This window comes from Pseudorca crassidens, chromosome X (assembly GCF_039906515.1).
Source record: "Pseudorca crassidens isolate mPseCra1 chromosome X, mPseCra1.hap1, whole genome shotgun sequence".
Classification (NCBI taxonomy): Eukaryota; Metazoa; Chordata; class Mammalia; order Artiodactyla; family Delphinidae; genus Pseudorca; species Pseudorca crassidens.
This window is the reverse complement of record NC_090317.1, coordinates 26,175,948-26,464,117: the sequence shown is the minus strand read 5'-3', so window position 1 is coordinate 26,464,117 and position 288,170 is coordinate 26,175,948. Positions and strand designations below refer to the sequence as shown.

Below are 288,170 nucleotides of genomic sequence, written 5' to 3'. Positions count from 1 at the left end.
TAAGGACAACTCACTGTCGCCTCCAAGGTATAAGGGGTCCAATGTAATTAACTTGCCATAAGGTGGCTGGCCAGTGTCCCCTCAGTCACTGGTACCATATAAAGAGCTCACCGTTGTTCTCTGCCATTGGCTTCTTGGGCACTCAGCAGTGGCAGTTTAACTTTTTTTTTTTTTTTAGTTTTGAGAAACGTTTTATTCGAGAATTACATAATTTCAAATATCTTCCAAAATACAGTTTCCTAGATTGCTACAGAAGAAAGCAAATTCAATAAGAAATTTAAATCATTAAATATGTTTCACTAGTATATACATATGAATGCCAAGCAATTAATATTTAGCCCTGGAATGCATACCATGTCTTTCGTTTTTCCTTATTAAAGGCTCAATCCAGCACTTTGTATAGGTTATGTACAACAGGCAAAGTTCGGTGTTCATAGGAGTTTCACATTAGCTGCCTCAATTTATAGCTGTGATAGCTTGTCCACAGGGGTGTCAAATTTGAGGTCTGTAGGAAACAGATCTGGGGCCCGAGGATAGATTAGTCTGTAGGACTGTCTGACTGTAACATCAGCAACACCAGCAATATCTCCAATTTCTTTTTGGGTCCTTTTCTCAGCTGATGCCTGTGAGGCCATGTAAATGGCGGCTGCTGCCACAGATATCGGGCTCCTTCCAGGAACCAAGTCCAACCCCACAGCTTTATGGGCTATATGTGTAGCTGCCATCTGTACTTGTTTAGGAAGACAAAGGTTGGAACAAAACCTGGACATGAAGTCCCCAGTTGTAATCAAATCCACACTGGTTTCTAAAGCTTTCAAAATAAGTTTAAAACATCGAGCAGTTTCTTGGCCTTGGAGAGGTGAAGCCCATACTGCTGGGCCCAGGCATAGTCTCCCTCCCTGGTGGCATAACCATCTATTAATGGGCCCATTGCACGAGTACTGAGTGGCTAAGGAGAAAGGTTGGCTTATCTACCTGGCTGGGGACTTTTTTGTCTTCTGGGTTTGCGTTTTGTTTTATTTTTTTTGGGTTTTGTTTTCTTTTATTGAAATATAGTTGATGTATCCACCTGGCTATTTTTTAATATCTTCTGCAACGAATGCTCTTTGGCAGATATGAAAGTGAGACACAAATATTTGTGCACTTTGAGCCCACTCCCAGCGGTCCATCTATGTATCTCTTTTGCAGACTTCCTTGCCATTGGTATTCCAGCATTGTTCCTTCTATGCCGCCAATGAGCCAAGATACCTGCCACTTCTCAGGATTCACTGTATGTCCATATATCAGGCTTCACCTTCCTCCATACAAAGTGAACGACCACGGTATTGCCCACTGGAATGATTCCCCTTTAGCAGATAGGAAAAAGGGCAAGAGAAATGGGCAAGCATTTCACAGAGGTGGCAAGATGAATGTAGAGAGATGCAAACTAATGTGATATTATATATACATTATGCCACCAGATTACCAACAATTCAAATTTCAGTGTCCGTGTATGACCTTTTATTGGGATACAGCCATGCTCGTTCATTTACATATTGTCTATGGCTGATTTCACACTACAATGGCAGAGTTGTGTAGCTGCCTTAGTCTGTATGGCCTGTGAAGCCAAAAATACTTACTGTCAGCTCCTTTTCTAGACAGTAAAGTTTAAGAAAAATTTGAGTTAAATTTAAGGTAAGTTAAACACAGAATTTCAACATTCCTATCTCATTTAGACATCCTTCTACCTGGAAAAGATATCTAGAAGAGAGCTGGGGAGATGCTGAACAAAAAACAAAACCGAAGTCAGTGGTTCTCAAACTTTAGTAGGCATCACAATCCCCTGGAGGGCTTGTTAAAAACACAGACTGAAAAAAAAAAAAAACACAGACTGCTGCGCCCTGCTCCAGGGTTCCCGATTCAGTAGGTCTGGGGTGAGGTTTGAGAATCTGCATTTCTAGCAAGTTCCAGGTGATGGTGATGTTGCTGGTCTGGAGACCACACTTTGAGAATCACTGCCCTAAGAGTTAGAAGTGGTTACTAAGCTGAGGTACTTCAGCAACCCGCATCAGAATCACCTAGATCTCTGGCTTCATGGGGCTTACATTTGAGTGGAGAAGTGATATAATAAACAAACAGATAATGTCATATAAAATAAAGCAGAGCAAAGGCATGGAGAGTGATGGGGCATGCTATTTAAGACAGGGTGGTCAAGTCCAGCCTCTTTAAGAAGATAACCTTAATGAAGAAGAGACCTTAATGAAAGGAGAGAGCAACCTATTAATATGTAAATATTAATGTTAATTCATATTAATATGTTAATATGTGAGGGAAGAGTATTCCAGGCAGAAAGAACAGTCGGTGCAAAGACCATGAGGCGTGAATGTGCTTGGTGTGCGTTCCTGGAAAAATTCAAAGCCAAGAATTTGACTCTGTTCTTTGTGATTCTTTGTGTTCTTCCTTCCCCAGGGCAATAAGCTTCAGTTTAGTCTCTACCACACAAACAGGGTCATACAGTACATGCTGTTCTGCAACTTACGTTTTCCCATAATGATAAATCATGAACATTCTTTCATGTCACTACGTTTAAGATCAGCCTCATTGTTTATAAAGGATGAATATTCCATTGTAGAAATGCACCAGGGATTTACTTTTCAAAGATCAATGATTTGTAGTATAACCATTTTTCTATAGATGAATACATAGACTGTTTCCAGTTCTTGGCTATGACTAAAAAATGCTGTAGTGTGCTTTTTCATATGTGTGTGTGTGTGTGTGTGTGTGTGTGTGTGTCTACATGTCTGTGTACTTGTCCATGCATTTCTTTATGCACTAAAAATTTACTGAGCTGGTACTATGTGTTAGGTATTGTGTTATATGCTGAAAATACTACGATGAACAAAACCCATGGTTCTTGCTCTCATGGAATATAAGGTCTACTAGGGGAGAAAATCATACAATAAATATGTAATTACAAACTGTAAGAAGTGTTAGCAAGGTAGGGCAGACGCTGTTGTTCAGCTAACCCAACTCCCACTCCAGCCAGAATTTTGGCCAATGAGCCAAAGTGGGCTACGGTAAGCAAATGACGGCCGTCCCCCCATGCACACCGCGTCCTAATCCCCAGAACCTGTGAATATGTTAGGTTACATGGCAAAGGGGAATTAAGTTTGCAGACGGAATTAAGCTTGCTAATCAGTTGACCTTAAAATAGGGAGCCTATGCTGGGTTATCCAGGTGGGCCCAACGTAATCACAAAGATCCTTAAATATGGAAGACCAAGGGCCAGGGTCAGAGAAGGAGATATGATGACAAAAGAGGAAGTCAGAGTGATGTGATCGCTGGCTGTGAAGATGGCAGGGGGCCCACCAGCCCAGGAATACGAGCATCCTCTAGAAGCTGGAAAAGGCAAGAAAACAGACACTCCCCCAGAGCCTCCAGAAGGAATTCAACCTTGCCAACACTGCTTTATAGCCTAGTGAGACCCATTCCAGACTTCTGACATCCAGAACTGTAAGATAACAAACGTGTGTTGTTTTAAGCCACTGAATTTGCAGAGACGTGTTATAGCCATCACAGTAAACCAACGTGCAGCTTCTTTCCTGATACAGGCCTTGTCCCTTCCTATTCTTCCTTAGACTTGCCTTGAATGTTGAGCTGTAAAAGTCATCTAGTGACATTGAGGGAAAGGCCAAGAGAACTGCAAAGCCATCAGCCCTGACTCTGTTGGGCTGCTGAATAAATAAATGCCAGCAGCCCCTAACTTCCCACCTTCTTTCTATGAGAAAAATAAAGTTAGATATTCTGTTACATGTGGACAAAAGCATCCCTGAGTGACAAGCAGGTAAAAATAGAAGGAGCTGTGAGAGAATGTCACAGAGACCTAACCTGAGCGTGAAAGGTGTGTGCAGTGGAATTTTGTTTTTCTGTTCAACATCCAATTGATTGGATGGAGGGGAAATCCCCAGTGTGTACAGCATTGGTGGACTGCAGTACCAAACCTCCCACTTCAAAGTCTAAAGGAGGAAATCTTCCACCTCCCTGCCCCTTGGCATCCAGTGCACAGAGGAACATGCTCACCATAACCAGAAAAAGGATACAAGTGTATATAAAGAAAAGGTTAACACCCTGTGTTGATGCCCCTCCCAGTATCCCCTGGGCACTCATTGTTTCCATCTAGGCCAATGACTTCTTACTGCAAGCACCTGCGACTCTCTGCCTGAGGACTTTCTTGCCACAGGAGGGTGCTTAGCCAGTGTACACAGCAGGTCAGAAGTAGCAGGGAGTTAAAGCCCATAGGAGCAACCCTCAATCCATGATGGACATGAGTGGAGAAAAAATATCCCAGCTTCTTGTTCCCTGGGTGGAAAACTCTGAGGCATGTTCTATTTAGTCTTCCTGAGGTCCCCATGGAATCCAGTCCCAGGTGCCCACAGCACTAACCTGTTCATTAACAGACCTCCCATTGTTTTTCACGTCTTCCCTACCTCACTTCCCCACTCCCCTCCATAGCTTCCTGGGATTATCTTTCAAATATCTTGCTCTCAAATACTTCTCTCAGGCTCTGTTTCACCCAAAGTAAGACAGTTGGTACAGAAGTAGTCCTTTGAAGTAGACCTTCAGGATGGGATTCTGGAGTTGGATCACTTGTAGAACATATGAACACAAAGACCTCATTACTGGTGCTGGTAATCCCTCGTATATAGTCAGGCCACTCAAGATGGCTGTTCTCCTTCTTGTCTATATGGGCCGAGAACAAGAACGATACAAATATTTTACTGTTATGTGGTAAGCACAGGTTGATTTTATAAATGTTAGATCTAAACTATTACCTGTCATTTCATAATTTCTGAAAAATGCTACCAAGTTTTCAAGTGATGGGAATCCCATTTAGATCAGAACAAAGACAATTTTATATCAAACCTTTAGTCTCCTGAATTTTGTCCACTGAGAGACCTGAGAGCAGGGGTTGGCAAATCAGGCATGGCTTGTGGGCCAAATGTGGTGCACCACCTATTTTTGTATAGCCTGTGAGCTAAGAGTGTTTTTTACATTTTCAGATGGTTGTAAAAGGTCAAAAGAAGCATACAAGTTTGTGAAGTGTGAAAATTATTGAACTTCAAATTTCATTGTCTATAAATAGAATTTTATTCAAAAATTTTAAAATTTATGTCACACTCATTTAAAATAAATTTTAAAATTTATTTTAAAATTTTATGGCACATAGTCACACTCATTTGTTATGGTTGCTTTTGTGCAGAGTTGAATAGCTCTGAGAGAGGCTCTAAGGCCCTGAAAGCCTAAAATATTCACTGTCTGGCCCTACACAAAAAAGTTGGCCAATCTCTACCTGATGAAACTAATGTCTGATTTACATTTTCTTCCCTAAATCTGATTACTTTGATGAGTATTTCCCAGTTGCTCTGCTGCTCTTCCAAATTGATTCTTACCTTGTTGCATTTCGCATTTTTAAAGATCTGCCATTTTCACAAGCTTATAAAACTTCCTACTATATCCATTTTGGAGCAATATTTTGTTATTTTCTATAGCTCTGTCTAGAGCTCATTTTCACCTTGACTGATGGTTTGATTACTAAAATTAAGTCACTCGTAGTAAGAATTCTAAAAAAAAAAAAAAGAAAAGAAAAGAAAACAAAGATGGCTGTTCTCTCGCTCTCTGTACATCCCCTGCCTGACCAGTGCCTGCTTCACCTACACCCTACTCACGTGACTGACCTTCCTAAGTACTTGCACCAGGCCCCAGCTAGTGATTGCTCTCATCAAAGGGGAGGTAAAGGGTGTGCCCCTCTGCTGTTTTCCCTGGTAACTAATGAGCCCACCTGACTTCAATTCCCCTATAACAGGCAATCTCCTCCTCCCCCGGAGCTAAGACTGCTGCCATGTCCTGCCCACCATGCACCATACATGACGGTGGGGTGTCGCTCCAGGACCTTGCTTCAGACATGTAAGCTCCCCCACCCATTAAACAACTGATGTCTCTCTTGCTGACTCCGGGCTCTTTCTTCCGTCTTGAAGCTGGGCAAGCACAGTCCTTGTAGGCCTGTGGGGTGCAGCCCAACACCTGGCATATTGTACTGAATAGAATCACAATTGGCGAGACCGTCACCTATGCTGGATTGTGATAGGGTACAAATGGAAGGAAATGCACTGGTTTGTACAATAGCTCTAGCACTTGAAAGATGGAAACTTTTTAAGAATCAAGGAGTTGGTTTGCTATTGTTAATAGCCTTAGAAACCTTAAAAGCAGCAAATGATAGGTCTGGTCAGCCAACTATTAAATTGAGGAACAGTATGGGAGCCGAAGGCCTTCATAGGAACTTTTATCTTTTTTTGTCTCTTCCAGAAAAGGGCAGTCTAGGCTAAAAATCAGGCCCAGATTTGATTGTGAGGGTGGTAGAATTACACGGAAGGATGATGCTTGTTTTCCTCAAGATCTGCTCTCACCTTAGCACATTTCTTCTATAGACAAATAGCTAGGGACAATTCTTAGCATGACTGAAGCAGAGAAATAGTGTTTCTGCTATGAGAGAAAAGAGACTATTCACTTGGTGAATATGTACTTGTAGGAATCAAGAGAATACACCTGGGAATGGATCTGGAGGGTACTGGACCAGGGAGGAATTTAAACCTGGATATGGGAGAGTTTATTGATATTGGAACACTCTCCATAACTCAGGATTAACATCCTGGCAAGGACACCTGGAGCCAGTCCTCGTATGCTGCTGGAATGGCTCCTTGAAACTTGGAAACAACAAAGCCTATATAGTAAATGAAGTGGAGTTGTTGGAACTGCCTTGACAGGGTACTGAGAGAAGGGCCAAAAGCTCATAGAGGTGGACAAACTAGAATGGCTTTATTATGTAAGACCAGAAAACATACCAGTTGACAATGTCCCCTGGGAGGGCCCAGAGGACACTTCTTTTGTTAAGGCAGTAAGAAATGTTACTGGCATTGTTGAAGAACTCCATGATGGCTGTCTTCTATGGGTCAGGGTTCATGATAGGGTAGATTGCTATGTAATTAGGCTCCTTGGTGTCAGTGAGGATGATAGGAGTCTAGAATAGCAGAGGCCAGGTGGCAGCAGTTAACTATCAGAATCAAGATGAGTGTAATAAACATAATGGACAGCAAATCTGGAATGGCAAAGGTGGGTGGGGCTTTAACCTGTAGCGGTCTGTAGAGATAACTAATAAACTGTGGCATTCCTAGGAACAATATAGATGGCAAGCTGTATTACTTCACTACGATTACCATAACAAAATATCACAGACATAGTAACTTAAACAATGGTCATTTACTTTCTCACAGTTCTAGAGGCTAGAGTCCAAGATCAAGTTATTGGCAGGGTCAGTTTCTTCTGAGGCCTCTCTCCTTGGCTTGCAGATGGCTGCCTTCTCACTGTGTCCTCACATGGTCACCCCTCAGTCTGTGTATTATCTGTGTACTAATTTCTTCTTCTTATAAGGACCCCAGTTATATTGGATTTGAGCCTACTCAAATGGTAAATGACCTCATTTTACCTTAATTACCTCTTTAAAGGCTCTATCTCCAAATATGTCACCTTCTGAGGTACTGGGGGTTAGGACTTCAACATGTGAATTTTGCAGGGTTACAATTCAGCCCCCAGCAGAACTCAACAAGGGTATTGCCTATAAAACTGAAAAATAAAAATAAACCAAAAATAGTTGCACTACACTGATGTCAGTTACCACAATGGAAAAATCATGTTCCTTTGTCTAATTTCCATCCCCAAGCAGGTTGTCAGACCCAGAGCTAATCAACTGAAGAAAAGACCAGGTCCCCTTGAGGAGAGACCCTGCAATACCACAGCAAATATATACAGTTATGATTCCAGCAATTCTGCCTCAACAAGACCTAGGCCATTTATCAGTGTGACTATATAGTGGGGAAAGAGGAATAACCATACTTTGGGGATACTGCTACCAGGGAACCCAAAGTACCATCATGGGACCCCCTGTTAGAGCAGAATGTACAGAGGCCTGGTAGGAAGTGCAGTCCTGGTCCAAGTCTCACAGTGAATCCAATAGATCCACATCCATTCTGTGGTCATTTCTCTGGTCCCTGAGTGTGTTATTGGAAGAGACATATTCAGCAGTTAGAAGAACCCTCAAATTATTCCCTCACATAACAAGTAAAAGCCATTATAATACAAATGGCTAAGTGGAAGCTTCTGAAACTCCCTCACCCAGCCAAAATAAGTAATGATGCCACATCCTGACTGAACTGGCAGGGAGTAGTGCCAGGTTCCTCATCTCCTGCCCAGGTAAGACAACTCTGAGGTGTGCTCCACAGTCACCTAGAAATCCCCAGTCGGACTGAACGACAGGTGCCCACAGCCATACTTGCTCACTCTGTACCCTGCGTTGGTTTCCATCCTTCCCTGCCCCACTTTTCTATTTCCCTACCAATGCTTCCTAGGATCACCTCCCAAATAGACTATTTGCACTCAAGTCCTTACCTCAAGGTCTAATTCTGGGAAAACCCAACCAAAGGTATCTTCTTTCTGGACTCTGTTTATACTAAAAAATATACATATAGAGGGTTTTTGTTGTCATTATTGATGGTTGTTACCCAAAAAAAGATCATGCCATACGCACTATTCTGCAATAATCTTTTTTCATTTTATGTTGCTTTATGGAAATTCTTCCAGGCCAATAAATTGTATATCTAATTAATATTTTAATAGCTGTGTCATATCCCATAGTATAGATATACCATTCTCCTATTGCTAAACATTCAGGTAGTTTCCAGATTTGTCTCCACAAACAATGCTACCAAGAGCATTCTTGGACTTTTAACTTAATGAACCAGTATTTCTATTTATATACGATAGACTCAGAAATTAAGGATTGCTAGGTCAAACGTATGTATATTTTTGCTTCTAAAATCTACCTCCAGATTTCTCTCTGAAAGGGTTCCAGTAACTCAATTCCCACCAGGAAAGTTGAGAGTGACCTTTTCCCCAGTCCTTGATGGCATACAATGTTGTTACTCCTTTAATTTTTAAATCTAAAGGACGAAAACAGTATCTCATTGTTACTGTAATTGTTTTCATCACCACTAGGGAGGCTAAACATCTTTTCATTCGTTGGCCGTTTAGATTTTCTCTTCATGAATTGTTTATTCATATCTTTTGCCCATTTTTTTCAATCAGGCTTTTATAAGAACTCTTGGTGTATTATGAATATCACTCCTACATATATGTGTTGCAAATACTTTTTCCAAGTCTAAAATGTGTCATTTGACTTTATGTTGTTTAGAAACATAAAAACTTAAAAAAATAAACTATACAGGGCTTGCCTGGTGGCGCAGGGGTTAAGAATCCACCTGCCAATGCAGGAACACGGGTTCAAGCCCTGGTCCGGGAAGATCCCACATGCCACGGAGCAACTAAGCCCATGCGCCACAGCTACGGAGCCTGTGCTCTAGAGCCCGCGAGCCACAACTACTGAAGCCCGCACACCTAGAGCCGGTGCTCCGCAACAAAGAGAAGCCACCGCAATGAGGAGCCCGTGCTCCGCAACGAACAGTAGCCCCTGCTAGCCGCAACTAGAGAAAGCCTGCACGCAGCAACGAAGAACCAACTCAGCAAAAAATAAATAAATACATACATACATACATATATAAAAGAGGGCAGCCTTTAAAAACAAAAACAAAAACAGGAGCCCAATGACATATGACTACTAAATATAATGTGGTATCCTGGATGGGATCCTGGAAGAGAAAAAGGATGTTAGGGTAAAACCAAGGAAATCTGAATAAAGTGAACTTTAGTTAATGAAAATATATGATATTCCTTTATTAATTGTGAACAAGTTATGGCAAATATACCATCCACACTACTGTAATATGTTAACAAAAGAAACTGGGTGAGAGGTACATGGAAACTATACTACCTTTGCAATTGTTTTATAAACCTAAAATTGTTTTAAAAATAAGTTTATTTTTAAAAAAACTGTTCATCCATGTGAATTATATTTTTATATGGTATGATATAGGGGCATGGCTCTATTTTCTTTCATGTGGATAGCCAATTGTGCCAACATCTATTTATCAAATCATTGAATTAAAGTGCTGCTTTCTTATCTGTCAGTTTACTATGCGTATTTGGATTTTGTTTCTGGACAATTATACTTCTCTGATCTATTTTTTATTCCTGTACTGATGCTGTACTCTTTTGATATGGAGATTTTATGGTACTTTTAATATCTGGTAAAATATGTTTGCAACTAATATCACAAAGGACATATTTCCGTAGTATATAGTTACAATAAAATCAATAAGAAAATGAATAACCCAGTAGAATAATGAGTAAACAATATGAGCATACAGTTCATAAAACCATAAATACAAATGACCCTTAAACCTGTGAAAGCATGTTCAAACTCAGTCATAATTAGAAAAGTACAAAATGAAACCACACTGAAATACCCTTTTCACCTCACAGATAACAAAGACCAAAAAGTTTAATAAAATGCTATTTTTGTGAGAGTTCAGGGAAACAGTTTCATGCATTGTTGGTGGGAGTACAAATTGATACAAGTTTATAGTTTGGCAATATCTATAAGAATTTAAAATGTACATGTTGTTTGACTCAGAAATTCTATGTGCAGAAACATACCTTACATAGACTTGGAAATATACAAATTGTATATACAGTGTTATTCATTGAAACACTGTAGTAATAGGGGACTAGTTAAACAATGGTATAGCCATAAAGTGAAATTCTATATACACAAAGGAGCAAGAAGCAAGCTCTTTGCGTATGTCTCATTAAGACTAAGTAATATGAAGAGCAATGTGTATAAAATGTGTAAAAAAATGATTCAAATATCTCTGAAAATATATGGGAGAAACTGGTGATCTAAATTGCCTATGTGGCTGAGGGGAGGGGTGGAAGGGAGCTTTATCACTGCATGCCTCTTGGTAACTTTTGAATTTGAACCATATGAATATTTAACTCATTTAAAAGAATAAATAAAATATCGACTTTTATAATAATTTATTTTAATTATTATATAATTACTATTATATATAATTATTTTATCCATTTCAATGAAACTTTATAGGGATTAATATTTGAATTATATTTATCATTTGGGGAAGATTAATGTTCTTATGATATTGTGCCATTCCATTTGTTCAGATCTTATTTTATGTTGTTCAATAAGAAGTTATAATGTCTTTCATATAAGTCCTGTACATTTTCTCTTCCCTTCATTCCTAGGTACTTCAAATTTTTGTCAGTGTTGGGAATGAAATAGTTTCCCATTATAATTTCTAGCTGGTTATTGACAACATAAAGAAATACTATTGGTTGCTGCTTATTTTCATATAGCTAACCACCTTGCCAAAAACCTGTATTACTTCTGATAGTTTTTGTAAAACAATTAAGTTTTCTATGAATATAATTTTTTAAATAGCATAATTTGCCTTTTTTCTCTCTCTCTCTCTTTTTTTTTTTTTGCGGTACGCGGGCCTCTCACTGCTGCGGCCTCTCCCGTTGCAGAGCACAGGCTCCGGACGCGCAGGCTCAGCGGCCATGGCCCACGGGCCCAGCCGCTCCGCGGCACGTGGGATCTTCTCAGAACGGGCCACGAACCCGTGTCCCCTGCATCGGCAGGCGGACTCTCAACCACTGCGCCACCAGGGAAGCTCTCTTTTCTCTTTTTTAATAAATTTATTTGTTTATTTATTATATTTTTGGCTGCAGTGGGTCTTCGTTGCTGCGCGCAGGCTTTCTCTAGTTGCGGCGAGCAGGGGCTGCTCTTCGTTGTGGTGCGTGGCTTTCTCATTGTCGTGGCTTCTCTTGTTGCGGAGCACGGGCTCTAGGCGCGCAAGCTTCAGTAGTTGTGGCTCGTGGGCTCTAGAGCACAGGCTCAGTAGTTGTCGCACATGGGCTTAGTTGCTCCGTGGCATGTGAGATCTTCCCGGACCAGGGCTCGAACCTGTGTCCCCTGCATTGGCAGGTGGATTCTTAAACACTGTGCCACGAGGGAAGTCCCTAAGTAGTTTCTTTTTAATTTCTATTTTACTTTGAATATTTATTAGGAATGGCTGCTGAATTTTTAAATGCCTTTTCAGTTTCTATTGACACAATACTATGGGTTTTCTTTTTTAATTGTTTCATGTCATGAATTATTGTTGAATCATTTTTGCATTTGTGAAATAAACCCTACTTGGTCACAGTGTGTTATTCTTTTGCCACACTGCTAGATTCTGTTTATTATTTTATTTGGAATTTCTAAGTGTATATTTTGTACAAATATTATCATATTTTAATATCATATTACCATATGTAAGGCTATGCTAGCTTTACAAAATGAATTTGGGATCTTTCCATCTTTTCTGTGATCTGAGGGCTGCTGCCAGTCCCTGAACTGTTTGTTACCAATCCATAATGAGATAAGTACAGAAACTTGAGAGGATTTAAAAACCTTTATAGAAATTTGACATCGCTGTGACATCCAAGCAGTGATCAGTGGACTCATCAATGAATAATGCATTCAGTTTTTGTAATTATTTTTTGTCCCTATGTTAAATTTGTTTTGATTATATTTATCGAAATGTAAAATGTAGTTTATTTTTGAGGAATCTTAAAAGTTGGGCGTGCCTTGCTTATTATTTCTTTTTCTAGTTATTGTTATTGAATTCTACAAAAGTGTATATCCACAATAATTGTAACTTTTAAAAAACTGGTATTTCATTCAGATATTTTGAAAAACACTGGTCTAGAATGAACGAAATAACATGAGAATTATTTATGTTTTAAAGGTTAGCTAGAACTTAGTTGTAAAGCCAAATGAACCTGCTGACTTTCTATTCTCTTCTATAGTCAATGCTTTCTTCGTGTTTTCTATTTCTTGCGTTAATTTTGGTAGTTTATGGTTTGCCAGGAAATCAACCATTCCTTTGATATATTCACATTCGATATTCTCTTAAAAATCTTTTAATATCCTATATATCTGTGTGCTTTTTTGGTCTACTTTATCATTACTAATATTTTACCTCCCTTCCTCCCTCCCGTCCTCCTTTTCTTCCTTCGTACCTTAGTCTGGCTAGCCAGGAGTTTATTTTATTGTTTCTTTCCAAAAAAAAAAAAAAAAAAAACGGCTTTGGGGAGCCGGCGCTGGGCGGGCGCGGAGCCCGGGGACAGGGTCACTCGGAGCTGAGGGAAGGGGGCGGCGGGGGACGGCTCGGTGGAATTAGCCCGGCCAAGGAGAGGCGGTAACTCCGGGGACCCGAATTAGGGTTTTCCGGGTTTGGTGAAGCCGCGGCAAGCCCCATCTTCCGGCGTCGCCGCCCCGGATGCTATCTCCTCCTCCTTTGTCGCCGCCTCCTCCTTCTCCCCAGCCGGGCTCGCGGTGCCTGGTCCCTCCTGATGCCGCTCCTGCCGCCGCCGCCGCCTCTGGGTTCCTCCCCCTGCACCATATGTCCCACCAAGTGATGCGGCGGTACACAGTGGTACGCAGCCAGCCGTAGGCCCTCAGCTGAATGCACAGCTAGAAGGTTGGCTTTCACAGGGCTGGTCAACAAAAAGATGCAGACGTAGAGAATGGACCTGAGGACACGGGGAGGTGGAAGGGTAAGCTGGGACGAAGTGAGAGAGTGGCATGGACATATATACACTACCAAACGTAGGGTGGATAGCTAGTGGGAAGCAGCCACATGGCACAGGGAGATCAGCTAGGTGGTTTGTGACCACCTACAGGGGTGGGATAGGGAGGGTGGGAGGGAGGGAGACGCAAGAGGGAAGACATATGGGGACATATGTGTATGTATAACCAATTCACTTTGTTATAAAGCAGAAACTAGCACACCGTTGTAAAGCAATTATACTCCAATAAAGATGTAAATAAATAAAACAGTGCAGATTGAAAACAAAACAAACAAAAAGACACACTGGAGCCATTATCACACCCTGCTCAGGATAACTTACTGCGGGTTTTGTTGCTGCCCGGGCTTATGGCTTTCCCATCACATGCCCCTCTGTCTCTGCACTTTTCAGTGTGGATAGATACAGGACAACTCTGTATGACCTCCCTATTAATCAGAAGATTTCTGTAGAACTGAAGATGAACACAGTATTGACATACATTGGTCTTATACTGTCAAAGCCATAGCAAGCAATAAGGATGGGTTTGCCATTATTCTTGTGCTGCTTGGAACTCAGAATGAGTCAAAAAAATAGGAATTCAGGAAACTACCGTAAATATCTAGCACAGCATTGTCCAAAAGAAATATAATGTGAGCCACAAATGTAAGCTAAGTGTGCATTTTAAATGCTCCAGTAGCCACATTTAAAAAGTTGAAACAGGTCAAATAAATCTCAATAACTTTGCTCCAATATATCCAAAATTTATCAATATTTATCAGTATGAAAATTATGAGGTATTTCACATTCTTTCTTCTTTTTCACACCAAGTCTTTGACATCTTGCATGAGTTTACACTTCCAGCATATTTCCAATCAGATTAGCTACATTCCAGGTGCTCAAAAGCCACATGAGGCTAGTGGTCACCATACTGGACGATGCAGTTTCTTCTGTTTCTGCCATTAGGTCAAAGGTTCTGAACAGTTACTCTGCTGAATCTCCAAGTGCAATTTATGGATCCATTGACTATCTAGAATCTAATTTAGTTAAAACATGTAGGAGTACTAACAGAACAATTGGACCCCATATTTTAACAATTCCTTGAAGAAATTCCTTAATACGATGTATGGAATAAATCTCATTGGCTGTTATTAAATGTTATCACAGAGCTCCAGAAGATTGGAATGACTGTGAGCTTTTCCTGTTTGAATTATGCCCAGTCAAGCCAGGAAATCTCAGTGAGTTGGGCAGTTGGAGCATTCTGGGTTCACCAAAGCTCTGGATCTTCAGGGGTGCCACTGCACATCCACATACCCAGCCCAGCCCTCCCCCAAATACTGTTCCTGATCTTAGGGGACACTGAAACCTCGAACTAGCAGAATATTCCTCTCTTATTTTCTGTAGGAATAGCCCTCTCTTCATTCCAAGTCATTGAAAAGTGCTTCCTCATTTACAGGGCAGTGGAAGGAAGGCTGGCATGTAAAGTTTGACTTCAGTGGGGAGGGATAAATTAGGAGTTTGGGATTAACATATACACACTACTATATATAAAATAGATAATCAACAAGGCCCTACTGTAGAGCACAGGGAACTCTACTCAATATTCTGTAATAACCTATATGGGAAAAGAATCGGGAAAAGAATCAGAAAAAGAATGGATATATATATATATATATATATATATATATATATATATATGTAAAACTGAATCGCTTTGCTGTACACCTGAAACTAACACAATATTGTAAATCAACTATACTACAATATAAAATAAAAATTAAATTAAAAAAGTTTGACTTTTAAAGACATGGGATTTAAAGGCCCCCCCCATGGAAGACAGTTCTCTGAATGCTACTTGGTTTTGCCTGATATATCATTTAACAAATCCTAAAAGTCCACTTTTGCCAGATTTGTGCCTGTGTATTCCACTGTAGAACAGTTTTGCAAATTGCACACACAGAGAAAAAGGTGGAAGCTTTAATTAACTGAATTAATTTTTTTAAAGCCAACTTTTCGTTTTGGATTTTATGAGGGTTTTTTTGTTTTGTTTTCGTTTGTTTTTTGGCTGTGTTGGGTCTTTGTTGCTGTGCAAGGGCTTTCTCTTGTTGCGGCGAGCAGGGGCTACTCTTCATTGTGGTGCGCAGGCTTCTCATTGCGGTGGCTTCTCTTGTTGCAGAGCATGGGCTCTAGACACGCAGGCTTCAGTAGTTGTGGCTCGTGGGCTCTAGAGCGCAGGCTCAGTAGTTGTGGTGCACGGGCTTAGTTGCTCTGCAGCATGTGGGATCTTCCCGGACCAGGGATCGAACCCGTGTTCCCTGCACTGGCAGACGGATTCTTAACCACTGCGCCACCAGGGAAGTCCGAGGTTTTTTGTTTTTTGTTTTTTGGTTTTTTGCGGTACGCGGGCCTCTCACTGCTGTGGCCTCTCCTGATGCGGAGCACAGGCTCCGGACGCGCAGGCTCAGCGGCCATGGCTCACGGGCCCAGACACTCCACGGCATGTGGGATCCTCCCGGACCGGGGCATGAACCCATGTCCCCTGCATCGGCAGGCGGACTCTCAACCACTGCGCCACCAGGGAAGGCCCCCGAGGTTTTTTTTTTTAATACCGTTTTTGTTTGTTTTTGTGGCAGACATAGAGAGGTGCTGCTCAGACCCCACTTCAAGAAAGGACTGACTGTCCAGCAGCAAGGAGTGCCGCCAGCTGTTAGTACCTTCAGAGTCCACCTCAGATTTTGAGCTGAGGGTCACACTCCTCTCCAGATGCCCACAGCTAATGAACCGGCAGGCTTTGGGGCAGAGCCTCTTCTGCCCAAAGCAGAACTTTTCTAATGGGTAGTCTTTGCTATAGAGCTCCCCAATTAACTGGCAGGGACTTTGTCAAGTCTGCATTACAGTCTAACAACAGTCCCTGCCCCTTCTTCTTCACAGATGTTGCTGCTCAATAAAGCTTTTGGACCCTTAATTCCTCAGCATCTGTTTCCCAGAGAACACAACCTGTGACAATTTTCCGTTTCACTAATTTGAGCTTTATCCTTGTTAATTCCCTATTTGTTTTCTTTTAGATAATTTTGCAGTTTAGAAACTGTGTTCTTAGTGGGTTACTTAGGTTACATATTTTCCTTTTTTTTTTTCTTTTTTAATACTAAAGCAGGGACTTTCCTGGTGGCGCAGTGGTTAAGAATCTGCCTGCCAATGCAGAGGACACGGGTTCGAGCCCTGGTCCGGGAAGATCCCACGTGCCGCGGAGCAACTAAGCCCGTGCACCACAACTCCTGAGCCTGCACTCTAGAGCCCGAGAGCCACAACTACTGAAGCCCACGTGCCACAACTACTGAAGCCCATGCGCCTAGAGCCCATGCTCTGAAACAAGAGAAACCACTGTAATGAGAAGCCCACGCACCATAACGAAGAGTAGCCCCTGCTCACCGCAACTAGAGAAAGCCCGCACACAGCAATGAAGACCCAACACAGCCAAACTAATAATAATAATAATAAATAAATAAATACTAAAGCATATAAAATGGTGGACTTCAGTGCTTTTAGGGCAGTCATGTACCTTCTAATTCGCCACAAGGCCCAACCCCTATTTTTACACCTAACCACTTCCTACATCTACGTCACCTACCTAGGCCCTGAACACATTTCTGATTCCTGATTTAAAGCTATAAATTTTCTTCTTCTGAATAAAGCTTTAGGTGATCCCATAGCATTTGGTATAAAGTATTCACCTTTCTGTTACTTCCTAAAAAATTTATAGTTTCCATTTTGCTTTTCTCTTTAATCTAGGACTAAATTAATGTTTCTCTATTTCCAAGTACTAAAGATATTTTGACCTTCCTTTATTATTTATTTCTCATTTTACTGGGTTATAATGAGAAAGTGTAGCCCCTAAAAATCTCTTAAATTTATGAAGTTTTTCCTCTGTGATGAAGCACACAATCGATGGACATTAGAAAATAATTTACATTTTTAGATGCATAGGGACATATGTAAGACTATACATTAAGCTTGTTGGTTATATTAATCAAATCATGCATTCTCTAGTTTATTTTTTGTCTACTTGATCACTTAAATTCTGAAAGAAGTATATCATAATTTCCAATTATGGCTGTTTTTTTATCAAAATCCTCTTGTGTTTCTAAGAGTTTTTGCTTTAAATCTTAAGCTGCTATAATAATTTAGTACGTAAAGATTTATGGCTCATCTCTTCATCAAGGATTGAACAATTTATGCCCCTTTCTGTCTTGTTTATTGCTTTTAATCTTGAATTCTTCTTTTTTAAAAATAAAATTTAGTGGCAACACACATTTATGATCTCACAGTCTCTGTGGGTCAGGATACGGGCATGGCCTAACAGGGTCATCTGCTTCAGAATCTCCTGTGAGATTGCAATCAAGGTGTCCACTCAGAGTCTCTGACAGGCTGCAGTCAAAGTGTCAGGAGGAGCTGCAGTCTCATCTCAAGGCCTAGCCGGGACAGGATCCACTCCAAGCTCACTCACATGGTTGTTGGCAGGATTCAGTTCCTCGTTGGCTGTTGGACTGAGGGTCTCAGGTCCTTGCCAGGTGGCTCTCTACGTCAACACAGCCATAAATAAATAAATAAATAAATGGATGAATGGATGAATGAATGGATGAATGGATGGATGGATGGATGGATGGATGGATGGATGAATGAATGGGTGGATGAATGAATAAATGGATGGATGGATGAATAAATGAATGGATGGATGAATAAATGAATGGATGAATGAATAAATGAATGGATGAATGAATGAAGAAAGCAGCCATAAAAAATAAATAAATGAATGAATGAAGAAAGAAAGCAGGATACATTCACAACAGCTTGAGTCTAGCTACATGCTAAGGTACCTGCTTGTTTCTTGGGAAACTCGTGCATCCACACCACACCTAACAATGGGAGTACCATCTACCCCACTTCTGCCTTCTCTCCTCATCCTGCTGTCATAGGCTCCTCAAGCCAGCACTCCCACCTGCAGCATTCTCTGGGGGGAGAAGTGGGAATCATTCTCTATGTTCATGTATGCCCCCAAATTCCAGGGGACACATGTCAAGTTCTCAAAAATTTGTTCACCACCCTCGACGCTGGTGGCGCTCCCAGGGAAATCTTCCGTGGCAGGCATGGAGGAGCACCGCTAGGACCTCTCGTCAAGAACGAAGTTGCCATTTAACTGCGAGGGGTGAAGGTAGCTGACAGCCTCAAGCTGCAGCATCTTCAGGATCTGCTGCAGTTTAAACTGAGATGCTCTTTCTGGGCATCCTCTAGCCAATTACTGAGCATGGCAGGGGTACTAGGACCTGTCCATTTTATGCCCAACATGTGATTCCTCTAACAGGCAGTCTTTCCTCTGGAGCTCACCATTGAGTTGGCTGAAACTTTGTCAGGTCTGTACTGTGGTCTCAGGCTCTTTCTACCCAGTCCTACTTTCTTCCCCCTTTCTTTTCACAGGTGTCACATCTGCATCATGATCTGCAGGCTTTCCCTGCTCAATTCTATCCCCCCCCCATTTCTTTTCACAGGTGTCAGATCTGTATCATCATCTGAAGCTTTCCCTGCCCAGTTCTTCCCCTCCTCTTATCTTTCACAGGAGGTACCCACCTAATAAGCTTCTAACGCTCCTAACTTACTCTCAGCATCTGCTCCCCAGGGGACCCAAACTAACAGTCTCCAAATTTCTACAGCTCAGCAGCCACTCTAGTTTTTGAAGAGTTCTCTTGGATTCCCCACATTTGAAGGGGAAAACCAGAGCACTCATCGCCTTAGGCTATCAATTCTTGAATCTGGGATCTGGTTTGTATTTCAATGAATTTGCCTCAGATATCTGATCTTCTCTTCATATGGACTTGGTGAGGTGGTAATGATGATAGTTGAAGAATCAATTCTATATTTTAGTGTGTGCTGGAGGGGGTGCCTGACAGGTCCTTGGACCACCCTTTACAAAGTGGAGGTATATGTTGCCTATTGTCCTCAGCTTTGAGCTTTAGGCAAATTTCCAAAACATGGAAATTCTGATTCAAATTTTATACATCCATTATATATGTACACAGATATATTTATATATAAGGTTGTTTACAAAAATGAAATCATGCTGTTTGTTTTACTTCCACAATTGCTTTTTAAAAACCTTACAATACATAGAATGTTCAACACTAAGAGTGAACCCAAAGCTATGGGCTTTGGGTGATAATGATGTGTCAGTTCATCAATTGTAACAAATATATCACTGTGGTACAGGATATCAATCATGGAGGAGGTCGAGCTTCAGTGGGGAGGGGACAAGGGATATATGGGAATGCTCTGTGCTTTCTGCTCAGTTTTGCTGTGAATCTAAAACTGCTCTAAAAAATAAAAGCTATTAATTTTTAAAAGGTAAACAACTTTACAATGGTGAGTTTCCTAATTATCTTAATAGTTATGTAGAATTCTAGTGCATGGATTACTATGACTTACTTATTTAACCAGCCCCCTATACTTAGGGTTTTTTCATCAATTTTTCATCTTCACAAATAATTCTACAATGATCATTACTATATAACCACCTGTAAGTATTTCTACATGATAGATTCACCAAATTGCAGTTGCTAGGTCAAAGAGTCTGCAACTTTAAAAAAACTTATAAATATATAGTGCTTATAGATATACAAAATGCCCACCAATAATATTGACCCAATATATGATCCCACCACAGTGTTAAAAGAGCGGCTCTTTCTCCACACCCTTGCCAACTCTGAGAATTGTCAATATTTTAAATCTTTACCAATCTGGTAGGTCAAATGAAATATTTGATTTGGATTTCTTTCGTTATTAATGAAGCTGAGTATCTTGCATATGTTTATTAACCATTTCTTTATTTTCATACCCTTTTCCCATTCTTCTAATGTGTTGTTGGTCTTAGTGATTTGTAAGAATTCTTTTTCTGGTATTAAATAAATAAAGTCTTGTCCATCACATGCGTTGCAAATATTTCTCTCAATTTGTTTTTTATCTTTATTTATGGTGCTTATGCTTTTCAGGTTTTGTGGCATGCTTACAAAAGCCTCACCCACTTTTTTCTTATACTACTTTTATGGTTCTATTATATCTTGGATCCATTTTAATGTATTTTGGAATAAGGAATGAGGTAGTACATCATCTTTATTTTTCCAGCTGGCTAGCTAGTTTTCCAGACACCTTTATTGGACAATGTTAGCTTTTCTCTAGTGATATCAAAATGCTACCTTTACCAAAATCTAAATTGTCATATGCACTTAGTTTATTTCCAAACCTTCTATTGTTTCTTACTATTTTAATTACCATATTATGCTTTTTAAATTATTGTCACCTTAGAATTCTTTTAATTTATTTATTTTAATTTATTTATTTTTGGCTGCGTTGGGTCTTTGTTGCTGTGTGCGGGCTTTTTCTAGTTGCGGCGAGCCGGGGCTACACTTTGTTGCGGAGCACAGGCTTTAGGCACACGGGCTTCAGTAGTTGTAGCACATGGGCTCAGTAGTTGTGGCGTGCGGGCTCTAGAGCGCAGGCTCAGTAGTTGTGGCACAGGGGCTTAGTTGCTCCGTGGCCTGTGGGATCTTCCCGGACCAGGGATCGAACCTGGGTCCCCTGCCCTGGCAGGCAGATTCTTAACCACTGCGCCACCAGGGAAGCCCCTGTCACCTTACAATTTTTTAATATCTAGTAGATCTAGACTTCTCTCTGTTAAATTTTTTATAAACTTCCTAAATAGTCTTACATGTTTTTACTTACATGAAACTTTAAGATCTTTTTTTTAACTATCCAAAAAGTACTGTGGGATTTAAAAATCAGAATTGCTATAAATTCTCAAATCAACTTAGGAGTAATTAATACCTTTGCAAAATTCAGTCCTTTGATGTCTCTCTGGAAACAATTTAGTTTCCTTTATATAGGTTTTACACAATATCTTCATTAACATAGTATTTATTGGGCACCTATAATGTGCAAGACATTGTCTAAGATGTTGGACATAAAAAATAAATTTAAAAAGTCCCAGGACTTCCCTGGCGGTCAGGTGGTTAAGACTCTGTGCTTCCAGTGCAGGGGGCATGGGCTCAATCCCTGGTCAGGGAACTAAGACCCCGCATGCCACATGGGGCAGCCAAAAAATTAAAAAAAAAAAAGTTCCTGTTTTCATGGAGCTTACAATCTAGTGGGAGAAGAAAACAATGTTTTAAAAAACAAATAAACATATAACAAGTGCTAAAAGAAAATAAAGCTGGATAGGAAGATAGAGACTGAAGGGAGAGGAAAGCTATTTTATATGGAGTTGTCAGGGAGGGCCTTTCTGATAGATGAAACTTGGAACAGAACCGTAAAGAAGGTGAATGGACCAGCCATGTGAATATCAAGGTAAAGAGCTTTACAGGCAGTAAATACAAAGCCCTAAGGCTCAAGCATGATTGGCTTGCTTAAGGAGCAGCAAGGAAGCTAGTGTGACTGAAGTGCAGGAGATAAGATCTGAGTGGTAACCAGAGGCCAGATTATGTAAATCCTTGTAGGTCATGGGAAGGACTTTGAATTTTATTCTGAGTGGGCTTCAAAGCCACTGGGAAGTTTTAAATAAAGAAGTGTCATGTCTGATTTATTCCTTTAAAGGATCACTGTCATTTCTATGAGGGGACAAAAGTGGAAGCAGGGAGACCAGTTAAGTCTAGATGGATGATGGTTGGATGATGGTAGCTTGCGTCCGAGGTGGGGAGGTAGTGGTGAGGGTATTGTGTGGTCAGAACACAAGAATGAACCGGGGCCTCTTCTATTCATAGGCATTTGCCAATGTAGTAGAGGTGTGTTTTTGCTTTTTTTTTTGGTCGTGCGGCTTATGGGATCTTAGTTCCCCAACCAGGGATCGAACCCAGGCCCTCAGCGGTGAAAGCTCAGAGTCCTAACCACTGGACCACCAGGGAATTCCCGTAGAGGTGTTCCTTAAGTGAGGGGGCAGATGAGACAATGAGTTAGTGACCTGAAGCCACCAGGAAGATAGACCCCAGACTCTGGATAACTGCCCCCACACACACTTCTCTCTCACACACACACATACCACACCACTAGGATCCCACTGTAGTCTTTCCTCCAGGGCTCATTTGCCCAACCCAGGAAACACTTGATAGATAAACAATGCTTATGGGTGGACACTGGGAACTGAAGACTTGGAGCTCTGTTGAAGCTGAATTGGAGCTGAGTACCAGCCAAAGGGGGACTCCTAGTGCAACATACACCCTGTTCTGGAGCAGGAACTCAGAGGACTGCACGCTGGAAAGGGGAAAACAAAAAGTCCTCAAGCTTTGGTTCCAGACTGCTAATGCCTTCAGGTGAGCCATGACTGAGGTGAGATTTGAGAGAGGCAAGAAACCCAGAGAGGTTAGCAAAGCACACAGGGATGCTTTTATCTGAAGGGTGTTTGCCTATTCCAAAGAGGTACCTGAGGAGCTGAGTTGCTCTTTTGGCAGTCTCATGGAGCTAGGGGTACAAAAGTTGGAATCTGAGGTAAACTATTCCTTGCTTTGGGCTTGGAAACTAGAGGACTATATTCTAGGTATAAGGATGAACAAGAAGTAAATCAGTCTTCATGAAGTCTACATTTTGACTTTGTCATTTGAATGGCTCAGAAAACATCAAGGTTTAGGGACTTCCCTGGTGGTCCAGTGGCTAAGACTCCATGCTCCCAATGCAGGGGACCCAGGTTCAATACCTGGTCAGGGAACTAGATCCCACATGCCGCAACTACGAGTTTGCATGCTGCAACTAAAGATCCTGTGCAACCAAGTAAATAAATATTTTTTTTAATTTAAAAAAAAGAAAACATCAAGGTTTAAACTTGGATTAAGGTAATCTCATATTCTTAGTGCCCCCAGGCACCTGGAAAGGAACAAACAAGTCTCTTCTAGGAAAAAATAATATTATTCCAGACCTCAAATTATTTCTATAAATAATTCTTCAAATATTAAAACACAATTAAAAATAACCAGGTACACAGCGAGGAACAACACAGAATGAGCACGAATCATCAGAAGCAACAGGCAATAGAAACAGACTACAAGGTGCCAGATACTGATAAAAGCCTTATTTAAACGTTTCTCAAGGAGCTAGAAATTATAAGAGTGATAGTACAGATTTGAAAACAAACCAACTAGAAATTATAGAAGTGAAAAATATAACCAAAATTAAGATCTCCATAGGTAGTTTTCAGAACAGATTAAACATAGCTAAAGACAGAATCAATTAACCAGAAAAGAAACCAAAAGAAAATTGTTCAAATAAATCTTTTTTCTCGACTGCAGACAAAGGAGCCAGAAGATAATAGAAAGAGATCCAAAAGCTACAAAAAAAGTAATTCCCAACTAAGTTACGCCAATTCTATACAGGTGAAAACATCTTTCAAAACTGAATCAAGATGGACTTCCGGGAAGATGGCGGAAGAGTAAGACGCGGAGATCACCTTCCTCTCCACAGATACACCAGAAATACATCTACGCGTGGAACAACTCCTACGGAGCACCTACTGAACGCTGGCAGAAGACCTCAGACCTCCCAAAAGGCAAGGAACCCCCCACGTACCTGGTTAGGGCAAAAGAAAAAACTAAACAGAGACAAAAGGATAGGGACGGGTCCTGCACCAGCGGGAGAGAGCTGTGAAGGAGGAAAAGTGTCCACACACTAGGAAGCCCCTTCGCGGGTGGAGACTTCGGGAGGCGGAGTGGGGGAGCTTGGGAGCCGCGGAGGAGAGCACAGCAACAGGGGTGCGGAGGGCAAAGCGGACAGATTCCAGCGCAGAGGATCGGGCCGACCGGCACTCACCAGCCGAGAGGCTTGTCTGCTCGCCCGCCGGGGCGGGCGGGGCTGGGAGCTGAGGCTCCGGCTTTTGTCGGAGCGCCGGGAGAGGACTGAGGTTGGCGGCGTGAACACAGCCTGCAGGGCGTTGGTGCGCCGCGGCTGGCCGGGAGAGAGTCCGGGGAGGGGTCTGGACCTGCCGAAGAGGCAAGAGACTTTTACGTCCCTCTTTGTTTCCTGGTGCACGAGGAGAGGGGATTAAGAACGCTGCTTGAGAGAGCTCCAGGGACGGGCGCGAGCCGCGGCTAAGAGTGTGGAGCCCAGAGACAGACATGGGAGGCTAAGGCCGCTGCTGCCGCCGCCAGGAGGCCTGTGTGCGAACACAGGTCACTAGCCACACGCCCTTCCGGGGAGCCTGTGCAGCCCGCCACTGCCAGGGTCCCGGGATCCAGGGACGGCTCCCCCGGGAGAGCGCACGGCGCGCCTCAGGCTGCAGCGTCACGCTGGCCTCTGCCGCTGCAGGCCCGCCCCGCACTCCGTGCCCCTCCCTACCCCCCCGTCCTGGGTGAGCCAGAGCCTCCGAATCAGCGGCTCCTTTAACCCCGTCCTGTCTGAGCAAAGAACAGACGCCCTCCGGCAACCTACACGCACAGGCGGGGCCAAATCCAAAGCTGAGCCCCTGGGAGCTGTGAGAACAAAGAAGAGAAAGGGAAATCTCTCCCAGCAGCCTCAAAAGCAGCGGATTAAAGCTCCACAATCAACTTGATATACCCTGCATCTGTGGAATACCTGAATAGACAACGAATCATCCCAAATTAAGGAGCCCTGTGGATGAAAGGCTCTTGGTGCTGCAGCCAGGAGTCAGTGCTGTGCCTCTGAGGTGGGAGAGCCAACTTCAGGACACTGGTCCACAAGAGGCCTCCCAGCTGCACATAATATCAAACAGCAAAAATCTCCAAGAGATCTCCATCTCAACGCCAGCACCCAGCTTCACTCAACGACCAGCAAGCTACAGTGCTGGACAGCCTATGCCAAACAACTAGCAAGACAGGAACACAACCCCACCCATTAGCAGAGAGGCTGCCCAAAATCATAATAAGTCTACAGACACCCCAAAACACACCACCAGACGTGGACCTGCCCACCAGAAAGACAAGATCCAGCCTCATCTACCAGAACACAGGCACTAGTACCCTCCACCAGGAAGCCTACACAACCCACCGAACCAACCTTAGCCACTGGGGATAGACACAAAAAACAACAGGAACTACGAACCTTCAGCCTGCAAAAAAGGAGACCCCAAACACAGTAAGATAAGCAAAATGAGAAGACAGAAAAACACACAGCAGATGAAGGAGCAAGATAAAAACCCACCAGACCTAACAAATGAAGAGGAAATAGGCAGTCTACCTGAAAAAGAATTCAGAATAATGATAGTAAGGTTGATCCGAAATCTTGGAGATAGAATGGACAATAGAATGGACAAATTGCAAGAATCAGTTAACAAGGACCTAGAAGAACTAAAGATGAAACAAGCAACGATGAACAACACAATAAATGAAATTAAAAGTACTCCAGATGGGATCAATAGCAGAATAACTGAGGCAGAAGAACGGATAAGTGACCTGGAAGATAAAATAGTGGAAATAACTACTGCAGAGCAGAATAAAGAAAAAAGAATGAAAAGAACTGAGGACAGTCTCAGAGACCTCTGGGACAATATTAAACGCACCAACATTCGAATTATAGGGGTTCCAGAAGAAGAAGAGAAAAAGAAAGGGACTGAGAAAATATTTGAAGAGATTATAGTTGAAAACTTCCCTAATTTGGGAAAGGAAATAGTTAATCAAGTCCAGGAAGCACAGAGAGTCCCATACAGGATAAATCCAAGGAGAAATACGCCAAGACACATATTAATCAAACTGTCAAAAATTAAATACAAAGAAAACATATTAAAAGCAGCAAGGGAAAAACAACAAATAACACACAAGGGAATCCCCATAAGGTTAACAGCTGATCTTTCAGCAGAAACTCTGCAAGCCAGAAGGGAGTGGCAGGACATATTGAAAATGTTGAAGGAGAAAAACCTGCAACCAAGATTACTCTACCCAGCAAGGATCTCATTCAGATTTGATGGAGAAATTAAAACCTTTACAGACAAGCAAAAGCTGAGAGAGTTCAGCACCACCAAACCAGCTCTACAACAACTGCTAAAGGAACTTCTCTAGGCAAGAAACACAAAAGAAGGAAAGGACCTACAATAACGAACCCAAAACAATTAAGAAAATGGGAATAGGAACACACATATCGATAATTACCTTAAACGTAAATGGACTAAATGCTCCCACCAAAAGACACAGATTGGCTGAATGGATACAAAAACAAGACCCATATATTTGCTGTCTACAAGAGACCCACTTCAGACCTAGAGACACATACAGACTGAAAGTGAGGGGATGGAAAAAGGTATTTCATGCAAATGGAAACCAAAAGAAAGCTGGAGTAGCAATTCTCATATCAGACAAAATAGACTTTAAAACAAAGACTATTAGAAGAGACAAAGAAGGACACTACATAATGATCAAGGGATCGATCCAAGAGGAAGATATAACAATTGTAAATATTTATGCACCCAACATAGGTGCACCTCAATACATAAGGCAAATACTGACAACCATAAAAGGGGAAATCGACAGTAACACATTCATAGTAGGGGACTTTAACACCCCACTTTCACCAATGGACAGATCATCCAAAATGAAAATAAATAAGGAAACACAAGCTTTAAATGATACATTAAACGAGATGGAGTTAATTGATATTTATAGGACATTCCATCCAAAAACAACAGAATACACATTTTTCTCAAGTGCTCATGGAACATTCTCCAGGATAGATCATATCTTGGGTCACAAATCAAGCCTTGGTAAATTTAAGAAAATTGAAATTGTATCAAGTATCTTTTCTGACCACAACGCCATGAGACTACATATCAATTACAGGAAAAGATCTTTAAAAAATACAAACACATGGAGGCTAAACAATATACTACTTAATAATGAAGTGATCACTGAAGAAATCAAAGAGGAAATCAAAAAATACCTAGAAACAAATGACAATGGAGACACAATGACCCAAAACCTGTGGGATGCAGCAAAAGCAGTTCTAAGGGGGAAGTTTATAGCAATACAAGCCCACCTTAAGAAGCAGGAAACATCTCGAATAAACAACCTAACCTTTCACCTCAAGCAATTAGAGAAAGAAGAACAAAAAAACCCCAAAGCTAGCAGAAGGAAAGAAATCATAAAAATCAGATCAGAAATAAATGAAAAAGAAATGAAGGAAACAATAGCAAAGATCAATAAAACTAAAAGCTGGTTCTTTGAGAAGATAAACAAAATAGATAAACCACTAGCCAGACTCATCAAGAAAAAAAGGGAGAAGACTCAAATCAATAGAATTAGAAATGAAAAAGGAGAGGTAACAACTGACACTGCAGAAATAAAAGAGATCATGAGAGATTACTACAAGCAACTCTATGCCAATAAAATGGACAACCTGGAAGAAATGGACAAATTCTTAGAAATGCACAACCTGCCAAGACTGAATCAGGAAGAAATAGAAAATATGAACAGACCAATCACAAGCACTGAAATTGAAACTGTGATTAAAAATCTTCCAACAAAGAAAAGCCCAGGACCAGATGGCTTCACAGGTGAATTCTATCAAACATTTAGAGAAGAGCTAACACCTATCCTTCTCAAACTCTTCCAAAATATAGCAGAGGGAGGAACACTCCCAAACTCCTTCTACGAGGCCACCATCACCTTGATACCAAAACCAGACAAGGATGTCACAAAGAAAGAAAACTACAGGCCAATATCACTGATGAACATAGATGCAAAAATCCTCAACAAAATACTAGCAAACAGAATCCAACAGCACATTAAAAGGATCATACACCATGATCAAGTGGGGTTTATTCCAGGAATGCAAGGATTCTTCAATATACGCAAATCTATCAATGTGATAAACCATATTAACAAACTGAAGGAGAAAAACCATATGATCATCTCAATAGATGCAGAGAAAGCTTTTGACAAAATTCAACACCCATTTATGATAAAAACCCTGCAGAAAGTAGGCATAGAGGGAACTTTCCTCAACATAATAAAGGCCATATATGACAAGCCCACAGCAAACATCATCCTCAATGGTGAAAAACTGAAAGCATTTCCACTAAGATCAGGAACAAGACAAGGTTGCCCACTCTCACCACTCTTACTCAACATAGTTTTGGAAGTTTTAGCCACAGCAATCAGAGAAGAAAAGGAAATAAAAGGAATCCAAATCGGAAAAGAAGAAGTAAAGCTGTCACTGTTTGCAGATGACATGATCCTACACATAGAGAATCCTAAAGATGCTACCAGAAAACTACTAGAGCTAATCAATGAATTTGGTAAAGTAGCAGGATACAAAATTAATGCACAGAAATCTCTGGCATTCCTATATACTAATGATGAAAAATCTGAAAGTGAAGTCAAGAAAACACTCCCATTTACCACTGCAACAAAAAGAATAAAATATCTAGGAATAAACCTACCTAAGGAGACAAAAGATCTGTATGCAGAAAATTATAAGACACTGATGAAAGAAATTAAAGATGATACAAATAGATGGAGAGATATACCATGTTCTTGGATTGGAAGAATCAACATTGTGAAAATGACTCTACTACCCAAAGCAATCTATAGATTCAATGCAATCCCTATCAAACTACCACTGGCATTTTTCACAGAACTAGAACAAAAAATTTTGCAATTTGTATGGAAACACAAAAGACCCCGAATAGCCAAAGCAATCTTGAGAACGAAAGAAGGAACTGGAGGAATCAGGCTCCCAGACTTCAGACTATACTACAAAGCTACAGTTATCAAGACGGTATGGTACTGGCACCATAACAGAAAGATAGATCAATGGAACAGGATAGAAAGCCCAGAGATAAACCCACGCACATATGGTCACCTTATCTTTGACAAAGGAGGCAGAAATGTACAGTGGAGAAAGGACAGCCTATTCAATAAGTGGTGCTGGGAAAACTGGACAGCTACATGTAAAAGTATGAGATTAGATCACTCCTTAACACCATACACAAAAATAAGCTCAAAATGGATTAAAGACCTAAATGTAAGGCCAGAAACTATCAAACTCTTAGAGGAAAACATAGGCAGAACACTCTATGACATAAATCACAGCAGGATCCTTTTTGGCCCACCTCCTAGAGAAATGGAAATAAAAACAAAAGTAAACAAATGGGACCTAATGAAACTTAAAAGCTTTTGCGCAGCAAAGGAAACCATAAAGAAGACCAAAAGACAACCCTCAGAATGGGAGAAAATATTTGCAAATGAAGCAACTGACAAAGGATTAATCTCCAAAATTTATAAGCAGCTCATGCAGCTTAATAACAAAAGAACAAACAACCCAATCCAAAAATGGGCAGAAGACCTAAATAGACATTTCTCCAAAGAAGATATACAGAGTGCCAACAAACACATGAAAGAATGCTCAACATCACTAATCATTAGAGAAATGCAAATCAAAACTACAATGAGATATCATCTCACACCAGTCAGAATGGCCATCATCAAAAAATCTAGAAACAATAAATGCTGGAGAGGGTGTGGAGAAAAGGGAACCCTCTTACACTGTTGGTGGGAATGTAAATTGATACAGCCACTGTGGAGAACAGTATGGAGGTTCCTTAAAAAGCTACAAATAGAACTACCATATGACCCAGCAATCCCACTACTGGGCATATACCCTGAGAAAACCATAATTCAAAAAGAGTCATGTACCAAAATGTTCATTGCAGCTCTATTTACAATAGCCCAGAGATGGAAACAACCTAAGTGTCCATCATCGGATGAATGGATAAAGAAGATGTGGCACATATATACAATGGAATATTACTCAGCCATAAAAAGAGACGAAATTGAGCTATTTGTAATGAGGTGGATAGACCTAGAGTCTGTCATACAGAGTGAAGTAAGTCAGAAAGAGAGAGACAAATACCGTATGCTAACACATATATATGGAATTAAAAAAAAAATGTCATGAAAAACCTAGGGGTGAAACAGGAATAAAGACACAGACTTACTAGAGAATGGACTTGAGGCTATGGGGAGGGGGAAGGGTAAACTGTGACAAAGCGATAAAGAGGCATGGACATATATACACTACCAAACGTAAGGCAGTTAGCTAGTGGGAAGCAGCCGCATAGCACAGGGAGATCAGCTCGGTGCTTTGTGACCGCCTGGAGGGGTGGGATAGGGAGGGTGGGAGGGAGGGAGACGCAAGCGGGAAGAGATATGGGAATATATGTGTATATATAACTGATTCATTTTGTTGTGAAGCTGAAACTAACATACCATTGTAAAGCAATTATACTCCAATAAAGATGTTAAAAAAAAAAAACAAAACTGAATCAAAATATGAGAAACACAGAAAAAGAGAATGGAAGCTTTATTCATAATTGTTAAATTTTGGAAGCAATAAAGATATTCTTCAAGAAGTGAATAGATAAATAAACTGTGGCACACCCAGACAATGGAATATTATTTAGTGCTAAAAAGAAATGAGCTATCAAGCCATAAAAAAAAGACCTGACCGGGGGGGCTTCCCTGGTGGTGCAGTGGTTGAGAGTCCACCTGCCGATGCAGGGGACACGGGTTCGTGCCCCAGTCCGGGAAGATCCCACATGCTGCAGAGTGGCTAGGCCCGTGAGCCATGGCCGCTGAGCCTGTGCAACAGGAGAGGCCACAACGGTGAGAGGCCTACATACCGCAAAAAAAAAAAAAAAAAAAAAAAAAAAGACATGGGGAAATCTTAAATGCATATTACTAAGTGAAGAAACCAATCTGAAAAGGCTATGTACTGTATGAATCCAACTAAAAGACTAAAGCTATGGGGACAATAAAAAGATCAGTAGTTTCCAGGGATTTGGGGGAGGGCGGGATCAATAGGTGAAGTACAGAGGATTTTTAGGGCAGTGAACTATTCTGTATGAAACTATAATGGTGCATATAGGGACTTCCCTGCAGGTCCAGTGGTTAAGGCTCTGTGCTTCCACTGCAGGGGACATGGGTTCTATCCCTGGTCGGGGAGCTAAGATACTGCATTCTGCATGGCATGGCCAAAAAAATGTTTAAATAAATGAAAAAAATTTTTTAAATTAAAAAAAATATTGGTAAAATAAAACAAATGCAATTTTTTTAAACGGTGGATACATTTGTCAAAACCCATCAAATGCAAAACGCAAAGAGTGATCCCTAACATAAATTATGGACTTTGGATGATAAATGATGTGTCAGTGTAGGTTCATCGTCTGTAACAAATGTACCCCTCTGGTGTGGGATGTTGATAGTGGGGGAGGCTGTGTGTGTGTTGGGGGAAGGGGTATATGGGAACTTAATGTGTTTTCTGCTTGATTTTGCTGTGCACCTAAAACTGCTCTAAAAAAATAGAGTCTATTAAAAAAAAAGAGTGAGATACATACAGGATTTTGTGAGAAGGGCTAATACACACTTAATGGGAATTCAGAAGGAAAACAGAAAAAGAAAGGGTGAGGGAATATTTGAAGAGATAAAGACTGAGAATTTCTCAGAACTGATTAAAGAAATCAATCTACTAATTTAAAAAGCTGAATGAGGTTCATGCAGGAAAAATAAAAAGAAATTCATGCCTGACATATTAGAGGAAAACTTCAAAAAGTCAAAAGCAAAGAGAAAAGTCTTAAAAGTAGCTAGAAAAGCAAGATCTTTTACCCTAAAAGAAACAATAATTAGAATGATACCTGAATTCTCACACGCAACTTTGGAGCTAGTAGACAGTGAAAAGAGATCTACAAGATGCTAAAAGGAAGTAACCGTCAACTTAGAATTCTAGAATTCTATATCAGTAAAAATGTATTTCAATAAAGAAAGTAAAATGAAGACATTTTCAGACCAACAAAACCTGAGAGAGTATACTACCAGCACACACCTACTAAAGGAAATTTTAAACACTGTTCTTCAGGCAAAAAGAAAGTGATCCGAGATAGAACCTCAGAAATGTAGCAAGGAATGAAGAACAAAAAAAGCAGTAAATTATGGGTACTAAATAAACAGTGGATAAAATAACAATAATAAAGTCTCATGAAATTTATACATGTATAGTACTAAAATAAATGACAACATAGAGTTTCAATTTTGTAAGAGAAAAAGTTCTAGAGATCTGTTGCACAACAATGTAAATATAATTAACACTACTGAACTGTACACTTAAAAATGGTAAAGTAATGTTATGTGTTTAAATGTTAAATGTTATGTACACTTAAGATGGTAAAGTAATGTTATGGGTTTTTTTACCACAATAAAAAAATTAATCACAATGATACCACATAAGTTGGGAGGGAGTTAAATGGATTTAACTGTCCTAAGGTATTTGCATTGTCTGGGAGAAGGAGAAAGGTAAAGATTAATATTAGACTTTGATAGGTCAAGGTGCATGTTACAATTTCTAAGGTAACCACCAAAAGAATATTTTTTTAATGGTGTAACTTTGAAAATAGTGGGAGTGACAAGTAAATGATTTTTTAATGTAACTAATCCAAAAGAGGAAAAACAATAAAAAGGAACACAGAAGAAGTGGTATTAAGAGACAGTACATTAAAAAGATTAATGCATGCACATTAAATTATATTAAATGCAAATTGACTAAATGCTTCAGTTAAAAATGAAGATTGTTAGACTGAATTCACACACACACATACATACACTACATGCTTAAACAACAGACACATCTATTAGAAAAGGATACAGAAAGGTTGAAAGTTTAAAAATATGGGGAAAGATGCCATTCAAGCACTATCCAAAAGAAAGCTAATATAAGCTACATTAATATCAGACAAAATAGACTTTACATTTAAAAAATATTAAAGATGTAGTCACCCCATTCACCAGGAAGATGTAACATTTCTAAATATTTGTGCACTCAGTAATATGAACTCAAAATATATAAAGAAAAAATTGACAGAACTACAAGGAGAAATAGACTAATTATACAGGACAATTTTAACATACCTCTCTCAGTAACTGATTAAACAAGTAGACAAAAACAATTTAGTAAGGATATAAAACACTTGAACAACACAGTTAAGAAACTTGACCTATTAAGCATGTATACAACACTGTACCAGACAACTGCAGAATATATTTTTTTTCTAGCATTCATGGAACATTTACAAATATCATAAACAAATCTCAACAAATTTCAAAGGATTGAAATTGTATAGATTATATTCTACAGATCATGTTCTCAGATCTCAGTGAAATTGTGCTAGAAATCAATAACAAAAATATTGCTAGGAAATGTCCATAAATTTAGAAACATTCTTCTACAAAGCTATGGGACAAAGAAGAAATCGTAATGGAAATTAGAAAATGTTTCAAACTGACTGATATCAAAAGCACTGAATATCAACACTTGTGGGATACAATAATTACAGGAAATTTTGTGGGTTTTTAATATTTATTTATTTTGGCTGCATCAGGTCTTAGTTGTGGTTCATGGGCTCTTCATTGCAGCACGTGGGCTTCTCTCTAGTTGTGGCTTGCAGGTTTTCTCTTCTCTAGTTGTGGTGCATTGGCTCCAGGGCACATGGGCTCTGTAGTTGTAGCGCGCAGGCTCCAGAGCATGTGGGCTCTGTAGTTGTGGCACGTGGGCTTCTCTCTAGTTGTGGCTCACGTGCTCAGTAGTTGCGGCGTGCGGGCTTAGCTACCCTGTGGCATGTGGGATCTTAGTTCCCCGACCAGGGATCCAACTGTGTCCCTGCACTGGAAGGTGGATTCTTAACTACTGGACCACCAAGGAAGTCCTGGAAATTTTGTTTTAAGTGTATATATTAGAAGGGAACAGAGGCTGAAATTTATTGAGGTAAGTATCCATGTCATGAAATTTTAAGAAGAACAGGAAAACATACCCAGATAGAGTAAAAAGAGAGTCATAAAGTTAAAAGTAGAAATTAATGAAGTAGAAAACAAATATACATAGAGAAAATCAACAAAGCCAACGCCAAAAGTTAGGTTTTTAAAATTTTATTTATCAATATTTATTTATTGGCCACACTGCACAGTATGTGGGACCTTAGTTCCCCAGCCAGGGATCGAACCTGTGCCCCCTGCAGTGGAAGCATGGAGTCTTAACCAGTGGACCACCAGGGAATTCCCAAGTTGGTTTTTTTTGAAATACTAATAAACATATGAAAATCTCACTCTTGGTGAGATTGATCTTAAAAAAAAGGACAAAAAGCCCAAGTGACTAATATTAAGAATGTAAGAGAAGACATAACTATGGGTGTGCACATATTAAAAAGATAAGAAAATATTATGAGGAACTTTTTACCAATGACTTCGAAGTTTTGCATGAAATTGATAATTTCCTAGAAAAAATAACTTGCCAAAACTAATTCAAGAAATAAATAGATAGGGCTTCCCTGGTGGCGCAGTGGTTGAGAATCTGCCTGCCAATGCAGTGGACACGGGTTCGAGCCTTGGTCTGGGAAGATCCCACATACTGCGGAGCAACTAAGCCCGTGAGCCACAACTACTGAGCCTGCGCGTCTGGAGCCTGTGCTCCGCAACAAGAGAGGCTGCGATAGTGAGAGGTCTGCGCACCGCGATGAAGAGTGGCCCCCGCTCGCCGCAACTAGAGAAAGCCCTCGCACAGAAATGAAGACCCAACACAGCCAAAATAAATAAATAAATAAATAGCGTTCCCTAAAAAAAAAAGAAAAGAAAAAAATAGATAAGTAAGTGGACCTATAAGTATGAAAGAAATAAAATCAGTAATTAAAAAAAAGCTTCTTGTAAATTTCAGGCCCAGATGGCATCATAAGTAATTTCTACCACGTATTCAATGAAGAAAACATTGCAATTTATGCAAAGTCTTCCAGAGAGTAGTTAACAGAGGGAGGGTGCCTTCTCCATTTAATTTTGATTCTAGCTAACCTTGATACCAAATCCAAAAAAAGACAGTTTAAGAAAGACAAGGTTCAGGTTAATTTGTATCATGAGCACTGTAGCAAAATCCTGGACAAAATATTAGCAAATTGAATCTTGTAATATAAAAAAGGAGTAATGAGTATATTGGGTTTATCCCAAGAATGTAAGCTTGATTTAACATTAAAAATCAGTCAGTGTAATCTGCCACACTATCTGATGAAAGAATAATTATATGATCATATCAGTAGATGCAGAAAAAGCATTTGACAAAATGATAAAGAAAAACTGTAAGCAAATAGTAATGGAATGGAACTTTAATCTTATGAGTAATAGAATGGAACTTCCTTAATCTTAAAAAAAATACCTACACGGACTTCCCTGGGGGTCCAGTGGTTAAGACCAGGCTTCCAATGCAGGGGGCACAGGTTCTCTATCACTGGTGATTGGGGAACTAAGATTCTGCATGCCATGCAGTGTGGCAAAAAAAACACCCCAAAACCCCAAGAAAACCCCTACAACAAGCATCGAACTTAAAAGAGAAATATTGAAAGCTTTCTCTTTATATATCAGGAATAAGACAATAATATCCATTATCACTATTTCTATTCAACATTATGCTGGGCAGAAAGCAACAATAAGAAATAAAAGACTGGAATAAAAAAATTTAAATTGTCATTATTTTCAAATGATATGTTCATGTACATAGAAGATCAAAAGGAAAATACAGTAAATTATTATAATTAGCAAGGTTGCTGGATACAAAATGAGTATTCAAAAACAAATTATAGAAGTATTATAAGAGTAAGTCTTTGTGACCTTGAGTTAGGCCATGGTTTCATAGATATCACATCAAAAGCACAAATGACAGAAAAAATAGATAAGTTGGACTTCATCAAAATTTTAAAATTTTGTACAACATAAGTCACCACCAAGAAAGTGAAAAGGCAACCCACAGAATGGGTGGAAATATTTGTAAATCATATATCTAACGAGGGACTTATATCCAGAATACATAAAGAATCTTAAAGCTCAACAATAAAGCAAAGGGCCTGAATACACATTTCTGCAAAGAAGATATACAAATGGCCAATAAGGACATGAAAAGATTCTCAACATCACTCATCATTAGGGAAATGCAAACTACAACCATGATGAGATATCACTTTACATCCACTAGGATGACCATAATAAAAAAAAAGACAGACAATAACAAGCTTTAGCAAGGATGTGCAGAAATGGAAACTCTCATACATTGCTGTTGGGAACGTAAAATGGTACAGCAATGGAAAACAATTTGACCATTTCTCAAAATGCTAAACAGAGTTCCCATAAGCTCCAGTAATTTCACTCCTAGGTATATATCCAAGAGGAATGAAATCATGTTCACACAAAAACTTGTACGTGAGGGACTTCCCTGGTGGCGCAGTGGTTAAGAATCTGCCTGCCAGTGCAGGGGACATGGTTTCAATCTCTGGTCCAGGAAGATCCCACATGCCACGGAGCAACTAAGCCAGTGTGCCACAACTACTGAGCCCACATGCCACAACTACTGAAGCCCACGCGCCTAGAGCCTGTGCTCCACAATAAGAGAAGCCACTGCAATGAGAAGCCCACGCACTGCAACAAAGAGTAGCCCCCACTCGCCGCAACTAGAGAAAGCCTGCGTGCAGCAACGAAGACCCAATGCAGCCAAAACTAACTAACTAACTAAATAAATAAATTTATTAAAAAGAAAAAAACAAACTTGTACATGAATGTTCATAGCAACATTATTCATGATAGCCAAAAAGTAGAAACAACTCACATGTCCATCAACTGAATAATGGAAAAACGAATTATGGTATATCCATAAAATGGGATATTATTCACTGTGAAAAGCAATTAATTACTGATACCTGCTACAACATGGATGAAACTTGAAGACGTTCTGCCAAGTGAGAAAAGTCAGTCACAAAGGACCACATATTATATTATTCCATTAATATGAAATATCAGGCACTTACATGAATTGTGAGGAAGAGCGAGGGCTGCTGCAGGGTACCAGCAGTGGTAAAACATGATTAACATCACTTAGAGTTCACATTCTGGAGAAAGTCCCACCCTAAGTAAATACTAAGAACAGGTTTGAGACCTGGTGATCAGAACACTAAGAGTCAAAAGGAAGGGGCCTGAAAATTGCACAGGACAAAAGGCTTGAGAAGGAAGAAGGCAGTAACTGAGAATGGAGAAGTATCCACTAGAGGAAGAGCATTACAGAATCAGAAATTCAAATGACCCCTCCCCCACAGCACCATTTATTAAAGAAATTGTACTTTCCTGTATCAACAGAAGAGGGTGCTCTTGAACCAATAAATCAAATAAGGTATCCAAACGCTTTTTTCCATATAGCATCCGCTGTTATCGCTGAACCAGGAGCTGCCAGTACAGTTTATGATGATTAGCAAAAGGAACCCAACATCTGCACAAAGCTACTCTAAAAATAAAAGTGAGAATCAAAATTTTCAGCTGAAGGAATTCCCTGGCAGTCCAGTGGTTATGACCTTGCCCTTTCACTGCCATGGTCCGGGTTCAATCCCTGGTCAGGGAACTAAGATCTCATAAGCCGGTGGCATGGCTGAAAAAAAAAAAACAAAAAACTTTTCAGCTGATAAAAATAATCACTCCCCAATAAAAACAATGGTAAAGCAGAGAAAACATGAATTAAACAAGCAATTACTGATATGAAAGAATATTATGAATCAGAAATTTTAAAACTCAGAAACAAACAAACAAGAAAATGTGGAGTGCTGACTGAACTCAGGAAAGAAGTTGAAGAAAAAGACAGAATCATCTCAGAAGACTAAATTACAAAATATCCAAGGGAGAATAGATATGATTGGAAAATACAATAAAGGAAAGAAGAATGAGAATGAAAAAGAGTCATATGAACCAAAACAAAATAAAGAGATAAAGATGAAACTGATAGATATATCTGGAATCTCTTAAAAAGAAAAATCAAATAATAGAGCAGAACAAATATTTAACATTATAATCTTAAAACTTTATGGAAATAAAAGAACACCTGATTCTACATATTTCTAGAGCCCACTGTGTAACTGAGAAAACTGACCATCAACTCTGAGACATAGTCTAGTAAAACAGACATTAATGATAAAGAAAAAAATTCCTTCGGGTCTACAGGCAAAACAAAAAAATGAGTGACCTACAAAAAAAGAAAATCAGATGGCAGCAAACTACTTGCCAGGATTATAGAAAGGAAGTCAAGAGTAAAGAAACATTTTAAAGAAATTCAGGTAAACAAAGTGTGAGCCAAGGATCAGCTTTTTTTTATATTTATTTATTTATTTGGTTGCACTGGGTCTTAGTTGCAGCAGGCAGGCTCCTCAGTTGAGGCTTGTGGACTCCTTAGCTGTGGCATGTGAACTCTTAGTTGTGGCATGCATGTGGGATCTAGTTCCCTGACCAGGGATCGAACCCGGGCCCCCTGCATTGGGAGCATGGAGTCTTAACCACTGCACCACTAGGGAAGTCCCAAGGATCAGTTTTAAACTTTTAAGAACTCAAGAAAATTTTTATGCAGGAACTCTTTCTGAGGATTCTACTAGGGGTCATGTTCCATCCAAGAGATGATTGGAAAAGTTTGGCAGAAGAACAAATAAGGAGAATTGGATAGGTTTAATCATAAATCTAAGACAAATATGAGGATAAGAATTGAAGAACGTTCTCTGACAAAGTAGAAATACAACTCAAAATGTGAGCAAAGGAGAAATGTAGAATAAGCTCAATGATTGCTACATAGGTCATAGGTGGGAGTCAAAGAATATCATTGAAACTAGCAAACCCTATTAATATTAGAAACCCAGGCGGTAAGAAAAATGGTGACTAAGAGCTGAGATCCTTAGCCATTCCAGTATAGCTTCCTCATGCTCTGACTCTTGTGGTATCTTTTCAATATTTCAAGTATTAGATAGGCTCTTGTGCTCACCTCTCTCTCCCTCTCTCCCTCTCTCTCTCTTTCTCTCACACACACACACACACACACACGAACGCACGCACGCACGCACACACACACACACACACCACGCACGCACTGCCACCAGCCCAGCCCATTCATTAAATAACACTTCTCTATTCTATGTTTTGTAATCTTATGGTGACGCTTTCTCTCACATTCTCAGCCCACACAAAAAGGAACACTTTACCTTCCTGCTCTGCCCGCTGCCCCACTTCTAGCCAGGGAATCCAGGTCCAATTCAGCCTGCCAAAGAGCTTCCAGGGCAGCTTTATTTACACGGTTTTACACAACACATTTGTCTGTAGCGGCCTCATTCCTGCCTCCCAGTCGGAGTCAGATATTATTGAAAGGTTATTCCCTATTCCAGGAGGTTGTTGAAATTTAAAGGCTTTTTAATTCTAAGCTGTAACAGTTTGCTTTAGGGCTTACTCAGTTGCTTGCTACTAAAACCATAAAAGAGCAGACAGGAGGTAGTTCAGAAAAAAAAATATGAAAGCTGATGTTGGCTCTTAGTTTGAGGTCAAAACATTTTTTATCATGTTAAGGCAATATCCATCTATTCCTGTTTCACTGAGTTTTTACCAAATATTACCATAAAGAAATATGGTGCCTTTTGGGGCATATATCAAGAGGATCATATGTTTTCTACCTTTCACCTCTTAATAAAATAAATGTTATAACATTGATATATTTCATCATACTGAAGCATCTTCACATTTCTAGAATGAATTTCACTGGGTCGTGATTAATGCACGATGGTGTTCTCTTTGCTAGTATCCTATTAGAGTTTTTGCAGCAATATTTTTAAGTGATATTGCATCACATTTATTTTGAACAATCCCTTTTTCTTGACTGATTTTTTTCCTAACAAATCATCTCTTTCTATCAAGAGCAGAGCATATATGCATACCACAACCCAGCAACCATGCATGGTCCCTGCTCAGTCCAGGATTCCTTTATATACCGTGTCTGAACCCAACACAAAGGAGCCCTCATACAGCTCACATGCCTAACCACAATAGCCAGTGACCTGGGGGATGGCTCTCTGTCTAGTTCAGGACCCTTATGCAGATCTCCACTCCCAAAATCATTGAGCAGAAAATCTTCCAACACATACCAGATCAGTAGGATTTCTCCTGTCCAGATTAAGTTCTATATCCATACCATGATTCATCAAAGGATAGACCCTACACATAACAGGGCTCAAAATATACAAGTCTAAATGTATGCCATGATTCCCACCAGACTACAGTCATTCCAAAACCACAGTTAAGCACACTAGAACTCAAGTCTAAACTAAACCATGACCACACCACCATTTGTCAAACCAAGGTACAGAACAGGCCAGGAACAGGGTTCGTATAAGTATACAGCACTTCACTCAATCATTCACTCATTCTTTCATTCATTAAATCAATATTTATTGAACATCCACCATGTGTCAGGCACAGCGCTATAGTAACCACCACAGCACTCAGAGAGGTTATTGCCCCTAACAATACTGGTAACCAGATCTACCAACTCAAGAGTCAGCCCCATCTTGGACCAAGCCCATAGCCATACAACCTCTCAACATACTTTAAGTGCCTATAAGTACCTTCTCAGCAAACAGCCTAAATCCACCCTATGATTGCATGAGAGGAGGCAGCTTTCACCAAGGATGGGGGAGGGTCCATACCCATATACGTATCAGGGCTTAGCACACCAGCCCTAGGCCAAAGCAAAGCCTAAATCTTTACCACTATTCAGCCTAAGTACTTGGCTTATAAGTATGTCAATACAAAACACAGCTTAGCCACATACCACCATTAAGCACAGTTGGAAAGACCTCTCAGACCGTGGCCGTAACTTTATCTCTGCCCCTGTAAGCCATGATACAAATCTCACTCATATAAGTGCCCAAGCAAGAACCAACAACTCAACTCTCCACACCATTTTTGCTTATATCTATAGTTTATTCATTTTTATTGATATATAGTATTCCGCTGGATGAATATGGTATGTTTTGTTTAACTATTCTACTCTTGAGGGACAGCTTCTATACACACACACACACACACACACACACCCTGGGGTACATAAGAATGTATTTATGCTGGATATATACCTGTGTGGAACTGCTCAATCATAAAAATATGTATATCTTCAAATTCAGTAAATAGTAACATTCAATTTTCTAAAGTGGTTGCAATGATTTAAAAGACCCACTATTGCTCCATGTTCTTGTCAGCCATTATTAGTGTTAGGCTTTTAATTTTCACCAACTGAGTGAGTATGTAATAGTATTGCATTGTGGGTTTAATTTGCATTTCCTAATTACTAATTACTAACTACTAATGAGGTTAAACAGCTTTCATATGTTTTTTATCTATTTGGATGTACAATTTTGTGGAGTAACTATTCAAGTTTCTAGCCTTTTCTATTGCATTTTCTATCTTTTTTCTTATTGATTTGTAGAAGTTATTTATTCATTTTGGAAAATAGCCCTTTTTCTAGTAAATTTATTGCAGATATCTACTCCCACTCTGTGACTTATCTTTTCATCTTATGGTATTTTCTGATGAAGAGAATTTCTTAATTTTAAAGCATTCAAACTCATCAATACTTTATTTTATGGTTAGAGCTCCACGTGTCTTTTTTAAAATTAATTAATTAATTCATTTTATTTTTGGTTGCATTGAGTCTTTGTTGCTGCATGCGGGCTTTCTCTAGTTGCAAAGAGTGGGGGCTACTCTTCGTTGCGGTGCGCGTGCTTCTTATCGCGGTGGCTTCTCTTGTTGCGGAGCACAGGCTCTAGGCGTGTGGGCTTCAGTAGTTGTGGTGCCCAGGCTCAGTAGTTGTGGCTCGCAGGCTCTAGAATGCAGGCTCAGTAGTTGTGGTGCACGAGTTTAGCTGCACCGCAGCATGTGGGATCTTTCGGGATCAGGACTCGAACCCTTGTCCCCTGCATTGGCAAGCGGATTCCTAACGACTGCGCCACCAGGGAAGCCCCCCTCAAGCAGTTCTTGACTTTAGGTTTCAGGTGCATGTTTCATAACTCAGTCAGGCTAGTGGGCAAATCAGGAGTGGTGCCTTGGACACTCTGTATTTCCTAATTTGGTGCTTCCCAATCTTTTTCTTTTCATGGTACTCATAGAAACTGATATTTAGGGCACACTGTCATAAATGGATAGGCGGTTCACGGCCAAAGACAATCTGTCTCGAGGCTCTGCTGCACTAGTCTTTGCATGGCCGTCTTGAGGGCTAAGGAGGGCAATACTTCAGGACCCATAGAACCCAGAAGGGGCACGCCTGTGTGCAGTGGCACATAATTTAGGAAACTGTTTCCTAACTCTTCCCTTCTTTTCCCTCCCTAGCTCGTAGCTCTCCCCTTTTAAGCTATTCCCCATTTGGGAGTCATTCCCGCAAACCTACCCCAACCCCTGTCCTTGGGATGTATGTCCTCTCCCCACAGGAAAATGGAGTCCCCACTCCCCCAGTTGCTTGAATCCTGCAAAACCAGCCATTCTGGCTTCCACTGATTATCAATGAATATCTCCTGGTTTCTCTTGGCAATGCAGGCTGGGAGGGGTGAGTTTTGTCCCACTGATGAACATAGGAAAAAACATTGTGTGCTTCTACCTGGTTTTAAAGCTGTTTCTTTTTTCCTTAAAAGTACCTAAAATCGGGAATTCCCTGGCGGTCCAGTGGTTAGGACTCCGTGCTTTCACTGACGAGGGCGCAGGTTCAATCCCTGGTCGGGGAACTAAGATCCCACAAGCCGCGTGGTGCAGCCAAAGGAAAAAAAAAAAAACTAAAATCACAGGCAACTCTCTCCTGCTTCACAGTGAGCCTTGGAGCAGAGCAGCCTTCAGCACGCTAAGAGAGGATCTCTCAAATGAGGGTTTATATCTATAAGCAGATATATTTATAGTAGCAAACTCCTATGCAGCTTCTGCCTATAATAGGATTCACGCACATATATACATCAGCCTGTGAGCCAGGAGACAGACCACACTCACACCTGAGCCCATGCCCACCGAATGGCTCAGAACACAAGGAGACACCACATGACCAGGCCAACTCCTATCCTTATCCCATGGCTCAGCAAACAGGAGGGAGCCATAGTCCACATGGTCTGCATCAGGGCCAACACAGGCACCACCAGAAGACAGTCTCTCACTAAGACTCGGCCTGTGCCTTCTATATGTATATGCCAAGCGTGCCATGGGAAAGCCAGGCCTGAGGCCCAAACACTCACCCTTGCTGTAACATGACAAACAACATGGTGGCCACTGCTGAGAACAGAGCCCATGCACATCCACTGCACAGCACATGCAAACCAAGCTGCTATTCTACAGAAGAACCATTCACAGGCCAAGAATCAGAACAGAATGTGATACCCCCAGGCAGACAGAATCATCATATCATGATTGATCATGCAACAAGGAATCCGCACGCATATCAGGGTTTCTGTAGTGTCCACTATTCAGCAGCAAAGGTTGCTTTTCCAGCCCTCACCTATTGTACCTGGTTGGGGGATTGGGCACTGCGTCCCAGCTTCCTCCGTGAAACTCTCTCTTCCCTCAGGTCCCTGGATTCTGCTCCTGCCTCTCCCCACTTCTCTGCACACCCCTTGTGCCATCCCATGCCCCCATGGATGCTGTCCTCTGGGTCCCTGAGGACCTCCCCCCTTCTTTGCACAACCCTCAGGTGTCCCTCCGCAAGAAGCTCTGGCAGATCCAGCCCACAGCCCCTGGACTCGCCTCTCCAGCACAGTGTGACCGGCATTCAGGGCGAACATCTCTCCCCCTCTAGATCTTAGGTCCTCGCAGGCAGGAGCACCCTGTTTCTCACCTCTGGGTCCTCACCACAGGGCTTGGCGCCTGGCTCTGAGCCAGGGCTTGATAAAACCGGGCAGCTCTGGAGCTGGAGGCCTGTGTGTTTGGAAGCACGGGCAGTAGCGGGGGCCCTGCGCAGGATCCCTGGGCTCCCCGGAGCGGAGGCGGGGAGGGGAGGCGCCGCCAGCGAGTGGCAGCAAGGGCCGCCTCTAATAACCCCGGTAAGGGCTCAGTAATGTTTGCTGAATCAGCTGACAGGCGTCGGTGCAGACTTAGCCGTCATGAGAGGCCTGAAGGGCCCTTGAATTCCCGCTGTTAGTAGAGACAATTTGGCAGGCAGAAGAGCCAAGGCTGCATCAGCGGCTTGGAGGTAGGAGCGCCCAACTGCAGTGGAATGAGCAGGAGTGGCCCTACAGTCTCAGGTCAAGTGCAGGGCTCCAGTGACTGCTGGCCACTGAGGGGAGCCGGGCCCCTCCCTGCAGGCAGAGCCCGGGCCCTCTCCACAGGAGCGGGCGGTCCACATTCCATCACGGGGGTGAGGGGCGGCCTCCCCGCCTTTCCCGCCACTGGGGGTTTCCCCAGAAGCCAGACTTTCCATTTTCAAAGCGGGACAGAGCCCTGGGCAAACCGGGACAGGTGGTCACCCTCGGTGGCATTGGAAGGAGTGTCAGTCTCAAGCAGGGCTCCCTTCCCTTCTGCTGTTGGGAGTAGAGGACATTAAGGGGGCCTTGGTCAGAGTCGCAGCCCCACCAGGACGTGCCCAGTGGGACTGTGCATCTGCATCTGGCCTGCAGGGGCGGTGGTGAGGGCTGCCTGGAGGTGGCATGGGTTGGGCCCTCTTCTGGTAGGCTTATCCTAGAGGAGTTGGGTCTCAGCGCTGGTTTGGGGTCCCTGTGCTTGGTATACGTATTCAAAGGGGCCTGGAACTGAGTTGGGTCTGATCTCTGTTTTGGGGACCTTGTGTCCAGCAAGTGAACACATAAAGTCCTGGGAGTAAGCTGAGACCATTCTGCATGGTCTTGAGCTGGGGTCTGTGTATCTGGGTATGGCCCGAGTCTGTCTTTGATAATTCCTAATCTTGCACTATGGACTGGGTTCAGCAAGGGTGTGCTGAGTGGGGAGGTGTCTATATCTTGGTCTCAGCAAGGCCAGCCCCCTCAGGGGTATCTGATCATGTATCTGAGAGGCAGCTGTCTCACAGTATGTCTAGATGACAGTTGGCCATAAACCCTGGTCTGGGCACAAACCAGTTTGGGAAGTGCTGCCTGTGGGTATGTAAGCGGGTCCTGTCCTTGACAGTGATGTTGTGCCATTATGTCGTCCTGACTGATGATGTTTCCTGGAGTGTGTGCTAGAGATAATGGTATGGACTATGGCTGTCCCCTGGCACACTGGGAAGTGGTAGTTTTCAAACTGGCCCTTTTTTAGACAGTGTCCTTCTTAGTGTGTGTCTGGTCCCTATGTAACTAATGGCTGACTCATGCTGTTATTTATGATAGAATTCTTGTGGACTGTGCACCCTGAACTCTGGGCAGGTTTTAAGTGTCCTAGTCAGAGATTTTCCATATTTCCTCAGTAAGGATGGAGAATTTTCTCAAGTAGCAATGGTGTGGCTGAAGTGAGACTGCTTTAAGCTTCTTGGTAGGGAGCAAGTCCTGAGTCTTGGGGTAATTAAACTGGAGGGTCACAGGCAGACTCTACTTTGGAAGGTGGAGATGTGGTCCCAACTTGTGTTAAGGAAACATACTTTTTCCTTTTTTGAAGGGAGGCACAGTACAGGTTTCACAAGGGTCCAACCAGGGCATAGGAATGTGTGCCACTCTTCCCAAATAGCCTAGGGCATCCATCATTTTGAGAGATAAGTGGAGCATCCAAGCATTTAAAACATGCTACAGACATGGAAGAAACCTAAATGTCTATCAACAGAGGAATGGATAAAGAAGATGTGGTATATATATATATATATACACAATGTAATACTACTCAGCCATAAAAAAGAATGAAATTTTGCCATTTGCAGCAACATGGATGTACTTGGAGGGCTTTATGCTAAGTGAAATAAGTCAGACAGAGAAAGAAAAATACTGTATGATATCACTTGTATGTGGAATCTAAAAAATACAACAAGCTAGTAAACATAACAAAAAGGAAACAGACTCACAGATATAGAGAACAAACTAGTGGTTGCCAAGGGGGAAGAGGGGTGGGGGAAGGATGGATTGGGAGTTTGGGATTAGCAGATACAAACTAGTATATATAGGATGGATAAACAACAAGCTCTTACTGTATAGCACAGGGAACTATATTCAGTATCCTGTAATAAACAATAATGGAAAAGAATACTAAAAAATAAAATAAAATATGCTACAGAAAGAGTTGACATACTACAGCTCATGAACCTACTGCATGTTTTTGTTTTGTTTTGCTTTGTTTTTCCACTGCCTGTTTTATGAGTAAAGTTTTATTGGAACACAGCCACACCCATTTGTTTATATATTGTCCATGGCTGCTTTCTCACTACAACACCAGAGTTGAGTAATTGGGACAGAGAGCAGATGGCCCATGAAGGCTCAAATGTTTACTATCTGGCCTTTTACAGAAAGAGTGTGCCAATCCTTGTGCTAGAGGATTGTTCCCATTAGTTCAGCTCGTCTGGGAGAATAACAGCATAAAAATAGCATAAAATTCAGTCTGTGGCCATACTCCTTTCAACAACCTCTTGACATGGGTTGACATTCTCATCACGTTTTACGGGTGAGGAAACAAATACAGAGGGGTAAAGTGACACAGCCAGGAAGTGCCCAAACCAAGATCTGAACCCCGGCAGGCTGGCTTTATCAGACTGGCCCCTAACTACTACACGGAACTACCTCCTTTGTAGAGCAGAGCTAGGTACAAAAACTTCATCAGGTCTACAAACTACTAGTGTCACCATGATTCCAGAGCCCCCATGAAGCCTCTGCCTGTAAGGCCAACTGGCCCGAGGCAGGGGAACGCAATCAGACTCACAGGTTGAAACTGACCTGGAGACTTTCCCGACCACCCAGTTCCAGAAACTGACCTGGGGACTTTCCACCCGGCCCAGCCTTCCCGCCTTTCGAGGGGCGGGACTAACGGTCCCCCACGATACCCGAAAAGACCACCAAATAAGGAATACCCTGCGCCCTCCCGGATTCACCACACCCCTTTCCCTTCTTCCCCTATAAATTCTGCCCAAACCCTCGCCCGGGCACGACTTCTCTGGCCCCTTTCTCTCGGACCAGTGAACCTCGCCCGGGAGCCCGGGAGCGTTCCCAAGTAAAGCTTGTTTAAGCTCTCCTCCGTTTTTGGTGCCGTTCCTTACACTGCCTGTGGCTGCACTGAAGTAACATACTCTCCGAGTACCACTGGGACCCTAGGAGACAGATAACTGCACTGTTCTTTCCATCCTGTCTGCTTTCCTTGGTCATGTCTGGGGTGCAGCCACCCCCATTCTCCTACTCAACTGTAATCTCCACATAGAGAAAAGTACAAAGAATTTCATAATTAGCACCCCACCATTCACTATGAAATTCTAGCATTTTCTTATACATGCTTCAGAATTTCAGTTATTAAGAAATAAAATATAGCCCCAGTTGGAGCTCCCTCTGCACTTCTGGATCTCTTTGCCTTCCCGCTCCAAAAGTAGCCACGACATGGAAATTGGAGTTTATTTTTCCCAGGCATGCCAGAACTCTTTACTAGCCTGCCTTTTTAAAAAATTTCATCATCCAACATGGGCAAGAAATACCAGTTCTTCAAGTTCATATAGTCTCCCTAGTCACTCCTCATCTCACCTCTAATGAGGTATCTTTGAACTCCTTTGTTTGGAGTCCTAATCTACTAATCCACTCAGAGGTGTGGCTGCCAGGCAAGAGAGGGGGATGGAGGTAAACAGAACTGGAGTGATGACTGAGTTATTAGGCTGACACAAATAAGTGCTTCCCATCTCAGCTGTCACATCCAGTCACCACTCACAGGGCTGAAGCAAATATATCAGGGGCACTTGCTCTGAGGGCCTTTGTTCAAATAGTGTTCCAGAATGAACTGGGCAAGTTTACCCAGAGCAGAGGAAAACATCTTGGTCAAAGGGATGAGGGAGGAAGGGAAGCCAGAAATCACAAGTACGAAGCACTGACAGGGACTTCCCTGGTGGTGCAGTGGTTAAGAATCCGCCTGCCAATGCAGGGGACACAAGTTCGATCCCTGGTCCAGGAAGATTCCACATGCCACGGAGCAACTAAGTCCGTGTGCCACAGCTACTGAGCCTGTGCTCGAGATCCTGTGCTCTGCAACAAGAGAAGCCACTGCAGTGAGAGGCCCAGGCACTGCAACGAAGAGTAGCCCCCGTTTGCCTCAACTAGAGAAAGCCCGCGTGCAGCAACGAAGACCCAACACAGCCAAAAATAAATAATTATTTTTTTTAAAAAAAGGAAGCAGTGACAAGCCTCAGCTTCCAAAGATGATCTTCAGTTTTACATAAGAAAAGGGGGTTATGAGATGGTAAGGTCAGAAACCCGTCAGAAAATAAAATGTAATGTAGATTGAGGCAAACAGTTCAAGGCCTGGGCTGTGATGAGAAAAGAGTAATAGGGACCTGTGCTGCATTCCCTTTAATGATTTGCTCCTCTAGATGAGCTCTCCGCTCTGCTCTGCACCGACCCATATATGTACGTCAGTAAGCTCCATTACCTCTAGCTTCCAGTTGGGCTTAGCCAATGGGAAGGACTGGCAAGAAATGGCAAGGATGGAGAAGAATGAAGTTGGGATATTATTTCTATGACTTTTTCCCTGAGAGGTTTCTGGAGGCGGGCTGGCTGTTTCCCTCACCTGAAAGTTGTAGCTTTTCCTGTCAGGTAACCCTAGCCACCTAGCTCTTGCTCTCCCCGCACCCAAGTTCAAGAAACCACTCCTTCCCTTTGCTGCTTCAGGTTTAAGAGTGTTAACAGCCTTACTAGCCTTGGGTTCTGGAATATCATTTGTGGATTCTCTATACCCTACCTAAATTTAGTAAATAGTTGCTTTATTAAATGATTCTTTCAAAAAATTTAAGTGTGCCATCTATTCCCACTGACACAGGCTCATTCATATACTACTGAGAAAATTCCTCAATAATTAATTCCATTACTTCTATTAATTGATAAGTTAACAGCACTAATTTTCAATTCAAGAAAGAGATATATAGACTCTCTAACTGATAATTTTGTGAAACCACTAAATGTATACACTCAAACTTCTAAAGAAATAATTTCCAGGAACATTGAGCCTTATGCCCAGGAATGTATTATATATTTTTTGAAATGTTGAGTTTTACAAGGGTAATCTCTGATGTGCTTACTTGCCTAATGTCTGTCTTCCCTACCGGACTGTAAAGTCCATGACACCAGGACACTCTTTTGTTCACTGCTATATCCTCAGTGACCAGGACAATACCCCTCAAATAGTAGATACTCAACAAATTTTTTTTTATTTAATGAATGGTTGAGTTATGGTTCCTTGACAGTCAAAAGCAGTACTAAAAACAATTAACCATCATGGCATACTGATGAGTCATTCTTTTAATTAGAGGCAGATGTAATGGAGCAGGCATTGGACAGTTACCTCTGTGAATGATGTGGCCTCTTCGGGGCTTACAATCATACCTTTTTGTGAAGATGGTATGGGAATGTTCACATATTTTTCAGGGTGTCTGATCAATTATAGAAATAACAGGAAATGGTAAATTTCAACACAGCCTGCACAACATTGTTTGGGCTTTACTTTAGGAAAGGCTTAAGTATTCAGAACTGAGGAATCCATATGTATCCTTTGCAGAAGTATGCCTGTAATATCAAGCCAACCCCTGAAGGCAAGAGGCGATAACATCAAGAAACCTATAAATGCTTTTGATATGAGCACCAGAAGAGATTTCTTAACTTGCTTGAACCTCTATGGAACACATCACCCAGGAGATAACCCTCATCAGTACACCATTTGCGGGGCATTCATTTGCTAACGCTTATGGTCAATCAACAAACATGCATAGCATACCTACTATTTGTCCTCCCTGGCAATGATGAATCATAGTTCATATCTGTGATTGCTCACAGACTAGTGGAGCCACAATCACAATATAATAATGTAAGTACTCTGACAAAGGTATTATTGGTTTTTTTTAACTTTTTATTTGGAGGTAATTTCAAACTTACAGCAAGAGTGCTAGAATAAGAATAGTGTAAAGAACACCTATAAACCCTTTTGTTGATTCGAAACCTCAGGAGTTCCCCAGGTGAAATCTGAAACCGGCCCCCTGTACTCAGAGGGCAAGGAGAGACCAAAGAAGAGGCAGACCACCCCAGACTGGTTGGTGGAAGTTTAATAAGCAAGGGAACTTACATAGGAGGCTTGTCTTGGGTGGTCGCAAGACAAGTCCATCTCCGCACCCGCTTGCCAGCATCTTAAAAGTTTACATAGAGGCCTAAATTGGGTTCAGTCACTTATTCAGTCCAGGTAGTCTCAACACCTAGCTCTCTCAGGGCTCTGGCCTTGAATCACCTCTGGCTATGGGAGTGGTGGGCGGAATGTACATTCCAAGCAAGGACAGGGGAGGGGTGAGGAGCCTCCCATTGCTGGGTCCAGCCCTAAGATCAACTGGCAGTCACATCCTCTTGATGACCTCCTCCAACACCTTTAACCCAGATTCACTTATTGTTAACTTTTAACCCCATGTGCTTTATCATGTGCATGTTCCACCTATCTATCTGTCTATCTATTTTTTCTCCTGAAGTATTTGAGAGAATTATATATCATTGGCCTTCACCCCTAAATACTTCAGTGCATATTTCTGAAGAATATGGTAATATTCTCTTATTTTAACCATAATCCAGTTATGAACTTCAGAAATTTACATTGATACAATACTTGATTATTGTTATTATTATTTTTGGCTACGCCGTGCGGGTTGCGGGATCTTAGCTCCCTGACCAACGAGGGATCGAAACTGTGCCCCCTGCCCTGGAAGCGCGGAGTCCTAACCACTGGACCTCCAGGGAAGTCCCATGATAAAATACTTTAATCTATCATCCCATATTCCAATTTTAGCAGTTGACCTAATAATGTCTTTTACAGTATTCCCCCCCCATCCCCACCCCACAAGTACAGGATCCTGTCTAGGGTCAGATATTGCCTTTAGTTGTCACATGGTGGAGGAGGTCATCAAGAAGATGTGACTGCCAGTTGACAGGCAAGCTGGTCACGGGCTACCAGCATCAGGATTAAGGCATCTATGGTACAAAATTTAAGGAAACACTGAGTTCCACCTGGAGGAGTTTGACAAGTGAATAGGAATATACCTAGCAGAGAAGAGAGATGAGGTCATTTAGGACAAAGGAAACAGCGAGCACAAAGGCAAGGAAGCATGAAGAGCATGGTGAGAAGTGCAATGTAATCACAGTATAGGGTATTTGTTAGAGATGGCCTGGAGATGAGGCTGATAAAGTAGGTTGAGACTAGGATACAAATTGCCTTAGCGCTAAGAGCCTGATCTGGACTTTACCCCATAGGCAGTAAAAAATGTTGAAGATTTTTTTCACACCCTGGATTGTTTAAATCACTCGGTCATCAAGTTGCATCAACTCTGCTTCTACACTGCTTCCCTTTAAGGGTTTTAATCACAGGAGTAACATGATTATAATTTTTTTTTAATGAGACAAACCTCGCAACATTGTATAAACTAGACTGGCAGGATGAGTGATAAGAAGGGTGGAACCTGAGTCAGGTGAGGAGGCTCGTCAAGCGAGAGAACTGAATTGAGAAAACAGTAACAGGAAGATAGAAGAGGAAGCGGAAAATGTTTATGAGATAGAATTAGCTAGGACTTGGGTACTGTGAAAGGATTTCAACATAAAATGGAACCGGAGGATAGGAAATGGAGAATCTCGCATGCGCCCTCAGAAGAACGAAATTTAACCAAGAGACTGATTTCCCATAAATGCCTGACTTACAGAAGACCGAGACTTATCTCCTGACCAATGAATATCTAGCCCCATCCTCAAGCCAGTGAACTTGCTGCTTGGTCTCTGTCTAGACTTCCCCCCCTTTGCACTCCTTGCTCATGAATGCAGCCCACCCCAAACCCTCAAGGGACTCACCTGTAGCTTGCTACAGTTTGCATTTCTTGAATTGCGATTACTCTGTTATTCCCGAATAAACTCAATATCTGGTAATTCAATCTTGCCTCAGTTTACCTCTTTATTTAGGTTGGCCATACTGATTATATGTAGAATCTGGAGAAGCCCAGGATGACTTTTCAGTTTCTGGCTTGAAGGACTGGGTGAGCAGAGGTGCCATTCAAGAGGTAGGGAAAATGGTAGAAGTAAGTTTCAGAGGAAAAATAAGTTCAGTTTTAGACCTGTTGAGTTCGAGTTGGCAAAAAGATATCCAATTAGAAGTTTTCATGAAAAGGTTTTGAAATAACAGCACAGTGGAACTTGGGCAGCTTCCCTCTTCTGATTTCCTTTTGCCGTCACAATCAAGACGAAACCAGGAAATTTAGGTCAAATATTTGTTTCACCAAGTCATGTCTGGGAGTTCCCAAGAGGTATTTCTAACGTCCTCGTGAACCTATCTTTCAGCGCTATAGTTACTCTATGGCACCTGCCGTTCTCCTCATTTGCCTCAGCCCTCTCATTGATATCCACTGCTCAATTAAACACATAAAGAGTGTCTCACTTTTGTCATAGCTACCAGTGTCCACTGGCAAAGTATAATTTTTAGAAAGTTAAAAATATGACTTGTACAAAATATAAAATAAGCCCCTATAAATATTTTATTTAACTCACTAATGAGGAAACAGCAGTATGGGAAGTTGGTTCAAAGGAGAATTTGAAAGAAAGTGCATATAGGCACTCAAAGAAATAATTCTAAAATAAGACTAGTAAGTTAGATTTAGATACAGTACTGGTTAATGTTCTATAGGGAAATACAGCTGTTACCTTTGAGGCCATCTTTTCTACTTGACAGAAGCATTTGCATCTTTACCAACAGACCTCTGCAAGTTAACAGAGACTTCACAGAGACTTGGCTATAATCAATAGTAAATAGTAAGTCAAACAAAACACATTTCTGTAGAGAATTAAATAATCTTTAGGCAGGCCTCTTAGACAATGCTCCAATGTGACATGGAAAGAACATCCTTCTGCCTTATTTCCAAGTTTTGCATAATTTTTCACCACATAAGAACATCTGTGTCAAGAGTATAGGCTCTTTATATCGCTGAAATTGCAAATGATTGAAGTGTCAGGGGACTGCTCCCCTCCCATGCTATTACACCTCTGCTGGCAACCAGATCCATCAGCTTATGCCGTTAGCCTCTCTATAGGGCTCAAACATGTGTCTCTGAGGCTGGGCAGGGGAATCAGCACCTAAGCAAAACAAGGTACCATCTTCTTTATTTTCACGTCTCCCCAGGTGCCCATGCAAACCTCCTTTACACAGGTGCCCTGTGCAATTTGATACTGATGCAAAAAATATCTTTGTATTGCTTGCCCCTCCAGGTTATGAGACATGCCTAGACATGGTTGAATTCTGGCCATGGGAACAATTAACACAGGCCAGGAGACCCACAATAGTCGTCTTCTTAGATGATTACTGTCATTCCAGGAGGTCATGAAGGATGCCATATAGCTGGCTTGGGAACAATTCAGGCAAAGGAAACACCCAGTATTCACCCTGCCCTACTAAGGACTAAAATGACATTTTTTTTTTTTTTTACAGTACGCGGGCCTCTCACTGTTGTGGCCTCTCCCGTTGCGGAGCACAGGCTCCGGACGCGCAGGCTTAGCGGCCATGGCTCACGGACCCAGCCGCTCCGCGGCATGTGGGATCTTCCTGGACCAGGGCACGAACCCGCATCCCCTGCATCGGCAGGCGGACTCTCAACCACTGCGCCACCAGGGAAGCCCCTAAAATGACATCTTGATTCATCACTCTCTCTGATTCAGATATGATTGGTTATTGCCATGAAGACTGTGTTTGAGAGCACCTGAGCACCCCCCACCCTGGAGACAAGCCAGTGTGTCAGGGTAAGCAGGAGTAGATAGTGATTCTGTACCATCCTCTTTGTTTAGGGCCTGGTAGTCCTAGTAAAGCCTGGCCTTCTTACCTCACTTTTTCACAAAAATCCCTTGTAAGAAAGAATAAATGTCTTTTGCACCCCTACTTCAGATGTGTATTTGCCTATTTTTCTAGGACCCAAACCCATGGCTCTGACAAGTACTGTCACTTGATGGGGAGGAGAGCCCCAGGCTCAATGTAAATGGCACTGTCCTGGCCCCAGTTCAAGGCAGCACCTTGCCCTGCAAGGAATTTCTTATCCTGGCAAAAGAACAGATGGCACACTCAAAGAATTTATCTGAGGTGAATTGAATGAAAATGTGGGCAAGAATAAGGGAAGCAATAAGGGATGCTAATGTGTTCATGGAGAAGCAACAGAGGGAAGTCATTATCACCCCTCGACCAGAAGAGGCAAGGAGAGGGAAGTAATACTAGAACCTGGTGAGAAATGGAGTGGGGCAAGAGGGCTGCCTAGTAGCAGTTGTGGCCAGTGAGGAATGCTTCCCTTCCAGCGCTGGGCAGGAAGGGGACAGAGAGAAGGGGGCCAATCCAAAGCTGAACCCAAGGAGCTGTGAGAACAAAGAAGAGAAAGGGAAATCTCTCCCAGTAGCCTCAGGAGCAGTGGATTAAATCTCCACAGTCAACTTGATGTACCCTGCATCTGTGGAATACCTGAATAGACAACAAATCATCCCAAAATTGAGGTGGCAGACTTTGGGAGCAACTATAGACTTGGGGTTAGCTTTTTGGGAGCAACTATAGACTTGGGGTTTGCTTTCTGCATCTAATTTGTTTCTAGTTTTATGTTTATCTTAGTTTAGTATTTAGACCTTATTATCATTGGTAGCTTTGTTAACTGATTTGGTTGCTCTCTTCTTTATTTTTTATATATATATATATTTTTTCCTTTTTCTCTTTTTGTGAGTGTGTATGTGCATGCTTCTTTGTGTGATTTTGTCTGTAGAGCTTTGCTTTTGCCATTTGTCCTAGGGTTCTGACTGCCTTTTTTTTTAGTATACTTTTTAGCGCTTATTATCATTGGTGCATTTGTTTCTTGGTTTGGTTGCTCTTCTCTTTCTTTCTCTCTTCCTTTTTTTATTACTTTTTTGAATTTTTAATAATATTTTTCTATTTTAATAACTTTATTTTATTTTTCTTTCCTTCTTTCCTTTTTTTCCTCCCTTTTCTTCTGAGCCATGTGGCTGACAGGGTTTTGGTGCTCCGGCCAGGTGTCAGGCCTGAGCCTCTGAGGTACGAGAGACAACTTCAGGACATTAGTCCACCAGAGACCTCCCGGCCCCACGTAATATCAAATGGCGTAAGCTCTCCCAGAGATCTTCATCTCAATGCTAAGACCCAACTCACTCAACGACCAGAAAGCTACAGTGCTGGACACCCTATGCCAAACAACTAGCAAGACAGGAACACAAACTCACCCATTAGCAGAGAGGCTGCCTAAAATCATAATAAGTTCACAGACACCCCAAAACACACGACCGGACGTGGTCCTGCCCACCAGAAAGACAAGATCAAGCCTCATCCACCAGAACACAGGCACTAGTCCCCTCTACCAGGAAGCCTACACAACTCACTGAACCCATGTTCCACAACTACTGAAGCCCGCACGCCTAGAGCCTGTGCTCCACAGCAAAGAGAAGCCACTACAATGAGAAGCCTGTGCACTACAAGGAAGAGTAGCCCCCGCTCGCCACAAGTAGAGAAAGCCCACGTGCAGCAATGAAGACGCAACACAGCCAAAAATAAGTAAGTAAGTAAATAAATTTATTTAAAAAAATTCCTAGGGAAGTGTTTTGTATCAATCCTGCTTGCTCTGTTTTTCATCTTTTTAATTTTAATAGTATAGTTTTAATCCATTTTCTATGAATAAATTCACTTCATATTTTAAAGAGTTACTGTGTTCTCATTTAGAATTAAATTTCTAGCAATTATTTACTTGGGTTCTAGGTACTATATTTGATGGAGAGAAAACAGATATATAACTTTTTTTCTATCTCCTTCCCTTTTTTTTTTGTAGTTTTTCTGTTTCCTACAAAACACTCTCCCTCTTTTTGCTTCATCCCACTATGAACACTCCAACAATATGCCTTCTGCTACCCTAAATTGCCCCATTCACATTTCCTTTTGCCAGTCCCCTGCCCTGTCCCAATTTCTCTACTCCTTCTTCCTACCTACTAAGTGTTATTAAAGAAACTCTCTAAATCATACTCTCTGGATTCTGTACAAAGTCAGGCTCTCAAGACACCCTAAGGGGTCATAATGAATGGGCTTTGAAATTCAACCCAGGAAAGGTATAACCTTTGGGTCTAAGGCGGCCCCCTGCCTAGCAAATGGTTTGCCAGGATCCGTGCTTCACTTAAAACTCACTGCTTAAGGTTATACAATGTGATGAATCCTCAGTTTATTCCTTGAGCTTTAGTAGCTTGCTGGTCTCTCCTTATTTGGATCCCAGCTCCTATCTGTTCACTAATCCATTGCTGAGTGCTGAACTTTGCCCAACACTCATCAATTGATTTGACTACTGCCATTCCCAGCCAGGACTTTGACTTCTCAACAGGGAGCTTTTTAAAACTCCAGTTTATTGAGCTACACACTCTGCTAGATGCCTCACATCCACTATCTTGTTTAATGCTCACAACAACCGAATGAGGTATGAATTACCCCCCTCACCTTCAGCCAACAACCATGCCTTCCATTGTACAGAAAAGAATGAGGACTTCAACATAACCTTCCTCAATTTCCTTCTTCTTCACCTCAGAGTCTCTCTGGATCTTCAACTGCTCCTGTTCCTTTACTTTCATGATGAAAACATGCCAAATGGGCAGAGACAGAAACAGAGGGGCATTTGAGAGATAGACATGGTCGATCCATGGTCTCAAGGGGCACAGACCTTAATGGAGTCCATGAGGATCAACAAGAGATGTCTAAAAGGAAGGACCAAGAGCCTGCCAAGAAAGTTTAGAAAGCTGTCATCTAAGTAGATGCTGAAAACAGAAGACAAGGAAGGAGCCCAATAAGGTTTGGGGGGTTAAGAGCATAGCATTTCTTGTGGGGCACCTACTGATTTCTGAAAATACCCTTCTTATTCACTTGGGGTCAGCCAATGTGTAGAGCTTTCACTCTTCAGCCTTTTCAAGGCAATACTCACTTTCCTATCCCTGCCTTTTCTACTTGCCAACTTAATCACTCAGATGGTTTTGCTTTTATCTCTGCAACCACCACTTCTACCTTGATAGATCCAGACCCCTCCCTGATAAGTTTCACAATAATGACTCCAAATGTCCCAGTTCCCCACCATAGCCAAGGGCCTCAGCCTGCTTTAGCTTTGAGGAAAGTTAATACCACCCTTCTTTACATCCTATCATATTTTGCCACCATCCAAGATGAAGCCCCTTGATCATCTCTTCCTTTCATTTCCACCCTGTTCTGTGCTTCCTCACCTACACAAATTCCCACTTTACCTCTCCCTCCCAGACCTTTCCACTTGGCCCTAGGGAATTCCCATTCAAAGATAGACTGGGGCTTCCCTGGTGGTCCAGGGGGTAAGACTCTGCACTCCCAATGCAGGGGGCCCGGGTTCGATCCCCGGTTGGGGAACTAGATCCTGCACGCATGCTGCAACTAAGAGTGCACATGCCACAACTAAAAGATCCCACATGCCTCAACTAAGACCCAGCACAGCCTAAATAAATAAATAAATATTTAAAAAAAAAAAGATAGACTCTCTTCCATGGAAACTCTCTCACTTTCTGACCTTAAATGAAACATGGTTCTCTCCTCAAGATACCACTCCCCCTGCATCTCCCTCCAGAGAAGGCTGCTCGTTCATTCTCCACATATTACAGTTGGCATTCTCCTCCTACGTCATCACTACTTCCAAGCCATAACTCTTTCAATATTGCTTCCTTGAAGTTATTCCATCTATTTTCTCTTCTTCATTGTGATTGTCTAATAGCCTCCTGGCCAATCTCTCTCTCTTTCTCTCTCTCTCTCTCATTGGTTGAATATGTTGTCACTTGACTCACAGTCTTCCTCTCTAATACATTGGCCACTATCCTGGGCAACTTCAGTGTTCTTATCAGCAAGCATCCATCCTGGGCACCTAATGTTTTGCGGGGATTCTAAGAATGCAGCATTTGAACAGCCTCAGCTGACTAAACCTTGTGGTTTCTTAGTGGTTTCTCAACTTGAAATGTCTACATTTGGACAGAGACCCAGTCTCGTGGTGTCCAGGACAGAGGGTGTAGGATGATTGTAGTTGAGTAGAGTTTCAATAGATTTGAATATTTCTCGCAGCAGACTTGGTCTCCAAGTATCTGAGGTGGTGAGATTTCTGGGGAAAGGTATTTAAGCAAGAGTTGTAGCAGACTGAGACTAGGCTTATCTGGTGGGTGGCACAATATTCAAATCAACTCTATTACAAAGAGACTGCCCTCTAAATTAATGTTTCATGATGTTGATAAGTAAAAAATATTATTTCAATAAATATTTCCTGAGACTCTACTATGAGTCAGGTACTGTCCCAGGAGCTAAGAAAAGAAAAATGGAAAAAAAACCCTGACCCCATTGCTTAAATCAGTTCATAAATGCTTAGATAAATCATTCATGTGTCAAGCTGAAATCATGATACTCACTTCACAGGGTTGTTGTGAGTTTTAAATGAGATAATTCATATATAGCAAATAGCTCAATAATTGTAAGTAAATGGTAAAGGCATGGGGCTATTATGAACTCTTCGGCACCTCCCACGTGTGACCACCAGGTGTCAGCCTCCCCTAGCTAAACCCTACCAGGCCAAAGGTGACCAGTCGTCTAACCTCTCCAACAGGAGAGGAAGGAGCAAAGGACTTTGCAACTATTTACTCCTCACCTATTCCTGATCAGAGCTACTTAGGTGCAGAAATTTCTTAGCACCGATTTCAGGTGAGAACTTGTGTGCCTACAGGGTAAGCCCAGTTGGAAGTGTTTTGCAGTCTCCCTAGGCACCACAATGTGGAAATGACCAAGATCTGGTCAAGGAGAAACAGAAAAAGGACATTAAAGACAAAGAGGGGCAGGTGGGAATGTAAACTGGTACAGCCACTATGGAGAACAGTATGGAGGTTCCTTAAAAAACTACAAATAGAACTACCATATGACCCAGCAATCCCACTACTGGGCATATACCCAGAGAAAACCATAATTCAAAAAGACACATGCACCCCAATGTTCATTGCAGCACTATTTACAATAGCCAGGTCATGGAAGCAACCTAAGTGTCCATTAACAGATGAATGGATAAAGAAGATGTGGTACCTATATACAATGGAATATTACTCAGCCATAAAAAGGAACGAAATTGGGTCATTTGTAGAGACGTGTATGGACCTAGAGACTGTCATACAGAGTGAAGTAAGTCAGAAAGAGAAAAACAAATATCGTATATTAAGGCATATATGTGGAACCTAGAAAAATGGTACAGATAAACCGGTTTCCAGGGCAGAAATTGAGACACAGATGTAGAGAACAAACGTATGGACACCAAGGGGGGAAAGTGGCAAGGGGAGTGGTGGTAGTGGTGGGATGGATTGGGAGATTGTGATTGACATGTATACAGTGATGTGTATAAAATGGATAATAAGAACCTGCTGTATAAAAAATAAATTTAATTTAATTTAATTTTAAAAAAAAGCAAAGAGGGGCAAAGCAAAGCCAATTCTGGAAAAGGCTAGGGAGAGAATGAAATAGGAGGAAAGGAGAGACTGAGAGAGAGGGAAAGGTAAAACTTTTCTTACTCAACCACCTCTCCAGGGCCTCACCCAAAGCCCTCTCATTTAAGCCACCAGCAACCTGAAACCTCTACCTCCCAGGCTCCTACCACACATCAAATCCCTTTTAAATCCTTGTAATCCCACTGATTCTCTAGCTGGCTTTCTCCTGGATGTATTTCAGAGAAGAGCTTTAGAGTCCCTGGCAAAGAACTCACCATTCTTCTTGAGGCCATGTAATTTGTACTTTGTATCTGAGCTGCCATATTTTCTAGACTTCCTGATTCTCCTCATTAGAAACTATATTTCCATTTTTTGAAAGACGCCTTTTTCCCCCTTACAATAGCCTCTTTGACTTTGCCAGTTAACCAAGTTGCATATTTCATTTCCCAGGCGCCTAGTATTTTTGACCGTTGGCATACATTTTCTCAGGCTTCCAATAAGGTATTTTTTAAATAGTCCACAGGCTTCCTGCAGCTTATTGACTTTTTGAATGTTAGTTTTAATTTTCCTAATGTCCTGTAACATGTGGCATACCCAGACAGGAATAGGCCTTGTTCAGACACCATCCTGAAGAACTGTTGACTTAGTGTGCTCTCTGTGGACAGAAACTGGCCTGCAACTGTTTTTCAGGCTCAACCACCAGTTAAGAGCTTTTTCCTTCACACAAAAAGAGATCTTTGCTCAGGAATTTCTAAAAAAAAAAAAAAAAAAACACTTAAAGAATGAATTGAGAAAAAGGAACCTACACTCTGTGTAAAGAAGAAAGAAAGAACAATACAATAAAATGCAAAGCATATTGCAATTAATATAAAGGCTAAACTTGTGAACTGCCACTAATTCTTTCTCTCCCTTAGCCAAGTATTGGCAAAGGGAAGTGATTCATATTCTAGGGCAACACAAGGATTCTAGGAACTAACATATCCAGTTACCTGAAAAATCTGAACTTGGATTTCCTCCAAATCATGATCAATCCAGGTCAATGCCAGATCACTCAAAAGAGGCCTGAGGGCTTCCCTGGTGGCGCAGTGGTTGAGAGTCTGCCTGCCGATGCAGGGGACACGGGTTCGTGCCCCAGTCCAGAGGATCCCGCATACCGCGGAGCGGCTGGGCCCGTGAGCCATGGCCTCTGGGCCAGCGCATCCGGAGCCTGTGCTCTGCGACGGGGGAGCCCACAACAGTGAGAGGCCCGCGTACTGCAAAAAAAAAAAAAAAAAAAAAGAGGCCTGAGCCCTTCCACTCATCCAGCTGCTACTGTTTCAATCCATTGTCAATAGAGAAATAGCCTTATTAGGGAGATGGTTCTGCCATGGCAACGTTGCACATAACCACAGAGGCAAAGGCTTGGACTATCTGATTTTTGGCAGAATGCCTTTTGATCCTCCTGGAACACGCAAGGACAGGCGGCCCATAGGGAGCTATTATGAGGCCATCTCCCACTGGCCTCCGTACCCACACTGGGAGGCTGTCATGAGATAGTTTTGCATCCCCTCCCTGGTTCTGATTAGGTGTGGAGCTTTCCAACGTACTCCTTCAGAGCAGAGCTGCAGAACGTAAAACCTGTAGTGGCAGCTCAGCTCCTCAGGACAACTTGTTTCGATGTTATCCTTTTAGTGTGTGGGACAAGGATCACAGGGGCTGGCACCTTTAGGCTTATTTTTCTTTTTGCTGTCTACTTAAGTAGTAAAATGTCTAAATCTAGAAGTGACTCACTCTATCTTACTGGCCAAATCAGTCAGGCCTTGGCCTTGTCTTGTCTCATGTGTGAGCTTGACAAGCCTTGAGCCATTTGACACAACCAAGATGTGATTGCATCCAAAGCATGATGGGTTGAGGCCACAGCTGATTCCACTGACAAGGCCTAAGTCCTCCTACAGGCTGGAGGCTCTTGCTGTTTCTAACACTAAGTGAGGGGCCTAGAAACTGATTTGTTCCCCTTCTGTACATCTCAGCATTTCTATATTGCAATATATAAACGTATCAAATGACACATTGTACACCTTAAACTTACATAATATTATATGACAACTATATCTCAATTTTTAAAAAAGCTCCCAATTGCCCCTTTCCAGTCAATTACTACCACTATCCCCCAAGGGACAACCACTGTTCTGATTTCCATTTATAAATGCTTCATATATTGGAGTAATGATAATAAAAGCATTTAATAATAAATAAATAAATACTTCATATAAATGGACTCATAATGTATGAACTCTTCTGTATGGTTCCTTTTGCTCAACTTTATGTTTCTGAGATTCTTACAGGTTGTTGTATATATCAGTGGTTTCTTTTTTTTTAATTGCTGAGTAGTATTTCATTGAATGGATATACCACAGTTTGTTTATCCATTCACCTGATGATGGACAGTTGAGTTGTTTATAGTTTATTAATAAAACTGCTATGAACATTTGCATATAATTCAACATTGTTTTGAATCCTGAAGAAATGCCTGTATGCAAGCATCTTCTTTTCCTTTTATTATAGAATACTTCAAACATACAAACAAGTATAGAGAATAATAAAATAATAATAAAATACCTGTATAACCTGCCATTCATTTTTTTCCCTTTTATATAGACTTTATTTTTTAGAGCAGTTGCAGGTTCCCAACAAAACTAAGCAGAAAGTACAGAGTTCTCATATACCCCTTGCCCTACGGATACATAGCCTCCCCTATTATCAACATCTCTCACCAGCATTGTACATCTGTTACAACTGATGAATCTACACTGACATAGCATAATCACCCAAAGTCCATAGTTTACGTTAGGGTTCACTCCTGGTGTTATACATTGTATAGGTTTGAACAAATGTATAATGACATATATCTACCACTGTAGTATACAGAGTAATTTTGCTGCCCTAAAAATCCTTTGTTCTCTGCTGTTGGAGGTCATTGAGGGGATGTGACTGCCAGTTGACCCCACAAGCTGGACCCGGGCAATCAGATGCTCCTCACCCCTCCCCTTTCCTTGGAATGTACATTCTGCCCACCATTCCCACAGTGGGAGCCATTTTCAAGGACATACCCTTGAGAGAGTAATGTGTTGCTGAGACCATGTGGACAGTATACATGACTGAACCCAGTTAAGACCTCTATGTAAACTTTTAACGTTCTGGCCAGCGGGTGCAGAGATCTACTCATCTTGTAGCCATCCAAGACAAGCCTCATGTTTAAGCTCCCTTGCTTATTAAAACCACCACCTACCAATCTGGGGTGGTCTGCCTCTTTCTTTGGTCTCTCCTTGCTCTCCATGTACGAGGGCCAATTTTCAAACCAACATCTGCCTATTCATCCCTCTCTTCCCCCAACTCCTGAACCACTGACCTTTTTTATTGTCTCCATAGTTTTGCCTTCCTGTCATATAGTTGGAATCACACAGTATGTAGCCTTTTCAGATTGGCTTCTTTTGCTTAACTATATGCCTTTAAGATTCATCCATACTGTTGTGTGGATTGATAGTATATTCCTTTTTATTGCAAAAGAAGATTCCATTGTAGGCATGTACCACAGTTTATCTATTCACCTATTGAAGGGTATCTTCGCTGCTTCCAGCTTTGGGCTATTATTTGTCAAAACCCCTAGGATCTTAGAGTACAAAGAGTGAAACAGTGTATGCAAATTAAGAAAAAATCATTTAGGAGATCAGGGGAATCCCAGAATGGGGTGCAGACTATGACAAAAAATATATATAGCTGTATTTCAAATGTATGACATAACCTCGCTAAAGAGGATGAAGGAAAGGTGCTAACCTAAGTGCCTTTGGAAATGAATGAAGTCTGTAAGACTAAAGGCAAAATGAACTGTTCACAAGCACTGAACTCTGGTTGGCAAAGTTGTTTCCCATGGGGATATGGATTAACAATTCTGAAACCACTGTACATGTACACTGGGATTGAACAATAAGTAAATGGAAAGTGGATAGTAGGAGACATGTTTCTTGCTGTTGGAGTGAGAGATTACAGATAAGCAAGAGGAAGAGGCTAGAATGATCCATGTGGTGATGGATTAGAGTTGGAGACATCAGTATGAACTTATCTTTAGCTTAATACAGATACTGATGGTTATATATAGAAATATTTATAAATATGTGCATACACATGGGTTAGTATACATACATATAGCTACTTGATCTGTCAGTTGAGAGAGCCTAGGAGCAATGACAATCCAGTAGCAACAAGCACACCTAGCACCCAGATCTTGGTTTCTAATACCAATAAAAGGGATGAGGGTTCCTTGGAGAAATGGCTAATTCTAGGAATGGGCCAAGAAATATACACGATGAACCTGGACCATCTTATATTGCCAGAAAGTAAGGAAGTGCTAAAAAACAAAGAAACAAAAAAACAATGCAATGATGATGGAGGTATATCAAAGGGACACAGGAGGCAGCTGAACGAACTCTCTTTAGCCAAATCTAGAACAATTTGAGCAACCAAATAAAGAAGTATTTATCCATTAGTCTATACTGATATAAATAAATGATTGAATAAATAAATGGAAGAGAAGGGATAAATATCCCATGCAGAAGAATTCCAAATAATTTATGTGTATATTCCACCCTCATGGAGGTAGAGCATGACTACCCACTCCTTAGTGTGGGCTAAGCATAGTGACAGCCTTCCAAACAGTATAGTATGGAAAGGGTCACAAACAAGTAACTTTACAGTGGAGAAATCTGAAAAATACTACCTAAGCCAGGTGATCAAGATCAACATCAACATGGTAAGTCATGTTGCTAACATGTACCTTTCATACGGTGTGATGAGAATGAGATTTTACCTCTATGTCCTTCCTCCCTAAAACACATAACCCCGGTTTAATCATGAGAAAAAAATATCAGACAAATCTCAATTGAGGAACATTCTATAAAATACCTGACCAGTACTCCTCAAAACAGTACTGTACCAGTACTCCTCAAAAGTAAGGAAAGTTCAGGAAAATATCACAGCCAAGAAGAGTGTAAGGAGACATGACAACTAAATGTAATGTGGTAACCTGGATGGGTTCCTGGAATAGTAAAAGGACGTTAGGTAAAAACTAAGGAAATCTGAACGAGATATGTACTTTAGTTAATAATAATGTACCAGTATTGATTCATTAATTGTGACAAATGTACCATCCTACTTACAAGAACTTAATAATAGGGAAAACTGTGTATGTTACCTCTCTGTATTAAGCTTGCAATTTTTCTTTAAATCTAAAGCAATTCTAAAATAAAATGTTTACTCTTTAAAAATGTTGCAAATCCAAATGTAGGAATATTCTTCAAAAACAATTTGCCTATTGTACAGCACAGGGAATATAGCCAATATTTTACAGTAACTTTAAATGGAGTATAATCTATAAAAATATTGAATCACTATGCTGTACACCTGAAACTAATATTGTAAATCAACTATACTTCAATACAAATAAATAGATAAATAAATAAATGAAATCTCTAAAATCTAAAAACAAACAGACAAACCCCAATTTGCCTAGACTCTTCAAAAAAGTCAATGTCATGGGGCTTCCCTGGTGGCGCAGTGGTTGAGAATCTGCCTGCTAATGCAGGGGACACGGGTTCGAGCCCTGGTCTGGGAGGATCCCACATGCCGCAGAGCAACTAGGCCCATGAGCCACAAGTACTGAGCCTGCGCGTCTGGAGCCTGTGGTCCCCAACAAGAGAGGCCGCGATAGTGAGAGGCCCGCACACTGCGATGAAGAGTAGCCCCCACTTGCCACAACTAGAGGAAGCCCTCGCACAGAAACGAAGACCCAACACAGCAAAAACAAATAAATAATAATTTTAAAAAAAAGAATAAGGTCTTAAAAAAAAAGTCAATGTCATGAAAGGCACAAAAAAGGCAGTGGAACTTTACTAGATTACAGACTAAATGAAATGACAACTAAATACAATGTGTGATGTTTGAGTGGATTCTAGATGGCGTTTAAAACAACACTAAAGCAGATTACTACAATAATTGGAGAAATGTGAATATGGATTGTAAATTAGGTAATAGTAAAACGATAAACATTAAAATGCCCTGACTGTGATCAATGTATTGTGGTTATGTAGAAGAATGCCTTTGCTTTAGGAAATACATGCTGAAGTATTTAGGAATTAAGTGCAATTTGCTCTCAAATGATTCAGGGAAAAAAATGTATATTTACACATAGATAAAGCAAATGTGACAACATGCTTACAGTTGATAAGGGGTGTGCTGACATCCATTGCCCTGTTCTTGCAACTTAGTTTTTTTTTTTTTTTTTTTTTTTTTTTTTTTTTTTTTTGCGGTACACGTGCCTCTCACAGTTGTGGCCTCTCCCGTTGCAGAGCACAGGCTCTGGACGCACAGGCTCAGCGGCCATGGCTCACGGGCCCAGCCTCTCCGCGGCATGTGGGATCTTCCTGGACCGGGGCACGAACCCGTGTCCCCTGCATCGGCAGGCGGACTCTCAACCACTGCGCCACCAGGGAAGCCCCACAACTTAGTATTTTAAATGTTTCAAAACATGATAATCATGTTGCAAAGAACATTTTTGCACATATCTTCTTGGGCACATGAAACTCTAGGTTATACACTCAGAAGTAGGATTTCTGAGTCATAAAGATGAGCATCTGTAGCTTTACTAAATTTTGCTAAATTACTCTCTGAAGTGGTTGTATCAGTTTATACTTCCACTACATTTCACCACATCTTCACACAACACTGTCAGTTGTCATTTATGCCAATCTGATGGGTGTGTCACATTATTGCTTTTTCCCCCACATTTTATTATGAAAAAAATTTAAACACATAGTAAAGTTTTTTTAAGTATGTAGTGAATTCAGGTGGTGGCTATATGAGCATTTTGTCCTATTTGCTTTATCATATATCTATCCATCCCTCTAGCCATAACTCAATCCATAATATTTTGTAATGTATTTAAAAGTAAATTGAATCCATCAGTATACTTTACTCCTGAACACTTCAGCACGCATATTATTAATGAGTTTGACATTTGCTTACAGATTTTTAAGGTAAAATTTATTTACAGTGGAATGTTCAAACCATAATTATATACTCACTGAGTTCTAACAAATGCATATACACCTGTGTAACCCAAACCTCCATCAAATATAGAACATTACCATTGCCCGTAGAAAGTTCCCTAATCCCCCTCCAAGTCAATCCCTGGTCCCACTCCCACCAGGTAACACTATTCTGTTTTGGTTTTTGCTTTCATGACAGATTAGTTTTTATCTGTTCTAGACATAATATGTGCTCTTTTGTGGAAAATCTCCTTCACTCAGCATGTTTGTCAGATTCACCCAGGTTGCTGCATCTATCACTGGTTTGTTTCTTTTTATTGCTGAGTAGAATTCCATTGTATGCCACAGCTTGTTTACCCATTTTTCTGGTGATGGACACTGTGTCTTTTCTGTATTTGGCTTTATAAATGAGGTTGCTAAGAACATTCTTGCCAAGTCTTTTGTAGACATATCTTTTCATCCCTCTTGGGTTCTTATTGTTTAATCTGCATGTCTCTGATTACTAATGAAATTGAACATATTTTCATATTAACCATATTTCATTTTATATATTGTCTACTTGTATCTTTTGTTCATTTTTCTGTTGAGCTGTTTGTCTTTAATTTTTTTTAAATAAATTTATTTATTTATTTTGGCTGCATTGGCTCTTCGTTGTTGCTCGCGGGCTATCTCTAGTTGCGGCGAGCGGGGGCTTCTCTTGTTGCGGAGCACAGGCCCTAGGTGCGCAGCCTCCGGTACTTGTGGCACACAGGCTCAGTAGCTGTGGCTTGTGGGCTCTAGAGTGCAAGATCAGTAGTTGCGGCGTAAGGGCTTAGTTGCCCCGCGGCATGTGGAATCTTCCCGGACCAGGGCTTGAACCTGTGTCCCCTGCACTGGCAGGAGGCTTCTTAACCACTGTGCCACGAGGGAAGTCCCTGTCTTTACTTTTCTTAAGAACCTCTTTATCTGGATGCTAATCATGTATCTCTTACAAGTTGCAAATATCTTGTCTTTCCATTTTGTTTATGGGATGTATTCTTACGCAGAAGTTTTAAATTTTAATACAGTCAAATTTAATCATTTTTCCTTCACATCTTTATTGGCGTATAACTGCTTTGCAATGTTGTGTTAGTTTCTGCTGTACAACAGAGGGAATCAGCAATATGTATACATATATCCCCATATCCCCTCCCTCTTGAGCCTCCCTCCTACACTCCCTATCCCACCCCTCTAGGTCGTCACAAAGCATCGAGTTGATCTCCCTGTGCTATGCGGCTGCTTCCCACTAGCCATCCATTTTACATTTGGTTGTGTATATATGTCAATGCTACTCTCTCACTTCGTCCCAGCTTCCCCTTCCCCTCGTGCCCTCAAGTCTGTTCTCTACGTCTGCATCTTTATTCCTGCCTTGCCCCTAGGTTCATCTGTACTGTTTTTTTTTAGATTCCATATATATGCGTTAGCATACGGTATTTGTTTTACTCTTTCTGACTTACTTCACTCTGTATGACAGTCTCTAGATCCATCCACCTCACTACAAATAACTCAATTTTGTTTCTTTTTATGGCTGAATAATATTCCATTGTATATATGTGCCACATCTTCTTTATCTATTCATCTGTGATGGACATTTAGGTTGCTTCCGTGTCCTGGCTATTGTAAATAGTGATGCAATGAACATCGTGGTACATGACTCTTTTTGAATTATGGTTTTCTCAGGGTATATGCCCAGTAGTGGGATTGCTGTGTTGTATGGTAGTTCTATTTTTAGTTTTTTAAGGAACCTCCATACTGTTCTCCATAGTGGCTGTATCAATTCACATTCCCACCAACAGTGCAAGAGGGTTCCCTTTTCTCCACACCCTCTCCAGCATTTAGTGTTTGTGGATTGTTTGATGATGGCCATTCTGACCGGTGTGAGGTGGTACCTCTTTGTGGTTTTGATTTGCATTTCTCTAATGATTAGTGATGTTGAGCATCCTTTAATGTGTTTCTTGGCAATCTGTATATCTTCTTTGGAGAAATGTCTATTTAGGTCTTCTGCCCATTTTTGGATTGGGTTGTTTGTTTTTTTGATATTGAGCTGCATGAGCTGTTTGTATATTTTGGAGATTAATCCTTTGTCAGTTGCTTCGTTTGCAAATATTTTCTCCCATTCTGAGGGTTGTCTTTTCATCTTGTTTATGGTTTCCTTTGCTGTGCAAAAGCTTTTAAGTTTCATTAAGTCCCATTTGTTTATTTTTGTTTTTATTTCCATTTCTGTAGGAGGTGGGTCAAAAAGGATCTTGCTGTGATTTATGACATGGAGTGTTCTGCCTATGGTTTCCTCTAAGAGTTTGATAGTGTCTGGCCTTACGTTTAGGTTTTTAATCCATTTTGAGTTTATTTTTGTGTATGGTGTTAGGCAGTGTTCTAATTTCATTCTTTTACATGTAGCTGTCCAGTTTTCCCAGCACCACTTATTGAAGAGGCTGTCTTTTCTCCATTATGTATTCTTGCCTCCTTTGGCAAAGATAAGGTGGCCATATGTGCATGGGTTTGTCTCTGGGCTTTCTATCCTGTTCCATTGATCTATATTTCTGTTTTTGTGCCAGTACCATACCGTCTTGATTACTGTAGCTTTGTGGTATTTTCTGAAGTCAGGGAGCCTGATTCCTCCAGCTCCATTTTTCTTTCTCAAGATTGCTTTGGCTATTCGGGGTTTCCATACAAATTGTAAAATTTTTTGTTCTAGTTCTGTGAAAAATGCCATTGGTAATTTGATAGGGATTGCATTCAACCTGTAGATTGCTTTGGGTAGTATACTCATTTTCACAATATTGATTCTTCCAATCCAAGAACATGGTATGTCTCTCCATTTGTTTGTATCATCTTTGATTTCTTTCATCAGTGTCTTATAGTTTTCTGCATACAGGTCTTTTGTCTCCTTAGGTAGGTTTATTCCTAGGTATTTTATTCTTTTTGTTGCAGTGATAAATGGGAGTGTTTCCTTAATTTCTCTTTCTGACTTTTTGTTGTTAGTGTATAGGAATGCAAGAGATTTCTGTGCATTAATTTTGTATCCTTCCTTTACATTTTGTACTTTATCCATCTTGTCTATGGCAGCGATCTTTGGTCTAAGGTACACATTCCCTAGGGGTATGTGAAAACTTTTTAAGGTGTTTAAGAGTATGGATGGCTTTGAAGGAATCGAGTTTTATTTGTTTTTGTTTTCTTGCGGTACGCGGGCCTCTCACTGTTGTGGCCTCTCCCATTGCGGAGCACAGGCACCAGACGCGCAGGCTCAGCAGCCAGGGCTCACGGGCCCAGCCACTCCGCGGCATGTGGGATCTTCCCAGACCGGGACACAAACCCGTGTCCCCTGCATCGGCAGGCGGACTCTCAACCACTGCGCCACCAGGGAAGCCCGGAATCGATTTTTAGATCCTCAACTTCCATAGCTATTCTTTCTTAAAATGAAGTATTTCAGAATGCCTCAGAATGAGGTGTGGTGGCCTCATTCTGGGTCTCTTTTTCCATCTTTCTTTTCACAAATGCCTGTATCCTTTTTCCCCAACCTGAATCTTAGTATTGTTCATTGTCCCAAGTATACAACCTCTGGTGAGCCAAACAAAGGGGCAAATCAAAATATTGGTGTTAAAAGTGTACATTCTGTTTATATACGAAATTATAGAACAGGGAAGATGAATTCACAGTAAAAATCAGAACAGTGGTTGCTTCTGGGGTGGGAATGAAGATTGACTGCCTCAAACAAACAAACAAAAAAACCCCACAAGAGCAAATAATATGCATGTTGAAGTATTTAGGAGTGAAGTGTAATAATGCCTGAAACTTACTTTGAAATGCATTAAAAACATAAAATGGGTTAATGGATGGATAGAAGGCTTGGTAGATGGAAAGACAGGTAATAAAGTAAACATAGCAACATGCTAATTACAGAATCTGGGTGCCGAGAATATGGACATTTGTGTACAATTCTATCAACTTCTCTATTTGTTTTTAAATTTCCATAATAACATGTTAGGGGAAAGGAATAACATGTAGAAAACTACTCATGCTGAGGAAGTCTCCTCTAATCAAACTCTTGTGTCTTTCTCTGCTCCTGAGAGGTCCATGAGAACAAAGCAATAAGAGCCTGGGTAAGAAAGAAATACTGAAGATGGCAATGCCTTATTTCATCTAGGAAACATCTATCTTAGAATTCAGAAATGAGATAGCTTGTTACAAGGAATGCATCAACACATTTTTTTTTTTTTTTTTTTTTGCGCTACACGGGCCTCTCACTGTTGTGGCCTCTCCTGTTGCGGAGCACAGGCTCCGGACGCACAGGCTCAGCGGCCATGGCTCACGGGCCCAGCTGCTCAGTGGCATGTGGGATCTTCCTGGACTGGGGCACGAACCCGTGTCCCCTGCATTGGCAGGTGGACTCTCAACCACTGCGCCACCAGGGAAGCCCCCATCAACACATTTTTATTTGAGTTTCAAACTCAGACTTTTTAAAAGGAAGTAAGTCTAATTTGACTTTTTTTTATGAATAGAACTGACACTGCCAATTAGAATATATGGTGGGCATTTTACATAAACTGACTAAACTTAAATCAGCAGCTCCCCAAAGTTTTGAAGATAATATATTTAAAACACAAGATAAAACGGAAGCATTTTATTTTAAAATACTGTATTGGCAAAAATTCATTCAAATTAACAGTATTTTTATTTTTCCAACCCTTTCTGAACATATTGGGTTAAATAAGTTACCTCTAAGAGAAAAAGTAAATAGGTATAGTTACTAGTCATCTAAAAAGCCTTTTTGGTATAGTTCCTAGAGACTGAGAAAAAGTAAATGGCTCTAGAGAAAGAGTAACAAATCTTTTTGCAATTCAGGTGGTTGCCAATCCTTTGCTTTCAACAAATTTGAAGGAAAATCTAATCAGGTAGTCAGACAAAAGATCACAAAAAGACATTTCTTTTTTTTTTTAGCCGTGCCACGCAGCATGCAGGATCTTAGTTCCCTCACCAGGGATCCAACCTGTGCCCCGTGCAGTGGAAGCTCGGAGTCTTAACCACTGGACCACCAGGGAAGTCCCTAAAAAGACATTTCTTATAGATCACTATGTGATTTTGGCAAACAACTCAGAAAGTGTTCAAATAATCAAATTACATGGCTATTACACTACTATTTATACTCCTATATTCTTATATGTTTGAACAAGTTTCTCAGTGTGTATATCTATAAAAATAAAAACAGAAATAGAATTGAAACTGAGTTCTCATTCTAGCAACAAGTAGTATTCATCCATAGCCATATGGGAGGAAAAAAAATCCAGCTCATTCAAGAGTGCATTTCCAATAAAATTGGACTATTTATGCTTTCAATTCATTTATGAAAATGTATAAAAAATTTATGTTTTGAGCAATTTTATACCAATAATAATTGTTACAATAACTCAATCCGGAGAAAAAAAAATTTTGGGCCACACCACGTGGCTTGCAGCATTTTAGTTCCACGACCAGGGATTGAACCCAGTGGCCCCTGCAGTGGAAGCGCAGAGTCCTAGCCACTGGACCGCCAGGGAAGTCCCTCAGAGAAATTTTTAATAGCTGAAAACTTCTATTTACAGGACATTTGCTAAAATTTTATTTTATATTCACATTTTTGCTGCAAAGAACTATGAAAAGGTGATAAATAAAAGACTTTTAAGAATAAAATATATCTTGGGGCTTCCCTGGTGGTGCAATGGTTAAGAATCCACCTGCCAATGCAGGGGACACGGGTTCGAGCCCTGGTCCAGGAAGATCCCACATGCTGCAGAGCAACTGAGCCTGTGTGCCACAACTACTGAGCCTGTGCTCTAGAGCCTGCAAGCCACAACTACTGAGCCTGCGTGCCACAACTACTGAGGCCCGTGTGCCTAGAGCCCGTGCTGTGCAACAAGAGAAGCCATTGCAATGAGAAGCCCATGCACCACAACAAAGAGTAGCCCCTGCTCACTCCAACTAGAGAAAGCCCACGCGCAGCAGTGAAGACCCAACGCAGCCAAAAATAAAATAAAAATTAATTAATTAGGGCTTCCCTGGTGGCGCAGTGGTTGAGAATCTGCCTGCCAATGCAGGGGACACGGGTTCGAGCCCTGGTCCAGGAAGATCCCACATGCCACGGAGCAACTAAGTCCGTGCATCACAACTACTGAGCCTGCGCGTCTGGAGCTTGTGCTCCACAACAAGAGAGGCCGCGACAGTGAGAGGCCCGCACACCGTGATGAGGAGTGGCCCCCACTCACCGCAACTAGAGAAAGCCCTCACACAGAAACGAAGACCCAGCACAGCCAAAAATTAATTAATTAATTAATTTTTAAAAAAAGATCTAGGTTTTCCTTTCAAAAAATTAATTTTTAAAAAAGGAATAAAATATATCACATTAAGATAAAATTCTATGAGGGAAGTGGAATGGAAAAATGAAGTAAAGACAAAAATAGATATAAATATTCTGGCTGTTATAGAAGAGCTTATTGTTTTAAATTTCAAATGGGTGACATGAGTATCAAATCACTATAGTATTTTGATTTCATTTGAAATAACTATGGAGGGCTTCCCTGGTGGCGCAGTGGTTAAGAATCCACCTGCCAATGCAGGGGACACAGGTTCAAGTCCTGGTCTGGGAAGATCCCACATGCCGCGGAGCAACTAAGCCTGTGCACCACAACTACTGAGCCTGAGCTCTAGAACCTGTGAGCCACAACTACTGACGCCCGTGTGCCTAGAGCCTGTGCTCTGCAACAAGAGAAGCCACCGCAATGAGAAGCCCGGGCACCACCAAGAAGAGTAGCCCCTGCTCAGTGCAACTAGAGAAAGCCCGCGTGCAGCAACGAAGACCCAACACAGCCAAAAATAAATAAATAAAATAAAATAATTTTTAAAAATAAATAAATTAAATAACCATGGATTTGGTTTTTATGTCAACATTTACAATACATTGGAAATTATATCCTTTGTAATTATTTTAATGTATAATGAAAACATTTTTATGTCATATTAAACACGTGAAAGAGGATGCACAATTTTTCAAAATTCTTTTAGAGATATGAGAGCAAAAAACATGAAAACTACTAGCCTAAGAAATCTTTTTCTACCCTATGATGAAATTATATTCTCTTAAATTTTCTTTAAAAATGTAAAAGTTTTGCTTCTTACATTTATATCTCTAATCAACCCGGAATTGATTTTTTTTATAGAATGTGAAGTAGAGAAATATATTTTCCCCCAAAACATAGCCCAGAAACCACAGCATCATTTCTTTTTTTTTTTTTTCTTTTTTTAATTTATTTGGCTGCGCGGAGTCTTAGTTGCAGCACACGGGATCTTCATTGCCACATGCAGGATCTTCTTTGTGGCGTGTGGCATCTTTAGTTGCGGCATGTGGGGTCTTTAGTTGCAGTACGTGATCTCTTGGTTGTGGTATGTGGGATCTAGTTCTCCTACCAGGGATCAAACCCGGACTCGCTGCATTGGGAGTGCAGAGTCTTAGCCACAGGGAAGTAACTGACACAGCATCATTTCTTTTTTCGTAAATTTATTTATTTTATTTACATTTATTTTTGGCTGCATTGGGTCTTCGTTGCTGCGCGTGGGCTTCCTCTAGTTGCAGCGAGTGGGGGCTGCTCTTCGTTGCGGTGCACGGGCTTCTCATTGCGGTGGCTTCTCTTGGTGCCGAGCACGGGCTCTAGGCACACGGCCTTCCATAGTTGCGGCTCGCGGGCTCTAGAGCACAGGCTCTGTAGTTGTGGCGCACGGGCTTAGCTGCTCTGCGGCATGTGGGATCTTCCCGGACCAGGGCTCGAACCCGTGTCCCCTGCATTGGCAGGTGGATTCTTAACCACTGCGCCACCAGGGAAGCCCAGCATCATTTCTTGACTGGCCCATCCATTCTTTCCTCACCGATTTGTAATGCCACCTTGGTCATACATCGAGTTTCCATATGGAAACGTGTGGGTCTATTTTGGGCATTCCTCTCTATTTAATTGGCCTCCTTGCCTCTGTATGGACCATCACATTGTCTAAATCACTATAGCCTTTACAATAAGTCTTGATATCTAGAAGGGCAAGTCCCCACACCTTGTTCCTCTTCCTCAAAATTGTCTTGGCTATTCTTGCTTGTTTGGTCTTCCATATGAATTTCAGAATTAGTTTGCCATATTCCATTAAAATTTCTGTTGGGATTTTTATTGGAAATGCACAGGATCTAAAGTTAGATTCACTTGGGGAAAATAATTTTATGATACTGAGTTTTCCAATCCATGAATATTGTGGAGGCAAAGACAGCTAGTTGTCTACTCAGTATTCACTCTCTTTTCCTTCCTAACAGAACCCTGATTTATTTTGGGTGGAAATGTACCCAGATAAAAGAATACACTGTTCGCTCTCCCTTGCAGCTAGGAATAGTCAACGAGGTGTAAGTGCAAGCTCCATAAGGCTTCTGTGAAGGGTCTTTAAAGGAACCTGTCTTAGATGGGAAGACATGACTCATACTCAGCTTCCCCCTTCTTCCTCTCACAAATATCCCCTTTTCACAGCTCTTGAAATCATGCCTTTACACTCCGTTCATACTGCCACTGCCTCTGCTGGGACCTTCCTCATTTCCTGGTTACTGCACTCACTTGTCTCCTAAGTCATCTCACCACCACTTCCCTCCAATCCATTCTCTACATTACTACACCAGGGTGATTTTTCTAAAACCCAACTCTCATCATTTCACTATCCTACTTAAAACCTTCTGATGGTTCTGTTGCTTCCAGAAGTGGTTCTCAAACCGGGCTGGAAAGCAGGTTTGGAAAGCACCAAAATCAACTGGAAAGCATGGGGAAGCTTTACATCTTCCCCAAACATAGCCCACATTCACTGACTCTGAATCACAGGAGGAGGGAGTGTCCCCAAATCAGTAGGTTCCAAAAGCTCTTCAGGTGATTCCAATTCATCACCCCATTTGGGAACCACTGACTTATATGATAGAAGCCAAATTATTTAATGTGCCATGCAAGGTGTTATGGACTGAATTCTATTCCTCCAAAATTCATATGCTGAAGTCCTAACCCCCAGTACCTCAGAATATGACTGTATTTGGAGACAGGGCCTTTGAAGAGGTAATTAAGTTAAAATGAGGTGGTCAGGGTGGGCCCTAATCAAATATGACTGACATCTGTATAAGAGGAGATTAGGATACAGACAGACCAAGAGGGAAGACCATGTAGAGATACAGGGAGAAGACGGCCATCTGCAAGCCAAGAGGAGAGACCTCAGAAGAAAGTGAACCTGCCAACAACTTGATCTCAGACTTCCAGCCTCCAGAACTGTGAGAAAATGCAGTTCTAGTGTGTAAGCCACCCAGTCTGTGGTATTTTGTTATGGCAGCCCAAGCAACCAAATACGCAAGGATTGAATCCAGGCCCTGGCTACCTCTCTGGAGCCTCAGTTCTCTGTCAGGCTCCAGCCATCCCCCCATCATCACCCACCCACACCTCCACCACTTAATAGTTTTGAGACCTTGAGCAACCTAACCTCTCTGTACCCAGTTTTCTTATCTGTAAAATGATCATCTCTGTAATGCATATAACACAGTGTGAACGTATAAAACATTCAATAAATGTTAGCAGCTACACTCCAGCCAAAAGGCATTAACTGTCATTCTCTAAATGCATGCTGTCTGGTTTCACTTGCGTGACTTAGCACATGCTGATATGTTTGCTTAGAATGCCTTTCTCTCACTGCTTCACCTAGCTATCTCTTGGTTGTCCTTCAAGACTGAATTCCTGGTGCAGCCTGCTCTTCCCCCAGTCCAGAGCCCCACCCTGGGCTCCCACAGCACCCTGTGCTTGCCTCTACCAAGTGAGAAGCCATTGCAGGGTTTTAGGTGGAGGACCGACCTGATCTGGCTTAAGTACCCTTTATATGCCAAGCACCATTCTAGGGTCTGAGTCAAAATGAGAATTAAAAAAACCACTTAGCTCATAGGGTTACTGAGAGTATTACGAGAGATAAAGTGTGCCAAGCACTTAAGACAGTGCCTGGCATATGGCAAACTCTCAGCAAATGCTATTATTATCTGTCTATATTCAGTACACTACCTCACATCCACTGACGTCTTTGGCCTCTTGCTCAGTCTTCCACTCTAAACACAAATCCCACAACCGCTCTGGGTGATGACCCCTCCAACATGCTAGCCTCTCTCCTGGATCTCAACTCCGGTAGCTTTCACTTCTACCCCACTCCAGACACACTGTGACAACATCCTGACCTTGACTTTGTTGTTGGATTGTTGGATTTCTGCAGACTGAATAGACAAACATACGAATAGATTCATAAATAGAAAGCCCAGGTGGAATTTTCCATTAGCTTGAGACAAGACTGTGCTCTTCTGTCCTCACCCCAGACAAGCAACAGGTCTCTTCTCTATGACTGGGTCCCTGGCAGATAAAGGCAGAGAAGGGAAAGGGAAGACTGGTTGGAGATGCTAGTTTTGCTGGAACAAGATAAGACTGCTCAAAGAGAGGAAATTACAGTCACAGTCTTAGTGGAAACAAGGAGGGAACGAGAGGTTAGCAATCAAGACACCTGAGCAAAAGTCAGGAGACTGAGGGGCAGGTGCTGCCAATAGGTGCTGTTCAACATGAATGACCTTCACAAAAGCTGTTTCCTGAGGATGAGTCAAGAGTAATCCTATGCAGATGTACCCCTTCCTGCCAGAAGAAGGTACATAAAACTGATGGCTCCAAGGGTAAGGCCTGGAAGTCAGGGCTCACTCCACCTCCCTTCACTCAAGGCAATTCTCTTCTACATTTATTTATTTGGACTTTCACTTATATAACTTCTTTTGCAAAAAGTGTTACAGTGCTAAACCTTTGCTGTTTCCCTCAGCAGATAACTACATATTTTACTTCCCATAGAAGCCAGCCACCATTGAGGTGTGGTAACCACTCAACATTCCTCTCTCCCTACCTACATCTCATGCCCTTGAGCCTCTGAGTATGAGTCCTTTATCCTGTTCAAGGCTAATGCCACTACTCATGCTTGATCCCATCTCTTTCTCATTTCCTCTGAGTCTTTATGCCATCAAATTTCCTTTCTCCTACTAGGTTGAACCATATTAAATTGCTGTTTGGGACATTTAGCAATGGTGGAACATTGGCAGTTTCATATGGTTCAGACTAATATAGCTTTGTTCTTTCCCTCTGTAAATTTTCCTTCTCCTCAACCAACAACAATTACAAAAAAAGTCCTTTGACAGGTTAGAGTAACCTCTCCATAGATTGTGTTTTTTCTAACCTCAGAGCTCTATGTGTCCCTAAATATAAAATCTAGACACCATACCTCAGATATATCTGCATTTGGTGTTCATATCTCCCAAATGACAATTCACCGAACAAGTATCTACCAAGGGTCTGGCATGTTTATGAAATTTTTGTTCACTCATTCAACAAATATCTCTGAGTACCTACACTGTGCCAGACACTGTTCTAAGCACTTGGAATATCAGTGAACAAAACAAAGATCTCTGTCCTCTTGGAGCCTATACTCTAGCAGGGGTGGGAGGAAGGAGACATACAATAAACATAATAAATAAGATAACCATACAGCATGTTAGAAAGTGAAAGATACCATGGGAAAAATACAAAGTAGAGCAGGGAAGGGAGGCAGGGAGTGCTAAGAGGAGAAGTTGTAATTTAATTTAATTTAATTTATTAAAGTATAGTTGATTTATAATATTGTGTTAGTTTCAGGTGTACGGCATAGTGATTCATTGTTTTGTTTTTTGCAGATTATATCCCATTATGGGTTATTACAAGATATTGGGTCAAAAATTCCCTGTGCTATATAGTAAATCCTTGTTGCTTATCTATTTTATGTATAGTAGTTTGTATCTATTAATCCCTTGCCCCTAACTTGTTCCTCCTCCCCTTCCTCTCCCCTTTGGTAACCATAAGTTTGTGAGTCTGTTTCTGTTTTGTATATAGATTCATTTGTATTATTGTTTAGATTCCACATGTAAGTCCTATCACATATTATTTGTCTTTCTCTTACTTATTTCACTGAGCAGAATATTTTCTAGGTCCATCCGTGTTGCTGCAAATGGCAATATTTCAATCTTTTTTATGGCTGAGTAATATTCCATTGTATGTATACCACATCTTCTTAATCCAATTACCTGTTGATGGGCATTTGGGTTGCTTCCAAGTCCTGGCTACTGTATTGGGATGGCCAAAAAGTGCCTTCAGTTTTTTTTTAATTTATTTTATTTATTTATTATTATTATTTTTTTCATCGAGGTAATCTTGGTTGTAGGTTTTTCCCTTTCATCACTTTAAATATGTCCTGCCACTCCCTTCTGGCTTGCAGAGTTTCTGCTGAAAGATCAGCTGTTAACCTTATGGGGATTCCCTTGTATGTTATTTGTTGTTTTTCCCTTGCTGCTTTTAATATGCTTTCTTTGTATTTAATTTTTGATAGTTTGATTAGTATGTGTCTTGGCGTGTTTCTCCTTGGATTTATCCTGTAATGGACTCTCTGCGCTTCCTGGACTTGACTATTTCCTTTCCCATATTAGAGAAGTTTTCAACTATAATCTCTTCAAATATTTTCTCAGTCCCTTTCTTTTTCCCTTCTTCTTCTGGGACCCATATAATTCGAATGTTGGTGCGTTTAATGTTGTCCCAGAGGTCTCTGAGACTGTCCTCAATTCTTTTCATTCTTTTTTCTTTATTCTGCTCTGCAGTAATTATTTCCACTATCTTATCTTCCAGGTCACTTATCTGTTCTTCTGCCTCAGTTATCCTGCCATTGATTCCTTCCAGAGAATTTTTAATTTCATTTATTGTGTTGTTCATCATTGTTTGTTTGCTCTTTAGTTCTTCTAAGTCCTTGTTAAATGTTTCTTGTATTTTCTCCATTCTATTTCCAAGATTTTGGATCATCTTTACTGTCATTACTCTGCATTATTTTTTCAGGTAGACTGCCTATTTCCTCTTCATTTGTTTGGTCTGGTGGGTTTTTACCTTGCTCCTTCATCTGCTGTGTATTTCTCTGTCTTCTCATTTTGCTTAACTTACTGTGTTTCGGGTCTCCTTTCCGCAGGCTGCAGGTTCGTAGTTCCCGTTGTTTTTGGTGTCTGCCCCCAGTGGCTAAGGTTGGTTCAGTGGGTTGTGTAGGCTTCCTGGTGGAGGGGACTAGTGCCTGTGTTCTGGTGGATGAGGCTGGATCTTGTCTTTCTGGGGGGCAGGACCACATCCAGTGCTGTGTTTTTGGGTGTCTGTGACCTTATTATGATTTTAGGTAGCCTCTCTGCTAATGGTTGGGGTTGTGTTCCTGTCTTGCTAGTTGTTTGGCATAGGGTGTCCAGCACTGGAGCTTGCTGGTCGTTGAGTGGACTGGGTCTTAGCGTTGAGATGGAGATCTCTGGGAGAGCTTTCGCCATTTGATATTACATGGGGCCGGGAGGCCTCTGGTGGACCAATGTCCTGAACTCGGCTCTCCCACCTCAGAGGCATAGGCCTGATACCCGGCCAGAGCACCAAGACCGTGTCAGCCACAGGGCGTTTGGGAGGTCTGAGGTCTTCTGCCAGTGTTCAGTAGGTGTTCTGTAGGAGTTGTTCCATTTGTAAATGTATTTCTGATGTATTTGTGGGGAGGAAGGCAATCTCCATGTCTCACTCCTCCACCATCCTGAAGCTCCTCCTCTATTTCACCTTAGAGAAGATCACGTTATCTAGGTCTCCAGCATTCTTGCGCTCTGCATTCTCTAAGTAATGTAATTTCCCAGTCCAGCAGAGGTTCATAGCCTTTCCACTGTGGAAACACTAAAGATCTGCTAGTGTTGGAGGGTCTCCTGCAGAGGCAGGGGGTGGCTGTGGCTCACCGTGGGGACAAGGACACTGGCAGCAGAAGTTCTGGGAAGTACTCCTTGGCATGAGCCCTCCAGGAGTCCGCCATTAGTCCCAGCAAAGAGCCTCTATTTTATTTATTTATTTTTGGCTGCATTGGGTCTTCGTTGCTGCATGCGGGCTTTCTCTAGTTGCAGCGAGTGGGGGCTACTCTTTGTTGCAGTGAGCAGGCTTCTCATTGCGGTGGCTTCTCTTGTTGTGGAGCATGGGCTTTAGGTGTGCGGGCTTCAGTAGTTGTGGCACGTGGGCTTCAGTAGTTGTGGCAAACGGGCTTAGTTGCAGAATGTGGGATCTTTCCAGACCAGGGTTCAAACCTGTGTCCCCTGCATTGGCAGGTGGATTCTTAACCATTGCGCCACCAGGGAAGTCCCACCTTTGGTTTTTAAGTAGAAACACATTTTTCATTTTCACCAAGAACTTTATTGGACAACGTATTCACTCTTTTGTTCCACTACCTTCTGCCATTTTGGGGGGAACTTCATAATTCCATCTTCCCAAAACTTTTTATTTTTTTGAGCAAAGAACTGTTCCAGGTGCCTTTTACAGTCTTCCAGGGAATTGAAATTTTTTCCTTTAAGAGAATTTTGTAAAGACCTAAATAAATGGAAATCCAAAGGTGCAATGTCTGGTGAATACGGTGGATGAATCAGAACTTCCCAGACAAGCTGTAACTGTTTTTGCCTGGTCATCAAAGAAACATGTGGTCTTGCATTATCCTGATGGCAGATTATGTGTTTTCTGTTGACTAATTCTGGACACTTTTCGTCGAGTGCCACTTTCAGTTGGTCTAATTGGGAGCAGTACTTGTTGGAATTAATCGTTTGGTTTTTCAGAAGGAGATCATATAGAGGACTCCCTTCCAATCCCTCCATATACACAACATCATCTTCTTTGGATGAAGACTGGCCTTTGGTGTGGTTGGTGATGGTTCATTTCTCTTGCCCCATGATCTCTTCTGTTCCACATTATTGTACAGTACCCACTTTTCATCACCCGTCACAATTTGTTTTAAAAATGGAACATTTCATTAGGTTTAAGTAGAGAATCACATGCGGAAATACAGTCAAGAAGGTTTTTTTCAATTAACTTATGTGGAACCTGAACATCAAAGCTATGAACATAACCAAGCTGGTCCAAATGATTTACAACGCTTGATTTGGATATTTTGAGCATGTCGGCTATCTCCCGCATGGTGTAACGCTGATTGTTCTCAGTTAATGTCTCGATTTGGCCGCTATCAACTTCATCTGGTCTACCTGACCGTGGAGCATTGTCCAGAAATAAATCTCCAGTACGATACTTTGCAAACCACTTTTGACATGTTCGATCAATCACAGCACCTTCTCCATACACTGCACAAATCTTTTTTTGCATTTCAGTTGTGTTTTTACCTTTCTTGAAACAATAGAGCATAATATGCCAAAAATGTTGCTTTTTTCTTCCATCTTCAATATTAAAATGCCTACACAAAAATTCACCAATTTTGATGTCTTTTTTAAAATGTACGCTGATATGACAGCTGTCACAATCTAACAAAATTGTTTCCAATGAAGTTAAAAACAACTAAGTGCTACTGGAGCCATCTTACGGGAAAAAAGAACAAACCTTTTGGCCAACCCAATAAATAACACTGCTATAAACACAGGGGTGCATGTATCTTTTCAAATTAGTGGTTTTGTTTCTTCTGGATATATCTCCAGGAGTGGAATTGCTGGATTATATGGTAGTTGTGTTTTTCAGGTTTTTATTTTCTTTGTTTTTCTGGGGGGGGTTGTTTTTTGGGGGGGGGGGCGGGTTTGGCCACACCCTGCAGCTTGCAGGATATTAGTTCCCTTACCAGGAAGTGAACCCAGGCCACCACAGTGAAAGTGCTGAGTCCTAACCACTGGACTGCCAGGGAGTTCCTTATTTTTAGTTTTTTAAGGAGACTCCATACTATTTTCCATAGTGGCTGCACCAATATACATTCTCAACAACAGTGTACAAGGGTTCCCTTTTCTCTACATCCTCTCCAAAATTTGTTATTTGTAGATTTTTTGATCATAATCATTCTGACCAGTGTGAGGTGATAACTCATTGTGGTTTTGATTTGTGTTTCTCTAATAATTAGCAATGCTGAGTATCTTTTCAGGTGCCTGTTAGCCATCTGTATGTCAAGAAATTGTAAATTAAAAAAATTTTTAATAAATGAATTTATTTATTTATTTATGGCTGAGTTGGGTCTTCATTGCTGTGCGTGGGCTTTCTCTAGTTGCGGCAAGTGGAGGCTACTATTCATTATGGTGTGCGGGCTTCTCATTGTGGTGGCTTCTCTTTGTTGCAGAGCACAGGCTCTAGGCGTGTGGGCTTCAGTTGTGGCACGTGGACTCTAGAGCACAGGCTCACTAGTTGTGGCACACAGGCTTAATTGCTCCACAGCATGTGGGAATCTTCCTGGACCAGGGCACGAACCTGTGTCCTCTGCATTGGCAGGCAGATTCTTTTTTTTTTTTTTTTTTTTTTTCGGTACGCAGGTCTCTCACCTTTGTGGCCTCTCCCACTGTGGAGCACAGGCTCTGGATGCGCAGGCCCAGCGGCCATGGCTCACGGGCCCAGCGGCTCTGCGGCATACGGGATCCTCCCAGACCGGGGCACGAACCCATGTCCCCTGCATTGGCAGGTGGACTCTCAACCACTGCGCTACCAGGGAAGCCCTGGCAGGCAGATTCTTAACCACTGCACCACCAGGGAAGTCCCTTAAAAAATTTTTAATATTTATTTATTTATTTTATTCTTGGCTGCGTTGGTCTTCATTGCAGCATGCAGGATCTTCATTGCGGTGTGTGGGCTCCAGAGTGCGTGGGCTCTGTAGTTGTGGCAGTCTCTCTAGTTGTGGTTTGCATGCTCAGTAGTTGTGGCACGTGGGCTTAGTTGCCCTGCAACATGTGGGATCCTTGGTTCCCTGACCAAGGATTGAACCCACGTCCCCTGCAATGGAAGGCAGATTCTTAAACACTGGACCACCAGGGAGGTCCTGAGAAATGGTAATTTTAAATGTGGTGGTTATGATAGGTCTTACTGAGAAAGTGACAACTAAACAAAGACTTGAAGGGGGTGAAGGACAGCCATGGAGATATCTGGGGGAAGTGTTTCAGGCAGAATAAAGAGCAAGTACAAAGACCCTGAGGCAGGAAAGCTAAAAGGACAAGGGAATAGAGCAGTAGGAATATGAGGACATAAAGGTAAGAAGGATCCTGATTGCATAGGGCTTTTGTATTTGTTATCTACTGTCTGATAACAAATTGCCCTAAAATTTAGCTTTTTAAAACAATACACAGGGGCTTCCCTTCTGCCGTTGTGGTTAAGAATCCACCTGCCAATGCAGGGGACATGGGTTTGAGCCCTGGTCTGGGAAGATCCCACATGCCACGGAGCAACTAAGCCCATGCGCCACAACTACAGAGCCTGCATTCTAGAGCCCACGTGCCACAACTACTGAAGCCCATGTGCCTAGAGCCCATGCTCCGCAACAAGAAGCCTGCACACCGCAACGAAGAGTAGCCCCCGCTCGCTGCAACTAGAGAAAGCCCGCACGCAGCAACGAAGACCCAACGCAGCCAAAAATAAATAAATATATATATTAAATAAATAATAAAACAATACACAGGAATTCAAGTGGCTTGGCTGGGAGGCTGTGGCTCTGAAGTCTTATCCTGAAGAATCCTCTTACAAGGTGGTTCACTCACATTGTTGGCAAGTTGGTGTTTGTTTTGGGTGGGGGAGGAGGAGATGAGAAGAAAGGGAGGACTCAGTCTTTTGGCACGTGCTCTCCAAATGCTGTTTGAGTATCCTTATGACATGACAGCTGGCTTCCTCCAGAGCAACCAGTCCAAGAGACAGCAAGGCAGAAACCACAATGCCTTTTATGACCTAGCCTTCATGACACACTGTCACTCCCACCATATTTTCTTGGTTAAACAGATCAGCCCTGGTTCATTGTATAAGAGAAGTACCCAAGGGTGTGAAGAGCAAGAGATAAGGATTGTTGGAAATCATCTTGGTGGCTGGCTACCACAGCCTTTGTAAGCCATTATAAGTCTGTGGCTTTTACTTTGAGGGGATTTGAGCAGAGAAATGACAATGATCTGACTTATCAGGATAATAATTTCATGAAGGTCAGCATCATTTGAGGATCCAGGTGATACTTGATCTTCCCCTCGACCTGAAACATTTTCATTCAGAACCTCTCAACTCACTACACTAGCCTGTAAGGGAGCCCAAGTTTCTGAAACACAATTCATCTGTCAGTCTGATTCATCTGTCGGTTCCTACAGCATATTTGAAATAAATCCAGGATATGATCAGCATTTTATGTACACAGATTTCCTTTGTTTTCCTTCCTTCTGCTTTCTTTCTTCCCTATTCATTTTCCCTTCATCTCCCAATCCCTTTCCCGCTCCCACTGACTGTCTTCCTTTTTCCTTTCACCTTCCCTCCTTGGATACAGGTCATATTCTAATCTCAGTTCTCTCGTTTATTAGCTGCGTGCTATTGGGGCAGTTAGCCTCTCTGGGCCTCAAATTTCCTCTGTTAAAATGGGTTTCATATGAGAGTGCCTACCTTAGAGGGTTGTCAAAATAACAACAAAGAACACGCCGACCACAGTGCCTGGTCTCTAGCAAGAACTCAACATGTTCGCTCTCTTCTCTGTCTTTTCATCCTTTTACTTCTATTCCCCGACTCCTCCACCACGGAGCTCAGCAGGTAAAAACCGTGGGAAAAATCACCTCAAGGCTGAAAGAGGAAACGTTTGAGCTGGGGGCGGGGACTGCGAGGTGCCCACTGCGCATGCGCACCCGCTCCGTCAGGTTCTGGTTTCCAGCTAGGGGGGTGGGGTGCAGGGGCAAACAGGGCTTCGTTTGTCCCGGTTACCCCTTTCCGGCCCGGGGAAGTGGCCGGACCTCGGCGGAGTCCCGGGCGGGCTCAGCGCTAAGCGAGGGCTGGAAGGGTAAGTTCGAAAATGGCGGAGGGGGAAGAAGGAGGGGCTTTACTGGGCGGGAGGCTGGCCTAGCGGCCGGGCAGAGGCCAGGAGGCCGTGAGGGGCCCAGCGGCGCGGCGGGGGCCGGAGACAGACGGGCCGCCCAGCGTGCCTTGTCTCTTCGAGGCCTTGGCGTGGACGCACTTCGGATTCCCCAACTCGGGGTTCCTCCGGGGAGTGGGCGGGCTGGTGGGTGCGAGTGAGGGAGACGAAGGGACTTCCGTTTCCTTCCAGGCTGGGGCCTGGCCGCCGAGAGGAGTTGGCATTTCCATATTGGGGCTCGGGCCGCCCCTCCTCCAGGACCCTCCCCTCAGCACTGCTCCGGGCGCCGCGGGCGATCCAGGCCGGCTCTCCAGGCGAGGTGGGTACTGCCCGTACGGGCTTCCTCCTCCTCCCCTTTCCTTCTCTCCTCTCCCCTCCCTCCCCTCGGGCCCCGCGCTGCGGGGGAGGGCGGGAAGGCAGCCCCTACCCTGCGCAGGTGGCCGGCCCGGGTTCCGGGGCCCAGGTTCCCGGGACTGCGGAAGAAAGGCATGGGTGGCTTCAGGTCGCCCGGGTGCCTCCGTAAACCCCGTGACGCCTAAGGTAAATCGAGTCAAAGAACTTTTTTTTTTAAATGATCAAAGGGGACTTCCCCCCCCCCCATTCTGACGCCTGTGGCAGGTACGGAGCTGGGTGGAGTGTGTCTGGCGAGGGCGTGTGAACCGAAAGAATAAGAGCCAAAGACCTTCCGGAAGAGGAAATTAGCTAGTAATTTTTTCCAACCTTTGCTGCCCTTGTCACCTCCCCAGCATATTCTGTGAGTACAACAAAATTCATTCTAACTTTCAGTTTCATTATTTTAACTCCATAATACCCTTGTTTTCTAATCGGGAGGAGGGGGAGTGGTTATTGCTGACACTAAGCAACAGCCCTCTCCACCTCCAAAAAAAGAAAAACGTCAAATCAAAACTTCATAAAAACGTATCAGATTTTCATAATCCACTACTTTGCTTTCAAATATAACTACGTCACTACTTATGTCACAGATGTACTACCTTGATAGTTAATGACACATAGAAATTTACTCTTGTAAGATTGGAGGTTGCTATTAGTGTTTCTTTCTTCTCCTTTTTTACTTAACATTTGTTATATCCAGTTCAAGAGAACACTGTTACAGACGGCCATCTTAGAATTACAGCATTTTAGAGTTGGAAGGGATCTTAGTCCAAGCATGATATTTTACAAAAGCAGAAACCAAGGCACAGGAATATTTCATGGCTTGCCTAAGGCTACTCCATTACTTAGATTAGAACCCAGGTTGCCTGGCTCCTTGCTCACTGCTCTTTCTGCACAACTGCTCCACGTAGCCTCCAAGCAAGAAAATTAAATGTATTCAGTGCACATTTGTGAAGCATGTACAGCTTTGTGCCATACAACTGTTCTACCTTCTTTCAGTATATTTAACATGCTTATGAAGCCAGAAGAAAGTGGCAGTAGTTTAGGTTAAAAAGATTTATACGTGCACACACATCTACTTGTATATGCTCAGATAACTTCTTGAAGGATGCACAAAAAAAATGTTAACAGTGGTTATTTATGGAGGGTGGGGGGGCGTGGGAAGCTTTTTACTTTGCACCTCAGATGTGACCTAATGTACTGTTTGAATTTCTTACCGTAAACAAAGTATTGATTTTATAACTAAAAACAAGTGTTAAAGTTTGCACACATATGTATATCAGTATAAGCAAGTATCAGTGGTATGTGTATATATATTTATATACATATATGTATTTATGTATCAGTGATTTGTATTGTAAAATCCAGAGTGGTTCACGTCAGCCCAACTGGCAAAGCAGGCCTGATTATTGGATGCTCATATTTCCTCTGTGGTTTGCTCCTATTGCCCCTAATGTGAGAAGGTAACAATATTATATTAGTCTTTATATATTTTTAGAAAATGTGCTAAGCTTTTAATTATTGAATTATGTAGCAGATTATAACATTCAGGATATCAAATTTGGCACAATGAAAAAATTCTGAATGTAGAATCTTTGTGGGTAAGAATCATTAAAAATAAATTTAAGATCGTAAAGGTCCCTGGTGATTAGTAGTTCAGCTCTTTTGTTTTTATGAACAGGTTAAGACACAAAAAGTGAATTGCCCAAGGTTATATATCTGATTATTAACAGAGCTTGGACTAGAGTCTAGGTCCTAGTCCGGTGCCCATTGTACTACACCTGTCATTTTATTGCTTTCTGGTGCATTCGATGACTCCAACGAGGGGGACAAAGTAATGCTGACTAAAGGTTAGTTAGGCCCATTTCAATAGATAAGAATTATTGTAATTAATGTCTCAGTTAACTTGTATAGTTAACAATATTGAAATATTTTAGTAACGTAAATGTTCTATTGAAATATTTTAGTAACGTAAATGTTCTCCTTATATTTGGTTGTAAGCATTAACTTGTTTAGTAAATCGTTTGTTTATATTATAAAGTCTTAGAGACTCCAAATATGAACTAATGATATTTCACTGTTTTTGTTTGGCCTCATATTTAAGTCTGGTAGCTGATGCTTACAGACAAAAAAAAGTGCTATGATTTATTTAAAAAATAAGAAACTACTTACTGAGCACCTACTATATCTGCCAGGTATTGTACTATGTGGTAGAATTCAAAAGATGAATAAGGCAAAATAGATGCCCTTGTTTTTTTGAGGATGGGAGATTATCATGAGCTGTCAGTTCTCAAGGTTTGTCTCTGTGGTCTAATCTGGTAATAGTATTACATATTACAGAATGTAATCTGTAGCACTGTTTAAGGTCATTGTGTGAGTAGATCTGAGGAGATAAACACAGTAGTGGTAAAATAAGTTGACATTGAATTGAATAAATATTATTTTCATGTCTTAGAGGTCATGTGGTACAGTGGAAAGAACACTAGGTTGAAAGCCTGAGTTCTTGTGTTGGCTTTGTTTCCGATTAGCTGTGGGATTGTGAGCAAATCACTCAACCTCGTTGCCTCCATGTTTCTTTTTTCTTTTTCATAAATTTTTAAGTATATTTATTCCACTTAATTCAAAACATGAAAAGAGCATTTGGAATATTATATATTATAAATGTATCTACCATAAGAATTTGAGGCCAAACTTAAGAGTTATATGTTTTATCTACTTTGTGTATACTTAATAGGTTGTTCTTTGTGTGATAAAAGCATATTTATGTCCATTTTGTATGACTTGGTGTGGACTTTTATTATTTTTAATTATGGTATAGTTGTAGTTCTGCTATTTAATACGTTTTGAGATTTGATTTGGTGTGATTGGTACCCAGTCTTTGTTATGGATACATGTGATTCACTATTATGATCTGCTTCTCTAATGTATTTTCAAGGATATGGGTTGTGGTGAAAAGTGAGGTTTACCTGCGTAGACTGGGAGTAGCTTGAACTCAGATGGTCAGACAGAAGTTGAACTGAGTAAGTTAAGGCTGATTTCTTAAACTGGGCAAAGGTGGTGCCGTTGTGTATTCCCTGGCATATCTATAAATACTTATATATGGTTTGAACTTTTATGCTTATTCCTGTAATAATTTTGTTGACCTCAAAACACAGGCTTCTCAGCATATATTGCTATGTGATATACTTTTGTATGGCTCCACCTAATTTTTTAAGCCTTGAAAGGGCACAGAGCCTAACATTTTCTACCTCACTGGACTACCCTTTCTGCCGGTAATAATTTCCTATACTTATATTGGTCAGAATCACGGGGTTTGCTTTTTTTACTGTCATTTACAGGCCACATGATCTTCGATGAGTAACAACCAGTCAGAAAACCAGTTTCCTCATATTTCAAATAGGGGTATGATGTGTTGTGTAGGTTGAATTAGCTACCATATATGAAAAAATTCTAAATTGTGAAGCACATTACATATTTTAGTTATTATCAGAGGTAACATGGTAAAAGAGGATGGGCTGTGGAATCACACAAGCTCATGTTTAAATTTTGACCTTGTTAAAACAAATAGGATTAGAAACTTAGTTTCAATTCAGCATGTTTTAGATTAGAGAAAATACATGTAGCTAAAATGATGGGGTGAAAGGAAATGAAAATTAGTTTATAGATAGTGTTTAGAACACGTGAGCATTCATTAAATATGTTGTACTGTTTTAATTTGCCTTATAGTCACTTGTGGCAGTTTCCTTTACTTTGTTGTCATTTTTTAAGCCCAATGGAAGACAAACCTACTAAATGTTTGCTTATAGACAACAGAGTGTCTTTTAGATAGGACAAAATATTTTTACTGGGGAAAAAGAAAAGATGTTGGCTTTTATCAAGCACTTGTTTCAGCACTTGCTTGAGATCCCAACATGATCATGGAAGAGAATACTTAATTCTGAGAAAGATCTACAGTAGGTAGTACCCATTCACCAAATCATCCATCAAAAGAACCTCAGAATAGCACTTGTGGAACCATCTGATTTTTTTCAGTACTGCATCCTAATCACTCTGTCAGAATAAGTTATCTGGATGAGTATCAAACAGAATAAGTTCCAGATTCTATGGCCTTAGTCAATTCATTTAACTTCCTTATGCTTTAGTTTTCTTATCTTTAAATGAAAGAGTGATTTCTATTATCCTGTTCATTACAAATATAAGTAAATTATGTTGAACAAGTTTTGCTTGTGGATGTCTACAAAATATAATGATTTTGCTTTTCTGTGTACTTGATTCTGAGCTGCCCTTTTGTAAAAATTATTTTAGGGAAATTTTTTTTGGCCAAGGATAAGGGGAGACTCCTTTCTTACCAGTCCCCCAGATTAATTTATTATTATTATTATTTTATAAATTTATTTATTTATTTTTGGCTGTGTTGGGTCTTCATTGCTATGCGCGGGCATTCTCTAGTTGTGGCTAGAGGGGGCTACTCCTCATTGTGGTGTGTGACCTTCTCATTGCAGTGGCTTCTCTTGTTGCGGAGCACAGGCTCTAGGCACATGGGCTTCAGTAGTTGTGACACGCGGGCTCTAGAGCACAGGCTCAGTAGTTGTGCACGGGCTTAGTTGCTCTGCGGCATGTGGGATCTTCCTGGAACAGGGATTGAACCCATGTCACCTGCATTGGCAAGCGGATTCTTAACTACTGCACCACCAGGGAAGTCCAGTTTATTTATTTATTTATTTATTTATTTATTTATTTATTTTGCGGTACGCGGGCCTCTCACTGTTGTGGCCTCTCCCGTTGCAGAGCACAGGCTCCGGACGCGCAGGCTCAGTGGCCATGGCTCACCGGCGCAGCCGCTCTGGGGCATGTGGGATCCTCCCGGACCGGGGCACGAACCCGTGTCCCCTGCATCGGTAGGCGGACTCTCAACCACTGTGCCACCAGGGAAGCCCCTATTTTTTTTAAGGCATTGAGTGAACAAGTTTAGAACTCTAGCGATAGGCATCGCTCAGAACATTTTTCAATGAAATCTTTTATTTTCAACTCAAGTTAACAATAAGCAGTCAGGTATTATTATTACCTGTGTTTCTCAGCCCTCTCTGCTAATGATTTACTGCCACCCAGGCAGTGAACCAGAAGACATGTGTTCATGGCCAACCACTGTGGACATGACCTGGTTACTGCTTTTATCTCTGGGAGTTGACCTGTATCCTCTTTTTTTTTTTTTTTTTTTCTTTTTTTGCGGTATGTGGGCCTCTCACTGTCGTGGCCTCTCCCGTTGTGGAGCACAGCCTCCGGACACGCAGGCTCAACGGCCATGGCTCACGGGCCTAGCCGCTCCGCAGCATGTGGGATCCTCCCAGACCGGGGCACGAATCCGTGTCCCCTGCATCGGCAGGCGGACTCTCAACCACTGCGCCACCAGGGAAGCCCTCTTTTTTTTTTTTTAACCTGATGTTTGACAGTAATATGACAAAGTATCAAGTTGGCATAAATTCTCAGGATAGGCAAAAAGATAAGGACCTAAGAGTATATTCTTCCCTCTCCTTGTAATAAGTTATAAAAATTATCTTCTGTGAAGGAAGAGCGAAAACCTTGCAATAGCAGGCCCCACTATTGATAGCTTACTGGGCCAGTTTATTCACAGATGAAGGAAGCATTGTCACATGGCAAATAGCCAAATAACACCCCCAGCCTGCTGGGCAGAATTATATAAGACACCTTGACTAATCAAGAGTCCAACTGCTTTTTTCTTTTGATTAGAATCTAATATATTTGCTGGATAAAATTTAGAAAATTAAGAAAACCACAACAAAGAAAATGAAAACCAATAATCCCAGTGCACAGAGATAATAACCACAGTAGAATTTTGATGTGTAATTTAGCCTAAGTCTTTCTGTATCGGTATTTTTTATAATTGGGATCATACTGACCAATACTGGTTTATAACCAGCTCATTTCACCTAATACAACATCATGAACACGTATCTGTGTTCTTTAGTATTCTTCTACAACCTGTAGTATACACATTACCAAAGTGGTGTTCTCTTTTGTTAGAATTGAGTTTTGTTTTATAAATAGCACTGTATTGAACATCCTTATATATACTGATCATTTCCTTAGCGTTAATGCTTAGTACTAGAATGGCTGGTTCAGAAACTAATCATATATTTTAAGACTTTTAGAATATATTGTCAGATTGCTTTCTAGAAAAGGTGTACCACTTTTTAGTTCCACCAGCAAGAGTGCCTATTGTCCCATACCTTCACTGCTGGATTTTTATTGTTGGTAGTGATGGCAGTCTCTGCCAAACAGGACAAAAATGGTATCTTTTAAAGTGTTTATTTCTTTGATTACTAATGATATTTAACATTTTTGCATACGTTTGTTGGCCATTAGTATTTGCCATTTGTAAATTTGTCTATTTTCTATAGAGATGTTCATCATAGATTAATAAGTGCTTTCAAGCTTTTTCTTAAAACTATTCTCAGTCAGAAACAAGATAGATTAAAAATAGATGGTGACAGGATACACTCCTGTTTGAGACCACTTAATATTGATGTTAAAAGCAAATAAACAGAAGGATATTCATTCCAACATTCTTTATAATAGCAAAAAATTGTTAGCTTTATAAATGTCCAGCAATGAAGGTGCATAACTGTATATATATATAGAATATGTTAACATTTGTGGGGTTTTTAAAATTTGTTTTATTTTTCGCTGCATTCGGTCATCGTTGCTGCGCACGGACTTTCTCTAGTTGCAGCGAGCGGGTGGCTTCTCTTGTTGCAGAGCACGGACTCTAGGCGCGCGGGCTTCAGTAGTTGTGGCTCGCAGGCTCTACAGCACAGGCTCAGTAGTTGTGGCGCACGGGCTTAGTTGCTCCGTGGCATGCGGGATCTTCCTGGGCCAGGGCTAGAACCCATGTTCCCTGCATTGGCAGGCTGATTCTTAACCACTGTACCACCAGGGAAGTCCAACATTTGTGTTTTTTAAAACCTATCTCTGGAGGAATGCAGAAGAAACTGGTAAGAGTGACTGTTTCTAGGAAGGGAACCAGAGGTTTAAGGGGTGGAATGGATGCAGCTTTTGTACCTCTTGAATTATTTGATCATGTGTGTATTTTCTCTTTTTAAAAATATACATCTGCTTCCCTGGTGGCACAGTGGTTAAGAATCTGCCTGCCAATGCAGGGGACACGGGTTCGATCCTTGGTGCGGGAAGATCCCACATGCCGCGGAGCAACTAAGCCCGTGCGCCACAACTTCTGAGCCTGCGCTCTAGAGCTCATGAGCCACAGCTACTGAGCCCACGTGCCACAACTACTGAAGCCCGCACGCCTAGAGCCCGTGCTCCACAACAAGAGAAGCCACTGCAATGAGAAGGCCACACACCACAACGAAGCGTAGCCCCCACTCACCACAACCAGAGAACAGCCCGTGTGCAGTGAAGGCCCAACGCAGCCAAAAATAAAATAAAATAGTGTAAATAAATTTATAAAAATATACATCTAAAATTAATGTTCAGCAATATGGAATTGGTGAGGTTATGATAAATACATTCATACAGTCAGGTACTATTGATCCATTTAAAGTAATGTTCTAATCTAGATAAAAATTGATGTGGAGAGATGCTTATGATATATTATTAAATAGAAAAAAGCAAATTATAAAAATACCATATACTATAAATCCCCTTTAGAAATATTTATAACGTGCATGTGTTACATGCACACAGAAAAGGTTCTTAAAGGATAAACATATTAAAGTATTCACAGCCTGGATAGTAGGATTCTTTTTTCCTCTCTCTTTTAAAAAGGAAAACAGTTGTTTGTATTAAATATTGGGTTGATATCCATCATGAGATTTTGTTTTTCTGCCTGTTCTGACTTTAGCAAAGGTTTTAATCTAGACTCTGAATAGGCATAAATAGTATTAATCTGTGTTATGGATCTACAGTTTGGGTTATATAGATGGTTTGTTTTTAAATCAAAGACTTGATTAACGAGCACTGTAAATTGTCTTTAAGTTCTGAACAGTTTTCAGTAAAATAGAGGAGGGGATACTAGTGATCTTGAGCCTTTTTATTATCTTGAGTGAATTCTTGAGCCCAAACCCGTGTATTCTTCATGCAAAACATTCTTTTGGGGAACACATTCCCGCAATTTGTGGAAAAAGATGAGAGAAAAAAAAAAACGAAGAAAAAGATGAGGGAATACCTTACTGTGGGTCCATTCTGAGAGAACTGTACCTGTGGAGTTAATTATTATAAATAATTTGGCAGATATTGGAGGCCTGGGCTCAAATTTAAGTGTTACTATGACTTTCTAATTTAAGTATAGAACATGTAATTGATACTCCCTTTGTGGATTCTCAGTATGGCCTTTCAGGTGTTTACAGAAGTAGGCTTCATGATCAAGCATATATTGTAGGCAGCAGTATTAATAAGTTGATGTTATTGACTGAGCTTATGGGCTAAGTGCTCATTAATGCCATTCAGTTATTTGAATGGCTCTAGTGCTTAATTTTAGGAAGAGAACTTTTGATTTGATTGAATGTAATTAACCTCAAAAATGTTTTATTGACCATTTAACTTAAGGTTAAATGAAAATATGCTTCATAGTTTGAAGAACCTAGTAGTATAAATGAACAATTTGACTAAAAGTTGAATTTTTAATTTTATTTATTTATTTATTTTGGCTGCATTGGGTCTTTGTTGCTGTGCACGGGCTTCTTATTGCGGTGGCTTCTCTTGTTGCGGAGCACAGGCTCTAGGCACAATTGCTTCAGTAGTTGTGGCTCGTGGGCTCTAGAGCTCAGGCTCAGGAGTTGTGGCACACGGGCTTAGTTGCTCCGCTGCATGTGGGATCTTCCCGGACCAGGGATCGAACCCGTGTCCCCTGCATTGGCAGGCGGATTCTTAACCACTGCACCACCAGGGAAGTCCTAAAAGTTGAATTTTTATGTAAATATATCATAGTATAAAAGCTGAATTTAAAAAATCATATATATACACATATATATGTATATACCCTTTTTGTTTAGGGCATGTCTTTTTTTTTTTTGCAGTACGCGGGCCTCTCACTGTTGTGGCCTCTCCCGTTCTCAGTGGCCATGGCTCATGGGCCCAGCCGCTCCACGGCATGTGGGATCTTCCCGGACCGGGGCACAAACCCGTGTCCCCTGCATCGGCAGCCAGACTCTCAACCACTGCGCCACCAGGGAAGCCCAAGGGCATGTCATTTTTAAAATACAGCTTTTTTATACTATGTCACATCTACGTAGATACATTTCTTAGATACTACAGCTTTGTAAATCAAAATGCTATTTCTAAGCAGGGAGCTAACACTTTAAGATCATTAAAAGAGGGATTGAGGGACTACCCTGGTGGTCCAGTGATAAAGAATCTGCCCTCCAATGCATGGGACGTGGGTTTGATCCCTAGTCAGGGAGCTAAGATCCCACATGCCACAGAGCAACTAAGCCCGCCACGCCACAACTACTGAGCTCGTGCATCTCAACTAAGAGAGCCTGCGTGCCACAAGCTACAGAGCCCATGCGCTCTGGAACCCCCATGCTACAACTACAGAGCCCACGCGCCCTGGAGCCTGTGTGCCACAACTAGTGAAAAGAAAACCCGCACGCCACAACTAGAGAAAGCCATGCACCGCAACAAAGAGCCCATGCACCGCAATGAAAGATCCCACGTGCCACAACTAAGACCCAACACAGCCAAAAATAAATTTAAAAAATAATAGGTAAATTTTTTTTTTAAAAAAAAGAGGGATTGACCTCCACTGCACTGGGTCAAGGAGAATGTTGCTTGTTTGACAAGATCTCTATGCTGGATCCTCTATAGGGGAAAAAAGCAACTGATGAGAAAAATCTTACAATATTTCTACGTATAATGAGCAAAGAGAGAATATTAAGATGAATTTTAAATTATGATGGTGTTTTGGGTTAGCACATATAAGATTTTTATGATGTTACTATGAAAAGTTTTACAAATCTTATATTTTTGAAATGTGATTTTAGTATAGGTTTTTATCACTGAGTTGTACTGTTTGCTTGGTATGCATATATTTCTAGTTCGGTCACATTTCCTGGGCACAATGGCATATTACCAATTTTTAGTCCTCACAGTGATCTCAAGAGTCCAGTGGAGGTGATGGGTGGGATGTGGGATAGTGACAGCAGTGACCTAATAGAGGTGCTCCAACATTCATTCTTTCGCCCAATGTTGATGAAGCACTACTGTGTGTCACGCATTGCTTTAGGCATTGGGAATACAAATGTGATAAGACAGAGCCCTTGCTATAAAGGACCTTCCTTCAAACAATGTACATATAGGTATACCTACAAACATACACACATGCAGAAATTATTCAGTCTTGTTCTAGTACAGCTTGGCTCCTCAGCTATTTTTCTTCATTTCTTTCTTCCTTTCTTTCTTTCTTCCTTTTTCTCTCTTTCTTTCTTTCTTTCTCTTTCTTTCTTTCTTTCTTTCTCTCTTCCTTTCCCTCTTCCTTTCTTTTACCCTCTCTCTCTCTTTCTCTTTCCGTGCTGTGCAGCATGCGGGATCTTAGTTCCCCGACCAGGGATTGAACCCGTGCCCCCTGCAGTGGAAGCATGGAGTCTTAACCACTGGACCACCAGGGAAGCCCCCTCAGCAAATTATTTAGAGGATATAGTGAGGGCACAAAGAGTAGTCATTCTACTAGGGTTTTGAATGGACAAATCAGGAAAGACGTCATAGATGAGATTCTAAAAACATGTTTTCTGAGTTTTCAACAGATGCCCTTATTTAATTACATAATGTGTTTCAGTTAGCATGGTAGTACTGCAGTGGGAGCTAATAGGGTTATATTGTTTGCTTAATTTTTGTCATATTTCTAACATCGTTGTATTGGGTTGGCCAAAAAGTTCTTTCAGGTTTTTCCGTATGCTGTTACGGAAAAACCCAAATGAACTTTTTGGCCAACCCAATATTAGTTTCTTAGGGCTGCCATAATAAAGTACTGCAAACTGAGTGACTTAAAACAACAGAAATTCAGGGACTTCCCTGGTGGTCCAGTGGTTAAAACCATGCTTCCACTGCAGGAGGCCTGGGTTTGATGCCTGGTCAGGGAACTAAGATCCCACATGCCACACGGCACAGCCAAAAAAAGAAAAAAATAAGAAATTAATTTTCTCACAGTTCTGGTAGCTAGACATCCAAAATCAAGGTGTTGGCAGGGCCATGCTGTCTCTGAAGATGCTGGGGAGAACCTGTTCCATGGCTTTCTCTTAGCTTCTGGTGTTGCCATTGATCCTTGGTGTTCCTTGGTTCATCAATACATCATCACTGCAGTCTCTGCCTCTGTCTTCACATGGCCATCTTCCCTGTGTTTCTTCTCCTTTTCCTACAAGAATATCAGTCATATTGGATGAGGGCATTCTAATGACCTTGTCTGAACTTGATTATATCTGCAAGGACCCTATATTCCAAATAAGGTCACATTCCTAACCAGTGGTGGACTTCAACATAGTTTTGAGGGGGCACAGTTCAACCCATAACAATCATTTAATTCCCTTTTAATGTGCCACGTCAATATAGTTACTTAAGAAATGCTTTTTCATGATGAGAAATTAGCAAAGCCCTTGGTTGCAGGGATGATAAGTATTTTTAGTTCATTAAATGAGTCTATAGTGACTGAATGAATTTCTTCCAGAGACCATAAGGGTGAAACACAGACAGGTTGTAGAGATCTATGAGCTCAATAGAAAAAGACTAGAGGTTTCGCTGCTTATTTGTTAAGAACAGTGATTTGTTATTCAGGTGCTACTTTGACTTAAAAAGATTTAATAAGTATTTGTAATTGTTAACTTTCAGTCATCAGAGATAGTTCCCTAGTATACCATCTTAAATAATTAAATTTATATTAATCTTCAAAATTACTTTCTTCAGTGTCTTGTACACATGTAAAACTGCTTGCTTACTTTGTTCTAAGGTGCTGTGATAACTGAAACTTATGATATTATGGGATAGATTGGTTTTTTAAATTACTTACACTGTAATAGTTGACTACCAAATAGTAGTCACTTTAAGAAATTACTGTTAATTTTCATTTCAAGTAAGATTTTTATTAGAAAGCTTAATACTTAAATACATTTCTGAGTAGTGTTCTGATATTAAATCTCACAAAAATATTTCCCTGCATGGGATTTTTTTTTTCTATTGCTTTAACATTAGAGGTTTTTTTTCAATTAATCCAGAATTTATTTCTTCATATTTTTTTAACCATTTAGAGAAGCTATCCTTTAAAAGGGAATCATTTGATCCTTCATTGTTTTAATAGCACACAACTGTTACAAAGGCATCCATACTAGCCCTATTATAAGATGATTTTAATAATTTTGGGGGGAATTATCTATAAACCACAGGGAACTTCATAATATTCTTAATTTCTATGTACATGCATACTGTAGTGCTTATGCACATTGTACAATGATAAATGCCAAAGAAATCAGGTAAAGAATGAAAGTTCACAGCCTCACACTTACTTGTTCTAAGTGGATGTGTGGGAAATAAATAGCCTAATGAAAATAATATAGATAAACTTTACTTGTCAGTGGTAAATACCACAGCTTTCTCTTAAAGTGTAGGCAGTGTTCCCAGAATAATCCCACTGAAGAAAATCCAGAATCTTTGCACAAAAAAGTGCACAGGTTTGTCCTGTGTGTAAAAACCTTTTAATCTAAGTGCATTTTATATCCAAAACAATTTGCACTACTTGAATACAGATCTTCCTCAACTTACTATGAGGTTACATCCCAATAAAACCATCCTAAGTTGAAAGTATCATAAGCTGAAGATTCATTTAATACACCTAACCTACCAAACATCATAGCTTAGCCTAGCCTACTTTAAATGTGCTCAGAACACTTACATTAGCTTACGGTTGGGCAAAATCATGTAACGCAAAGCCTATTTTATAATAAAGTGTGGAATGTCTCATGTAATTTATCAAATACTGTACTGAAAGTGAAAATGGAATCGTTGTAGGGTACAGAAAAGTTATGAGTATATCAGTTATTGACCCTCGTGATCTGAGCTGACTGGGAGCTGTGGCTCGACATGCTGCCCAGCATCACTACAGAGTATCAAATTGTGCTAGCCCAGGAAAAGATCAAAATTCGAAGTAAGGTTTCTACTGAATGCGTATCACTTTCGCACCATTATAAACTGGAAAAATCATAAGTCAAACCACTGTAAGTTGGGGACCACATGTACATTAAAAAAGTTCAAAAGCCTACCAATATAATATGTAGATATACACACCCAAAACAAAAGGAATGCTTTCCAATGAGATTAGGAATGAGGATAAGAATTAAAGGAGAGTGTCTTCTATATTACCAGAGTCAATGAAATTAACTGCATTTTAAAACATAAATTATACCTATTTGGAATTATTTTATAAATATATAATCTATAGGCTGGACAAACATCAATGTGAAAAACTGTCACAGAATTTCATAATTTAGGAACATAGCTTCAGTGCTTCATAATGTGGAAAGAAACTCCTAAGAACAGCCAATTGGTTTGATTTCTTAGAAGTTAGAAAATAATGCATTTCAGAAAATGATTTGTAACAATTAGTGACAAAAGAACAACATTAAGAAATAAAATACTGGGTACGCAAGAACTGAGGTCCTCAGAGTACCAAAAGAGAATCAGACTTCACATTAAAATTTAAAGAATGTGATTAAAGGAAAAACTAACTGGAATCTTTGTAAGAGGTTAAATATTTAACCACTTCAAACAGAAATAATTTAGTCCTCTCACATAGTTCTGAAAATGTACTGTAGCATCTAGTTTTCCATATCAAAAGCATATAATTTGATTAGCAGAGCTCCCTTTGTTTTAGACTTAAAATCACCTCTGATCCACCAAAATTTGTACTAACAATTACCAAACTACTATTTGAAAAGCATTTAAACAGCTTTATTGAGATATAATTCACATACCATAAAATTAATTTTAAGGTGTACAGTTCAGTGATTTTAGTATATTCAGAGTTGTACAACCACCATTACAATCCAATTTAGAATATTTTCATTACTCCAAAAAGAAACCCAGTCAGTAACCATTTGCAGTTATTCCCCATTCCCCTCCTCTCCCAGCTGTAAGCAACCACTAATCTATTTTCTGTTTCTATTTATTTTAAGAACATTTTAAACTTACAACATTATTGTTCTCATGCCTATTCCAGGTCATTGGCTCGGAGGTTTGAAAGATCTTAAACTACCCAAATTTGCAAGTCCTGTGACATCCTCACTCAGAAAACATTCAAACGATGGTTTCATGATTGTTCAGTCTTCTAAGAGTTTTTGATCTGGAACATGTGTTTCAAATTCTGTTTGTACCATTTGCTAGGGGTGCTAAACTCATTTAATTAGACGGAATAAAACTATTCTTTCCAGACTCAAAACTGAGTTTGTTCTATTTGGGTTAACCATTTCCAGTCTTTTGATAGTAGGAACAGCTTTAGGAATCTAGTGTGGCACACCGCTGTCTTCAGTAATAATGTCATCTTCATCCTTTGGCTCAACGTTTGGTTCAATCTGCTGTGGATAGCCAAGAAAGCTGTTATCAGTAGATTGGCTAGAGCTGCCAGAAGTCCTACTGTTCCTAACGTTATTCTCCTGTTTACTTGCCTTCTATTATGATGAGGTTGTAGCTGTTTGCAGTCATCCTATTACTTGATCAAAACTCTTCCCTGAAACTTCTATACCATTAACATCTAAAACGTCATCATTAACAGCCAATATAGTCCTGTGCTGCGAGCCAGACCTCCTGGAATAAGCCAGGATATAAAGCTCCCTGGCGGGGGGTGGGTGGGGGGAGGAAGGGACTTCCTTGGCGGTCCAGCGGTTAAGACTCTGTGCTTCCAATGCAGGTTCAATCCCTGGTCAGGGAACTATGATCCCACATGCCACACAGCATGGCCAAAAATTAAAAAAACAAAAATAGCGCGCGCGCACACACACACACACACACACACACACACACGATCCCTGGGACCTTCTCTGAGCCATGTAGTGTCTCCGTTAGAATGAAACCATCCCAGCTATAGAGTCCCTAGGGAATGTTCAGTGTTGTGTTTGTAAAGATGAACTAATCCTATGGTGTGTTTCTGGGGGAGTGTCAACATCTGTAATAGAAGACACACATCTGAAGTCTTGGTGCATACCAATTACTAGATCTGGCATTTTTCTGTGGTTGACATTGAACATTGGTTAAAACATTTTCCTTCTTCATTAGCATGTCTGTACCAAAGGCACTGTTTGTTTCTTCCTTTTTTTCTGTGTAAAAATCTTAAGCAGCAGGTTGGTTGTTGAAGCAGTTATGTGATAATTATCATCTTTATTTATAGATAGTAAGTATCCCTGGATGTCTGTATAGCCTAATAAAATGTCATCATTAGGTATCTTATGAACATGTTGCAGTAATCCATAAAACTCCTCAAAAATGTCCAAGTTTTGCTCTTTCTATCAAAAACTGATGAAATTCAGTGCCAAACCTGCTCTTCTCCAGGATGCCCTGGCAGCCGCAGTCACGCTGAGTGCAGGGGCTGCAGCCCAGGAGCCTGCAACTCACCAAACGCACCTGCAGAGGTGGCTTGGGTCTCAATGCTGAGCTCCACAGGGTGGCTGGGCAGCCTGTCTGTGGTGCAAGTGGAGACACAACTCCATCCTGTCTCCCTCTGCTTTGGTGACTGCAGAACCCTGGTGGAGGAGGATAAGGGGGCAACTAGCCCATCCACCTCTTTGCTCTCGGCTGCCTTCCCCATGACCAGGCTCCTGACCCAGGCCAGTGGTGCTAACCGCAGAGACTTTAAGTAAAAATATTATTAAAGACATTTTGGAGAAAAAGGTCACCTATAATCCTGTCCCCTTAACTAACATATTTTACCCATATATTAAAAATTACCTCCAGGTTTGTCCATGAGTATATATTTTCACACAGTTGCAGTCAGATGTACATCTACTTTATATCCTTTTCCTATTTAAAATAACCTTTGTTCTATATATTTGACAACTTTAATAATAAAAACCTGAAGGAAACAGAAACTTTTGTATTGTGTGCAGATACCAGGTAAGTGGGTTTTCTGTGTGTTTTTTTCTCCCCTCCAACTCCCCATATTCCCGCATTATTGCTAGAGAAGCAGTCAGTCTCCTCTCCTTGGCACATGCCCATGGCTATCTTTACCCAGCTGACTAGGCTAAATAAATACACACACACACACGTATACTGTATGTATGTATATGTACAGGTATATGTATGTTTTATTTTTTTCATTGAAGCTTATTAAGCCTTCTTTTATTTTTTTTTAACATTTTTGAAAAATTTATTTTATTTTTGGCTGCATTGGGTCTTCATTGCTGCGTGTGGGCTTTCTCTAGTTGTGGCAAGGAGGGGCTACACTTCGTTGCGATGCATGGGATTCTCATTGCGGTGGCTTCTCTTGTGGAGCACGGGCTCTAGGCGCGCGGGCTTCAGTAGTTGTGGCTCACAGGCTCTAGAGCACAGGCTCAGTAGTTGTGGTGCACGGGCTTAGTTGCTCCGCAGCATGTGGGATCTTCCCGGACCAGGGCTCGAACCCATGTCCCCTGCCTTGGCAGGCAGATTCTTAACCACTGCGCCACCAGGGAAGCCCCTCCCCAGGAATTTTTAAATCTTTCCCTCTTAGAATAAAAGGTTTTCTGTGCTTTAAAACAGTCATAAATTTTAAAATTAACTTGTTATGCTATAAAAGTTAATTTCAGTCCTATTTCAAATAGGTACTACTTGGCTAACATGCACTGGTAATATATTAGCAATCCCAGTTGCTTGACAGATGTAGATGTTAGATGAAAGCCAGTTGGTTAAATTATACTCACTTGTCCAAAGAGGAACGTAACTAGAGAAATTAAAAGAAATCCTCGGGCTTCCCCGGGGGCGCAATTGTTGAGAGTCCGCCTGCCGATGCAGGGGACGCGGGTTCGTGCCCCGGTCCATGAAGATCCCACATGCCGCAGAGCGGCTGGGCCCGTGAGCCATGGCCGCTGAGCCTGCGCCTCTGGAGCCTGTGCTCCGCAACGGGAGAGGCCACAACAGTGAGAGCCCTGTGTACCGCAAAAAAAAAAAAAAAAGAAAGAAATCCTCAACATTTAGGCAGTGTCTAACCAAAAAGAAATAGGAACAACGTGAGTTAGTTTCCTATAGCTGCTGTAACTGTTTTGCTTTTCTTTTTAACATCTTTATTGGAGTATAATTGCTTTACAATGTTGTATTAGTTTCTGTTGTATAACAAAGTGAATCAGTTATATGTGTATATATATCCCCATATCCCCTCCCTCTTGCATCTCCCTCCCACCCTCCCTATCCCACCCCTCTAGGTGGTCACAAAGCACAAGCTGATCTCCCTGTACTGTGCAGCTGCTTCCCACTAGCTATCTGTTTTACATTTGGTAGTGTATATATGTCAGTGCTACTCTTTCACTTCGTCCCAGCTTACCCTTCCCCCTCCCCGTGTCCTCAGGTCCAATCTCTACCTCGGGGTCTTTATTCCTGTCCTGCCCCTAGGTTCGTTAAAACCATTTGTTTTTTTAGATTCTGTATGTATGTGTTAGCATACGGTATTTGTTTTACTCTTTCTGACTTCACTCTGTATGACAGACTCTAGCTACATCCACCTCACTACAAATAACTCAATTTCATTTCTTTTTATGGCTGAGTAATATTCCATTGTATATATGTGCCACATCTTCTTTATCCATTCATCTGTCGATGGACACTTAGGTTGTTTCCATGTCCTGGCTATTGTAAATAGTGCTGCAATGAACGTTGTGGTACATGACTCTTTTTGAATTACGGTTTTCTTAGGATATATGCCCAGTAGTGGGATTGCTGGGTCATGTGGCAGTTCTGTTTTTAGCTTTTTAAGGAACCTCCATACTGTTCTTCATAGTGGCTGTATCACTTTACATTCCCACCAACAGTGCAAGAGGGTTCCCTTTTCTCCACACCCTTTCCATGATTTGTTGTGGATTGTTTGATGATGGCCATTCTGACCGGTGTGAGGTGGTACCTCTTTGTGGTTTTGATTTGCATTTCTCTAATGATTAGTGATGTTGAGCATCCTTTAATGTGTTTCTTGGCAATCTGTATATCTTCTTTGGAGAAATGTCTATTTAGGTCTTCCGCCCATTTTTGGATTGGGTTGTTTGTGTTTTTGATATTGAGTCGCATGAGCTGTTTGTATATTTTGGAGATTAATCCTTTGTCAGTTGCTTTGTTTGCAAATATTTTCTCCCATTCTGAGGGTTGTCTTTTCATCTTGTTTATGGTTTCCTTTGCCGTGCAAAAGCTTTTAAGTTTCATTAGGTCCCATTTGATTATTTATTTATTTATTAAAACAAATTTATTTATTTTTTAATTTTTGGCTGTGTTGGGGCTTCGTTGCTGCATGCGGGCTTTCTCTAGTTGCAGTGAGCGGGGGCTACTCTTCATTGTGGTGCACGGACTTCTCATTGCAATGGCTTCTCTTGTGGCAGAGCACGGGCTCTAGGCACACGGGCTTCAGTAGTTGTGGCACGTGGGCTCCAGTAGTTGTGGCTCACGGGCTCTAGAGCGCAGGCTCAGTAGTTGTGGTGCACGGGCTTAGTTGCTCCGCGGCATGTGGGATCTTCATGGACCAGGGATCGAACCCATGTCACCTGCATTGGCAGGCGGATTCTTAATCACTGCACCACCAGGGAAGCCCCCATTTGTTTATTTTTTGTTTTTATTTCCATTGCTCTAGGAAGTGGGTCAAAAAGGATGTTGCTGTGATTTATGTCACAGAGTGTTCTGCCTATGGTTTCCTCTAAGAGTTTTATAGTGTCTGGCCTTACATTTCGGTCTTTAATCCATTTTGAGTTTATTTTTGTGTATGGTGTTAGAAAGTGTTCTAGTTTCATTCTTTTACATGTAGCTGTCCAGTTTTCCCAGCACCACTTATTGAAGACGCTGTCTCTTCGCCATTGTATATTCTTGCCTCCGTTGTCAAAGAAAAGGTGGCCATGTGTGCGTGGGTTTGTCTTTGGGCTTTCTATCCTGTTACAGTGATCTATATTTCTGTTTTTGTGCCAGTACCATACTGTTTTGATTACTGTAGCTTTGTGGTATTGTCTGAAGTCAGGGAGCCTGATTCCTCCAGCTTTGTTTTTCTTTCTCAAGATTGCTTTGGCTATTCGGGGTCTTTTGTGTTTCCATACAAATTTTGAAATTTTTGTTCTAGTTCTGTGAAAAATGCCATTGGTAGTTTGATAGGGATTACATTGAATCTGTAGATTGCTTTGCGTAGTATAGTCATTTTCACAGTGTTGATTCTTCCAATCCAAGAACATGGTATATCCCTCCATCTGTTTGTATCATCTTTAATTTCTTTCATCAGTGTCTTATTTTCTCTTTCAGATTTTTTGTTAGTGTATAGGAATGCAAGAGATTTCTCTGCATTTTGTATCCTGCTACTTTACCAAATTCATTGATTAGCTCTAGTAGTTTTCTGGTAGCATCTTTAGGATTCTCTATGTATAGTGTCATGTCATCTGCAAACAGTGACAGTTTTACTTCTTCTTTTCTGATTTGGATTCCTTTTATTTCTTTTTCTTCTCTGATTGCTGTGGCTAAAACTTCCAAAACTATGTTGGATAGTAGCGGTGAGAGTGGGCAACCTTGTCTTGTTCCTGATCTTAGAGGGAATGGTTTCAGTTTTTCACCATTGAGAACGATGTTGGCTGTGGGTTTGTCATATATGGCCTTTATTATGTTGAGGAAAGTTCCCTCTGTGCCTACTTTCTGGAGGGTTTTAATCATAAATGGGTGTTGAACTTTGTCAAAAGCTTTTTCTGCATCTATTGAGATTATCATACGGTTTTTATCCTTCAGCTTGTTAATATGGTGTATCACATTGATTGATTTGCATATATTGACGAATCCTTGCATTCCTGGGATAAACCCCACTTGATCATGGTGTATGATCCTTTTAATGTGCTGTTGGATTCTGTTTGCTAGTATTTTGTTGAGGATTTTTACATCTATGTTCATCAGTGATATTGGCCTTAGTTTTCTTTTTTGTGGCATCTTTTTCTGGTTTTGGTATCAAGGTGATGGTGGCCTCATAGAATGAGTTTGGGAGTGTTCCTCCTTCTGCTATATTTTGGAAGAGTTTGAGAAGGATAAGTGTTAGCTCTTCTGTAAATATTTGATAGAATTCGCCTGTGAAGCCATCTGGTTCTGGGCTTTTGTTTGTTGGAATATTTTTAACTACAGTTTCAATTTCAGTGCTTGTGATTGGTGTGTTCATATTTTCTATTTCTTCCTGGTTCAGTCTTGGAAGGTTGTACTTTTCTAAGAATTTGTCCATTTCTTCCAGGTTGTCCATTTTCTTGGCATAGAGTCGCTTGTCGTAGTCTCTCATGATCCTTTGTATTTCTGCAGTGTCAGTTGTTACTTCTCCTTTTTCATTTCTAATTCTGTTGATTTGAGTCTTCTCCCCTTTTTCTTGATGAGTCTGGCTAATGGTTTATCAATTTTGTTTATCTTCTCAAAGAACCAGCTTTTAGTTTTTATTGATCTTTGCTATTATTTCCTTCATTTCTTTTTCATTTATTTGTGATTTGATCTTTATGGTTTCTTTCCTTCTGCTACCTTTGGGATTTTTTGTTCTTCTTTCTCTAATTGCTTTAGGTGTAAGGTTAGGTTGTTTATTTCAGATGTTTCTTGTTTCTTGAGGTAGGACTGTATTGTTATAAACTTCCCTCTTAGAACTGCTTTTGCTGCATCCCATAGGTTTTGGGTCATCATTATATGTATATTTTAAACACAACATCTCAGCGTCTTGAAATCTTCCATACCCCTCGTATAAACATGTACCACCACTTGCTGATTCTTTTTATACCAGTGTTGGCTTTCAGAGTGCCATTTTTCCCAACCACTGTTCCCTCACGATTTCTGACTGCCTGGCTCCTTTATGTAAAAGCTTTCTTGGACATCTTTCTCTCTGTGTGCCTTCTTGCCTTTCTCCTTACCCGGTACAAAGCCTGAATGTGCTTTCACAAAGAGGCCTTAAGTTACCTCAGCATACTTTATTCCACTCTGACTTGTTCACATCCAAAACCTTCTCCAGTATTCATACCTCATTTTCTTCTGTATTCCTGTGCCCCACATATACTTATTTTCTAAATATCATCTTCCCCACCTGCATTTCACTTAAATACTTTTTTTTTTTAATCATCTCCCATCCCTTTCTTTTGGTGCTTCCCTCCAGTCCTAAGGTTTCTGTCTTTTGTCAATCGGTTTTCTCTCTTTTAGTCTTAACCTTTCTGGTAGTTCTGTTTTCTCACCCTTCTCCAAAAGCTCACACTCTGATAATATATATGTAGTTTTCAGTTGAATGCTTCTGAATAAATATCTGCTTTTCAAAACAGTGAAATCTGAACTATTCGTATGGAAATAACCCCTGGGAAGATGAGGTCTCCGCCTGAAAGTTTCAAATAGAGATTCTCCTGCTAGTGTTGAATGATGGAGCTTTATCTTATATTATCTGAAATGGGATGACTACTTGAACCATGCAAAATATTCACTATTATGAAATGAGAATAGATCATTGATTTTACACTTTTATTTTGATTGACCTGAGAAACAAAACTTAGCCATCTCAGAGAAGGTAACTTTCATATGTTTTAGATTATATTCAGCGTTTATTCTTCAGGATAATTATAGACTTAGAAATGTTTAATACTGTCTCCTAGTCCATGCCAAAGTCCCTTCCAGTAATGAGAGGAATTCATAAGCTACAAGACAACCCAGTCCATTTTATACTGATATTGATTGTTGTAGCTGTTCATGCCTGTATTGGGTTAAAATCTACTGGCTTTAATTATATTCATTAATTCTGCCCTCAAGCTAAACAGAATTTGGATCCCTTTTCTACATGACTGCCTTTTAGATAGTTATTCTATCCTCTACACCCCTCTCCCTACAATTTTCTTTTCCCTTTGAGATAAATACTTGACTCTTCCAACTCTTCTTCATAGAATACCATTTTCATCATCCTGATTGCTCTCTATGGAAGTTACACTTTGTTAATGTCCCTTCTAAAATGTGTTCAGAATTAAAAATAATATTCAGTATGTAGCAGAATTGAATCTGGATGTTGCACACCTGTACGTTAATGCGGACTGAAGTTACTTCAGGTATTTTAGCTGCCATGTAATGTTGGCTCATGATGAGTTTGTAATTAACTCAAATCCCACGATTTTAATCTGGAGGTTTCCCTTCACATGACTTCTTTCCAAACCAAGATTCTATCTTCCTTTAGTTGTACCACAGATTTTTAAAGTCAGAATATAAGACTTTACACATATCCCTATTTTATCTCATTAGCCTATCAGCCAGCCTTGGTTTCTTTGAATCTTGGTTTTTGTCATCTACCTTATACTGATTCAACAAAGAGTCTTGAAGCTAGTGCTAGAACTTTTTCAGACATCTGGGAAACAATAATCAAAAATCATGGAGACTGTCTTCCAAAAATTGTTGTATGCAGATATAACTCAGCTCTTGAGGTGTATATGAATTAATACCATTGTAAATTGGGCCCAGGAAAGACTGAAGTCCATTGCCAGCCTGCAAGACAGAAGCCTTTTGTTGAACATTAACTCCAAGAGAGATGATGTTCCAAGACATATTGTGCCAACATAATGCCAAAAGAGCTGCTAATTCTTCCCAAGAAATCAGTTACTATACGTATGAAGTAGAGACAGAGTCATTGTGACCATTCTTTTATTTTGCATTTGGCAAGCATGTACTGAGCACAGTGTCAGGAACAGTGTGAGGTTCTAAAGAACCAGGTTTGCCTGGGGCAACCCTTATTTGTGCCTCTTGTCCCAATGAAATTATTAGTAGCATCATTTTTCAGTTTCAAAAGAGTTCAAGTTTGGAGGATAAATTATCTTGGCCACTCTTCTCATAATCCAGCCAGTTCCTTTTAGTGTTTTATCTTGGTTAAATATTACACAGCTGTAATTTGGCAGCTCTAATGAGGCTGCAATAGTACTTCTCTTCCATTTGAACAGTTTGTTTCTTGACCGTGGGCAGTTGATAGCAAAAGTAACTGCAGTTAAGGTCTACAAGTACTTAGTATTTTTCCTGAGCCACCCTCTAGAGGGCAGTATTATATACATTTGAAATGATCCAATTCTAACAAAAATGGACTCTGTTTATACGTGAAAATCATAAACATTTGATGCTCTTAAAGAATACATTGGAACCAACATTGTGAATAAAACTTATCTTTTGCTAATCAATAAAGAAATACTAAAAATTCATTAACATTCTGAACATTCTTTTAATTGTAAAAACTAAACTTAGATGCCTTGAATATACAATGATCCATTATAACAATTATGCATAGACTTCAAGAATCTGCATATTTTATGCTTCTTTCGTGCTTTTCCTAATTAATGATTTTACATGGTTAATAATTTTAATATATTCTGCATCACATAGTTTTCATATTTATGTAAAATAGGCACTTAAAAATGAATAGTTCTGATCTACCTGCTTAAATATTACTTTCCTCTGAAAGAGAAAACAAAAATGCTAGTTTTTACTTTATAACCTGAATCATGTGGTAATGTAGGATTCTAGTATTTAGAATTAGAATGTTTCTTTAAAATTGTGTCATCAGTGGGTAATTTGTTAACTCCTAATATCAAAAGTATATTGCTTGTGTTTGACATTTTTGGATTTCCTAATGTAATGTTCTCTTTTTAGAAAAGGTGGACAAGTCCTATTTTCAAGAGAAGATGACTTTTAACAGTTTTGAAGGATCTAAAACTTGTGTACCTGCAGACATCAGTAAGGATGAAGAATTTGTAGAAGAGTTTAATAGATTAAAAACTTTTGCTAATTTTCCAAGTAGTAGTCCTGTTTCAGCATCAACACTAGCACGAGCTGGTTTTCTATACACTGGTGAAGGAGACACCGTGCGGTGCTTTAGTTGTCATGCAGCAGTAGATAGATGGCAGTATGGAGACTCAGCAGTTGGAAGACACAGGAAAGTATCCCCAAATTGCAGATTTATCAATGGCTTTTATTTCGAAAGTAATGCTGCACAGCCTACAAATCCTGGTGTCCAAAATGGTCAGTACAAAGCTGAAAACTGTCTGGGAAACAGAAATCATTTTGTTTTAGAAAGGCCATCTGAGACTCATGCAGACTATCTTTTGAGAACTGGACAGGTTGTAGATTTATCAGACACCATATACCCAAGGAACCCTGCCATGTGTAGTGAAGAAGCTAGATTAAAGTCATTTCAAAACTGGCCAGACTATGCCCACTTAACCCCAAGAGAGTTAGCTAGTGCTGGACTCTACTACACGGGTATTGATGATCAAGTACAATGCTTTTGTTGTGGCGGGAAACTGAAAAATTGGGAACCTTGTGATCGTGCATGGTCAGAACACAGGCGACACTTTCCTAATTGCTTCTTTGTATTGGGCCGGAATTTTAATATTCAAAGTGAATCTGATGTCGTGAGTTCTGATAGGAATTTCCCAAATTCAACAAATCCTCCAAGAAATCCAGCCATGGCAGATTACGAAGCACGGATCATTACATTTGGGACGTGGATATACTCAGTTAACAAGGAGCAGCTTGCAAGAGCTGGATTTTATGCTTTAGGTAAACTTTATTATAAAAGTAGGCTAATAAATAACTTTCCAACTATCCCAGGGCTCCTAAAAAGTAAATAGATGCCATTTGCCCCCGGAACTGGTAAATATTTAGGTGTAGGCCGACATCATTATTTATATTAGTATTATTCTGTGAACCCTTATGTTGAATCTGTAATATAACCACTGAATTTACGTGGAAAAGATTACCATATTATGAGTCATATTTATCTTTATGTAATTGTGTTTTGGAGAAGAATGACATGCAAAAGATGATAGATATCCCTGATAGAAGAATAGGTCTGATAGTAATACTAACTATAATTTATTACACACCTACTATATGTGCTCAATGCGTATATTACATGCATTTTCTCTATGCTTCACAACAACCCTATAAGAAGAGTTAACATTAGGGAGTTTACTTTGGCTGATGTTAAAATTGATACCTGCCTTTTGTACATAGACTGTATATTTGAAAGCTGCCCTGTATATTCAAAAGATACCTTATTGCTTAAAATGAGCACTTTTCAAATGGACTGCTGTAGACATGTCAGTAGGGAAGGAAGGGCCATTAGTGTGATGGCTTCCAGGAATATTCAGAAAAATTATACCGTTATATATCTGACCCAGTTACTTTAAGATTGAATAGTGCCAAAATACAAAATATAAGTTATTTCAATATTTTATTTACTTAGTATCATATAGCAATCTTGAAAGTTTGTTTAGTGTCATATAGCTATAACCTTAGAGAAACTTATATATATGCTGAACTTTATTGTTAAAGTTTCACAGTTTGAAAAAGTAAATGTAGCATTGATGGCCCCAAATGACATATGTTAAAACAATTGTGATTTTTCACATAAAAATTGGGAAATTTTATTTGTGTCTTCTGTAAAATACCTCAAATTGAATCAGTGAATTTAGTGTGTATTTCCTCCTCAAATGATCTTATCTGTTACTTAGATGTGAATTCAGATATCTTCTTTTAAGCTATGAGACTTTCATGTAATTTAGAAATGCTTAATTTTATAGTATTTAAAAGGATATTTGGGGGTAAGCTTGTAATTGCACAAATACATGTATTTTTACTTGTGTGTTTCTTAGGTGAAGGTGATAAAGTAAAGTGCTTTCACTGTGGAGGAGGGCTAACTGATTGGAAGCCCAGTGAAGACCCTTGGGAACAACATGCTATGTGGTATCCAGGGTAAGGTATTTAAATGTTCCTTCAGTGACAGGCAAGTTGGACAGCACACAAGCAGTGGGAAGACTTGAATAACTTTTCACGTCAGCTATTTTTGCCTTCACCAATTGAAATTTGAAATTCACACCAGGTTTATAAAAATGGGGTCACCTACTTTATATACATTTGAACAAAACACCTAAGCCAGGCTTCCCTGGTGGCGCAGTGGTTGAGAGTCCGCCTGCCGATGCAGGGGACACGGGTTCGTGCCCCGGTCCAGGAAGATCCCACATGCCGTGGAGCGGCTGGGCCCGTGAGCCGTGGCCGTTGAGCCTGCGCGTCCGGAGCCTGTGCTCCGCAACGGGAGAGGCCACAACAGTGAGAGGCCCGCGTACCACAAAAAAAAAAAAAACAAATAAAAACACCTAAGCCTTCTCCAGTGACCAAACCATTCATTACTTACGTATCACATCTATGACGTTCAGATGATTCTATTTCTAAACACCAAATTAGGAACGTATGGGACTTCCCTGGTGGCGCAGTGGTTAAGAATCCGCCTGCCAAAGCAGGGGACACAGGTTTGAGCCCTGGTCCAGAAAGATCCCACGTGCCACAGAGCAACTAAGCCCATGCGCCACAACTACTGAGCCTGCGCTCTGGAGCCCGCCAGCCACAACTACTGAGCCTGTGAGCCACAACTACTGAGCCTGTGAGCCACAACTACTGAGCCCGTGTGCCACAACTACTGAAGCCCATGCACCTAGAGCCCATGCTCCACAACAAGAGAAGCCACCGCAATGAGAAGCCCGCGCACCGCAATGAAGAGTAGCACCCGCTCGCTGCAACTAGAGAAAGCCCCCGTGCAGTAACGATGACCCAACGCAGCCAAATTAATTAATTACTTTTTTTAAAAAAAAAGGAATGTATGCTTTTGTTGTTGTTTGGAAGTAGGCTCTTTATTTTTTTTATTTTTAAAATTAAAAAAAAAATTTTTGTCCTTGTTGGTCTTTGTTGCTGTGCGGCTTTCTCTAGTTGTGGTGAGCGGGGGCTACTCTTCATTGTGGTGCATGGGCTTCTCATCGTGGTAGTTGCAGCACGCGGGCTCAGTTGCGGCGCACGGGCTTAGTTGCTCTGCAGCATGTGGGATCTTCCTGGACCAGCGGTCGAACCCGTGTCCCCTGCATTGGCAGGCAGATTCTTATCCACTGTGGGAAGTAGGCGCTTTAATGATGGGCATGAGAGCCCATGTTGCCAAGGAGATTCCTTAAGAATCCATCATGCCCTCTAACAAATACTACTGAATCTCGCAGATTCTAAGGCACACAGTTGGTCACATTTTCAGATCTCTGAAACCAGGACACATCTGGTGGTGGGTCATAATTTAATTGGCAGTGGTAGTACATAATATAATCATGCTGCTTACACTCAGTGGCATCTTAGAAAGATGACATATTCTAAACATCTCTTTCCTGTCTTGCCTCTTTAAAATAAAGTACACAGATGTGTACAGTGTACAGTGATGTGGATTTTTGGCCTACAAAATAGTACAACTTAAAACTTCAGAATGATCATTTGAAAATAAATTTTAACCTTAAACAGCCTTAAAAGGAAAAGCTGAAAGCCTAAAGAATTCCTTTAAAATGTACAATTGGTTAATCTCTAAATAAAACTCGTTAAGATTACTTAAAACTTGTTTTTAAATGTCAAGGTGCTAATTTAATAATTTGTGTAAAAGCTGAAAGTTCTCAAGTTGATATTTTTGTTGTACTGACATTAGCATATTAGGATAACAAAGAGAACATTTTTTTAACCTTAAAATGATAGTTTAATAAGGAATTGAGTAACATTTTATTTTGTGGCTCCTTAGAAATATCGAAAAGCAAGTTAATGGAATTAAGATGATGGAGGTTATATCTTTAATTATACTTTACTAATTTATGAGCTACTAAAGTTTAACGTTTTATTTGTTTAGGTGTAGATTTCTGTTAGAAGAGAAGGGACAAGAATACATAAACAATATTCATTTAACCCATTCAATTGAGGAGTCTCTGGTAAGTCACATATTGTAGAATATATATTTTCAGATATTACATAATTTGTTTTGCAATGATTTCTTAGTATAAAATTCATAGTATAGTATTTTAGATTAATAATGTATGGTGATAGAATGTAAAACAAGGGTGAACCCTAATGTAAACTATAGACTTTGGGTGATTATGACATATCAGTGTAGGTTCACTGATTTTAACAAGTGTGCCACTCTGGGAAGGATGTTGATAATGAGGGAGGGAACGCATGTGTTGGGGCAAGGGGTACATGGGAAATCTCTGTATCTTCCCCTCAATTTTACTGTGTACCTAAACAGTCTTTAAAAAGTAGTTGTCAAAAAATATTAACTCTGCTACATTGCTAAACAAAATATAATGGTTCAGAAGAGAGTTATGCAAAATCACCTAAAGAAACAGAATCGCTCCCAGGGCAGAAGGCTTGATGGAGGTGTTAAGACACCAAAAGAAGGTATGTGTGACCAAAAGGAAGTCAGTGAGCAAAAATGATACAAATGAACTTATTTAACAAAACAGAAACAGACTCACAGAAAACAAACTTATGGTTACCAAAGGGAAAAGGTGGGGAGGGGGATAAATTAGGAGTTTGGGTTTAACATACACAAACTACTATATTTAAAATAGATAACCGGGACTTCCCTGGTGGCGCAGTGGTTAAGATCCGCCTGCCAATGCAGGGGACATGGGTTCGAGCCCTGGTCTGGGAAGATCCCACATGCCGCGGAGCAACTAAGCCCGTGCGCCACAACTACTGAGCCTGTGCTCTAGAGCCCGTGCCACAACTACTGAGCCTGCGTGCCACAACTACTGAGCCCTTGTACCACAACTGCTGAGCCCTTGTACCGCAACTACTGAGCCCTTGTGCCATAACTACTGAAGCCCGTGCCCCTAGAGCCTGTGCTCCGCAACAAAGAGAAGCCACTGCAATGAGAAGTCCACGCACCCCAGTGAAGAGTAGCCCCAGCTCGCCACCAACTAGAGCAAGCCCGTGTGCAGCAATGAAGACCCAACACAGCCAAAAATAAATAAATTTATTAAAATAAATAAATAAAATAAAATAACCAACAAGGACCCTACTGTATAGCACAGGGAACTCTGCTCAATATTCTGTAATAAGCTAAATGGGAAAAGAATTTGAAAAAGAATAGATATATGTATAACTGAATCACCTTGCTGTACACATGAAACTAACACAACATTGTAAATCAACTATACTCCAATATAAAATAAAAATTTTAAAAGTAAAACAGTAATGTATGGTGAGCTTAAAGGGGAGATCTTGAAGAGTGCTCGTTTTTCTTAAGCTAAAGCAAATTTGTGAAAAGGGAATCAGGATGAACTGATTTAAGTATCACTGTAGGCGAAAATGGGCTTGAAGAACTAAAACACTTAAATCCCTCAGCCTTCTGAACTTAGACTTGTATAATGTGTTTTGTACTACTAGTCTTTAACTTTTCACAGACAATATTTAAAATCTCAAAAAGGTATCTATATTGATAGTGTGGCCTGGGGTGGCCAAGGCATCAGTACTTTGTGGAAAGAGCCCTGGACTAGAATGAGACAGAAGAGTTGCCATTATGGCCCTGCCATGAACTGTATTGCCTCAATCAAGTTGTTTAATCTCCCTGAGCCTCAGCTTCTTGTCTGTAAAGTGAATGGATTGGGTTAGATGATCTTTTAACTTCTAGCTTCATCAGGCTATATGCCTCTTGTGAATATTCATATGTTGAACTGGAATAAAGCTAATTTATAAACTCATGATTAACATAACTTCTCAAATTGAAGTAATTGTCTTCTACCAAAAGGAATTCTAACTTATAATTCATATTTCTATTTTAGACGAGAACTGCTGAAAAAACACCATCATTAACTAAAAGAATTGGTAAATATTCTTATTAAAATAAATACTTTAATTTCATTGCCAGTTTATTATACTTGTTATTTATAAGGTGGAAAGGTAAACTGATTCTTTCAAGGTATATATCTTTGAGATGAGATTGCTGTAGACTTAAGAATTAATGAAGTGCCTATAAATTTAAGTTGGATATTTATATACTGGGAACATTAGTTCAGAGGTTGGACAGTTTTTCCAAGTTCCAGAGGAACAGCTGTAGGCTCTCCATTGTTATTTCTGTTAAAATCACAAAAAGCGTTAAGTGTATTTTTTTTTTCGTTAAGTGTATTTTTGTCAATGGGGTTTCTTTAGTTAGCCAGGATTGTGAATCCAGTGCTCTACTAATGTGCCATCACCATGATCAGCCCTAACCTTCCTGCTTCCTTATTCCATACCATCTTTTTGCCTTCCCCAGCTTCTTCACAAAGGGGTATGGTTTGGTTTGTTTACCTCCTATTACCTTTTAGAGAGGTAGAGGATTTTTATCACAAAGATTATTTACTCATGATAGGCATCTTTAAAAACTAAAGTGTGCAGAGAAAGATATTATGTGAAACAAAGAAGATATCGTTATCCCTCTTTTCAGATGAAGAAACAGAGAGGTTAAGTGACCTGCCCACGGTTACATTACAAAGCGTTAGTGGAACTAGGACTGTAAATAAGGTCTTCTGAATCCTACATCACACTACAGATCTCATTCTCAACGTAGGCATCATGTTTCAAAAATAGAATATGTCTGGTGATTCCCCACTCCCTATACTCATAACATCATCTATTTAGTATCTTAAGGATTAGAAGGCAAGAGAATACTATATATATTCATACGTATGCTAGAGAAGGAGAGCCAATTTGATACTATTTGATTAAGGTTTTGTAATGTGCATAAATGATACAGTTTAAGAAATCATTTATTCCAGCCTGTATTTTTGAAATTGTCCAGAAACAAAGATTCTATAACATTTCTTGATAATAATCATCCTTATACTGCATACTATTCCTTTTATGACTAGTAAGACTCTTGCTCTGGTTTAGGATTAGTGTTTTTAAATGAAGATATAATTCATATAGCAAAAATTGCACCCGTATAAAGTATACACTTTAGTGGGTTTTGATACATTCACAGGGTTGTACAACCATAACTACTATTTAATTGCAAAACATTATCATAACCCCAGAAAGAAACCCCATACTCCTTAGCAGTCATTCACCATTGCAGCCCCTCGACCCCCAAGCACAAACAACCACTTATCTACTTCTGTTTCTATAGATTTGCCTATTCTGGACGTATCATATAAGTGGAGTAATAATGTGTGGTTTCACGGTTCATCCAGTCATATAAGTTCAACCCTTATCATATATGAGTACTTCATTATTTTTTATGGTGGAAAATATTCCTTTATATGGATAATACCACATTTTGTTTATCCATTCATTAGTCAGTGGACATTTGGGGTGTTTCCACTCTTTGGCTATTATGAATGATGCTGATGCTGCTATGAATGTTTGTGTTCAAGTTGTTGTGTGGGCATATGTTTTTAGTTCTCTTGGGTATATGTTTAGGGATGGCATTTCTGGGTCATGTGGTAACTCTATGTTTAAACTTTTGATAAACTGCCAGACGGTTTTCCAAAGTGGCTGCACCATTTTATATTCCCACCAGCAGTGTATGAGGGTTTCAGTTAGTTTTTCTACATCCTTGTTAACACTTGTCTGTCTCCTTATTACAGCCCTCCTAGTGGGTGTGAAGCATGTCTCATTGTGGTTTTGATTTGCATTTCCCTGATAGCTAATGATGTTGGGCATTTTTTTATGTGCTTATGGGCCATTTGTATGTCTTCTTTGGAGAAATGTCTGTTCATCTCCTTTGCCCTTTGTTTAGTTGGGTTACTTTTTTTTTATTATGGAGTTGTAATAGTTCTTTATATATTTTAGTTCTTTATACATTATACATATAAGTCCCTTGTCAAATATATGATTTGCAAATATTTTCTCCCATTCTGTGGGTTGTCTTTTCACTTTCTTGTTGGTGTCCTTTGAATCATATTACTTTTTAATTTTGATGAAGTTCAACTTGTCTGTTTTTTGTTGCTTATACTTTTGGTGTCATGTCTAAGAAATCATTGCCTAATCCAAGGTCACCTGTGTTTTCTTCTAAGAGTTTTATGGTTTTAGCTCTTAAATTCAGGTCTTTCATCCATTTTGAGTTAATTTTTGTATATGGTATGAGGTGGAGGTCCATCTAACCATCACCCAGATCAAGATATAGAACATTTCCACCACCCTGGAAAGCTCCTTCAGGCCCCTTCCCAATCAATATCCACCCTCAAGTTATATTCTGACTTCTATTACCATAGATTAGATTTGAACATCTTAAAAATGTAATCATACAGTATGCACTCTTTTGTCTCTGGTTCATCATTATGATGATGTTTTGTTTATCGTATCTCTGTGATTGATCCATGTTGTCTGTGGCAGTAGTTCATTTTTCTTTCTTGCTGTGTAATATTTGAATATACCAGAATTTACTTATCCATTCACCTGATGATGGGCATTTGAGTTGTTTCCAGTTTGGCCCTGTTATAAATACACTGCTGTGAATATTCTTGTGTATGTCTTTGGTGGATATATGTACTCATTTTTAATACCCAAGAGTGGGGAAGTTCCTGGCGGTCCAGTGGTCAGGACTCAGCGCTTTCACTGCCGGGGCGCAGGTTCAATCCCTGGTCGGGGAACTAAGATCCTGCAAGCTGTGTGGCGTGGAAAAGAAAAAGAAAAATACTGAAGAGTGGAATTGATGAGTCAGAGGAGAAGTCTCCTCTTTTAGCACATCACTACACAATCTGTATTCCTACTTTGAGTGTCATTAAAGTGACTTTCTATTTGCTTTCTTGCCTTATCTAGTCCACCCTCCCCTCAGCTGCAGAAACTAAGTCAGAGAGATAGGAAGCTGATACATTCAAGGTTACAGACTGCGTCTTCCTCTATTTCCCATGATTTTTTCAAAATAATTGCTGGTGATTCACTAAAGGCATCCACGCTTTTCAGAATTTTGAAGCGCTTAACCCTTTTCTTATCTGTTTTACCTTATCTTGTACTGTTCATGTAGTCTTTAAAGCACCTAATCTCAATTCATAATGCTACAAAATACATACTCATTGCATTTTCAACTGTTGTAAGATTCTGAAAGTGATTCTTCAACGCCCAAGTATTTCTAAGTCCTCTTCCCAAAGCAGCTTTGGTTTGGTGGTTTGGTTTTGATTTGTTGTTGTTGTTGTTTATTTATTTGGCTGCGTTGGGTCTTAGTTGCGGCACTCGGGATTTTTAAATTTTTTTTGAGGCATGTGGGATCTAGTTCCCTGACCAAGGATCAAACCTGAGCCCCCTGCATTGGGAGCGCAGAGTCTTAGCTGCTAGACCACCAGGGGAGTCCCTGGTTTTGATTTTTTGCTTGTTGCTTAAATTTTTCTTTTCAATTATACTTTGCTGTTGAGTTGTGTTCATGAAAATAATTAAACTCTATGATCCTTTCCTCACCAGTTTTCATTTCAGATGATACCATATTCCAAAATCCTATGGTACAAGAAGCTATACGAATGGGATTCAGTTTCAAGGACATTAAGAAAATAATGGAGGAAAAAATTCAGACATCTGGGAGCAACTATAAATCACTTGAAGTTCTGGTTGCAGATCTAGTGAGTGCTCAGAAAGACAATGCACAAGATGAATCAGGTCAGACTTCGTTACAGAAAGGTACGCATGCCTGTTTTTAAAAAACAAGACACACCTAACATCACTTCATTATGGATAGTATCTTACATGACTTGGTGGCCCATTCATTTCCCTCCTCTCATATTCCCCTTAGGATAAATGTTTTTTAAAACTTTTTATTATGAAAACTGTCAAACATACTCAAAAGTGGAGAGAATAGTATAATGAACCCTCACGTACGCATCGACCATCTTCAATAATTATCGACACTTTTCTAATCTTGTTTCACTTCTTCCCCCACCTTTTTTTCTTTGCTGTAGTATTTCAAAGTAAATCCCAGACATCCTATATATCATTTACCTATAAATACTTTGATAAATATCTAACAGATAGGGACTTCTTTTAACATCACCTTAATACTGTGTGTTAATCTGCTCAGACTGTTATAACAGTACTGTAAACTGGGTGGCTTAAACAACAGACATTTGTTTCTCATAGTTCTGGAGGCTGGGAAGTGCAAGACCAAGGTGCAGGCAGATTTGGTTCCTGATGAAGACTCTCTTCCAGGCTTGCTGATGGCTGCCTTCTCTAAGTCCTCACATGGCCAAGAGAGAGAGCACTCTGCTTTCTGTTCTTCTTCTTATAAGGACCTTGATCCCATCATGGAGTCCCATCCTCATTACCTCATCTAAACCTAATTATCTCCCAAAGGCACCACCTCCAAGTACCATCACACAGTGGGTTAGGGGTTCAACGTATGAATTTTGGGAAGACAGACATTTAGCCCATAACATACTATTGTCACACTTAACAAAATTAACAGTAATTCCATATCATCTGAAATTCAGTTGGTTTTAATTTTCCTCATTGTCTTAAAATGTTTTTTCAGTTCATTTGTTCTACTCAGGGTCCAAGTAAGATCCAGTGATGCATTCATTTTAAAAGTGTGAGTTTATGCTTTATTTTAGATAAAGAACAACAAAGACTAACTTTTATCGTTGTGTGTAGACTATAAGTTTTGTAGTTGAAACTCTTTGGATTTAGAGTGTTCTGCAACTTTTCATATGATGTAAATATATAAAGGGGTCATATTGCTAAATAGAGCTTGAATTAATGGCATCTTAATACTACGAATCATGTATAGAAAGTGTATTAAATAATGTAGAAGAGAAGTATATAACCTCCTTTTAGGAAAAAGAAAGATAAAAAATACAAGTTTCTCCTTTAAGGATGACAGCTACTCTAGAGCTTGCCAGCAACATTGGAGGTTAAAGAAAAGGTTTCAAACTGAATACATTCTTGGGGTACTTTATTATAATCGTTCTCTAAGCTTTTGACCACCTGTATCAAAAGATGAGAACTCTCCAAGGGCTAATGAACCTAAAAGTTCACTTTTTTTTTTTTTTTACCTTAAAGACCCTTTTGATCTTTAGGTTATTTCAGATGTTTTTGAAACATTATTCAGATAATTACATAAGTCATAAAACAGTATAACATTAATGATGTTTTAAATTACATTAGTTGATGTAAAAGATTCAGCAGAAAGCATCTTTTCCTTAAAGATGCATGTATTTTAAACCTATAATAGCTCCACGTGTCTTGGTGATAGTGAAACAAACCATTTACTTCGTGATACCAGTGATTGTGCCATTCTCCCCTTAACCACAACTCAAGCTTAATTAAGTTTGACAATAAGGTGTTAGTTTTTATACCTGAAGGTGTTTACAACAGAAAGATTTAGTGGGTTGCAGTAGAAAGAGAACAGGGGACAGAGTGCATTGGGGCATGTTTGTCCTCTATCCAACAGGAGTTGGTGGGGAGTTCTTATTACTGAGACTACAAGCCAGGGTAGTGTGGGAAGGAGGGCCTAAACAAATGCCAGCTCTCAGGGGCACGGGTTAGAATTCATCAGATGATTTCTCCTTAGTCTCACGAAATTGAGAGGCAAGTAATTGTTACAGGCTGTCTTCTCATGGAGGACTGCTGTCTATTTCTCTTCCCCAAAGCTGATGAGGAAAGACTGGCACTAAGAATCTTTTAATTCTATACAAAATAGAGGGTGGGCCTAATTGAAGTAAAACAGATGGAAGTTATTAGAAAAAAGTACAATGTTATTGTTACTCATTGAGAAATCCTAGATTCAATACTAGTTTTTATCCCATTGGCTCTGTGACAGAGAATACCCCAGTCTTCTAAAGATAGTACCAAATTAGTATCTTTTTTTCTTTCTTTTTAGAAACAACATAGTATGATACAAAGCCCTTTATTTCATGTGTGTGCTAAGGCACTTGCTTTAATCCTTATGTGTATATTACAGAACATAATGTAAAAATCAAATAACCCATACACATTTTTTATCAGTCTGTCTTTCCACATGAATCTGCTCTGATAGGAACATTAACAACATCAGTTTATTCTAGAAGTGGTTTAAAATAATGTAGTAAAAATATTAGCAAATAACATCAAAGATGATCTAGCTGTTGCCTTTATTGCTATGTGCCAGAACCTCCCGACCTAGAAGGGGGCCTTGTAGAAAGTAGAAGGGGAAAGGTACCTCAGGAAAGGAAAGAACCTAGTAGTTACTCTAAAGGCTAGAGTGAAGTAATTGCCAGAGGTAAACTATTAGTCTGGAAAGAATGCCCAGACCATCACCATCTCAAGTAAGTGTCTGTATGCAAGCCTGAAATAAGGTAGGAAAAGTGGAGTTAATGATATCTGTGTTTGGTAGGCATGACATTTCATCCATTGTGGTCTGCAAACATGGAATCACAAATAATCGGAATGAAAGGAACCTTAAAGATCATACAAAATTTTCATTACTTCAGAGAAAACTGAACTGCAGATATGCTGTTACTCAAGGTCACTCAGATAGTTGGGAGTAAAATTCAGGTTTCCTGACTTCTGGTCCGGTGTTCCTGTTTTTTCTTGTTTTTTTTTTTTACTTTTTAAAAAATTGTGGGGAATTCCCTGGCGGTCCAGTGGTTAGGACTCGGCGCTTTCACTGCTGAGGGCCTGGGTCCCATCCCTGGTCAGGGAACTAAGATCCAGCAAGCCACGCGGCGCAGCCAAAAACAAAACAGTTGTGGTAAATACACATAAAATTTACCTTCCGAACCATTTTTAAGTGTACAGTTCAGTAGTTTTAAGTACATTCACACTGTAGTGCAGTCAATCTCCAGAACTCTTTTCATCTACAAAACTGAAACTCTTTACCTATTAAACAACTCCCATTTCCCCCTCCCCTGGCAACCACCATTCTGCTTTCTGTCTCTGTAAATTTGACTACTGGAGGTATCTGATCCAGTGTCCTTTTTTATTCATTGTGGCATTACATCCAAAAGTAATGTGTAAATTACTTAATTGTCTTCCTTTTTTTGATTTTTCTTGGAATTACAAAGCTACCTTTTTTTTTTTTTTTTTCCTGCGGTACGCGGGCCTCTCACTGTTGTGGCCTCTCCCGTTGCGGAGCATAGGCTCCGGACGCGCAGGCTCAGTGGCCATGGCTCACGGGCCCAGCCACTCCACAGCATGTGGGATCCTCCCAGACCGGGGCACGAACCCGTGTCCCCTGCATCGGCAGGCGGACTCTCAACCACTGCGCCACCAGGGAAGCCCTACAAAGCTACTTTTTAAAAAACACTGGGAAGGGGTCGTCCCCTGACCCCCAGGACTGGCCCAGGTGTAGAGAGACTACCCGAAGGGAAGGAAGCACAAAAGAGACCTGCTGTAGACTCAGGGCAAAGGGAATGCCAGGCTGGGACCTGTGAGCACTACAGGAGGAAACTCTAGCATGGTGGGACTAGCTCCAGGCACACAGGAGAAGTGCAAGAGGATTGGACATGAAGTTACTTGGATTCTTCGTTCTCATTTGCCTTTTTCTGCTTCTGCTGCATGATCTCCGAGTCCCTCTGCTTGTGGACGGCAGCAGAAAGCCTGTTATCTCAAATGCTTTCCCTTCACCAAGTCACTCTGCTTTTCCATATTCCTCTGGCAGGCTAGCTCGCACTGGTTACCACAGTCTTGGTGATGGCATGAATATATACTTTATTCTGACTTTTTTGGTCAGATGCTTCCATATAATATAAATCAGTTTATAATGCCATCCCTTTGCTTCTGTTGTTTCCTATGCCCCGAATGCCTTTTTCCTGTTTGTATACCTCATCTGATGCCCCACTCCACCCCCAGTTCCTTAAATCCATTTCTTGAACTCATCCTTCAAGGCTCAGCTCAAAGGTCACTTCTTTGAAGTTTTCTCCAATACCCATAGCAGAGTTTGCAGCTCCCTCTACTCTCTCTGCTGTTAAAGCAATTGTAACATCATTTTGGAACTGTCTTCTTTTCTGTCCTGCCCATTAGACAAGCTTCTTGGGGGCAGGCAGTTTATCTTCTTATCTCTATGTTCCATCTTTGAGTTTTGATTATGCCCAGGAAGTTGCCTTTTAAGAAAAAAGAGATTATATAATCCTTTTCTCCACCGCTAATCAAAAAAACCTTTCTGAAGCAATTCTGATATCTTTTTCCAGGTTAAAACCCTTCACTGGCTCCTGGGGTCCTCGGTGTCAAGTCCAAACTCCTTTACATGGGTTGCCAAATCCTTCATGATCAGGCTCCTGCTAACCTGTAGCCTCATGTCATGCTATTTCCCCCTCAGATTCTCTTCCCAAGCCTTACCCGTGCACTTGCAGGCCTGGTTCTGTCTCTCTCCTTGGAGCCTGCTTATGTCATTTCCTCTGCCCAGAACCCTCTTCTCCCATTGCTCCTGTCCCCCAAGGCCGTCTCCCTCTCCTACTTTACTCCTACTCATCCTTTAGGACCCAGTTTAGGTATAATTTTTTCTGGGAAGCCTTCCCTTTATGTGTGTGTGCACGGACACACACCCTTCCTGTGTTCTTCATAACACGTTATAATTCCTTTTTATCATCACACTGTATTATAATTTCCTGTCTGCTTGTGTTCCTTACTTGTCTATGAATGATTGGGAGCCCAGGGTCTATGTATTTGTTAATTGTTCTTTCTCTAATGCCTAGAACCTAGCTAAGTGTTCAGTAAGTATTTGTTGCATAAAATTAGACCACTGTTTCCCAAACCTGTTTTCAGAATAGTGTTCCCCAGAATGTTAAAAGAGATGCCATGAAAAATGAACTCTGTAGTTAAATAGGGAAATGCATTTTGAATTTCTAAGAGGGCATATATGCTTTATCATACTGCCCTGAACTTGATAGTCATGGTTCCCAAATGCCAGTGTGCTCAACCCCATTATTTTAGATTCAGTGAATGGGGCCAAGGAATATATTGTTAAAAAAATGCCCCAAGTGATTCTCATGTGAGGCTGAATTTGGTATACACTGGTATACAGTGATTACAAAGGTTGTTATAATATGTAATGCATTTGGAATACTGCGTAGTACATAGTAGAAGTGCTATATTACTGTTAATTGCTGCTGTTGTTGATGTTGTTGTCATTATAGTTATATATGACAGTGAAACACATTTCTATGACATATTTGTTAACATTTCACAAAACTTAGTTTGACAAAGGCTGAATTAAGCAAGAACTTCAGTGCCAGCTGTGTATTGATGACACCCAAATCTCTATCCTTAGCCCTAACTTCTTCTGATCTCAAGACTTGACTCTCCGATTGCCTGTTGGACATTTTTATATGGATGCTGTGCAAGCACCTCAAAAAATCTTGAAAATCCCAAACCTGTACCTCCTTGTATATTTCCTATTGGCATTACCATCCCCTTGTCAGCCATGCTAGAAATCTTGAAATCAACTTTATTTCCTTTCTTCCTCATCCCTCACATCTAGTCACCAAATCCTACTTGTCCCACTTCAGAAGTAGCCCTCAAATCCATCCCTCCATTTCTGGAATAAGCCATGCCTTTTCTATATGCTGCTTCTTTTACCTAAGCCTTGCTTCTCTGCTTAGCAAATTGCTATTTTTAAATGTCACTCTTCCACTTCCCCCTCCCCCATCCAACAGCCGCCAACCCGTGAAGCCTTCCCCAGCTAATCTGAACAGAAGAACTTGTTCTGTGGTCTTGTCCCAGAGACTTTGTATGTAACTTTATTGTAGCACTTATCACTTTGTGCTTACCTCCGTAGCCTCAGCTCATGTCTTTCTCTCCCACTAGCATGCGAACTACTTAAGAGCAGATGCCATATGTGAGTCATCCTATCTCCCAACACTTGATTAGTGTCTGGCACATAGTAGGGGTTCACATTATTTCAGTGAATTTAAACAACTAAGAAAGTCTAAAATTAACACTTTTTTTTCTCTCTTTGTACAGAGATTAGTACTGAAGAGCAGCTAAGGCTACTGCAAGAGGAGAAGCTTTGCAAAATCTGTATGGATAGAAATATTGCTGTAGTTTTTATTCCTTGTGGACATCTGGTCACTTGTAAACAGTGTGCGGAAGCAGTGGACAAATGTCCCATGTGCTACACAGTCATTACTTTCAAGCAAAAAATTTTTATGTCTTAATATAACTACAGTAGGCGTGTTATATTCTTATTACCCTGATTGAATGTGTGATGTGAACCAACTTTAAGAAATCAGCATTGAATTCCATTAGCATTTGCTACCAAGTAGGGAAAAAATGTAAACTGTGATGTTATAGTTAGCAATCTAAAATTTGAATTTCTGGATTTTTCAGGATTTTAGCTGTATTATCTGTCCTATTTTTTCACTGTTATTTAATTGAAACCCTAGACTAAGAAGCACCATATTATTATAACTGATCACAATTTGTATATGTAGTACACTGACTTAGATTTCTAAATGTAAGTGAATTAATCAACTGACTTTTTCATCCTTTTTAGATAGGCTTAACAAATGGAGCCTTCTTTGTAAACGTACAGATTAATCTCCCCAATCACATAATTTGTTTTGTGTGAAAAAGGAATGAACTATTCTACACTGGTAGAAAGATAGAGATTATCTTTAGATGTTTGTGTTTTAGGATTTTGTCCACTTTCTTTTAAAATTATACACATGTACTTGGGTGGATGATTTTTAAAAATGATTTTGCCATCGTTAAAAGGGTATTTAATGATTGAATACCATCTAGCCTACACGTACTGACGTGGAAAGATGTCAGAGGTATATTAAGTTTAAAATCAAGTGGCAAAACACTGTGGATAGAATGAGCCAAGTGAGGTGTGTGTGTTTTATATACGTATAGAACAGAAGATTTGGAAAGATAGGCACTAAACTGTTAAATGTGGTTTCTTTGGGGGGGTATGGGTCCCAGAGGGGCTTTACAGGGAGGGACCTTTCACTTTCTACTTTTTTTATTTTGTTCTGTTTGAATTTTTTATAAGTCTGTATTACTTTTGTAATCAGAATTTTTAGAAAGTATTTTACTGATTTAAAGGCTTAGGCATGTTCAAACGCCTGCAAAACTACTTACTGCTCAGCTTCAGTTTTTCTAATCCAAGAAGGCAGGGCAGTTAACCTTTTTGGTGCCAATGTGAAATTTAAATGTTTATATGTTTTTCCTGCTTTGTGGATGAAAAATATTTCTGAGTGGTAGTTTTCTGACAGGTAGACCATGTCTTCTTCTCTTGTTTCAAAATAAATATTCCTGATTTTGTAAAATGAAATATAAAATATGTCTCAGATCTTCCAATTAATTAGTAAGGATTCATCCTTAATCCTTGCTAGTTTAAGCCTGCCTAAGTCACTTTACTAAAAGATCTTCGTTAACCCAGTATTTTAAACATCTGTCAGCTTATGTAGGTAAGAGTAGAAGCATGTTTGTACACTGCTCGTAGTTATAGTGACAGCTTTCCATGTTGAGATTCTCATATCGTCTTGTATCTTAAAGTTTCATGTGAGTTTTTACCTTTAGGATGATTAAGATGTATATAGGACAAAATGTCAAGTCTTTACCTAAGTTTTTTGTTTTCTTGTCTAGTGATAGTAGTAGATACTTCTGAAATAAATGTTCTCTCAAGATCCTTAAAAACCTCTTGGAAATTATAAAATATTGACAAGAAAAGAAGAGTTGTTTGAATATTAAAGAAAAAATAAAACTTGAATAAGAATCAGTATATATTAAAAAAAGAAAATGAAAGTTTAAAAATGCTTCATAGAACACCCAGACAAAGATTCTCACAACAACCTGTTGTAGAGGTGAGTGAGGCATTTTACTGTAGAGAAAAGTTTGAGAGTGGAACTGTTAAAAGTTATATTTTTGTTGTATTTTCTAAGAGAAAGAGTATTATGGTCTCTTAACCTCTGTTGATTACTACTTTGATATTCATTTAAAGCACTGCAAATTTAAATGAGAATTTTAAAAATCAAATAATGACTGCCCTGTTTTTGTTTTACTATGTAAATCCTCAGTTCTTTACCTTTGCACTTTCTTCTACTTAGGTTTAGTTATATATTCATTAAGTTAAATTTTACATGTATAGTCTAAGCTTTAAATTTAAACTTAAATTACAAGGGGAGAAAAGTGTTAAAGTTTTAAAAATGTGTTTTCCAGGACACATCAGCTCCAAGTCAGGTAGTTAGTTCAGTCTAGTTGTTGGCCGAGGACTGAACTGTTTTAACATAAGGCTTTTCCAGTTCTGGAAGCCTCAGTTCATTAAAACTCTTTTAAAACTTGTATGTTTAGAGTTAAGCAAGACCTTTTTTCTCCCCATGAGTTGTGAAATTTAATGCATGAAGCTGATGTGGCTAACAGGTTTATTTTAAGAATTGTTTAGAAGTGCTGTTGCTTCAGGTTGTTAAATCACTCAACACTCCAACTTCTAATCAAATTTTTAAAGACTTACCAATGTTTGCCTTTGTTTGCACTATGAAAAGCCCTGGATCCTTCCCATCTAATTGTGCAAAGAATGATCACTTGCAAGGTCAAAAATATAGCCAGATCCAAATCTCTGCCTCCCCCTTCCCAAAATAGTTCTCACTATCTACATGTAGACATTCTTTTCTATATAAAGTTCACTCTAAGATTTCAAAAGGCACCACCTATTTTACTACATTTTAGTCATGCGAAGAGTCAAGTTGTTTTGTAATAAATAATTATCTTTATTCGTAATAATCTGGTGTGCTGATCAAAAGCTTTGTCTTAATTTTTGAGAAACGGGTTTAGTGTTTATAAAATAAATTCCAGTTTATTAATTAGTAGCTTTGTATTGCCTTTCCTACTAGATTTTTTGTTTGTTTTTATTTTTTTTCCCCTTTGGTTTGGGGCTAAGATGGGGTAGGATGGGTGTAGTGAATGTATATGATGTGATTTGGCCCTGTGTATTATGATCTTTTGTTGTTATATTATTTAAATGTTGGTAGTTTTTTTCCTGTTTTCATTTTAATGGATAAAATTGGTATTTTGAACTCTGAATGGAGACTACCACCACAGCATTAGTTCCACATATCGTACCCTTTAGATCAAAATCATTGTTTTATTTCCTGCTCACCCAGTTGTTGAATATGGGGAAAAGGGGTGGAGGGGTGGGAGAAGTAGGATAGGTTGTGTATCATTTCCATTAGAGAAATAAGAAAACAGGAGGGAATATTTGACAAATATGGTTATTTTTAGCCAAATCTGCTTTAAAAAAGAAAAAAAGAGGTAACCATTTCTTCATCTGTGAAATGAGAATAGTACGTGTCTTACAAAGTTATGAGTTCAAGGAGGCCATATATGTAAAATACCTGTTATAAATGTTAATTCCCTACCTAACACTCTTTTACCTTCCGTGGATATGCCTTGACTCTGGAAATGTGGGCTAAAACTTAGATGGTATCTTTCAGTGACTCTTACTCATTTTTTTTGTTTGTTTGTCATAGTCAAGATGCAAATTACAATGAACAAGTAGGTCAAGTCCTTAAAAATATTTAAATTCCTGTTTTAATAACTTGAAAAAAATATTCTCACCAAATTTAGTTGAGCTTTCCTAATAGAAACAGTTGGCTTATTCCCACTTTCATAATCAGTTTCAGTTTGACTCTTGTACACTTAGCACAGTGTGAATTTCATTTGCAGTATAATAGGATCATAGGGTGTCAGAGCTAGAAGAGACCTTAGAGAGTATCTAAATTCATCCCTCTTGTTTTACAGATAAGGGAACTGAGGCTGAAAGGTGAAATGATTTGTTCAAAGCTGTATAGCTAATTAGTGATAGCTCAGACTGGGTCATAGTTTGACGGTGAAAAACTTCAAGCTACCTCTCCAGGGAGGTCTCAAATGTTTTTTTTCTTGTATACCATACCATAACCTTCACTACATATTAAATGATACTTTATAACTAATATAATAGGACAATCTTAAATACATATAGCTTCAAATTGTACAATACTACATTAATGTTTGGGTGGTAAGATTCTATTTTGAAGTCTAAAGTTTGCAGAAATGCATATAGATTTTTTGGCATTTATTACATTCTTGTGTATCATTGATGTAACATTTAAAATTACTATATATTTTGTCATTCTGTGTATACTTAGCAACAAATTTGCATTTTTTATTTGATGTAACAAAGGCTTTAATGTAATTTTTGTTAGAAGAGTTTGCATTTTTTTCATTACTGTTATACTTTATCTAACCTGACAAAATGACTGATTCTTATGTCATTGTATTAGTGTTGTGAATAATCATGTGAAATGTGTGAGAAAGAGTACTATATTTGTGAATATAATTTTATGGCTCTTTTCATTTAGTAGAAACCTTTCCATCAGTATGGAAAACTAAGAAAATTGCTTTCTACTGTAAAATCTGGCAGTCATCATAGATTAAAGCTTATTTTTCTGTGAATAAAACTTATTCAATAAAGCACTATTCTTTAAAATGATATCTTATTACTTAGTTTCATTTTCTCAGAAGAAAATAAAATACTTAAAAATACTAAAATGTAACCTCCTAAATATACCCTATGCCATTGGGCCAGGCAGTAAGGTACACATCAAGTCAGATCATATTTAAAAAAAAAAAAAAGACATCTGCTTTCAAATTAATTTATAGAATTCTATAAGTGCATAAAAAGTTAATTTTTAACATGTGTAAAAATATGAACCCCCCCCTCCCCACAAAGATTGGCCTGGTTGACTCAAGAGATAGTATAGTCACCATAACAAGGCTTGAACAAGCAAGAGACCTAAGAAGCCACTGCCCCTTTGAGGCAGGCAGCAGAGAAGGATTTTTGTGAGTCTGTATTGGCAGCTGCCCAGAGAGTTTCAGAAGCTACAAGCAAATCTGGTGGAATAAAAAGTGAGGGAATAAAGGATCTTTAAAGGGAGAGAGAAATTTAGAAGAGGGCTATTTCCCCTACCCCTGCCTGCCCACAATGGAAGTTCCTAAATTGAGATTTGTATTTCAGGCCTAGTCTGTATAGTGACTGATTATTGAATCCTTGACTATGTTATCACTCTTATCCGAGATATACCATTAAGACCTTGTTTTAAATGCAGTCCACATTTTGTACATGTTAACTACACTTTCAATGAATATTGATGAAGATGTGAATTTTCAAAGCTTTCTCTTAACAGAAATTTTCAAACTTACATAAAAGTAGAAAGGGAAATATAATGAGTCCCATGGTAATCATCATTCAGCTTCAACAAATAACATTTTGCCAGTCTTGTTTCATCTAGGACTCTCCCTCCCTTTATTTATTTTTAGATTTTATTTATTTATTTATTGCTGATATATTCTAGAGTAAATCCTAGACATTATGTTATTTCTCCTGTAATTACCTTGTTATATACCTATACCAGATTAGAACATTTTTTAAATTGTGAATTTTTAACACCGCTATTACTGCTAAATATTAATGGACATCTAAACAAGAATTAAAGGCAACTTTATTCCCCCTTTCACCCTATTTGAAGATTAAGGTAAATAAACCCCCTCAAAACTGATATTTAAAAAATACTTTTAGGGAGTTCCCTGGGCGTCCAGTGGTTAAGACTCAGTGCTTTCACTGCCGTGGCCCGGGGTTCAGTCCCTGGTCGGGGAGCTAAAGATCCCACATGCCACGTGGCGCAGCCAAAAAGAAAAAAAAATTTTTAAATGATCTTCTCACTATTTCATTTGTAGTTTGCTTATAGATTGTAGAATAAATGTGGTGCCTATTAAAAGTTGGTAGGCTAACTTGCAACAACATGGATGGACCTAGAGAGTATTATACTTAGTGAAATAAGTCAGAGAAAGACAAATACTGTATGATATCACTTATTTGTAGAATCTAAAAAGTAAAAATATAACAAACATTCACAGATACAGAGAACAAACTAGGGGTGAGGGAGCAGGTAAGGGACAAGATAGGGGTATGGGATTAAGAGATACAAACTACTATGTATAAAATAAGCAACAAGGATATATTATACACCACAGGGACATATAGCCATTATTTTGTAATAACTTTAAGTGGAGTATAATCTAAAAATATTGAATCACGGTGTTGTACACCTGAAACTAATAAAATACTGTAAATCCACTAAACTTCTATTTTAAATTTTTTTAATAAAAAAACTAAAGGTAGGCTAACTGCATGGTGTATGGATACCTAGTGGTTCTCAAAGTGTGGTCTGGAGACCAGCAGCACCTGCATCACCTGGGAACTTGTTAGAAATACAAATTGTTGGGCCCCAACCTAAACCTAGTGAATCAGAAATTCTGGGGTGTAACACAGCAGTTGGTGTTTTAACAAACCCTCTAGGTCGTTCTGATACAGGCTAAAGTTTGAAAACCACTGGCATATGGTATGGGGTCCGAATCCAGAAATAACTAAGTGACTGAAACCTGTAAGTTAAATTGATGTAGCTCTCTGCAGGTGACTGTCATCCTTAACCTTTCTTCTCCTTGTAACTCATTGCTGATCCAGTCCTGTATTTTCTCCTGCTACCAAAATGCGAAGACTTAAAATGCAACATCCTGAAAATCCCTTCTGATTCCACTTTTCAACAAAATTTTCTTGCATACAGTACTCTTTGAATTTGATAATGCAAATCATTCTTCAGCCCCTACACTGCCAAGTTCAGAATAGCCTCACATTGCTCATTGCCATTAAACTGTCCTCCAATCAAGCAGTGAAAGGGTTAAGTATTTGAAGTCTCTCTTATAAGCACTAGTGTGACAGCAATTAGTTGAAATTGTACAGAACAGACCTGCACTTCTAGAAAGAGCCAAAGCTTCAGTGAAATGTGAGCAGTTAATCTACAAATGATAGAGTTGGAAGTGGTCAGCCTCTCTAATTCATAATAAGTAGCAGTTCTGGATTCTTTTTTTAGGTCTGAAATTTTAAAGTGTGGCACAAAAGAAAATTCTTGTAGTGGTTTTAGGTCTCTAAAGGTCTTCATAGTTGCATAAATCCACACTAAGGTCAATATTGGTCTCTAACTGTATCCAAAATAAAAATTTTAAGGTAGATAAAGGCTAGATGAAAGTCAGACTTAGTTTTCTTTTCCTGCAAACTACTAATTTGCTTATAACAAACACTTCCATAACCTAGCCATTTGGCTTTGTATAGATTTGGTCTGTTTAGAGTTTTTTTTTCCAATCTTACTCTGTTTAATTTGATATTTCCAAGACCCTATATGCGCCATAACTAGTAACTACAGCATAAGAAATCTTTTGCACGGGCCTATGCTTGTTAACTTTAGGCTTATGAATAAATAGTAGAAGAATACTGGTTCAAAACAAATAAGGAATAAGAACCCAAGAGAAACCAAACTTTATTTCCCCCTTTTATTTTCCCAGAAGAATTTAAATATTCAAAAAAAGAGTAGGGTATAATTAATTGAGGTAATAGTATTTAAACAATGATCTTGCTTCAAAATCTAATTCTTGTTTCAGACAATTTTATGTTTCAAAAATATTTTTTACATGCAAAATTATGAATGTCCATTTGTTACAAAAACTTTTGAGCTTTCTTTTAAGTCTGTGTGTTGTGTTTTAACTTTATTTCGTTACTAGGTACTAGGGATTTCTTTTGAATTCCATTAGCTTAAATAAGGGGCTTTGCATTTTTGGCTAAAGCATCAAAAATGTATTTTCTCATTAAATATTGGAATTTTGTTTGGCAGTGATTAGGCTCTCCTTCTGCCAGATTACTGACAATTGGATTGAGGAAGGAAAAAAGAACACACAAGTATGTTCATGAACAATTACTGATGTTTCAGAGGAACTTAAATTGAAAACAAAGACCCCAAATTTCCCCCATAAAATTAATCTGGAGTGGAGAAAAACTTGCTAAAAATTATTTTATTTTTCATTAAATAAACATTGTGCAGGGATTTCCTAGCAGAAATTTAACAAAGGCCTGTGTTAATCATTAAGAGAATGACCTGACTCACCTGGAAAAACTTGTTTTTCTTTCAACTAGATTTTTGTTTGTTATTTGACTACTAAAAAGAACGTACTGTACTTATGCCTTTCTTGGTTTTCTACTGTAAATATTTCAGATACATTATGTTCTTATAGCTCATATAAGAATTAAGTAAAGGACTTCCCTGGTGGCATAGTGGTTAAGAATCCGCCTGCCAATGCAGGGGACATGGGTGTGATCCCGGGCCTGGGAAGATCCCACATGCTGCGGAGCAACTAAGCCCGTGTGCCACAACTACTGAGCCTGCGCTCTAGAGCCCACGAGCCCCAACTACTGAGCCTGCGTGCCACAACTACTGAAGCCCGCGTGCCTAGAGCCCATGCTCCGCAATGAGAGAAGCCACCGCAATGAGAAGCCTGTGCACCGCAACGAAGAGTAGCCCCCACTCGCCGCAACGAAGACCCAATGCAGCCAAAAAAATTTTTTTAATAAATAAATTTTAAAATAAGAATTAAGTAAAAAGACCTATACTTAGTATGAGTTATAAATCAATATATGGTCATTTACATGTAATGAAATGTAACAAAAATATTAACACATAGGGATAAGTATCCCTGCTCCACCTACCTCAGAGGAGTGTTGAAAGGATCGTATGAGTAAATGTACATGAAAGAGCTTCAAAAAGTATAAACTATATAAGCCCAAGGAATCATTCCTCTAATTAGAGTTTACTGGACTAATTATGGGTTAGTTTCATACAAAATTAAACAGTTGTGGACCAGTATCTGATTAATCAAGGATGTATAGTGATGAAATTCATTTATACAGTTTCTTGGCCATTTCCGTGGCTCTCAAAATCCTTTACATGCATTATCTCTTTGCCTTCCACTCTCTACATGGTTACTCCTGTGTTTAAATCAGAAGTGTATGGGTAATGGCACGGAGATAATTGGAGAAATTGTTGCTGTACAATTTTGGAAATTGTGTTCATAAACCCTGCCATTCAAGTGGCCCTTAAATAGATTTACTTGGGCAGTCAGGCCAGCTCTGTTTTCTAACGTATGAAAATAAGACTATATAAAACGGATAAATTCAGGGAGGATAAAATAATTGGTCTGGTACTCTTGCACTATGCCGTTGTGTCTCTCATTCATTATAGTCACAGCACCTCTATAATTTATAGCTGAAGAACCCCAGACATAGAGGTTACCTGACTCACCTAAATCATATGGTGAATCACGAGTCGAGCTGTTCTTATAGGCAGTGAATATGTTTCTGGCTAATTTTCGGCATGAATTAGCTAAATTGGCTGCCTCACTGTCTGAACTTTTGAGTGTATACGTCCAAATCCAGGCTTTTTTTTGTACAGCAAGACCTGGCTGGCCATATGATACCAAACCACAAAGCCAAATAGAATAAATAGGTATATGTGGTCCTTACCATGTCTACTCAACTAGAATTGAAAAATTAAAGTAATTCTAAAAAACAAAATTGATTAACTATGTTTCTGATCTTAAGAATTTGGAAATGAGGAAGAGAATGTTTCACTACGTTGCCAAGGCAAACCTTGGAGGTCAGGAACCATATCTTCCTAATCACTATGTTCCCAATGACTAGCATGCTGTCTAGTCCATTAATAAGCAGAGTTAATTTTTTCAATACATAGATGTATGAGTGAAGGAATGAAAGAACAAATTAGTAAGTGAATGGAGTGGGAAAGCCTCCTCATCTAAAAGTTGTGCATTGACAAATGTAATACAATTTGGAATCAATACTGACTTTCTACAAATTTCATTTTAGTTTTTTTAATGCACCAACATTAAACACCTACTATGTGCCAGGCTCTGTGCTAGATGCTAGGGAGTCAATTCTATCACTGAAGGGCAATAGGAACTGTATCTAATTCAAACTTTGGGGAGGGTGTTGGGGGGCAGTATTCTGGAGTATGGGGCCCTTGCAGTAGTCAAGGAGGTGGCGGAAGGGATTTCTGCCTGGGAGGGAAGCATGTGCAGAGCTCAGAATCAAGAAAGTCTGACATATCTGAAGACTAAAAATGGAGGTTTTGAATGAGAGGTCTAAAGCCATTTGCTGGGAATCCTCATGGCCATTTTGTGTGCGCTAGGTCTCCTTGGGTACACATTTTGGATCAGTTTGGTTTTCTTTCTCCCTACAGATTAGAGAAATTCAAGATGGTATGATGGGTTTTGAATTTCTGAGCACGAAACAGGTGAGTTTTTTCTAAAGCAGGTTATGTGAGGTATGTTGGGGTATAAAGGAAAGGATATTCACTCACCAGGCAACCATCACCTTTTCTAAGCCTTTGCTGGGGCTGGACGGTATATACAAGGCTCACACAAGTTTCTTTTTATTTGAAATATATATTCAAATTAAGGCACCTTGTTTAATACGTTTAATGAAATCTTGTTTCACTTCATCTTTGACCTCCACCAGTGTCTCTTAATCCTATTTAATCGTACCAACAGTGTGTAATAATTGCTTGCAGCGTACACAGAAATTCTGGGACATAGTGATAGAAGAAAGTAACACCCAGGCTGGGTCCTCCTGCAGTTTATAGTCTTGGTAGTAGAAAGAGATTTACATTCATCATTCACAAGGTATTCCCCCATTCCAAACATAATGCAGCGACCATTGGTAACCACGGTGGGTGTTGTTTAACTCAAAACAAATCAAAGGAACAAAAGAGTGTAAATATAGTGTGATACAGAGCTAGATTGTGTGGTATAGACTAACATTATTACAGGAACAAAGAAGGACAAGTGAGGTTGTGGCCCAATAACTGGAGCAGGTTTCATCAGAGTGGTGTGACCAAAGTTACAGACCCTGAGATTGTTGAAGGCTGTTCAGATACTAAAATTTTATGATTGTATGTGATATATTTGTTGTTGTTGTTTTGTTTTGTTTTCTATGCAAGGTTAATGGAGGACAAAAATACCCACTTGGGCTGTTATGCTATAGGCTTCTGTGTGTGTTCTGGCCTGTGTCTTGAATAATATTTTAATATATTTCCATACACATTCCATTAAATAATGACTCTTTGAACAGCATTTCATCTTAAAAGGAATTCAGCCTCCATTGCTTCTAAGCAAAAATTAGAAGCCAAAGTTCCCTCAAAGTCCTGCTCAAGCATTCCCTCTTCATTGGGAAATGGTCAGTTAATTCAAATGACAAATCAGGAAAGGGAGCAACTCAGCAGGTGATTCATGGTGTGATTGAAAGGGCCTGGTACGTTTTCTATGTCAGTTTCTTCATCTATCTGTAGGAAATAATGGTCTCACAGAGGTGTTATGAAAAATAATTAAAGTTGGTAATGTGCTTTGAGATCCATGGATGAACTGCGCTTTCAAAGTGCATAATTACACACCACAGTGAGTCTCTCAGGCTGGTTTCCTCTACTCAGTCTTTCATAGGTATTAAAAATGACCCAATATACACACTATCAAACGTAGTAAGGTAGATAGCTAGTGGGAAGCAGCCGCATGGCACAGGGATATTGGCTCGGTGCTTTGTGACAGCCTGGAGGGGTGGGATAGGGAGGGTGGGAGGGAGGGAGACGCAAGAGGGAAGACATATGGGAACATATGTTTATGTATGACTGATTCGCTTTGTTATGGGGCAGAAACTAACACACCATTGTAAAGCAATTATACCCCAATAAAGATGTTAAAAAAAAAAATGACCCAGTTCAGGTAGGTTTTCCTTGTTCTCCAGTTGCTACTACATTTTTTAGCCACTGATACCAGTCGCCTTTAAAATGTTTAGAATACAACCCACAGTAGTAGTAAATACCACTAATCCTTTGGCTTTAGGATTCTTAAAGTCTTTTCTTTGGCGGAGTTTAGTTTTCCAGATCACTCTCTACCTTCATTCTCAATCTTTCCACTTCAGTTGACTCACTTATCTCCTCTCTGACGCCAGTCCCAACAGATTGTAAAAGATCAGCTCAATGGCTTCACTGAAACCAAACAGGAGGTCTCGCTTTGCTTTGCTTAATACTTGATCATTTCTTCTTTGCTGTTCTTATTCCTCTTCTTTCCCTCCTGCCCTCTCCCCCATTTTAATTGGCCTGTTGGAAACACCCAGCAGGTGAAATTCTTTAGATAATTCCACAGCAGGCTGAAATCCAAATGTTGAGCTGTTGAGTTGGGGGAGGAAAGAGGCTAGGATTGGCCAAGCAGAAAACAAGAGGGGAGTTGGGAGCAAGACGTTGTGACAACATCCAAGTCTATCTGGGTAGTAAGGGGAAACCTAGAACAACAAAACCAACTGAGAACAACATGAGAAAAGAACCACTGACCCCTAACCTGGGCAGCCTTCCCACAAACTCCTTTTGCCATTTTTGCCATTTGAGAGAAGGAAGCAAGAGAACGTGGTATTGCTCCCCATCACAGGAAAAACAACGTCAAGCATATATTTCGTAATGCTCTTGGATTCACAGTGACATCTTTATGTTCAAAGGAAAGCACACTTCTTCCAAACGTTTGGTTCCAAGATGGAATATGAAATGGAATGAGACTATGAGTATAAATCAAACTTTTTCTTAAGCGCCTTTTGAATTCTGTCATTTATCAATATGTGATACAATTTCAACATCTGAATCTCGGGCAAAAGCTTTCCTTCATTCCCCCCAACCCCAATGTTCTGTCTGCACTGCCTGGTGGAGGGAGGGGGCAGAGTTTCCTTTAATAGAAACCACTGCTTAAAGCAGTGCCCATGCTGAAGGGCTTCAGTTACCGTCACTAAATTAGAACTTTACCAGAGTAAAATACCCAGAGACTGGGTCAATTTTACTCTTTTACTTTGCCGGTAGGAAATATTTTCCTTCAAACGGAGTAAAAAACACAAAGAGGGCTTTTACCGTTCTTGAAATACTGTAGCACTGCATATGCTTCTCACTCTAAGTGCAGAAAACTTTTGAAAAGTATCTATTTATATAACATTTTGGAAATGACGAAATGTAAGAAATGGAGGACGGATTAGTGGTTGCCACTAATCTGACTGCCTAGCCAGTGCTTTTCCAAAAAAGGGACGTGTAAGAAACAAGATGTAAAGGTCACTGAACTAAAAATCAAAAGAAATAGATTTTATTAGTAGCTCTGCCATTGTATGTGTTGAAAAGATACAAAATACAGACTTTTTTTTATATAATGAGGAGGGGAGATCAGAGGGAGGTGGGTGTGGTTATAAAAAGGCAACTTGAGGAATCCTTGTGGTTTGGAACTGTTCTGTATCTTGACTGTGGTGGTAGATACATGAATCTACATGGGTGATGAAATTGTATATAAATTAATACAAACATGCATGCTTGCACCCACAAACACATGTACACAAACTAGTACAATTAAAACTGGGGAAATCAGAATGAGACCAGTGGACTGTATCAATGTCAATATTCTGTTGTGATATAATATTACAGTTTTACAAGATGTTAACACTGGGAAGACCTGGGCAAAGTGTACAAGGGATCTCTCTGTATTATTTCTTATAATTGTAGGCAAGTCTACAATTATCGCAATAAAATTTTCAATTTTAAAATAGTTAACCAGGTCTTTTCTAGGCCCCACTCAAATAGCATAGGCAAAGAGACAAAATACCCATGGCTGAGATAAAGAGAAGAAAGCTGGACCCTGAAGACTGACTGACCCAGAACCAGAGTTCGATAAATCAGAAAAGAAGAAAAAAAGGGTTTTGGTTACAACTTAACATTCCATGTAAAGGATTTAATTTACAAATTAGTAAAAAAAGATGCTGAATTTTACAATATTTATTTCTCTTTAAAGTTGGTCTAGGGCTTCCCTGGTGGCACAGTGGTTAAGAATCCGCCTGCCAATGCTGGGGACATGGGTTCGAGCCCTGGTCCAGGAAGATCCCACATGCCGCGGAGCAACTAAGCCCGTGCGCCACAACTACTGAGCCTGCGCTCTAGAGCCTGCGAGCCACAACTACTGAACCCATGTGCCACAACTACTGAAGCCTGCACGCCTAGAGCCTGTGCTCCACAACAAAGAGAAGCCACCACAATGAGAAGCCTGTGCACCGCAACGAAGAGTAGCCCCTGCTTGCCACAAATGGAGAAAGCCTGCGCACAGCAACAAAGATCCAGCACATCCCAAAATAAATAAATAAAATAAATTTTTTAAAAAATTTAAAAAAAAGAAATGGTAAAATTTATTGAAAAAGACAAAGTTGGTCTAAGATATTAACTTTAAAATACAACTGTAATGGGGATATATATATATATGTATATGCATAGCTGATTCACTTTATTATAAAGCAGAAACTAACACACCATTGTAAAGCAACTATACTCCAATAAAGATGTTTAAAAAAAAATAAGATAAAAAGATGCAATGTACAGCACAGGGAATATAGCCAAAATTTTATAATAACTATAAATGGAGTATAATCTATAAAAATAATGAATCACTATGTTGTACACCTGATACTAATATAATTTGTCCATTATACTTCAATAAAAAATATAAATTAAAAAAATACAACTGTAGAGGGAGATCAGCTTGGTGCTTTGTGAGCACCTAGAGGGATGGGATAGGGAGGGTGGGAGGGAGATGCGAGAGGGAGGGGATATGGGGATATATGTATACATATAGCTGATTCATTTTGTTATACAGCAGAAACTAACACAACAATGTAAAGTAATTATACTCCAATAAAGATGTTTAAAAAAAAAACAACTGTAGACAAGGACTTACTGTATAGCACAGGGAACTATATTCAATATCTTGTAATAACCCATAACAGAAAAGAATCTGAAAAAGAACATATTTTATATATATATGTATAACTGAATCACTTTGCTATACACCTGAAACACTGTAAATCAACTCTACTTCAAGTAAAAAAACAAATAACTGTACCTCCTAATGCCTATTTAATTATTCTATTATAGAATTCTATTTTTATGAATAAGGGTGAGGAAATCATGCTGATGTCTGGGCAGAAATGTGTCTTAACCCAGGTGCCATAACTGTGAAATGACTGCCTCAGATTTGTTTGGAGAAATGAATAAATCTTATAAAGGTTAAATCTTCACACTAAGAGTATCAAGTGTCAGCAAATGTAGATACAGATTTTTTTTTTTGGAAATGAAGAAAAATATTAAGTCTAGGTTTTGAATATATATTTGAACCAAAAAGGTAGCAGTAGATAAGACCAAAGTGAGATACAAAAGACTCTAGTTGTAGCCACTGATGTTCTCAGTTAGATACTTATTATCCTGAGGGAAAAAAGGGGAAAAACCAGTTTAGCTCATCTGTTTAAGTATTAAAAGATTCTCCAATTAAATTATCCTGTGTGAGTAAATAATGAGGTAATTCAGATAGACTCAAACTAATAAACACCTTGATATAGAACTGAAAAGAATTCCGGGTCAAAGTCAAATCTCTGCCTAGTATCCTATTGGTATAATATGCAAGACTAGGTGTGGCTGAACAATAATGAATAATGTATATGCTGGAAGTCCAACTACTGTATGGATATTCCTGGCAAGTAACAGCATTCTTTCAAACAACATCCTGAAGGCTCAACAGGATGATATCTTCCATCCCCACAAAGACGAAGGATATCATCCAAGCAAAAAGGAAAATAATTTCCTGGAGGCTAAGTTAGGGATCTCAGCACCAGCGTGGAGTAGGAGAGAGCTCATAACTTAGCAGACACAAGATCAAGAGTACCACATTGGGGAAAACATGGGAGAAAGGGAAGGGCTGCTCTCCTAGAGGTTTGCAAAGACACGGTAAAATGGAACTGTCCGCTAGGTACACTATAAAAGAATTAAAGGGCTATACAGTGATTTCTAATGAGCCAGAAAAGAAACTGGGTGGAGGGAATTGAAAAACAGTATTCTTGAAAGCAAAAAGGGGAAAGAAGCAATGAAGAGCTCCAGATCCAGAGGCTGTGAATATTAGCACAGAACTGATTCCAAGACCTCCAAATGCCTGAGAAATTATACATGAATGAATCAGTCCTAGGCTGTAAGAAGAAAGTGAAAGAAAAATAGTAAGAACTTAAAAATGAGGATTTCAGAGAAGTATTACATAGTAACTGAAAAGGGAGTCTGGCCATATGTAATGTGGCTTTTTTTGCGCAAAGTTTACTTTGACGTTCAAGTATTCCAGGTGGTCTCTTACCAAATCTGGTGGCATTAAGCCAATCACAGTTTCATGGCCACTTAAAAACCTAGAGTCTATTATTTCAGAAACAAATAAAGGATCTTGATGGCAATTCTTTCTGTAAATACAGTATTGTCTTAGATAATAATAATTATATGAAAACCTCTCCTTTTCTGGGGCTAAGCATGCTCTATTGTAATCTACTGCCTGTCAATTTCACCCAATAGACTATAGACTTCTAGAAGGTAAGAACAGTGGCTTACTTTTTCTGAATCCCAAGTGCCTGGCATATGCTAGGAACTCAATAAGTGTTTGCTTCTTTAATAAATGAACAGCAAAGAAAATTTAGCAAAAATGAAAGGCAATGTTAACTTACCCACTGGGCAGGCAGCTAAATTCTGAAAGTGTTTCTTAGTAATCTCTACATGATGACATTGAAGAAACTAGATAACGACCGAACAATTTCTTCGAGGAGGTTTGGGAGAAAAGAGTTCACAAAGGAAAGGAACAATACAAGAGGAGCACAATTCCTGTGTGATGTTCTAAGATACGATGACATTAAACTGCAACTGGTAACAAGAGTTTTCCCTTCCAGAGTTACATCCAGCTTCCCCTTTCATCAGCTCCTCCCTGCAGTATACCTCCTGTTTTCCTTTAGCCACACAATACCACTTGCCCTTCCTGAGATAGGCTGTGCACTTTGACACCTCTGTGCCTTGGTTCATTATACTCACTTTGCCTGGAAAGCTCTTGCTTCCATTATCTTCCTGGAGGATTCCTTATTCACTTTTCCATTGCCAGTTTGTCTCACTTACCTATTGCTGCATAACAAACTCCCCCTCAACTGAGTGGCTTAAAGCAACCTGATTTATTATTTCCCAAGATTCTTTGGGTTGGCTGGGCAGTTCTGTTGGTCCTCTCGGGCTCACTTGTGTGGCTGCAGTCAGCAGGTGGGTCATCTGGGGGCTGGGCTCAGCTGGGACACTCTTACACCTGGTCCTCTCTCTCTACGTGGTCTCTCTTCCCCCATTGTCTCTCTCTCCACATAGCCTCTTTCCAGCAGAGTAGCCTGGGATTTTTTTCCATGGCAACTGGGTTCCAAGAGCAAAGGCAGAAACTGCTAGTTCTCTTAAGGCCTGCCTAGGCTCAGAAATCCCAGAATGTCACTTTTGCTGCATTTTACTGGTCAACGCCAAGTTACACGGTCAGCCCAGATTCAAGGGGGAGAGGAAATAGACTTCACCTCTTGATAGGAGGAGTCGTAGCATCACATTGTGAAGGGACATGAGCACAGGGAGGTATAATTCACTGGAAGTCATTTTTAACAATCATACAACTGAAGTGTCACCTCTTTATTCATCATTTGTGTTATATATATATATGGAGAGAGAAATCACATGATCTCATTACCTGTGTCTATGTCTGTTTGAAGGAGGCAGGGGTTTAGGAAAACAGCCTGAAAGGACCACTTTCTGTAATCTGACTGGGGAAAGCTATACTCATGAGATACAGTTGAAAATATAATTTGGGGCCAGATCATGGGGGACCTTGAATGCCGTACTAAGAAATTTAGATTTTACTTTGCAAGCATTCAGAACTGAAGTCAAGAAAATCTCTCCCCAAACTGCTTCTCCTATATTTCCTATCTGAGTGAATGATAGGAATAAGGATTCACATCTTCTACCTACCTTATCCGAATGGCCTATAAGTGCTGCTACTTCTTACAATTCCTAAATATCTCTTGACTCTGTCCCATGCTCCCATCTACACTGCCATAGCTTTAGTCCAGGGCCTCGCTCATCATTTCTCCTTTGACCTATTGTCACAGCCTATTAACAAGTTTCCCTGATACTAGTCTTGCCCCCTTGTCCATCGTCCATGATTCCACCAGAATCATCTGCTGACGTTAGCCCCCTCATTATAAGCCTTCATGGATTTCTATCACTCTCAAGATAAAGTTCAAAGTCTTTGGCACTGATTACAAGGTCCCTCCACAATTTGGTCCCTGTCTAATCTCACTCTACTGCCCCCCTGCCCTTGCCCTTTATATTTCAGCAATACTATACTTCTTGTTGTTCCTCGACTCATGCTGTATCCCCTTGTGCCTTGGTGCCTTTGCCCATGGTAGACTCTGTGTCAAAAACCATTGTCCCCTTCTCTGCTTGGGTAACTCCCAGTTTTCTTTCAAGACTCAATCTCTAGGACTACTGCCCAAACCCCCCTCTCAATCTGGGTTAGGTGCCCCTTTTCTGTGTTGCAATATCACCCAGTGCTTATGGCTATCAGAATAATACTATTTATTGATCACTCACGTGAATAACTCAATTCTTGTATCAACTGTATGAAGTAGATTCTTATAGTGACAGCTAGTAAATGACAGAGCCAGGATATGAACCCAGGTGGCCCAAGGACCTACTGTTGAAAGCACTATACTATTTTCTCGCTCAGGCACAGCACTCATCACTCTGTACTGTAACTGTCAATTTACCTATATGTCTCCCCCACCGATTGTGAGTTTCTCGAGAATAGAAATTATGTCACATTTATCTTTTTTTAAAATAATTAATTAATTAATTTTTATTTTTGGCTGTGTTGGGTCTTCGTTACTGTGCACGGGCTTTCTCTGGTTCCTGTGAGCGGGGGCCACTCTTCGTTGCGGTGCGCGGGCTTCTCATTGCGGTGGTTTCTCTTGTTGCGGAGCACGGGCTCTAGGCGCGTGGGCTTCAGTAGCTGTGGCTCGCGGGCTCCAGAGCACAGGCTCAGTAGTTGTGGCGCACGGGCTTAGTTGCTCTGCAGCATGCGGGATCCTCCCGGGCCAGGGCTCGAACCCGTGTCCCCTGCATTGGCAGGCGGATTCCTAACCACTGCGCCACCAGGGAAGCCCACATTTATCTTTTTATCCTCAGAAACTAACATAGTGCCTGCCACATAATAGGCACTCTAAAAATATGAGTTGAATGGATGGGTGGACAAATGAACGAATGAATGACTCCTGAAATTTATGAGTGATTCTTCTTGCTCTGTTGTTTTAGCCATTTTTTAAAGATAAAAAAATGCTTATAGAACTAGAAACATACTTCGATAAAGACCCAAATTATATTAAGGAAAAGAACAGAGAACTGTACACAGGTGATACATTTTCTGTTTACTGATGTTCTGTCAGCAGTTTTAAAAATGCAAGCAAGGGGCTTCCCTGGTGGCACAGTGGTTGACAGTCCGCCTGCCAATGCAGGAGACGCGGGTTCGTGCCCCGGTCCGGGAAGATCCCACATGCCGCAGAGCAGCTGGGCGCGTGAGCCATGGCCGCTGAGCCTGCGCGTCCGGAGCCTGTGCTCCGCAACGGGAGAGGCCACAACAGTGAGAGGCCCGCGTACCGCAAAAAAAAAAAAAAAAAAGCAAGCAAAATAATTTTATTAAGAAAAAATATGCAACAGTCTAATAAAAAAGGCACTAGATAACAGTAAGAGTTTAATTCTTCCTTCAACTCCTCCCCATTAAGGTAAGACATGAAATGAAACCTACTATTAAGGGAAGCTAGAGAGGGACACAAAGGCTGCCTAAGAAAGATATAACCTTGACCAGAATAAAGATATTAATAATACATAGAAATATAATACAATAATATACTGAAAGGTCTTGGTTGTAGTAGAAAGTACATACACTTTACATCCTAATTAGATATGAGTTTGAATCCTGCCCTGGCACTCTCTGTGAAAGTCATTTAAACTCTGAACCTCAGTTTTCTCATCTGTAATATGGAGATCATAATATCTACCACTGGACTTGAAGTCAACCAGACCTGGGGCTGAATCCTGGCTCGGTCATTTCAGAGCTTTGTGACCCGGGGGAAATTTCCTTAACCTCTTTGAGCCTCAGTTTCCATATCTGTAAAATAGGGATAATAGTACCTACTTATAGAATGAGGGGGTTTGTTCACTTATACCCAGGTCTAAAAACCAATTTAAACTTTTTTTTTTTTTTTTTTTTTTTGTGCGGTACGCGGGCCTCTCACTGCTGTGGCTTCTCCCGTTGCAGAGCACAGGCTCCAGACGCGCAGGCTCAGCGGCCATGGCTCACGGGCCCAGCCGCTCCGCGGCATGTGGGATCCTCCCAGACCGGGGCACGAACCCGTGTCCTCTGCAACGGCAGGCGGACTCTCAGCCACTGCGCCACCAGGGAAGCCCTAAAAACCAATTTAAAACGTAGTATTTTGGTTTGTGAGCTCTGAAAAAACAAAACTCATACTTATGAACGACAACCTAATTTAGGAGTTACAGCCATCAAAAGGCTCAAATAATCTGGTGTGATCCCAAAGATTTTGAGAAGAAATTTTTGTTAAAAGAACATGAAGTACTCTGGAAAATGTAAAATAAGAATCTACCTACTTATACCTGAGGCGGCTTCAACAGTACTTGGATATTGGAAACACGGTATCATGATGGGTTCACTGAAAAAAGGTCCTGGATATGCAGAAATGAGTTCTGGATCCAGAATTAAGTTGATTCTCTCTAAAATACAGCCACTCTGAAAAGCCCTGTTTGGGTGGAGAGCTGGCCTCTTGCCATACCATCTCTACCTCAAGAATCTTTATCAAAAAGCATCAATTCATAAGATTACACACAAACCAAAAGGACTAGCTTAAAACTTTACAATCAGTTTTCATTAAACTAGTTTAGTTCTCTCCCATCAAAAGAAATACTGGACTTCCCTGGTGGCTCAATGGTTAAGAATCTGCCTGCCAATGCAGGGGACACGGGTTCAAGCCCTGGTCCGGGAAGATCCCACATGCCATGGAGCAACTAAGTCTGTGCGCCACAACTACTGAGCCTGTGTGCCACAACTACTGAGCCTGTGTGCCACAACTACTGAAGCCCGCGCACTTAGAGCCTGTGCTCTGCAACAAGAGAAGCCACCGCAATGGGAAGCCATGCACCACAACGAAAAGTAGCCCCCACTCGCCGCAACTAAAGAAAGCCCCTGCGCAGCAACGAAGACCCAACGCAGCCAAAAATAAATTTAAAAAAATACGAAAACATATGTGAATGAAAACCACAAGCCACAAAAGGATATGTATGGTCTGATACCATTTATGTCAAATACTACAATACAATACTATGTATTTTTCTCTACCTGTTTAGGTAGAAGTATTTAAAAGATTTATCTGGAAGAATGAGCATCAAACTCAAAAATGGTTATCTATGGGAAGAAGGGAGGGGAGCAAGTTGGGGAGGTGGCCAAGGGGACTGTGATAATCAGTTTTATTGTCAACTTGAGTAGGCCATGGGGTTGCTAGTTATTTGGTCTAAGATTATTCTGGGTGTGTCTGTGAGGATGTTTTGGGGTGAGATTAACATTTGAATCGGTAGACTGAGTCGAGCAGATTGCCCTCTCTAAAATGGGCAGTCCTCATCAAATCAGTTGAAGGCCTGAATAGAATAAAAAGGCTGACCTAAAAAATAAAAATAAAAAATAAATAAATAGGGCTTCCCTGGTGGCGCAGTGGTTGAGAGTCCGCCTGCCGGTGCAGGGGACACGGGTTCGTGCCCCGGTCCGGGAAGATCCCACATGCCGCGGAGCAGCTGGGCCCGTGAGCCATGGCCGCTGAGCCTGCGCGTCCGTAGCCTGTGCTCCGCAACGGGAGAGGCCACAGCAGTGAGAAGCCCACGTACCGCAAAAAAAAAAAAAGACTGACCTTCCCTCCTGCCTGATTGTTTGAGCTGCTCAAACTGAAACATCAGCTCTTCTTGGGTCTCCAAGCCTGTTCGCTCTCAAATCGGAACTAGACTGTTGGCTCTCCTGAGTTTCCAGATTTCCAGCAGCAGATCTTGGAATTTCTCAGCCTCCATAATTGTGTTGAGCCAACTCCTTATAATCAATCTCTCTCTCTCTCCACACACACACAGATATAGATATAGATATAGATTATAGATATAGCTATGGATACAGATATGGATACTTTAGGTTCTGTTACTCTGGAGAATACTGATTAATACAAGGATTTTACCTTTATCTTTTTTTCTTTTTAAATATTTATTTAGTTGGTTGTGCGGGCTCCTTAGTTGCAGCGTGTGGACTCCTTAGTTGTGGCATGAGAACTCTTAGTTGCGGCATGCATGTGGGATCTAGTTCCCTGACCAGGGATCAAACCCTGGCCCCCTGCATTGGGAGCTAGGAGTCTTATCCACTGCACCACCAGGGAATTCCCACCTTTATCTTTTTAGTGTCCTGATTTTTAAAAAGGAGAATAGATTCATTTGTTACATTTATTATTAAACGTATCTTCAAAGAACCAAAGTATGTCAAGCCTGTATTATTATTCCCAGTTAACAGATAATGAAACTGAAAGGTTAAATGATGGGCACAGTCCTTCCCCTTAGCTCCCCCCATCACAGTTGGTGCTTGCAAAGACAAATGCAACATTATAAAATAACAGTATTTGGAGCTCCTTGTTAGAAATTAAAGGTATTATCATTTCTTGATTTTTCCTTCTCACCTTCTTTTCTCAGATCTTCCACACCAAAGGGGTGAGCTCACACACATAGAGGAAGAGAGAGGAGGCAACAAATGTCTCATAAACATGGTAATTAACCCCATGTTCCTTTCAAGTTCTGAGGATGTGCTAAAAGTTGTCTGACCCCCAGAGTGTGGAGTGAATACTGCTTTGGAAATCATTGACAATCAATGCTTCAGAAACATAATTCATGGGCACAGTAGCTAGACAACAACATTTGCAGTGGAAAATTCCTCTCACTCCCAGGTTAAAGGATGGGGATAATTGTTCTGGACAGGAAAAATGTGCTTTGAAATGTGTAAGTAAGAGGAAGGCAGAAAAAAAATTAAAAGGGGGAAAAAACGACACGAATATTTATAAAATATCCGCTCTCTTGACTTCGTTGTCTGTGTTTCTAGGGGAAGAGATATTGACAGGAAATTTGTGGGATTTTCTGCTTTACTAAAGAGGGGACAATAAGAATAAAAGTGTTTCTTTCTGTTGTCAACAAAACCAGAAACCCCCTTTCCACCAAATTAAGAGAAAGTTACCTCATCTTAGATTTTAGGAGGTCTCCTGTAACTACCTGAATGTCTATAAACAGGGAGATAGAACAGTCTCTCTTCTCCTCTGCCTCGCTCCAAATCAATGACTTGACCTTTAAATTAAAATGTGGGATTAGTTGTTACACAAATAAAATGTCCTATTATTCAAATAGAATTATGCATCTTTTCAAACCTGATCTTTTATCAGGACACTTCTGAAAGCTGCTTTCAGAATCCTTCCTTTTCCTTGATTAAGTACAACTTTTTTTAAGCAATGTAATTTAAATGTATAAACAACAGTATTGTATTCCAAAATGGTTATGTGGACTTCTGGTTTGAATTTGGACATGGTCTCTCAAGATACTGTATTGTGGGACTCGAGGGACATTGTTCCAGCTAATGATTAAGAACTCTCCAGACAATAGGGGCTTCTTAGACAATGGGTGAATTTCCAGGATGTCCGGCCCCCTTCCGAGAAGGAGGGGAGATAACAAAATGTAAAAAAGGTGTCTGTCAAAGACCAATCAGACAGCTGGGGAGAAGGAGGGAGATAACAAAATGTAAAAAAGGTGTCTGTCAAAGACCAATCAGGCAGCTGGGGACAAGTTCCCTCTCTGGTCCGAGCCTAAGCCGGGACCAATCAGCAGGAGAACACAACCAAATCTATAATTTACATACGGGGAAGTGGGAACCTATAAAACTGACATATTCGCGCCCAAAAGGGTTCCTTCTTCGACCTCCTGCGTGAGGACCAAGGAACCCCGGTGCACCGGCCTTCAATAAACCTCTTGCGTTTTGCATCGACTTCCGACTCTTGTTGTTTCCTGGGCGAGTCGAAACTCCTAGGAGACCGCGCAGGTCTAACATTTGGGGGCTCGTCTGGGATTCCACTCGCCCCGGACCACAAGAACATCGGGAGTTGGAGGTACCAGGTAAGCTCGAGCTTGATTGTCTGTTTGTCCCTTGTTCTTTGTGGGCCATTATCGGAGGAAAGCCGTAAGAATCGGCTTATTATGGAATCTGTATCGGACCTCTGGCTAGGCAGACGTGCTAATAGCCGGCGTCCATGAGCCCTAGGGGACGCCCTAGTGGCTCATCTGGAAGGAGAGGCAAACTCTGTCTCCCCTTCACTCGGTTTCGGCAGTTCCCTTGGTGATAACTGCCATCTGAAGAAGTTTCGGTTTTGAAGCGAGCTCGCGGTGGCCCATACGTATATGTGTTTCGTGGAGTTTTAACTGTTTCTGTATTGTGGTCTATTCTTCTTCTCTGACGGACGACAATGGGACAAACTATGACGACTCCTCTTTCCCTTACCCTAAGCTATTGGACCGAAGTTCGGGCCAGAGCCCATAATTTTTCGGTAGAGGTAAAGAAAGGAAAGTGGCAGACTTTGTGTGCCTCTGAATGGCCAACATTTCAGATAGGATGGCCCCCCGAAGGATCCTTTTTATTAGACAAGATTAAGCTGCTGAAGTCTAAGATATTTAATATAGATCCCCACGGACATCCAGACCAAGTACCATATGTCTTGGTCTGGGAAGATTTAATTCTCTCCCCACCTCCGTGGGTCCGGCCCTTTGTTTCCTCAACAGGTACGTCCGCGCATACATCAGCAGCGTCGGAGATATTAGCCTTAAAGAAAAACCCCAACACGGAGAAGCTACCCGACGCCCCGGATCTACCGAAGGCGATTTATCCTGACCCGCAGTCCGATTTGCTGCTTTTGGATTCCCCACCCCCTTATCCTCCGGCCCCGAATCCCCTACCACCTAGAGGACCCCCAGCTCCACTGCCCTCGGCACCAAGGGAACCATCCATGATGGAAGAAGAAAGGGGTCCCTCAGTGGGCACTAGGAGCCGGAGGGCTATCTCCCCGGACTCCACTGCCCTACCTCTTAGAGAATATGGCCCCCCCGATGGCCAAGGGAATAGACCTCTCCAATATTGGCCCTTTTCCTCTGCAGATCTTTATAATTGGAAAATGCATAACCCAACTTTTTCCGAAAATCCACAGGCCCTTACCGCTTTAATAGAATCTCTTGTTTTCTCCCACCAGCCCACATGGGATGATTGTCAGCAGCTGCTCCAGACTCTCCTAACAACTGAGGAGAGGCAACGGGTTCTTTTAGAAGTCAGAAAAAATGTATTAGGCGACAATGGGCAACCTACCCAGCTGCCTAACGAGATTGATACTGGTTTCCCACTCGTCAGGCCAAACTGGGATTTCAATGCCCCGGAAGGTAGGGAGCGCCTGAAAATGTATCGCCAGGCTCTGGTGGCGGGTCTCCATGGAGCGGCCAGACGGCCCACTAATTTGGCTAAGGTAAGGGAAGTAACTCAGGGGCCCCAGGAATCGCCAACTGTGTTCCTGGAACGTTTAATGGAAGCCTTTAGAAGCTTTACCCCTTATGATCCAACTTCGGAGGGACATAGGGCTACTATAGCAATGGCTTTCATAGATCAAGCGGCCCCTGATATTAAGAAGAAATTACAGAGGCTAGATGGCTTGCAGGGATTTTCGCTTCAGGAGTTAGTAAAAGAGGCAGATAAAGTATATAACAAAAGAGAAACAGAGGAAGAGAAGGAAGAAAGAAAGCAGAAAGAGCAGGAAGCCCATGAAATAAGACGGGATAAGAGACAGGAGAGGAATTTAAGTAAGATACTGGCCACTGTGGTTGGAGGAAGAAATATAGGGGATAGAAATAGGCAGGAAGGGCGAACGGCAGACAGAAGACGGCCATTAGACAAGGACCAATGTGCCTACTGTAAAGAAAAAGGACATTGGGCGAGAGAATGCCCTAAGAAAAAGAATGGAGGAAGGCCAACCAAAAACAAAATCTTAACATTGAAAGAAGACTAGGAAAGTCAGGGCTCGAACCCTCTCCCCGAGCCCCGGGTAACTCTTAAAGTGGAGGGGGAACCTGTTCAATTTTTGGTAGATACCGGAGCCCAGCACTCCGTCCTTCTCCACTCAAAAGGTCCTATCTCAGCTAAAAGGTCATGGGTACAAGGAGCCACTGGGAATAAACAATATTCATGGACCACACGAAGGACAGTAGATCTTGGGATTGGACGAGTAACCCATTCATTTTTGATTATTCCGGAATGCCCCTATCCTTTGCTGGGAAGAGATTTACTCTCCAAAGTCGGGGCTCAAATCCACTTTCAGCCAGAAGGTCCCACCATAACTGATAATAAGGGAAGGTTACTTCAAATATTGACTATGAAATTAGAAGATGAATATAAATTATACGAGCAGCCTTCATCCTCACGAGTTAATGTTACTGATTGGGTAACTCGGTTCCCGCAAGCCTGGGCAGAAACTGCCGGAATGGGGATGGCCAAAAATCGGCCCCCGGTGCTAGTGGAACTCAAGGCAACTGCCACCCCAATAACGGTCCGTCAATACCCCATGAGTAGAGAAGCCAAAGACGGTATCCGTCCCCATATACAGAGGCTACTAGACTTGGGCATCTTAATAAGATGTCAATCAGCATGGAACACCCCTCTCCTGCCGGTAAAGAAACCAGGAACAAATGATTATCGGCCGGTGCAGGATCTACGAGAGGTAAACAAACGGGTGGCAGACTTCCACCCCACAGTTCCAAACCCTTACAACTTCCTGAGCACTCTTCCACCTCAACATATGTGGTATACTGTTTTGGACCTTAAAGATGCTTTTTTCTGTTTAAGACTCTCTCCCCTGAGCCAACCCTACTTTGCCTTCGAATGGAAAGATCCAACATCGGGAATGTCTGGTCAGCTGACATGGACACGGCTACCTCAGGGATTTAAGAACTCCCCGACCATCTTTGATGAAGCCCTCCATCAGGATTTGGCATTATATAGAGAATCAAATCCCCAGGTAACATTACTCCAGTACGTTGATGATATTTTATTAGCTGCTGAGACCCAAGAAGATTGTATCAAGGGTACTGAAAAACTGTTAACGGAACTTGGAACCCTGGGATATAGAGCCTCAGCCAAGAAAGCACAAATATGCCAACAACAGGTCAGTTACCTGGGGTATCTATTAAAAGGGGGGCAAAGATGGCTCACGGAGAGCAGAAAGGATACGGTGGCCCAAATTCCGGCTCCCAAAAACGCCAGGCAGGTTAGAGAATTTTTGGGGACGGCCGGATTCTGTAGACTATGGATTCCAGGGTTTGCTGAGCTGGCAGCCCCATTGTACCCCCTAACCAAAAACAGCACTCCTTTCGTTTGGGGCGATAAGGAACAACGGGCTTTTGACCAAATCAAACGAGCTTTACTTTCAGCTCCAGCCCTAGGACTGCCAGATGTAACCAAACCTTTTCATTTATATGTGGCCGAAAATAAGGGCATTGCAAAAGGAGTATTGACTCAGAAATTGGGTCCCTGGAATCGCCCAGTTGCTTATTTGTCAAAAAAATTGGACCCTGTGGCATCAGGATGGCCCACCTGTTTAAAGATAATCGCTGCAGTGGCCGTTCTAGTCAAAGATGCTGACAAACTAACTTTAGGACAAAATCTAACGATAACAGCTCCTCATGCCCTGGAAAATGTAGTCCGTCAACCACCGGATAGGTGGCTAACTAATGCCAGGATGACCCATTACCAAACCCTGTTGCTAAACTCAGATCGCATCAAGTTTGCTCCAGCCACAGGACTCAATCCAGCCACCTTGCTACCTGATCCTGACTTGGAAGGCTCCACCATCATACATGATTGTCAGGAAGTACTAGCCGCAGCACACGGCAGTAGGCCAGATCTGATGGACCTGCCCCTCCCTGATGCTGATTTCACCTGGTTCACGGATGGGAGCAGTTTCCTGGAGGAAGGTAAGCGTCGAACTGGGGCAGCCATAGTAGACGGAAAACAAGTCATATGGGCAGCGGCGCTACCACAAGGGACCTCAGCCCAACGAGCTGAATTAATTGCCCTGACGAGGGCATTAGAGATGGCAGAGAATAAAAAAGTAAACATCTACACAGACAGTAGATATGCGTTTGCTACCGCTCATATCCACGGTGCCATTTACCAACAGAGAGGGCTACTAACTTCAGGTGGCAAAGAAATTAAAAACAAAGACGAAATCGTGGCTTTGTTGACTGCACTCATGCTTCCTACTAAAGTCAGTATCATCCACTGCCCTGGACATCAAAAAGGAAATACCCCAATAATTAGGGGAAATAATATGGCTGACCAAGTGGCCCGAGAAATAGCATCGGGAGAAGTCATTTTAGGACTGTCAGATAAAGTTCCTGAAAAACCAGGCCGCGATGAAGAAATCATCCCGGCCACAACAAAAGGAACTTTGTCCCCTCAGCAAGCAGAATCCATGTTACAACAGATGCACAGATGGACACATTTGGGGACTAAAAAGATGGTAGCCTTGTTACAAAAAGCCGGGTACGAAACCCCTGGAATGACAAAATTAACTGAACAAATTGTGCAGGAATGCGTCCCATGTCAACAGGTAAATGCTCACAAAGGGAAACTTGAAACTGGAAAGAGACTCAGGGGGGACCGCCCAGGAACTTACTGGGAAGTGGACTTTACCGAAGTGCGTCCTGGAAGGTACGGTAATAAATACCTTTTAGTTTTTGTAGACACTTTTTCAGGATGGATAGAGGCTTTCCCAACAAAGAAAGAAACAGCTGCTGTAGTAGCCAAGAAGATTTTAGAAGAAATTTTTCCTCGATTTGGAGCATCAAAGGTAATACGGTCTGATAATGGTCCAGCCTTCGTCGCCCAGGTAAGTCAGGATGTGGCCAGATATTTGGGGACTGATTGGAAATTACATTGTGCCTATAGACCCCAAAGTTTAGGTCAGGTAGAAAGAATGAATAGGACTCTAAAAGAGACCCTAACTAAATTGTCCTTGGAGACTGGCGGTACCGATTGGACGGTGCTCCTTCCTTTGGCCCTATTCCGGGTTAGAAATACACCTTCCCGATACCATCTTACTCCTTTTGAAATATTATATGGTGCCCCGCCTCCCCTCCTCACTTTAGGAAAAGAAATAAAACCTGATTGTCAAAATAACACTGACTTATATGCTAGGCTACTGGGACTCCAATTGGTCCAGAAAGAAATATGGTCCCAACTCGCCAAGGCCTACCAACCGGGAACACCGGGAGAAACTCATCCTTTCCAAGTCGGAGACTCCGTATACGTCCGTCGGCATCGAACCCAGACGTTGGAACCTCGATGGAAAGGACCATACACCGTCCTCCTCACCACCCCAACAGCCATAAAAGTGGACGGCATCGCTGCCTGGATCCATGCTTCACATGTGAAGGCTGCACCAGCGACGGCATCATCAGGATGGCGGGCCCAAAGAACCGACAACCCGCTCAAACTCAAGCTTCTACGAAGCTAAGACTTATAATTTTGGTTTTACTGCCTTTACTGACTGTAAGTGATTTTAGCCCTCACCTCCCCCAACGTTTAAATTGGCAGGTAATTTCTCAGACTGGAGATGTAACCTGGTCCATTAGTCATACTGCACCCCCCTGGACCTGGTGGCCAGATCTTTTTCCTGATGTTTGTAAATTGGCTATAGGAGCACCTTATTGGGATACAGAAGATTCTCATGATATGAACACTGCCCCTTCCAAAGTTTCGGAAACTGATTGGTTTGGGCCGGGTTGCAAAAATGCAGGCAAAAGAATGATGCTTGGTATCCTCACTTTCTACGTATGCCCCGGGTTCCACCGCCCTTGATCTCTGAATTATAAATGTGGTGGAACTGAAAACTTTTATTGCAAAAGCTGGGGATGTGAAACTACCGGGGATACTAATTGGAAACCCACCTCAACTTGGGATTTTATTACTGTAACGGCTAATTATTCTCATAATGAGGATACCGGACACCGGAGTAAATGTTCAGGATGGTGTCATCCCCTTAAAATTTCCTTTAGTAATCCCGGAAAAAGAGATAAAAAAATGGATAAATGGTCATTCTTGGGGCGTTAGATTTTACATGAGGGGATATGATTTAGGAATATTAATGACCCTTAAGCTAAAGATTGAGACTCCTGCTCCTATATCAATAGGCCCAAATCCCATACTTGGCCCCCCTTTGCTTCCCCCGGCCCCTTCAACTACATCAACAAAGAATGAGGCTAATGAAACCTCTGGATCCAAAGAACCCACAGTTAAGCCTGGGACTCCTCAGGATAGGATGCTTTCTTTGGTGCAGGCAGCCTTTACGGTTCTCAATGCTACAAACCCAGAGGCTACAAAATCATGTTGGCTTTGCTATGCTGCCCCTCCCCCTTATTATGATGCTATAGGATATAGCTCCAACTATACTAATTCTACCTCCTCAGACCAATGTCGATGGAAGCAAGAAGGGAACAGTAAATTAACCCTGTCCTCGGTTTTTGGAAATGGTACTTGTATAGGAACACCTCCCCAGTCCCATAGACACCTTTGTCATGATTTTAGCCTCCCTTCAGGCTCAGGATATCTTGTACCTCCTCAAGATGGATGGTGGACATGTAACACGGGGCTCACCCCTTATGTCTCTTTAGAGGTTCTTAATACTTCAGCTGACTTTTGTGTGTTAGTGCAATTAGTCCCTAGACTTATCTACCATTCAGACTCATCCTTTTTAGATGAATATGTAGGAAAAACAAAAAACAAAAGAGAACCTGTAACCCTCACTTTGGCTGTCCTTCTAGGACTAGGAATATCTGCCGGGATAGGAACAGGAACCACAGCCCTCATACAACAACCCCAGTATTATGCAAGTTTAAGACAGGCTGTAGACATCGACCTTCGAGCATTAGAAAGTTCCATAACTCAACTAAAGGAATCACTCACCTCACTTTCAGAAATGGTGTTGCAGCCTAGATTTGCTGTTTCTTAAGGAAGGGGGATTATGCGCCGCTCTAAAAGAAGAATGTTGCTTTTATATTGATCATTCAGGAACCATTACCAAAACCATGGATAAACTAAGGGAACGCTTAGATAAAAGGCAAAGGGAGAGAGAGAACGAAAAAGGATGGTTTCAATCATGGTTTGATAAGTCCCCCTGGTTTACCACCTTAATCTCTACTCTGTTGGGACCTCTTATTGTTTTATTGTTGATTTTAACTTTTGGACCATGTGTTCTAAATCGCTTGATAGCATTTATTAGAGAACGTATCAGTACTGTACAAGTTCTAATGTTAAGACAACAGTACCAAAGTTTACGAACAGACGGTTGAGATTCCATGATTGGAATCAATAGTCACAAGAAAAAGGGGGGAATGTGGGACTCGAGGGACATTGTTCCAGCTAATGATTAAGAACTCTCCAGACAATAGGGGCTTCTTAGACAATGGGTGAATTTCCAGGATGTCCGGCCCCCTTCCGAGAAGGAGGGGAGATAACAAAATGTAAAAAAGGTGTCTGTCAAAGACCAATCAGACAGCTGGGGAGAAGGAGGGAGATAACAAAATGTAAAAAAGGTGTCTGTCAAAGACCAATCAGGCAGCTGGGGACAAGTTCCCTCTCTGGTCCGAGCCTAAGCCGGGACCAATCAGCAGGAGAACACAACCAAATCTATAATTTACATACGGGGAAGTGGGAACCTATAAAACTGACATATTCGCGCCCAAAAGGGTTCCTTCTTCGACCTCCTGCGTGAGGACCAAGGAACCCCGGTGCACCGGCCTTCAATAAACCTCTTGCGTTTTGCATCGACTTCCGACTCTTGTTGTTTCCTGGGCGAGTCGAAACTCCTAGGAGACCGCGCAGGTCTAACAGTATATGTTGTGCTTATGTGAATGTATGCTAATAATATTTTATTGTGAAGTTTCATTACTTTTATCTGTAGAAACTAATTTTTTTGGATTGTATCACTGAGCTTTTATTAAATATCCAAGTGCATTTCAACTGAAATGAAAAAGGGTTTCTGAATTTCACAGAATATTTATTTTGCATTATTTGTATAAATATTTAAACTACAATCAGAATTGTTTATTACATTGGAGATCCAAGACACATACTCTGGCTTTATAATATACCTTTTCATTTCTTCTGCTTAAAACTTGTTTTAAAAACTATGAAATGTTTTACAAATAAAGATATATAGAGAGAATAATATAATAAGCTTCATAGAGAATAAGATAAGCTTCATTGTACTCACTACCCAGCACTGTCAAGTCTTAAATGTTTCCCATATTTACTGAAGATCTTTTTTGTAAAAGAAATAAGACTTTATGGATATAGCTGAAGTTTACCGCCTCCATTCATTTACCGTCTCCCTTTCTCAGAAGGAGCCACATTTGTGGATTTGATGCCTTTCATTTCCATGCATGTTTTCATATTTTTACCACATATGTGTCTATCCATAAGCTGTATAGAACATCGTTTTGCATATTTTAAGCTTTATTAAATGGTATCATACAATCAGTAGTAGAGGTAGTATAGTGCAGTGAATAAGAGCACAAACATTGGAGCCAAAGGTGGTCTAGAATATCTGCTGTACATGTTACCAGCTGTGTGACCTTGGACAAATTACTTAATCTCTCTGTGCCTCATTTTTCTCATCTATAAAATGGAAATTCATAATAATACCTACAATGTAAGGTTGTTTTAAAGACTAAATGAGTTGATACCATACAAAGCACTTAGAACATAATAAACTAAGCATGATGTGTTAGTATTATTCTGCACCTTGCTTTTTTTAACATAACATTTTTGAGATTTATCCATGTTGATACATGTAGCATTAGTTCATTTTCACCACTGCATAGTATTCTATCATATGAATATACTGCAATACATCTACTCTTTTTTGATGGACATTTAGGTTGTTTCCATTATAAAAAGTGCAGCAATGAACATCCTTGTACGTGTCTTCTTGTGTACATATATGAGAGAATTTCTCTAGATTTCTCCATTTTTAATTAACTATTTCTAGAAAGGTACATTTTTAGGAAATATGGCTCTGATTTCTTTTTCACAGGCAAAGGAGCTATGTATGTGTTTTATCCATTCCAGTGTCTTCAAAATCAACAGTGCTTGTGACTTTCTAAACATTTGCAGCTATCCTTTGGAGCATCAAAATCACAGTTTGGTTGAAATAATGATGGCACGACAGCAAATACTGGTCTCATTAATTAATTTTTAAAATTTTCATTATTTTTTTGGCTGCGTTGGGTCTTAGTTGCGGCATGTGGGATCTTTCGTTGTGGCATAGGCTCTTTGTTGTGGTGCAGGCTTCTGTCTAGTTGTGGTGTGCCGGTTTTGTCTTCTCTAGCTGTGGCATGAGGGCTCCAGGGCGCGTGGGCTCTGTAGCTTGCGGCACGCAGGCTCTCTTGTTGAGGCACGTGGACCTAGTTGCCCCGTGGCATGTGGGATCTTAAGTTCCCCAACCAGGGATCAAACCCACGTCCCCTGCATTGGAGGGCGGATTCTTTACCACTGGACCACCAGGGAAGTCCCTCATTAATTAATTTTTGATTGCCTTTTATTTTTAACATACTGTTATCTGCGAATTGAAGGATAGAACCTGACCTCAAATCAAACAGCACACAATTTTTCTACTATGTATAAAAAATCTGATCACTATACTTCAAAGGTTTTGAGGTCTATGTCACAACAGTTGTAACTAATGAATGTCTTTTCAAACTGACTGTTTTGTTATTTCTTCTTGGGAAACCACTGAATTGGTCAAGTGGCTGTTTTATTGGTCTTAACTTACTGAATGGTAGGCTGTAAACCTTAAGAATGTTTCAACAACTCATAAAGGAATAAATACCCCAGTTAAAAGTCTGATGATTGGGATCTTAGACTACTAACCTCATTAAGTTTCATCTGGTAGTCCTTTTGAAAATGTATTCAAATTTTATCATTTTCTCTTTCTGAAGATTGTAAGAAAGTGTTATGTTTTATAAATAGGGACAGACAACTTCTGATAGCCATTAGTTTTTGCATTTTCTTGTGCTACTAATTAATACACTTCTCCCTTAAGAATACCTAAATGGCTATAATATTTTGCTCTGTAAAGTGACTTTAAATTGATTCTCAAAGTGTTCTATAAACCGTATTTAAATCTGAAAGAATAAAACCTCAATAAAGACTCCAAGGCTGATCTCATTTTATAATTCGGCACCTAGACATTTGGATGTCCCACCCTCTGGGAAACAAGTCATCTGCTTTCATTGTTGATAGCCAGCTCTTCATTTACAGCTCTAAGAAAATACATGGCAGGTTTTATAGCTTCGTAAATAAATCAAAAGGCATCTTTGAAAAAAAAAGAGTACGCGAAAGGCATTCCAAACTAATGGATATATCAAGTGCTTATTGAGCACCAAATTTTATTCATTGAGCATCTACTGTGCTAGATAGATGTTCCTACTCTCGGAGGGAGTAAGCATGCTAAGTTTGGCCAGGAAGCAGAAGACTATGGTCTAATATTTAAGTCTGGTCTGGCAAGTGTGTGCTCTAGTGGTGTAGAGAAATAGCTCAGGGTTTGGGGAAGAGAGAGGAGGGTGTGTTCCTCACTCTGTCACCGGACACTGTGTTATACTGGGGACGTTAGTCTCTTGGTCTTCAGTTTCTCCTCTGAAAAACGAGGGGGTTAGTCTGGATGCTCTTCTATGTACCTTCCACACAGTTTTATGAACTGGAAGGAAGGGACCAATGTGGAATGTGGTATTCAAGAGAGACCTTATGGAAGACATGAGGCTTCACAAAGTGCCAGGAAGAATTCAGATGCTTGGGAGGCAAGCAGTGTTTGGGCATAACTAAATTGATTTCTACTGTTAGATATGTGATTGCTTTTAGTTTACAGTGTACAATAAATAACTACAAAACTAAGATAATGTATATATTTACCTACTTCTTTTGGAAGATGTTTGAAAGATATTTTCAGGTGATTAGAGGATGACATATTAAAAATATTATTATTATTATTATTATTGAGTATTTAGCAGCACTAGATCTTTTTGAATGTTATCAACTCAGGTTAAAAGCAAATTATAATAACAGAAAAATTTCATGAATCTAGACATTATCTTTGATTTTGATCCATGGCAAATATGTTTTAACAATTGGCTCTCCAGGGGAAAAAACAGCCCTGATCTATAGCATTTGCTGATTTTCATGGTGTAAATGCTCTCACCATGGCTGGAGCTGGGAAGACATGCATACAATCAGCTCTCGGGAGCTGGTGCTGGCAGGTTCTAGCATGCTACCATAATATGTAACGTGTATATAAAGAATATATTTACCTTTCTTTCCGAACCATTTAAGTTGCGGACGTAATGCCCCTTTTATCCTTAAGTACCCCTGTGTGTATGTATCTCTTAAGAATAAAGACATCCACTTAAGTAACTACAATACAATTATCAAAATTAGGAAATTAACACTGATACAGAATTATTATATACTCTACTAGACTGTATTCAATGTTGCCAACTGCCCCAATAATGCCTTTTATAGCTTAAAAAGAAAAAAAAAAAAGGTTTGGTCCAGAATCTAATCCAGTATTGTCTATATTTTGGGGATAAAATGTATTTTCTCCGAAGTTTCTATCTCTAGCCCTCTGCCACTTTGCAAATCTCCCTTCATCCTTTCTTCACACCTCTTAATCTTTCCACAAGCAGTTCTAGCATTAATTTCTAGAGTCTAACATTAGAAGTGCTATCAGCATATAACAGTAAACTTGCTACCAATGATAGACATCAAATGTTGACAGTGGTTCTAGAATTTGAATTTTACTTAATATTCGTAGTTACTAGTAAGAAATACTGCACTTAAATTCAAGGAGTCGTCTTTGTTGCTATTAAAGTTAGTGTCCCTCTTAGTTACTAATATGACTTTGGCTTTACAAATTTGCATGCATGCCAATAAAAAAGAGTCTTATTGGAGGCTCTGGGCAACGCTAAATTTATTCATTTATTTATTTATTTTAAATATTTATTTGGCTGCGCTGGGTCTTAGTTGTGGCTCGCGGGATCTTTAGGGATCTTTAGTTGCAGCATGTGGGATCTAGTTCCCTGACCAGGGATCAATCTCGGGCCCCCTGCATTGGGAGTACGGAGTCTTAGCCACTGGACCACTAGGGAGGTCCCTGGACAATGCTAAATTTAACCAAATCACTTTCCGCAATATAGGGAAATAGCTAAAAATGTTTATTTGGGGTGGCTGTGTTGGTGTGTTGTTCTGCTGACAACAATGTTACTGCTTCCAAAAATTGCTATTTCTATAAAAGTGAATACCCAGCAACAGTTCCACAACGGCAACAAACAAAATGAAAAATAATGTAACCATTAAATGTGTATGGATTTGAAATGATAAATGTCTCTTGAACATACTGAAAAATCCTGCATCACAATAGGACCTTCAAAGTAATCCATAAGTTTGAGTTGATAGGTCTGCCTGTGCCATGATGTCTTTTTTGTTGTTGTTTATTAAATGTTGGCGCTCAAAAAAATAAGGCAAATGTCATCTGTCTATGTAAACAAATCCTATGACATGTTTAACTACTTAATACAAATAGCTAGGATCAGTGGCAGCATTAAGTGATGAAAGTATTAGCTGCTGAAGGAATGAGTTATTTTGGCTACTATTTCTGAAATGATTTAAGCAGAAAGCAGTTTTTTCCTTGAAATTTCCAGATAGTCATACCAAGTTTCGATTTTGCTTCCATGGAGATTTGGCCATTCAGTGAAGGCTGTGTCCCTGTATGTGAAAAGGAAAAGAAAAGAAAAAAGAAAGAAATAAAAGGAAAGAGAGGAAAATCGAATGGATTATCAAATAAAGACAAAACAAAGATGTTCACTGTAATTATCATCTGATTTCAAGCTAAAAAGCACACATACCCTATCTAAATCCTGACTACATTTTCACTACCACTGCTTATTTAGTCCAAGCCCCATCACCTCTCAGACTGTCTAACCCTTTCCAATCTGTCTTCCAGAGACATCTTTCTAAAATGTCAAAATGAGCAGGTGGCTTCCATGTCTTCCCGTGGCCTGTGGGATACCGGGCTCCTTCCTTAGCAAGGCATTCCAAGGACCCTCTGGGATTGGGCTCCTGCCTATGACTCCAGCACAAACTTCTCCAGCTCTCCTTTTAATAGAGCTCTCTGCCTTCCAATTCCTAGGTATAAATCAAACGAACTACTTGTAGTTCCAGGAGAGGGTCTCACTGCTTTGACTTCCATGCCTTTGTTTACCCTCCTCCCTGGGCAAAGCTTTTTATCTTTTGTTTACCTGATGAATACTAATCTTACTTTGCTTACAAATCCTCTTCTGACTCCTGCCCATATTCACCTTTGTACACACATTCTACTTTGTCAATCTTCTACAATAGCACCTCTAACACTTGATTGGATTTATTTGATCCCATCTTTTCTTAATAGGTTGCAAGCTCTTTGAGGTCAAGGACCATGAATTATTCATGTTTGTATCATCAGCTCCTAGCCTATTTTGTGTCTGGCACAGTAAATACTGCTGAATGAAGAACAATTGTAACTAGAATTATCTAGATAGCCATGGTCCAATACTTAGCCACTAGCCACATGTGGCCATTTACACTTTAATTAAATAAAATAAAAAATTCAGTTCCTCAGTTGTACTATAGCCACATTTCATGTGCTCAGTAGCTACTTGTGGCTACCATACTGGACCGCACAGATTATGAACTTGCCATCATTGCAAAGAGTTCTAATACATAGTGTTGATCTAGATAATTCTTTTATTCTCCCATTTCAGTTTAATATAAACATTGATTTTCTACTATATGCCAACATTTGTGCTAGGCATGGTGGTTATAGCAAATGTGAACAAAACATGAACACTATCGTTATTATTTGCAAGGCATTCAAAATCTGGTAGGGAAGAGGCTTGCAAAATGAGAGAGATCATTTCCGTACTGGGACATCGGGGAAGGCTTTATGGAGATTTTCTCCTTTAAACTGGGCATTTAAAGATGAAGAGAATTTGGGACTTCCCTGGCCGTCCATTGGTAAGACTGTGCTTTCACTGCCTCAGGCGCAGGTTTGATCCCTGGTTGGGGAAGTAAGATCCCACAAGCTACGAGGTGCAGCCAAAAAAAAGCAAAAACAAAACAAAAAACCAAAAATGATGAAGAGAATTTGAATGGGGCAAATCTTAGGAAAGGAGAGAAAATAGTGTGAGAAAAGGTATACGTGGGAAAGTACCAGGAAAATGGGAAGTAATTTAGTTTGCTTAGAATGTACGGTATATGAGCAGGGAATTGTTTAGTTCAGTCAGTCATTCCTTCAATCATCCATCTAATGTTTTTTGAGCACCTATCTTGTTTCAGGCTCAATACTACGCGCTGGGGATACAACAGTGACCTATACAGACACTGCCCCAGCAAAGTTCACAGTTATGAGTGATGAGATTTGGATAAGACTCCGTGGAAGGCACTAAAAACTACCCTAAAGAGTTTGTACTTTGTTCCTCAGGCCCTCACACTCAAAGTGTGGACTTTAGACCAGCAGCATGGGCTGGGCACGAACTGGGAGTTTGTCAGAAATGCAGAATCTGAGGTACCGCCCTAGCCTCAGGCTCATTGAATCAGAATTTGCATTTTAGCAAGATTCCCAGGTAATTCTTAAGCACATTAGTGTTTGTGGAGCATTGTTTTTGACCAGGTGAGCCAATAAGAGAATATGTAAGTGAATGAGTTAGAGTAAGTAAGGGAGTAAGAAAGAAGCAAGTAAGCAAGCATAAAAGTAAGGAAGTAAGGTAGAGTATTCTAATCAGGATTGGATTGGATGCAAAAGAAACTGGACATAGGACTATTATTGCAGTTTAGACGAGAAGTAGGAAGGGTTGGATGTGACAGATTGAATCTTTCGTATAAAGATATAGCTTCAGTTCCATTAACTGATACTGGAAATATCGTATGTTATTCAAAGTAAGAAAAAAAATCAGCAAATTCAGTAACATAACATTTGAGATGTCTCAGTAGGTACCAGCTATTCATTTCGGATAAGGCTTATTGATATATCTAGTTCCTGTTGACACCACAGTCCACAGTCTTCTCCTGAGTATCAAAGTATCAAGCCCTTAATCATATAAGTTCATAGAATATTGATAAGGATTTCAGAAATTAAGTCATTATACCTCAGTTCACAAGAAGTTGATTTGTATATGAGAAATTCAATCTATTAATTTATAATGGAGTAATTACCTTTCTAATAACCAGAGATTTTTTCTTTTATTACCAGCATTAAATTTTTTATTACAACTTTTTATTTTGAAATAGTTTAGAACTTACAAGAAGTTGCAAAAATAATACAGAGAATTCCATGTACCCTTCACACAGCTTTTCCCAACGATAACAGCTTACATAACCATAGTACGATGTCAAACCCAGGAAATCGACACTGATACAATAGTATTAACTCAAGTACAGACATTATTTGGATTTCACCATTTTTTTCATATAGTCGTGTGTGTGTGTGTGTGTGTCTGTGTGTGTGTGTAGTTCAATAAAATTATTATTTTTTTGGCTATGCTGCGGGTCATGTGAGATCTTAGTTCCCCAACCAGGGATCGAACCCGCCCCCCTGCATTGGAAGTGAGGAGTATTAACCACTGGACTTCCAGAGAAGTCCCAAGTTCTATAAAATTTTATCACATGTGTAGATTTAAGTTAACATCACCACAATCAGGATACACAACTGTTCCATCACTACAAAGAAACTCTCTCCCATTACTCCTTAATAGTTACACCCTTTCCCCAACCCTAACCATTGGAAACCATTAATCTGTTCTCCATCACTATCATTTTATCATTCTGAGAATTTATATAGTGGAATCATATTGTGTGGCTCTTTGAGATTGGCTTTTTCCACTAAGCATAATGCCCTTGAGGTCCATCCCAGTTGTTGCATGTATCAATAGCTCCTTTTCATTGTTGAGTCGTATTCCATGGTATAAATGTACCATAGTTTGTTTAGCCATTTACCAGTTTATAGACATTTGGGTTATTTCTTGATTTTGGCCATTTAAAGTACATTTGCCATGAGCATTTATGTACAGGTTTTTGTGTAAACATAAGTTTTCATTTCTCTGGGATAAATGGTCAGGAGTAAGATTGCTGGTCATAGGGTAAGTGTATGTTTATTTTTTTTTAATTAATTAATTAATTTATGGCTGAGTTGGGTCTTTGTTGCTGCGCACAGGCTTTCTCTAGTTGCCGCAAGCGGGGGCTACTCTTCGTTGCGGTGCGCGGGCTTCTCATTGCAGTGGCTTCTCTTGTTGTGGAGCATGGGCTCTTAGGTGTGCGGGCTTCAGTAGTTGTGGCCCCCGGGCTCTAGAGAGCAGCCTCCGCAGCTGTGGCGCATGGGCTTAGTTTGCTCGGCGGCATGTGGGATCTTCCTGGACCAGGGCTCGAACCCATGTCCCCTGCATTGGCAGGCGGATTCTTAACCACTGAGCCACCAGGGAAGCCCTGTATGTTTCACTTTATAAGAAACTGCCAAACTGTTTTCTGGAGTAACGAGTACAAGATCGTAAAAATTACCTAAGTAATACATGCTCACTTAAAAAAAAAAAAACTAACATAACAATGTATAAAGTGAAAAGTTAACTTACAAGCCCTGGAACCCTGTACCACCTATTTCCTGAGAGGTATTGCTAACCTGTTAGGTTTCCTGTATGTTCTTCAGGAATGTTTTATGCCTATACAAGCACATATATATGTTTGTAAATATACATATTCACAAATGGGATCATACTATACAAGCTATTTCCAACTTGATTTTTTTTTTCACTTAACCCATCCTAGACATATTTGTGTATCAGTAGATAAATACATACTTAATTGCCTTAATGGTGGGCATAAAACCCTATTGTATGGATGTATCACAATTTCCTTAACCAGTCCCCTAATGACGCCATTTCTATCATTGTCAGTTTCTCTTTATTACAAAGCTATAATGAAAATCTTCTATATAATCTCTGTATAATTGCATGAGCATCTCTGTATGATAGATTCCTAGAAATGGAAATGCTAGGTCAATTTTTCATGTTATGACATGACTTCATTTTTTAAACAATTTACACTCCCACCAATGGTATATAAGAATTCTTGGTTCTTCACCAACATTGAGTATTATCAGAATTTAAGGGCTTCCCTGGTGGTGCAGTGGTTAAGAATCTGCCTTCTAATGCAGGGGACACGGGTTCGAGTCCTGGTCCAAGAAGATCCCACATGCCGCGGAGCAACTAAGCCCGTGCACCACAATTACTGAGCCTGCGTTCTAGAGCCCATGCACCCACAACTACTGAAGCCCGTGTGACACAACTACTGACGTCTGCGCGCCTACAGCCCGTGCTTCGCAACAAGAGAAGCCACTGCAATGAGAAGCTTGCACACCGCAACAAACAGTGGTCCCTGATCACAACTAGAGAAAGCCCGCGTGCAGCAATGAAGACCCAACACAGCCAAAAATAAATAAATAAATTAATTAAAGAAAAAAAATTAAAATCTCTTGCCAATATGGTAAAAGTGGTATTTAATTTGCATGTCTTAGTGGTGAATGAAGTTGAGCACTATTTTATATATTTACTAGCCATGTGCATTTCTTGTCCAATAAGTTGACAGTTTATATCCTTTGTTCAGTTTTCTACTGGAGTATTTTTATCTTATTGATTTGTGAGAGTTCTTTGTATATAAGGAAATGAGCCTCTTTCATTCGTGTAGCAAATATTTCCTCACAACTTATAGTTTACCTTTTGACCTTGTTTATGGTATTTTGATACACATAATTTTAAATTTCTGTGGACTCAAACATATTCATCTTTAGGCTTCTGGATTTTAGGTAACATATAGAATGGTGTTAGAAAATAAAAAATATATATGTATGCTGTGTAAAGTAAGAGACTATCTGGAAAACCTAATTATAATCAGAAGCTTGCTCCATTTACATGGAGTCGGAGCAAAGAGAATTGTGGTATGCTTTATTCTGACTGTGGTAAGACTGGAGGATCATCTCTGCTACACAGTGGGGTACGCATTTCTAAAGAACAAAATATTTTTGCATCAAATACTGTCTTGCCCCTTACACAGTATCAAATATTCTAACTATTCAACTTTACTTTCTCAGTATTTCTTATCAGGCACCAAAAGCTTCTGCCATTACAATATTATCTCATGAAGGACATGCTACAAATAATTAAGATTAAAGCTTATTTTACATCAGTTACATATTTCATTTGATGACATTTTCTCACTTTGTCCTCAAATTCTAAGGATGTACTCTTGGTCTTTCAGTACCCTAGGAAATAAATTCCACTTCTCAGATAGGACTGGGGCACACAGCACTCTGGTCTGAACATATTGAAGGTTTAAAAAATATTTTTTGAATGAACTCTAGAAAGAAAGAGGAGCTACTGTGAAACATTCTCAAATATTGGTATATATTTGCTATAAAATTTCTGATGTTACACCAGTTACACTTATTAATTTTCTTCAGTGGTAATTTTTACAAAATGAAAGTAAGTTTACTAAACAGAGGAAGTTTTCAATTTTGTTCAAAGTATAAAATTGTTTAAAGAAGTCTCAGTTGCTACATAGACAATCAGCTGATAATGTTAATTTATAAAATAAAAAACTATTTGTACCATGTACTTTCAATGTGATGTTTGGACCAGAAAACCAGTAATTTTCAGCTAATACTAAAAAGGAAATCATTTAATATCAATTGATATTAAATTGGCACAATTGAACTAAATTAATGTAAAATGATTTGGTACAGAGCCCAATTTTTCTATTACTTTAAGTGGAATTTTGCATTAACTTATATAACTGTAAAATTTCCACTACTCCCTATTTAATGTTCTAGCTGCATCATTCTGTGACTTGAATCTGTTAAAAACTGAATAACATTCTACCAAAGATGGTCTATAAAAGAAACGGAAATTTATTTTGAACAGTATTCCACTCTCCAAAGTTTTTGAGGTAAGTAAAAATGTCTCAGATTTTATTTCTTGTTATTGATATTTAGATGATTCTGTTTAACTTTTATTTTTCAGTTGAATAAATATACCATAACTTTTTTAAAGTTGCAGGAAAAAATTTAAAAACCAGTGAACAGAGTTTCTCTCCTATCCTAAGACACAGGCGTGATAAAGATATAATTTAAGGATTGAAAATAATCATTATATTGCTTTAGGAATGTTTTAGAAGCGATATCGGGTGAATTCTCCACGACTTAACACGGGGCTTGCATTATTTCTCATTTGGAAAATTTGTCTTGTTATTAAATACATTTTTCCTTCTAATTTAAATCTAATTTAATATTAAAAGAATAGCTTAACCAAAAATTAAAGAAAAAGAAACAGCTCTTATTAACTAAACACTATTGTATAAATTTGTAACAGCAAGGGAAACACTGTAATAGGTCACTTCTCCCCGTCCGAGGAAAAGCGGCGCTTCGGAGGACAAGCCGTCCCCGAGTTGATCCTTTCCCCCCCCGCCCCCCGTCCCCGCCCCCCCGTAGAGAGCTTTCGGCGGTCAAAGGTCCGGGACGCTGGATTCGAAACAAACAAAAAAATAAATAAAAAGGATAAAGACTTAAGAGTTTGGGGTCGAAGGAGCGATAGGGTATCCTTTCGCATTTCAAACATCTTGAGGGAGGGGTGAGGAGGCAGGATAAGAAGGAACCAAAATTCTTAACTAAGTAGCGAGGCCGCCTCCACCCACGCTTCCAGGAAGACTGTGGATAAGCGGGGGAGGCGGGGAACACCGGGTAGGTGCTCCTCGACTCCTTCTGCCCGATTTTCGATTTCCCTCCACTTCGCTCCGTCCTGTTCCTCCCCTCCGCCCCAAGAGTGGAGAATAAACTGTTCCAGCGCCCGGCCTAGCCTAGTAGCCCAGTTCCCTAAGTCTCCTAGACCCTGGAGAGAGACAGACCACGTTTTCTGGGAGACGGGACTAGTGTTATAAAGAAAAAAAAAATTTTTTTTTCTCCAGTGCCAGGTCTTCCCGGTAGAGAATCAGCTCGCTTTCTCTCCACACCCGAAGCAAAAAACAAGCAAAACAAAACAAAACAACTCAAAAAACAACCCCTCTAAATCACTTAGGATCAGGTGCCGGAGTCACGCGAGTTGAGTTCTTTCGGTGGGAAGGAGTAGGCAGTGCGGTGAAGCGAGGGTCCGGGATCTAGGGCCAAAGGCCCTCTCGCTGGGGCCTGTCACAGAAGTGGACGTCGGAGGGTGATGCCCGACTAGGCTGCCACCTCGGGCTGCGCGGGGGGCGGAGAGGCCCGGAGCACGAGTCCCCAGCGAGCCCAGTTTCCGATTTCCCACAGCACGGGGGCTCCTCCGGACATTCCTACCGCCCTCCCCTCGACCCCCCCCCCCCCCCCAATAAAGAAAGAGGAAACGCGGCGCGCCCGGCTGCGCGGCGGAAGCGCTGCTAAACGAATGAGTAAGTCAGGCGCGAGCACGCCACCTTGTTTACCCCACTCGGCGGCGCGCCCCTGCGGGCGCCTCGTTGGGAGGCGGCGTCGGAGACGCTGAACCCGGGAGGCAGTCGGCCCCGATTGGCTGGAGATTGGGAGGAGGATGCTGGGTGGGAGGGCAGGGGGCCAGGCGTTGCAGTGGCGACTCTTTGCCGCTAGATGACGCTCCCTCCCAACGGGAGCCGGGCGCGGGTTCGCGGCCGACAGATGGCGCCTGCGCGTTCCATTCGCCTCCAAGTCGCCGAAGAGCGAACACCCCAAACAATCCCGAAGCGCCACCAAAAAAAAAAAAAAAAAAAAAAAAAAAAAAAAAAAAGAGAGAGAGAGAGAGAAAAAAAAAAAACCCGCCGGATCCGACCGCCACTTTCAAAACCCCCCACCGCTCTAGAACCGCGGGAGCTTCCGTCCCTGAGTAGAATTCGAGGGTGTAAAGAAGAGGAAGGGAAAAATATCTTGTACCAGCCCAGGGGTGAAGAAGCCCCCGGCCTGAGAAAGAAGGAAGGAGGAGTGGGGGAGGCGAACAGTCTCGTTGCTGCCTCTGTATACGCTGAGGGGGGAGGTAAGTTATAAAATGGCGGAGGCGAAGCTTCTAGAAGTTTGGAGGGGCACCCGGAGGGCGCGGGGCCCACCGTGAGGCGCGTGTGGTTGAAACAGGGCGCGAGAGAGGAGTTGGGAGGGAAAGACACTGGGCACTCTTGCCGTTTAATTTCCTCTCTTCTTCCTTTGCCTCCAGCGGGGCCCGCCGTGGAGCGGGCGGTCAAGTGAAGGCGGGGAGAAGCCTCCTCGTCCCCGCGTAACCCCCAGCCCTTCTTTCTCCCCTCTTCCCCCAAGTGGCTCCCTCAGCACTACCAAGAACTTCCAGCCCCCCTTCCTCCCTACCTCCTACTCCTAGAGTGGCTTTCTACCGCAGGACTCTTCTTTTCGACTACCCTCGCTGAAGGTTTTCTCTTCCTTCCCTCGCCCCACTCTCCCTCGGGGCCTCTACGGAGACCCCCCCCCCCATGGGTGGCCCAAAATGGAGAACGCGGAGCAGCGCAAGATGGAGGCTCTGCTTCTCGGTGTAGTGTTAGATTTAGGTGCCTTTTCTCCGGCAGGCTCTTAAGCCTGGGAGAGCCCGAACTGGAGGTGGGGTGGGGTGCGAGCCGTAGTGGGGAAGGCCGGGCGGCCGCGGTTGGGGTGGGGGAGAGCGCGGCATCGCGGCGAGGGGAAGGAAGAGAGCAAAATGGTGGTGCTGGGAACCTAGGGGGGAGGGGAGGCGAGGAGGCTCGCTTGTGTATATTTGGGCCTCGGACCGAGGGAGGCGAGGGAAAATCTACTCTGATCACACCCCTCCCTCGTGCCCCCTCCCTTCTCCCTTCCCCTCCTTCCTTTCCTCCCTCCCTCCTCTCCCTCCCTCTCTTCCTCCCTTCCTAGAGAGGGAACAACATTCATGTGACGGGCCCCTCTGCTTCTCCCCCGCCCCATCATCTCCAGCGCGTGGTGGGGAACTGCCGGGGAAAGCGATTGGCATCGATCTCTCCATCCCTTCCGAGGCCCGACTTCGGTCAGTTTTCTTCGGGCAACAATTTTCTGAATAGGTTGGGGTCTGGCGGTGTTGGCCCCCGCGTGCAGACCTTGCCCCGAAGGGGGCCCTGCCTGCCTGGCATGGGAGGAGGGGGGAAGGGCGGGAGTGGAAGGCTGTTTGTTGGGGGGTTTTGGCGCCACTTTTGTTTTAGTTTTAGTGCTGCTTTTCGTTCCCACCCCCACCCGCACTGTCTTTCTCAAGGCACGAACTGAGCTGATCCTTGCCCCAGGTAGGCAGCTTCTGCTTTTTCCCTCCACACTTTTATTCTTGCTTGGGGTCGACTTTCTTTTTTCTTCTCTCACGTACCCGGTGATCTGTGGACGGCGATTTTAGGACGGAAAGGGTCGGATGGGCCATGGGAGAGAGAAGGTGTGGGAAACAGCATCAAGTAGTTCCGCAAAACTTTGAGCCCCGTTCTCATTTTCTTCTGGCCTACATTCGTAAACGTATTGTTGATTTCTGCCCTTTTTTTCCCCCGTCGCGAGAATGTCTTGTTTTGCCTTTAGTTTTTTTATAAACCGCTGTACTTTCGACATTTAGTTTCCGCTCCCCCTTGGTGTATATGCCATTTTATTTTTAATCATGAACTGTAATGGGTTTTATCGTGTGATTTTTCGTGCTGCAGTGTTCAGCTTTAATTTTTAATATTGCATTAGTAGTTTCATCTGGTTTATGAGACTTTCTCTTCTGTGGCCTAGAAATGTTTTATATGTTGTTGCCTACCGCCCCCCCCCTTTCTCTTGGATGTAGTTTGTTAATTGAGGGTCATGGTGTTTGATTAAATGGTTATTTACAGTTTACGTGATATATCTATTAGAAACTTTTGATGTGTAGGATTAGATTTAAGTAAACGAAGAGCTCGTGTTGGTTTGAAATGGTTCCTTAAAATGCGCGGGCCGCCCTCCCCCCCCCCACCGTAGAGCCCCATCTTCCCCTCACACTGGAGTGTAAATTCCATACCCCTTTTCTCCCACGGACCGCCGTATTTCACGGCAGCCACACCCTGTATTTGTCTCTGTGGATTGGGCTCATTATCAGCTTAATTTAGTGACTCTTAAACCACCATGATGGGACTTGCTTAAGCACGAAGCTTCTTTTCCTGTTTAGTCCTAGTGGTTAGTGTCGAAAGAGGAATAATCGAGGTTTCTTGATGAAACCTGGTGCGGTCCAACCTCTGCCTTTTTTCTGTTGTCTTTTTTCCTACTCCGGGCTGTTGGCGGTGTCAGCACCGCTGCTGGGGGCGGGGGTGGAGGGGAGAAAGAGTCGGGTTACCGAAGTGCGTCATTCCTGGCTCTAGCAGGGCCTGCTCGGGAGCTGCTGGTGTTTGTTACTGTCCTCGCAGCACTTTCCTGCCAACCTTCTCTCTCTGCGTATTGGTTAGGAGCAAAAGCAGGAGGCGGTCTCCTAATTCTATCTGTAGCCTAGCGCGTTGCGTTTAAGGGTATATGTGAACTTATTAAAAAAAATCGGCCTGGAAGGTGGATACATTTCTCTTTAATGACATACAATTCAGGTAGTTTAGACTTGATTTCATATATTTTCCAGTGAACGGTGGGGTAATTTTGAACATTTTAAACCACTTACGTTAAAATGCCTGTTTTTTTTCCTACATTGATATCAATCTATAATTAGGAATCAGAAGGACCAGTTAAGGCGTAAGTGTTCAGCGGTCTTTCAAGTGCTTGAACTGTAATTTTATGACACATTATGTTAAATAGTCTTTTTTTTTTAGTTTTGAGCCAAGGTGCTACGTGAATGCAAGCTAATTGTAAATGTTTAAGTTCATTTTCATCACATTCTTATTTACCCTTTTAGACGTAATTTTAAATATGTCCTTGGGATCTTATTGGCTTTATCAGATTCTTAAAGATGGGTATTTCCCTGTTTAAAAAAAATCCGAATTCTTAAAAAAAATTTACCACCTAACAAGTAATTGTATAGGGTGGCTGTACAGTTACATTGTTAGATTCTTGACTTCTTGCTAGTCTTTGATACTTTTTTATCTTTGGATTTTTCTCTGTACATACTGAGCACAGTGTCTTCCTTTTAATTCTTTTCTGAAGATAATTGGGGGAGAGGTGGGAGGTAGAGATGAAACAAAAGTGGCCTTGAGTTGATGATTGTAGCTGGGTGATGAGTACAGGAGAGCTCATTGTACTATTCTCTCTACTTTAGCGTGTACTTGAATGTTTCCATACTTAAACAAAAAATTTGGAAGAAAAAAATTCAGATTGTCTTGCAATTTTGGTGTAATGACTTAAGTTTATATTTACATATTATTTGCCTGGGAAACTTGGCCTTGTGTATAAGTAATTACACAATGTCTGACTTACAAACTCAAAAAATATTTAAATTGAACCAGTATAGAATAAGCAAGATAAATGGTTATAAATTGGTTGAACTTTAAATGTTTGTAACTTAGTCTGAACGTGCTCTACTTTTAGTTTCTTTTTTAATCCTTTGAAAATAGGAAAATTCCATTAGCAAATTTTGTAAATTCTGCTTGGTGTCTATTTCATTAAGTTGGAGTTCCAGTGAGTCAGTATGAAAGGGATTTACTATTAATAGGAGGGGCTTTGGCAGTTGGAATAAATGACAGTGGAAGGGATTCGGGTGCCCTAGGGAGCATTCCTGGTAAGAAGATCGAGGTAGGAGTTGAATTCAGTTTCAGTATTTGGTGTTTAATGAATGGGTAGAGAAGAGGATTGGAAAAGAAATCTACTTCTTACCTGATCTTTCCCACTGTGAAATAACTATAGCATCCTAAGGTATCAGAGACGGGCAGTGGGGGTGGGGTGGTTTTTTAAAAAATTGATCTGAAAATGAATGTTTACATACAAAATGAGTTAAAGCTCCCCTCCCCCCACTTTTAACCATCTGATGCCATAAATAGTTAAAGGTTGATATGTAAAATATTTTAATGTTTTATATTAAGAACATCTGACCAATACCCATCAACAGTAAAGTAAAAATGCGATGCCATTAAAACCTTCAGTCTCCTTAATTAGTGTATTTGTAAATTGCTCCTACAAAGAATTTGTAGATCATTTGAAGTTAAGTGCCTTATTTTCTGCAATTTTGTGTTGTTCAGTGGCAGGTTTTTTCACCCTATAAGATGTATTTCTGAACATACGTCAAAGTTTTAAAGGGAACCGAAAATAATGGATATTTAACTTCTGTATTTGGCGAAGTGTGATCCCTAATCATTATTAAAGCAAAAATTCCACCCTAGGCTGGGGACAGACATTTCGTGATTGTTAATATTAGTCTGTTTGTATATTTCGTATTCATCACTTTAGCTTTAGAAGGATGTTAAGAGAAGACAGATTATGTATTTTGAACTCTTATATGCGAATAATCTTAAATGTTGAGGATTGTGACTTCAGATTTATTTTATTGTGAGGCAAGAGCTAAACTACTAAAGCAACAAACTATGAGTTTGGTAACTTTGAAGTCTATTTAGTTAGGTTTTTTTTTTTAAAGCCCAAGTACTCAAGATTTTAATGAAATTAAATTATACATTATTTTTTCATTGTTTTCTTTTTGAACCTTAATGACGTTGGTGGTCTCCTGAGAACCTGTGAATTAAAATGGGTGGGTTGGGGTGGGGGACAGGCTCAGGCTCTAACTACCCTTTGGGAATATAGGGTTAGATGTGAATATACACCTTGGACAGTTTAGTAATGCTTAATACTCTGCATGTTTAACTGATGCCACCCACAATTATGTGTGGGAAGGGAGTAAACAGTGAATAGCATATTCCTCTTTGGGTTCTTTATAATAGATGGAAGACTTCAGTTTTTGATGCTGCAAGTTAACTTTCGAGCTTAAAATTTACAGTAGATGGACGCAATGATCTATTACACCTCAATGGGATAAGGTTCATATCTTTAATGTGACTTTTTTGTCTCACATGTTAAAAAAACACTGGTCTTGTGTTAGTACTTTGACTTCGCTATTAGATTATTCGAAGACTTGAACCCAACAGTTTACTGTGTAGTGGAGCTCTATCCTATACCTATTTTGGGAGTTGGGGAGCATAGCAAAGGCAAGGGATAGTCCCAGTTATCTATGGGTGTCAGTATATATTGAAACACCGTTAATTATCAGAGAGTAAAGAAGAAACTTTAAAGATACAGATTATTTTAAGAGTTCTTTACATGTATTTTATTTGTGTAATTTCTACATTTGATACATATTTAGGACTTTTAATTTGTGGTTCAGTACTGCTCCTGTATAATAATTTTCTGATATCTCTGGATATCATGAGTGGTGGTTATTGCGTGTTCTCTTTGCCAAAGATACATGAGAAAACAAAATTGTCAGCTTGATATTTTTCAGTCTCCTGAGTTGCCTGCTTTGTATTTAATTTAACCAAATTTTATATTTTGTCAGTGTGAGTGGTGTTGCTTGGTGGAGTCTTAATTTTTGTATATGTGCATTTAAAAAAAAAACTACATCTCTTTAGCAGCTATGGTAATCTGCTACCTGAACTGTATTTTTTTTTCTGAACTGTATTTTTAATGTATGCTTGCTATAGTTCTATCTTTGCTACTAGCCAGAAGAAAACAAATCTTTACATATGGTTGGTCTAGTCTAGAGATTATTGAAATTGTTTTAAGCCCCATCCTCTCCCCCAAATGAGGGGAGGGTGAATAATGTTGATGATCTGTTCTTTTTTATTTTAATTGGAAAATACATGACTAGGCTTGATGAGACAAACTAGAGCGATTTCTGTAAACTCTGGATAATCTAATGTAGACCTCAAAGGTAAAATTCCTTTATAAAAATATATTGTTCAATCTTTGCGATTGGCTCCCTACTGTATCCCTTTAAATTCTTCAGGAACACCCAAACACTGGTAAATATAAACAGCTTGTGATCGCAATAAATATATATATATTGTTTAAATTCTGTTGAATGTTGTTAGGGGGGAAAAAGCAGGTCCTATTTACACTTTTGCATGAATAACATTTGTTTTAATGGGATTTGACCTATAACTTGGTTGAATCCTGAGATATTCTAAGAAACTCTTAATTTAGTTGCCAATTGAGTGACTTTTAAATGCCAATAACTGTACACTGTGTGTTTTAACATGTATTGTTTAAACTTCTCTGCTACCTTGCAAGATAGATGGTTGTCATTTTACAGATGGGGAAATTGAGGCTCTCAGAGAATAAATGACTTGTCACATGATAATAATTGACAGTCTGAATTCACACGCATATTAGCCTGGCCTCAAAACCTTTGTACTTTTTTGTTAAACTCAGTAGTTTCTCTTAACTGTGTTAGGTCTTGGGATATCTATCATTGAAAGCATGTATCTTTTCAGTGTTACAAAATGAAGATTTTTTTCACGTATAGTACAGGGTTAATGCAGATTTTTAATGTAGGGTTAGATGAGTTGCTGCCTGATGAACGGTCTAATTGTGTTTTATACTAATAGTTGAAATAGTTGAAATAAATCTGAGCTTTAGGTTTGTTTGAGTATGCTCATTATACAAAAGTTTGTGGAATAATATATATATTTTTTTGTTTTAGATGGGATAATATGTTGAATTGTATTCTTAATTTTTGGGGGGTCATACTATGGTAGATAGAGTGGTTTCACTGATTTTTTTTTCTTTTGTCATTTAAGCTCTATATAGAATGGAGCTAAGTGTGTCTGAGAATAGTTCCCCAATCATTCAGCATGTTTATCGAGTGATTTGAAAAGAGAATTTAGGTGACTCTTATAATTCACTGCTCTGATTGGTTCTGTAGGGTTTTTTTGGTTATTTAATGGTACCTTAAAAATATTTTCTTCTAAGTGTTAGTACCTTATCTGTTTCTACTTTCTATTCTAGTTCATCTTTTCACTTAATTAAAATTTCTTGTTCTTATTTTTTATCAGGTAATAGTTAATATTGCTGCCCTGGATTATTTGGTTCATTAGTGATCAGAATCTTGGTTTCAGCTTTCTTTGCTTTTCCTCTTTCTCCTTCCTGCTTTTCATAAACTATAACTAGAACTTTTCTAATCTGAAGGAATGCTAGATATCGTGTAGCTGGCCTAAGATAAATTAGTGGAAATGGGGTAAAACCAAAAATATTAGTGCTTTTCACAGCCATGAGTCAAATTTATATATTTTATGTTAATCATTTCCTTAAGCTTTATTCTGTAGGAAATATTTTTTCCAGGTGATACTGTCTTCTACCCAGAGTCAATATTGAGTCTTTTCATCCATATTTTCCCCTTTGTAGTCCAAGAATACCACTGGTGTTCTACCACAGAATTATGCCCCAAGGCATCCATTGTATATAATAAATTAGTTTCTCTCCAGTGCATCTAGAAAGATACTAGCTATGTACTGTTCTTGGGAGAATTCAGGAAATTGTCACTCAAATCATTTTCTGAGTTCTGTGGTTAATAACATGAGGAACACTGGTTGAGAAAAGTTGCTAGAATATTAAGGGACTTGGTTTGATGTCAAACAAGGTTTTACTTTTCATGGTTTCTTTCCTGTCAGTAACCCTAATATAGCCTCTACTTAAAACTTAACGTTTGATAAAAAGTGAATGCAGTTGCTGATACTGCCATTTCTGTGGGATAAATTGGTCAGTGTTGATTTCAAGCAGTTAGTGCTACTTAGTTGTTTTAAATAATTGAATATTGAATTTGGGAAGTTAAATGCATAATTTCATTTGTAAAAAAGAATATTGTAGGAGCTCTGTTCATTATATTATTCAAAGCCTTTTATAAGAAGCCTTTGACAGTGACTAACATTAACAATAGGTAACACTAACTGTACTCTTACTGTGTGCAGGACACTATTACAAATGCTTTATGTGTATTAGCTCACTTAGTCTTCATAACCCTCTGAAGTAGGATGACCATATGATTTTTTGTTCAAACCAGGATACTGTTGAGAGTGAAAGGGGGCACTAAGTGGATGGCATGCTAGGATAACAGTATAAACTAGGACTGTCCCAGAGTAACTAGGATGTATGATGACCCTAATTAACAACTCCCACCCCTTTTTTAGAAGAGAAAACCAAAGCATAGGAGGCCAAGTAACTTGCCCAGTTAGTAAGTGGTAGGAAGAGATTCGAAACCCCTATGGAGATTTCTTTGGGCATGAACGTGATTTAAATTACTTTACACTGCCATATTCTTAGAGTTTGTTTTTACTCTTTGGAGGAGTTTTTATTGGTATGGGGTCGACAGTAAAAGACAAGATACAGTGTTTTTAAAAACCCAGTAGAATTTCCAGTTGGCTTTTTTCAAGTGACTCTTAAGACTTCAGTGATGATGTCTTAATGTTGAAAAGCAACTTCTCTGAGTGAGGTCCTCCTAAATAAAAACAGAAAACTCCATGATAACTACTTTTACTGTTTACATCTGTATTTGTTTTCCTTACATTGTTTAGACTCCCTTTACGGGTTTCTTAGGAGGAAATGTGAATTGTATGATATTTCATGGGGGCTCTTAGATGGAAAATTTCTTCTGAGAAGAAAGCTGAAAGAGACACAGTTTTGTGACTAAGGAGAAGTAGTATTAGAAAAGAAAGAAAAAGGTCTAGTTTAGAGACTTATTCGAAGTTAAACTGATTCTGTACCATAATTTGAAAATTAAGTCTTTTGGAGATTGATGTGTCATTTCATAAAATTAATAGTTGTCTTTTATTTTTGGTGACTTTTGCAACTGCTTTGTATTCCCAGCCTGTTTGTTTGTGGTACACACCCCCCCCCCAAATGATTTAAACATTTGGTGAAATGATTTCAGCATAATCACAGATTTTACTATTTTGTAAAATAAGATTTTTTTCCCTCTTTTTTCTTTTAGTGAGGGTGAGTAGTAGAGAGCTGATCTTAAGAGGACTTCATACTTAGCTATTCTAATATTTCATTGAGGAATTTGTTTTTTTTTCCGCTAGCTAGTTCACTTTTATAAGTTTTGTTGGCATCACTATCTTATAAACAACTGAGAGGCTATTAAGTAGGTCTATTCAATTCTTAAAGTCATTTGTTTAGTTCATTAAAGCCATCGTGAAGTTGGAAGGTGGGGACTGCATATCTGACCAGAGGAAGGAATTTGTGGGCTGCATAATGACTGGTAAACAAAAGGTTATTTTGTGGATTTGATTTATTATAGAAATTAATGCAGTTGGTATTTTTAAAAAGCTATTGCTGGGTTTTAATATGGGGCCCATGGATAGGGTGGAGGTGTGAGAACCCTGTGAAATTAATGTACAACATGTATAACTGCATTTATTCAAGTTTTCAAAAGAGTTCATTCGTTGTTTTTTCAGCTGGTACTTAAAGTGCCTTCAGGGATGGGATATACAGTGGTAAACTACATAGTCTCTGCCCTCAGTCAATGTTGTCAGTTGAGTTTTATCACCCCAAAAGGGTTAAAACTAACCCATTTTGGAAACATTATGTACTGGGATTACTGTATATTAAAGAATACTAAGCTAAAACCAATAGCCATCAATGCAGTTTTTTTATTATTTTTTATTTTTTTTGCGGTACGCGGGCCTCTCACTGTTGTGGCCTCTCCCGTTGCAGAGCACAGGCTCCGGACGCGCAGGCTCAGCGGCCATGGCTCACGGGCCCAGCCGCTCCGCGGCATGCGGTATCTTCCCGGACCGGGGCACGAACCTGCGCTGCCTGCATCAGCAGGCGAACTCTCAACCACTGCGCCACCAGGGAAGCCCAATGCAGTTTTGATAGTGTCCTTAATTTAAGATTAGTGACAAGTATTTAAAAATAAGGAGTACTCTGAAAAGCTTTGGGGAAAAATAACAATTAAGGACTGTTGATGTAGCATTGCAATGCTTCAGTTCAGTCTTCGGTGGTTGTTAATAAACTAAGTTAAAGAAGCCCATGATCATTCCCTGTAACCAGTTACTGTTATCCAAAGGTTGAGACCTTCTAAGTGATATTGTGCTTCTGTGTAAAAGAAAAAGAGGCAATCAACAATCACTCTGTTATATAGGACTCTTGTGTGTCTTTCTCTACCTCAAGTTGTAAATGCTTGCGTTTAAATAGGAACTTAAATTTATCCCTGCTTGTGTTTTGCTTTTTGACTTTGGATTCTTTGTTGGAGTGTTAGCTTGAAATGTCTTTGTAGCAGTATATGATATTCATTAAATTCATTCTCTACATACATATGATGATGTAGGTTTGGTATATTTAAAGTAGTATTTCCATTTCAGGACTGGGATGTATGATACTCTCTTTTCTTGGGTTTCTAACGTTTTTCTCTTTTCAAAAGCAAGAATATTTCCACACTCACCAATGTATCTCCTGCCTTGTAACTAATTTGCAAACTTTATGGTGGTTAGAATGTTACTACAAAGAACACATTTAATATTCTCTTACTAAAAAAGGCCTTTTTTGTGATTTAAAGAAATAGTATTAAAGATAGTTGGACATGAACCTTTGAGAATTTCCCTTCTATGCTAAAGAAGTAGAGAAAATGTAGGAAATATTAGCAAAGCCATAATATTTTTCCTTTGGGATATGTCCCTCCCTGTTTCCACCACTCATTCAGGCCAAAAGACATTCCTCAGACTTTATTCCTGGCAGGAGAATTGAGGAAGTGGTGGTAGCCATGGCTGGCAGGGAAGTAGAAGCTTGAAGGTATGTTTTTGAAAAGCAAATTTGTCAATGACAAATGGATTTTTCCAGTTTGAGTATATGTACTTTTTTGAGTTTTGGTTACATGTCAATGCATAAAGTGCTACTATTCATTGAGGAATATTCAGTGGTTGGATTCATATTTGGGTGTTCTAAATATACTTGAAAAATTTCAGAGGGATTATCTGGACAATACAGGATTATATTAGAAAAGATCGTTTAGTAGGGAATTAGTTCCTAAACCTTTGAAGTTAGACTGAAACAGTTATCCAGGTTGCTGCAGAAAAAATAGCAAACCTAACATGAGAGATAATTATTTGTGTGTATAAATATGTAATGTTTATATGTACAATATTGGTGAATATCCAAACTCATGTCTTATAACTAGTTTACCTTTTTCAGACAAGGGATTACGTTTTTATCTGATTTTGAATTCTTGTCTCATTGTGTAATATGTATCATGCAGATTCTGAAATGGTAATTAAAACCTTAGGTTTTCTAGGAAAGTAACCCTACATTATAATTACATTATTAATATCTCATCTTCAAGACCTGTATGTTGGAAGAGAAGTAGTCAATTAGTTTCCTCTAGTTGGCTTTGCATTAATGATAAACTTTGTGTATCTACAGGATATCATTTATAGGATCTACTACACAGCAAGGCTCCCTAACATTTAATTTTTATTTCTTAAAACAACCATGTGAGATAATTGGTGGTATTTTCATTTACTGAGGTTCAAAATAGTTAAGTGACTTGCTCACGTTCACTCAGCTAGTTAGTGGCAGAGCCTACTTTTGAATCCAGTTCTGCCTAATTCCAGCACACTTCTTTACACAGTGATACATTGCCTTCCAGTGGGATATTTATAGACTTGTGTAGTGATAACTTTTGGCGGGGGGGAAGAGTAAGAGGGGGCAAGCATACTAACTTGATGAGACTGAGGAAGTTAGACTTCTCAAAGTAGAAAACTTTTGGAAATTAGGTAGGGGAAAGGCTTATTTTCTACCAAGAGCTGATAAGGAATAAATTATTCTCAGTCTGAAGTTAGATGTGATATGTTTCGTATTTTATAATAAGCATCAAATAACACCTAGAAGAGGGTTGGGTGGGGGAAGATGATAAAGTTTGTTACATTGAATTTGTTTTAATCCCCAGTAAAGTGACATCTGAATTAATTTTAAGGAATTAAACTTCTTATAAAATAAACTATGAAACAAAATGTTATCCAAAGCATTGTTGGCATATGTCTCACTAGTAGTGTTCCTACTAAAGGACAGTAATACTAACGGGAGCAAAATCTGATCAGGTAAATTGGTCTAAATCCAGATAACATCATGATGCTACTTTTATGTTCTTCTGTTCTGTTTTGATTTTCATTTTTCTCCAGCACCCTTTTCTGTTGCTTTTCCATCTCCACTATCTGTACAATTTCTAAAATTCTCCATGTAAAGTAGAACTGTTTTGATGATGATTTCCTTTTTTTTACTTTTATACTTTTACTAATAATACTATATAACTCCATATGCTAGGCACTGAAATAGAAGTGATTTCAAAAATAAAGCCATTTTATCCTCCCAGCAACTCTCTGAGGTAGGTACTGCTATTGTTTTCTGTTTACAGGTGAGGAAACAGGTGCAAAACAAAAAGGTAAAATTGCACAAGGACACATACCTAGGAAAGCGGTGGAGACTTGATGTGAACCCAGGCAATCTGATTAGTGTCCCATGTTCTTAGCACTACAGTACCATACTGCTGATTGTTGACATTAATATGAATGGTTTCCTCATCTTGGCAGTGTATTTATTTTAAGTCTTCTCTTTAATCATGAAGTATGTTTGCTCATCCTAATAGGAATTTTAGAGGTCAGCAGAGGATTGGGAAATTTTCTGATCCTCAGGTTTCCTAGCTATAAAATGGGTAATCCTGCATGCCTTATGTTATTATGGGGATTAGGTAACAATACTTTTCTGAGTGTTTTCTGTATGCCAGACAATATGCCTAGGGTTTTGCTGGCATGATAGACCCCCAGATAACTGTAATATTTTCATTTATTGAGTACATTCTGTATGTCAGATACTTGATGTAATATACTACTTTTACATCTTACATTGTATAGGGGATATTGTACTCATTTTACAGAAAACTGAGGCCTAAAGAAATTTAGTAATTTGCCCAAATATGTTCTCACCTCTCGGCCGTTGTATTTACTGTTCCCTCTGTCTGGTGCGGTTGCTTATTTCTTTAGGACATTTTGCTCACTCAAGTAATCAGCCTTTCAGTGAAGTATTCCTTGGCCATATCATGTAAAATATCTTTTGCCCCCAACACTTCCTTTTCTCCTTTCTCCCCCAACACTTCCTTTTCTCCTTACACTTCCTTTTCTCCTTGCATGGCTCTTTTCATTATCAAACATAGTTTTATGTGGGTTATCTCTTTCCCCACCTTAGAATGTAAACCCATTGAGGGCAAGAATATTTGTCTTGTTCATTGCCTTAACCCCAGCACCTAGAACAGTGGTTGGGACATAGTAGGTTGTATAATATTTGTTGAGTGGATGCATTATGTGGTATCCCGAGACTCACTAGGCTTACTTGCAAGCTGATCCTGAATTAGACTGATTTAATCTTAATGGACCAAGATGGGCATTTTCCGAAACAGAGTTGTGATGAGGATTGTGCTTGGGGCTGTTTTGGGGTGGGAGTGGGGAGGCAGTGCAGTCTCCTGTTGTAGTTTTTAGAAGTCTGTTCTCATGAATTGCCTTGAATTCCGGGAGGAGTATGTGCCCTCAGGTCAGCTTCTAGGTTCTGTGAAGCCTTTTATCTCTTAGTAGAGGTCTGCTTTCCAGCTTCTTACTGTCTTAACTTTCAACCCCTCATTTTGCCTAAAGATTTGTTCATTGACCATTTATAGTGTATTTGTGATGTGCGCAGTGTGGAGCTGTGAAGCAGGGAGTTGGCTTCATACAGGAAGATTCCTAGCTTTGCCATGATATGTACATAAACATGTATGTATGGTAAAAAAAAAAAGAACTGCCATGTACTGAAACTTTAAATAATTGTTTTAGTTTTAATATTTTGATAGCACATAAAATCATTATTTTCTCATGTCTTGGAATTCATACCTCTTTCTTTCTGCTTCTCATAAAATTTGTTGCAATAATGTATGTAGTTGGAACATGGTAGTGATAATACTGAACCATGCTCTTGCACTTAAATGGTAGCTGATTTTTGAGAGAAAGACAAAATTGTATTTTTAGATATTTCAATCTTAAGCTGATATAAGCGCAACTGGAGTTCAGCAGATATAAGAGTAGGAGATAGACCTTAGGGATCCCTGTGCATACTGTACATTGGTCTTTAGAGGGGAGAAGTTATAAATAAAGAGGAGTAGAAGGCCAGGAGTGAAAACCTTATTATTAACTGGGTAGGAGGAAGAAGTAGGAACATTGATAGACTGGTCAGGGATATAGGAGAAAATCTAGGAAAATGTAGCATAAAATCCATAAGCATCTAAAATTTGAAAAGAATCCAGATGGCATGTTCTCCCATCTGTGAGATGATTTTAAATTGTATACAGTATAAAAACTGTTGTTTCAATTATGTCAAGATGAAATTATCTTTAAAGCTGATATAATCAATGGTTATCCTTATGTAGATTGTTTTCTTTGTGGCATCTCTTGGGAGTTGGGTTCTTCTTCCACCCTGGGTCCCAGGTTACCAGACTAAGCTGGGAAGTGGTCTGGGACAAGAAGGGAGGGCATATCTGGCTTATTGCATTCTGAAAAGTCAATGAAAATTTTACTGGAATTACTTTGTATGGAGCTGTGGATAATCAAAGAATTGATTGTACTTAAATATGAGTGGTATTAGATAATATACTGCAATTTGATGTCCTCTTCAAAATAGCTGTGAAAATTATGGTTGGATTTGCTGGAGTCTATTTTGAAAAGGAAAACCTTTTCTTTTTTTCCTCTGTTCTTTTATATGAGATAAGTGTGTAGGCAACCACTTCACTTTTCTTCAAATTTTGTGGAAAAACTATCTTGGGTAGAAATAATGCCAGACGTGACTATCTTACAAAATTTTCTCACTTTTCTGCTTCTTGGGATAATATTTCAAAGGGAAATTATTGTTATCAGTCTAAAAAACTACTTATAATTCTACTTGCTTCAATCCAAAACTATTTTTTTTCAAAACTATTTATTTTTTAAAATTTTGGTAAAATGTAAAATTTTACCATTTTAAGTATACAGTTTAATGGCATTAGTTACATTCACATAGTGGTCCAAACATCACCACCATCTATCTCCAGAACTTTTTCATCATTCCATAATAAAACTCTCTACCCATTAAACAGTTCCCTATCTCCCGTCTGCCCTCAAACAGTTCCTGGTAACCAGCGTTCTGCTTCGTGTTCCTATGTATTTGACTAGGTACCTCAGGTAGGAGGAAGCATAGAGATATTTATCCTTTTGTGACTGGCTTATTTTACTTAGCACATTTTCAAGGTTCATCCTTGTTGTAGCATGTGTCAGAATTTTCTTCCCTTTTAAGGATATATAATATTCCATTTCTGTATATACCACATTTTCTTCATTCATCCGTGATGGACACTTGGATTGCTTCCACCTTTTGGCTGTTGTGAATAATGCTGCCATGGACATGGTATACAAATATCTGTTTGAGTCTCTAGTTTCAGTTCTTCTGTGTGTATACCGAGAAGTAGAATTGCTCCACAAATATTTGAGTGTCTATAAGTGGCAGGCACTGTGCTAAGCACTGGGGATATCAGTGAACAAGGCAGGCCTGGTTCCTGCCCTCAGAATTTACAGTCTAGTAGGGAAAAAAGATATTAAATAAGCAGTTACAATTAAGTATGGTAAGTGTTACAAAAGGGCAAGTACAGAGTGCCATGTGTATATTTTATATGGTCGTAATAATGTATATATTGTTAAAGTAAAAAGAATACAAAACATAAAATGCTTTTTCATATTCTGATATCCCCTGCAGCACCTCACTCGCCAACCTACCACCACACGGAAACTTTTTTGTCCTCCCCCCCACACATTTAAAAATTTAATGCATCTGGAATATATTTTTGACTCTGATGTGACGTAGGGCTATTGTGCTGTTGTAGTCTATAAGCAGTATATATTTGGTCTTCTCTATTTCTGGCACAGAGCTCCCCAAACCCTTCGAATTTCCTCAGTGTTCGGAGTGATAGAGGTATCTTTTGTTGTATCAATAAGGTGACTTTTAGAAAGCACCTTAGGGTGGGGACTGGTTGGTTGCCAGTGAAGTCAGCTGTGGTTAGAGGGTTAGAACTTTCAGTCCCCACCCCACCCCCACTTCTGGGGGCATGGAATGCAATCACCAGTGGCCAATGATTTAATCAATCCCGAAGCCTCCATAAAAACCCTACAGGAAAGGGTTCAGAGAGCTTCTGGTTTGGTGAACTTATGGAAGTTTGGGGAGAATGGCGAGCTCCAAGAGGACTTGGAAGCTTCCTTGCCTTTTCCCGGTACCTTGCCCTGTATCTCTTTCATCTGGCTGTTCCTGAGTTCCTTTTACAATAAACTGGTGATCTGCTAAGTAAAATGTTTCTGAGTTTTGTGAGCCACTATAGCAAATTAATTGAACCCAAGGAGGGGTTCTTAGTGTCAAAAAAAAAAATGCACAACCTAAAAGTTGAGAATTATGTTTTATTTGGAGGAATTTCTGAGGACTTCAACCCGCAAGACAGCCTCTGAGATAGCTCTGAGGGACTGCTCCAAAGAGGTGAGGGAGGGGCCAGGATAAATAGGAGTTTTGCAACAGAAAACAGGTAGTTAGAACATCAAAAGACTACTGTTAGTTAAAGAAAACCAGACATTTCAAGTTAATGAATTTAGCACTTTTCTTGTATGGGAAGATGCAAGAGTCTGGGCTCATTGAAGTCATTCCTTTGATAGGCACCTTAACTATCTAGGGCCAGTATCCTGTTCTTTCCTGTCCTCAGTCCCCTCAGGGTGCACCGTTGCAGGGTGGCTGCTGTGGCTAAGGGTTTGGGAGCGGGAAGCCCCTTTGTCTCCATCCTGAGTTCCCTCAGGGCTCACCATCGGGGCAGCAGGTAGTGGCTGATGGCTTGATGGCCATAGATAGCATCCTTTGTTTGCTGATATGGCAGGCAACGTTTTTCATTCGCATTAAGAACCTCTAATTTATAGCCAGTTGGTCAGAAGTACCGGTAACAACCTGGACTTGCGACTGCCCTCTGAAGTGGGGTTGGGCTGGGGCAGTCCTGTAGGACTGAACCCTTAAACCTGTGGAATCTGATGCAGTCTCTGGGTAGACAGTGTCAGAACTGAGGTGAATTGTAGAACTCCCAGCTGATGTCTGGAGAATTACTTGGTGCTGTATGAGATATCCCCCCACCCCCTCACCCCTGCCCGCAACACAACATTGGAATTGGGTCTCAGAACCAGTTTAGCTCTACACATTTTTGTCTTTTTGTGTGTGTGCCATACCATCAACTACCTAATTATTTTCCTTGCTGTACATTTGTCTCTTTCCTCCTCTGTTTTAGAAGGCACAGCTTCTATGAGTAACTTTGTCTTTTCCCCTTATCTAGTTATGTCCAGCAGTGGGATCATGCTGTCATTGAGTATGAACTTTTTGAAGCTCCTTGTAACTGAAGGTGTGTTGTTTTCCAGTAGGGTCGTACCTACCTTACAGTCCCACCGTTGCTGTCGTGTATGGTAACCACATTATCCCTGCTTTGGAGATGTTATTTTATTTTATTTTTTTGCTGTACGCGGGCCTCTCACTGTGTGGCCTCTCCCCTTGCGGAGCACAGGCTCCGGACGCGCAGGCTCAGCGGCCATGGCTCACGGGCCCAGCCGCTCCGCGGCATGTGGGATCTTCCCAGACCGGGGCACTAACCCGTGTCCCCTGCATCGGCAGGTGGACTCTCAACCACTGCGCCACCAGGGAAGTCCTGGAGATGTTATTTTAAGCAGTTTTGCTAGTGGTATCTCAGATTCCTTTAATTTGCATTTCTTTGATTAATAGCTAGAATGAACATTTCCCTTTATTATTTATTTATTTATTTGCGGTACGCGGGCCTCTCACTGTGTGGCCTCTCCCCTTGCGGAGCACAGGCTACGGACGCGCAGGCTCAGCGGCCATGGCTCACGGGCCCAGCTGCTCCACGGCATGTGGGATCTTCCCGGACCGGGGCACGAACCCGTGTCCCCTACATTGGCAGGCGGACTCTCAACCACTGCACCACCAGGGAAGCCCTTCCCCTTATTTTTGAGCAAGGTATTTTGAATGTGACAGCCAACACTTAAGTTTAACCTGAGGGCCTTTTAATTATGAGTATACAGTAGTTTTCTGGTTAATTACTGGTAGTGATGGTTTTTAGTATTAAGTCTCAATAGAAGTATCTAATTTTATTTGGATTTGTGTATTGTTTTGGAATGTCTGTTCACCTTATTCATGGTGTTAGTTCATTTCAGTTTACGAACAGCAGTTGCTTAGGAAACCTGCAATAATCTATCCATCCACTTGTCTAGCCCAGTAGTGTTAAGTTGCATTCAGTGGACAGTTTGTGGATGAGCTGTGCTCAAGTGTTTTGTAAACAGAATATGAGAGAACCAGTGGGAAAAGCCCAGATTTTTTTCTCACTGCAGTGTAATCTTCTTAGCAATGAAGCCGACAGTGAAATTAAATTTTTATTAGTAGTTCAGCCTGTTTTTCTTTCTTTTTTAAAAAAATTAATTAGTTTATTTATTTTTGGCTGCGTTGAGTCTTTGTTGCTGCACGCGGGCTTTCTCTAGTTGTGGTGAGCAGGGGCTACTATTTGTTGCGGTGCGCGGGCTTCTCATTGCGGTGGCTTCTCGTTGCGGAGCACAGGCTCTAGGTGCACAGGCTTCAGCAGTTGTGGCTCGCGGGCTCTAGGGTGCAGGCTCAGTAGTTGTGACGCACGGGCTTAGTTGCTCCGTGGCACGTGGGGTCTTCCCGGGCCAGGGCTCGAACCTGTGTCACCTGCATTGGCAGGTGGATTCTTAACCACTGTGCCATCAGGGAAGCCCTCAGCCTGTTTCTTGATAGTAATGATTATTCTTAGTCATGAGCAGGGTAGATAAAGTGAAATTGGCTGTTCGACGTCGTTCTTTGAAAAAAAATAATTACATGATGGCATTAATGGTTGTGCCATGTAGTAGTCAGTCCATAGACTACTTCCAGATAGTAAGTTCATAGACTTCCCCTATTGAGAATTTGTCAGTCTCAAGGCATTGTGAAACCAATGATAAAAGATACTCTTCTTTAGATATCTGAGAATGTTCTGGACTATCTAACTTTAGAGTGATTAAAGATACATTAGCAGCTTTGTAGTGAAAAAATGTTCAGGTCCGGGGAGAGAAGTTCAGGGCAAGTGGAAATATAGAATAATTTGCAAGCATTTTTGGGGGGATTAGGACTGACTTTAGTTAGGAACATAAAATGTATTACTTATAGCTTTAGTTAAAATGATCATGCATGTTATATTACGTTTAAATGTAGTGAATGGATCCCTGCTCCCCTCTCAACACAATCACCTTGTTTTATTTTCATGGTAGCTTTTCCACTGCTTGCTATTTTCTTATTTCTTTGTGGTCTTCGCCCTACTGGAATTTAAGCACCATGGGAACAGGGGCTTTACTGTTTAATGCTGTTTTCTAACAATGCCTGGTATATAGTAGGTCCTTAAGAAATACTTGTTGAATGAATGAATTAGTCACTAATTTAGCTGGATATGATTGAAATATTCAGAAATAAATTCAGTCCTACTTGTGAATGTAACTAAACTTCTGAACTTAAGAGTGTCTCAGAGCTTTTTGTTTTTTTATTTTTTAAAGCAGTTTGAGAAGTGGGAAAAAGATCCGAGAGGCTTGTCAGTGTTACTATAGAATACAAGAAATTAGAGGTAAGGCTAAAAAGGCACCAGTCTCCAAAGATCATTAAGTAAACTTTTTGCTGTGTGTAACTATGTCTGAACTCATTAATGTGAGCTATGACTATTAGCATATTTTCTTATCAGTTTTATCTTCACAAGTTAAGACAAGCTTTTACTCTTAAGCATCTCATTTGGTGTATTTTCAAACTTAGACAAGTTTCTTTTACAAGTTGCAAAAGTTAAGAAATCTGATGCAGGTGAGAAAAGAGTAGTTAGAAAACTATATTGCCGTTTTGCCACCACCTTGTAGGGGGATTGATGGAGGGGGAGGTATGTTTGCTTTCACTGTGTTCTCCTGTGTTGAACCTATTACCTAATACCAAATTCTGAGTGTGCTGGTCATTACGTGTGTTAGTCAAATGTAATACTAGTGATGATTCCATCGTAGTTTTAGTGCATTGTAGAGTTTACGTAGCACTTCCACTTTGTTCTCATAATTATCCTTTAGGGAGGGAGGTCTTGTGGTATTCATGCCATTTTACAAATAAGGAATTACCCTTTTGGAGGAGCCAAACAACACGGCCTAAGGTCACACAACTAGAATTAGTAAATTAAACACTAGAACATACATCTTACGTGTTCTGGTTCTGTGTTCTTTAGAACCATAGAATTTTAGATCAGGAAGAAGCCTTAAAGATTCTAAACTATATATATACATACATATATATACACATATATATGTGTGTGTGTGTACACACACACACACACACACACACACACACGAATTTAACATTACAAAGTTGATGTGCCAGGATTCTAACCCAGGTCTTCTCCTCATATCGAATCTGTATTGTTTCTAGTCTTCCCTGTCTTTGATTTTGGAGATGTGTATGCTACTGGATGAACTGGCTGTCTGATAACAAAGGTAGTTGGGTTTCTTAATATTTTTCTGATTCACATCTATGTTTGTAATGGTGAATAGCTTCCAAAAACATTTAAATGTATTTTGAGGCAGCTTGAGATAGTGGAAAGAACATAAGCCTTAGAGCCTAGCAGATTTAAGTTGGAATCCTATGACTTCTTTCCTCATTAACTGTGACATTGTGGAAATTTCCTAACTTCTTTGTTTCCTCATCTATAAAATGGGCAGGATATTACCTACCTTGAAAAAATCAAACATAGTATAGTATGTTAAGTTCCTGACACATGGAATATGCTCGATAATGTTACCATTGTTTTATGTAGCATTCATACAAATTGACACGAACAGTTGTTAATGATCTTAAATGTTAGTGGATATGAAGTTTTCAATATTATTACTACTACCTGTTGATTTTTATTGGGTGCTAGGCACTAAGCTAAGTGCTTGATAAATCTGTCATTTTATTTTATTTATTTTTTAAATATATTTTAAAATACATTTATTTTTATTTATTTTTGGCTGCGTTGGGTCTTCGTTGCTGTGCGCGGGCTTTCTCTAGTTGCAGCGAGCGGGGGCTACTCTTCGTTGCAGTGCGCGGGCTTCTCATTGCGGTGGCTTCTCTTGTTGCGGAGCACAGGCTCTAGGCACGCGCGTTTCAGTAGTTGTGGCACACAGGCTTAGTAGTTGTGGCTCGCGGGCTCTAGAGTGCAGGCTCAGTAGTTGTGGTGCATGGGCTTAGTTGCTCCGTGGCATATGGGATCTTCTCGGACCAGGGCTCGAACCCGTGTCCCCTGCACTGGCAGGCGGATTCTTAACCACTGTGCCACCAGGGAAGCCCAAATCTGTCATTTAAAATCCTTAAGCAGGAACCACGCAAAGTACAGGTGCAAATCTCCTCACTTTACAAATAGCAAAAAATTGTAGGCATGCACCTTATCTCTAGCCAAGAGCCCTAAAATAAATGTTGATCTACTTGGATCTAATAATGATAAGATAGGGAATAATTAAACATAAAGTATGTACACAGGAAGCGGCATTAGTTATTGTAATGAAATACTGTGGTCAATCTTAATGTCTAACAATAAATAAGTAGGTTATAGTACATCACGTGTGGTGGAATTTCATGAAACTATTAGTAGTAGTTATTACGAATATTACAGAAATGGTAGAAATGCATATAGAGATGAAAAATTATGCACAGTTACATCCATTCTGTGGTTATAGTTTTGAAAATTTTACACCTAGACATTCAGGCATGCACATATGGACAAAGCCTGGAAAGAAAAATGAGAAAAAGTGATTTATTAGTGTAATGGATGCTATATGATTATTCTAAGCGTTTTAAAGGTAATTTCGTGTGTCATTTTGTGGGAACCAAGGTCATATGCTTCCTGTGTAGTGTGCACTGAAGGACATTGATTGCCCTTAAAACATTCAGCGGGTTTAACCTAGATGACAGGGTCCAGTATACTGTTTCTTATACTTTGTGGGCACTTTAAGTAATCTCAACTATTGGCTTTTTATTCTTTTAGTAAACTCTCAGCACACATTATCATTCAACCCATTGCATTTTCCAATGGAATTTTAGTGTTTTTTTTCTTCTCTTTGTTCTTGAACATGATAGCCACCACAAGTAGACCTACATATATAACTACTTTTGTACCTTAATGGATTTATTTGAGAATCTTAAAGTTCTTGGGCTTTAAACCCCAGATATATGTCCCACTGCAGTATTATGAGGGGAACCATCCATTGTAATCTTTTTTGCCCATTACTTTTTCTTGTCAATCAGCAAAGCAAATACTTTACTGCTCTCTGCCTTCCGAATTACTTCATATACTTTATGGTTGATATATTTTATGGTATGTGTGTTCTTTTCTGTTTCATTGCTTCCATAAAAAAGACTGGTTTAGGTGTTAGTTTGATTCCTTCTGTTTTTCCATTTATCTGTGAGTACTACAAGACACAGTGCACCATTGATTCTTGCATTTCTCATTTATATTCTGACTTTAAAACAAGCTTGTTAGAAAGAATTTGCCTGCTGCCTTTTCAGTTGTTTCCAGTTAAGGGTTGATTCTATGTGTGTCTGTCTGTCTCTTAACGTATTTTATTTATTTATTACAACAATTTATTTATTTATTTAGGCTGCATTGGGTCTTTGTTGCTGTGCGCGGGCTTTCTCTAGTTGTGGCCAGCGGGGACTGCTCTTCGTTGCGGTGCACGGGCTTCTCATTGCAGTGGCTTCTCTTGTTGCAGAGCGCGGGCTCTAGGTGCGCGGGCTTCAGTGGTTGCAGCAGGTGGGCTCAGTAGTTGCAACACGAGGGCTGTAGAGTGCGCAGGCTTCAGTAGTTGTGGCGCACGCGCTCTAGAGTTCAGGCTCAGTAGTTGTGGCTCACGGGCTCAGTTGCTCCGTGGCATGTGGGATCTTCCCGGACCAGGGATCGAACCCGTGTCCCCTGCATTGGCAGGCAGGTTCTTAACCACTGCGCCACCAGGGAAGTCCCTCCCTGTGCCTTTTAAAAATGCAGAATTTTTCTGGGCATAGGACATACATATAATTTAGTGTTTTTTATTCCAGAAAAAATGGTATTGTAATTATTTCTCTATAATAAGTTAGCTTAGACATTTTTTGTTGTTGTCGTATTGGGGAGTTCATGGGGATGTGATTGAGGGCATATTTTATGTCAAAAGAATAGACTTTACTATACAGTTGTCCCTTGGTTTCTGTGGGGAGTTGGTTCCAGGACCTGCTGTGGATACCAGAATCTGCGGATGCTCAAGTTACCGTGGTCAGACTTCTGTATCTGTGGTGGTTCCGCTTCCGCAGATTCAGCCAACTCTGGATCATGTAGTACTGTAGTATTTACTGAAAAAAAAATCTGCATATAAATGGACCCGCATAGTTCAAACCTGTGTTGTTCAAGGGTCAGCTGTATCTTTTCAGAGTGAATTGTATATAAGATGCAGTTTTTGTCCTCAAAGAGTCAGCAGTCAATACAGAAGGTAATTAAGGAAACAAAAACATTAAGAATACAGGATCATTAGGAACAGAAAGAGGTAGTGATTATCTGGGAGACTTCAGGGAATGAGCCTTACAGAGGGTAGTGATTGAGGTTCAGAAGCAGTTGACCAGGGCATTCCAAACCAACCCCCCCACCCCATACATTGCAGTAGAGTATCCAACTGCTCTTAGTTGCCTTAACATACCACGAGTTTTGATGCCTCCATGTTTCTTTGCTTGAGCTGTTTCTAATGCATGGAATGCTCCTGCATCCACTTTCCAGCATACTGTGCATATCATTCTAGATTTAGATTGGGGTCACCTGGAAACCATGTCCGAGCTCCCCTTACCCAGTTAAGAGCCACTTCCCTGGGGCTTCCTGTGCATATTTATGCCAGTGTACTTTTTTTTTTTAATTTAAGTTTAATTTTATTTTTTTGGCCACGCCACATGGCTTGTGGGATCTTAGTTCCCCAACCAGGGATTGAACCTGGGCCCTTGGCAGTGAAAGTGTGGAGTCCTAACCACAGAACTGCCAGGGAATTCCCCATGCCAGTGTACTTTCTTATTTTTTTTAAATAAATTTTTAAATTTATTTATTTTTTGGCTGCATTGGGTCTTTGTTGCTGCATGCAGGCTTTCTCTAGTTGCGGCGAGTGGGGGCTACTCTTTGTCGTGGTGCGCGGGCTTCTCACTGCGGTGGCTTCTCTTGCTTCAGAGCACAGGTTCTAGGTGCGTGGGCTTCAGTAGTTTTGGCTTGTGGGCTCTAAAGTGCAGGCTCAGTAGTTGTGGCACACGGGCTTAGTTGCTCCGTGGCATGTGGGATCTTCCCGGGACCAGAGCTCGAACCTGTGTCCCCTGCATTGGCAGGCAGATTCTTAACCCCTGCGCCACCAGGGAAGCCCCTAAAAATATACTCTTTAATGCTTTTTTCCATTTGAGTAAACTTTTATCTTGGGTTATTCAGAATTTCTAGAAACTGGCAGCTCCTGGTGTTTCTGTAGAAGATAGAATTGGAAAGAAGAAGATCCCAGTGGCAAATTGAAGTCTATATGGAATAAACTTCTTGGATATTTCAATCATGGTTAGCTTAAACTTGGGCAGTATCTTTTAGGAAAGACACATTTCTTTCTTGTGTAAAGAAGAGTGGTATGGTGACCACTGGTGGCTTAGACTTTGGGAAGCTTCTTAAGGACGTTGTGGGGGAAGTGCATCATTGAGCTGTGGGTTTCTGGCATTTGTGTGAATAAGGTTCAGATGATTAAGTGGCCCAAGCAGGAAGGGGGAAGTGTGTTTGCTTTTCTTCCCTAACTACTCATGCCTTCTCTGTCTCTAAAACTGGGTCATTCTGTATATCAGAAGTTGCTTATTCCATGACTTAACAGCAGCTTTTCTTAAAGTGGGATTGGACCCACCTACATAGGGGATTTGTGAATAATACAAGATGCCTGACACTTGTATACAGGTCTACTGAATGAGTCCCTAGTTGTGGGTCCTGTGACCCTGCATTTAAACAAGCGTTTATATGATTCTTATGCCCACTGGAATTTAAGAGAAGCACTCTCTTATAGATAGAATTTTCCATTATTTATTACGTGATCACCTATAAGTATGGTGGTGGAGCTGCTGTTCCCCTTTGGGGACATACAATTACAAACAATAAGTGCTTATTTGCTTTATAAGATTGATGGTAAAGTGTAGCTGTTGGGGATTTTCTGCTGCTCAAGATTTTGCTAGAGATCATTTTGTGTACACAAGTGTAAGGAAAAAATATTGTTTTTATTGCATGTATTGAACAAGGTGTGTAAGACATTTCAGGGGTTTCCTATGTGATAGTTTTAGACATTTACGTAAGCATAGAGGAAGGAAACTAACACCTCTCTTATATTTGAAATTGACTGATTCACAGGACTTTAAGAGCATAATCTCATTTGTTCTGAAGAGCTGATACGTGGATTATCCTAACAGGGCACCCATCTATTTGTGAAGCAAATATGCAGAAGGCAGGTTCAAGCCCAGAGTTTTATCTCTTACTAGCTGTGTGACATTAGGCAAGACTTTTAATCTTTTAGAAAATAATCTTATGAGTGTTTAGGGGAAGTCAATGATGTGTTATGGAAACCATTTCATTACTTAAGTATTTTGGTAAGGCTTCTGGTCTTTCCATGGTGGCGTGAGGGTGTTTTTCTTCTTGCATCTAATATAGAAATAACAAGGAGAACAGAAAAAAGCCCTCTGTAACTAAATTCCTTTCATTCTTTTTTACATACTTGGAGACATAAAACGTGCAAATCACAAAAAATGTGTAAGGGTGGGGGTGGGTAGTGCATCAAAGAAGCATGGAGAGTAGTGAGCTAGTTAGCCCAGGGATGGCTGATCTGAGAAATCTCAAGTGCAAAAGATAATAACATCCTTTGTATGTGGCAATGGGAGTAGATAAGGAGGTGAGCGGGCTGGAAGATAAAGCCCTTGTGGACAAGGTCAGATTAGGAGAGATGGTAGGGCAGTATGTAATAACTATTGCGCAAAGACGCCATTGTAGCAGGAAGTGATCTGTCTCCTTGGAAGCAATGGAGAGAATGTTTTGCTTTTTGAAGTCAGCAAGAAAGAGGTCATCAGCCTGTTAGGAATGTGGGCAAATGACATGAGCAGGGAGAGTTTATGGAAAAGACAGTAAGAATGGCTCTTAAATATAAGGAAATTAGAGAAGGGCAAATTAAAACTACAAGTATCACTTCTTAGCCAGACCTATTTGGTTCCTGATTTTTATTAGTGGGCAAATACTGCATTATCCAAATCTTCTGGTTTACAAGTTTTGAATAACAAGGGATTTATTGAAAATGTATGTTTGGTTTCTGAGTTTGTGAAGTAAAATTTTATGTAGGGAGATTCACCTATAACCTGAATTATCACTTTTCATTTTAGCAGATTGGCAAAAATTTGGAAGTCTTAACAGTGCACTTAGCTGTACAGAAACACACCCATACATAGGTTGGTTGCTGGTGGAAGTACAAATTGGTATAACCTTTGTGTATGGAGGCCAATTTTAATATTATTTGTTAATATTACAAATGCATATGGCTTTTGGCCAAAATCTGCAATCATGTACCAGTTGGTATGAGGGACAGCTTATGTGTTAATTGACTAAAATGACCAAAGCAACATGGAATTAAATATTGTTCAAGTGGTTAAAACAGATAGTTTTGGTGTTCTAGTATAGATGTTGAAGAAATTAATTGGAAGAAAGCATTTGGGTGGTGGTGGGGGGAATAGCACTGATGGACACAGGTTTAAAAATTTTTTATTAAGATATCATTTACATAAAGTCCAAGTTACTCTTTTTAGTGAACAGTTCTGTGAGTTTGGGCAAATGTATTATATAGTTGTATCACCATTATCACAGCAACATATATTACAGTTCCAATATCTCTACCCCCGAATCCCTCCAAAACTCCTTGGTGTGTGTTGCTCTTTTTTTTCCAATCTGAGCCCCTGGCAGCCACTGATCTATTTTCCATCCGTAGGTTTTTTGCCTTTTCCAGACTGTCATATAATTGGAATCATACAATAAGCAGCCTGTTGAGTGTGGCAGCTTTCACTTAGCAGAATACATTTGAGATTTGGCTGACTCGATATATCTGAAGTTTGTTCCTTTTTTACTGTTGAGTAGTATTCCATTGTATGGATATAACATAATTTGCTTATCCATTCACCAGTTGAAGACATTTGGGTTGCTTTCCACCTTTTGGTGATTACAAATAAAGCCACCCAATTTTAGGGCTTCCCTGGTGGCGCAGTGGTTAAGAATCCGCCTTCCAATGCAGGGGACATGGGTTCAAGCCCTGGTCCAGGAAGATCCCACATGCCGTGGAGCAACTAAGCCCGTGCGCCACAACTAATGAGCCCACGTGCGACAACTACTGAAGCCCGTGTGCCTGGAGCCCATGCTCCGCAACAAGAGAAGCCACCGCAATGAGAAGCCTGTGCACCGCAATGAAGAGTAGCCCCTGTTCGCCGCAACTAGAGAAAGCCCGCGCGCAGCAATGAAGACCCAACGCAGCCAAAAATAAATAAAATAAATAAATTTTTAAAATCATATTAAAAAGCTATTTTAAAAAAAGCCACCCGGGCTTCCCTGGTGGCGCAGTGGTTGAAAGTCTGCCTGCCGATGCAGGAAAAAACGGGATCGTGCCCCGCTCCGGGAGGATCCCACATGCCGCGGAGCGGCTGGGCCCGTGAGCCATGGCCGCTGAGCCTGCGCGTCCGGAGCCTGCGCTCCGCAATGGGAGAGGCCACAACAGTGAGAGGCCCGCGTACCGCAAAAAAAAAAAAAAAAAAAAAAAAAAAGCCACCCAATTTTATAGTTGAAGGCTTTTACATTTGAGTCTAGGATTCATTTTGAGTTAATTTTTGCATATGGTACAAGGTATGGATTAAGGAACTTTTTTGGCAAATGGATATATAGTCGTTTGAAAAGACAGTCTTTCTTCATTGAAATGCCTTGGTGCCTCTGTCAAAAAGTGAGTGACCATATATGTGTGTGGATCTATTTCAGGTCTCTATTCCATTGATCTGTCATAATCACCATTTACAACGTCTTGATTACTGTAGCTTTATAGTAAGCCTTGATACAGTATATAGTGTAAGTTCTCCAAATTTGTTCTTTTTCAAAATTGTTTTGACTTTTCCGATTCCTTTACTTTTTCATCTAAGTATCAGTTTGTTGATTTTTTGGGGGAAAAAAACTTCTAGGATTTTGATTAGACATTTTAAAGTTTGATTTTGGTATAATTAATACTAGATTCATAGGAAGTTGCAAAAACAGGAGAGAGGTCCCATGTATCCTTCAGTTAGTTCCTACCAATGGAAACGTCTTGCATAACTAGTACAATATAAAGACCAGGAAATTGACATTGGTGCAATCCACAGTGTATTCAGATTTTACAGTTATATGTGTGCTTTTTTTGTGTGACTTTGTGTGTTTTTAATTTTGTGCAATTTAACACATGTATAGATAGATGTAACCACCACCACCATCAAGATGCAGATATGTTCCATCATCACAAAGATCCCTCATACTACTCCTTTATTGTTACACTCATCCCCCTCTCTCACCTTCTTCTATTCTGTTCCTAATCCCTGGCAACCACTAATCTGTTCTCCATAATTTTGTCATTTTGGAGGCTGTTCCATAAGTGGAAATCATACAGTATATGCTGTAGAGATTGACTTTTTTTCACTCAAAATAATTCCCTTGAGATTCATGCAAGTTGTTGCATCCCAACAGTTAATTCCTTTCTATTGATGACTCATATTCCATGTACTATGGTTTGTTTAACCATTCACCCGTTGAAGGATATTTGGGTTCGTATTAGTTTGCTTGGGCTGCCATTACAAAGCACCACAAACTAGGTGGTTTCAACAAATTTATTGTTTAACGGTTCTGGAGGCTAGAAATCCAAGATCAAGGTGTCAGCCAAGTTGGTTCCTCCTGAGGGCAATGAGAGAGAATCCATTCTATACCTCTTCCCTAGCTTCTGGTGGTTTGCTGGAAATCTTTGGGGTTTCTTGGTTTATAGAAGCATCACCCAGGTCTCCACCTTCATCTTCACATAACATTCTCACTGTGTGTGTCTGTCTGCAAGCTCCCCCTTTTATAAGAATACCAGTCATACTGGATTAGGGCCCATCCTGATGACCTCATTTTAACTTGATAACTTTTGTAAAGAACCTAACTTCAAATAAGGTCATATTTCAAGGTACTGGGGGTTAGGACTTCAAAATAGGAGTTTGGCTGGGGGGACACAATTCAACCTATAACAGAGTTGTTTCCAGTATTTTGCTATTACAAATAAAGCTGCTCTGAACATTCATGTACACACTTTTGTGTGTGTGTGTGTGGTACACGGGCCTCGCACTGTTGTGGCCTTTCCTGTTGTGGAGCACAGGCTCCGGACGCGCAGGCTCAGCGGCCATGGCTCACGGGCCCAGCCGCTCCGCGGCATGTGGGATCCTCCGGGACTGGGGCACGAACCTGTGTCCCCTGCATCGGCAGGCGGACTCTCAACCACTGCGCCACCAGGGAAGCCCCATGTACACATTTTTGTGTGGACATAGATTTTCAGTTTTCTGGGATAAATGCTCACAAGTAAGATTGCTGGTTTTTATGGCAAATGTGTGTATGGTTTTAATTTTTTTAATTTTTTATCAAAATAATCTATATATAACGTTGAATAAGTTTAAGGTATACAATGTGCTGATTTGATATTTAAGGTATACAGTGTGCTGATTTGATACATTTATATATTGCAAATATGATTACCATAGTAGCTTTAGCTGACACTTCTGTTCCGTTACATAATTATCATTTCTTTTTTTTGTGGTGAGCTGTATGGTTTTTAGAAGAAACTGCTAAACTCTTTACCAGAGTAAAGATATAGCTGAGACTACCTTACATTGTTCAACCAAATACTTCAAGTTTTTAAAAATTAATTTTTTTGGAGTGTAGTTGCTTTACAATGTTATGTTAGTTTCTACTGTACAGCAAAGTGAATCAGCTATACATATACATATATCCCCTCTTTTGGATTTCCTTCCCATTTAGGTCACCACACTGCATTAAGTAGAGTTGATTTTTTTTTTAAAGCTAGATATTTCTTTGACTGTTTTGCCATAAAGATACAAGCTTTGTTTCCTATTTACTGTATAAATAGGAGACAAATACAGTATTCTGAGTGTAGATGTCAATTGTCAGTGTCTTAATTTATAAAATTACATTTTAAAAGATATCAATAGTTATGTTGTATAGTATGCTTGTTCACTAGAAAGGTGTTCTCAAGTGATTGATAAAATCTTGTTAATGTTTGATACAAGAGACGCTTGATAAAAGGGTTTAAATTTAAATTTTTTTATCGTGGTAAAAAACCCCGTAAAGTTTACCATCTTAACCATTTTTAGGTGGACAGCTCAGCAGTGTTAAGTAAATTGACATTGCTGTGAAACTGATCTCCAGAACTTTTTCATCTTGCAGTTGTGAAACTCTGTACCCATTAAACACCTTCCCCTTTCCTGCCCCCCCACCAAAATGTGGTAACTACCATTCTGCTTTCTGTTTCTATGAATTTGATACTTTAGATAGCTCATGTAAGTGGGATTGCACAGTATTTGTTTTTTGTGACTAACTGGCTTATTTCATTTACAATAATGTCTTGAAGGTTCATCCATGTTGTAGCGTGTGACAGGACTTCCTCTTTTGTTAAGGATGAGTAATATTCCAATGTATGTATATGCCCTATTTTGTTCATCCATTCAGCTGTTAATGGACATGTGGGTTGCTTCCACCTCTTGGCTACTGTGAATTTGCTGCTATGAATACGGTTGTGCAGATATCTCTTAGAGACGCAGCTTTCAAATATTTGGGATATATACCTGGAAGTGGAGATTTGCTGGATTATACGGCAGTTCTATTTAAAAAATTTTGAGGTACCTCCATACTGTTTTCCATTGCAGTCGCACAATTTTACAATCCTACCAACAGTGCACAAGTGTTCAATTTTTTCCACATCCTTGCAGGCACTTGTTGTTATGTCCTTTTTATTCTAGCCATCCCAGAGGGTGTGAAGTGGTATTTCATTGTAGTTTTGATTTGGTTTCAATTCAAGTGCTTTGTCCCTTTTAAATTTGTGTTATTTGATTTTTTTGTTGTTGAGTTGTAGGAATTCTTTGTATATTCTGGATATTAACCTCTAATCAGGTATGATTTGCAAATCTTTTCTCCCATTCTGTAGGTTGCCTTTCACTCTGGTGGTTGTGTCCTTTGTTGTGTAAAAGTTTTGATGTAGTCCCATTTGTCTGTTTGTGCTTTTGGTGTCATATCCAAGAAATCATTGCCACGTCCAGTGTTATGAAGCTCTTCCCCTAAGTTTTATTCTATGAGTTTTATAGTTTTAGGTCTTACATTTAGATCTTTAATCCATTTTGAATTAATTTTTGTATATGGTATGAGATAATGAATGATCCGACTTCATTCTTTTGCTTGTGGATATCCAGTTTTCGCAGCAGCATTTTTTTGAAGAGAAACCCCATGGAGTGGTCTTGGCACCTTTGTCAAAAATCATTTGAATGTGTATTCAAGGGTTTATTTCTGGCCTCTCCATTCTATTTCGTTGGTCTGTATGTCTGTCTTTTTATTTTTTAATTAATTTTATTTTTGGCTGTGTTGGGTCTTTTGTTGCTGCATGTGGGCTTTCTTTAGTTGCAGCGAGCAGGGGCTACTCTTCATTGCAGTGCGCGGGCTTCTCATTGTGGTGGCTTCTCTTGTTGTGGAGCACGGGCTCTAGGCGCATAGGCTCAGTAGTTGTGGCTGAGCCTACGTGCCTTGTGGCACACTGACTCCGTAGTTGTGGCTTGTGGGCTCTAGAGCGCAGGCTCAGTAGTTGTGGCTCATTGGCTTCGTTGCTCCGCGGCATGTGGGGTCTTCCCAGACCAGGGATCAAACCCGTGTCCCCTGCATTGGCAGGCAGATTCTTAACCACTGTGCCACCAGGGAAGCCCTGTATGTCTGTCTTTATGCTGGTATTGCACCTTTGTGATATGTTTTGAAGTCAGAAAGTGTGTTTCCTCCAACTTTGTTCCTTTTTTCCTAAACTGTTTTGGTTATTTGGAGTCCATTGAATTTTATGAGGAATTTTTCCATTTATTTGTGACTTCTTTAATTTCATTCAGCAGTGTTTTATAAATTTCAGTGTTTTATAAACACTCAAATTTTATAAATTTGAGTCTTCCACCTGTTTGGTTAGGTTTGTTCCTAAATATTCTTTTTGGTGCTATTGTAAATGGAATGGTTTCCTTTTTGGATTGTTTGTTTTTAGTGTATAGAAGCACAACTGACTTTTGTGTGTTGACTTTATATCCTGCAACTTTGCTGAATTTGTTTATTGTAACAGTTTTTTTGGTGGTGGGGGTGAAATCTTTAGAGTGTTCTATGTATAAGACTATATCATCCGTGAACAGAGATAATTTTGCTTCTTTTTTTCTGATATGGGTGGCTTTTATTTCTTTTTCTTGCCTAATTGTTTTGGATAGGACTTCCAGTACCATGTTGAATAGCAGTGGAGAGAGAGAGCATCATTGCTTGTTCCTGATCTTAGAGGGAAAGCTTTTAGTCTTTTACCATTAGGTACGATATTAGCTGCGGGCTTTTCATAAGTGTTCTTTATTATGTTGAGGTATTTCCTTCATTGTCTAGTTTGTTGAGTGTTTTTATCATGAAAAAGTGTTGAATCTTTATTTATTTATTTATGGCTGCGTTGGGTCTTTGTTGCTGTGCGTGGGCTTTCTCTAGTTGTGGTGAGCGGGGGCTACTCTTCCTTGCGGTGCGCGGGCTTCTCATTGTGGTGGCTTCTCTTGTTGAGGAGCACGAGCTCTAGGTGCGTGGGCTTCAGTAGTTGTGGCACACAGGCTCGGTAGTTGTGGCACATGCATTTAGTTGCTCTGCGGCATGTGGGATCTTCCTGGACCAGGGCGTGGACCTGTGTCCCCTGCATTGGCAGGCGGATTCTTAACCACTGTGCCACCAGGGAAGTCCCAAGGTGTTGAATCTTATCAAATGCTTTCTCTGTATCAGTTGAGGTGATCGTGAGGCGTTTTTGCCTTTCATTCTGTTAATGTGTACATTACAGTAATTGATTTTCATGTGCTGAACCAGCCTTCCATTCGGGGAATAAATCCTACTTTGGTCATGGTGTATAATAACTTTTAATATGCTATTGAATTTGGTTTGCTAATATTTTGTTGAGGATATTTGTATTGGTGTTCATCAGGGATATTGGTCTGTCGTTTTTTGTAGTGTCTTTATCTGGCTTAAGTTTAGTTTTTAAAAAGTAATTTACATGTTTTAATCTTTATTTAGGAAAGCTTAAGTTTAGAGAGAATTAAAATAATTTTGGAGTACAACATATATGTGACTCTCCTGTTATTGTCATTGTGTGGAATTACCAGCCTTTTAGATTTGAAATGAGAACTTGGAAGTGCCTATACTGTGTTCATAAACTTTATTGTGAAAACATGATTTCTGAACTTTAATATGACTATAATTCAAGCCTGTGAATTGTGTACTGTGGATGTTAGTAGGAAGATTAGTGGTTTATATCAAGTGGATGCGAATGCTAGGTATTTTAATAAAGTGTTACCTAATCAGACGTGGAAGGGACAAGAAATATTAAATATAGGACTTCCCTGGTGGTCCAGTGGTTAAGACTCCACGCTTCCACTGCAGGGGTTGTGCAATCCCTGGCTGGGGAACTAAGAGCCACATGCCACGTGGTGCAGCCAAAAAAAAAGTATTAAATATGTAGCATGTATGTTCTGTTTGCTGCCATAATAAAATGAATAAAAAATACTGTGCTTGGTAGTAGTAACTGCAGTTCTAAATTTTAGATTAAAATTTCCCACTGTCCTCTATAAAGTGATTTATTTTACACTTTATTAACCGAATTGTATCTAAGTTACAGTTGTGTCTCCATCTTCATGTGAGTTATTAATAAACACTCAAGATTTCATTTAGATACTTTTTAGTGCCTTGAATAAATGTGAAAGTGTTTTTGGTGTAATCAGTCTGAGAGTATGTGAAATAAAAATTTGGATTTCCCTCAAAATCTCGGCGGGATTATCCTGTCTTCATCAACTTTGTTATGAAATCTGCCTTGATAACCGCTATTGATTGAAATCTGCCAGTGAGCCAGTGGTGCCCAGCGCGAAGTGGATTTGATGGTAATGATGCACTGTGCTTATATCATGCTGTATACCATTTACAAGTGTTAACACATGAAATTAGCTCGTTGTTGTAAATTTGATTTTCAGATCTAGACATTCATTTATACTAGCTAATTTTGTCTCACCTCTGAAATGTCGAAAGCCACTACACCCAGTAGTAATTGCTGCTGTTTACTCATGTCTTAACATACAGAAAGTTATGTCAGTGGGGCACATACATACTTTAAATTATTGCAGAAGGCTAACTTCAGAGTATGATATTCAAGTATAAGTGAGATGAAGAGTGAACATTGACAGTACTTCAAAAAATGATTCATGATTTAGCTGTTGACCTTGCAGACTGAGGTATGATTATGTATTTATTTATTTATTTTTGGCTGCGTTGGGTCTTTGTTGCTGCGCATGGGCTTTCTCTAGTTGCGGCGAGCGGGGGCTACTCTTCATTGCGGTGTGTGGGCTTCTCATTGCGGTGGCTTCTCTTGTTGCGGAGTGTGGGCTCTAGGCGCGTGGGCTTCAGTAGTTGTGGCTCAAGGGCTCAGGAGTTGTGGCTCACGGGCTCTAGAGTACAGATTCAGTAGTTGTGGCGCACGGGCTTAGTTGCTCCACGTCATGTGGGATCTTCCTGGACCAGGGCTTGAACCCTTGTCCCCTGCATTGGCAGGCAGATTCTTAGCCACTGCGCCACCAGGGAAGTCCTGAGGTATGATATTTGATAGTATGTGATAAATATTTACCTGTTTTGATATTTATTTTGCGATAGGGCCAGATAATGTCTAGTCAACAGCAGCTGGTTAGGCAAACTGGGGAAGTAGCAGACTTGGAATTAGATAGTTTATATATGTCCACTGTATCAGGTATGATATGGTATCCAGTGTCTAGCAGCAGTCAGTGTCAGTATGGTAGACAGATGAGAGGAGGACAGTACTGTGGCATTTGGATTAGGGCAACTGGAGAGACACAGGGAGACTTTTTAGGGTAGGTTTAGGGGCAGGATTCCAGTTCCTGGGATGGAGCTGGTAGATACATTACAGCAAGAACAAGGCAGAGTGTTGATCCTTGGGTGACTAAGGCACAGGGTACGACTGAGTACAGAGTGATAGAGTAGTGGGTCTGCAGGAATAAGGCAGAAGCCTTTTCTTATCTCCCCCCTTTTCCCCCCTCCTCAAAATGGTAGCACTTTGTGCATGTGAAGTTAACGATGGAGTGCTAGATTTTCTACAGAAATCAGAACTGATGGTCGAGAACTGGGGCAAGCTGCGTAGGTTGGGCCAGGTGATCCTAATTGTGGTTAGTACTTGAGTCACATTTGGAAAGTATTGGGGAATGTGGGTAGACAAGAAAATAAGGAAGATTGCTGAGCATATACTATCATACATTTAAAAATAGGAGGGGAACAGGTGGATGTTTCCAGTTCTATCTGGCTTAGTTTCTGGCAGTGTATAGTGATGCCAGATGTGTGTAGACTGTGCCCCAGCTTGCTCCTTCCCCTCTTCCTGCAAGTAAAAGTTGTTTTTGAAGTGTTGTGGCATTAGGTGTGTTCACTTTGTCTACTTAGTTATTTTAGAAAGTTTTTTTTTACTTTTGGCCTTCCCTTTCTTCTGTATATTATTTTTTAAGTTTGTAAGGGCAGATATTTGACCTCCCCTACCGTTAGTTAGGAAATGTAGACAGGATTATTAATTCTTTTACGTATTTAGATTTCTTCTAGTCCTGCCTTCTCCAGATTACCTATTCCTGCACTAGAGCAGGTGCTCCCATTAGAAATTCTTTAGGACTCCTTCCTAGTTTGTGGAAAGGAAAATACATTTGCAAATGATTTATGTGGTAGGTGTAATGTGAGTATGCTATCAAGAAACACTTAGGTTAAAATTGTGTTGCTGGCCTGAATATACATGATCATTGTTTGATTTGTCATTCTTTTCACCCTGTTGTTTACTTAGAAGACTATTAGCAGAAATTAGGGAGATAAACAGAGGGAGGAAACATATCTTTTTGAGCAAGGAGAAATCTTTTTTAAAAGGCTTTTTTCATTTCTTGCCCTACCTATGTACTCAAAGTTGCCATGTATCATTTGACATAAGGAATGATAGTGACTTTCCTGTTTTGAGTAAATAACTCCAGGAACTAGTCTCCCTTTTCTTTCACAGTCTCATCCTAAATGACAGACTTCTGTCTGCTATCTCCTAAGAAAGTAGATAAGCCAATAAAAGGAACATACCTTTGGGTCTTGTCGGGAGTTCATATGAAAGTTTCTGTTCCCTGCTAATCTTGAGTAGGTGAACATAATAAAGATATTTTATGATAGAACTCAGTTTCTTTTTGTAGATGTGTAACTTTTTGACATTATGTATCTGAAATATGAATAGATCAGGTTTTAGCAGCAGAGATAGTTTTGTAGTTCCTCTCAGTTCAGATTTTAAGAGAAGACATTGAAAAATAAATATCCACCCTCATAATTTACTTTTTTTCTTACTAACGATAACATCGTAATTAAAAATTTAAAAATCAACCACATTTTCACCACTCTGATATGTTAACTGTTTTCCTTTGTTTTCTTTTTGGTTAATATTGTATCCTAATATAAGGCTTTAAACTTAATCAAACTTTACCCATGTTGCTACACAGTCATCATATGTAGTTTCAGTGTATGAATATGAATTACATTTTTGTACCGTAAGTTAATCCATGGCTGGGCATTTAAGTAGTTCCTATTTTTAAGTGTTTGCATTATAATGATGGTGGCATTTCAGAAGGGTATATACGTTTCCAAGATGTGATCCTTATAGATAGAAGAACGTAACCCTTTTGGGCTAGTGTTAAGATAAGGGTGTGACGTGTGGTATATGTGCTGAATTTGCTAGCTTTTAGCAGTTGACTATTTCTGCATTTTTAGGGAAAGAATTAATACACCAGCTACTTTAAGTGCTTCCCCCACTCCCCAATAACGTGTGAGTTCTGAGGGACCTTGTTAGTTTTGTAGTTTTTTATTTTCTATCTTGAAACCACTTGGGATTGAATTAAAGGAACTTTGAAACAATCATTCTTCTATAAAAGAAATCAGAATTACCTTAAGTTTTTAAAACAATATCAAAGAAAAACGGGTTGTTTTTTGTGTATTTTTACTTTTTTGGCGGTGGGTGGATAATTTTAATCAAGTCATTTTTTGGAGTTAAGGATGCAAACATAATTATATATATTTAGTATATATTTGTGTTTATGTGCTAGAGTAGTAGGTATCCAACAGGTTTTCAGCAGTGGAAGAAGAAAGTTTTTTTGTTACTGAATTAGTTAACTCGGGATCTAAACTGAGTAACAGGCCCTAAACATAGATTCATTATAGATAACTTGAAAAGTATGGTGATCAAATTTCAGCTTTTAGATCTCTGTTTATATCAAAAGCATTACTGCTGAGAGCGTTTACTTGAATTTAAGGTATAGAATTAAAATATATATAATCACCTATTTTTAATTTTAATAAATCTTTAATGGCAGTGTATTACACACTTGAGCCTAAGGAAGTGGTTTTACTTTAAAGTATGTTATTCAACCTATCGATAAATGTGTTTGCTTAGTTTTCAGTAAGGAGAAGCAGAAGCTAGTTGTTATTGGATGTATTTTTTCCCAAAAGGGAAATAGTGATTGAGAGTTAAAGCAAATTTTATTTCTGTGCTTTATCCTCCAAAGCTGTTGGAATGTTAACTCTCTTATAGTAGTTATAGAGAATTGGTACAAATGCTAAAAATCTCAGAGCTTTTCTTTGACATTAGGTGAGAGCTCCACCTTGTGATCTTTGAGCATATTTCTTAAAAATTAATAACCTACATACAGTAGGCCAGAAATGGTGTGGTGAGTTTGATTATTAAACTTATACTTTTATTTGAGCATTATGTATTCTTACAGTTTGGGGATTCCCAACTTAGGTCAAATGGCATTAAGTACATTTAAAGACCTTGTTTGTGAATTTTTTAATGAAAGTCTTTGGGGGAAGCAAATTGTATTTATGTATAGCTGTAGACATTTAAAATAAAAAGGGAAAAATTCGAAGTTCTTCCTGCAGATAAAGTTTATATTCTTGAAGAAAAAAAACCGCAGACCAATGCTAACATATCCATCATTCCCCCTACCTCTTTAAATTACACAACAACTTTAATATATATAAATTTTTTGAGCTATGAAGAACTGTTTTGGTGGCAAATTGGTTATTTAGAGCATGATTACAGTAGTAAAAACTCAAGATACATGGAATTTAATATTATGTTTAATAATAGGTTGCATTAGAGGAAGGTGCCTTTTCCTAGAAATATATTTTCACATTTACTGTTACAGGTAGTTCCATAAGGGCAAGGATCATTGCTCTCCTGTTCACTACTGTATGCCCAGTGCCCACTGCTGCATTTGGCACATGGTAGATACTTTTACTTGGTTGGATGGATTTTTAATTTTTAGAAACTTTTAAAAACAGGTGTTTCACTGGGATAGGGAGTTGGCTAGTTTAATAATTTTTTCTAAACCTATCAGACCCTGGCATGATATTTCTTTTTAAAATACAGACACCTTGTCTGGGAGACTCACATCTTTATAAATTCTATTTTTCTTTTGTGTTTTCTTTGGTTTCTAATTACCAAGTACATGTTAGTATAGCCGTACTTTGAGAAAAATAAGTTGACCTGGCAAGACTTCTTGTACACTAGAAATTAATTCTGTGCTATTTAGAGGAATGTAGTATATCATACAGTACCTGTTTTATTTAGTGCTCTCTGCTTTTCAGAGCTGATTCATTCTTTATGTCCTTTAGTAGAATACATTTATGAACTATCTTTAAAGTCTGCTTAAAAACTGTATATTTAAGGAATGCATCAAGTTTGGTTTTATAAAATGCTTAGAGAGAGAGGGGAGGGGACAGGTAGGCAGACAGACACAGCAAGCTCTTTATTTCCATCTTGCCATCTAGATGACCTGATGTGTTGGTTAGAACTTATTATCTCTGTACCTCTCCAGCTCACTTAAAAAAACAAAATTGTTCTCTTTTTAAAAAACAGTTTTCTTTTTTAAATTAGTTGGGATTTTTAGGAGGCTAGAGTGTATCCTACATGTGATGATGGCAAGTCTCAGAACTCTGATATACTACTTAGATAATTCCTTAGGTTACAATAAAAAAAAACCAAATTAACAATTAGTGGTCTTGGAGGGGAACAATCCTGGGACCATGATTTAGTGTGAGAAGACTATACTAACAGTGATATCTAAATAAATATTTTACAATATGAGTATTCTTCAGAAAAAAAGAAACTCAAAGTGGTGGTATAGACAACCCTTGATTAGGGCTTAATTTGTATATTATTGATTCTTGTTTCTCCTCTTCATTATTTTGCTATTCATAGTAGCTTAATTAGAGTGAGCAAGGAAATGCAGTGTTTTGAACTTTTGTATGTTAATTATATTAAAAAATTTTTAAAAAATTATATATTAGCCATTTATGATGTTTTTTCAAGATTTAAACTTAATGGAAAAATTGAATGATCAGTTTCTTGTATAAAGTTTACTCTGCTGGAAGAGACCATTAGAAGTTCATCACTATGTGATATTTGAATATTTATTATTAATTGGATATGTTTAGTCTTTAGGTGGCCACCAAGTATGAGATTTGCTTGGAAATAAAAGCATAAAATTTTAAAAGAAAGTTATACATAAGATTCAGAGCTTCAAACCCAGTCTGTTTTCTCTTTTTTGTTATAGATTTGTCATTTGCTTTTAGGTCACTCTCTTGTTTAGGAACTGCATCTTCCTATGGCCAAACTTACTTTGGTCACAAATGGCATTCATCTGTTGTCCATATGACATTATTGGTATTTAAATTGATTATAAGTTCCTTGAGGGAATGGATCAGAGCTAACATTTTTTCCCCTTTCCTGTTCAACGCAGATGGTATTATCATGAAGTGTAGTTATTTATTAATAAGCCACGCTTTTGGACCGTATGTTTCTTCTATGGTAGAAGAACCTGTTTTTAAAGTATTTTAAAATTATATCTTAGATTTTTTTTATTAGCTCCTTTTAACTATACTGTACATCATAAGCAGAAAGCTATAGAATTTTCAGGCGTCTTGTATTATGGTTTAAACTTGTCATAAAGATTTTAGGATGAGTAAAAGTCTCATTCTGTTCCTAGTTAGGGTATCTGTCTTTTTAAGCAAGGCTGGAGAATCATAACAAATTAAAAAAAATAATTGTAGTAGAAGCTTCTTTCTTTGTATTTGTTGTTACTGTCGTGGGGCTACAACAGTTGTAACAAATCCGTATCTAGAAAAAGCAGAAATCCTTATTTACTAAAACACATTAGCAGACACTTGGAAATATAGTTTTGGGGTAGATATCCTTCCCAATATTTTTGGCGTGTTTATAATAAATATGGCGTTCTCCCCGCCCCCCGCCCCCTGTCCCTTTTAAAGGAATTGTTTGTCTTAGAAGAAAGAAGCAAACCATCATTTTACCCACGTAAATATATGAATATATTTCTGACATTGGGGCGTCCCAGAAGATGATAAAGAAATGATAGCAGCTCCAGAAATACCAACTGATTTTAATCTACTTCAGTAAGTATATTATGATAATCTCTAAATACTCATTTTTTCCACAAAATGGGAACTGTATTAACTTCAGTTAAAGTTACTTCTGCTTGAGAAGATATAATGTTTCAGTATAAAATAGCATGCATACTTGGAAATAGTTTATATCAATGCTTACTGAGTTCTGTAACAGTAATTCCATGCCTTTTTTTGTAGTATATTTTATAATTTAGATCCTGGAAAATTTATTATTTTTGCTGTTCAGTTCTTTGAGTCCATACTTGGTTTTACAATAGCAACTGTTTTGAAGGGAGTGTCATGAAATTCTTAAAATGTTAAGTGTTCTCATTAGTAAGGAATATATACCATGCAATACTATTTAGGATGTAATGTCAGATTTCTGTTTAAAATCAAATGACAGGCTAAAACAAATGTAGGAGGGTAGGACATGCTTTCCTTTTTTTTTTTAACCCCCCAGAAACAAATTATATGCTAATTGGTCCATAAAGTGACTTCAGCATAGCTATTTTCTTTACCCTTGTCTTAAAAGCTACTGTACTCCTTATTGAGCTTTTATTCTCATTACTCTTTGGTGTTTTGATGTAGGAAAGAATTTGAGCTGCTATATGCAGCAGTGGTTTTCATACAAAGCTCCAGTTTCATGAGGTACCTAAGTGAAGAGTGAACCTTTAAACTGCTCGTGGACCCCCATTAACTTTACGCACACATATACCACATATTAGGGTCTTTATAAGACTTGATTTAAAAACAGAGTCTGGTTGCTAAAAATTTTGAAAACAGCAGATATCCTTGTACATAATGGTGGCCAGTGTCTGCTTTTGATGTTTTTTTTTTATTTTTTTAATTTTTTTTAAATTTTTTTTTGATGTTTTATAGATTTTCATTTTTTAAATAATTTTATTATTTTCAGAGTGTTAAGGGTCTGTTGGGATATTGCCAATATTTCAAAGTATGATTTTTAATGTGATTTTAATCCCAGTTTATATTGACTCTACTTTTAGATTCTTGAGGAAAATTTCTTGTTTTTGTTTGAGGGAGGATATGGGATAGTCTGAGAAAAAAATTAATTTTTGGTTTGACTACTATAAAATTATCTTATGAAATTTCTCAAATACATTAATACAGTAGAGGTAATTTAAAAGGTTTGCGTTATAAGCTAGACTGTTGACCATTAGAATATCTCGAGTAATTAGAGCCTGAAATAGGATAATGGATAAGAGGGAATCGATGTTGTGGAGGTAGAATAGACAGTATTTGATTGGGTATGTGAGGTGGGGGCAGGGTAAAGAGAAAGGAGTGGAAGATTCAGTCGTGTGATGGATGGCTCATGAAGTTTCCAGCCACTAAAAGGTGAACCCAGTATACCCCATAAACATATTAGCATATGTTAATTTCACCTAGGATAGGTTTTTGTTGTTCTTTTGATCTTAAAAACAGAAGGAAGCATTAGAGAAAGACAGACTCACAAGAATATTTCTTCTCTGGTTGGGGATATTTTAGACTCTTATTACCCCATTTACTCACTTCAGTTTTCTTCAGAAGGTTTTCCAGTTAGTAATTAAGCCTCTAGTGGCTCATTCTTTTAGTTGGGATAGCCTGGAGATGAGGATTAAGAATGTAATTGAGGCTTTGATTACTCTTTGGCCATCAGAATATTGGCAAAGACTAGTGATTGCAGACTTATAGCATTTACTGAGCTCTCTAAGAGAGCTAGTGTCCCACAGATATCTTGGGGAAGAAAGAAGATTACTTACACACCAAGATGTTTAAAACCATTTTCAAAAATTTTTTTGCAAAGCCATATAGGCATGTGGGAAGATTATTGATGACAACAGTATTCTTAAGATGTAAGAGGCATGAGTTTCAAGGTTAATATTAAGTAGTCATTCAGTTTTGAGTGCATTAACTATGGGAAATGGTGTTTATTACAGGCTCTTTTCCTCGCAACATTATAGGACATAGTTAGGATTGCCACTATCTTCAATACATTGTTTAAATAACTTTGTAGGTAAGTGCTATAAATAGTAATTTTTTCCCCCTGATAGCATCTTAACCATTATTTTAGATTTATAAAGTATTCCTAACTCACAGCCTCTGGACAACTGGTTATTATAACAATAAAAATGGAAAGAGAAGAAATCTAGTTAGAGAAGACTAGCTTTAGAAAGATAGTCTTTCACTTTGATTCTATTTATTTTAAACAAAACTGACAATAGTTTTACACATTTAAAATGGTAAAACCTTTATCTTTTATGTGTGTTGTTCAGTTCTAAAATCCATTGTGACCCAAATATTGATACTGGGTATGCCTTGCCTTAAGCATTTAAGTGTGGGTCTGTTACTACTATTTAGATAGATAGACCCATGTTTACATATATAGGAAGCATCACACATGTGTATTTAAATTGGTTTACTTCCATTTTGCCTTAGAAAATCCAGATTATACAAAGCACCCCTCCTACTCCAAAATGAGGGACAGTTTCTTAGAACTATATAAATCTATATTTTAGAGATTAAAGAGACTTCAGAGATTTCATTCTTTCCTGCATAAACATTGTTTGTAGATGAGAAGATTGAGTGGTTGTCAGTTGTCCAAGATCACAGTTTCCTAGTACCGTATTAACTAGAACCAGTTTTCTTGACTATAGCTCAACAGCTTTTTGCTTCATAAAGGATTTTGATCAATTAGCACACTTCCCTACCCTGTTGATTTAGTTTGTAAAAATGTTTTACGTATATTCTTTCAGAAATACATGTTTTGTATAGTTACACTTAGATTATGAATATTTTTGTGTTATATAGGAAAGGTCATAAGATCCTTAATATTGCTAAAATTCCCTAATAAAGATTATCTCATACCTAGTGCTAAAATACAGTTTTACCTGAACACCATGGTCTTTGAATCAGAAAATGAAACCAGCCATTCCAGTAGAACACCACGTTTCCTAGAGTTAAAAGTTTGAGAGCCCCTGGTTTTGTTTTTATGCTTTGGTTAAAAATTAACAAAATAAAAACATGCTTAGACATTTGTGTTTTAGATTAATGTTTTTGTGTTATATAATTTTAAATGTTTGGTAATATGCTACGATATGTTGCTTTGGGAAAGCATCTTAATTACATTTAATGCTAATATAGTTTTGTAATGAGTTAACCAAGCCTTTCTTTTAGAAAATATGGCAAAATTTAGAAACTCCATCTACATTTCTAAGGAAGATTTTAAATAATTGCTTATCTTTTTGTCATAGGGAGTCAGAAACACATTTTTCTTCTGACACAGATTTTGAAGACATTGAAGGAAAAAACCAAAAGCAAGGCAAAGGAAAAGTATGTATAGAATATGTGTCTTTATTTTGGTTCTTACGGTCATAAATATACATATATGAATAAATATAATTATATACTATATATAGTTGTTTTAGTTATGTCTCAGATGTTGTTGTCTTTTAAAAATGCTTTTTTCCCCTGACTGGTATGGCAAGCTTTTGAACACTTCTACTACTATAAAGTTGAAATTAATACGTCATTGTTTCTAGTAGTTTATTTTATAAAGCATAGTATGCTAAGCAAAATGTGGTACTCTGTTGGCTTTATTTTTATTTGTACATGAGTAGTCCAATGTAAAGCAAATCAGTAAATTTCTTATTCTAAAGTACCCTAAAAATGTAACCTACAAGCGTTTAAGTCTAATGGGTTACTGTTGACAGTGACTCTTTATAAGTAATGTCAAGGATAAAAACTAACAAAGTTCTGAGTCAATAGAATGCAAGTTTAGAGTATGAGTGGGTAGCCTGAGAGGTGTGGGTAACTTAGTGAATGGTTAAATCGTTTTGCTATTTTGGAAAGTACATTTGACTCCGTGCATGTGTAAATACATTGTGCAAAAGATGACTTGCTTTTGTTCAGCATTTTCTTTGCCAAAATGAATTTTGGATTTATATTTTCTCATGACACATTTACTTTTTTTTTCTCTTTTTTTTTTGATGATTCTCTTATTTTTATTGGGGTATAGTTGTTTTACAATGTTGTGTTAGTTTCTACTGTACAGCGAAGTGGAGTTCCCTGTGTATACAGCAAGTTCTTAGTAGTTATCTGTTTTATACATATGTGTATATATGTCAATCCACATTTACTTTTAAAAAGTCTAAATAATGCAGAAATGTACAATGAGCAAAGTAAAAATTTCCCATTTTAAATATGTAAACATTTTTGATGAACATACACATGTATATATACACCTGTATATAAAAATGCACATAGAATTTTACTTAAATGGAATCATACTGTGCAAACTGTTTCATTTGCTTTTAAAACTTAATGACATGTTGTCAGCAGCTTTCCTATCAGTGAATTTTTCCTGTCTGTAATTTTTAATGGTGTCATAGGATCCCATTTTATGTATGGAACATAATTTATTTAACTAGTCCTTGGAATATCTTTTTAGAGTGCACATAATCCATGTGTTTCATAATTTCGTATGCATTCTTAGTCCCTTAAAAAGTGGTAGTTTGGCGGAGGGGAGAGAATGTGAATGAATACAAATGTTAACTCATGACTATCCAAAGACAGCCATAATTCTAGTGGGTAGTATATGCTTATTCATTAGAAAACCACTTTTCCTTGTTCTGCAGTCATCTTTCAAAACAGAAACTCTGCTTTTGGCTTTAATTTGCAAGCTGGGATAAGACTTATAGTGGCATCTGAATAGAGTAGCCACTGTTGTGAGTGAGGTATTAGGCATCAGATCAATGATTTATTATAACAATAATAATGTTTTGACCCTATACTATGTATGTTCCATGCAGTGTGCTAATAATTTTACATGTTATCTAATTTAATATTTGAACAGCCCTGTAGATTAGAAAACTTAATTTTTGTAGATAGGAAACTGAGGTCTAGAGAAGCTTAGTCATTAAGGATTTGAGCCCACATCTGTTGAAAGGTGGTATACTCTTAATCCACTATAGTATACTACCTCATAGTCTTTTTTTAAAAATAAATTTTATTTATTTATTTTTGGCTGTGTTGGGTCTTCATTGCTGTGCATGGACTTTCTCCAGTTGCGGCGAGCATGGGCTACTCTTTGTTGTGGTGCACGGGCATCGCAGTGGTTTCTCTTGTTGCAGAGCACGGGCTCTAGGCACGTGGCCTTCAGTAGTTGTGGCTCTTGGGCTCAGTAGTTGTGGCTTGTGGGCTCTAGAGTGCAGGCTCAGTAGTTGTGGTGCACGGGCTTAGTTGCTCCGCAGCATATGGGATCTTCCTGGACCAGGGATTGAACCCGTGTCCCCTGCATTGGCAGGCGGATTCTTAGCCACTGCGCCACCAGGGAAGCCCCTGAAGTAGTTCCTAAGAGTAGGGTGGTTTTAGATTCTTGAAGAAGGAGAAAAGACCCTTTATGGAACAAAGTATAGAAACATACAGACTGTCAGTGGAAGTAAATTTGTAGATCTGGCTATAGATCAGGGATCTGCAAACTATGGCCTGTTTTTGTACTGCCCACGAGTTAAGAATGGTATTTACAGTTTTAAAGGATAGTGAAAATAAAGAATATGTGACAGAGACAGTATGTGGCCTGCAGAGCCTTAAAATATTTACTATCTGGTACTTTACAGAAAGTTTGCTGACTGTTGCTCTAGATCATAGAAATGGGTAGACCTAAAAGAGACCCTCGAAATCATCTATTCTAACCTGTAAAGATATTGATACAACTCTGGCATTTTAGAAATGAGGACTCTGAGTTGGGGAATGACTTTTTTTTAATAATAAGGTATAAATGCTGTTGGAGGTGTTTTATATCTGAGGCATGTAGGCAGCCTATTCACTGATTTATGAAGTCCCTCCACCCAATGTTAACTTTCTTATAAAGGGGCTTCATTTCCATAGTGTTCGTTAATTGAACTTTCATGATAAATAAGTGTTGGAGGGAAGGCCCAGAACAAGAAAGAGGTTGATATACCTATTCATACTGTTTAGAATTCCTTTGTCAATGCACTGCAGTGATTTATAAGACTAACAATAGACATCAAGTTAAAATGTTGAACTCATTACGAGTTACTTATTTCATAGAGTTTTGTTATTCTTGCTGCCCACTACAGTCTGCACCCTAAAGCACAATCCTATGAAGTAGGCACTTTTGTTTTTTTTTTTACTTTTATCCTCATTTTACAAGTTAGAAAATCTCTCTGAAGCACAGTGTGGTTAAGTAACTTGCCCAAGATCACTCAGCTAACAGGAATAGAAATTTGGGACTTAGGCAGTCTGTCAGTCTACAGAGACTGTGCTCCTAACTGCAGTGTCACATGAGGTATATGGTAGTATAAGTTAAAAAAATTGATACCACAAAGAGCCTGTCACAACCATATCATTTTATTATGACGCACGTGTATGGCAGTCCCCTTTAGGTCAGGTTTAAGTGTTTTATAATTATGCACGCTATCAGCTGCTCCTGCTGTAGCTTTATTTTGAACTCTCAAGGATAAGGATATAACTTAAGCAACTTGTATTTTTATGCAGACTTGTAAAAAAGCCAAAAAAGGCCCAGGAGAAAAGGGCAAAGGTGGAAATGGAGGAGGAAAACCTCCTTCTGGTCCAAACCGAATGAATGGTCATCACCAGCAGAATGGAGTGGAAAACATGATGTTGTTTGAAGTTGTTAAAATGGGCAAGAGTGCTATGCAGGTAATGTTTATTGTGTTCTTCCTGGTTAATTTGTACATTTTGAACTTAAGTGAATTATATAAAATATATCCCTGATTTTTCTAATTGTGTTTAAAAATTTTTTAATACTGCGTATTAGAAAAAAGCAACAAACTAGTCAGAAAACAAGGGATCTGTCTATTCAGACATAAGACCTTTAAGCTGTGTCTTGAGTCATTTTCTGCTGCATTATTTTCTTTTAATGGCATATAATAAAAAATATGTCAAAAAATATGCTGATGTAAACCCTGACTGTGACATTTCAATTTCCTTTGAGTTTATATAGTGGCTGTTAAAACATGAAGTTCTTTGCACATACAGAATTCTTGGCTGAGTGACCTAATGTAATCACTGTCCACTTTAGTGAATTCTTTTGATCACTGTTGTCTATTACAAATTTTATTACTTGTGCTGTTTCTTACCAGAGGAGTACAGAGTTGGAGTCATATTCATGTTAAATCATCCTAAATTTGTTTCTTCATAATTTTATGACAGTAGAAGCATTTCAGCTTTACACTGGAGGCTAAACCCATATGGTTTTTAAAAATTGAATCAACACTATACTCAATATACACGCTTAATGAAATTATTATTTAATTTATAAAAGCTATAGGGAATAGTTTTTTTCCTTCATGGAATTAACTTTCATCTACAAAAGGTGCACATGGATGGTTTAGGGAAGGCTAGTCATTAAACTTTGTTATTAATGAATAACTGAAATGTAAATCTTGATTATAAATATGCATTTATCTAAATATGTATGGTTTTGTAAATAAATTTTAAAATATCAATTGGAACTAATAAGGCACATTTTTTACACGTAAAATGAAAAAGAATTGTTAGCTTTTGAACTATCACCAATTGTATAGTGCAACGTATTTTCTTAAATTCAAATTCACTGTCACTTATCCATATATGGTTAGCTTTCATAGGGTTGTGATTAGGATGTGGATTTTATTTCTTGTTTAATGTTTTAAATGATTATTTTGTGTACACATTTGAAAGAAATAATGTCTTATTATATTACTGTGCTATGGTTTATTTAGTCATTTCCTAATTTAAAAAATTATCCTCCTCTCTGGTTACCATTTTGGGTTAATTTTATTGAAGGGATAAATTATCTCTGTTAAATTGTATACCATTTCATTACTTTCCTTTTTATATTTATATTATACTTTTCTCTATAATATTTTGTTCTAAGTGGTTAAATGCATTATTTTTTTTCTAATATCTTATCATTTTTGTTAACATCAGAAATCTCAACTTATATCCGCAGCTAATTAGGCTATTCTATTTTTGTCTAGTCTGTAGGGTTTTTTTTTTTTTAACTTTTTGGCTCATCAGAATTTTTTAATAGAAAATGTGAGGGCTTAGCTTTATATTTCTTTTTGTTAATGGTATCTCAGTGTTTAAAGAGTGAACATTTTTCTTATTTTTGTGTTGCTTATGGTTTGTCATATGTTAAGATTGTACCTCTATGCCATTTGTTTTTCTATTTCTAAGTGTGATTTCCCGCTTAAAAGCAGTATATCCACAGTATCTCTCCATTGATTTCCCTGAATCATCTCTCCACCTCCAGTTTGTTTTGTGTACTCCCACTTGTGTTATCTTTCTAACACCAAATTTGATCAAGGAAGTCTCCTGTTTACAAACTTCTAAGAGTTCTTCCTTATCTAAAAGTTCCAGCCCAGATTTCCTTATGGCATACTTGCTGTTCTCTAGCTGCCATATGTTCTCTGCCCCTAGACCTTTCTTTTTGTTTTTCTTACTGCCTGGAATAGTCTTATTTTTCTCCCTTCCATATCACAGGATTGACTAATTCAAATGTCACTCTTTTTTGGGGAAACATTTTTGGACTCTTATCTCCTTCTCCCCTTGAATGTATTTCTTATTCTTCTCTTTCCAGTATAGCACTTAGTATATTGTATTATAGTTATGCACATGTCTGTATTTGCTTCTAGATTGTTAATTCCTTGATTGGGGACTGTGTATTACTCATTTTTTTGTATCCCCAGGATATCCCTATTTCGGTGATTATGAGTGAGAGTGAATAAGTACAAGACTCACTGTTGGTTTTAAAATAGTTCTTAAATTTTAAGAAAGAAGAAATCATGCATGTGCCCCTAGTTCTATTAGATAATAGATGTTGAATTTTATTGAATGAGTTTTTAGTATATTATTTGATGATTAAAAATTTTAAATATATTTCATTGTGATAGCTTATATTAGTTTTACTATTTGTATTTTATTTGTATTTATTACAGCAGCCTTATGTAAACTCTAGTATAAACTCTTCTTGATCTTCAAGAATAACTTTTTGATGTGATGTGATTTTTTTGTAAGATTTCATTAAATATTTTTGTATCTTTATTGATGAGAATAGCCCTTGTTCTAGTTATCTATTGCTGCATAACAAACCACCCCAAACTCAGTGATGTAAAAGAACAACCATTTTATTATGCTTAGTGATTCTGTGGATCTAGAATTCAGACAGAGGTAAATAGGGATGTCTCTTCTGTGCTTCCATCCATGATGGCTGGGGTCTTAGCTGAGATAGCTTGAATGCCTGGAGGTGACAAAAGCAGTTATGGACTATAATAATCTGGAGACTTCTTTATTCATGTTTGGTACCTAGTCAGTAGTGATTTGAAGGCTGGGCTCAGCTGGAACTGTTACCTGGAGTACCTACAAATGGTCCTTCCACATGGCTTCGGCTTCTTACAGTATGGCTTCTGAGTTTGGAGAGACTATCCTGAGAGGAAGTATCTAGTTCTGTAGTGCTGCAAGAACCCAATGCAGAAGTTGAATAGCCTTCTATGACCTAATCTTGGAAGCATCATTTCTGCTGCACTCTGTTCTGGAGAAGGGGACATAGACCTCACTTCTTTTTGGGGAGCAATGTCAAACAACTTGGGGCCATGTTTTAAAACTCCCGTATCACATAATATATTCTCTTGATACTGCCCATATCATATTTGGGGATCATCTTAGAAACATTTCTTTCATAAATTGAGTTGGTTCACATACACAAGCTGCTATAAAATATAGAAAAGGACTGAAATCTAGAAATTAAGCAACATTTTAGAATATGTCCAGTAAATCTCTATGAGCCAGGTTATTCTTAAATAATATTTTCTTTTTCTTTTCTTTTTCATGTGATCATATTATCTTTTTTGTACATCAAATTGTACATATTTTATTCATTCAGTTCATACCCAAATTCCGTATTTATTGGTATATAACTTAAAACATTTTCCCTCCTGACTTTTCATTTTTTATATTAGCTGTAATTTATCATCTTAATTTTTAAAATTTTGTTTATTTAAAAATTTTTTTATCTGTTTTGTGGTTTCCTCTTTTGTCCATGAAGGAATAAAGTGCTGCTTTTATTTTTTAGTTCTGTTTTTTAAAAAATTGCTATATTGAAATATACTTCACAAACCATAAAATTCACCCTTTTAAAGTGTAAATTCAATGAATTTTAGTATTGGTACATTCACAGAGTTGTGCAGCCATCACCACAATCTAATTTTAGAATTTTTTCAATACCCCAGAAAGAAACCTCGTGCCCATTAGCAGTCACTTTCTCCTCACCTGCCCCCAAGTCTAGGCAACCATGAATCTACTTTCTATAAATTTGCCTATTCTGGACATTTCATATAAACGAGGTCATATAAATATATGGTCATTTTTGAGTGGCTTCTTTGACTTAGCATGTTTTTAAGGTTCATCCATGGTGTGGCATGTATTATAACTTCATTCTTTTTTATTGCCAAATAACATTCCATTGTATGGATATGCCATGCTTTATTTATCCATTCATCCCTTGATGTATCTGTGGTTTGTTTCCACTTTTTGGCTGTTGTGAATAATGCTGTTATGAGTATTATTGTACAAATTTTTGTTTGGACATACGTTTTCATTTCTCTTGGGTAATAAAATAAATACCTAGGAGTTGAGTTCCAGGGTCATTTAATTCTTTAGCTTTTTGAGGAGCTGCCAAACTGTTTTTACAAAGTGGCAGCACCATTTTACTTTTTTACGAGCAGTGTTTTAGCATTCCATTTCTCCAAATTCTTGCCAGCATTTATTATTGTCTGTACTTTTTATTATAGCCATCTTAGTGGGAGTGAAGTGGTATCTTATTGTGGTTTTGATTTCCATTTCCTTTGTGGCCAGTTACACTGAGCATCTTTGCATGTGCTAAGGGCCATTTGTATATCTTCTGTATAGAACTGTCTATCCCGATCCTTTGCCTATATTTTTAATTGGGTTATTTGGCTTTTTAAAATTATTGAATTGTAGTTCTTTATATTTTCTGGGCACAAGTTCCGTATCAGATATATGATTTGCAAATATTTTCTCCCATTCTGTGGGTTGTCTTTTCACTTCCTTGATGGAGTCCTTTCAAGAATAAAGTCTTAATTTTGAATAAGTCAAATTTATTTTTTCTTTTGTCTCTTGTGCTTTTGGTCTAATATATAAGAAGGGTTTGCCTAACTCAATGGTTATGAAGATTTACTTCTGTGTTTCATAGGTTTAACTCTTACATTTAGGTATTTGATTGTGTATGATGTGAGAGAGGGTCCAGCTTCATTCTTTTGCATACAGATATCCAGTTGTCCCAGCACCATTTGTTGAAAAGACTAGTCTTTTGCTATTGAATTGCGTTGGCATCCTTGTCAAAAATCAAATGACCATCAATCTAAGGGTTTATTACTGGACTCTCAGTTTTATTCCATTAATCTACGTATCTGTCCTTATGCCAGTACTCTACTGTCTTGATTACTGTAGCTTTGTAGTAGGCTTTAATATCATGAAGTGTGAGTCCTTCAACTTTGTTCTTTTTTCAAGACTGTTGACTATTCTGGATACCTTGCATTACCCTAAGAATTTTAGGATCAACTTTTCAATTTCTGCTAAGAAGCCAGCTGGGATTTTGATAGGGGTTGCATTGAGTCTGTAGCTCAATTTGGAGGGTACTGTCATCTAACAATATTAAGTCTCCAGATCCATGAACTATCCTACTTTCTTTTGATGCTTATTTCTTATTAATATGGGACTATTAGTGCTCACTACAATATTTTAGTCAAATATCAGTATTTTCTAAGGTATCTATAATATCTATATAGATATCTATATAGATATCACTATATAGTGATATCTATAATATCACTAAGAAATTTCAGTTTATAGAATTGGGTCCCATATTTAGTTTTTAGATTCCTTTTAATGCAAAAATGAGGAAGATGGATCATTTATGTACAATCAGGTGATTAATTTACTGAATTTGATTCCATTTTATTGTTTAAATTTAACTTTAAATTTTAGTATACAAGTGTATGTATTTATTGAAATAATGTGATACCACTTAATGTTGAATCTTAACGACTTTAATCTGACTTAATTAACTCTTAGAACGTTAGAAAAAGCTAATGGTTCTTTTCCCCCTCTGCTGTAGTCGGTGGTAGATGATTGGATAGAGTCATACAAGCATGACCGAGATATAGCACTTCTTGACCTCATCAACTTTTTTATTCAGTGTTCAGGCTGTAAAGGTAAGATATTTATTTTGGAAGCAGAATGTTCTCAAATGTTCTCTTCTTTTTTGTTTCACCTAAAGATTATTAGCACTTCATGTGGAAACTAATGCCATGATACTGAGTTATTTGCATTATAACCATACAAAATGTATGTAAGGAAAAAAGAGCAAAGAACAAAGAGAGAAAGTCTGTTGAGACTGTTATATTCATATGTGAAAGTTAACTAAAAACTTGGCAATTTATAATTGTTATGTTACTTTATTAGATATATTTCCCACTTTCAGCATCTGGTTTTAGGAGCAAAGAAATGGATTAAGAATGGAGGAGGAAGATAATGAAGAGATACAGGTTCAAGTGGCAGGGAATTGTAGAGTGTAGGGAGTTAAAAAGTGCCCTGAATAACAGTAAGTAAGTAAGTAAGTAGGTAAGTAAGTAACTAAGTAAGTAAACTAAGGAATTGGTGACATTTACAGGTTTTTTTCCCTAAAAGGTAGAGAAACTGGAGTGGGGAGCGGGGTCTTTTTTAAAGTGTTTATACTTTATTTTAAAAGATTTTGAAGTAAGAGTAGGGAAAATATAAAATGTCTTCCCTGAGACAAAAACATGTAGTACACACATTTGGCCAGGGAGACAAAATTGTGTAAGTTGGGGAGTCATACATCCTGATCTGGATCAGTAAATGAGTTAGTCAAGATCATGGGCAGGTTCTGATTTATTCTGTGTCTCCCTAATACTTGGCCCATCCTTGAAATTCTAGAAGATGCACAGGCTAATAAATGTTACAGAGTTTTCCAAGGGTATTACATTTTTTTAATGAAAATGGCACCAAAAACATGGGCATTAGAAGTTAGGAGGAGGGAAGATTGCCTAAAAGTAGATCTAAAGAATTAAGGTGCTAAAGAATGACTGATTTAATAAACAAATCTGAAAAGAGATCCCAGAAAACAATTTACTTATGTCTACTCCTTTAATTCTACGAAACGTCTTTAAACATCCTGTCATTGGAATTGGAAAACAAGTAACATTTTAAGAACTGATGCATTTTATGAGGTCGATCACAACTTTCAGTGCAGTCTACATATTAAATGTTATATATGTGAGGCCTGATAGACAAATTTATTAACTTATTGGGTCTATGGTCTTCATAATGCCATTAATATGGCCATTTTTTAGAAATTTTAATGTCTTTTAGAGTGCAGAGTTGCCTAGTTTACTTCTTAGCTAAAGGTAGCTATAAATCAGTATTAGAAAATTCTACTGAATCTGCTCAGAGGAAGTGTTATAGTAATGACAGTATGATGAACCAGATTAACTCTTTAGAAAATGAGATATGTTGATATTTTTTTTTTTGTCTATGTCCATCCCATCTTTCTGGAGTAGAAGGGCACAAGTACCTGTTTGTGGTGTTATGTAATCAAGGGCAATGTCCTTTCTCCTTAGATTCTTTGAAAATGGAAGGTTGATTGCAGAACAAGTGAACAGGTGCCAGAAATAATTTAATGATTTGAAATTCTAATTTTTATATTCAGTCTTACCTATTATACCATAGTTTGATCAGTTTTAGTTTCCTAACTAGGCTTCTGAATTGCAGTTTTAAAACAAAGCCGTAGTCAGAGCATTTCCCTTTATCAGATACATTCCTTTTCTGGCATCACTGTATTTATAAATCAGGAGCTTGCCCATTAAACATTTGGACATACCTTGTCACAAACAAGGTTGTGAAAATTTTTAAAAATTGAAGGTGTTGAAAACTTAGGTAGATTTAAACACTGCTATAATATTTATTTTAGAAGCAAGGAAGCTCCATAAAGAGGAATTTACCATGTAATCAAAGTTAAGGTCATTAAGTACTTACAAAACATACTCAAAAATATTTTGGTAGAATTCTTTTATAAATGAATTAGAAACATGCTTAAGTGTATACAGTGTACCTTTTCCTGTGGATTTAGGACTGTTATTATGAGCATCAGTTATTTTACTGTAGTTATGCCTTCTGAAGTATTGAGGTATGTGGAGAGATGTTTGGCCCTACACTGAATGGCTCCAGACTGCTCTGTGGTTGGTGATTCTGTGGCCAGTTGTTTCCTTCTTTCTTTCCTGGTCAGCTGTCACTTTTCAGTTTACCAGTTTTTAAAGCAGTCTTGCTTCATGTCCCCCACACTTTTAAGGCAGTGGGAGCTGGCCTGATGTCCTGATGGCTCCTTTACACCTGCCTCAGGAGTTATTATATGCATGGAGTTTGTGACAGCTATTTTGTTTTCTGCTTATATTTGGGTTTATGGCTGTTATATGGTCTATGAGATGAGAGGAGGAGCTTTAGAAGTTTGTCAAAATGTATGCAATATGTTTACTTTGAGATTTATTTATATATAAATGCTTATTTCGTAGAAATTATTTCAGGGATTGAGTTACTTGTCCTTCTCTAGCACTGCCACATTTACAGTACCTGGGTATAAAGTATGAAAAGGTTCTGGAGATACATCCATGGCTCTAGATATAAATTAAAAACCTCTCAAAAGGTTTTTGAGAATGTGCTTCTTTAGTCAGGGAAATCATGCTTTCTTTCAAATTTGTTAATATTTTTAAACAATCATTTGGTTTTTTAATGTGGTAAGTAAGGGCTCTTTCACAGTACCAGTAGAAATTGATCTCACCTGGGGCTGGGCAGCAAGATGTAGACTAATAATCTCATACAAATTATTTAACTTCTCTTTGCCTTAGCATCGGTTTCCTCATCTGTAAAGCCAGGATTATAGTACCTCCTATATAGGCTTGTTGCCAGGGCTGAAGTGGCTGGTGCATACGCGGCTCAATGGATGTTAGTTCCTATTCTACTCCTGCTGGTTTTGTTACGCTACTGGAAGGTCTTCAGATTGCATGCCCATAGAGAAGGGAGCTCACATAGCAGTTGTTCTTTTCAGATTTGGGGTTGGAAAGAGAGTATGATGTTCTATTGTTGTTTTTAAATTTATATGCACACACACATGTGCATGCATATATAAAATAGAGCTTGGTCAATTGAAATATATCTAACTTTTATAATAAATCTCATATTCCTGTACCAAGACATTCTTTTATTTTTAAATTAAAAAAATTTTTTTGTTTGGCTGTGCCGTGCTGCATGTAGGATCTTAGTTCCCCAACCAGGGATCGAACCTGTGCCCTCTGCATTGAGAGTGTGGAGTCCTAACCACTGGACTGCCAGGGAAGCCCCAAGACATTCTTTTAGATGTTACTATATTTATGGTATTCATAGTGATTAGACTGGCAAAGAATAAATAATCTAGCATTAGAAATGTGGTTTAGGAAATTCACTTTTTACATTTTTTCTTTTTTTAAAAAATATCTGACACCCCATCAGTGGAAATTCATGTATGACTTCTTCTTGCATTGTCTCCTACTCATAACTTTTTCCTAGAAACCCCTTTTTTGATATTTGACCTATACCTGGCTAACTTTTACTACCTTTTTTTTTTTGAAATACAGTTGATTTACAGTGTTAATTTGAGGTGTACAGCAAAGTGATACAGTTATACTACTTGTAATGTGCATCCTTTCTCCTCGCCTCTTCCATACTCCTTTAAAACTCTAAATGTCCTTATAAGAAACACCTACTTATCCAGATCTTTTTTTTTTTTTTTTGTCTGAGCTATAGTCTTTCTTGGCTTTTCAACTCCTTTGGGCATTTATTATGTACTAACTTTAATACTTTATTTTTCCCTTTCTCTCTGCTCCCCGCCCCCCCCCCCCCCCCGTTATTCTTTGTTTAAACTTACAACTAGATTACAGGCTTCTGGATGAGCAGGAACTACAGCTTACTACTTATGTTTATTTGAAGCCCTTTGAGGGGATGATGGGATGTAGTTGCCTTACATATTGTTGTACTTAATAAAGAAACCTGGCTAAAGTGAAGTCTACCTATTACTCTTTCCCTTATTTTCTTCAGGTTCATCCTCAAGGTTTTAAATGTTACCCTGGATGCTGCCTCATGCTTGATGACATATGCTTTATATTAAAGGGTCTTAGTCATTCTATGCATGAGTAAAGTTAAGTCAAGTAGAAATGGCTAAGGCTGATTGTTCTAGGAAAAAAAGATACCTGTCAGAAGTGTGGGGCTGTTTTCTTGTATATGTTGATAATGGCATTTGTGCTTTATAGGGTTGAGTAACATGGTAAAGATCAAGTGCTATTGAAGTACACCTTATTGTGCGATTGTAGACATTTTAGTGTTAGAGATGGACTTAGGAGTTATTTTTTAAATTTACCATTAACTTCTTACACTTGCACATTTCAGGTGTTGTCACAGCAGAAATGTTTAGACATATGCAGAACTCTGAAATAATTCGAAAAATGACTGAAGAGTTTGATGAGGTAAGTTATTACCCTAAATGTTATGATAATTTTATGCATCTTGATCTTGATTTACTCTTCAGAGTATTAAATTCTGAACATTAGTGTTGTGGGTAAGAGCTTTGGCAGTAGAAATCCAATCAAATGATGGCCATGTGACCTTGGGCAAGTTGTCTTAGCATCAGTTTCATCATCTGTAAAATGGAGCTAAAAATATTTATAAGGCTGTTATGAAAATTGAATGCAGTAATGTTTGAAAAATTCCTTAGCATTTTACAATGCCTGGCATATAGTAAGAACTTAATAAATGGTAGCAGTTTTTATTTGTCAAAAAATTAAAATTTCAAGTAAGAATAAAATTTAAGTGCCTGTAAACATACCTCATGTTTATAGAATGTTGTAGAAGGAAGATTTGATAAATACTTGGGGAACCAGGTACAAGCTTAGGCAAAGGAAAATACATACATACATATATATGTATAAAATTGTTTAAAGTCTTATTTATGTTTCAAATATGAGTAGTAAGAACAATACAAATCCATAATAAGTAGTAGCTTAGACTTTAGTTGATCCTTTATCACGGTGATGTCTTTGAAGTATTGTTGCCAATAAAGACATATTTAGATTTACTATAATATAAACTCCTTCAGGACAGGGATTTTTGTTTGTTTTGTTCACAGCTGTATTCCAGCACCAGTAGTTTTACTCTTTAAAGCTTTTCACCATGAATTTTCAAGTAGAAAGCCTTGTCTCATTTGAGTTTTATTTGATGTTTTTTTGGTTTTTTTTTGCTCAGATGAAGGAGCTTTCAACTATCATTCTAAAAGATAGACAAGAGTTGTTAAAATGGCTTTGATGATCACTAAGTGCTATTAATCAGTCTCTAATTGAGATATAATTATGAGGAATGGTATTATTTTAACTTTCTGATATTAAATGTTTTAGTGAGAACTTTTTTTCTTCTAAACAGCTATTTGAAACAAGAATCCTGAAATAAGATTTGAAAATATCAGCAAACCAAGTTGCTAACAGCAATTAAGATGACACTTTTCAATATAGCACTAAATGAGCCAATCAGAAAATGTGGAAGAAAACCTTTTTGTGGAGTATTAGGACCTTATTCTCAGATGAGACATAGTTCAACTTGTTTATGGCATGACTTAAAATTTTAAAAAATGTATGGCTCTAATGACAAAATTTAATTGTTAAAAATTTTACTAAATCATACTGATAAAATGACCGTAAGTTTCTAGGACATTCTTGTCAGAAACTCTTACTTTTAGAGGTTCTGTGTAGTATTGATCTCTGTTTTTATCTTTATGACTTGCTTGTTTTTAATGATTTATGGAGGACCTCAGTGTATCTTCATTGGTGAATGCCCCATCTTATATATGGGAGTACTTGAGTACCTGTCTTTCCAGGTCATTCTAGCTACATTTCCATTTTTTAAAAAAATATCTCATTGTTTACATCTGCTGACTATTTGATGTCCTGAAGCTAATGAAAACATACATTGTAATCCTTCGATTATTTATAACTCATACATCAATCCATTAGACTGGCTGAGAATGTGATTTCATCATTTTGAATCCATTAAAACATATAACTTTGGTTTGATGTTGGTTTGGTTTTGTTTTAAAGAAATTTAGTAACCGTATCTTTGCTTATCAGAATAATGTTTTGTTTGATGGGAGAGGCTTTTTATTTTGGTATGTAATTGGTATATGTTTTCATTGGTTAGAGTGAATTCAGAATATCCATTTTGTTTTTTTAAAAGATTTATTATTTATGTATTTATTTATTTAGGGCTGCATTGGGTCTTAGTTGCAGCATGTGGGATCTTTGTTGAGGCACGTGGGATATTAATTTGCGGCTCACGGGCTTCTCTTTAGTTGTGGAGCGTGGATTCCAGAGTACGTGGGCTCTGTAGTTTGCGGCATGCGGGCTCTCTAGTTGAGGCGCGAGTTCAGTAGTTGTGGCTCATGGGCTTAGTTTGCCCCGTGGCATATGGTATCCCAGTTCCCTGTCTAGGGATCGAACCTGTGTCCCCTGCATATTGTAAGGCGGATTCTTTACCACTGGACTACTGGGGAAGTCCCATCCATTTTGATCTTAAATAAAAGAGATGTGTTCAAAGGTACCTCTACCTTTGCATATTATTCTCCTGCCTACTTTGAGGATTTATTATAGAAGAAAGATGAGATAAAGGAGTCTTTCTTTAAAAAATAAATTTGTTTATTTATTTATATTTTATTTTCGGCCGCATTGGGTCTTCATTGCTGCGCACGGGCTTTCTCTAGTTGCGGCAAGCGGGGGCTACTCTTCGTTGCGGTGCGCGGGTTTCACTGCGGTGGCTTCTCTTGTTGCAGAGTATGGGCTCTAGGCATGTGGACTTAAGTAGTTGTGGCACGTGGGCTCAGTAGTCGTGGTTTGCGGGCTCCAGAGCACAGGCTCAGTAGTTGTGGCGCACGGGCTTAGTTGCTCCGTGGCATGTGAGATCTTCTCGGACCAGGGCTCGAACCTGTGTCCCCTGCATTGGCAGCCGGATTCTTAACCACTGCACCACGAGGGAGGTCCGATAAAGGAGTCTTTTCAAGCTTCTGCCTAGGGTATTTGAAAAAAAAAAGTAAAAGTTTATTAAGTCATGTGTTTTAAATGAAATTGCTGTTTAAAATTTCTGTTTTAGGATAGTGGAGATTATCCACTTACCATGGCTGGTCCTCAGTGGAAGAAGTTCAAATCCAGTTTCTGTGAATTCATTGGCGTATTAGTACGGCAGTGTCAATATAGTATCATATATGATGAGTACATGATGGATACGGTCATTTCACTTCTTACAGGATTGTCTGACTCACAAGTCAGAGCATTTCGACACACAAGCACCCTGGCAGGTCAGTATTTAGAAATATTTTCTGTGCATTTTCTTAGGTTAGAGATGAAAATGATTTTCATTAAAAGAAATGAAATAATGGTGACAAATTAATTTTATTTATTAAGTAGCCCCTAAGAGGACACTCTCCCCTCTCCTTCAACCCTCACGAGTTACTGGGAATGGAGTGATATCTTCAGTTTTGATTTTCTGAAGGCATAATTAATTTTCTTGTGGTAAACCTACTTGTTTCCTATCCACCTCTTCTCCCTTTCTATGGCATAGTGATCTGTTGGGTTCTTGAAATATGTTTTATCAAGGAAGGTATTGACAGCAAATTTGGGGAACAGTCATTTTGGATATGTAATTCTAAATGACTTTTATGCATAGTCTCTGCTAGCATAGTCCCTCCTGGTATGATGGTCACTATAGGATGATGCTTATTTAATCACACCACAAAAAGTTGATTTTTCTTACGCTTCTGAGTAACTTTAGGCTGAGTCAGATTCTTTGCTCTTTAAATTTTAATGAAATGAGTTACATTTTTAAGGCTCACATGATTAATTCTAGAACAGTGGTTTTTAGTGTTGATGTTGATAAAATGTTCTGGTTTCTCTTTTGTGCTGAAAGTACTATTATTGAATATGTGCTTTTTGGTTTGAGTTTGAATAAATCAACTAGGCATTAATTGTTACTATAGTATTCTAAGCCTTAATGATAGAATATTTTGATTTCTACAAAAATGTTTCTTTCTCTAAGTGTGGGGATGTTTTTTCCTTTAGAGTATTTCCCCAGAGAATTAAAGCTATGATTAAAGATGTACTTCTGCTCAGCCCTCCATTTAAAAAAAAATAAAATGCATACAGTCAACCTGTAGGTTTTGCTTTTAGATTTGAGGTCACAAAATATGAATGTGATCTTGCTCTGTGAATTTAGGTAGCTTTGATGTTAAGAACTTGAACAGTTAAAGTAAATTAAAGCATATATGATGGGGTAAGGTGGGTAATTTTAGATCAGAATGACAAACTGGTTTGCTGAAGGTGTGGAATAGCTCAGAAGATTGGAAATCTCTTTTAAAGAGAGCCAATAGCCACAAATTAAGGTTTAGTTTTGTGGTGTTCTATCATGCAGTGAACCAGGTGTGAGACATAGTCTGGACTAAGCTATATTAAGCATAAAGTGTTCAGATATTTCAATTAATAAGTTTGAAATCACAGGCAGTGAGTCTTGTCTTAGTAGCAAGAGTTCAGTAACAGAAGGTAGAGATCTGGAGGAACTCTGATAAAAAGCACTTTATTGAGTGATATTTTACTCTTTGTACTTTTGACTTTTTATCTAGATCTGTCCTTCATAATCGCACCATTGTCTTTATGATGATATGTAATAGAGTAAAATTAAAGGAAATCAAGTACTGATAAAACTGTTCAACATTTCTACACACTGTACTTTGATAAAAAGCACTTAAGTTCCCTCCCCCTTTGGTTACTGGATAGCTAAATGACTGCTGTATGAATCAAAATTTATTTAGAAGGTGAATTGTGGTCTCTGGAAAAGGTCATTGTAGGAGACATATATATCATAGTATAGTGGGATTTGAGCATAGTCTAGAGTCAGATTACCTAGTTTTGAATCTTGGTTTAACTATGTATATGAACTGTGTAGTCTGAGGCAGATTTCTTAATCTCCCTGAGCTTCAGGTTCTTCATGAATGAAATGAGGATAATACTTAACTTTGAGGGCTGTTGTAAGGATTAGGAGTTAATCCATGAAAAGTATTTAGCATAGGTAACTGACATATAGTAAGTATTCAATACACATTAGCTGTTGTTTTACTATTGTTGTTGTCATTTGTAGCAGCTATATTTTTCTTTTCTGTTAGAAGTGGAACAGCCCATCTTGTTTTTAATTTCTCTTAAATTGATCTTAACTTGTAAATTTTTGTGTCTGTGAGACTAAGTTCAGCATTTTCCATTTAAAAATAGCTATGAAGTTGATGACAGCTTTGGTGAATGTGGCACTAAATCTTAGCATTAATATGGATAATACACAAAGACAATATGAGGCAGAACGGAATAAAATGATTGGAAAACGAGCCAATGAGAGGCTAGAACTCCTGCTACAGAAGCGGAAAGAGGTATGTACACTTTTGCACTGAATATTTAAGCTATTAATCTGTAACTAACTTGGTCACCATTAATTATGATATAACTTTGCTAGTTCATCGGATAAATTTTTTTGAAAAATTTAAACAACATGTTTCAGGTTGTTTATACATCTAACTTATTTTTGTTGATTATTCATGCCAACAGTACCTTCTGTGTATATATTCTTTCTATGTGGACTAGGATTAAGAGTTCAAGGCTTTCACATAAGGAGTCCTGGGCCAGTCTGACAAGCTGCTTAATGCTTTAGTGTTGTTCATCTCTTCTGTGAAAATATCTCTCCTAACTTCCTCCATCAGCTTATTGTCAGGATGAAATGAGGTTTCACTTATGTAAAGTCACTTTGAAAAATAACTTATAAGCTATTTATGCTGTCATAATCTGTGTTTTTGGTTTTTTTATAGTGTAAGAGGCACTTGGTTAACATTAATGACCACCAAATTCAACTTTGAATGAGGAAAATATATTTTTTCAGTTTTATGCTAAATAATAATAAATAAAATCTTTCGATGTTGTGTTTTTTGGTCGTTGTTGTTGTTGTCTCCCCTGCCCCCGTGCCGTGCGGCTTGTGGGATCTTAGTTCCCTGACCAGGGATTGAACCCAGGCCCTGGCAATGAAAGCGCCGAGTCCTAACCACTGGACCGCCAGGGAATTCCCTTGATGTTGTGTTTTTGATTTAAATTCCTCCTTCATTGGTGATGTAATATTTTGCTATCTGATATTGGGGATGTTTATTTTTATTTCTAATAGGCAAAGTCTGCTGTTTCAGAAATATTAGTAATGCAGTTGAGTTAAAATATTTGCCGTGGTATTCCATAAATTACTTACTTGATTTTGACATTTTTTGGGGGGTAGTGGTAACTATAATTTAAAAGTTGGTTATTTCTGAGATAGCCAATAACTTTTTAAAATGCCCCTTGCTCAAGAGAAGCCAGAAAAATCTTGCCCACATTTCCACCATGCCTAAACTCCTCATCTTTGTCACGTACGGTTGACCTTTGAACAATACAGGTTTGAACTGTGCAAATCCATTGATACTTGGATTTTTTTCAGTAGTAAATATTACAGTACTTACATGATCCACAGTTGGTTGAATCTTTGGTTGTGGAACCTTGTATATGGAGAAACTGTGGATACAGAGAAACTGCATATACGGAGGGCCGACTATAAGTTTTATTTGGATTTTCAACTGTGTGGAGGGTCAGCGTCCCTAGCCCCTGCGTTGTTCACGGGTCAACTGTAGTTGAAATGAAGAATTGACCTTTTTGCCCCTTAACTTAGTTAATAAATTGCATTGGATGCTTTATTAGATGAACATAATGCATGAAATTATGGCCTAATTCTAAGATTCTGAACATAGAATGAGTGGATATAGGTAAAAAGGGGTTTTGAGTTTAAAATTCTTGTACAAATATAAGATATTAATACTTCTAGTGTGGGTTAAGTTTTTAAACATGTTGAAAGACCACCTGTGCCTTTGACTGTGCTAATTAATACAAGTGCATGCCCTTGTTAGCATTATTTGGAAATGTGAGATTATATTCATGAAAAGAAAAAAAACATTTTACAGAAACATAGAATATAATCTAAAAGCTAATTAATACTTAGCGTGTGAAAGATTTTCCTTGTACTTCTCAAGCTCTGAAACAATTTTCTCTTAACTCTCAAGCTCTGAGTTGAAAATATATGGGAGTAAATAAGTCAACCCAGATTTGAAATGTTTAGTTGGTTATTTCAAGTGAGCCTTGTTTCCCTCAAAAATATTTAGCAGGGAGACAAATTTTTTGCCAAGTTATTTTACTCAAATCGTTTTTGTTCTTTTAGCAGGCACTAGTTAACATGACTTATTTTTCAGATGCTACAGACCAAGATAATGAAACATTGTTATGCTCTTTTGATTATATGTTATATAATATGTATTATAATAAACTACATAACAGATTTCTTTATGTACATTTATACAATGAAAATATGTGACCATTTAAAAAATTAGTCTACCAGCTAAACATTAAAAACCAAGTACAAATATTCCAGGTATTAAGGGACTGTGGCTACCTAATAGACAACAGATGTTAATTTTTGTATGTGGACACTTTTCGTTTAGTGGAATTAAGAATTGGGTGCTCGCTTCGGCAGCACATATACTAAAGTTGGAATGAGAAGATTAGCGTGGCCCCTGCGCAAGGATGACACGCAAATTCGTGAAGTGTTCCATATTTTTGTTGTAAAGCAGAAACTGACACACCACTGTAAAGCATAATTATACTCCAATAAAGATGTTAAAAAAAAAGGAATTGGGTGTAATAACCAAAACACCGAGAAACCTGCATTTGTGTTTGTAACAACTTTTAGATGTCCTTTTGGTTCTCTTCCATTACAATTGAAAAGAAATGATGTGTTCTTTTCAGCTTCAAGAAAATCAAGATGAAATAGAAAATATGATGAATGCAATATTTAAGGGAGTGTTTGTACATAGATACCGGTAAGTCAGGGCAGTTTTTTTAATGTAACTCTTATCCTGTTCAAGTTTGGATATTTAGAGGTTTAGGTAATATAAATTTAGTGGAAATCGTGTTAGAGTAAGATCAGTGTTAGAATCTAAGCTCTTCCACTGACTGAGACACTCTATGCAAGTTACTTAACTGCTCTCAACTTTGTTTTCTATCTGAAAATGGGGTAATGTTGTGCTTGACTTGTAGATGCCCAGAAAATGGAAGCTACTGCTGTTATTAGGAGTCAGGGTACAGAATACTTAATTGATTTTGGAGGTACTATGTTAGTAGAGACTGTACGTTCTGATTCCTGACTCTTTCCTCTTCCATTTGAATATTAGTGGGAAAAGCTGGATAGATTTAAGTGAGATGTTTCCCTTATTTTGAATGAGTAGAGGAAAGAAATAGGTAATCTTACCACCATTTCTGCTGTAACCTATTCTTTAAATGTTGGTGGCATGTTTATTTAACTTCTCCGTCATTTCCTTAACTTGGCAGTTATTGAATCAGGTTAATACTTCCTTTGTAATATCCCTTTGTCTATTCTTACCTTTTTATTTCTGTTGTCACCATTACCTTAGTCTGTTCCCTTGTCATTCTCATGCCTAGAGATTATTGCAGTTGTCTTAAAATGTTCTTTTGTTGCATCATTCTTCTGCTCAAAAGCCTTGAATGACTTACCATTACCTACAGGATGAATTCAAAATAATTTAGTCTGACATTCAAATCCAAATTGAGCTTGGCCTCAATATTAGGTGTAACTAATTCTCACCTGGAAAATATTATCTAACCAGACTAGTGTTCCTGCTGTCTGAACACACCATGCCCAGGAGGTGTGAACAAAGGCTGGGGTATGGCATGGTATATAAAAGGTGGGGATTGGATTCTGTTTGTAGGTTTATTTAACTTTAAATATTTATATGGTGATAATTATGCTTTGACAACTAGACTGTAAGCTCTTGGCATTCGGGGGCCATGCTTCAATTCTACATTTAAATCCCCAGTAATACTTAAGGTAGTGGTATATTCATAGTAGGTATGGAGTATTTGGTGCTGCTTAAATAAACCACAAGTCCTGTGGTATACTGGCACTAATATGCATAATTTTCCTTCCTCCATGCAGGGATGCAATAGCTGAAATCCGAGCTATTTGCATTGAAGAAATTGGCATTTGGATGAAAATGTATAGTGATGCCTTTCTTAATGACAGTTATTTAAAATATGTTGGTTGGACTATGCATGATAAGGTAAGATATGCCTTATAGACTGCTTTTCTTTTTACACATAGGCATAGCTATCTGCTGCTCTCATTCATAGTGACTTATCTGCATATAGGTAAAACTGGGAGCACATTCCTATAGGCCTCTCTCCTTTATTCTTTTCTGTCCGCTCCATGAAAATATGGTCTCTATCACATAAAGTCCCCTAGTTTTTTGAATCTTGGTGACTGATTTAGCCTTCAATCTTGAAACAATTTTTGTACTGAAACAATTGGATCATGTAGGCGATGGTGGTAGTGGTGAGACATTTCTTAGAGCAGTAAGAAGAATTCTTACTCTGTTAATATGTAAGTGCTCTATACATTTTAAAATTTCTTTAATTTTGATTCTCTTGATAAACATGTATCTTAGCCAGATTATAAGTTACAACTTGGCTTCTGACCTTTTTTATTTTTTTTTTAATTAATCTACCTTTCTCTTAGTCTGCCTCTTCACAAGCCTTGAAGTTCTTTGTATATATTCCTTACAAATATTAATTTCTGTAAAGGAAAACTTACTGTGAAATATGCTACTATCGTCTTTCACAATAGTATTGCTTTGAAAAAATTTTCATTTGACCCACAGCAGTAGTAACCCCAAAGGTATTTAGTTTTAAGTGTTTATGTATTGATTCCTATTTTTGCATTATCAAAGATGAGAGTTTCCGAAGAAATGCTATTGTATAGAACATATTTAAAGTAGAAAATATTGTAAGTATCTTGAATGTTCAGGTTGAAAATATGCAGAGTTTTAATGCATTTTCTCCTCTTGTTTCATTCAGCAAGGTGAGGTAAGACTCAAATGTCTCACTGCTCTACAAGGGCTTTATTATAACAAAGAGCTTAATTCCAAACTGGAGCTATTTACCAGTCGGTTCAAGGTTAGTATTACTCTAAGTATTTAAAAATTACCTGTTATTTGAAAGTATTTTTTCTGGCTTTCCCTTTAAGAATATTTTAATTATTTTTGTCCTTAGGATAGAATTGTGTCTATGACCCTTGACAAAGAATATGATGTTGCAGTACAAGCAATAAAATTACTCACTCTTGTTTTACAGTAAGTATGTTTTTTAAAAAATATTTATTTATTTATTTGGCTGCCCTGGGTCTTAGTTGCGGCATGTGGGATCTTTTAGTTGTGGCATGCAGGCTCTTAGTTGTAACATGCATGTAGCATCTAGTTCCCTGACCAGGGATCGAACCCGGGCTCCCTGCATTGGGAGTGCAGAGTCTTAACCGCTGGACCACCAGGGAAGTCCAACAGTAAGTATGTATTTATTGCATATCGCTAATGTCTAGTTATCTAAATAATACATTAGAATACTTGGTTTAAATTTATTTAGATCTAAACTTTAATAACTTGGGGTTTTACAGCAAGAAGTTTAATTTTTTCATGCAAAGTTGAGAAAACAGGAAGAGAGAACCATTGGACTAGAAAATTCTGAGCTAGGAATTCATGAGTTCTCATTCTCTTGACTAGTTTCCTTTCAATTTTACTGTCTCTAGATGCTCTTGAAATAAAGTTAAACACTTGAATGTGTTAAATATGCCTATCATATTTTGTCACTATTATTTTTTTAAGATTTTATTTATTATTTATTTATCTTATTTATTTTTGGCTGTGTTGGGTCTTAGTTGCAGCATGCAGGATCTTTGTTGAGGCATTTGGGATCTTTCGTTTCAGTGCGTGGGCTTCTCTTTAATTGTGGCGTGCGGGTTTTCTCTCTCTAGTTGTGGCGCGCAGGCTCCAGGGTGCGTGGGCTCTGTAGGTGTGGCGCACGGGTTCCAGAGTGCATGGGTTCTGTAGTTTGCGGCACGCGGGCTCTAGTTGAGGTGCGAGAGCTCAGTAGTTGTGGCGTGCTCGTTGCCCCTTGGCATGTGGGATCTTAGTTCCCTGACCAGGGAGCAAACCTGTGTCCCCTGCATTGTAAGGCAGATTCTTTACCACTGGACCACCAGGGAAGTCCCTTGTCACACTTTCAGAAATTAGTATTTACTGAAACTTATCTGTAAACAATCTGAATTTAAAACGTATTCTATTATGTTAAAATGTAAAAGTGATGGAATTAACTTTTTTCTTTTTAAAAAGGTGTGGTGATATATACAAGATTTACCATTTAAACATATTTAAGAGTACAGATCAGTGGAATTAAGTACATTCATATTGTTGTGCAGCCATCACCATTATCCATCTCCAGAACCTTTTTTATCTTCCCATACTGATACTCTGTAGACGACTGCCAAGTGTGATTTTAAGTCATATTGTCTACTCTTTATCTCTGAATTTGATTATTTTAGGTACCTCATATAAGTGGAATTATACAATATTTGCCCTTTTGTAGCAGGCTTATTTCACTTAGCATAATGTCTTCAGAGTTCATCCATGTTAGGTTATGTATCGGAATTTTATTCCTTTTTGAGACTCAGTATATTCCATTGTATGTATAACACATTTTATTTATTCGTTCATCTATTAATGGACATTTAGGTTGTTAACATGATCCAAATAATTGCAAAAGGGCCTTTTCAAAAAAAAATCATAGCATGCTAATTCTGATACTCATATGTATGGGAAAGTCATCATGTAAGAGTAGCCAGCAAAATTCTGATTAAAAACTAATGAGAGACGACTACCCGGTATGATTTTAAGTCACTATATTGTAAAACCACAGTAACTTTTATTATTATTAATTTAAAAAATTGAAGTATAGTTGATTTACAGTGTTGTGTTAATTTCAGATGTACAGCACAGTGTTTCGGTTATACATATACATAGTAGGTCCTTGCTGGTTATCTATTTTATACATAGCAGTGTGTATATGTTAATCCCAAACTCCTAATTTATCCCTCCCTACCCCTACCATAGTAACTTTTAAATTTTGGCACTAGTATGTGAATAGACAAATCAATGGCACAGAATAAAGAATAGAGACAAACTTAAATGCATCCAGGAACCTAGTGTAGGGTAAGGGTCGTTTCCTATCAGAAAATAAATGGTTTTGTGACACTTAGGTTCTATTTGGGGGGAAATTAAATTGGATTCATATTTTGACCTTATATAGAAATGATTTCCAGGTGGATGAAATGTTTAAATGTAGATAAATGAGACCATTAAAGTGCTAGATGAAAACTTAGGGGACGATTAAACATTTATATTTTATATGTAAACTGAGCAATGTCTTTCTGAGCATGACATGAAACCTAGACATTAAAAAAAATACTGAATTTTAACTACATGAAAAACTAGAAGAAAAAAACTAGAAATGTGTATATGACATAAAATATAAACAAACTCAGAAAACAAATGACAGACTGGGCAAATATTTGCATCATAGGAGTCACTTTCAATAAATCAATAAAAAGAACAGAAACCCAATAGGAAAAGAATCAAAAGTTAGGAACCACATCATAGACAGAAAAGAAAATAAAAATTTAAACATATGAAAAGTTGTTTAGCCATACTTAGAGATATGTATATTAAAATGAGACCATCTTTTACCTATTGCTTGACAAAGATACAAAATGTGTTTGGTAATACACTACGTTGGTAAGGCTATGCAAAAACAGACCCTTATACATTATTGATGGGACTATGAATTGGTATAACCTCTTTGGAGCAAAGCTTGGCAGTATCTATTCAAAATATAAAATGCTTACATTCTCTAACATAGTACTATTTGTAATAGAATTTTGGAAATATTCTAGATGATTATTAATAGAGGAAGAATTAAATTTATATATAATAACTAATAGAAGCACCTCATAGGGGTTATCTCATTTAATGCAGCAGTCCTGTGTGAGGAGCATGGTTATTAACGCCATTTATATGAAATGGACTACATTGCAGTCATTAAAAAGAAGGCAGCTCTACCTCAAAATTTAAATTAGGTGGTTGGGATTAATAATATACACACGACTATATATAAAATAGATAATCAACAAGTACATACTGTATAGCACAGGGAACTTTGCTCACTACTCTGTAACAACCTATATGGGAAAAGAATCTGAAAAAGAATAGATATATGTATAACTAAATCGCTTTGCTGTACACCTGAAACTAACACAACATAGTAAATCTACTGTACTCCAATATACAATAAAAATTAAATTTAAAAAAAATCAGAAAAAAAGAAGGCAGCTCTAGATACACTGACATTTTCTGAGAATTCCCTTAACTGGGGGGATTTTGAGCAGTCTTAACAATTGCATTTTTCTTTAATTTTTAATTAGATTTAAAAATTATAAATTATTATATGCACGTTATAAAAATATTGAAAGAATCCTGAAGTAAATAAGAAAATAATAGTATCCTACTTATAATTCTACAGCTTCTCCCCTTTTCCTCCGTAATACCCTGTGGACATCTTTTTTTGTTGTTTCTGGTATTTTAATGAAGGGTAATGGCCATTTTTGTTGATTCAGCCATGTATATACCTAATAACTGAAACTTGTCAGGAACATTCCTTATTGGTTAAAATGAGTGAACTACTACACATTTACTATAGTTTCACTGATTTGATTCAATATATATGTATATGTATATATTTTATTATAAGATGGCACAAGTGGTTTTTCCAAAAATGATCCAGTATTACACATCGAGTTAATTTAAATTAACGTGCTTTTCAAACTTTTAACATTTTGGTTTCATTTTTCTCAAAAAGAAGTAATACTTCCTTAGACATCAGACTTCTGGAAACCTTGTGCACAGCAGAAAACCAAAAAGGATCTGAGCTCCTGAACTAACCATCTACTATCCTTAGGCTTTTTTGTCTGATGGTGGTCCTATGATTCCTAATTTACATATAATGGTAAAAACCTAGATTGTTTATCTCACAGTAGACTAAAAGCATATTAGGAGGGAAAGAGGTGCCAGAGGTCAGGACTTCGAATGCAGAGTCCCACTATGGAAGCACCCAACAAGGTTTACCCTGGGGTATTGTGGTTGATGGGCCTAATAATGACTTTGATTTACCAAGATTTTGTTAGGTTTATTTTGTTCTTTTAAAATAAGGTCAGTAAAATGAGCACTGCATTTTAGTAAGATTTTTTTAATGATACATTGTAAAGGTCTTTGGCACTTAAATTTTAATTATTTGCTAAAATGCTTTTGCATTGCCTTATATGGTGTTTAATACATGGTGAATGAAGTGTTATTCTTCATTGTGAGATAACTGGGGTGTTAGTATATTTTAATGTTGCAATATTGTCTCTTGCCTAATATTACTATGAAATACATGCAAAATGTTCTTTGTGATTATTAACTCTAAGCTCTTAGCATACCACCACTTTTTTTCCTACGTTAGTTTATATTATTTTGTCTTCATTTCCCTTTAGCATATTTGTCACATTGTTATTTCTCTTAGTATATGTTTCATTATACTCGGTATTCACTCTAATTTTACCTCCCATTGATCTTAGATGTTAACAAAATACTCAGCTGTTTTGTCAGGGGATGCTTTTACTGATAGACAATAATGAAATAAGGTTGATTTCTTCTTTCAACAGAAGTTCTTAATGAAGGTTTTTTTTTTTAAACACAAGTTTAAAAGTGGATGTGTACTATTTTTTAATGTGTGAATATGAATTTTTGTAATCAGTATGCTTAAAATTACAACATTACTTTGAAAACTGCTATTGCTTATTTCTTCTTAGGAGTAGTGAAGAAGTTCTTACTGCAGAAGATTGTGAAAATGTCTATCATCTGGTTTATTCAGCTCATCGGCCAGTAGCAGTAGCAGCTGGAGAATTTCTCTACAAAAAGTAAATCTGTATTTCTGTTGTTCATTTGTCTAAAGTATACTTTAATGGAAGTAATTTATTGTGTTATCATTCATATTAAAATATATATAAATATAACTTATTAAAAATTATTCAGTACTGGTCTTAAGCCTATTTTTGCGTTACAAAAAAATATTTTTCAAAATAATAAAAGGTTTTACTTCGAGTACTTTGATAACGGTTTGATATAAGAACCACAGGAATCCTTTAGTCTCTTTTCTTTTATGTTGCTGTTTAACACCTCAGATTAGGTAGTATAGATAGTGTGAATATCTAATCACCGAAAATATTTAGTAAATGTTATGTAATGGCTTTTAAAGAGAACAATTTGAACCACTTGGACTAAATTGTAAGATTTTAGATTGTAAAATCTTAAAGATTTTATTAAAATGCTCATTTGGGGTGAAGCATTTATTAGAGTACATGATGTAAAACATTTACACTACAGTTTTCTATTCATTGTTATCCAGTGATAATTTTGTTGTTTATAAGAAAGAATGATCATGATACCCGTAGAAAGAGGCCACTAAGTTCAGACTTTGGGATAAATTGTGCAAGCAGGATAGAAGGAAAAGACGTGTCATTTTTAAAGAGAAGAATGTTTATCATAGATTTATGTGCATAAATGGTATAGGTTAGTCATTGTGATACTTTTATAAAAAGAAATGCTTGCTTAAAATGCAGTAAGGGTTTTAAAAAGAAGTAATTCACAATGCAACTAACTTGAGAAGTTAATTTAAAAGGATTTAGAAGTACCACCAAGTGTGAAATGAAAAAGGTTTATAGCAATTACTTAGTATAAAGTTGGAAAATACTGTACCTACCCAGCTCCCATGTACCCCTTTGTTAAATGCTTAAATATGGAATTCAGACAGTTCTTTTTAAATTAGGAAATTTTTGTTTTAAAAGTAAGTATTTTGCATATATTATCATAGGCTCTTCAGTCGTCGAGATCCAGAGGAGGATGGAATGATGAAAAGAAGGGGACGACAAGGTCCAAATGCCAACCTTGTTAAGACATTGGTTTTTTTCTTTCTGGAAAGTGAGGTTAGTTGATGTTCATGTTAGTACTTACGTTCAAAACAATTTGGAGGTGGGGTTCAAATGATGTAAATCTTAAAATCGTCCAAATATCACAGTGAGTGTTGGATAAAACAGAGTTCTACCAATTCCACACCAAAAAAATTTTTTTTCTGTGTTAGTAAGATACTCAAATAGTATATTTATATGTAGTGCTAAGAGCATGAATTTTGGAACCAGAAAGACCTGATTACCGATTGGGCTTCCCTACTTATTATTTGTATAACCTTGATTCAGTTACTTAATCTTTCTAAGCCCATTTTCCTTGTAAAAATGTGGATAATAATTTCTTAGATAACGCTGAGATAATCCATGTAAAACTCTTAGCACAGACCTAGCATTTTGTTAGTTCTCAATATTTGGTACCTGTGATTATTATTGTTGTTGCAGATACAGATTTACATTTAACATCAGCTCTTTTAGGTCTCCCTTAGGTTGAAAACCTACCTGTTCACCAGAATTTGAGAGGGCCCAACATACATTTTTAGTATATGTGTATTATTTAATCAGTGTTAGGGCCTTTTAATTAGATTTTCTAATTGTTTCTATATATAGAAATACAGTTGGTTTTTGCATATTGACCTCTTATCTGCAGTTTTGCTAAATTCACTTTTTAAAGTAAGTTTTTAATAAAATTCTTAGTATTTTCTATAATATACAATCAAGTCATTTGCAAATAATGATGATTTTACTTCTTCCTTTCCTACATTTATGCCATTTTTTCCCCCAGCCTTATTGTACTGGCTAGGGCATCCAGTAGAATGTTGAATAGAAGTGGTGAGAGTGAATAGCTTTGGGTTGTTCCTGATCTTAGGGGAAAAGCATCCAATATTTCAACATTAATTACGTTTTTAGTTATAGGTGTTGCGTAGCTATTTATTATATTGAGGATGTTTCCTCCTATACCTTTTTTTGCTGAGAAGTTTTTTTTAATTTTATTGAAATATAGTTGATTTACAGTGTTGTGTTTAATTTCTGCTCTGCAGCAAAGGGACTCAGTTATACATATGTATATTCTTTTTCATATTTTTTGTTATGGTTTATCACAGGATACTGAATATAGTTCCCTTGCTGTACTAGGACCTTGTTGTTTATCCATTTTATACATAATAGTTTGCACCTGCTAATATCCCAGACTCCCAGTCCTTCCCTCCCCCACCTCTCCACCCCCTTGGTAACCACAAGCCTGTTCTCTATATCTGTAAGTCTGTTTTTGTTTCATAGATATGTTCATTTGTGTCATATTTTAGATTCCACATATAAGTGATATATGGTATTTGTCTTTCTCTTTCTGACTTGACTTCGCTTAGTATGATAATCTCTAGGTCCATCCATGTTGCTGCAAATGGCATTATTTCATTCTTTTTTGTGACTGAGTAATATTCCATTGCATGTATGTGTATGTGTATATACACACACAAACACACACATATCTTTCTTTCTTTTTTGGGGGGGGGGGCGCCCCGCAGGGCATGCAGGATCTTAGTTTCCTGACCAGGGATCGAACCCATGCCTGCTGCAGTGGAAGCATGGAGTCTTTTTTTTTTTTTTTTTTTTTTTAGCATCTTTATTGGAGTATAATTGCTTTACAATAGTGTGTTAGTTTCTGCTTTATACCAAAGTGAATCAGCTCTACATGTATCCCCATATCTTTTCCCTCTTGCGTCTCCCTCCCTCCCACCCTCCCTATCACACCCCCTCTACGTGGTCACAAAGCACCGAGCTGATCTCCCTGTGCTGTGCGGCTGCTTCCCACTAGCTATCGGTTTTACATTTGGTAGTGTATATATGTCCATGCCACTCTCTCACTTTGTCCCAGCTTACCCTTAACCCTCCTCGTGTCCTCAAGTCCATTCTCTAGTAGGTCTGCGTCTTTATTCCCATCCTGCCCCTAGGTTCTTCATGACGTTTTTTTGTTTTGTTTTGTTTAGATTCTGTATATATGTGTTAGCATACGGTATTTGTTTTTCTCTTTCTGACTTACTTCACTCTGTATGACAGACTCTAGGTCCATCCACCTCACTACAGATAACTCAATTTCGTTTCTTTTTATGTCTGAGTAATATTCCATTGTATATATGTGCCACATCTTTATCTGTTCATCTCTCAATACCACATCTTCTTTATCCATTCATCTGTCAATGGACATTTAGGTTGTTTCTATGTCTTTGCTATTGTAAATAGTGCTGCTATGAACATAGGGGTGCATGTATCTTTTCAAATTATAGCTTTGTCTGGGTATATGCCCAGGAGTGGAATTGCTGGATCTTATGGCAACTCTATTTTTAGTCTTTTGAGTGGCTGCATCAGTTTACATTCCCACCAACAGTGTTAAGTGGGATCCCTTTTTTCCCCACCCTCTCCAGCATTTATTATTTGTAGACTTTTTAATGATGGCCATTCTTACTGATGTGAGGGGATACCTCATTGTAGTTTTGATTTGCATTTCTCTAATAACCCGTTGTGGAGCACAGGCTCTGGATGCGCAGGCTCAGCGGCCATGGCTCACGGGCCCAGCCACTCCGCGGCATGTGGGATCTTCCCGGACCGGGGCACGAACCCGTGTCCCCTGCATCGACAGGCAGACTCTCAACCACTGCGCCACCAGGGAAGCCCAATGAGCATCTTTTCATGTGCCTATTGGCCATCTGTATGTCTTCTTTGGAGAAATGTCTATTTAGGTCTTCCACCCATTTTTTGATTGGGTTGTTTGTTTGATATTGAGTTGTATGAACTGTTATGTATATTTTGGAAATTAAGCCCTTTTCAGTCACATCATTTGCAAATATTTTCTCCCAGTCTGTAGGATGTCTTTTTGTTTTGTTTATGGGTTCCTTTGCTTGCAAAAACTTATAAGTTTGATTAGGTCCCATTGTTTATTTTTACTTTTATTCCTGTTGCCTTAGGAGGCTGACCTAAGAAAACATTGGTGCGATTTATGTCAGAATGTTTTGCCTGTCTTTCTCTTCTAGGAGTTTTATGATGTCTTGTCTTATATTTAAGTCTTTAAGCCATTTTGAGTTTATTTTTGTGTATGGTGTGAGGGTGTGTTCTAGCTTCATTGATTTACATGTGGCTGTCCAGCTTTCCCAGCACCACTTGCTGAAGAGACTGCCTCTTCTCCATTGTATATTCTTGTCTCCTTTGTCAAAGATTAATTATCCATAGGTGTGTGGGTCCTGAGACATTGTATCATGAATGGATGTTGAATTCTGTCCAATGCTTTTTTCTTCATCCCTTGAGATGATTATTTTATCTTTCATTACATTAATATGATAAATTATGTTGATTGTTGTTTTGAATGTTGAATCAACCTTGCATTCCTAGGATAAACCCCTACTTGGTCATGATCTGTTATCCTTTTTATATATTGCTGGTTTTAGTTTACAAATTTTTTGAGAACATTCCCTCCATGTTCATGCAGGGTGTTGGTATGTATATATATTTAATTGTAACGTCTTTGATGGGTTTCGGTATCATGGTAATGCTTGTCCCCTAAAATGAGTTGGGAAGCTCTAGGGCCATTTTAAGCTTCACAGAATGAAGAGAAATGATTTAGTTATATATTGAATTGATAAGTAATCATGTATTTTGTATTTTAAGTAATCGTTACAACTCCCATTAAGTTACAATAAATTTGTAGTATATTTTATAACTGAGAGTAGTTCACCCATGTAATACAGTTGGCCCCCCATATCTGTGGGTTCTGCATCTGTGGATTCAGCCAACAGGGGATTCAACCAATAGTGGATTGAAAATATTTTTTGAAAAATTCCGGAAAGTTCGAAGAAGCAAAAGTTGAATTTGCCATATACTGGCAACTATTTACATAGTATTTACATTGTATTGGGGTACTATAAGTAATCTAGAGATGATTTAAAGTATATGGAAGGATGAGCATAGGTTATGTGCAGATTACACCATTTTATATAAGGAACTTGAGCATCCTCGGAAAATCTGACAGGGGGTCCTGGAACCAATCCTCCTTAGATATAGAAGAATGACTGTATTGAGTCAGGTACTAAATATGCATGCATATAGTCTCTTCAAAAATAATTTTCATGTGAATGATTTAATGATTATTGTGAGAAATGTTACTACCTAGCAGGGTTTACTTATACATAGCAAGCTAAGGCAGTTCTTCTCTGTCCTTTCTTCCATTTGACCTCAAAAAACAAATTGTTTGAGTTTGCACATGGTGCCAACAAAGCTTCCATTCTTTTGATTAAGGCTAGTATGATATTTGTCTAAGAGCACATTGCTCTTCTTAAATTTTAGTTACATGAGCACGCAGCGTACCTTGTGGATAGCATGTGGGACTGTGCTACTGAGCTGCTGAAAGACTGGGAATGTATGAATAGCTTGTTGCTGGAGGAGCCACTTAGTGGAGAGGAAGGTAAGGATGTTTAATTATGGTATTTTTGTTGTCTAGATAATTTTGAAAATAGAGTTTACTTATTCCATTTCTTTATCTTTTAGCATTAAAATAATGATTCAAAGTCTTTGAATAATTTTGTTTTCATACACATGAATATTATGCTATGTAGAAGGATATAATTGCTGTCAATATTCTTTATTTTGTTTTATTATATTTTATCTTTTTGTATCTGTTCATATTTTCATTTCTCAAATTGTGGAGCAGTGTTTTACAGATTTGTAATGCTTAGGAGGGTTTAACTTGTTCTGAACCTTTTTGTGATATAGTAATGGGATTTTCTTTAGTACATTAGGTCAGATTCTGTCACAGGCAGAAGGAACTGTTATGTAATATTATAAATGGCATATAAAGAAAAGAAATAGGTTAACTTTCTGATTTTTTTCTTTCAGCGCTAACGGACAGACAAGAGAGTGCTCTGATTGAAATAATGCTTTGTACCATTAGACAAGCTGCTGAATGTCATCCTCCTGTGGGGAGAGGGACAGGAAAAAGGGTATGCCAACATATTTTCAGTATTCTAAATTATATGTCTCTTTTTCAATATCTTTTTTAAAGTTCTTTTTTGTAACCATATAATCAAATTTTTGAATCTTAAATTTTATTTTTCAGGCGATCTTTGCTTATAAATATGTGTTAGAAGTAAATTTTAAAGCATTAGCAATTTGCGAAATCCACGTTCCTTCCATAAGATACTTTGTGAGTTAACTACAGGAGATGCAGTGGTTGACAGTAACTACAGGAGATACAGTGATTGACAGTCCCTGCCTTTAAGACCGCATGTTGTGCAACATTTTAGAATGGTGTATTTGTCTGTTTTGGTTTATTTATAGATTTGCTTTCTTTTAATAAAAGTTAGAAATAAAGACAGGATAATCATTCATTAATATGGGGGAAATTCCTATTTCCTGGGACATGATTTTAATGCATTATTTCAAAGTTCACATATATTTGTATTGTAGACCAGAGTTGCACAGGCTTTCAAACTTTGTGAAGCACAAAAATACATTTTTATATTGTGACCTTGTACACATCTATATATATGTGTTTGTGTATAACTGAAACAGAATTTCATCAAACAATACTGCAACTTAGGTGATGCATTCTATTTTCCTTTGTTTTCTTTTCGTGTTTTTTTCTTGTTTTTCTAATTGCTGGTCGTTACTTATGTTGATTTCATAACTCATGGATCATGGCACAACTTATAGTAGACTGAAATCCTACTCAGTCCTATTATTATATAAACTCCTAAACTACATTTCCTAACTGCTTCTCCTTTCATCCAAAGGTAGAGTTAGTTAATCTAATTGGGTATTGATTTTGCCTCTAGACCTATTCAAAGTGTTGCTATTTTTAAAAAATATAATGTGCAAGCTATTCTCTTTGTTACTTTTGGGTTTCAAGTTTTATAGTAGAAATTCTTGTATCCATCATTACTTATTTTGGATATCTTAACTTAAAGTTGAGCACCTAACAGTGTCAGTGGGCTTATTAATAAATACTTAGAAACTTTGTTGTGTTAACCTTAGGTGCTAACAGCAAAGGAGAAGAAGACCCAGTTGGATGACAGGACAAAAATCACTGAACTCTTTGCTGTGGCCCTTCCTCAGTTATTAGCTAAAGTAAGTTTGTGTCAGTATCAGGAGTGTTACTAAGAAATTACAAGTTTTGTTTGGAAGTGCCACACAGAATTTTGCACTAATCATAATATTTACTTACCATTATTGTGATGTTTTTGACATGATTTTTTTTTTTATTTCAAAGTACTCTGTAGATGCTGAAAAGGTGACTAACTTGTTGCAATTGCCACAATACTTTGATTTGGAAATATATACCACTGGACGATTAGAAAAGGTATGGTGTTTCTGTGTATAAAAAACCTTGAAGAAAAATCGTTAACTTAGTTCATCCCATCATATTGTTTATTTATATTTTTTGAAATATGTTTTTGTAACTTTTAATGTAAAAGGAAACCTGTATCTTGTATGCCATACATATTTTAGATAAGGTGGATTTATTAGAGAATGGCACTAATGAGGTTTCCCTTTGATTCATGCCCATGTCCGTACCATCATTGCTAGCCATTATGTGACTGTATCACTGATCATTTATGGAGATCAGGGGTGGGTAACTAGATAATAACAATTGCAAAATGAAAGCAGCTAATATCCATTAAATACATTTACTGTGTTCCAGGAACATATGTATTTATATGTATTAACATCTCACCAAGGTCCTATGAGATAGGTAATACTATTCCTGTTGAAGTTGGGGAAATAAGTTTGGGTGGGTCAGTGCATTTATTTATTATGACTAGAAGAACTTAAAGTATGTCCTACTGGTTGTAAAGTTACTGTGTTTGAAGCTGTTCATCCCAGTTGTGTAGTCATTTTATGCCTATCATATATACCTTAGTTTTAATGAAGAAAACTTTGATTTTGCAGCATTTGGATGCCTTATTACGACAGATCCGGAATATTGTAGAGAAGCACACAGATACAGATGTTTTAGAAGCATGTTCTAAAACTTATCACGCACTCTGTAATGAAGAGTTCACAATTTTCAACAGAGTAGATATTTCAAGAAGTCAACTGATAGACGAGTTGGCCGATAAATTTAACCGGCTTCTTGAAGATTTTCTGCAAGAGGTATATATTACAAGTATTTTGTCAGCTGTGCCCCATTGCGCACCCCCCCACACCCCCCAGAACCAAATTAGTCACTAGTCTTGGTGATAATCCCTAGCAGTATGTTGAAAAGTCATTCAGACTTTTTGTTCTATGATTCATCGTGATACTATTATTCATCCACCAAAATAGGAAGGTGGCAAGAATCTGCAACTAAGAGAGGGTGAAAGCAAAGCTAACATCTTTCCCCTTTTTTTAATTTAAAGAAATGATCTGGGAAGTTTCCAGGGTTTAGTTGAACAAGAGGCTGTTAGGGAACAGGGTGTTAACAGAACAGAAAAGTTGAGCTAGACTGTGGCCACGTAACCTCAAAAATTGGGGTATTTCTTAACATTTTGGAAGTTTATTTATGGTCTTTGATATTATAAAGCCTTGATAAATTATAGCCACTGTCGACTTTGTTGTTCTGTTGTATTTCCAAAGAGGCTTAAGTGTGGTGCTCAAATACACTTGTATTTTTATTGTGATTTTTATCTTTTCTGGAAAGGTACACTTAACAGTTTAATTGATTTGCATAAAGTAAAAAGTTGTGATTCTCAGATTAATGCATTTAGCCTTTTCCACATCACTTTTGTCATTAATGCTGCAAAAAATGATGTGGACTTTTGTAATTTCTAGTTACTTTGTTTAGCAGTTACTTCTTTAACTTTCTTATTTCTGTGTATAACATTTCATGCTTACTATGTTTTGCTTAATTGGAGGTTTGTGCAAATATGTTGATGTACGAATGATCACATTCTTAAAAATTGTAATGGCTCTACTATTGGCTGGATATGATTCTGATTAGGACAAGTTAATTTAAAATCAAACTATGGTTTGTTAATTAAGTTTAATTACTTACCTTGTATAAAAATTGATGGTGAAAAACAAGCATTTTTTTGAGAGACCTGGGGTTTAATACAGTAAGTTCGATAGTATTTTTAAAAATTTGTAAGTTTCTTATAGTGAGACTCATAAAATTGTCAAAAACTTAAGTTACTCTAAATTGGAAAGTTGATACCCAGAAAAAGGATTAGTATATCTAGTCCTTATGCAGAGGATTTTTTCCAAATTAATTTTAATTGGTCTGATATATCTTTCTTGAGCACTATGTTTCATTTACTTAGTAGATTGTCCTTTAGGTATTATCTTTTATGATCTCTTGCTTGTCCTCTAATATATTTCTCTTTATTGTCCCAATGCATTTATTACTGTGAAAGAGTAGATGTCTTCATTGTTTTGTGTCAAGATCACTTAAAGGAAAAAAGGAGAATGTCATTCAGTTTTTCTCTCTTGGGTATAATGTATCTGTTATAACAACTCTATGTTGACCCATTATTCTGGCCACATTGCTTTAAATTTGGCCAGGTTTAAGTATTGAATGACAAAGTTATTTTGTGGTTTTTAATTAGGTTATTCTTTATTTTCAAGGTGTGGAAATCACCAATGTGATAGCCTAAGATTTTTCACTTTTGTGGTTATTAATGTTTAATATGATATAATTAACATTCATAGGGCGAAGAACCTGATGAAGATGATGCATATCAGGTATTGTCAACATTGAAGAGAATCACTGCTTTTCATAAGTAAGTTGAATCTTAAAGTTTCTGATTTCTTAAAACTGTAGCAAAATCAGAACCAAATTGCATGTTTGGGGATTATAGTGTCAAATTTTTTGCTGGATTTCTTGTGCTTTTGGGAAAAAAGTACTTGATAGAGTCATGTTGTGAATTGGGGAACAACAAATTATCAACTAATATACTTTTTAAAAATACACATTTTTTTTGTTGTTCTTGTGGGCGCATGTTAGAAAGTTTACTACATTTTACTTTAATAGTATTCTTTTAACACTCAAGTCCAGAACAAATGTGATTAAGCTTAACTTTTTAATATAACTTAATTCTTTTTTACAGTGCCCATGATCTTTCAAAGTGGGATTTGTTTGCTTGTAATTACAAACTATTGAAAACCGGAATTGAAAATGGAGACATGCCTGAACAGGTTTTTATTTATTTACAAGTTACATATTTAACTTTGAGAAAGAAGACTTGTGACTTGTAAAATTTAACTGTATTCTCTTTGTTCTTTTATAGATTGTTATTCACGCACTGCAATGCACTCACTATGTAATCCTTTGGCAGCTTGCAAAGATAACTGAAAGCAGCTCTACAAAGGTTTGTGGTGGTTCAGTGGCGTCTTTTTTTATTAAATAGCATTAACTTTTCAGCAAACTTAAACATAAGACATATCAATAAAATCTTGCTTATTTCTAATCTATTTAGGCATGTTTACTTTTAAAAACAGTCATTTGTAGTTGTATATTCAGTGAAAGAACATTAATATGTTTTGTTTAGGGTATGATTCTAAATTTAAAAAATCACATTTATATGTGGCATAATTTATGGATTTCCATATCATTCTCAAAAGTACTGGGTACATAAAGAACTACAGATTTTGTAAATCATGACCAAGAGCCTTTGAAACATACAGATACAGCTATTGGGTTATATAAATTAATTATTACAAACCACCTGTCCCTAGATCTTATGCCTCGTATTGTTTTGGGATCTCCTTATTCATACTCAGGATCTCTGTACTGATGTTCCAAATTCATGATAAATCACCTTCTGGTTGAGTGTAATGTGCCAGCTACTAGGTCATAGAACTTTCAGATTTTTATCTGTAGTGGTAATCCTTGATGTGTTTAGTAATTGAACTAAACAGTACTGCCTTTTCATTTGTAAATTAGAAACTTAAACTTCGTACTTGTAGTAGTAGATGTTGCCTTAAATATTATTTGGGCACATTTTTATAAATATTAAGTAATTTTTGTAAGCTATAGAATTAGCTGTTCATAGTTATTTTCCTCAAAAAGGAATCCTCTTGATAATCAGTTTGTTTTGCATAATTCACAGAATAATTTTAGAATTTTTTTGAGGTTTTTAAGCACAAGATGCAATTATATCTACAAATGGATGTTTTCCACCTTGAAAAGACAATGTAGTACTGTTGTTAAAATAGTGTACTTTTTGTCAGACACCCAAAAAGTTTAATTCAATATCAAGCTTGCAGTAGGAACAGTGACTGTATTAGCAAATATAATTGCTCACCTAAATCAAAAGCATTGAGTTACAAATTAACATGGGAAAAAAGGTAATACTTTTAGTAGAGGAAACAGGGTAAAAATGAAGGTTATTAAATGCAAAAATTATTTCTACTGAAGCTTGGTTGAGTTTTCTTCACCAAATCAATCTCTAAGTTAAACCTGTTTTTATTTAACTTGTCTATTGCATATACCAAATATGTACTGATACTCTATCGTTTGGCATCCAGTATCAGGAGACGGGCCAGAGGTTATGCCTTAAATAAATTAGTGTGGCTGATCTTTATAAAGTAGTTTTCTATTTTAAATTAACTGATGTAAATATTTAGAAAAAGAAAAAAAAGATTCATCCTTTTAGTGTAGGTTAAAATTTTTTTTTCTTAAGTGGAGTAATACCACAAAACTAATTTTTCTTTGGTCCCTCTCTGTTTTTAAAAAGCACAACCACTATCCTACAAATGAAAAATGAAACATGCTGTCCCTTTTTTATCATTTATTTTATTCCATTCATCAGTCAGCCACTCATCAAATTACAAAGTGAGGATGGAACATAAATCTTTACTTGTTAAGCATTCTGAGGTAGTGGATTTATATGGATAGCCATATATAGTCATATAAGTTTTCTCATTCTAAAGGACCCAGATCACGTAGGATATTATCCGTTAATATACCTGGTATTTTTTTTGATAAAATTGTATTCTTATATACAGATGCTTTTTCTATATGGTGATATTTGGCTTTGAGTGAATATTCTAACACTCAGCTTTGTGAAAACATATATTTACTACACCACCAGTATTTATATATTCATTAATGATATGCATGTACTAATAGTCTGAGGATTTTAAGTACTAGGCCTACAATATTAAGTACATAGTAAATTAAGTGTATTACAGAATGAACAGAGAAATGGAAATTGAAAAAGGCTGAGTTAAAGATGATATAAACAATATTTTTAGATGTCAGCTAATTATCATGAATATACCTGGTGTTTTTAAGCCTGCAATTTGTTGAGATTTTAAAAGTGGTTTTTGTTTTCCTTTTTGATAAATAATAAAGATTTTAAATCTAATATACAAGCAGAGTTAACATAGTTAAATATATGGTGATGTTTTATGTAATTTAAAATATCTTAAATATTGAATGAGTTTTTAATACAGTATTTTAAAATGCTCATGTTAAATTTTTTCAAGGAGGACTTGCTGCGTTTAAAGAAACAGATGAGGGTATTCTGTCAGATATGTCAACATTACCTGACCAACGTGAATACCACCGTTAAAGAACAGGTTAGTAATTACTATAGATAGCAGTCTTTTGTAAGCAACCCTGAATAAATATCTGAACTAATATAGAAAATTTAAGAAATACTGAAATTGGGCAAAGTAGAAATATCTTGTATCTGTCTGTATATATACTATGCTCAAAAAATAGATTAACATTAATTCCATGTGGGGCATTATAGATTACCCGCATATTGCAGTTATTCTGTGTTATTGTTTCTTTATGCCACACATGGTAAACAGACCCATATATACAAAGTAGGTGTATGCAGTTACATAAATTATTCCTGAAAGCAACAAGTATAACAGATGTGCCTCAGGGAGGAAAGGTCCATCTGGTTTTGTTATCTCAGAGTACTATCAGATGTTGGCATTCCTGCCCATTCCTGATTGTGTGAGTTATTTTTTCTTATGTGGACTTTGAAATAAAAATTTTAATCACTTCCGTCTTCAGAGTGTTACCTTCCCACCCCATATGCCCTCTTGATTCCATTGCTGCCAAGCTTCTCAGTCTGGAAATACATTGTTACTTGGTGCCATGGGTAGTTTTCCCATCTGTAAAATAACTTCTGATCCTGGGACCAAGAGCCTATTTAGTTTTGAACTGTAACAATAAAGGACTTGGGACATTTTCTTCTCTACAATTCAGATAAGAGGGACAAAATTTCAGAAGGTAGTAAAATGAGTTTATAGTTAATGTCTTAGAATAGGATTTCAGTGAAGTATACACTGATCTAAACTTAATACATGAAGTATTACTTGATATATTTTCATAGGCCACCAAGATACTCAGCTTAATATTCCGTATTTCTTACAGTGTTAGCACATAATTCCTTATGGGTTATTGTGTGTAATCTCCTTTATATATAATCTGTTGTTCAGGCCTTGGAGATTAATTATTTGGTCATTAAATAGCCTGTGTACTAGTCTTCCTACAGCTTCCAGGAATATGTCCTGGTTAGCTCACAAGACCTGTCAGTTCACCTAATTAGTAAATGTCACCACGCTTATCACTGTGTATCCTTACTGTGTATGTTGCAAAAGCTTTTGTAAACTCAAATATCTTGATAGGTATAAATTATTACTATAGTAGTAAAATGAGAGGAAGAGACCAAAAGAAGAGGTAAAAGCATAGAGAAAAAAATAAATGTGGTTAGTTCCAAAAAGGCAAAGCTATTATTAAAATCTGCTTTGAGGTCTATATTATAATCTGTCCTTCTAGTAGTAGTCTTCCATTAAATGTAATTTTCTGTTGACTTTGTGATCACAAAATTTTATTTTCCTTATCCCTTCCCAACAAATAACTAAATTTTTTCCAGTTACCTTCTGACTACTTTTACCAGTGTTTGACTCTATTTAAAACTCCTGGCAGAGTTTTTTTTTAACATCTTTATTGGGGTATAATTGCTTTACAATGGTGTGTTAGTTTCTGCTTTATAACAAAGTGAATCAGTTATACATATACATATGCTCCCATATCTCTTCCCTCTTGCGTCACCCTCCCTATCCCACCCCTCCAGGCAGTCACAAAGCACCGAGCCGATATCCCTGTGCCATGCGGCTGCTTCCCACTAGCTATCTACCTTACGTTTGTTAGTGTGTATATGTCCATGACTCTCTCTCGCCCTGTCACAGCTCACCCTTCCCCCTCCCCATATCCTCAAGTCCGTTCTCCAGTAGGTCTGTGTCTTTATTCCTGTCTTACCCCTAGGTTCTTCATGACATTTTTTTTTCTTCTTAAATTCCATATATATGTGTTAGCATACGGTATTTGTCTTTCTCTTTCTGACTTACTTCACTCTGTATGACAGACTCTAGGTCTATCCACCTCATTACAAATAGCTCAATTTCGTTTCTTTTTATGGCTGAGTAATATTCCATTGTATATATGTGCCACATCTTCTTTATCCATTCATCCGATGATGGGCACTTAGGTTGTTTCCATCTCCGGGCTGTTGTAAATAGAGCTGCAGTGAAGATTATGGTACATGACTCTTTTTGAATTTTGGTTTTCTCAGGGTATATGCCCAGTAGTGGGATTGCTGGGTCATATGGTAGTTCTATTTGTAGTTTTTTAAGGAACCTCCATACTGTTCTCCATAGTGGCTGAACCAATTCATATTCCCACCAGCAGTGCAAGAGTGTTCCCTTTTCTCCACACCCTCTCCAGCATTTATTGTTTCTAGATTTTTTGATGATGGCCATTCTGACTGGTGTGAGATGATATCTCATTGTAGTTTTGATTTGCATTTCTCTAATGATTAATGATGTTGAGCATTCTTTCATGTGTTTGTTGGCAGTCTATATCTTCTTTGGAGAAATGTCTGTTTAGGTCTTCTGCCCATTTTTGGATGGCAGAGTTTTTATAAAGCTCCTCAAGATATAACTTCATCCAAAAAAAAATATATATATATATATAACACTTCAGCTTTATTGCTTTATTTATTTGTTTATTTATTTAGCTGTGCCAGGTCTTAGTTGTGGCATGTGGGATCTTTAGTTGTGGCATACGAACTCTTAGTTGCAACATGTGGGATCTAGTTCCCTGACCAGGGATCGAACCCAGACCCCCTGCATTGGGAGCGTGGAGTCTTAGCCACTGGACCACCAGGGAAGTCCCACTTCAACCTTATGTTTATTATACTGTCAGGTTTGCCTGATGATTAGTAAGCAGACCCACACTTGGTTATGTTTTTTTTACTTAATCATCACATATACTGACAATGAGAAGTCCTATAGATTTTGTGATCTCTCTTCTAAGAGATCTTCTAGGAGATATTCATCTTCTTGGTATAAGTGTTTTTCTTCCATAGAAGAAAAGAATGGTACCAAGTTTATACATTATTTGATATTTGAGAATGTATACCATGAGACATTGTGGTATATATAGTGTAAAGGGTGGGGTTTGGAGTCAGAAAACCTGAGATTGAGTCTTGATTGCATGTTTTGATGATGTTAACATATTGTACAAATCACTTAAAAAATTAAAAGAAAATTGCTGAAAATTAAAAAATATTTGTGAAATTATCTTGCAGTTAGTAAGTCACAATGCAAATATCAGTAGTTATTGTTGAAAAAATTACACTCTTCACTTTTAAAATATTAGGAAAATAGTAGACATTGCTTTTCTTATGAGTTTCAAATATAGAAAGTTGGATTTTATTTCCACATTAAATATGTAAGTTACTTGTGGCAGTTCGTGAGAAACTTTGGTTTATGGCATGCTATCCTTTTTTTTTATTTTTTTTTTTATTTTTATACTAGGCCTTCACTATTCTATGTGATATTTTGATGATCTTCAGCCATCAGATTATGTCAGGAGGGCGTGACATGTTAGAGCCATTAGTTTACACCCCTGATTCTTCATTGCAGTCTGAGTTGCTCAGCTTTATTCTGGATCATGTCTTCATTGAACAGGATGATGACAATAACAGTGCAGGTAATTTTATTGCCATCTTTTTGTTAAATCTGTGTGTCTACTATAAATCAAATTTAATTAACAGCAATGTAAAGTGTTACACTACTGTTTGATATTTTATTCTTAAAACATGAAACACAGGTACATTTTCCAGTGCAATTTGTGTTCATTGCTTGTAACATTGTAAAGACAATGTGGTATCACAGAGCATAGGCTTTGGAATCAAATCTTTGTTTCTCACTAGTTGTGAGCTTGTTTTTCTAATTTGTAGCTACCTTACAGAACTGTACAAGTTAATTAAATTGAGCAAAGTGACTAGTGTAGTGCCTGGGCATGTAGTAGGTAGGTACTCAACAAAATTTACTTCTCTTTCCCCTTAATCATTGGTAATACCAATATTCAAGTAATTAGAGCAGAATAAAGTGTTTCTTTAAATGACCTTTTTGTTGTATACTTTCATAGCATAATTTTTCTGTAAAAGTCTGGGGCAGTACAGAATGTTACAGGTAAATAATCAAACCATCGTTGCGTAGTGTTAAGTTACTCTTCGCACCCTAATTGCATACACAGATGCCTTACGTGAACAAGAAATCGTGGAAAAACAGATAGTATTTGGTGACTTCTTCTGGGTTTTTTTTTTTTCCCAATTTGAAGTTAAACTTGAAGGATATATAACATCAGTATGTGTATGTCCATACATAAACTGACACATCACTGCAAAGCTTTTAACTATATATAATTCTAGACATGGCTTGTAGCTTATTTTTTATCAATAGAGAGCTTTGTTCTCAAGTATTAGAAACTTAACCAGAACAGAATTGAGAAACCTAAGTAGCCAAAACAGATATCAAAATCCATGTACTAAAGTTTATATACTTAGAATTTTCCACCATTCACTTTCAGCTGTTGGTTTAGTTACACTTTATTTTTAACATTCCTTTGACATTTATTGGGCAGCAGGCAGTATACTAGATGCTATGAATATCAAAAAAATGAGACAGGGTCTTTTCCTTTAAGAATTCAATTCAAGTGGAAAAGACATATCTAAAAACAAGTAATTATAATGTAATCTGACAAATAATAGAGGTAGGTACAAAGTGTTGTGGGCATGTAGAGGAAGTTATAACTGTTCTGTAGGAGTCAGAACACCACTGAAATAAGCTAACATCAGAAATGGATCCTAAAAGATGAGTAGGAGTTTTTAAAACTTCTATAGGAAAACATAGTTATATTCCCAACACTGATACAAAATTGGTTTTGGTCTATAACCCTTTTGTTAGTTGGGGACTACCTCAACTTCATTTAGATCATAGGAAATAGGAATGAGAATAAGCTTGCCAATACTCCTAAATTTTCTGGGAGCTTCCTGGAATTACACTTTGTCTTACCTCCTTGGACTTCGTGTTTTTCTATTTCCACTTTAAAAATGAAATGTATTCCAATTCTATGGAAAAGAATAAAATGTAACACACTTGTATATACCAACCACCAGCATTCGTCAAATTTTGCTCTGTTTGTTTCATATTTGTTTTTTAAAGGAATAGATACAAAAGAAGCCCTTGTTTGTATCCCTCCCCATCCCATTATTCTTTTTCCCTAGAGATAACTGCTATCCTGAATTTGCTGTTTATCATGCCTTTGCATTTTAATTTTATTTTACTGGGAATTTATGTATCTTTTAACAATATATAGTTTATTTTCTGTTGCTAGCTTCCACATAAATGGTATCATGTTGAACATTTTATTTTTCAATTTGCTTTTTTGAGTTAACATTATTTGTGAAATTTGTCAGTATTGACATGTGATTATAGCTTATTCATCCTGACTGCTGAATACTATGTGATATGAATTAACCACACTTTATCCATTTTCATATTGATGAACATTTAGGTTTCCATCTTTTCTCCTATTATAAATAGTGTTACAAAAATGTTCTTATACTTATCTCCTTGAGCACATGTGCAAATGCTTTTCTAGTGTACAGGCATACCTCCTTTTATTGCACTTCGTAGATACTGTGTATTTTAATAAATTGAAGGTTTGTGACAACCCTTCATCACACATGTCTATGGGTGCCATTTTTCCAACAGCATTTGTTCTCTTCATGTTTCTGTGTCTTTTTTTGGGTAATTCTTGCAACATTTCAAACTTTTCCATTATTATAATATTTGTCATGGTGATCTGTGATCTTTGATGTTACTACTACAACTCGCATGAAAGTTTAGATGATTAGCATTTTTTAGCAATGAAATGTTTAACGTATGTACATGTTTTTAGACATAATGCTATTGCACACTTAGTAAGACTATAGTATAGTGTAAACATAACTTTTATATGAACTGGGAAACCAAAAAATTCATGTGACTCATTGTAGTATTCCCTTTATTGCGGTGGTCTAATCAAACCTGCAATATCTCCGAGGTGTGCCTGTATACCTAAGAGTGGCATTGCTAGATTATGTAGTCTATGTATATCTTAAACTTGACCACAAGTTGCCAGATTATTCTCCAAAGTCGTTTTATTCTTTTATCCTCCCACCAGCAACATATGATAGTTTCCATTGCTTTTCATACTCATCTAACCCCTGGTATTGTAGACCCATGGTTATTTGATTTGTTAGCCCACATCAGACTAGAAGGGGAGAATAAAATAGGGAATGCTTCTAGAGGCACTGGCAACACATAATAATAATGGCAACTGACATTTATTAAAGGCCCAGTGTGTTAGACACTTCTGTAACATTCTTTAATCCCCACAAGAGAAAAAGGTGGCTAATTTTTGATAAGAAACCTAAAAATCAGGGCTCAAAAAACTTTAATATCTGGGTAACTTAGTCTGTAGGGGGAATAAGTCTGTGTCCCTCTAGTTCCTGAGAACAGTACCAAACAATGATTGGAAACAATATTGTATAGAAATCCATTATAATCACAGAGTCATTAAGAAAAAGTTAGCTTGTATGTTCAGTGTACTCTTTTAAAAGAATGAACAGTACGTTTTAGGTTTCTAAGCAAATGACTTTGGCATTCTGGAATAGGCACTTTTGATAACAGAAACTTTCGGATGGTCTGTCTTAAACAAACTCCTATTCTTAAAATTTGGTTTTTATTTACTAGCAGTTATCAAGGATTATCAGAGTCAGGGTAAAATAAATACTTGTTTTAAAAGAGTTCTTATTTTATACACAGTATTTTTTATGTAAGTAATTTCATTTGTAAAATTTGTCAAGAGGAAAATTCTTTGCATAGCTTTTTATGTAAAAGGCTTCGTTACAATTTTATGCACAGTATCAAATAATTTGAAAATCCTTTGGCAGTACTTGGAGGCTGTAATCCGGCTTTCTCAGCTATGAATTTGGAAATAATTTTGTCCCTTTGATAACTGAATATCAAGATCTCACATAATGGATCAGAGCAGATATATGTGAAGTTACCTTAAAAAGACAGAATGGTTTCTAGGCCAGTCTAACTGAATATCTGTAATATGTATAAAGAAAGTATCTGTCAATAAAAGTTGGGTTTGAGGTTGAGTGGGGTCATCTTTAGAAGGAATAACAGAATCTCTGAGGTTGTCTGCCCCTAGGGAAGAAAGAGCCTTACCCAACAGATACTGAATATGCAGGTCTCATCGGCAAACTATCCTGCTAGGGAAGTAGATTAATGTGTTAGGCAAGCTTAGCCTGATTTCACTAAACATCAGTTCCTCTCACTCACTCCACTTGTTCCTGTTCCATGTTCACTAAACAGCCTTCTGATTTGACGTCACAAAAATTTTGTGTATTGGAATAAATGGGCTGGTCATTCATGAAGATATTGAGTGATTATAATTTTTATTTTATTTAAATGTTTTTCCCTTATTTTTCAAATTCTCCAAAATAAAGATGTTTTATATTGAATTTGATACACACACACAGACACACACGCATGCACATACACATGCACGCGCGCGCGCGCGCACACACACACACACACACACACACACACACACACACACACACACACACGGTTGAAGTAAAATACAGATGGCTTAATGTTGGAAACCTTTTTCCCCAGATGGTCAGCAGGAAGATGAAGCCAGTAAAATTGAAGCTCTGCACAAAAGGAGAAATTTACTTGCAGCGTTTTGTAAGCTAATTGTATATACTGTGGTGGAGATGAATACAGCTGCAGATATCTTTAAGCAGTATATGAAGGTAAAGTTGAAAAATGGATAGCGAGATATTTTTATGTTGCTTTTATGTTTGGTTGCCATTGAATTTTTTAATAGTAAATTACTTTTCTAGTGTAAAAGAAATCTCTTAAAATATTTAACATTTTCAGTAAATTTTCTCATACCTCTGATCCTCCATTAATGGACATTTTGGGTTTATTGAGTTCATTTGTGTTTGGAATATTGCAAACAGCTTGTCTTAGGTTAACTGTCACTAATAGAAATTGCTTTTGTGATTTAGTTTAAAACAACAGGATGGTGTCCCTCCCCTGCTTGATGTAACATAAAAAAGCGTTTAGGAGTCAGAGAACTAGATAATACAGTTTTGGCTTGGTTACTATGCAGCTTGTGACCTTGAGTAATTCAGTACCTTTTGTGTCCTGTGTTTCTTCATCTGTTCCACTGTGATAGCTAAGGTTCCTTAAGCTCTGAAAATCTGATTTGAGTCACAGTGGGTTATTCACAAATTGTCATAAATATGTGTGAGATTCTTTAACTTGTAAGTAGTAGTAGAAAGGATATTGTTGATTGTACTAACAGAATGTGACTAAATACGGTGTGATGATTTTTCTGTAATCCTTTTTCAAGTAAAATCTAATTATAAATGTAAACATTTTTTAAGCTTTTGCTTTTACAGGATAAAACATGTAATACATTTATCAAAACCTAATTAATTCTCTCTTCAGAATACTTTCCTATATGATAGAACCATTAATAAAGTACTTTGGAACTTAAGTTATTTGGCCTGATACTTGTTAGATTTTTTTAACTAAGGTTGTTTTTGAAGTCATTTTGCAAATTTTAAACTTTTAGACTTAGGTATTCTAAATTAAAGTCAATTTTGTTAGTCATATAGGAGCATGGTTATCCTGTTATCTCTGGTAGTTGTTAATGTATGCATTTTGAAACAAGATCTTAAATTAGAAAAAAAATTCCTGTGCAGTGTGTAATGTAAATGCCACATACAGTAAATTTTCTTTTAAATGTTGTTAACAGGCTGTTAGTTTCTATAAGCCAAATCAATAAATTTGGAAACTGCTCATGAACTACATGCCATTAGCAATGAATAAGTTATGAAAGTAACTGATTACATTCATTGTCTTAATAGTTCACAAAGAGCACAGAACTTTGTTTCTGTCCTTTGTTTTATTTCTGAAAATCTGTATAACTTAATTATTGTTAAACAATATACCTCCTTAAAACCAACTGTGGAGCTTAATGTGATTAGATCTTAACTGTCTGATATTTCTGAATTTACTGATGTTAGGGATTATGTGTTTAAAGATTATAATGACGTTTTAGTAACATTCTTCCGTGTCTTTGAAGGCATAATTCTAGCCAAATAACATTCTTGTGATATGCTTATGTGACTAACCTAAAATTAGTCTTATTGTCCAATAGTTTTAAGAGACAAAGGCCTAATTTGTACAAATTTCTTTTCTAGTATTATAATGACTATGGCGATATCATCAAAGAAACAATGAGTAAAACAAGGCAGATAGACAAAATTCAGTGTGCAAAGACCCTTATTCTCAGTTTGCAACAGGTAAGACATGAAGAGTACCAGGTTTAGGCTAGCAAAATAAGCACTTAATAGTTTTCAAGTTAACAGTTGAAAACTGGGAAAAGGATGCAATAGATAGTTCATAAAAGTGGAAATGAAAAATACTCAATCTCACTAGTAGACATTGTGCAAGTGAGATCATTTTTTGCTTTGAGACTGGCAAGAGTGGCAAAACCTATAGCCGCCTAAGGTATGGGAGAAACAGGTTCTGACAGCAAGGTATATTGGTTCAACCTTCCTGGCAGGTAGTTTGGCAATATATGTCAAAATTTATAATGTGTATGCCATTTGAGGCAGCAGTTCTACTTCTGGAAGTTCATCCACAGTGGTAATAGGATAACTTTGCAAAAATGAGTGTAAAAGATTATACATTGCAAAGTTATTTATAATAGCAAGAAATTAGAAAATATAAATGCCTGTCAATAGGATATTAGATGAATATATTGTGTAGTATATCTCTGCAGTGGCTGTGTAGCACTTAAAATTGGTGTAGATCTGTATTCATTAATTCGTAAAGATCTCTACAATATATAGTTTGAGAATAAAAAAAGATTGCAGTATAGCATCTCTATAAAATTGTGCACATCTCTGTGTACCTATTTGGAAAAAATAATCACCAAAATGTTAGCTGTGGTTAACTTGCTTTGGTAGGTTCCAGGTGAATTTTACTTTATTCTTTGTACATTTGTACATGTATTTTAATGAGCATTTATCAACCGTATAATCAAAATGTACCAGTCATTTTCATTTTGGCAGTGTCAAGGCAGGTTTAATTAGGCAAAAATCATTTGCTTAGTATACTTTTGTCTGTAGAGACCAAATGCATGCAGAACATAACCCAACCCATTTCACTTTGATAAACTTTCTTGCTTTTTAGAGATCTAGGTATGAAAGTTCTTAATTTCATTTGCATATTTTGATATTCTTTATTAAAATTAATAGAATTTAAAAGGTTTTAAAGGCAGCATTTAAATAACTTTTGGTGTAAAATAATAGCTGTTTGCTGTAGAAAGTTTAGAAAATATTATAGGAAAACTAGAAAAAATACAACTTATCTTTAATTTTTTTCACTTAACAGTGTTTTAATTTTTAACTTCCTAATCTTTTTTATGCCTATGTGAGATCTTATTTTACAAACATAAAAAATCATATTGCACATTGTCTTGAAATGCTGAATTTTTCATATTAATAAATCCTGAACACTTTCATGCCATTAAATACTTTCCTCTGCATTTTTAATGACTGTGTAGTATTCCATTTTATAGAGGGACTATAATTTAACCAAGATCTCTTCTCGTTTGATGTTGAGGTTTTTTTACAATTCTTGCCATTATAAATAGCACTAAGACAAACATTTTTGTACTTACGTATTGTATACAGATATTACTGTTATCATTCCTTTTGGATAAAGTCTGATAATAACAATTGCTTACTCAAAGGGCATGAAAATTCTAAAGCTTTCACTACACATTGCCAGATTGCTCTGTAGAAAGGTTTTCTCAGTTTATGTTCCCAGCAGATCTGTGCCCATTGCACTGTATTCTTAAGTAGTAGCCATTATCTTTTTAAAATCTTGGCAGCTTGATAATTGAAAGATTGTATTTTGTTTTGCTAACTTTATGATGAAAGTTCTTGATGTGAAGATCCATCATTTAAATGTCAATAAGAACATAGTTGTTAGTTGGTTTCCTTTTTCTTTATATTTTTATATGCTATTTTAATATCCAATTAATACCGGCAGAAAAGAATTCTGTCGTAACTAATCTAAGGAGTTTCTAATGTCAGTAACTACCTCTAGTCTGAATATATGAAGTGCTACAATTTTGGTCATTTGTATCATGTTTTTAAAAATCCATGTTATAGAATGAAGTACAATGCCTTATTTATAGAACATCAAGTATATTTTAAATATAAAATGTAGTATTTTAAAATTAGATGTTAATAATCCATAGTTATTAAAAAACTTTAACATGCTTTCTTTCTTTCCAAACAGCTTTTTAATGAAATGATACAGGAAAATGGCTATAATTTTGATAGGTCATCCTCAACATTCAGTGGCATAAAAGAACTTGCTCGACGTTTTGCTTTAACTTTTGGACTCGATCAATTGAAAACGAGAGAGGCCATTGCTATGCTACACAAGTAATTTCCAAATATTTTATTCAAACAAATATTTATTTGTTAATCATGAAGTTTTTTTGTATCTTGCTCTTTTGTTTAGAATAACCAAGTTCAATTGATGCTTTATTACTTGTTTACAAATCTGTGGCATGTCTCCTTTCTTAAGAACCAGTTATAGTGCTATCTCTGTTAACACATGAATTGGGACTAAAACACCTTTTATAGAAAAGTCTTTGCTTTAATTAAAACCATACAAAATCTTTATAAATTACGTGAAGAAAAGCAACATATATTCATCAGGTATTATAGAATCTCTTAACAGTTTTTGTCATAATCTCTCTTGCTGGGTAGATAATGTTTTGAGATTTGATTTCTTTGTTTCAAGTTTTTTGTTTCTGGTTCTGTTCTCTATTTTGCAGTGACCTTTTCTCTTGTTTTGAGCCACAATCTTTATTTTGTCTGCATGTTTTCTTTGCCTTATCAAAATTGGAAATCATCTCATTTTATTTTAGGCATGTAATTTAGTGATCAATTATACTTTTAAGTATATTTTAGAGCTCTAACATAACCAACATGTGGTTATTAATACCCTTTATGTCTTTATTGTGGATAAAGAGCCTTGCCTTTGGAAAAATCAAGAGGCTTGGGCTCTGTTTCATTGAAAGCTCTCTGTTTTGTGTCTTTTTAAAATTCCTGTTGCTTACTTAATTATGAAGTGTTAAATGTCTTCCTTCAGAAATTGTTCTGCTCTTTGTTAGTCCTATACCTTCCTCAACTTTAATTTACTCTCTCCTTTTCACTTTGCTCTAAAAGTCTCAATTTTCTTTTTATGCCTTTTAATACTATGGATGAGAATTTTAGGTAATATTTAAGGACCACACATGTAGTAATTATTTTGAGAAGTAATATATTATTTACTTCATATATATATATATATATATAATGTTGGGTAGTTGTCTTGATTAATAGAGGTATTTATTGTTAAATAAATATAAACTGGGCCTTGAGTGGAGTTTAATTTTTAAACTTTACTCTTAAGTGGGTCATTACAGATAGTCTTGAATCATTATTTTTAAGTTGATCCTATGTGTTATAGTTGATCTCCTTTGTGTCTTGAAAAATACAGAAAATGTACTGATCATTATGTGAAAGGATTTGGGTTATTTTCTATGGAAAAGAGAACTGAGGAGAGAATGTAGATATACCAAACCACATTTTAAATAAAGACCAGCTGGTGTGTGTATGTGTGTGTCTGTTTTGTTTTAAAGAAAGTAACAGTTGGGAGTTCCCTGGCGGTCCAGTGGTTAGGACTTGGCGCTTTCACTGCTGGGGCAAGGGTTCAGTCCCTGGTCAGGGAACTAAGATCCTGCAAGCTACGTGGCGCAGCATGCCCCTCCCCCCCGCCAAAAAATAAAAATAAAAACCAAAACAAACAAAGTAAAAGTGGCATAAAATGTAAATATATTTGCTCATTCTCGCACTGTAGCCTCCTTATTCTCTCTATTCCTCAGATTAAATGCATGACAAAGGAAACATCTTAGTAGTGGGATGAAGTATAGAGAAATTCCCTAAGTTATTCAATTTTGTATTGTAGTCCTTTAAATATTTGTCTTTTTTTGTTGTTTTTGTTGCAGAGATGGCATAGAATTTGCTTTTAAGGAGCCTAATCCACAAGGAGAGAGCCATCCACCTTTAAATTTGGCATTTCTTGATATTCTCAGTGAATTTTCTTCTAAACTACTTCGACAAGACAAAAGAACAGTGTATGTATTTGTTAGAAATACTCTATTTAATTTTGTTTTGGAATTCTTAAAGATTAATTGTTATACTTGCTTTCCCTCTCAGATTAGATTAGATTTGTAGGATTGCATTAATGCACAAAGAACTTTATACTTCAGAAATTTTATAATTTAAGGATTATAACTGTTTTATGCATAATACTCCATTTTAATTCTGTGAGTTCCCCTTACAGTGTAGTTGAGGCTTTAGAGGTGTAACTGGAATGCTTTGTGTATTCCTATTTGAGTTCTTGGCTCAGCCTAACTAATGAAGGAGCATTTAACAAATAATGATATCGCTGATCCATCAGGAGCACCTTAGTCTGTGTCCTGAGCCATGACTACACTGGAAAGTAGAAGTCCCCCTCTTTTATCTTTGTACTTTAACTACAAGTCCTGTTCTCAACAGGCCATTTAAACAGGATACTTTTATGGTTTGGTCTTCTAAAATCATGACTTATGTTCTAAGAGAGCCTAACAAATGGAATTAAAGTCTCAAAATCTTCTTTCATCTCTTCCACCCCCACCCCCCAACCCCGGGCTTTGAGGTATAAAAAGACAGAAGAATATGAATAACTCATAGGTAATGTCTTCTGAAAGCCCACCAGTATTTTGCTTTTAAAGATTGTATAGATCTTGGGGACTTCCCTGGTGGTCCAGTGGTTAAGACTTCACCTTCCACTGCTGGGGGTGCGGGTTCAGTCCCTGGTCGGGGAGCTAAGATCCCACATGCCTTGTGGCCAAAAAACCAAAACATAAAAAAGAAGCAGTATTGTAACAAGTTCCATAAAGACTTTAAAAATGGTCCACATCAAAAAAGTCTTTAAAAAACATCATTGTATAGATATTATATGAAATTCTAAAGCAGACAGAACGGTGATAGAAATCACAATAGTGGTTACTTCTTGGGGTTGGGGAGACTGAATGGGAAAAGGGATACAGGGTACTCTGTAGGGTCATAGGAATGTCCCATATCTTGATAGGTGTATGGGTTACATGGCTGCATTCGTTTGCAAAACTGATCCAACTTTACTGTTAATTTCTGTGCATTTTATTATATATAAATTTATCCCAGTTCAAAATTGCATTGAGGAATTACCTGGTGGTCCAGTGGTTAGGATGCCGCGCTTTCAGTGCCAAGGGTCTGGGTTCAATCCCTGGTCTGGGGACTAAGGTTCCACAAGCTGTGTGGTGCGCCCCCCACCCCCCCAAAATTGCATTGACACTATTAATTAGAGAAATAAAAATTAAAACAATAAAAAAACATTTCTCACTTAGCATATTAGCAAAACTTAAGACATTGGATAGCGCCAAGTATTGCCAAGGATGTGGAGCAATAGAGGCTTTTATACATTGCTGGTGGCAGAGTAAATTGGTACAAGACCACTTTGGAGACAGTTGGCAATGTCTAGTAAAGTTTAAGATTCTCCCTACCTCATGATCCAGTAATTCTATTCATAGGTAGATACCCTAGGGGAACTCTTACACATGTGTAGAAGGATAACTATTAAAGTACTTGACTGTTGCATTGTTTGAATAGGGAAAAACTCAAAACTGACTGAGCATCTATCAGCTAGAAAATGGTATCAATTGATTAATATACAATGGAATACTATACAGTGGTCAAAATGGTTAGATTTTTAAAAGTAAACACAATTCCTTAATTTTATTAAAAACCCATTTAATTGTTCAAATTTCTAGTATCAGATGTCATCAATGACTTTTATTTGATTGAATTGGGATTGAAATAAGATTCACACAATCCAATTGATCTACTTTTAAAATCTTAAATTTTTTCAAGTTTATTGAGCTATAATTGACACATAAAATTGTAATATATTTAAAGTGTACAACATGATGATTTCATATACATTGTGGAAGGATTCCCATAATCAAGTTAATTAACGTATTTATCATATCACATATTTACCATTTTTTTGATCAGAACACTTAAGCTCTAGTCTTTTAGCAAATTTCAATTATATGGTATTATTTAAGTACACAGTATCATCAACTGTAGCCACCATGTTATACATTAGACCCTCAGATCTCGTTCATCTTAAAAAATTTTTTTTTCTGACTTCATTGAGATATAGTTGACATATAATACTGTGTAAGTTTGAGGTGTACAACATGTTGATTTGATACACTTACATTATTGGAAAATGATTGCCACTATAGTGTTAGCTGACGTCACTCTTCCAAAATGGTTAGATTTTAAAATTATAATGTTGAGTGCAAAAAGCTAAGTACAAAATTGTGCTATGATGTTTACAGACAAATAGGTGTTAAAACATTACAAATGGGGACAAAAAATAGCAAGTTCAGGTTAATGGCAACCTCTGTGGCTGGAAAGAGGACAAAGGGAACTAGCATCAGGGAGGGCTACTTATCTGGAATGTTCTATTAAGCTTTGTGGTGGATACATAGTTGTAAATCTCTCAACTAGTGAGTATATTGTGTCTCAGACTGCACATCATGTGTCAGGCTGGTAAGTTCTCAGACTAATAGCCAACTTCCAGACCACACTTTGATGAGTACTGTACTACTGTGTGTAGCTGAAATATATTTACAATATATACAACTAACACTAAGCAGTATGTTTGTAACTCATCTCTCCTGCCCTTTCTCTTATGGTGTTCAAAACTGGTAGTTCTGAACTGATTCAAATTAACCATTATTATGACAGCAAAATTTGGTTTGCACTTTACAGTTAGTTGATGAAACTTGTGTGAAGCATAATTTACACAATAAAGCACTGAACTCTTAGTGTCAGAAGCCTGGGATTTGAATCATGGTTATACTGCTTTCTCATTTTTATGACCATGGTTATATTACTTAACTTTTCTTATCCTTTCTCTCCTTATCTGTCAAATGGGGAGAATGTCTCCCTCACAAGCCTGTAAGAGTAAAGTTAAAGACCCCAAGAGGAAAATGCGTAGCACACAGTAGTCACACAAATGTTAGTTGATTTTTGATTGCTATATTATATATGTCATAAAATCCTTGTGATACTTGAATCCAAGGGTAGATGTATGACTTCCATCAGGCTGAAAATATTGTGCAGGTAGGGACCATATCTGATTGACCTTTGTATCTATCCCCATTGCCTGGGACATAGATGCTCAACAAATAATAAGCTGAAATGCTATGAATTATTTCATTTAATGTGAGAATCTTGATAGAGACAAAATTGTTCATTAGTGTACTGATGAGGCTTAGATTGAGTAGTGAAGTAATATGCCTATGCTCACACAGCTACGGGTTGGTAGAACTGGGACTAGAACCCAAGTTGTGTAATTTTTAAATCCGATCCTCTTTCCGGGAATATGACTCAGGTTCTTCTAACAGAGGACTTGTAAATGTTAGGATAAAACAGAGACTTCTCGAGAAAGAACGCTAATAATCCTTCGGTTGTTACTGTATGCTTTGAGGAAATGTAGACCCATCAACCACTATTTTCATTCTAATTTACTTTTTATTTAACTCATTAAATCATTGTATGTTCCGTTGTAGTGTGTGAGCCTATAGGAATAAGCAAAAAGCAAAAAAAAAAAAAAAAAAAGCTATGTCAATTTAATGTATCAAAGCTAATGGTTTCTACTCCTTTTCAAGGTATGTTTACTTGGAAAAGTTCATGACCTTTCAGATGTCCCTCCGAAGAGAAGATGTGTGGCTTCCACTGATGTCATACCGAAATTCTTTGCTAGCTGGTGGTGATGATGACACCATGTCAGTCATTAGTGGAATCAGCAGTCGGGGGTCAACCGTGCGGAGTAAAAAATCAAAGCCATCTACGGGAAAACGGAAAGTGGTTGAAGGCATGCAGCTCGCACTCAGTAAGAATATAGTTTATTCTCTTTATATTTGTCCTTTATGTTTACCGTAAACCTTAATGACTGAATTGTCATTAAGGGTCACCTTATTTTTAAATTTGAGGTATGTGTTGTTAAATAATATCTTGAACAATGTGTCCTCCAATTATGTGTAAATGTACTGTTCTAAACATTTTAGATACATAAATTCAGTTCTTACAACTCTTTAGGTACATACTCATTTTTCAAATGTGAAAGCTGGTACAGAGAAGTTAAGTAACTTTTACCTAAGGTCACACCAATATTAAGTAGCAGAGCCAGGCAGTCTCACTCTGGAGGACCTGCTTTTAAATCACTGCACTATACTCTATGTATAGGGATATGGACTCAATATTTTAGAGCTAATCATTACCTAAGAGATAAAATCATCTAGTTTAAGTGGTACAACAGATTCAGAGAGGTCCCAACTTTTGAATTTCTATGAAGAAGAGTATTAATCATAAAGAACTTGACAGAAATACAAGTTGCTGTCTATAATCTTAGGGTTAAGAATACATTATGACACTTGAATCTCTTGGACTCTTAGTACTCCAGGGTTGGTTCAAAATGGGTCTGGGGACTTTTTTCCTCTCCTTAGGAAACTTTAAACAAATTAGCATAGTTGCCAAAATTTGCTGCAGCTATTATTCCTGAGTAATAAACTACCCCCAAAACTTATGACATAGCAGGGACATGATGTCTGGTGCTTCCGCTAGGAATACTCAAAGGCTAGTGACTGGAATCATACGGAGGCATCTTCACTTACAGATGTATCTGATACTGGCTGTCAGCTGGGACCTCAGTGGGATTGTCTGCCAGGACCACCTTACACATGTCCTTTCCATGTGGCTATTTGGCTTTCTCACAGCATGTGACTGGGCTCCAAGAGCAAGTGTCTCAAGAGACAAGAACTCTGGAAGCTGCCATTTTCTTAAGGCCAGGAATTGGCATAGCATAATTTCCATCATATTCTATGGACCAAGCAATCACAGGGCACAGGTTCAAAGGAATGGGACATCATCCCCCACCTGTTAATGTGAGGAGTGTCAAAGATTTGGGGGCCATATTTTAATTTTATTTATTTTTTTAGGGGCCATATTGTTAAATTGCCACATGGATTAATGGTTTTAGTACTTTTTGTCCAATAATATAAATGCATAAACTCATAACTTATAACTTAAACTTGTAACTTAGATTTGGACTTGATTGGTCATATAGTCCCAACATCCCAGTCTGTGGAGAAATCTCTCTTACAGTGTCCCTGACCAGTTAAAATAGTTAGGGCTTGATAGCAAGTTAAAATAAAATTTCCTTTTTTTAAATAGAAAAGTTATCAAATTAAAAGATGTATTCCCTGCATGCCACTATAAATTTTAAAGCGTTCTGAACCTCTAACTCACCTGGTCTACACAGTTAACCTCCTAAGTGGCCTGTTTGCTTACTAGTCTTCATATTCTTTTTTTTTTTAACATCTTTATTGGGGTATAATTGCTTTACAATGGTGTGTTAGTTTCTGCTTTATAACAAAGTGAATCAGTTATACATATACATATGTTCCCATATCTCTTCCCTCTTGCGTCACCCTCCCTATCCCACCCCTCCAGGCAGTCACAAAGCACCGAGCCGATATCCCTGTGCCATGCGGCTGCTTCCCACTAGCTATCTACCTTACGTTTGTGAGTGTGTGTATGTCCATGACTCTCTCTCGCCCTGTCACAGCTCACCCTTCCCCCTCCCCATATCCTCAAGTCCGTTCTCCAGTAGGTCTGAGTCTTTATTCCTGTCTTACCCTTAGGTTCTTCATGACATTTTTTTTTCTTCTTAAATTCCATATATATGTGTTAGCATACGATATTTGTCTTTCTCTTTCTGACTTACTTCACTCTGTATGACAGACTCTAGGTCTATCCACCTCATTACAAATAGCTCAATTTCGTTTCTTTTTATGGCTGAGTAATATTCCATTGTATATATGTGCCACATCTTCTTTATCCATTCATCCGATGATGGGCACTTAGGTTGTTTCCATCTCCGGGCTATTGTAAATAGAGCTGCAGTGAAGATTTTGGTACATGACTCTTTTTGAATTTCGGTTTTCTCAGGGTATATGCCCAGTAGTGGGATTGCTGGGTCATATGGTAGTTCTATTTGTAGTTTTTTAAGGAACCTCCATACTGTTCTCCATAGTGGCTGAACCAATTCACATTCCCACCAGCAGTGCAAGAGTGTTCCCTTTTCTCCACACCCTCTCCAGCATTTATTGTTTCTAGATTTTTTGATGATGGCCATTCTGACTAGTCTTCATATTCTTAAGTCCACCCTCTACACTACCACTACATACTTTGTCTAAAACATGTAACTACCACATTGCTTCCCTGTCACCTTAGCACAGCTTATAAGACTTTGCATAAATTGATACCTGCCTCTTTATTCAGCCTTACCTTTTGCCATCTACTCCAGGAGTACTAAACTCTTAGTTTGAACCATATGAAATTACTATTTTTGCAGGTCAAAAATTGCTGAATATCAGTAAATTAGTATGGTTCAGTCATTGTTTCATGCCTCGGTGCTTTTGCTTATGTCCTCCCCCCTGCCTAGGACACTTCACAGTCCACACAGTATCTACTCTAGTCAGAAGTAACTTCTGAGTAGCTGGCTCTGATCCCTCTCATTGTTCTCATTCTACCTGTGCTTCCGTCTGTTTTAGCACTTACCACACTGTGTTATAATTGCCTGTGTTTTCTTTTTCCACAACTAGGCTATAAGGGCATGGCAGGGACTGCACCTTACATACCTTTGTATCCTTCTGTTCCAAGCTCTAGCATGTGGAGAGCAAACAGATGATTTTTGACCTGAACACATTGTATCAGACACTTGGTTAATCAAAATTAGTGACTGAACTTCATTGCTGTTAATTTTCTTTCTCAGCTGAAGAAAGCAGTAGTAGTGACAGTATGTGGCTAAGCAGAGAACAAACACTGCACACCCCAGTTATGATGCAGACACCACAACTCACCTCAACAATTATGAGAGAGCCTAAAAGATTACGACCTGAGGACAGTTTCATGAGTGTCTATCCAATGCAGACTGAACATCATCAAACTCCTCTTGATTATAAGTAAGTACATTTGATCATTTTCTGTACTATAACTTTATTAATTACATAGAAAAAAGTTAAGTTAAAAGAAGAATAAAATTCTCCTTGAAGCACGCAGGTAACATGGATGTTAGCTCAAAGACAACAAGAGGAAGCAAGGCAACAGCAGGAGAGAGCAGCAATGAGCTATGTTAAACTGCGAACTAATCTTCAGCATGCCATGTAAGTGAGAGTGCCTTATTGTCTGAGTACAGGAAGTTCACTAATTCATTTTAACATATTTTAATGTGTGCCTTATCTAAAGATTTCAGCAAACTCTCTAGAGTAACTAAGCTGAAATAATCAAGGAACTAAAAATTGGTCTTTCCAACAGAAAATAAAAACTTAAAGTTAAATATTGACTAGTTAGCTAAAGGACTGATCATAGGTTGATCTGTTGGGAAAGTTTAAATATGAATCCTTGTTTATTTTGGTACACAGAACTATAGCTAAAAATTCAGTTTTGTTACATCTTAATTGATCCCTACCTTAGTTCAGGCCCTCATCTCTCACCTGAACTATTATATTAGCTTTCTAACTCGTTTTCTTCCCTCAAATCTCCCATTTATCCTCTCACCAACCCCTTCCCTCACTCCCCTTACCACCACTCCATCATTCACACTGCCATCAAGAATTGCTGTTCTAGAATAAAAATCTGATAATGTAACTCTTTTTCTTAAAACCTTTCCATGGATCCCCATTGCCTGCAAGATACAGTTCAAACTCCTTAGCTCATGGCATGCAAGATCTTTCTAAATATGGCCCCTGCCTACATTTTAGTATCATATCCTACTCCCTGGCAACTGGTAAAATCATCATAAAAGAACAAGCTCAGGTGTCACCTTATGTGAAGCTGTGGTGTCATCTACGCTCCCACAACACTGTGTATACTCCTATTTCTTATAGCACTTACACATTGTATTGTAATTTGTTTTATGAATTTGTCCCTTTCTCTAGACTGTGAGCTCCTTAAGGGCAGGGACCTCTTTCTTTCTTTCTCTTTTTTTAATTGAAGTATACTTGATGTACAATATTATATAAGTTACAGGTGTACAATTTAGTGATTCACAGGTTTTAAGGTTATACTCCATTTATAGTTATTATAAAATATTGGCATTTCCCTGTGTTGTACAATATATCCTTGTAGCTTATTTTATACATAATAGTTTGTACCATTTAATAGGGACTACTTTCGTTTCCTGTTAGTGCTCAGCACATTAAAAAGTACTAAGTAAAAAAAAAAAGTACTAAGTAAATGTTCATTAATGAATAAATGTCCAATGCTAAGAAAAATTAGTTTAATTTTCAAATACTTTGTTTTTACTGGAATCTGTATGAGAGTTTTATAAATCTTTATTAGCTTTGGCTCCAAAAGAAATGGCATATAAGTAGTCCTTAGATGACTGGTACAAAGGGGGAAGATCTGATGATTCTGATTAAGTTTTTTAGTTTGAAAGCTTTGTATTTGTAACATAATGTGGTATATGTTTTAATGCTGGGAGATAATAATTGTTACTTTTTTTAAATTTATATTTTGTTTCATTTTATTGGTTTTTGAGTGATGAGAATTTTACCTATATTTCTTAAGAAATGATCATTTACCACATGAGTGGTAGTCTACTTAAATTCACATTAGTTATCTGTAGTGGTGTTAAGAACCTCTACAGACAAGGTATACTTTATCACATCTATAGATTCTGATCCGAGTATGTCTAATATGTTCATTCTCTATACTATCTCTTGATTCTGTCCCCTATTCTGTTTCTATAGCCACATTCCCTTTAATATATGTTCTTATTTCACGCTGAATTCAACAAGTGATTTCTTAGCTTCTGACCAGTCACCAGTCCAAACACTTCAGAATTCTGCTATGCAATCATTTGGTCCTTAATGTCTCCCCTGAAAACTTTCCCACCAGTGCCCAAGATCTTCCACAGCATCTCATTACTCAGTACCATTTATCATTATTCTTTTGTTTGTAGATTGATTGATTAACTTTGTTTCTTCAAGTTTTATAGAGATAAAATTGACATACAGCACTGTATAAGTTTAAGATGTTCAGCTTAATGATATGACTTACATACATCCTGAAATGATTACTACAAGTTTAGTGAACATCCATCATCTCATATAGATACAATGTTTGTAGTTAGTTTTAATTCTTCTTAGAGATAAACTTCCTCAGGTGACTAAGAAATTATCCCAGTTAAATAATTATTACCAGAAGATCCTTTTGGGTGTTGTACCATAAGTGTTCTATTGCTTGAGACTTTAAAATATTTTTGTTTTACAACACTGGTTTTGTAATGGTATCTGCCCTATAACTGAAAATACTTCCAAATTCTCCCTCCCTCTCTCGCGCTCTCTCTCTCTCTCTCTCATAGTTTGTATCACATATATCTCTCTTATACTTCAAATGAAGTGCAGAATGAATTTCTGTTTTTCTATAATATATGGTCCCCAGAGCACACATATCCCCTTCACAGTTGCCTCCACCAAATATAGTAAAATTGTCATTTACTATCCAGAACTCTTGGGAAATAGGGACCATTGTCAGCATATTTGTCCAGGTAGTCTGGACTAGACATCACATCTTGCTATCTTTATCTTTTAAGACTCAACATGGTATTGTGTAAATTGTAAGCTAGCATTCAATAAATAATTGATTTTTGAGGTGGAATCTTTAAATGAGTGAGAAAAGAAGGAAATGTTAGCCAAACTGGGGAATAAGAAGTCACCCTCAATTTCACTATTATGTTGACTCTTTTATGCTGATCTGGGCTAATTTGTGAACTTGAAATTTGAGTTTTTTCCTTATAATAATGTGATAACAGAATTTTTATTCTTAATTTTTATTTTACTTTTCTATGTATGTCTCAGTTTTGAGTTTTATAGGATACAGAATGCAAGTTTCAGCATAGATGTTGCTCATTTCTTCCTGAAGGAGAATTAATCTCTTCTTTCAGTATATCTTTATATCACTAAAGGCATATTTCTCTTGAAATATTTATCACACTTTGTCATAATTAATTATCTCTGTTTCCCAGAGTAGACTGTGAGCTCCTTGAGGGCAGGAACCATGTCTTATTCATCTTTTATTTTGCATCCATAGGACACAGTAGAAGCCTGTCACATAGTAGGCACTGTGTGAATGAATGAGTGAGTGCCTGGTACATTTTAGGTACTGAGTGAGTGATGGGTAAAATTAACATTATATGTTCATGAAAATACATGTATTCTGAAAATGTCATTTCTTTGGTCTCTGTTTTATACTTGTTTATTAATTTATACCCTGCCTACTTTCAAAAAGGATTTGAGGTATCTTGTCTGTTCCCATGTGGGAAATTCTCATTGAACTTCTAAATGGGATATCAGAACTATCAAGCTAAATGTATTGAAGTAATATCGAATAAACATAACTCCTTAGCATTTTTAGACATTGGGGTTTTGACATCATTGATGACATGATCAATGCCTAATCAATCATTTTCCCTGACCTTTAATTCCATCATTTTCCATTACACTTGAATAGACAGAGCCACATAGTTGCTGCCAATATATTAATAGTCACAACTTTGGTTCAGATCTTGACCTTGTTTTGTATTTCTCTAGTCGGCGTGGTACAAGCCTAATGGAAGATGATGAAGAGCCAATTGTTGAAGATGTTATGATGTCCTCAGAAGGGAGGATTGAAGATCTTAATGAGGGGATGGATTTCGACACCATGGATATAGACTTGGTAAGATACAATGATTCTGTAGGATTTTCTATTTAGATTTTTTGGAAATTAAGTTGGATATTTACTAGAGGAGAGAAATACTTGCTATGAAAAGTAAGTTTTGCAAAATTCTTAAATAAAATAGTTGCCAGGAGTTTAGATACATGAGAAGGGATTGAGGAAGAGGGTGAAGTTGGTGGGGGTGTTAGGTCCTAATTTAAGATGATGAACTTTCAGATTAATTTAGGAATATATAGATTTAAAGGATTTATTTTGTTTAATAGTATACTAAGTATAATATCACCTTTAATTTGCCATCTTTTTACCATTATCAAAATAATACATTGTTAACATGATTTACCCTGTTATTGAGATCAACTGCCGTATCAGATAATAAAGTAAAATACTTAAACTTGGAAATTTAATATATATGAGGGTATATTCTTTGATAATTACATCATATATACAGTTAGGGCTTTATTGTATACAAAATGCTTGTACATATTTCATTTTGCCACACAGCTTATTCAACTTTGTGAGGTAGGTTGAAAGGCTTGAGGATATTGAAGCTTAGACAGCCTATCCAAGGAGACAAAGCTAGGAAGCAGTAAAGCTGAGATTCATTATAAGCCAGGTTTTCTGATTCTGTTTCTCAGTATACCTTGGTATATTCTCCTTAAAGGGAAGAAATAATTAAATATGGCTTCTCTTCAGAATAGCATAATTCGGTATCTTGAAAGGAAAGTTGAGAGAGACATTTTTAAAGTAAAACAAAAAAATTGGTTTTCCAGTTTTCATCTTTAAGAATAATTTTCCACGAACGAATTGGTTTTGCATGTTTAAACAGTCTGTAGTTCGAATATATAGCATTTGAAACATTGTAGAGTACAATTGCAATTACATGGACCATGTGAACACTTAATGATAATTTCAATATTTTCAGTTACTATTTGGCTTATTATAGGTATGACAATTGTCAACTAACTTCCTTTTTTCTCCCTTAGCCACCATCAAAGAACAGACGAGAGAGAACAGAACTGAAGCCTGATTTCTTTGATCCAGCTTCAATTATGGATGAATCAGTAGGTTTAATTTAAATATGCCTCAAGATTATAAAATCAAAAGTAATAGGCAGTCCCTAAGCCTGAGGTTGAAGAGCTGGGACAATACATTGAGAATGGATAAAAACAACTGGACAGGAGGAAAAGAGGCAGGCAGGAGGGATTTCGGGGTAGGGTTGGGGAGGGGTTATGCAGTGGTGGTAACAGATTCAAAGTAGCTTTGAATCCCTGGCCAACTGGGACATGATATGTTAAGGAATTTGGACTTTTCCTGTAGGCTTGAGTTACATATTGAAGGATTTTGAATGAGGGAGCGGCATGATCAGAATTGTGTTTCAGAAAGATTTCCTTGGATAGGATGAAAGAGAAGAAAAATAATCACAATAGTCATAATCATAATATGAAGGCATGGTGAAAAATAGAACTTGAACAGAGGCTTTGGTAATAAAGATAAGGGGATTGAGATAATTGGTTATTGTTAGGTATTGTCAATTGTGTTTCTTCTATCAGTCCCTGTTACCATGTTCTCCCTGAGAATGCCTTGGTTCAAATCTTATAGTTTCTCTCAGACACACCATGCTCTTTCATGACTCCATGACCTTGTAAAAGCTTTTCTTTCTGTCAGAATTGCCCCTTTCCTTTTACTCGTATTGAATTCTTTCTTCAGTAGTCAGTTTGGACATTACCTGCGGAGTTTTTCCTAACCTTTTTAGATAGATACTTTATTCTCAGTTCCCATAACACTTTGTATATACTTCTATTTTGATAACTACCAGATTGGTGTAGTGAAATAAGATATTACATTCCACTCAATAGACTGAACTCCAGGCAGTGATGATTTTATTCATTTTGAGTTTTGCCTAGCTTAGTAGGTATTTAGTTTTATTTGTCAAATTAATAAATCGGTTAAGTGCCCTTCTATCTCACTTTTAGGTGTCTACCCATTTATGCTCCTTCTTTCTAACACCTCCTGCCTCAGGTGACTGTTGTATCATCCTCTGAGGCCTGCCTTCTGTGCCCCTATCTCTGCCATTCTCTCCTTGCCCTCTTCTTGCCTCATAATCTGCTTTCAGATAGCTCTTGGAAGAATTTTGACAAACTAACTCATGCTAACATGTTTATATTAATAAGGCCAGCTATTTGAGCTAAAAGACAAATATTTCATAGATCAGCGGGTATAGAAATCTTTGGACAAGCCTTGGGATCCTTTAAACCAGTGTTTCTCAATCTCTAAGGTGCATATGAATCATCTGGAGATCTTATTAAAATGTAGGTTCTGCTTTAGTAGGTCCGAAGTGTGGCCTGACATTCTGCATCTCTAACAAGACCGTAATTTGAGTAACATAGGTGACCTAGGCCTACCCTTAAGTCTGTAGTTTAAGTGCCTATTGAAGTATGTGGTTTCCCTGATAATCTAGGAGTATGTATCTTCCAGTTCGTTAAATAAAACATTTACGTAGTGATTGTGATGAGGAATAAAAGAGAATCTTTTCAAGCAGATATAATGAAATGCATTAATTCTGCAGTTTATCAAGTTGGAAATTGGTACTAAAATGAATAAGATGCTCCCCCTGCTCTCAGAGGGTTTGTATTCTAGTCCAACTGTACTATCACTTTGAGGTGAAAAGGGATGGAAGCTGGTATTTGAAAACTTATGTGCCTGACACTATGCTAGGCACGATTTAGTTTGATCTAATCAGCAACCTTGTAAGAAAGGTGGTGGGATCCCACTTTTACACTCAAGCAAACTTGGACTGAAGAGGTGGTTCAGTGACTTGCTCAGAGTTATACAACTTTAGTGTCAGAGTAGTAATTTGACCTGAGTTCCTTTTGATTTAAAAATCTCATGCTACCACTACTGTGGAAGAAATACCAAGAAAAATATTTTAGAAATTGGAATGATTAACTGTAGTCAAAATTGATGTGGGCAAAGATCTCCTTATTTTTTCATGTGTTCATCTAAAGTCAGGAAAACTGTAGGCATTTGTTTCCTTGGTCTCTTACTAGATTTGCAAAAAGGTGCCCTTCACTTCAGGTTACTACAGTAGTTGAACAGCAATGTAAATGTGTGTATATTTTTGACATTTAACATTTAGGGAAAACTATAATCTGAGTGAGGCCAGAGATAGGGACCTAATAATTATTTGTTATTTATAGAAAAATTTTGGCATTCTTGTGTTTATTGAATATGTTATAACTAAGGGGATAGTTGTGCTGCTTCTAAAATTGGGAAAATGAGCACATGCGTCTGTACCTGTAGTTTTATAGTATTACCACATGATGGCAGCAGTCACATAACTGAGTGCTCAATATCTTTAAAAGCGCAGGTATCTTTAGACATCTTTAACCATGTATATATATTTAAGTTAATACTAGTTTGTTTTAAAATATACATTAAACTTTACCTCATTATCTCAACAATAACTTAAGAAGTGGAATAATAGAAATTTTTAAATGTAAAAATCTGCATTTGCTTTTCTGCAATAGCTTACATCTGTTTTTATTCAAGCCTGTGATAAATGAGTCATCAAAACAATAGTAAAATTGGGACTTTAAATCCTTTTATACTCAGTTCTAAGATTCTCTAATTTTAAGTGAAGTAACCCAAAGCATCCTACTATAGATACTAGCATCCTAGTATAGATACTAAATAAATCCTAAATGTGTTTTTTGTAACATGTTATACATGTAATTCAGAAGTGGTAATAGGAAAACTCTGAGCAGATCAGTTTTGAGTTGCATATATACAACATTCTAGATTTATTATTTATTTAGTTTCATATTTGGAAACAGTGTCAACATTGGTTTATCCCATTGTGCCAGTGGTTGCTTTCTGCTACTAGTGGGCCAGTATTGTCTCAACACACCAAAGCTTGCTATTGGTACTTTTAAAGTATATGCTTAAGTGGTTATTAATGTTAACACCAGAAACAGGTGTAGCTTATGTTAGCACAGAAAGAGAATAAGTATCACTAATATCATTCTTCTGTGTTGAGACTCTTATTAGAATTATCTGTAGTATAAAATTGGTAAAAGAAGAGTTCGGTATAATTGAACTAATTTAACTGTTCTAATAGAAGAATCTACTTATAACCTAGACTGCACAAACACAGGAGAAAAGAAAAAAACCTGTTCAGGCCATTTCTAGGTAGGCACTTGGTTTGGAAAGAACTTGAGTTCACCTTCATGCCACACTCTACACTAAAATTGCTAATTAAGATTTTATCCTTTCATTCACCATTAGATCTTCCTTTACCCAGAGTCACAGAGTGTTATGGCTAGAAGGGATCTTTAAACATCACGTATCACCTAGGCCTCTTTGGTGGAAACATTCTAATCACCCAAACTCTGACTCTAACCAAAAAAGGAGAACCCTGAAACTTGGGTGGGGGCGGGCAAGGGGTGAGTAGTGGTGGTGGTTTTGGTGGATGACAGGTAAGAAATGGGGTACATTAATTCTCTATTGCTTTCATTACTGGGGATTCCAAACACTTTACTTGATAATTTACTACAATGAGCCTGCAATGAGATAGATATTTGTTTTCTGGTCTGAAAATACACAATTCCTTCAATTCAGATCAGAACAATTTGTGAGTTCTATGACTTTTGTTAAAGTGAGGTTTAATAATTTACAAGAGCCCTTTGTAATCTCAGTCTTAGCTCATTACCTCTGACTTTAATATCAGTTTTTTACTAGTTTATTATAGTATTTTAAAATATTACTTAATTGTCATAGTAAGTGCTGGAATTTTAATTGAAGAGCGTAACTTTTAGTATATACAACTGAAGGTTATATCTTATTCTTATTTAATGAACGAGAGGGAGTTGCTCCATTTATTACCTGCTATTACTTTTTTAAGTTAGTGACAAGTAATTATTAGATTTTACTTAACATTCTTTTCCCAACTGAAATGTAATGAAAAGCATCAATATAACTTTGTTTGCTCAGATTTTACCTTACTTATTTGATTTCTTAAAATTTGCAGTCCTGTTCATTCACCCAGAAAGCTTCCTATTTTCTACATATTTATATTGTTTTTGGATGTTTTTGGTCTGCATGTTCAAATGCCTTTTTAAAAACTATACCCACTTCACAGTGCAAATGACTGAGTTTGCCATACATCTTGTGCCAGAAGTGTATGTCAAGAAGCACATTCATTTGTTCATTCAACAAATGTCGGGTGCCTATGTTCAGGGCATTATCTAGGCATTAGGGGTGTGTATAAACATATAAATGAGACATGATCTTTGCTTTTAGTTATATTTGTGAGGTAAGTAGCATTGTGATTAGGCCTGATGTTATTTCATTATATGTTAATGGTAATTATAATTTTAGAATTATATATCTGAGAAGGGAATTTTTCAAAGTGGTTTTTAGCATGTTATTAAACTTAATATTACCAAGTATCAATGTAATATATTTTACAAAGAAATGAATGACAATTTTAACAAGATTTTTTTTCCTCTCTCTCATTAGGTTCTTGGGGTGTCAATGTTTTAATACCAGTACACAATTAAATCTGTGGTGAAGTCATTTTCTAAGTGGAAGAGGAAATTTTAAAATAAAGTGTGGTAGATACAGTGAAATTCTGTACAGATTTTTCTCTAAGGAGAATATGACGTGCTTATACTTACCAAGATCAAGTGCATTTGAGGGGCAGTTTTGTTTGCCTGAAAAAAGTAAAGGACAAGTAAACAATTTGATGATAAGCTACAGTTTTTCTTAGAAAGTAAATATTTTATTTATGCGCTGTTAGTTGGCTTTTGAATCAATTATTTCATGCTTTTTTTAAAGAAAATATAACAATCTGAAGAGGCATTTGGTACAGACATGAATCCTCTCACATTTATTTACTGGGTGTACTAAGTAATGATGACCTCTGCTGGATTTCTGTTTACATCCAAGAAACAAAGTTAAGGATGGATTTATTCCCCTACCCTGAAATTATAGGATAGAATTGTTTTTAGCATTCTAAATTTAAATGCTTGAAACATCAATCAACAAAGCTTTCTTTTAAAATATTGTAATTGTGGAGAAAAGTAAACTTATAAGCAGAACTTTTACAATTTTTTCATCTAAAATGTATTTTAAGATATTTTTAAAATCCAAGAGCTTCTCTATACTTTTCAGAAATACCCAGATGCAGTGAACTGCCAGAAGGTAACCAGTCTCAAACATGCTTATCCCATTATCAACCCTGAAAGTTTGCTTGTCCTTTAAGATAAAAATGTAATGTTGTGATATTCCTTCCAGTAGTGCCACTGTATTTTGTCTCCAAATAAAAGAAGCTTATTGTAGTATGTTTGCAGAAAAAATTCTAAACAAAAATTATACAGCTTATTAGAGTGTGGGAATAGGGATCTAAATTTTAAATAAAATTATATATATATATAAATTGGTGCTGATTTTATAATTGCGCAGTTTGTTTAGTTTTTTCTTACTTTTAAATTCCAACTTAAAATTATGAGGTTTCAGAAATATATTGAAAGTTTAACAATGTTTAAAAATAGAAAAGCATGAGTGTTCATGCTTTAAAATGATTTTTAAATTTGTATTTTATATTGTTTTATCTATCTGTCTTTGCAAGCAGTCTTCAGGTTAAAGATACTTCTAACAGGTTACAGTACATTTCCTCTGTATGTAAATTAGATGGGATAATAGAATTCATAACCCATAATATTCTTTGAAAGCTAAGCTTTAAACTTCATTTTATGTCCTTTCACAAATTAGTTTAAAACAGAAAGTGGCTACTTGCCATTTTGACATCAACTCATTTTGCGAGGCTTAGGCAGCTAGACATCGTTTAAAACAAAATATTAACTTATATTACATGTGTATCTATCTTTTGTCAGTCGTCTCTCAGTTCTTGAGGTATATTATTTTAATCATTCCATGCCTTAATATGCTTGCAATACAAGAATATCTTCAGATGGGTGAATACCAAAAGGCTTCCAGTTCTTAGAGTCAGAAATCAACAAGCATTGGGCTGTGGTAGCCAAAAACCATAGGTTAGCTAAAGATCATGATAAAATTCAATTATTTTATTAAATCATGGTTAATAACAAATGAAGTCAGACTTGTCTAACAGATTTTCCATCAACAAATATTGTTATGTGCAAAAAAGTATTGCCTATGTTGTTTTTCACACCACTGCATTTACTAGAACTGCTGAGAGGACTGTATATATGATTTTAAACCTAAGTTGATTTTTTTTCTCACTCTTGAAAGGAGTACTTCTTTGTGAAAGCAGTTCTTACAGCTTTGTTTTCAACCAGCTAAAAATGTTTTATATATTACTCTAACCTGTTGTCCTCCACATTCTATTGTCCTAATTGTACTGTTTTCTGATTTGTATTTATGTCTTGAGACAGTAACTTTTTGAATAAAAATAAACCTACAGTATGTTGTATGTTTTATCTTTTGTAATTGAAGGAGGAGGGTGGCTATAAATGGTTTAGAAAGTGTACCTGTTATATCTTTTAACATGTTTGGGTGGGAATAATTTATAGAAAACATTGCCATTTTATATTTTTAATAAATCATACTTTTTAAAAATGAGACTAAATCCCTAATTGGGTTATTACTTTAAAATAGAAACCTGTGACCATTATTACTTTAATTTTTATCTGGTATGAGTTAAACGCTCTTTAAAATATCTGCATTGTTCATCCAGGATACGTTTGAGTGCCCGCTATGTGCTAAGGCATGTGTTAGAGATCTAGCAGTGAACAAGATAGACAGGGTCCCTCCCTCGTAGATCTATTGTGGCAAACAAATAAGGAAAGACTCAAATAAAATAATTAAACTTGTAATAAGTGCTAGGAAGGAAACCAGCAGGGTGTGCTGAGCTAGAGAGTGAGAGAGAGAAAGAGTTTGTGTGTGTGTAAAACCTCCCTTCGATAAGGGACTGATGCTTGGAGGTGAGTGAAAGCCCATAATTGAAAAAGAATTTACTAACTGAATTCTTACTGAAAACTCTTAGTCTTCAACGTGTTAAGATTTGCATTGTACTCTTTAATTTTTTTAATTTTTAAAAAAATTTTTGGCTGTGCCACGCAGCTTGTGGGGTCTTAGTTCCCTGGCCAGGGATTGAACCCAGGCCATGGCAGTGAAAGCACCGAGTCCTAACCACTGGACCGCCAAGGAGTTCCCTGCATTGTACCCTTTTTTTTCCCCCAGCTTTATTGAA

The 288,170-nt window shown here is 38.4% G+C and overlaps 2 protein-coding genes, 1 long non-coding RNA gene and 2 pseudogenes across 15 annotated transcripts; 4 read left to right on the top strand and 1 right to left on the bottom strand.

The window, feature by feature from the left end:
* The first annotated feature begins 13,358 nt into the window (after nucleotides 1-13,358).
* LOC137217639 (uncharacterized) lies at nucleotides 13,359-17,138 on the top strand. Its single transcript, XR_010940157.1, has 2 exons — nucleotides 13,359-13,605; nucleotides 16,766-17,138. It is a non-coding gene; the product is annotated as an uncharacterized lncRNA (long non-coding RNA).
* A 68,794-nt stretch (nucleotides 17,139-85,932) lies between these two features.
* On the top strand, nucleotides 85,933-130,930 carry XIAP (X-linked inhibitor of apoptosis). Of its 8 annotated transcripts, none has more exons than XM_067723385.1 (9): nucleotides 85,933-86,085; nucleotides 86,350-86,476; nucleotides 86,776-86,911; nucleotides 110,382-111,285; nucleotides 112,383-112,482; nucleotides 114,431-114,509; nucleotides 116,364-116,406; nucleotides 119,956-120,168; nucleotides 126,421-130,930. In XM_067723385.1, exons 4-9 carry the CDS (start codon nucleotides 110,409-110,411, stop codon nucleotides 126,612-126,614), a joined length of 1,506 nt encoding a protein of 501 aa, XP_067579486.1. In that variant the 5' UTR covers nucleotides 85,933-86,085; nucleotides 86,350-86,476; nucleotides 86,776-86,911; nucleotides 110,382-110,408; the 3' UTR covers nucleotides 126,615-130,930. The 8 variants fall into 8 exon arrangements, with proteins under 8 accessions (XP_067579486.1, XP_067579485.1, XP_067579488.1 ...); XM_067723384.1 differs by having other exon boundaries at nucleotides 110,377-111,285; XM_067723387.1 differs by lacking the exon at nucleotides 86,776-86,911.
* LOC137216584 (partitioning defective 6 homolog beta-like) lies at nucleotides 86,145-102,523 on the bottom strand (annotated as a pseudogene).
* Nucleotides 130,931-171,278: 40,348 nt separating the features above from the next.
* Nucleotides 171,279-287,383, top strand: STAG2 (STAG2 cohesin complex component). 6 transcript variants are annotated; one of them, XM_067723524.1, is made up of 35 exons: nucleotides 172,043-172,144; nucleotides 172,433-172,562; nucleotides 212,271-212,414; nucleotides 215,654-215,732; nucleotides 218,919-219,083; nucleotides 224,563-224,659; nucleotides 228,939-229,015; nucleotides 231,681-231,885; nucleotides 233,846-233,997; nucleotides 236,435-236,508; nucleotides 237,642-237,765; nucleotides 238,559-238,657; nucleotides 238,754-238,833; nucleotides 243,435-243,542; nucleotides 244,496-244,607; nucleotides 248,919-249,036; nucleotides 249,468-249,571; nucleotides 250,605-250,697; nucleotides 250,840-250,929; nucleotides 251,520-251,723; nucleotides 253,257-253,327; nucleotides 253,655-253,742; nucleotides 253,835-253,915; nucleotides 256,038-256,130; nucleotides 259,497-259,563; nucleotides 263,592-263,731; nucleotides 265,193-265,294; nucleotides 267,306-267,454; nucleotides 269,068-269,196; nucleotides 272,827-273,050; nucleotides 275,994-276,183; nucleotides 276,274-276,384; nucleotides 279,814-279,940; nucleotides 280,924-281,001; nucleotides 285,458-287,383. In XM_067723524.1, the coding sequence occupies exons 3-35, from the start codon at nucleotides 212,371-212,373 to the stop codon at nucleotides 285,479-285,481; spliced, it is 3,699 nt and encodes a 1,232-aa protein (XP_067579625.1). In that variant the 5' UTR covers nucleotides 172,043-172,144; nucleotides 172,433-172,562; nucleotides 212,271-212,370; the 3' UTR covers nucleotides 285,482-287,383. The 6 variants fall into 6 exon arrangements, with proteins under 6 accessions (XP_067579621.1, XP_067579622.1, XP_067579625.1 ...); XM_067723520.1 differs by lacking the exons at nucleotides 172,043-172,144; nucleotides 172,433-172,562 and adding an exon at nucleotides 171,279-171,578 and having other exon boundaries at nucleotides 259,389-259,563; XM_067723521.1 differs by lacking the exon at nucleotides 172,433-172,562 and having other exon boundaries at nucleotides 172,007-172,144; nucleotides 259,389-259,563.
* On the top strand, nucleotides 236,147-236,247 carry LOC137217735 (U6 spliceosomal RNA; annotated as a pseudogene).
* Nucleotides 287,384-288,170: the final 787 nt, after the last annotated feature.

Coding starts and splice junctions, on each gene's coding strand:
- XIAP (XM_067723387.1), top strand. CDS start 110,409: ATGACTTTTAACAGTTTTGAAGGATCTAAAACTTGTGTACCTGCAGAC. Junction 114,510..116,363: donor ATTCAATTGAGGAGTCTCTG/GTAAGTCACATA, acceptor TTTCTATTTTAG/ACGAGAACTGCTGAAAAAAC. Junction 120,169..126,420: donor TCAGACTTCGTTACAGAAAG/GTACGCATGCCT, acceptor CTCTTTGTACAG/AGATTAGTACTGAAGAGCAG.
- STAG2 (XM_067723520.1), top strand. CDS start 212,371: ATGATAGCAGCTCCAGAAATACCAACTGATTTTAATCTACTTCA. Junction 253,328..253,654: donor AGAATCACTGCTTTTCATAA/GTAAGTTGAATC, acceptor TCTTTTTTACAG/TGCCCATGATCTTTCAAAGT. Junction 279,941..280,923: donor ACACCATGGATATAGACTTG/GTAAGATACAAT, acceptor TTTCTCCCTTAG/CCACCATCAAAGAACAGACG.